This window comes from Pinus tabuliformis, chromosome 2_2 (genome assembly GCF_031772625.1).
Source record: "Pinus tabuliformis cultivar Carrire ecotype Pingquan chromosome 2_2, CPIR1, whole genome shotgun sequence".
NCBI classification, from domain to species: Eukaryota; Viridiplantae; Streptophyta; class Pinopsida; order Pinales; family Pinaceae; genus Pinus; species Pinus tabuliformis.
The window spans coordinates 159745823-160034180 of NC_142300.1; the positions used below are offsets into that span (position 1 = coordinate 159745823).

A 288358-nucleotide genomic window follows, 5' to 3' on the forward strand; every position below is an offset into this window, starting at 1 on the left:
AACAAATAATCGATGCATTGATGAAGTTCGTTTTCATGGAAAAGGATGAGTATTTTTTAGACAAGCTTAGGCTTGTGGATATCTCCTCCCTGGTTGAGAGGGAGTGAGGGTTGACATTGTGTTCTCCATGTGGCATGTACTATGACGAGTACTAACCGTTGAAATTCTAGTGCATGAACATGGGTAGGGAGAATAATGGATTCGATAAGCATCAAGGACATACATTCTTGATTCGTGTATTGTGGTTGACTAGGATTAACATCCTAAGCTGAATACAAGGACTTGGGAAAGAATAGTCTAGAGAGCATTTTTTTCCTTGGGATTAGGAAATGGTCCTATGAGGTCATACCTTCGAAACACCTAGGTGGGGTATGTGCCTTGAGAGGCAATGGTGTCCAAATTAATGCCTCCCAACATTGTGCTTTGATCTGGTGGAGAGATAGAGCATACTAGTTAAGGCCTTCGCAATTTGACAATGTTGGTTATGATGATGCTCTCATCATTGATGCTTATCAATTTGGATCATTTCTTATATGATTGTTTCAACTTGAGATTATCATGTTGAGTCATTATGAATACCTCCCTATTTAATAGGGAGTGTTGAAAATGTCACTAGAGTCGATCTTCATAATGTAATATAAATTTATCATGATGTATTTATTCTATTCATTATTATTATATTTCATTTTTTGTCAAAACATGTTCTTCATGCTTAGAGTCAAAATATTCAAAGAAAAATATATTTGAGTCATGTCCCATTTGGACATTTGTAAGAAAAAAGAAAAATTGTTTTTATGTTGAGTCATAAGACCACAAAATGTCAAGTTGGCCCTCCTTGGAACAAGTCGGTCTGGCCCTCGAAAGAGAAACTTGTTTGACCTACTAGACAGTTATATATAAGAAGCTAGTATGACCCTCTTGGAGCTCATTCATTTGGCAAACGAGTATCTGAAGCAAGTGAAGAAGAGGAAAAAATCGAGTCAAAGGAGAGAGAAAGACAAAATCAAAAATACAAGACAAATATTTCAAGTTGACCAAATTTTGACCTTGAAGAAGCTCGCACGTGTGACTATAATTTTTGTTACAAAGGCTAAATTTTTGAGGTTGCCATAGGCCAAATTTCGGCCCCCTAATTGCAGTTATGAAATTTCAAAGAATTGACCATATTTGGGACAATTTGACCATCATTGACTTGAACTAGAGTTGACCAGATTTGGAGGTGACTTGAAGGAGGGTTGAACTTTGCATTTTGGTGGCAGTTTTGGGTCTTGCTCTTGCTCTTGGAAATCTCATTTTGGTCAGATTCAATATGAGAAGGATTGTTGGGTTTCCCCCTTGTGGGGTTTTACCTTGTCTTGGAGCCTAAATTTGGTGTCTCTTATTTTTTTGTGATCTTTATGTTTTTTATAATTGCTTCATGAAGAAGACATAATAAATAATAAGAAGGAAGCTAACATTCACAAGTAATTATAAAGAAGGGGAATCAAGCTTTAATCTATACTCACTTGGTTTCTCAACACAAACCGTCATTGTGGGGTCGACTTGCCAAAGTCAGCATAATTAGTAAACTTCAAAAATTCATATCTCCTCAACCATGAGGAGTTAGAGGGAGTGTCATATATCGTTGGAGAGGTCTTTGGATAAGCTTTACAACCATCTATGTTATCTTTCCATTTGAGCTAGGTAAATGGCGAAAAAATTCATTCAAAAAAAGGATATCAAATTCTCTTTTTCTTGGACAACATTCGACATCAATGACAACATCTATCAACAATCTCCCACTTTGTCATTGATGGCAACCAATATACTCCCCTTGTGATCATGCTTCTTAGTCTTTCTCTCCCCCTTTGACATCAATTGAAATGGATGATTCTTCTCTTTAGGGTTGCTCCTTCTAATCTTATGGTACTCAATAGCACTTCGCCTTTCTTTTTTGTCTTCTTATCCTTTCCTTCCTTGTTATATTTGGAGCTCTTTTGTGTGGCTTCAATCCTCTCTCTCTTTTTTGTCTAGGATGTATATGTTATTTGATCATCTTGTTTTTGTTACAACCAATCTTCTTGAGTCTTCTTCTTTGACTTGACATCTTCGAGAATCAAACACGCGATTGTATTCTTGATAACATATTTTGCTAACACTAAGGAGATTATACTTCAAATCTTCAACGAGTAAGACATTTGTTGCTTTTACATTTTCACTTCCAAGAGTTACTACACCATTTCCAAGTATCTTGACAAAGGAATCATTTCCAAATGAAACACTACTACTTTTTATTTTATCCAAACTGACGAATTTTTTTGGTCCTCAGTCCTGCTTGTCAAGTACCCATTGTCTATGTACCATTCATCTTCTTTATTTTCAGCAAGCAACGCAGGTCTGCAATCTTCCTTCTTTTTCTTTTCCTATAATACAACTAGTTTTGCTTTCTTTATGATAGGAGCATCTTCTTTTATATTTATGCAATCTTGTGCCTTGTGACCAAGATTATTAGATATGTAGAATACAATGTTCTGATCCATCAGTGGATCAAATGGATTGTAATTTATGTTAAGAAATCCATGAGCATTTCCAAGTATATGGTTGTCCTTTGTATATCCATAATCATTTATTTTTCTTGTATAGTTGTTTCTTTCATTTATTTGACAGTGAATCCTTTATGTCCAAAGTTTATATATATGTGCAAAAATAATAGTGACCAAGAAAAATATACCTATTAGGAATTGACCTTCTTGGTGGCTCAATTTTCTTGAATTATGATCTTTTGTTCCAGCTAGTGGTGACATGTTCTTGTTGTTCTTCAACTCCTTTTTTTTTGTTGTTTTCACCTTTCAAAGCATTGGCATAGCTTCTAGACTTTTCTTCATTTTCCCTTATTGGTGATTTTGTGTTTGTTTTATCTATGATTATGGTTTATAAATTGTTGTCATAACCAAATCCCATCTTATTAGTAGGCGGTCTTTGTTTTTTTATCATTTCATCTAATCTTTCAGTACTTCTTTCAAATTTCAAGTAACCATTTAACTTTGTTGTTGTCAACATCAACTCCATTCAAATACAAGAAAATAGAAATCATAGTGCACAAGAGACAAGAGACACTAGAAATTAAGCCAAAGGCCAAGGAAAAACCACAAGGGGGAAACCCATCAATCCTTTCATTATAGTTTCTTCATCAACAAGAGAAATCCAAATCACATCAAACCTGACTAGAAGATCCAATTTCCAAGTCATCCCTCCACAAAATCTCAACATGAAGTCTACCACAACATACTCCATAAGCCACAAAAGATTGGTGCCATAAATAACTTGTATATCATAGAAGTTTGGTTCCTTAATTTGCTTGCATCTTACAAAAAAGGTGCCATATGAAGTTCGAAATGTCACAAAGATGGTGCAAAGGAAACTTGAACTGTCACATAGATATAACCACAAAAAGCATGAATTGTCATAGAGGTGTAGACACAATAAGCTCGAATTGTCACAAAGATGTAGCTACAAGAGGCTCAAACTGCCACAGAGATGTAGCCACAAGAGTCCCGAACTATACACAAAGAAGCTTGCATCATTTTAGAGGAAGGTACCTTAGATAGTGTCTTGAATACTTCTTCACAAACCCGAATCGTCTTTTATACATGAAATCCGAACTTTTTGGCCAAAAGTTGGATGATAGGTGTTATTAACTTATTATATACTCAATTCCTCATGTAAAAACACAAAACTCTTAGGTAGGCCATCTTGTCATCCTGGAGTGTTGACTTGGCAACTTCAAGGAACAAATGACACTTACAAAATTCAAATTTTCTTCTTTTCACAGGGTCACAAAGAACATGCCCTTTGACTTTTTCTTTTGACCAAAAATAAAGCATGAAGAACATGCTACAAAATATAATAATAATAATTTATTTTTCTTCTTTTGTTTTTACATGAAATACATATTGATACAAGTACAATGACAGTTATGAAGACTGAACCTAGTTACAACTTCAACACTCCCTCTTAACCAGGGAGGTATTCATTATGACTTATCAGGATATACAAGTACAATGACGGTTATGAAGACTGAACCTAGTTACAACTTCAACACTCCCTCTTAACTAGGGAGGTATTCATTATGACTCATCAGGATATTCTCAAGTTGAGAACTTCTATAAGAAAGGATCTGGATTGATAAGCATCAACAATGATTGCATCATCATAATCAACATTGTCAAACTACCAAGGCCTTGACAAGTATGCTCTATCTCTCCACTAGATTAGAGCACAATGTCGAGGCATAAATTTGGACACCACCGCCTCTCAAGGCACATACCCCACCCGGGTGTTCCCAAGGTATGACCTCACATGACCATTTCCTAATCCAAGGAAAAGTACGTCCTCCAGACCATACTTTATCAAGTCCATTTATCCAACTTAGAATGTCAATCCTAGTCAACCACAATATATGACTCAGGAATGTACATCCCTTATGCCTATCCAATCCACCATTCTCCCTACCAGTGTTCATGCACTAGGCTTACAAATGTTAGTCCTGGCCATATTACGTGACACATGTATAACACGATGCCCATCCTTACTCCCTCTCAACTAGGGAAGACATTTGCACTCCCCCTCAACTTGGGAAGAGATAACTACAAGCCCAAGCTTGTGTCAGAAATACTTATACTTCCCTTACATCAGCTACTTGTTTATCCGTGGAGATCTTGTTTGTAGCCTCTTGGCTCATAACCGCACCATACTTTCGAATCATATAGCGCTTCGACCTTCCGTGAAAAACCAGGTTCTCTGACAATCTTTATATATCATCGCGATCGAATCCAGCATGTCATCAAATAATCCAATAGACATTTTACAAATCCATACTACTTCAAAGCTAATTGTACCAACTACCACATCTTTTGCCTCTACAGTGCAACAAAATTATGCTTCATACTCTTCCAAGAAACCATACCAGATCCCAACCATCAGGAGTAGCTCTACTCATTATTAGCACTACCATCCCAACCTATGTACCCTCAATTCCAAGTTGTAGTGTAATACCTTTCATGCCAACTTCTGCTTCCAGATCCTCTAAAGTCAATATTACTTACTTTGGTTGAAGAATCCTTCTTTCCCAAAGTACGAGGTTTTCTTTAATCAATAGGCTCCTTCAAAAATTATAAATTTTCCAACTCCTTGGTTCTTCTTCTAGACTGCACTTGGAAAGCCTTCTTGGTTATGCTTCATTCTTTCTTCTACTACCAAAGCCTAGATTATCTTAGTTATTTTCCTACAATCCTTACTAGGAGGATATGAGAGAACAATCATAACCAAGAAGGGAATACATAGCGAAGAGACTAACCAAAACTTAAAGACAATAACAACACTCTTAATCGAAAAGAAAAGGTTTAAAATACTTATCCTTTTTAGAGCAATCAGTGCCCTCTTGAACTTGGACTTCTTACATTCATCATCATCCTTGTCTTCTCATCATCATGGTGTCCTGCTTGTCATTCCCAAGAGTTGGAGTTTCTTCTTTCACTTAGGAATGATTGCTCCACGAGCTTTGTCTTTAGGGTTTTTCTTGACCACACCTTTGATAGGGTTTACAAACCCTACATGCATCAATAACCAAAAATCTATACAACCTCCCATCTATCCATCCTTACAGTGTTTCTATCACAGGGACCCGATCCTTTTGCAACAAGGATTATTTTTACTTTTCTTCAGTTGATATATATCATATTTCTTAAACATAGGTGCCTCAAACCTTCGGTCATCGAATTCAGATACAAGCTGCATATATTTCTTTGGGCTTCTACAGACTCCGTCTTCTCATCATGGTAGCTTAAGTCAACTTTCCTATTTTGTTCAATTATGTTCATAAGTTGTCACATTTATGTCTTTCATACTACATAAGAACTTTCCTATGAAACTATTTTAGTAAACAAGCTATCTCTCTGCCACAGGAATGTTATTTGAGTTGTTCAGAGGTGTCTTCTTTAATCATAGTAGAAGGTATCATAGACCTCCGTATTATCTATATAATTTTCACAGTCCCAAGGGTATTGTCTTCCATATAAACAAGTGATATTTGCTTCAGAGCTACAAACTTCAGACTTCAAATCTGGTGCTTTCATTTTGTGAGAAGAAAAACTATGTCATAACCCAAATAGTGTTTAGAAAGCTCAAACCTATTGAGTAAGGAGAATTGTACAATATCAACAATGCCATTGTAATTATACACCTTTTGATCTTACATAGGGATTTGGCTTTACATAGAGGGATCATATTCATGTAGACTTGTTTTTTACTCAAGGGGTGACACAATCGTGTCATTGTTCAAAGAAGTTTGGATCACTAATGTTAATTAGAAAGCTCTGTCTTTTGTTCATAATGAAGACTTGGACCATCCACAGGGCTCAGATCACTTCTTCCTTAGTTTGGATTTAGATGCACTTATAAAGAGGTAACAAACACAGATGCCTTTAAACCAACATGAGTGTAGCTCGAATCTCCTTTTCCTTTGTTGAATGCTTCTTGGATTGGGCATTATTTCATAATTAATAGGCTCAAAGAAAATTGATTTCTTTGAGAACAAATTCGGATTATAGACTTCAATTATGCTTGATTTATATAATGTCTTCTTTTGAAATTAAACTCGGGGCTGTCTTCGTATTTCAGATTGGAATTTGCACTGGTGATAACATGATTTTTGTATTTGAGATTTGGCTTTATCATGTCACCTCAGACTTAGGATATCAGGAGGATAGCCTTATCAGAGTTCCATTACAGAGATTTGTCACAAAAACAAGAATAACATTTAAGCTTTTCAAAGGAACTCAGGCCAGTGCTCACACTTTAAAATTATACTTCGGATCTCCTTTCATAATTCGCATTAGTACATTAGTGTACAATATTAAAAGCTCAGATTTCTTGCATTTGGGCCAGACATATTCAACAACATTGGAGATAGCGTGAATCATTTGTAGAGATGAGGCTCAAATGGATATAAATGGATTACTTCATAAAATATATATATATATATAACATTACTCAGATACCATAAAGACTTGGACTATCCTTTGTTCTTCCTTTCTTGCTTGAGTGAGGGTGCACATATATTTTTCTTATCTCTTTACTTCAGCCTTTTATTTTCCTTTAGTACTTCATAGATTGCAAAAATGATGACTTTTATGTTGTGCGTTATGTTCTATTCTATTTCTACTCGTCAATAGGAACTTTGCTATCAACCACAAACTTGAATTCAGACCTTGTTCCTAGCTCTGATACCATGTTGAAATTCTAATGCAAGGGAGAATTTCCTAACATAATGATTACTTTTGAAGTTGTTTAGTGTTTTTCTTTAGTTTTTCCTTTATTATTTATCAAGCAATTACAATTCAAATACAAGAAAAAAGAAATCATAGTGCACAATAGACAAGAGACACTAGAATTTATCCAAAGGCCAGGGGAAACCCATCAATGCTTTCCTTGTAGTTTCTTTGTCAACAACAGAAATCCAATTCACATCAAACCTCAATAGAAGATCCAATTGCTAAGTCAGCGCTCCACCAAATCTCAACATGAAGTTTGCCACAAAATAGTCCATATGCCACAAAGATTGCTGCCATAAATAGCTTGTATACCATAGAAGTATGGTTCCTTAATTTGCTTGCATCTTACAAAAAAGGTGACATATGAAGTTGGAAATGTCATAGAGATGGTGCCATCGGAAACCCGAACTGTCACAAAGATATAACCATAGAAAACTTGAATTGTCACAGAGATGTAGTCACAGGAGGCCTGAACTGTCACAGAGACGTGGCCACAAGAGGCCTGAACTATTCACAACGAATCTCACATCATTTCATAGGAAGGTACATTAGAATGTGTCTTAGATTCTTCTTCACAGACCCAAATTGTCTTTTATACATGAGATCATAACTTTTTTTTCCAAAAGGTGGATGATAGGTGCTAATATATAATTTTCTCCTCATGCGAAAAGACAACTCTTGGGTAGGCCAAATTGTCATCCTGGAGGGTTCACTTGGAAACTTGGGGGAACAAATGATACTTACAAAATTCAAATTTTCTTCTTTTTACAGGGTCATGAAGAACATGCCCTTTGGCTTTTTCTTTTGACCAAAAATAAAGCATGAAGAACATACTACAAAATAATAATAATAATTTCTTTTTATTCTTTTGTTTTTACATGCAATACACGTTGATACAAGTATAATGACAATTATGAAGATTGAACCTAGTTACAATTTCAACATGGTTTCCTTTTTTAGCTTCCTTACAAAATCTTATTCTTCTTCATCAGATTCATTGCCTGATCTTCCTTCTACCATGTGTTCTTTGTTCCTTGTCTTCTTTGAGGCCTTAAAGGTTGCTTCTCTATTTGATTGTCCATCTTATATATCTATTTTCATTTCATATATTATGAGGGTGCCATGTAGTTCATCCATTGTCATTTTGGTCAACTCCCTGGTTTCTTCTATGGCAGATACCTTAGCATCATAACTCAAAGGAAGCAATCTCAATACTTTTAGTATGATCAAGGATTCTTAGACTTTTTCTCATAATCCTCTGATAGCATTGACAACTTCAACTACTCTAAGTAAATAGGTTGTAATATCTTCTAACTTGTTATCCCCTACAATTTCCTAGGCTGAGGAGGAAATCGAAAAAGGCAACCTCAAACCACTTTCAGCTCAGTAGCTAGCCCTACTGAGCTAGAGAGGGATCTCTCAAAAGGATTTGTCAATGAAAAGTTGTAAAGAACAAGGTTTTAGGCTAGATATGCAAGTTTGTTTTGAGTATTTGTGAATTAAGTTTGTTGGACTAGGGTTTAGAACAAGTAATTAGGTCTAGGCTTCAAGTATGCAGAAACAAGTATAATAGGAGCTAGATATCAGTGTGTTATGGTGCAATTGGAGTGTTTGTCAATGTAGCATAGATTTTTGAGTTTAAAAGAGACTAATGAGCATGTGAAGGCATGAATTCATTAGCTTTAGAAGAAGGGAAACACAACTATGAATTCCACATAAACAGAGCTTAATTTCAAGATTCATGTTTATATAACTGCAAAGAAACTCATAGGAAGAACATAAAGCATGTAAAGAGAGATTATTTATCCATTAAAATTGATAGAAAGAAGAAACAAACACCATAGACTCATTGAACTAGAGTTCCTAAAATATAGCTGCAACTGCTCCTGTATTAGCTAAAGAAAACATAAGTATACAAGCCTGCTCCACAAAAGTCCAACCTTCTCTCTGAAATAGAAATGATACATATAGACTCAATTAGACCACTTCCCCACCTTCAGGAGTCGAATTCCTAGGTGGTGGAACTGATTCCAAGATTCTCTCAACCAACAGGTGAGAGTGAGAAGGTCAAACACAAACACTTCTTGTAGACTTTGTTTTGGATTTTACTTCCTTAATGAGGCCTATTAAACAACAAAAACAACCTATCATGTCCATTTATTCATGCTTACATCATCTAACCTCGAACTAACTTCAATTACATCAAGAGTTTTGACTTTGACCAAGTCAAACCGAAAACTAGGAAATTTACATAGTGAAAAACACAGAAATTTGTATAAGTATAGCACCGAATTTGAGCCCACTTTAAGGTGCCTTCCTGAGGTCCAAATGAAGATCTAAAAGAACGGTCAACTAGCTTTTCAAGTCTAGTTTCCAGAACACCTTGAATTTTTGAAAATGACCCATGGGAAGGCCTTCAAAAATCCATTCTCCCAAGGTCATTCCAGAAGCACAGCCTCTGTGAAAAAGAGGGCCAGAATGATGATTTTTTACCACTTTTTCCTCATTTTCTCAAAATTTAGTCTCTCTCTGGAAAATCTGAAGAAATGGGTTTTTAGAAGATGCCATGGGATTTCCAAAACTGAAAACAATTTGTGATTTGAGTGCCTGAGGAAAAAGCGCATCGCCTGTGACTAGCCAAATTTTTGAACTAGGCACCAAAATAGCCAAAAAACCAAAAATGTTCAGAATTCCTCCAAAATTGATCATGAGCTGTAAAATGAGGTATGTTAAGCCCTCATGGATGCTTCAGCAGACATCTCTAAGTTACCCTTCTCATTTTAGTCCTTTAGGGTTTCTTTGAGCTTGCTTTCCAACTGTTTGACCTTGACATTACAAATCATATTCTTGGCCTGGTAGTGATGTGTCATGTGCCTTAGTAGCTGGTTATCTCTATTGGCCTTGTCCAGAAGCTTCTCCAAGTGGTCATTGACCTTGTCTAACCAATACTCCCTGTCCTCATTAACCTCTAAGGCAATTTTGTCCTCCAACTCTAGCTCTTCATCCAGCAAAATGTGTTTTTTCTCCTCTTTCAATGCCTTCTTGAGCCCTTTGGTTCTTGGCCTCTTTTTCTTGCCTTGTCTTTTAGTTTCTTCAGGTTCATTAATCTCTAAGATTGCTTTGCCCTTGCCTACTTGTTGAAACAGTTTAGCTTGCTCTTTTTCCATGATAAATTGTTTGGCCTTTAGCTAACTCTTTTCTTGTTCTATGAATGAGATGACAAACCTTGCCCTTGCCATGTTATCCATGAGTTCTCTAATCTGAGAGTCTTTTTCTTTGATATTCTGCTACATGCTTGAGGGCTCATTTCTGTTTCCAAGTCTACCAACTCAAACTCATGCTCAATCAAATCTTTATCATGTACTGGTGACCCCTGTTTTGTTGATGTAGAAGGCTTGGCCCCTTTCTCGCCATGAGAAGCAAACATAAGCCTTTTTCCTCTTTGGTACATCCTAGTCACCTCAGGTCTATGTACTTTAGGAACCTCCATTGACTTGCTTGAGGAACCAATTTCCATCTGCTATGTTGGCATTTTTAGATGCTGAACTGAAACATTAGCCTCATGCCATTTCAAAGGTGTCTCCAAGAAAAAATCCCATGTCATGTTTTTCTCTGCAAGTTAATGGAGAACTACCGTTTTGATCAAACTATGATGGAAGAGACTAGGATAGTGTTCTTTGTTTTTCACCTGTACCTTCTCGGACATCTTAACAAGGCTTCTACACAGATAGTTGCACATGTTGAGAGGTTTATGAGATGTAAAGTGCATTAGAAGTCGGATGTGATAGACATACAATCTAGAAAACCTTCCCTCACATGTGAAAAATTTCATGACAACTTTCATCAATGGAGCATACTTCTCCAATAGGTACCTAAAAGGTATGATATGTGTATGGATTTCCATGTATGGTGTTTTCAAGGACCTGTAATGCACAAGATCTAAGTTCATGCCCTTAAACCAGTATTCTCCATGATCTGGTATCCTTGTAGCAAGTGAAATAGCAGCCACTGAAAATGTGAACTCAACTCCAGCAATGATAGCACTTTCCCCTTTCAAATGAGTGGTGATCCAATCTGTCAATTGTTCATGAAAACCAACTTCACACACTCTTGCAAAACTCTAGACAACTCACATCTTCAAAACACTGCTTGAGGAAGGGTGAGGTATTGATTTCATTGCAGTTGGTAGGTTCATATCTGAGAATTTTGTCTCCTTTATGGTGTTTTTTCCTCTCTGGTGCAGAATCTCCTTCCATGATGACAGAAACCCTAGCAGCGGGAAAATGAGAAAAAAAACAGTGAGGGATGAGTGAAAAATGAAATGATAGATAGGTGGAGTGGACATAATGGTAAGGGAAATTCTAGGAGGTGGATAGGGACTGTGAGCAACTCATGAAACTCAAATGAGGTAAAATGAAGGAAAGGAGTGCTTGTGAGAAATGGAAAACATAGTTTCTAGGAAAATTGTCCAAATTGCTTAAGAATGAGCTATGGTTTAGTTTTTGGTGAAGTTATTTGATGATTTGTAGTTGGTTCAGTGGATCAAAATGTAATTTAAACATGTGTAGAGGTGTAGAATGAAAGATTTACATGTTTAGCATATGAAAACTAGACTAACCATCATCAACCCTAGCTCATTTCATGATAATTTCACTAAAAACCCTAGATGAAGAAATCTTAAACTTGAATCCACCTTGCTAAAGAAAAAGGTAAGTGAAGTGATGTACTTACTTGTAGAGAAGTCTAGATTAGCAAAAAAACAAATTGCAAGCTTCAATTTTCAATTTCGGTGATTTCTAGACGGTTTTGGGCTGCTCTAGCACAAACGCAGTGCAGTGTCCAGAAGTGCAACGCCAGCCTCAGAAACACAACACAATCTCTGGGGGCGCAACTCCTTCAATTTTTTTGCTAAATTTGCCTAAAAACCCGAGTTTTTCTTGCCAATGGAGGAGAGAGCTCAATGCACAAAGGGGAATAAAAGGCAAATGAAGTGAGTTTGGGGCTTTTTGGGTTTATATAGGCAAGTTAGTTTCCCTTTTGAAAAGAAATGGGCCCCACAAACCTTTTAAAAAACAAATTTTTCACCTTTAAGACTGAGTCACCTTGGAGAGTTGAAACCTGAGCTACATTTTTACTTTTTGAACACTGAAACTTCTTCTCCTAGAACCTTTGAAACTAAAATCATGAAGAACTTGTGAAAATTCATCAAGTTAATGTCAAAGAGCTGCTTGTCATGATTTATTTAATGTTGGATTTACACATGATGATGATGGACCTTGAAACCCTAATGACTTAATGAAGACCTGAAACTGAATGGAATGATGATGATAACTGATATAATGAAAACCTTCTTTTTATTATGACACCTTCATCTGAATGAGGTAGGTGACCAGCATGTGTGACTTTCCCAAAAGAATAAAACCATTCCTAGACCAACTACCCAGTGACCAAATTTTACTCTATAAACCTAGTGACATGGTAAAATTTGACCTTGAGACTCCTGACAGACTTGGTAAAAGTATATTTGATCACTAGTGACAAGCAAACAAGACTGACACTAACATAACTCCTTCATTTGCATATTTTCAAATTGTGTTATGTGTCGTTGAAGCTTGCCTGTTTGACCTTTTGATCTCCTTCATAAACACTGGAGTTCATCCCAAACCTCTTTAGCTATGTTGCACCCTATCACCTTGGTCTTAACAATTGTTGACAATCCACATGTGATAGCATGATAAGCCCTTGAATAAAAACTAAATAATCAGTAGGAGGATTTTTTGGAACTTTGTAGCCATTAACAATAGAGACCCAGACACCCACTTCTAAAGCCTTCAAGTAAATTTCCAAGTTATTGCTCCATATTGCATAAGCATTTCCATCAAACAATTGAATTGTGTTTGGAGAGAGGCCTTTCATTTCATCCATATTTGTTCACAATCTTCGTTCTAGTGGTTAGACTATTTTGAAGGTAACCTGCTATGATACCAATTGTTGGAAATATTATCAATACTGAGAAGGGGGGGTGAATCAGTGTTGGAAAGTTTTAACAATTGTTTAAAACATCAAAGACAACATGCAAGCAATACTTATCAATAACATAGTAATTTATGCATGAAACTTATCTTAAATAGTTTCAATGTTACAAGTACCAACTTGAAGGAGGCAACAACCCCCTAGTTTACCAACACCTATTGGAAGGAGCCACCAACCCACTAATTTACAAGCTTCAACCTCAAGGAAACTACAACTCCCTTGCCTTGCTCCACCCTGACACCCTTGCTTTAATAAATAGAAATAAGGACTCTCGTGTCAAAGATATTGGTCCTCTCACATACACTGCACAAGAGAAAAAGGTACAGTAGTACCTGTTATCCAAGGTGCATGCTTGTAATAGCCTTAAAGCCATAACTATAAACCTTCAAAAAGTGTGCCAAAACCCTTTTTAAAAAAGTATCACAAGAGGAAATTTAGAAATGTGCCAAAACCTTTTAAAATGTGCCGAAAGTCATTCCATAGATAGCCTCTCCAATCCGGCCTCTCCTCACTTCTAGTTCATGAGATATGAACCCTAGAAACCCTTCATTTCTTCGCTTGTTTAAACAGATCCAAATTTTCCTCGAGTGAATTACTAAAATGCTTCCTCTTCACCCCTATATATAGTGCTCTCCGAGGTCCAAACTGACATTGTGGGGCCAACTTGTCACTTGTCACTGGTTGGGGCTGACTTGTCAAAGGCAACATAATTAATAAACTTTAAAAATTCATATCTCCTCAACTGTGAGGAGTTAGAGGGAGTGCCATATACCGTTGAAAAGGCGTTGGAATAAGCTTTCCAACCATTTATGTTATGCTTCCATTTGAGCTAGGTAAATAAACTAAAAATGCATACAAATAAAGGGTATCAAAATCTCTTTTTCTTGGACAGCATTTTACGTCAATGACAACTTTTTTCAACATATTCTTCATATGATCACACTTGATTTCATTAATAATTTATTGATGTGTATTAAGTAACCACAAATATGCATTGTATGGTGGCAGCTTTGAGGCAATTTGACATTCAACCCATGTATTTTATTACTCTACTTTTTTATTGAACTCAATGATTATATTGATGCACTGCTAGCATTTATTTAATGATATGTTTAGAGCAAAAATGTGGCCACAATCCAACAATAATAAGCGAAATGAAATGGTCAATGGTCACATTTCCATTTAGTGTTGGAAAATATGTGGCCAAAGGTCGAGATCAGGCATTCCTTGATACCATTGTTACAAAAAAAACGTTTGATAACTATAAAATATCCAACTCGAATAGGAGAGGAGAAGGAATTCCATAAAGGATAAACAAAATTGATTCATTGAAGAAAAACCATGCAAGACTTAATAGCATATCCCTCATTGTGACATAAATCGTACATACTATTAGAAAATTAGAAAGGCAGAAAGATTTTCATTATATTGAGAATTACTTGTGATATTCTTATGTTTTCTTATGTTCTTCTTTTATCTTAGTTCATCAAGAAATTACCAAAACAATAGCACAGATCACAGACACCAGATGTAGGCAAACAGCCAGGGAAAAGCCCCTATCTAGGTGAAAACCCAGTCAACAATTCTTCCTTAATAGTTTCATGAGATAATCCAAGACTCTTGACCTAGACACTGACTTTTCTCCACACCAAGTCAACCTTGTCTTCCTTCTATAGATGATAACCCTTTCAGTAATAACTTTGACCTAGCAGCAACAACAAAACTTCGATCTAGCTGAACTTCGACCCAACAGTAACCCAACAAAATCTTCGACCCAACAATTGGCCTAGAAAAATCTTCGACCCAACAGTTAGCCAAGCAAAACTTCGACCCAGCAGAAAGACTTCGGTCCAACAACAGCGCTTCGACCCTCTAGTAGTAGACCAGAAAATCCACACATGTGAGAGAGAGATGACCCAAAACTTCGATCTTGTCCTTTCCAACAATTATCCTTATTCTCTTGGAATTTCGCACTTTTTTTTGTTTCCTCTTGGATATCGAACTTGTGTAAGATATGTCTCCAAATGAATTCGAGTTGCTTGTATATATACCCTTTTGGTGAGGTCGAATTACACTATTTGATGCCGACTTGATCTCCTTGAGGCCGACTTGGTGTGGAGGTGACAAATACCTTATTTGACTCAAAAATAAATCTTTTTACATGATTCAAAAGCCCAAGAAGGGTCTCTTTGAATTGAATGGACAATGACTCTAATGAATCAGTATAACTCCTAGAAGTCCTCAACGGGGACTTTGACCTAAAACATGATGACCCAAGCATGAAACTCATGCTTTAATAAGTCATATTAATAATAGTAATAAAGTATTTTTCTCTCCTTTGATAAATACATTTCAGTATGACTTAAATATAATTTATGAAGACCGAACCTAGTTACATTCTTCAACACATACAAGGTTTCTTCGTTCTCTAATCAGCCCAAAAATAGGTAGCCAAATATATGAGGGAAAACATCAACTTTATGAGTCCATTCTAGTCAAAGATGAATCCATTCTATTCAAAGATGACACAAATAGGTATGCATAAAATCACCTTGATTAGACCCAAGAAGGAAAAATATTACCAACTTCTTTAAAAAGATCTGTAGTGTATGAAATCCCCACTAAGATGGCACAAGCTTTAGCCAAAGAGCATAGCCAAAAGAGAAAAATTCTACTGCAAAAAGAACAGTAAGGTGCTGGGTTTGAAAGAGAACTTTTAGACCTGAAAGAAGAGATGAATCTAAAAACCCTAGTTTAGGGCAATGCCACTAGCCAAAAATATTTACATCAATTGTTAAAACAATCAAATCTGGAAAAACTAGTTCTCCAAAACCTTTGGGCAGTGCCACTAGCCAAAATCTCTGGATCAAGGGTTAAGCCCCAGTTACACAACCCTTAAGACAACATCATTAGCCAAAATCCTCCACATTCACTGTGAAGTTAGATCTAAAAAGCTCAGTTCTGCAGCCCTTACAGCAATTCTACTAGCCAAAAATCTGCAATTCGGCCACTGAAAAAATCAGATCTGAAACCCTAGTTCCATGGACCGCAGCCCATAGGGCAATGCCAATAGCTAAATATATCCAGATTTGCTGCAAAAAGGAAAAACAGATCTAAAACCCAAGTTCCAAAGCCCTAAAAATGGTGATGCCACCAACCAAGTGCTTTCAAATTGTTGCTGAAAATAAAATTATAAATAAAAGAGATGGTTTGAAGCCCTAGTTCAGCAACCACAAAAAATAGTGATGCCACTAGCCTAAATCCATGGATTAGCTCTAGAAAAGATAGCTGAAATAAATCAACAGGCAAGCCCTAATTTTGGGCATTCAAATCAGGTACCAAAAATCTCAAAATAGCACAGAAAATTGGATTTAAACAGCCCTAAAGTAGGTGCTCAACTACAGCCAACACAATCACCATAAAATAGCCCCAGTACTCTGCAAATTAGGGGCAATCTTCCAAAGAAAAATTTGATCACTATAACAAACCACCAAAAAAAAACCATATGTTAGAAAACAATCAAAAATTAACCTACGGTTCAGAAATTTCCTGTAGGAATTTCGTCAAACACTTTGTTTACACACAACTGTTCTAATAAAATTACTCAGAAATTTTGCATACTATTCAACAAAACAGAGGTCTGATTTTTATGAACAGCAACATAGAAAACAAATCTGAACTTGAAATCAGCAAATTTTAACCAGTAAGTGTTGGAATTTCTAAGTCTGACACGTTAGAAACCCTTCATGCACTTTACTGATTTATTCCTACCTACTTGTTCTATTAATTAACAAGTTATTTACCATATAAATACTGGAAAGAAATACAAGTACATGCTCAACACATTACGGATCATCAACTGAAGGAAATAGAAACAAGCACACAAGTGACACCGTTGTTTTTGGACTAATGTCCCCGCAAAACCCAATGCGGGAAAACCAATGCAGCTATCTGAGGGTTTGATTTATTAAGCAGTTTCAGAATACAATCTGGGTGCCAAATCCGGCATACCCAACAGAGAAAACTCTCGGCAGTAGTACCTCTCCTTCGGACACAAATGCTCCGGCTGAAACCCCGGATAAACACTCCAGCAACTAGGGACTACGTCAGCCTCTTCTGCCCTCTGCATCAGCTTTCCCAGCAGTTCCGGTTATTCCCGGCAATTCCGACTTCTTCCCTCTACATCAGCTTTCCCAGTTGTTTTGATAGTTCTCGGCAGTTCCAACTATTCCCGGCAGTTTTGCTTCTGCCCTCTGCGTCAGCTTTCCCGACTTTTCCAGTAGTTCTGGCTTCTGCCCTCTACATCAGCTTTCCCAGCTGTTTTGTTGATCCTCCCGACACTATCTCTGCCTCTCTGCTTCTGTATTCACTTCCCCTTAGCTGCAATTCCGATCACTCTCTTAACTTTCTCAGCAAACCAGCCCCAGAAAGTCGAAATCTTGATCTCTTGGTATGTTCTCCAAGTGACCCTCAAGCCTCCTCTTATACTTTTCTCATTGACAAATCAACGGCCGAGATTAAGCCCCTAATCAACGGGTAAGATTAGATCTGGCTTGATCCATGACTTTTGGAACATTCTAAAATAGTTTTATATTAATTCACATTAATATTTTAATTTTCCCTAAGTTTAGACTTAGGGACTCCATTAAAAAATATTAATTATTTTAATATTTCCCAAACTGTTTAGAATCTACCCAAACCCTTTCTGGGTATTGGAGATCTCATGTGCCTTAGCCCCTCCACCAATTTTCGTGGCTAGATCACATCTGATGGTACCCCAAATCAACACTCCCTCTTAGCGAGGATTGTGCTCTAGTAATACTCCTCACTGAGCATCACTCTCATTATCAGGCATCGGTCCTTGTGTTGATGCTAGGCTTGCTGCCCAACATCCTCTGCACTGCTGCAACCTGTACTGCTACCCATGGCCCTGCCACTGCCACTGTTGCATCCATACTGCAACTCTCTCTGCATCCGTGTTATTGCCCATGGCCCTGCCACTGCCACTGTTGCATCTGCAATGAAACCCCTCTCATCATGCTGCATCGTGTTGCCCATAACACCGCCACTGCTAACTGTTGCACTGCAACTCATGTACTGAGAAGTAAGTAACTGATCTCCCAACTCTAACATCTTTGTCATGCTAAAGACACTCCTGATGTGGAAGCTCCCTCTGTTGCTGACAAGTGCTCCCTCTCTGACCTCTTCGTTGCTACAACAACTCCTTGCATCTATCATCATTGCACGCCTCTATGTGCCATCCTGCACTGGTGCAACACTCCCGTGCCTCTTGAACTGTTGCAGCCTGCTAGCCTCGCGTTGTCCTGGGAATCCTGCACTGTAGCTCTCTCTGCCGCTCCATCCTCCTCCGTCATCTTCCAGTCATGCTACTCCTCTTCGGGGTCCCACAGTAAGGTATAATCCAAGAGGTTGGGTACCTCGAGGATCCTGCCCCTCATCTTTTGTAGTCCTCTTGACTACAGCTCAATGTCTCCCCACTTTCGCTCAAGTGGCATGTGAGCACTCATGGCACAATCGCCATCCCTCAAGGCGAAGGCCTTGATACGATGTTTATCTAGAATGGACAAGATCTTGGCCTTCCAGACCACAAAGTTGGGCGCTCCGTCCAGCCTATCCTGATCCCTCATCCCATTCACGGCCATCTCTCTACTCTTCTCTGTCGACTCCTCTGAGTCTCTCTACTTCCCGCCTGGAAGTTCTCGGTTCGACTCCTGCTGAGTCTCTCTACTTCCCATCTGGAAGTTCTCGGTTCAACTCCTCCGAGTCTCTCTACTTCCCGTCTGGAAGTTCTCTTCTGGACTCCCTCTGAGTCTCGATTTCCCTCCTGGAAATCCTTCTCCCAACCGTCAAGTTGCCCCTCTCCGATCGTCTATGCAACTGCACCACTGATCTGGATTCCTTGGCTAGAAATTCGCCTCGGTAGCAACTCCCTCCCCTTGGTCTTGCCCTATTAGGTATTGTTCTGACTACAGTACCCCATCAGATTACCCACAGCCTCCTAACCCCTAGCAAACTGAAGGTTAGAGCTTCTAGGCTCTACGCAATCTTGGCACCAGCAAAATTCGCACCTCCTGGCCACGGGCATCAATCCTTCCTAACTGAGAAAGATGACCGGGCACTGCGTAGGTCGAGTCTGCTCCCCTCTGCCACTGCGTTGATCCTCTTCCCGGCTCAAACTTGATGACACAGGCACTGCGTCACCCCTTCCTTGCTGCTTCTCTGCTAAGAACAGCTTCTGTCACTCAGGACAACTGTTTTCTGTTGCTGCTGCTCTGCTCGGCTGATGTCCTCAGTTCTCCTGCGATCTGCAACCACGCTCTGATACCATGTTGGTATTTCTAAGTCTAACCCATTAGAGACCCTTCATGTACTTTCTGATTTATTCCTACCTACTTGCTCTGTTAATTAACAAGTTATTCACCATGTAAATACTAGAAATAAATACAATTTTATGCCCAACACATTACAGATCATCAACTGAAAGAAACAAAACAAGCACACAAGTGACGCCGTTGTTTTTGGACCAATGTCCCCGGAAAAACCCAATGCGGGAAAACCAGTGCAGCTATCTAAGGGTTTGATTTTTTAAGCAGTTTCATAATACAATCTGGGTGCCAAATCCGGCATACCCAACAGAGAAAACTCTCAGTAGTAGTACCTCTCCTTCGGAGACAGATGCTTCCGCTGAAACCCCGGATAAACACTCTGGCAACTCCTCAGCTCCAATCTACCCCACGAAAAACCCCAGTGTCAGCGTCTAGGGACTGCGTGCCCTCTGCGTCAGCTTTCCCGACAGTTTCAGCAGTTCCCGCTGTTCCCGGAAATTCCGGATTCTGCCCTCTACGTCAACTTTCCCGACAGTTCTGGCAGTTCCCAGTTGTCTCGGCAGTTCCGGCTTCTGCCCTCTACGTCAACTTTCCCGACAGTTCTGGCAGTTCCCAGTTGTCTCGGCAGTTCCGGCTTCTGCCCTCTGCATCAGCTTTCCCGGCTGTTCCAGCAGTTCCGGCTTCTACCCTCTGCGTCAGCTTTCCCAGTTGTTCCGTTGATCCTCCCAGCACTATCTCTGCCTCTCTGCTTCTGTATTCACTGCCCCTCAACTGCAATTCCGAAATCTTGATCTCTTGGTATGTTCTCCAAGTGACCCTCAAACCTCCTCTTATACTTTTCTCGTTGACAAATCAACAGCCGAGATCAAGTCCCTAATCACAGCTAAGATTAGATCTGGCTTGATCCATGACTTTTGGAACATTCCAACATATTTTTATATTAATGCACATTAATATTTTAATTTTCCCTAAGTTTAGACTTAGGGACTCCATTTAAAAATATTAATTATTTTAATATTTCCCAAACTGTTTAAAATCTGCCCAAACCCTCTTTGGGTATTGGAGATTTCATGTGCCTTAGCCTCTCCACCAATTTTCGTGGCTAGAGCACATCCAATGCTACCCCAAATCAACAGTAAGCTCATCAACAAAACTCGGAATTTTGGACAAACTGTCCCTGGAAAAAAAACAGAACAGAACACCAGTGCAAGAGGGAGATTTTATTACTCTTAGAGCTCTCAAAAAATTCTTTACAATAGAGAAATTCAACAGAAATAACAGGAACTTATCTCAACCAATTTGCAGCCCCTTTTTCTCGAAATTCGTGCCACAATCTCCTTGAATTCCATGCCAAACTTTACATAAAATTCTGTACAGCAGTACGGTCTGCTATAGCAAAATTTGCAGCAGATCCTCAAAATTTGTGCCCAGAAAGCAGCTCAAAACTACCTCCAAAAAGCATGCCAAGCCCACTCAGAAATCTACCTCGATTATTGTGCATAAACAGCAGACTAAATTGACACTATGGCCTGCAATAAAAGCATTGTACAGTGCTGCTATACTTTTCACTCAGGATGGTACCTCTTCCTAAATTTGAATGCCAATTTTCTTGCTTGGAAAATAATGCTCAGCTGCCTTGGAAAGCATTTCTCTTGCTATCTTCACCTTCTCCTCAACTCAACCTCTCCTCTTTGCCTCTTGTGCCTCTCACACCAAATGATGAATGAGCTCTCCTTAGGATTCATGCCACTTAAAAATCCAAATGGGTGTGCCTCCTGACCTTCTAGCTAGCCTCCAAGATCAATGGCTGAGATGTGATCTTGGCCCCTCATGATCCAACGGGTGTGCTTTAATATCTCATAAAGTTAATTTATTTCCCAACTCACTTTCGGATATTGTCCCACATGCTAGCCCCAAGCCAATGTGGAAGACAATTATCCTAGCTGACTTTGACATGCTAACCAATAGCGAAAATGGTAAGGGATGTTAACACCCTCTCTGCAAACATGTTGAGAAACATCTAAAAGAGAAGGATTGAATTGAAATGCCAGCAAACCCTAAAACCTGCAACAAATGTAGAAAATAACACCGCCGCCCTAAAGAAACCTGCAAATAACAGCCAAGATAACACCAAACAATAACGTTGACGCTAAGTAATATGAAATGGCCCCCAGCGATGTCATTTTTTTATTGTGTCGGACACTAACATGCTAGGACATGTGCCAGACATGTGTTTGGCACATGTCCTAAAACAGGACACATGCCAAACACAAGTCGAACACATGCCCTAGACGTGTCCTACCTATTCAACTCTAAAAAAACATTCTTCATTTCTATTTTCTCACTTTTAGTTGTACAGAAAAAAAAGTTATAACTCTTTTGGACTCTCGTTGTGCAAGTCAAGAGTAAAATCAAGATTCAAAGGGATTCCAAGTATTTTGTAAACGTTTTGTTTTCTAAAAAAAATGGACTGTTATGTCTATACTTCATTTTTGTATTAGTAATTTGTAATATATATATATATATAGGAGGGAGAGAGAAAGCATGGCCCTAAAAATAACTTCCAGTAATGGCCAAGATAAAACCAAAAAATAACACTAGCACTAAGTAATATGAAATGACCCCTAGGGGTGTTGCTTCTGTATTTTGTGTGTCAGACACTAACACGCTAGGACATGTGCCAGACATGTGTTTGGCAAATGTCCTAAAACAGAACACATGACAAACACAAGTTGAACACATGCCCTAGACATGTCCTACTCCTACCTACTCAACTCTAAAAACATTCTTCATTGCTATTTTCTCACTTTTAGTTATACAGAAAGAACTCTTATGGTCTCTCGTTGTGCAGGTCAAGAGTAAAATCAAGATTCAAAGGGATTCCAAGTATTTTGTAAATACTATATTTTCTTAAAAAAATGGACTGTTATGTCTATACTTCATTTTTGTATTAGTACTTTGTAATATATATATATATATATATATCCTGTTTCCGGAGTCAATGTATCATGTGTTGAACACTTGTATGTGTCCTCTAGGAGCACTAGATTAAAGCAACACATGCACAAGAGAGATCAAAATGTCCAAGCACAAGTGAACACCAAAGATATAGATGTCCTTAGACATAAAACACTTTATAAAAGAATGATCAATAAGATCACAAGATGATGAATTACAAAAGACTCCTGAATGTGTATTTATATATTGCAAAAGGTTGGGCCCCCTCTCTAACAGGGGTTATAGACCAACATATAAATTGAGATAGGTCAGCTTGAACCATAACCTAGTATTATAATTTAGTATTACATCAATGCCTCAACAAATGCATTAGTGACACTGTGACACAAAATGAGTTGACTATAGCAAACTGTGTGGATTCTCAATGCTTCTTGAGAATAGGTTTATGGATACTCAACTTGACAATGGGTCAGTGGTAGCCAAAAATAAAAGGGTTCATGTGCATACCTAACTCAAAAAAGGTCAAACGGAGATGGAATACCAATGAGTGGGTTTATGAATACCCACCTTGATACAAGTCAGAGTGGGCATATGAGTACCCAACTCAATACAAAAAAGACTGAGTTGATGAATATTCAACTCGATACAAAGTCGACCATGGCCAAAAATGAAGATTCCACTCCTGCAATCAACTCCTACATAGTACAAACCCCAATGGATCATGTTTGCCTTATGGATGCCACTTGATAAGTAAAAATTGAAACTTGAGCATACAAAAAACAATATACTATATTACTAGCCTAGAAAATAATATTTAGACACCTTGGAGACTAATTTTATATAGAGAATTTTGCAACAGACATTTTGTTGACTATCATATTATACCAATATAGAGAGAAATTATTGTAAGGCTTTAACACTTGAGTTACAGACAAATTATCACAGGCATTCCAAAATTGGTCAAAAGTCGACATGCTGGAGAACCATCACTTCGTTGATAGGGCAGCTTTTTAGTTATAAACACAAATTTGATGTTTTCATATTTTACTATTGAAAATTTATTTCAATAAATACACATTTCTACTCATTTTACATAAATAGACAGATCTACAAACATTCATCTGAAAACCGTAAATTAAATGACAGCATAACCGGTAACTACTTTTCCTGAGTCACCTAATTGACAGAGGAGGATCATTTCCTGTAGCCAACTTGCATTTTTCACACGGAAATTCTTGTGTAAACTAAATCCCGACAGTATTTTATCTAGTGACGTGAATGCTAGTGTGTGATGACCAATCTGCACAGATGTACTCAGAAAACTTGTAATTGGGTCACAAATCTGAAAATAATAACTCACTTGAAATTATCAACACTATGCAAATTACATGGTCTGCAAGGTTAGGTCGTACACGTAATAATAACTACTAACTAGAAAAATAGAGATGTAAATGATATGGACAGTGTCAAGCTCTTGCCTTAACTCTAAAATTCTGAGCACTCATTACTACTAAGTTCTAACCATAATAGGATCATCTCTTCAGTGCATGCTCTAAAATAACCATTTACAATTGCTTCTTCAGGTTATTGGCTTGGAACTTCGATTATTTGTGTTGTTACAATCCATTCAAAAATAAAGTAATCAGTGGCATGACAATTGTGCCATTGCTCAATTATTATGTGATTCCTGTTTGCATGCAGATTATTCACTCGGTAGCTGCAAATCCCAGCTACAGAGTAATCACTGTTACTTCAATTACCAATTGAATAATGTGCAACCAGCAGCTACTGTTCCTTTTTGGCCCTTGGTTTGGATGGTTTCGGTGGCTTTAAAACAGAACCTAAAAGAATCAGTGCAATTGGTACTAGTGTCCCTACATAGAAGACACTACCATATGCAGCAAGAGTCTCATGCAGGCTCAGCACCTTGCATCATTGAACAGAAGAATTAGAGATCAGTTTAAGTCTGACGAGAATATAAGGTAGAAAAAGTATAGAGATGACTTCATGTACAAACTAGCACCTAGCTAATCTCAGTAGCATTTAACCTCAAAAACAGCAGAACATTCAGTTAAATATGGCTTTGAGCATAAAAACTGCATGTTATTTTCAGAAGTTTTCAACTTTCAAACATGGACTGATTTACTGCAACTCATGAAAATGTATTAAAATGAGAGGCATAAGAAAATTCACAACAAAATCATTTTTCCCTGCAAACAAAGAGGATAGAAAAGGTAATTTTAACAAGCAACTTTCACTTGCAACCTATTTTATTTGTGTTAGGATAAGTAACACTAGAAAATATGTTAGAAGTCCTAGTAAAGTAATATTTGACGAAACATTGTGAAAAGGATCATTAAACCTAATGTCAGTTATAAGTTGGTTATAGGACTGGCGGTTTAAAAAACATTTTACATGCCATATTAAAGAAAGCAATGATTTGTTAATAAAATACGTTCTTCTTATGTTCCCTTATATCTCTCAAGGTTATGCAAGTTCAATTTTAACACTTTGAAGGTTGAGGACCACATTACTATGGGCTGCTTGGACACATATAGCTACCATAAGAAACTCCCAAGGACCTAGATCTTGATAATCATTTCATTGACTAATGACAGTCAGTAGAAGGTGAAAGATAGAAAAGGAGTCAGCAAAAGGAATATCACCACCAGTAAACGAAGACTTGGAAAATGCTACAACATAATCCTTAAACATGAAGAAAAAACAAGAGAATATCTTGGGTTATCTCTCTCCTACTCAGTGCAAACGAGTAAAGGAGGGGAGGGCAGTTCCTATTCAAAGTTACAACATGTGTTGCCACTAAAATTGGAAACAATTGAAAATATATACTAATGGAAACTGTTCAGTGCAAAAAACATGAGCCCTGGTCTAATATGGGTCAAAACAAGCAAGGAAAGGAAAATGGGACTTTAGGTGCAGTTTTCCATGCAATATGTAAAGCTTCAGTAGTCCCATAGTAACTGCCTCAGGTTTCAAGAGGAGCTAAAAAGAGTGCAACAAAACTCCCATAAATGCGGCAAATCGGGATGAGACAGCTAAATCATAGACTGACCTGCAAAGAGCGATGTTGATGCCTAAGACATATAAATAGGGGCCAAGGTACCTCATTCGAATCATCCATCATCATTTACATAAATCATTTTATCAAACTTTTGTCACATCTACTAATTTTTCTTTACTCCATACACAGGAATCTTTTCTCCTTTTGGCCCACGTGATAAGGACTTAATGTTAAATTATGGTATGTTCTATGCTTAGAGCAATTTACTTCTTTTCTTCTTATTAGCCACAGATTAGCAATCATATATACATTAAGTAAAGTGCAGATAGAACATTAAACAATCGACAGAAAACAAGCCAAGACAAGAGACACAAGATGTGGTGGCTAGCCAGGGACAAACCCCAATGCGGGGAAACCCTTTGATCAAATCTTCTTTTATCTTCAACAGTTCAGCAGAGAGAAATAGTACAAAATCAAAATTCTATAATTTTATATCAGCAGCAGCAAACCCTAGATCAGCAAAGTCAAACTTGGTCAAACAACCCCGGATTGACTTCTAGTCAAATTGAAGAACTCGGTCTTCAACAACAATAAGTAGCAGCCCAAAACAGTCCTCAAAACATGGTCAAAACAGCAGTCAATATATCAGCTCCTGCAGTCAGCCCTAACCAGTCAACGCTGCCCCAAAACAGTGGTCAAACAGAGGTCAACAAGGCTGACCTGAATTGCGGCTAGCAAGAGAGAGACTCCCCACACAAATCCGCAGTCAAGGGAGCCTGTACGCTGGTCAACACAGTCCTCTAGCACCCAAAATCTGTTGTTGTACCTTCCTACATCCTCCTTCCATGTCACAGCTTGCTGCCCTAACTGTGTCCTCTTTCTTCTTCCCACGTGAGAGAGTCTTCTTCCTCCCATGCATACCCAAGAGACTAGGAGAGAGAAGAGATGTGGAGACGATATGATGAGAAAATGAATCAACCTCTCTTGTATTTATATGATTCACTCAGCATGTGTGCCACACATTTAACTATTGGCCAACCTTGACAAATTGTCAAGTAAATACAAATAAATTCATATATCCATAAATACTTGTCGGAATCGGATGATGTTTAGATCAATCCTACACCTCTCGACAAGAGGAATCTAGGAAAAATGTCAGCTGCCATAAATGAGGAACCCACATGGAGTTTGGCCCTAGCTGCCAATTTTAACACTCCCTCTCAACTAGGGAGAACTCCATTTGTTGATCCATATGTCCGACTGTACTATCTCTGCCATCAGTGCCCTGCACTGCTCTGCTCGAACTATGAAGAAGAAGAAATGGTCAAGGATGTTTCATACCATCCTCCACTAACCTAAAGTCAGTCTCAGAGTGTGTCATACCACTCTCACTGATCTCAGATCAATGGAGGTCATCCTAGCATAGGGAGTACGGTAGATACAATGATGCGTTCATCAATAGTACTACTAATTGTCCCTAACCCCATTTCCCTACTCATTGATCAGATGAGAGGTACTTCCCATGAGTCCCAGACTGCATGGGTAGGATGCCTCGACAGGAGAACTAATCATCTTGTCCTACAGTCGCCATGGGGTGTCACAGGGGAAGGTTGAACCTTTCACCCTGTACGTAGTGCACCACCAGGGGATGGTGAGTCGCCTTGTGGTCGCATGTCGCTCCAAGAAGTACCCCGCGCCCCCCTGGAGCTCCCAGAGCTCAATACATCATACTCGACCCTCATAAGAGGGTCTCTGAATGACACCAAGTCATTCTCGGAAAGTCAAGAATTTGACCTTTCCCAGGGGCTTCGTCAAAATGTTGGCGACCTGTTCGTCTATACCAATATGTTGTAGCCTTATTGCTCCCCGCTGCACCATATCTCAAATATAGTGATACCTGATATCAATATGCTTGGAGCGATCATGAAATACGGGATTCTCTGATAAACGAATCTTGCTCTGGTTGTCACACAAGATCACGGTGGTATCCAATGTAAATCCAAATAGCTCACTGAAGAGCTTTTGCAACCAAACCACCTCACAAGAGGCCATACTAGCAGCAATGTACTCTGCCTCAGCGGTGCTCAAAGCCAGCAACTTCCGCTTCCTGCTCATCCAGGATATTGAGGCAGATACCAAAGAGAAACAACACCCGAAAGTGCTCTTTCGTTCCACCACACTGCCTACCCAATCAGCATCGGTATATCCAAGTAGTCTCACATCTCTAGCAGTGTATCTCAACCCATGAGTGATTGTGCCACGAAGGTATCTCAAGAGATTTTTGGCACCAATCCAATGTGTGTGGTGAAGCTCAACCATATGTTGACTCAACGTGTTGACTGCAAAGCATATATCCGGACGGGAGTTCACCAAGAACATCAATGCTCCGACGAGTTGACGATACTCGGTAGCATTTTGTAAAACAGGTCTGGCAGCACTACCGCTTAACTTCTTGAAGTCAAGCTCCATCGAGGTAGTTACGGGCTTGCAGTCCACCATACCAAATCTCTCCAATATCTTCACCATATATTTTCCTTGAGATAGGAAAATCTCCCCTAGCTTCTGCCAGACTTCTAGTCCTAGGAAATAGTGCATCAGTCCTAGGTCCATCTCAAACTCAAAAGCCAACTCCCTCTTACATTTTTGAATGAGAGGGTCTGCCCCTGTTAAAAAGAGGTCATCAACGTACAACACCAGTATGATAGGATTGTCATCTTCAACCTTAAAGTAAAGGTTAGGGTCGGCTTCACTCCTAGTGAATCCCAGCTTCACCAAGTAGCTATCAATCCTCTCATACCACACTTGGGGTGCTTGCTTCAGCCCATAGAGGGCCTTCTTCAACCTGCACACATGAGATCCTCGATCATGAATCTCAAATCCTTCGGGTTGCTCCACATAGACCTCCTCTTTGATCGAACCATGCAAGAACGCAGTCTTGACATCCATCTGATGTAGGTTCCATCCTTGCGAAGCAGCAAGGGCTATGATTGAGTGGATGGTGGTATATCGGGCAACGGGTACAAATATCTCATCATAGTCTATAACTTCCTTCTGAGAGAAGCCACGAGTGACAAACGAGCCTTATACTTTTCCGCACTTCCATCAACTGCATGCTTTATCTTGTAAAGCCATTTCGAAGCGACAACTACTTTGTCCTGGGGTCTGGGGACCACATCCCAGACATCTTTTTTCATGATGGACTCATATTCCTCAGTCAAAGCATCCTTCCATACTTGATGCTTGACAGCTTCTGCGAATGACGAAGGCTCATTTTGGATGATCGTGCTCATGATGGTCAAGTATCCCTGATACCTGGCCAACTTCTTCCCCTAGGTGCAACGTGCCCTTCAGCAACATCAAGTGTCCCCCCTAAGCCATGAAGGCCTCTTCCTAGAAGAGGAGGGCTCTTGCGCAGGAGGATCAATAGGATCCATAGGTTCTTCCACATCGGGCATCATCTCATCTTCCTTTTCCTTCGATTCCCCAGTGTCAGCTTCTTTAGATCCCTTTAGAGTAGGAAGATTGTCAACTTTACTAAGAACCATATCTTCGTCAAAGGTGACATCATCGCTAATCTCGACTTCCCTTTGACCAGCCACATAGATTCTATAACCCTTAGTATTTTCGCCATAGCCCACAAAGATTCCTTTCTTTGCAGATGCACCCAATTTATTCCTTTTCTCCTTCGGCACATGAAAATATACAGGACTTCCAAAAATTCTAAAATGAGATACGTCAGGTTTCTTACCAGTGATCATCTCTTCGAGAGTCTTGGAACCCAATGCTTGATGAGGGCATCGGTTTTGTACATATACAGCGGTATTTGCAGCTTCGACCCATAAAAACTTCGGAAGTCTTTGATCATGGAGCATAGCACGGACAGCTTCCAAAATCGTACGATTCTTCCTTTCCGCCACACCATTCTACTCAGGAGTATATGGTGTAGTAGTCTCCCTCTTAATGCCAGCCTCTTTGCAAAAGTCATGAAACTCATTGGATTCATACTCAGTGCCATTATCAGTCCTTGAGATCTTGATCTTCTTTTCGGCTTGATTCTCGATCAAGGCTTTTAAGTGACAAAACCAAGAGAACACTTCATCCTTCTTTTTCAAGAAGTATATCCAAGTCTTGCGAAAATAATCATCTGTAAAAGTGAAGTAATATAAATATCCTCCCAAGGAGTTCACAGGCATCATACTGGATATGTCTGAGTGAACCAACTACAATATATCGGAGGTCTTGCTTTCGCTTGAGGGGAACGGTCCCCTTTTGAACTTTCCTCCAGCACAACCCGGACATACACCTTCTTGCTCTAATCTGAACTCGGGCATCCTGGTCACCATTTTTCTCACATCGAGTAGAGCTTTATAATGAAGGTGAGCAAACCTCTGATGCCATAGTTCGGACTGAAGAGATGTGTCACAAGACATAGCACCTAGCAAACTTCCTCCGCCCTGATATAATGAATCAACTCGAAACCCAAGAGTGAAAGCATCTTTAAAGTTCTTTTTCCATACACATACCTTGCCATCGATGAAGGCCACCTTGTAGCCTTTGTCTTCCATTGCCGAAATGGACACTAGGTTCTTTTTGAGATCAGGTACATATAATACTTCTTGTAAATGAATTGTATTTCCCTTATTCAATTGAAGAGTGACATTCCCTATGCCTTTCACGGGATATTTTGAGTCGTCCCCAAGAACAATTTCCAGGTTGGTCTCCTTCTCTATCAGATAAGAGAGCTTCTTTGTAACCAGTGAAGTGCCTTGAGGCACCACTATCAATAAGCCAATTTCCTAGCGAGTCCGGGGGAGCAGTAGTAGAGAGGGCCGCTGGTAGATAATATTCATCTTTCTTATTGTTAACAACGTTAGATTCATACCTGGAGTTTCTTGCCTTCATGAAGGGTTGTCCTCTTCCTTGATTTCTGGCATTTCTTTTACCTCTGCCATTGGACCTGCCATTCCTATGATTGCCTTTAGAGTGATTTTGATCATTGTCATGGTGTGAGTCCCTTTTATCAGGGCACTCCCTCGCATAGTGGCCCATTTTGTTGCAATTGTAACATCGACCTTTTCTTCCACCTTTTGGTCCAGCCTTTCCTTTGGATTTAGCCCTAGAATTGTTTCTTCTTTTAGCATGAGAAGAGAAGGCAGAGGGATGGCCTTTAAGTGCAAGCATTTCTTGCTCTTCCATCCTTGTTTCTTCTTGAATGCATCTTGCCATCAATTCCTCAAATCCAGGGATTACATTATTGTTGAGAAGAGTAGTCCTGAATATATACCATTCAGGTGGCAGTCCTCCAAGTGTCATTTCCCTATCAGGAACTACTTCCCCAATAGATAGGAGATCATTCTTGATCTCAGTGATCCTTAAGAAATATGCTTGCATACTCTCATCTTTGCCCTTCTTAATTTCCTTTAGCTTATTTCTAGGGAACAAAACTTGATTTTCATCATTAACTTTAAATAAACTCACCAGTCTATTGTAGATTTCCTTGGAGGTGGTCAGCGCGAAAACATAGGCCATCAAGCGCTTGTCAATAGAGTCCCGGATGATCTTCCTTGCTTTGACTTCTCCCTTGGTCCACTTGCTTCTACAGCAGCGGATGCATTTGATGGAGACACAACAATATTGCCTCTCACATGGTCCAACAGTTCATGCTCTTCCAATTTTAGATCGAGAAACATCTTCCATCCGTGATAGTCAAACTTCTCACGAAGTTTGTCTTCAGCAGGGAAGTGTGCTGAGGACCCTATGGCTTCTTTAAGATTGCTTCAACAGTGTTCGGTGATTGCTCTTGCTCTTGCTCTTGCTTGGGCTTTGTCTTCACCTCAGCTTCGATACCATGTTATATTATGGTATGTTCTATGCTTAGAGCAATTTACTTCTTTTCTTCTTATTAGCCACAGATTAGCAATCATATATACATTAAGTAAAGTGCAGATAGAACATTAAACAATCGATAGAAAACAAGCCAAGACAAGAGACACAAGATGTGGTGGCCAACCAGGGATAAACCCCAATGCGAGGAAACCCTTTGATCAAATCTTCTTTTATCTTCAATAGTTCAGCAAAGAGAAATAGTACAAAATCAGAATTCTGTAATTATATATCAGCAGCAACAAACCCTAAATCAGCAAAGTCAAACTTGGTCAAACAACCCCGGATTGACTTCTAGTCAAATTGAAGAACTCAGTCTTTAACAAAAAGTAGCAGCCCAAAACAGTCCTCAAAACATGGTCAAAACAGCAGTCAATATATCAGCTCTTGCAATCAGCCCTAACCAGTCAATGCTGCCCCAAAACAGTGATCAAACAGAGGTCAACAAGGCTGATCTGAATAGTGGCTAGCAAGAGAGAGACTCCCCACACAAATCCGCAGTCAAGGGAGCCTATATGCTGGTCAACATAGTCCTCTAGCACCCAAAACGTGTTGCTGTACCTTCCTGCATCCTCCTTCCACGTCACAGCTTGTTGCCCTAACTGCGTCCTCTTTCTTCTTCCCACGTGAGAGAGTCTTCTTCCTCCTATGCATACCCAAGAGACTAGGAGAGAGAAGAGATGTGGAGATGATATGATGAGAAAATGAATCAACCTCTCTTGTATTTATATGATTCACTGGGCATGTGTGCCACACATTTAACTATTGGCCGCCCTTGACAATTTGTCAAGTAAATACAAATAAATTCATATCTCCATAAATACTTGTCAGAATCGGATGATGTTTAGATCAATCCTACACCTCTTGACAAGAGGAATCTAGGAAAAATATCAGCTGCCATAAATGAGGTGACCCACATGGAGTTTGGCCCTAGTCGCCAATTTTAACACTTAAAAAAGGCAAGGAGTCTAGAACTTGTTTTGGATTAAGGGAGAGGAAAGAGTAAAAGCAAATCATTGTCTAGTTCACATGATAGGGACTTAAGATGGCAAGGAGTCTAGAACTGTTCTGGAGCCAGGGAGAGAAAAGAACATGAATAAATCATTTCCATGACAGTATGTCAAGTCTTCAGAGTACATGGAAGCCATCTTATTATTTTGCTATCTTTGATTGCTTTTTGTCAATTCTATGTTCTAACTTCTACATTGCTGCAATGAAGATCTTATGTCCATTCACCTAGTACAGTCTAGAGTTATTTCTACAATCATATATTCAGGATACTGTGGAATAAAATACTATTGTGCATAAATTTCGTGAGAGTAATTGCAAACAATTCTATTCCTCTTTCATTGGAATATTCAATATCTAACTCACTAAAACATATCAACTGCCAAAGAGCCATGTTTGTTTAGACAAATTGACTATGGGGTTTTAAAAAATCCAAAGAAAAGAAACACATTTTCATGAAGTGACACTTTGATTCTGTGATAGATATTAGACTAATAATTGTCATGAATTATGCCCTCTACTCGAAAAACCTGGTGGGATTTTATCGACACAGTAATAAACAAAAATAATTGGAGAAAATAAAAAAAGTCACATATAGTAAGGATGATGCTGTGAGTACATCTATGAACTTTGAAGCCCATGATAAGCTACCCAACATTCCATATACCTCTCTCAAGTTAAGCATCCCTCATTACATTGTTATTATATATACAAAGTTGTGCTGCAGCACCACTCTCTTCACTCCCCGCAGCTCTTGAAGTGTGCTTCAGGCAGGAGCATCTCCGAATCACCTTCAGGAACACACTCTCAGATCAAAACCACAGGGGAACACTCCAAGGCTAAAAATGGCATTACATACCTCTATGGAGAGCATTCCCAACAGCTTGCTTCCTGAGCACTACCAAAAAGCTCCATACAAAAACTCAGAGCATTCCCACCAGTTAAAAAAAGCACTGCTCTGCCCAACAAAACACTCTCAGATTTCAAATTTTTGGGATTTTTTTTGTTTTTTCACATGCAAAGCCCAAGGAAGGCACCAACAGACCCCACAAATCACAGCTAGGGTTCATGGATGGATAAAAGCCCCATTTCACTCCATTTTTTTCTCACCCTATCACTTCTTTCACTCATATTTGCCAGGGTTTTAAGTGGGCTTCTCACTATTTGTTGAGAAGCAGAATTGTGAGAGCTTGGAGGACAGATTGAAGGCTTTCATAGTTTCATTCAACCATTATTGAAGATCTGAAGAGATAAGCTCTAAGCCCAGTCTTATTTGGTTTTTTTCCCTATTGTGTTGTATGTTTTCAATGTTGAATGTCTCTTCTCCTACTCTCTCATTCCTTCTTCTCCCTCATTCTATTGTAGGTTTTTCTCAATAAGCATGATGGATATGTGGTAACAAAACATAAATGAAAACAAGCACAATGCAGTGCAATAATCCAAAACATTAACAGAGTGACAAGGAGAGACAAGATCAAGAGCCCCAATGGTACAAGGCCTATGCATTTTAATACTGGTGATCTTAAAAGCAAACATATCCCAACTAAATAATTAAACTGGTTTAGTAAACAAACCATGAATCCGACGCACGCATAGTTTAGTGCCAAGGCTGTGTAGACCATGTTCACAATGATTAGTGCCTCTCTACCCAAGAGAACCTTCTCAGGAATGGCTTGTTGCCATCTGTAAATAACTGTGAGAGATTAACAAAGAACCAATCTAATTAGAAAATATAAAATCATATATTAATTTCCAACAAAGACCAAGCAAAACACAATAGCAGATATGACCTACAGAGCTACCAAGTACATTGGAAAGTATGTGATGCAAACATTTATTCCATTGAATTACCCTTTGAACCAGCAATAAATAGAGCTGAATGAATGAAAAATATAATATACCCAGCATATAGACCCTGCAAATACCACAGTAAAAGAACATCAGAATACAAAGAGGCTGACTTGCTAAAAAAATATCGATGAGGATCCAAATACAGTAACATGGTTGCTAGCTAAGGAAGCACTACCTCTTCAGACTGCAGAGTCATCTAATTAGAAGGGCATAAAACGAGCAGTCATTTCCAGGGTATTGTGAGAGTTTTTTTCAGAAAAACTGTGTAAGATATATCTATTCACAATGTTTTGAGTGAACACTTCACCCATCATCTTCCATATATAGAGTGCTCTATTCCCATTCGCAACACCGTTCTTCATTTTTCACTTGTTTTCCCTGGTGATGGTTGAAGTGCTCACCCAAAACATTGAGAAAAAATAAAAAATAAAAAATAAAAATAAAATAAAAAAATTACATAGTTTTTCCATAGAAAAGTCTCACAATATCTCAAGCTGCAAAGGCTTTCATTCTGATATTTCAAGGTAGTTGAATGAATCAAAATTAAATTTACAGAGAAACTAAGAGTAGAAACATCTCTATTGGTCAAGTAAACAAACTTAAAGATGGAAACCTGTATAAGATGAGATCTGATTTAACTCAAAATTCACTTGGTAAAATCACAGTGATACTCACGTGCCAAACTGCACTGACAGTCTGGGTTGCAAGCAACTGAGCAAATCCTGGCTTCTTTCCTTTCTGTATTAGCCTCTCATAAACATCTGGAAACAAGTAAAAGGACATTTCAAAGGCATGTAAATGACAGTCAGTAATGTCCCCTAGATAACGTAGCCAAAGTTGAAAGAGCAAAAAGCATCAAGAGGAAACCAAATGGTGAAAAAATAGGATGAAGACTCAAGAGTATGCTTTGGAGAAAGATTTGAAATATACAGTATCGCAACCAAGTGCTGACTTGTATATTCCACACAAGTGGTAGTTCTGCAGCACTTTTTGCAAATTCTACACCAAGAATATCAACATTCTTTGCTCGGTCCCACTTAGGTTTGGGAGGCTTGGAATCTGACCATCCACTAAATCCAAGCCCTGAAACAATAAGGGAAGCTTCTGAGATCGACCAAATGAAGTAATATTTCCAACGAGCTGTAAATCCACTCATATACTGGTAGCCCAACCGCGCCCAAAATCCCCATTCCTGATATATTGGTTCAGAAAAACGAGACAGAGGAAATCGTGAAGTCAGATACAAGTACATCCCCAAGCACAATGCTGCTTGAGCTAATGCTCGAAGCATGCCACCATAAGGAGAAGGAGGAGATCTCTCACTCGATGGACTCCAAAACTGCAAAGCATGGCAAGATTGCTGAATAAGTTTAAGAGCCTTTATCAGTAACGAAGTGCCACCGTGTTTGAAAAAAATTACAACTTCAAATATCTACCAATGCAAATGATTGATTCTACATAGCCATAGGTCATGAAAACCGAAACAAGATTCAGCATTCACAACTCAGAGAAGAAGCCCACATTCTTCAGTGATATACATCAATAATAATTACAAGCATTTTTTTCCTCCAAAGCAGACAGAAAACTTTAATATCTCACTAAAATTCACAGCATATATTCAATGAAATTCATCTGATGAAATTGTAGAAAAAATGTAAATAAGGTTTATCAGAAATTCACACTATGACCAGATAAAACAAAGAAAAAATTCACACATTCAAAAAAGGGAACAGACCTATGTTCCATATTCCCGAGCCAGAACATACTCTAGCTATTGTTTTGTATAAAACCCAATATCATAAAGCATGCTGAATGATACAAGCTCAAAAACCATCAGGACATGTTAAACACTTACTCCTTTGTTTTCCGTCCAGTCAAGGTAGTCTTTTATCTCATAAACAGGTCCAGCAAAGTGACTCCCACAGCAAAGACAATAGCCCAAATACTCAACAAATGAAGGGCAATTAAGCAGCCTGTTTTTCTTTTGAGCTTCACGTAAGCCATCTTCTTTTAGTAAGCCATCTTGGTAGTTAACTGCACTAGAAATGACCTTCAGAGTCAAGACCATCAGAGCACCTGCACAACACAGGCACAAAAAAAGTATCATAATCATGGAAAATAGTTAAAATGGCATTTGTGGATCAACAATTAGTATGGACCAGATTCACATATATGTTTAAATACCAGTGTTCCTCAGGGCTGTATCCCCCATACTTGGGGACTTCAGTGGGGAAATACCCTGCAAAAATTAGAACTTCCTGGTATTTGGGGATACTATAGGATGCCCCCTGCAGGGGTCCATCCTCAAAATTAAATGAATTGGTAGATGATGTGAGGCTGAGGAGGATATCATTGGGGGGGGAAGGGGGGGGTGGGGGCGGAGACTTGAAAGGACACTTTTTGATGATGAGACATGACCTTTCATGCGGAGACATGCCCCTTGGACTACTCATTGCACCTCTTGATGGACATATCTTTTGAGGATGATGTCACCCTTTTGAGGCCTCTATACTCACATGTGTGGCCTTTTGGAGCCTTTTTCAAGTTTCAGCATTGTATTTTTATCTTTGAGGTTATTTTGGGGGTTGGCTTGATGACCTATCCACCTTGTATCATGGATTTGTATGTTTTAGGGGCTTTTAGCTAGTTTGAACTAAATTGTTTGGTTTCCTTGTATATAAATGGAATTGCTTGGTTCATATGGATCATTGCACAACTTGACAGACACATATCTCATGGATTATTCTCTTTTCCCTAGTTCGTGATGGAGCACTAGTTGAGCGACTCTCTTGGGGACTTTGTTGATGTGGATTTGATCTCTTTCACAGGTGATTATGGTGAAGCTTGGATGAATACATGATAAATCTAGTAATTTAACTTCTTTTATCTTGGTTAGTGTTTTATTGGATGAGTGTAATCAAGTATTACGCATGTTAGCATTATATTTGTTTCATTATTCTTCTAAAACGAACCCTCCTTCCAAGACTTCGAGGAAGTAGCATGTTAGCTCCTTCCTTTAATTCATCTTTGGAAATTGAGAGACTTGATTCAAAGCCTAGGATAAGTAGGTTAACTTACCCTAGTCTTTTTGAGTCTTGCATTCACTCCAAAATCCTTAATTGTGTTTGTTCCTAGAGTCCATTAGCCCTACATTAAGAAAGTCACTAGTCCTCTCTCTATTGTGACAATCAATTATACTCTTATAAAGTTACAATCATTTTTTTTGTTCTAGGGTAAATTAGGCCTTTATTACAGAAAAATCATATATTTTTAGCATTTATTGACCTGAATGTTATTGTCCTAGCGTTAGACATCATTTGAAATGCATTGGATAAGTAAAAGTTACATTTTATGTACATATTCCATTCATTAATTATGGCTGATGCCAAGGCTTTATTGTTGTTATAGACCTTTCTAACCACTAAAATTTGTTGTAATTTAATCTCATATTTACTCTTTGTCTTAGCCCTTAGTCTCCGACTCTCCACTTTATTATCATAGTTTCTGAGGCTAAATCTATTGCTGTAATAATCTGGTATATTGCTGCAACTTCTGTCTTTTACATGCTAGTTTATTTCATCAAGGTGTAATTGCATGATTGTGTATATTTGTAGAAGCTTTTGAGCCTATATTGATTGGCCTAAGCCTTTAGATGAGCCATAAGACCATTTGAACTCAAATCTGGAAATTACATATAAACCACCTTAAATCATAATTGCTTAACCTTGTTTGTTGGTGGTAAATCATTGTAGAACTCTTCGGTAGCATTTAGGTTATATTGATTGAATTATTTGATCGCTAAGATCTACTAGGGAAGCCTCCTTTGTGTTGGATATTTATCTTTCACTAAAACATGAGCAGTTGCGAAGGTGACATTAGTTACACTCCTATTGTTGTGCATCTGTCACCTAGTAAGGCTTTGCACTAAGGTGCTAGATTTTGTTGTGATAGTACGCAAGGGAGGTAATTAATATAATGTGGTGATAATCGTGAAATATGCCCACTTAGTTGTTGGAGAGTAATAACTAATAAATAGGCACATTAGAGAGAATAATATAATAATAAGGAGCAATTGGAATCAACCTTATTACCTATCCATATGCATGAGTAACCCTAGGAGAAATTTTTTCTCCTATGATGTAATTTGCTAGCCGGAAACCCCTACAATGATCCACAGATAGCCAGCCTCAAATGCCTCTCACCCATTCTTTGGTCAGTACATTCATTTTGTATGAGATCTCTAGCTACCCAAAAGGTGCTATTAACCTAGATAATTATTTCCTATTACTTGTTCACGGCAAATTAATTCTTTTGTTGGAAGTAATGAATAACGACAAGAACAACACCATTCACAAAATAAAATTGCAATAGAAAATACGAGATACCAATCACACAATGAACACCCTTCACTACCCTTCCTGCCAATCCGCACTACCATTGGAAGCTTGATCTGACCTTTTCAGCAACTCGCACTGCCTCTAGAAATTTGATTTGGAAATTCACACTAGTAAACTGGATAATTTGGTCCGCTTTTGTCACTTAGAAACTAGAAACCTCTGTGAAGAATAAACTCCAGCAAATTTCTTCCCAATCACTTCTGCTGAAACCCTCTTTGTGTCTCTGAAAAATCACCCACTCAATGTGTGTCCAATTCTTCCCATCAATCTCCTTTTATAATCTCTCATTCACAAATGAATGGCCATGATTAGAAGTTCACTTGATCCAATTGATGGCTAAGATCAACTTAGAAACTTTCTACAAGCTTCAAGATGAAAATCGATCTTATCCCTGTTGAATTTGTGTAGCTATGATCGGTCTTCATAATTGTTATTTCAGCCCTCCAAATAAATGTAATAATATATTCAAGACATGTTCTTCATGTCGGCTTCAAAAGGAGAGAAATTTGAATTTCCAAATTGTGTATTTTTGCTTCCAAAGGTAATGTCAGCTTCAAGTCAACCCAATCCTAGAGTCGTGTCTATTCGAGCTCATTTAACTTCTATATAAATACTATTTGGCCTCCTTCAAAGAACAATTCGGATCATCTCCTGTTAAAGGAAAATCGCATTACTTTTGATCAAGCGAAGGAAGGAAGGCAGGGGCAGATTGAAGTAAGGAAGCAAGTTGAGTTTCCGGACAGAACTAATCTCTACAAGAAGACCAAATTTCTGAACAAAATAGAAGGTCGAATTCTTATCAAAGATATTTCTTGGGTAGAAGACCTAATCGTTGAGGCACAGCAAACCATGTTTATGAGGCTACTTATTTTGCATGACCAGGTTTGACCTAGGTCTGTTTATGGTCAGTTTGACCTCTGTTTTTATTGGAAAGATAAGTCTGTATCTCTTGTTGAACTGACTAATTTCTCTAAGGAAAAGGTTTTTGGGTTTTTCCCCCATGTGGGTTTTCCCAGGATAAAATCTTTGAGTTTCTTGTTTAGTTGTATCTTTATGATCCTGCTGGCATTTTGTTTCTATTGTTGATGTATTTTGTGTAATTACTTTATGATGAATGTGAATGAAAGAAAGATTAAATTAAGAAATCATAAGTAATGATCAGTTTAAAAGAGTTATGAAAAAACAACATGGTAGCAAAGCATGGGTGAAAGAGCAGCCTTGACAAGTCAGCCTGAAAGAAGAAGAATACTCAGTTATCTAATCTCTATGTTTAAGGAATATGCCCTAAAAGTAATCCAAGTTACCTATCTCAGTCCTGGTCACAAGATGCCCTAGTCCAAAATCCTGTAAGAAGGCCAAGGTTATTTGAGGAGGTCCTAAAGGGCCTTCGGTTTGTCCCTATAAAGTCGAAAACCTTAGATAAAAGATACAAAAGGTTGACAGACCTCAGGGTTGGCCTCAGACTACCTTTTGTAGTGTAATATTCCTAGTTAGCCATGGCTAATTAGAATATTCGATTTTGCTCAATTTTGCCTTCTATAGTTATTTGTAAATAAAAAGGTGAGGAAAAGGGGACATAACTCACTTTTAGAATAAAAGTCACTTCCTAGTAGCACAACTTTGTGACTTAAAGGGGAGCCAAGAGGGCCAAAGGACCACGCAGAGATGGGGCCCACGCAAACACTTGGAGGGACTGCGCAGATGGAAAGGGAACACGTGGCAAGAGGGGATTACGCTGGAGGAGGTGAGCCTTGGGATTGGGAGAGGCCAATGCTATAAAGGAGAGAGGAGCCCCCTCATTTTGTCATTCGATTATGAGCATTTGAGCTAGTCACTTCGACTTGGAGCACGCTGGCTGTTTAGCCTGTCTCAGCATTTTTAGTGCACTGAGTGTCTCCGTTCGGAGATCTCACCCTTAGCACCGAGGGACTTCGAGTGCCTACTCAAGCAAGGTATTTTCAGCAGTCTTTTTGCAGTAGTTTTGATCTTTGGCATTGAGGTGGAGCTGAGCATTGGAAGACTGCACAGTCTTGAGAGAGAGGGACGCAGTTCTTCTGGGAGCAGTTCCGGATTGAGAATTTGTGGAGGAGTTGAGCCGAGATATTGAGCAAGGGATCAGCTCTTGCATATTGGAGTGGTTTGGTAGAGTTTTAGGCAGTATTTTGGAGGATTCTACTCAGTGGCAGCGCATGGCCTTGAGGGATTGTGTGATTACCCAAGGGGGCGATTTTCGGGGATCATTTCAGAAAAGCTTTCTAGGTTTTTCTGGGTTTTCTGAGTAGGGGCGGATTCCAGAGTTTCAGCGTTTTCTGAGGAGGGGAACAACCCCAAATCCTCATTTGACTTCTAGCAGTAGCAGCAGCACGACAGTTTTCCAGCAGCATCCACGCAGAGGCCATTCCTTTGTTATTCTGAGTGTATTTCTTCACTTGCCTGGTGCAAGTCGAGGTGCCATACTTCTGATCACCTCCTGTACTCATTCCATTACTCAGTATAATAAAATGGCTTAGCATTTCTCTTTGCTTTCTCGAGTATCTGCCTATATTTCTTGCTTATATGTTACACCACTGTTATTTTTATCATTTTGAGTTTCCTGGTTATTATATTATTTGTGCGTATTTGGTTGGAGTTTATTGGGGTTTTGAGGAAAATCTCTAAACCAGGATATTACAGTGGTATTAGAGCATAGATCTGGCTCAGCCTGTGGAGCTAGCAATCTATGACACCAGGGGAAAACCCCTACATCTGTTGCAGAGGTAGGAGATACAGAGACGCTGGGCGTAGGTTAGAGAACACCTACGGAGAGGGACACTGTGTTCCAGTGGTGGACGCAGAACAGGAGGAGCCTGTCGTGTACGCAGGACAGGAGAAGCTTATGGTGGACGCAGAGCAGGAGAATCCGATGGCAGATGATGACGGGAAGAAATTTGCGGACATGCTCATCAAATCAGTGCAGGATTTGTCGAGGCAGATCGAGGTGATGGGGCAGAGATTCACGACAATGGAGGCTAGACAGCGTGAGAGCCCATGAGTTTTCCAGGTTGGAGAGGGATCGGGTGCATCTCACCATTTGCCAAAGCAGGGTGCCACTTAGCGTGATACTACTCAGCAAGTGGCCTCACATGCCCCTATACGCTCTACCATGCCCACTTTCCTAGGAGCAGATACGGGGGCCGAAGCACAGCAGAAGGCAGAGCCCGGTCATATGGGCTATTATTTTGCAGAGTACCAGGCCTATGGGCAGGAGTTCAGGGATGCTCTCTCATTCAGAGACTTTGCTCAGCTCCAGCGGGATAATAGACCCCACGACCATCACAAAGGATACCGGCATTATCATGATGGAGACACCCAACGCACTACTAGTAGATTTCACTTGCCTACGTTTGATGGCTCATCAAATAGTTCGGCAAGGTCTTGGGTGGAGAAGTTGGACATCTATTTCCAGCTTAACCAAATGTCGGAGACAGAGGCCATCAAGGTGGCAACATTACATTTGGATGGTGAGGCCCAGGATTGGTGGTTCCATGGGATGGTTACACTCGGGCATTCCACAGTGACGACGTATGCCGAGTTCACCAAGGGATTGATGGAGAGGTTTGACCAGAGGGATCCAGAACAGGGAGCCCAGAGACCTACACTGCGGACTTTTTGAGGGTTTCAGTGATGGTGCCAGATCTATCCACGGCACGGAGGATCTACATGTATGTTGAGGGGTTAGCAGAGCCACTTCGGGGTCTAGTCAGATCTGCTAGACCAACCACCCTTCAGGATGCTGTTAGCAGGACCCGGGACTTACAAGATGTCTTACCCAGGACCCAGACACCTTACCCCCAGTGATAGGCTTTTCAACTTAGGGGGAGGGATGTGAGGATTCTGCCTCCGAAGGGAAATCCAGGACAAGTACAGTGTGATGATGATGCCAGGAGGGAGTTGAAGAAGAATCAGTTGTGCTTTACCTGTCAGGAGTCGTGGGCACCAAGACATAGATGTGTTGTTGGCAAAGCACATTTTATTGAGGTCTTCTCCGAGAGCAGCGGGGAAGAGGATGAGGAGGATGATGTGGACATAAGCGATAGTCATGCCATGCAGGGTCCCTTGCCGCCTCCACCACCAGCAGCAGGTGGTGCAGCTTTTGCACCTACCGGAGGAGCCCTTGCAGCATTGCGAGGAGTTCCCAAGTATTTGACGCTGCGCGTACGAGGGACAGTACGTGGCCAGAGAGTATCAGTTTTCGTTGACAGGGGGGCCACCCACAACTTCATCAATGCACAGATGGTTGAGGGGAGAGGTATACCGATAGAGAGCTTCGATGGATTTTCAGTTTTGGTCCCAGGATATCAGACCATGGTGTGTGCTCATTATGTTCTAGAGTTATCAGTGACGATGGGCACCTACACACTGACTGACCACTTCTTCGTGGTCAATATTCTGGACACCAACATAGTATTGGGTGTTCAGTGGCTCATCACTCTGGGGAAGGTCACTACAGATTGGAAGGCCCTAGAGATGGAGTGGATGATGAGAAGAAAGGGAGGCATGAGAAGATACAGAGACAGCACACATACCCACCTCAGACTGTTTCAGCTCATCGGATGGTGGCAGTCTTCTGGAAGGGAGACATAGAGTGGGCAGTGGAGCTGCGTGCATTAGAGGGCAGACGGTGCACCCAGAGATACAGGCCATCCTTGACCAGTATGCCACAGTGTTTGGGGAGATTCCATCGGGACAGCCACCGGAACGGGGGTTTGAGCACACCATTGAGCTTGAGCAGGGCATACAGGCAGTGATTACTACCCCCTATAGGCATCCCAAGGCCTATCGGGATGAGATTGAGCGAGCCATTCACGAGTTGCTGGCTCTTGGGCACATTCAGCCGAGCACGAGTGCTTTTGCTTCTTCCGTGGTGTTGGTGAAGAAGAAGGACAGCACATTGAGGATGTACATTGACTACAAGGCCCTGAACAAGAAGACCATGAAGAACAGATACCCCATACCCAGGATCGATGAGTTGATGGATGAGTTGAGAGGAGCACGGTTCTTCTCAAAGATTGATTTGAGATCTGGATACCATCAGATTCACGTGAGGGAGCAGGACATTCCCAAGACCGCCTTCAGGTGTCACTATGGGCACTTTGAGTTTCTGGTGATGCCCTTCGGGCTAACCAACGCCCCAGCTACATTTCAGTCTTGCATGAATCACATCTTCCACAGTCACTTAAGGAAGTTTGTGTTGGTGTTCATTGATGATATCCTCATTTACAGCAGGACTTGGGAGGAGCATCTCCAGCACATTGACACAGTATTGCGCATCTTGGAGGAGCAGCGGTTCTATGCCAAGCTCTCCAAATGTGAGTTCGGGTTGACGAAGATGTTATACTTGGGACACATCATAGGAGTGGACGGAGTGAGGGTCCACGAGGAAAAGATCAGGACCATCAGAGATTGGCCGAAGCCGAGAAATGTGATGGAACTTCGAGGATTCATTGGCATTTGTACTTACTATCAGAAGTTCGTCAAGGGTTTCTCACAGCTTGTTGCACCCCTGACGGATTTGACGAGGAAGGGGGCATTCAGTTGGTCGGATACAGTGCAGCGAGCCTTTGACAGGCTCAAGGAGGTTATGAGCAGCTCTACCCAGTGCTTGCGTTGCCAGATTTTACGCAGCCATTTGTTTTGGAGTGTGATGCGTCGGGAGAGGGGATCAGCGCAGTGTTGATGTAGGGAGGTCACCCTATAGCGTTTGAGAGCCGGAAGCTCCTTCCGCACGAGAGGTTGTATTCTCTATACGACAAGGAGATGCTAGCCATCATGCATGCATTGGCTAAGTACCAGCAGTATTTGGTGGGTAACAGGTTCAGGGTGAGGGTTGATCACAACAGCCTCAAGTTCTTTTTGGAGCAAAAGCAGCTGCAGGAGAGGCAGCAGAAGTGGATCAGCGAGATCCAAGCATATGACTTTGACATCGAGTATGTCAAGGGTAAGAACAACGTGGTAGCAAATGCCCTTTCACGTAGGCCAGCCACGTTGTCTCTTATGAGCTTGGACGCAGACCGGAGGGCTCGACTCTTAGTAGAGTACTCCAAGGATAGATTTGCATGTGAGGTTCTGGATGGGCAGGTGGCAGATGACAGGTACAAGGTGGTCGATGAGATCATCTACTATAGGGACTGGATCTTCTTAACTGGGGGGTCTCAGATCAAGAAGAAGATACTTCAAGCGTCACATGATTCACCATTGGCGGGTCATTAGGCGTTTACCAAAACCTACAGGGCCATTAGAGAGAGGTTCCCATGGAAGGGCCTCAAGGAGGACGTACTCCAGCATGTCCGGGAGTGCGATGTTTGCCAGAGGAACAAGGGGGAGATGAACCATCTAGCAGGACTATTGCAGCCTCTTCCCATTTCGGAGGGGAAATGGGAGTGTATTTCGATGGACTTCATCACAGAGTTGCCCATGGTACAGGGCAAGGATTACATCTTTGTCATCGTTGATAAGCTGACATACTCACACTTTTTCGCCATATCTGCACACTACACAGCAGTGCAGGTGGCCGAGCTGTTCTTCAGAGAGATTTTCAAGTTACATATTCTTCCCAAGACCATCACCAATGACAGGGACAGCAGTTTCATGGGCGGATTTTGGCAGGAGCTTTTCCGGTTGGTGAGGACGAAGTTGACATCGAGTACCAGTTATCACCCACAGACGAACGAGCAGACAGAGATAGTTAACAAGTGGCTGGAGGGCTACTTGCGTAACTATGTCAGTGGACAGCAGCAAGCATGGCTGAAGTGGCTACATCTAGGGGAGTACTGCTAAAACACTACACATCACATGTCCATCGGTATGTCACCATTCTATGCTTTGTATGGATATCATCCTTTGTCTTTTGCTGACGTGATGTTTGGTGCTAGCAAGGCTCCGAGAGCCAAGATTTGGATCCAAGAGAGTCAGGATATTCTCCGAGCTCTCAAGGATAACATGGCTACAGCGCAGAACCAGTAGAAGTTGTATGCTGACAAGGGTCGAGTGGAGAGACAGTTTGAGGTAGGAGACTTGGTCTACCTACGATTACAGCCATATCGGCAGTCGTCACTGAAGCATAAGGGGGCTAAAAAGCTCAAGCCCCGCTTTTATGGGCCATACAGGGTGATACGCAGCATTGGACAGGTAGCATACAAGTTCGAGCTGCCCCAAGGCAGCAAGATTCATAACGTTTTTCACGTATCATGCCTGAAGAAGACGTTGGGACAGCATGTGATAGTGACAGATGAGCTACCACCCACTGATGATGAGGGGCATTTGGTGTTGCAGCCAAAGGTTATTATTGATACCAGGGAGAGGCAGCTACGGAGCAGGACGGTCCCAGAATTCTTGGTGAGGTGAAAGAATTTATCAGATGAGAATGCCACTTGGGAGAGTGAGAAAATTTTGCAGCATCCATCACTTCAGTTGCTTGAGGACAAGCAACATTTTGTCGGGGGGAGACTGTAATATTCCTAATTAGCCATGGCTAATTAGAATATTAGATTTTGCTCAATTTTGCCTTCTATAGTTATCTGTAAATAAAAAGGTGAGGAAAAAGGGACATAACTCACTTTTAGAAAAAATTCACTTCCTAGTAGCACAACGCTGTGACTTAAAGGGGAGCCAAGGGGGCCAAAGGTCCATGCAGAGATGGGGCCCACATAGACACTTGGAGGGACTGTGCAGATGGAAAGGGAACACGTGGCAAGAGGGGATTACGCTGGAGGAGGTGAGCCTTGGGATTGGGAGAGGCCAATGCTATAAAGGAGAAAGGAGCCCCCTCATTTTGTCATTTGATTATGAGCATTTGAGCTAGTCACTTCGACTTGGAGCACGCTGGCTGTTTAGCCTATCTGTAGCACTATTTAGTGCACTAAGTGTCTCCGTTCGGAGATCTCACCCTTAGCCCTGGGGGACTTCGAGTGCCTACTCGGGCAAGGTATTTTCAGCAGTCATTTTGCAGTAGTTTTGATCTTTGGCATTGAGGTGGAGCTGAGCATTGGAAGACTGCGCAGTCTTGAGAGAGAGGGACGCAGTTCTTCTAGGAGCAGTTCCGGATTGAGGATTTGTGGAGGAGTTGAGCTGGGATATTGAGCAAGGGATCAGCTCTTGCATATTGGAGTGGTTTGGTAGAGTTTCAGGCAGTATTTTGGAGGATTCTACTCAGTGGCAGCGCGGGGCCTTGAGGGATTGCGTGATTCCCCAAGGGGGCAATTTTCGGGGGTCGGCCATTTCAGAAAAGCTTTCTGGGTTTTTTTGGGTTTTCTGAGTAGGGGCGGATTCCAGAGTTTCGGCGTTTTCTGAGGAGGCGAACAGCCCCAAATCCTCATTTTATTTCTAGCAGTAGCAGCAGCACAGCGGTTTTCCAGCAGCATCCACGCAGAGGCCATTCCTTTGTTATTCTGAGTGTATTTCTTCACTTTCTTGGTGCAAGTCGAGGTGCCATCCTTCTAATCACCTCCTGTACTCATTCCATTACTCAGTATAATAAAATGGCTTAGCATTTCTCTCTGCATTTCTCGAGTATCTACCTATATTTCTTGCTTATATAATTATATGTTACACCATTGTTATTTTTATCATTTTGAGTTTCCCGGTTATTATATTATTTGTGCGTATTTGGTTGGAGTTTACTAGGGTTTTGGGGAAAATCTCTGAAACGGGATATTACATGTAAGCCAAAAAGCCTCAGATCAAGGTTGTAAACACCAGGAGGCCAAGAGACCTCGGGAGTGGTGATCAAGAGAAGCCCAGAGGCATGAAATACCTCAATCAATAGAAACTCCAACATAAAGTTGTTGCTTATAATCCTTAGACTATGGAGCGCACTGTACATCCAAAAGGGACTTGATTGATGTTGATTGGTTGAATTTAAATACAAATGGATTATTGCAATGGACAGTGATTTTATTATGGATCACTGAATAAGTTGTTTCATCAGATCAAGTTCAAAAAGGACTAGGTCAAAGCTAAGATATACATTATATGAGTAAAGGAGCCGATCCGTGTAAGATAGGAACCATCATGAGCAAGAAAGTCAAGAGTTATTATATATGATGCAGCCATAAGAGATTGTATATGTTACTGGAATCAAAAATATAAGCATGCATGAACACCTTTTAGGGTCATCATGATGGATGTAGTAAGTAAGTTGTCTATCTCAAGAAGAATGCTTCCTTTGATATAAATTCAAAAGCTAACATATTATTGCAGAGATCTAAGCCTCTATGACTAGGTCGAGGAGTCTCAAGAAGAAGCCAAAAGAAGTTTGAAAATATCTCTATTATCTTTTGTGCATGAAGTCTACTTTTAATCCTTAAATTGTGGAAGGTATTGAACTAATGTTTAATGGAAATTTTTGAAGTGTTCTCCTTGAAGATTTGTTCTGACTACCATACCTATAAAGAGAACAATGAAGCTATAAATATGTGGTTTGATGCTTGGAATGAAAGGTATGTATCATCGCTCAAGTTACCTATGGTGATTTAGATCAAGATCAAAAGTTTTACTTTGGCAACATTCTTGTAAACTTCAACTAGAAGAAATGATCACCAAATAGGTTTGTCAATGAATATGTTTGGGCTTGTATCAAAGTTGTTTTCGTGAGAAATAAGATAGGACTATGATCTGCTACTTAGTCAGATCATAGGACTAGGTCTGATATGTTGCCTTACAACAAGGGATCCTTGAAGAATATATTATGTTGAGAAATATAGGGCAGCTAGATTGCGGTGATTTCTCTTTACTTTGATAATTGATTGTGATGTTCTTTACTTCAAATTGTAGTATTTATAATTAGCTTCTTCTTCTCTTGATTATTATAGTGTTCTTATCATCAAACAGCTATCAAAAACATGAAGATCAATAGAACAAATGGACACAAGATGTAGGCTGCTAGCCAGGGCCAAAACCTCTCCTAGAGAGGAAAACCCACAAGAAATTATTCTCTTCTTATAGAAACTTCAAATGACGAATTCCAAGACCCTTTAGACCCAAGACTGAGACCCCTCCAAGACCAAGTCAACCTCCTTTAGAAGTTTTTCTTCCACAAAGTCAACACTAGTCAAACAACTCCAAATTTCAGATTTCAGCCTCTATTTCATAATTTCGGCTTCTACTTCAGGGCAGCAACTTTTTGGCTCTCCTGCAAACGCTACAACTTCACATGTGTGGGAGAAAGAGGCTAATTTAGGCCTCCTCTCTTCTTCGCTTGGCTTGATCTTCTTTCCTTAGATACTCGGCCTTAGAACTTGATCTTTCAGCAACACTATTTCGACTTCTAGAAGGAGAACTTCAATATGATCTTGTGACTGCAGAAACCCTAGCTGCAATTTGCACATGTGAGAGAATAGAGATAGAAATAGGCTTCTAAACTTCGATTTTTCTTCCTTAGATCCTTCCTCTTCTTCGCTTGTCTTCTTGTCTTTCTTTTGTGCTTCAATGAGATTGATTCATAATCTTCTTCAAATGAGGTTGAATGCTCTTTATATATACACTTTCTTGGAGCTCAAATAGCCCTAAACAAGGTCGACTTCTTCTTTGCAGACTGTCTTGGTCTTGGAGGGAGATTTTTGACACATTTTGACTCAAAATAAATTCTTTTGACTTGTTACAAAATGCCCAATAGGGTCTAATACATGTGACAATGACTCTTTTGACTTCTTTGACTCTTATGACAAAACCTAGAAGCACACAATGGGTGCTTTGACCTAGAACAATTTAACCTTGAGCATGAAACCCCATGCTTTATAAAATGACAATAATAATTTTCTTTTTCTTTTACATTAAATATATAAAATCAAGAGTACATAAAATATTATGAAGACCGAACCTAGTTACACATTTCAACACATTAAGGATAGTTATGATGACTACTGAAGGAGTCCCTTCACCCTACAAGTTCGTTGATGAGTCTCACAAACAATCTTCGATCATGCTTGTGCAATGATAAGAAAATATTGTTAGATACACTACTAATCTGTAGCATGAAAGCCATCTTGATATTTTAAGAAGCAATGACATTAGCACAATGCGAATTGTTGCCCAAAGCAGGACAAAGCCACATAAGGGAAATATGTGATCCATACACATGTGTTGAACAACAAACCTGTGTTTTTCTTTAAAGATTTTGTATTTGATGCTAAAAGCTCTTAAAAGTATTGATTACATTTGTTGTCATAGACCTTGCATTGTTAAGTAAAGGCCCTAAAAGATGCATTGCATTTGCTGCTAATATTGATTCTTGATACTAAGAGTATTTTGGTACTGAAGGATGGAACCTATTTTGAAAAAGGATGATTGTCATGATGAAGCAAGTCCACTTTTGACATGACAAGCTTACAATGAAGTAGAGGTCGAGTTCCCTTTCAAACTTGGAGACCAAAGTTCTCTCAAAAAGGACGAGTCATTTGCAAAGCTTGATGTTTTCTTATTATGACTATTGCTTGTTTTCTAATGGAATATCCTTTATTGTTTTCTGAGGCATGGGGATTCTACATATTCTTAGACATTTGGATATGGAAAGGAGAATTTGCACTATACAAAGTCTGTCAAACTTGCAAAAGGTGTAAAATGAGTTTTAAAAAAACTAGGGTTTGTAAATAGTAGAAGACAAGAAGTCTTGGATGTGAAAATATTAGGGTTTTCAGATAAAACCCTAAATCTGGAACTAGATTAATGTTTCTACTGAAAGAAGAAACCCTAGCTCGTGCAAGGAAGAAATGGCATCATGTTGATGAGAAGGACGATGTTAATAAACTTGATGCAATAAGGCTAAGATCAAGAGGGAGCTAACATCTCCCTATAATCCTCAAAAGATAAGTAACCTATATCCCTCTTCCTTAATTATTGTTGTTATTGTTTTATTATTAGCCTCTTGTCTTTATATCTTTGCTTGGTTATAATTGTTCTTCCATGGCCTCCTAGTCAGGATTGCAGGTACATAGCGAAGCCTACCAAGGCTCTACAGCCGATGGAAGTAGTGGAAGAACGAAGCAAAGCTTGTGACAAGAGGACTCCCTCAGAATCGATGATTTGTGTTGAGATATATTGTAGTAGATGAGATTCAAGCTCAGAGGGAGTGGGCAAATTAGCAAATTTGAAGTATACCTTGATGTGCCGAAGGGAAGTCAGTGGTGACTTCTCTTTGGATCTACAAGATCTAGTGTGCAACAGATGGCAACATGGACAAGTACAAAGCGAGACTGAAAAATAGAAGGTTCTCTCACAAAGAGGGAGAGGATCAATTTTCAGGTACACTTCTATTAGAAATATTGTCGCTTTTGTTATGGAATTACATCAGATGGATGTATAGGTCATTTTTCTCCATAAATAATTTGAGGAAGAAGTGTACATGGAACCACCTCAAGACTTTGAGGGTCATCAAGAAGTCTCCTGCTTGCAAATAGAATATTGCACCTAAGGTTTAGATTGATGGATCAAGGGTGATCTTATATGATTTACTTCTGACGAAAGCAGAAGGACTCATGTGGCAGAGGGAGCAACCAAGATCACCACAGCAGAAGTTGTTTCAAAAAGAGCACCCAGTTAGGGTAACCAAAAAGTATTCGATCGGCATATGGTTGAGCCAAGACATGTGGCTCAACAAGTGTTGAAGTACGAGCATGGTACAATTGGTTATGGCATAGTCAGTTATGGTTTGAGATATGTCTCAAACAGTGAACTACAGCTACAAGAATACATAGATTCAGATTGGGCATACTGCAGAAGAAAGAAAGAGTTCATTAGGATAATGCTTCTGTTTGGGCTCCGTGATGATTTCTTGGATGAGCAAGAAGCAAACATCTATTGCACTCAATACCGCAAAAGTCGAGTATATTACAACTTGGTTGGCGAGTTGTGTAGTAGTATGACTTCGAAAGCTACTTGTAAGATTGCCTTGATCAAGTGCAAGTGACAACCATGATGACAAGTCGAAGCACAGTGAGATCTAGTTCCGAGACATGGTACAGAAGGAAGCAGTATGGCTTCAGTACTATTCTTCAATCAAGCAGATTGTTGACAAAGCCTTTATTCCACGATGAAGTATGAATACTTCAAGGACAAGCTTGGAGTGATTGAGCATGTCTTTCTTAGCAAGATGGAGTGGTGAAATTACAACATCCAAGACAGTCATTCTCCCTAGGTTAGGTTCACCAAGATTAGGGAAAATGGTCTAGAGTATTGATATGATAGCATCAGGGACAAACATTCTCTCTGTGTCATGTATGACCAGAACTAGGGAGTGTTGTCGTACAGATTGTCACGGCAACGCTCAGACCCGGGGCTATCACCCTGATCCCCGATCTCTCCATTTAAGTCGTATCCCAAGGCTAAGGGGGATAGACCCTATGGGATGAAGAAAGACCAACTATGGACCAGCTGGGTTGGGAGACACAGCAAGGCGATACCAGTACTTGATTGATTTTAGGAATTAACGTACCAGTGCCTTATGGAGTCAATGATTAAATGATTATTATTAAATGTTGCAGAAATATAAACCATGTAAAACAATCACTTATCATCAAATAACCCAAGCGATGCAAGATGTTCCAAAAAAAAAAAAACTCAACGCTTTAATAATGATCCAGCAAATAAACTTCAAGAAAAATCAAATGCTTTAAATGATCATAAAATTTAAATGCTACCCAGTTACCACTTTCACATAGCTAACTTCAAATAAACATTAAGTGCATTTAACTATAGAGAATGGAACATAGATACCACTAAAGACGCCAAAAAAATGAATTTTTTATTTTTTGTTAAGCTTTTTCAAAATATTTTTTTAAATATTTTTTTTATTATTTTTTCTTATATCAAAAGAGACCAAAACATCTAAATTTTAAACTAGATGAAATAATACAAATGAAATGGAATTTAAAACTAAATATTATAAAATAAAGTCTAAAACTAAGATCTAAATTCTAATTTATATACACAATATAAAATCTAAATTCTAAATAAAACTCAGCCCTGAACAAAAACAAAACAAAAAAAACCTTTTTTATGGTTTTATTATTATTATTATTATTATTATTTTATGATTTTTTATTTATAAAAAAAAAAAAAAAACTAAACTTCAAACCAACAGCTATTCTAAAAAAAAAAATGAAAATCAAATTTTTTATTTTCAAACTTTTTATGATTTTTAATTTTTAATTTTAAACTATAGAAAAATAAAATAAAATAAAATCTAAATCTAATTAAAATTTAAATTTAAATGAAACAGAACTTTACAAAAATTTTGAAATACAAAATGACGCTATACATCCTAAATGGAAATATGGAAAAAAAAATCAAAACATAACCCTAGTTCTAACATATACCCACAAACATACGTAAATAGAAGAAGAAAAAGAACACGCCTTTTTTATTTTTCTTTGTAGGTTGAAGGCGATGAGGAAGGGAAAGAAAACACGCAGGTAAGGTTTGCGGACAAGGAGCTCGATGGCCAGGAATCTGCGAGAGAAGGTAGAAGCTGGTTGAAGAACAACGATGGAGAAGCAGTTGAAATGGACAGCTTTTTTTTATTGTGTTTGCAGACCTGCAATGAAGATATGGAACAACGAGCAAAGGAAAGGAGAGGAATGGGCTACCGATAGGCAGTATGTCATTTTTTTTTTTTAAATTTGCAGGTTTAGCTGCAACAACAGCAGGTTAGCGACGGCAAGGAGAGAGTCGATGAGCTCAAGGGAGAAGAGACCCACGCAGGTGTGAACTAACAGGGAGGGAGAACAAATCAATTGCGGGCACAGACATGGAATACACAGTTGGAGAAGGGATGGCAGTGTGACGAATGGATTTGGAGCAGCCGAAGAGCAACGCAAAGAGTGAAGCTTGATGGATGCGGGAGGGATGAGGGTTTGAAGGAGGAGCTGTGGGTTAGATTTGTAGTTATATGGCTGCGTGGGAGTGGCAACAGTGAAGGATTTAGGTGGATAAAAGGGTGAGGTGGCCGAGGGATTTCGATGGCAGATAGCTGCGAGGGTGCTGGATGAGAGCAAGGATGAGGGGACGCAGGATAGGTGATGGATATTTTTGCCAGCGTAGGTAGAAATGATGGCCAGCGTAGAGCTGTGTAGGAATATTTGTGGGCAGCATTTGGAGAAGGTTGGAATAGTGGAAAATAGCCCATAAATTTTCCAAATCTTGTAAAAAATTTAAAATCCACACCCAGACCTTAAAAATTCCGAAAGCTTTTGAGAAAAACAACAATTAACACAAAATCAAAATTTTCCTGCAACGAAAATGAAATCCCAGCCAGCCGCTAACAACAACAACAACAAAAAAATAATAATAATAATAATAATTCGAAATTTTCTGTCAAAAAAAGTCAACCTTAAACAGCGGAGAAACTGAAAACGCAAACAGCAGACCAATGGCCCAGAAACTTAATTAAAATTTTAAATCTTTCTTGCTTGAGATTGCCTGATGAAACCCCACAAAATTTTTAAAATCTGTACCTGCAACCTGCAATGGCAAAAACAAAACACCGAGAAGTAAAATGTGAAAGAAACAAAACTGAAAACCCTAAAACCAGCTAAAAATTTGCAATATTTACAAATTTTCGACTCTTAAGCAGCCATATTTGTCAATAATCCACAGTGATATTTTCAGAATTTTAAACTTAATGTGAGATACTTCAGAAAACCCTTTTTGCATTCAAAAGATAAATTTAAATAATAGACCCAGAATCGAAACTAGCTGGGCTCTTCAAGAAAATGCTTTGCGGGAGTTGGCTGGTTCAGCCGAGAACTTCCCCAAACGCCCGCTGATCTTCACAATCTAAATTTCCTGCACAACTCACTTCAACTGTCAATAAAGAGGGAAAAAACAGTAGTAAAACCCAAATCTAATGGAGATACTTGCCATTATTTCTAGAAATTTTATTACCATTTAAACCCTAGTGAGTGAACAAGATACCTGTGTTCAACATCACTCTTCAACAAGCTATTACCAATGGCTGAAATTAAATTTATGTAGAAAAATGAAACAGCGTACAACATTTCAGGAGAGTAACACCAGCAAGATTTCAACCCCAACGTCTTTCTTTATTGCACAAGAAAAAGATTACAAGAAAGCTTTCTTCAGCACAAGACTCACAAATCTAATCTCATCTCAAATGAACCCTGACACCTTATTTAAGGGAAAAATTCCCAACGGCTAGTTCGAGTGATCCATGTCAAACTAATATCGACCGTCGATGAGGATCAAAATCCTTTTCAATCTCATCCGTCGAAATTTTAAATGCATTTTAATATATTAAGAAATTAAAACCCTGCATTTATTTCCTCAAAACTTTGACTTATTATTATTTTATTATTTTATTTTATTTTTCAATTTTTATTTATTTTTTTAATTTATTTTTTTATTTTTATTTTATTTTTTTATTTTTTAGTTATTTTTTAATTTTTTATTTTTGGATCCTCGAACTTAGCCCTATGGAAAAATCACCTAAGACCTAGGACTTGGGACTTATGAGGGGATTAAAACATTTTCTAACCCTCAAGACACTTTACATCATGACTTTTACAATTTTACATCTCAAGGGGGAAAGCCCATTTGACATAGACCCTCATAGACCACCCAGTTCTGCGACACAACTATAATCTAGCAGATCATTTACATAGACTCAACCAAGTACACTAGGATTCCCCTAAGATTCTAATGACAAAATCCATTCCGGCTTTGGGGTTAGACTAAAGGAAAACTCTGCCGATCATGGATCGGTGAGACAAAAAACCTTCCGAAACGTAGATTATCACTAGAAAATTAGGTTTGCCTAGGCAATTTACGTACATTACTCAGATCTGCTAAGATTATTTACAATTTACACATGCAGACTGGGTTTACAATATAACATAATCGGGCAGATGATGACAATCGAATGGCACGAACATGACGATCAAGCGTTATCCCTTTTTGCGAAAAAAGGGGGTGTACTGCTATGGGTAGTTGACACGTAGCGGTCAACAGGGAGAATAGTCCAATAGAGGACAATCAATCTTCCTATGTCAAGTATGTTGACCGAAATTAGGAAGAATGGTCCTAGAGCCCCGAGATCACTCAGTTGAGTGGGTGCCTTTAAGCATCAAGCTCAAACTCTCCAAATAGGTTGAGTGAGCACATTTATCATCAAGCCCAGAATTACTCGTGAAGAGTGAGGCCTTTGGAGTTCCACCATGAGTTAAAGATATTGACTGGAATGATGGTGAACAAAGATTAGTCTATATACCATGGTGTCAAAGGGACCAAAATTGTGGTGACTAGTTGATGCTAATTTTGTACCATGTGTTAGGAGTATCAACCAGGATTATGGTGATGATGCACCATAGGTCAAAGGTACCGACAAGAATTATGTAACCTAGTTGATGTTGTAGATTTTTACCACACGTCAAAGGTGTTGACTAGAATTATGTTAATCAGATGATGTTGATGTTGATAATAAATGATGAACATTTTCCTATAGAAATTTTTCAACAAGGGAACATCTGACAATCATTATGAATACCTCCCTAGCTAAGAGGGAGTGTTAAATTTTTGTAGCTATGGTTGGTCTTCATAATTTTTATTTTAGCCCTCCAAATAAATGTAATAATATATTCAAGACATGTCCTTCATGTCGGCTTCAAAAAGAGGGAAATTTGAATTTTCAAATTATGTATTTTTGCCTCCAAAAGTAAGGTCGGCTTCAAGTCAACCCAGCCCTAGAGTCATGTCTATTCGGCCTCATTTAACTTCTATGTAAAGACCATTTGGCCTCCTTCAAAGAAAAATTCAGATCATCTCCTATTAAAGGCAATTTGCATTACTTTTGATCAAGCAAAGGAAGAAAGGCGAGGGCAGATTCAAGTGAGGAAGCAAGTCGAGTTTCTGGAAAGAACTAATCTCTGCAAGAAGACCGAATTTCTAAACCAGGCAGAAGGTCGAATTTTGATCAGAGATATTTCTTGGGCAGAAGGCCTAATCGTTGACGCACAACAGACCAAGTTTGAGGCTATTTATTTTGCTTGACTACATTTGACCTAGGTCTGTTTATGGTCTATTTGACCTCCGTTTTTATTGGAAATATAATATTGTATCTCTTGTTAAATTGACTAATTTCTCTAAGGAAAAGGTTGTTGGGTTTTTCTCCCATGTGGGTTTTCCCAAGGTAAAATTCTTGTGTTTCTTGTTTGGTTGTCTCTTTATGATCCTACTAGCATTCTGTTTCTACTGTTAATGTCTTTTGTATAATTACTTTATGATGAATGTGAATGAAAGAAAGATTAAATTAAGAAATCATCAGAAGTAATTACCAGTTTAGAAGACTTATGAAAAATCAGCAATCCCAACTAATGCTAATTAATTATCCACTTTTCCTGCGTCTAGACTTATCTTTAAAAAATGAATAATTGACATAATTAAGATATTTTCCCTAGGTGAAACTTAGGAAATATTACATGGGCTTGGAGATCATTAAATCCTCTGGGTTCCTGGCCTCAATAACACACCTCTCAAGACTAGAACACCTATCTAAGCTAAAATAATTAACACTCCCTCTTAGCGAGGAAGGTATTCTCCACAACACCCAAATTATCCCTGAAGAAAACAAACTTTGCTTTACCCAATTCCCTGGTCAAAATGTCTACAACCTGTTGATCTATAGGAACATACAATAGTCGAACTGATCCACATTGTACAAAATCCCTGATGAAATGATATCTAACGTTAATATGCTTTGACCTATCATGAAATACTGGATTCTTAGATAGCTTGACACAACTTTGAATTTTCACAGTGAATAATGGTTGACTCCATCTTCTCACCAAACAGTGCCACTAGTAGCTTTTGAAGCAATATGTGCTCACATGTAGCCATGCTTGTTGCCACGTGCTTTGCTTCTGCAGAGCTTGATGAAACCAACTTTTGCTTCTTCTTGTACCAAGAGACAACCATTGATCCAATGCTGAAGCAACGCCCTAAAGTGTTTCATGTCTACCGCATTACTTACCCAATCTGCATTGGTATATTCTATCAACCTAACACCATCATCCCGAGTCTATCTCAACCCATACTCAATTGTACCGCGTAGACACTGCAACACATGCTTCATTGATGTCCAATGCACCCTCTTTGGTTCCAACAATGAACTGACTGAGAGTATCGACCACAAAGCAAATGTCCAGCCTTGTGTTGATTAGATACATGAGAGAGCCAATAAGTTGTCTATATAAAATGGGGTCCATTGCCTCCTGCTTTGATGCATCAATTTTCTTCCAATTGGTTATAATAGGTGTAGACATGGGTCTACAGTCCAACATCCTGAATTTCTTCAAGATCTCCATAGTACATCTTCCTTGGCCAACGAAGATCTCCCCATTTATCTACCACACCTCGAGTCCTAGAAAATAATGCATCAGCCCCAAGTCCTTCATCTCAAACTCTACTACTAAGTTCCTCTTACATTCCTCCATGAGCCCTGGTAACCCAGTCAAAAACAGATCACCCATATATAACATGAGAATGAGTGGCTCACCTCCAACCATAGGTTCAAATCTACCTCACTTTTCACAAAGCTCATTTGTTACAAGTAACAATCAATGCAACCATACCATGTCCGGGGAGCTTGCTCGAGTTCGTATAACGTTCTCTTCAGCCTGCATACATGGTTTTCCCTCCCATGCGTCTCAAAACGCTCTAGTTGTTCAATGCACACCTCCTCTTCTATAAGTTTGTTTAAGAATGTCATCTTGACATCCCTCTGATGGATCTTCCATCCCATTTGTGTTGCAACTGAGATAACGGCCCTAATGGAAGTATCCCTGGCCACGGAAGCAAATGTCTCCTCATAATCTATTCCCTCCTTCTGAGAGAAACCCTTGGCCACGAACCTTTCCTTGAACTTTTCTATGCTGCCATTTGCAGCATGCTTGATCTTATAGATCCAATGGGAACCAACTACTTCCCTATTCAATGGTCTAGGCACCACCTCCCAAACATCGTTCAGGATGATGGAGTTGTACTCCACCATAGCATCCTGCGGCCTGCCACACCTAATGTTGTGCAACATCCTGATAACTGGAAGGCTCACTGTCAATGAGCTCACTCACTAATGTCTTATAACCTGAATATCTCTCTGGTAGTCTCTTGTCCTGAGTGCTCGATCTAGGAGCTCCCACAAACTCCTGCGCATCTCTTAACATCTGAAGCACCTCACAATTCCTTCTCCCACTTATAGTGGATGGAGCTTCAAGCTCCTTATCTTTGCTACTGCTCCACATGTTGCAAACTCTCCTCAACACCTATACCTGTGACCGTACTAGTCACTGTACTAGTACTTGCGCCCTGAGCCTGAGATTGTTGTTCAACCCTCATAGCTTCCTCTTGCTGACTCTAATCAACTATTGGCAACTTGTGATATCTCCTAAAAGCTTTCTCCCCCTAGAACTTTATGTCTCGTCTCACGATGATCGTATTACTCCCTAGAATATGGATCCTATATGCCTTGGACATTTTACTATACCCAACAAAATATCCCTTCTCTGTAGTTGCATCTAGCTTGGTGCGCTTTTCATCTAGAATGTGACAATATGCGATACTGCCAAAAATCCTAAAATGTCCGACTTTTGGCTTCTTTCCTGTAAATGCCTCCTCAGGTGTCATCTTTCCCAACACCTTGTCGGAGACACTAATCTGAATGTAAATTGTTTTGCTACATGCCTCTGCCCAAAGATACTTAGGCATATCGTGATCATATAGCATGACCCTCACTGCTCCAACTATTGTTCTGTTCTTTCTTTTTGCAACCCCATTCTGCTGTGGGTTCTATGGAATTATCCATTCCCTCTTGATTCCCTCCTTCACACAGAAACCCTTGAAGGATTTCTCGATGTAATCACCCCCATTATCTGTCTGAATAACCTTAATCTTCTTGACTGTCGAATTCTCCACCAAAGCCTTAAAATTTTGGAAGCGACTAAAGACTTCGTCCTTTGTCTTAAAGTAGTAAATCTAAATCTCCCTGGAGAAGTCATCAATAAAAGTCACAAAATACTCATAACCCCTGAGAGACTTTGTCGATATTGGACCACAAATATCATAATGTATCAAGTCTAGAACACCCTTGGTTCTATTGTTACTCCTTGAAAATGTTGCCTTCGCGAACTTCCCAAGTACGCACCCTCTGCCCACATCATCATGCTTTGTACTCACTTCTCGAATACCTATCACAGTCTCTCTGAGCAACTTAAGTGCTCCATGATGGACATGACCCACCCTCCTATGCCATAGCTCTCCCATATCTCTACTAATGTTGTTGCTAACTAGTGCCTTCGGAGCATTTAACTGCAGCTTGTACAACTTGTTGCTTCTCACCCCAATCTCCTTCACTAACTTCAAATCCTAGTGCTTCAGATACAACTTTTGTCCTCGAAAGTATATGTCATAACCCTTATCCTGAAGAACAAAAATTGGCTTGTAAAATGTTGGAAAATTGATCAGGGCAACATTTTTATTTAACTTTTCCTTACATAACAGTTACTTGTGATATTATGTTCTTCTTCTTTGTCATGTCCCTTCCTAAATTAATTTGGAACAAGATAAGTTACTATATTATGGGGCCAATTTTGGAGATAGTGTGTCCCATTCGATTTTATTTAGAGAATAGACTTAGGAAAAGTTATTTTTGTTGTGGTTAAGTTACACATGGGGGCCACCCACACTAGGGAAATACGCACTCCCTAGTTCGATTCGCATGGAGGTGTTTATGTTTTGCATGGAGATGGTTACGTGAGGGCCTGCGATAGAGGTAGAATTAGAGGGAAAAGTGCTCCACGAAATCTATATAAGGGAGGCAGCTCTCCTCATTTCGATCATCTTTTGGCATATCGATTTCTCTTTGGTTGCTCAACTTTCTTAGCCAAGTCACTTGTTGTTCAGCAAGAGTTCTTCAAGCGAAGAACTCACCCTTTCTTCGAGGCACTTCGAGTGCCACCTTAGGAAGGTTTTTCTTCATTCTTCAAGAGGAGGATCTCATTGTGATTTCCAGCGGTTGCATTCATCTCCAAGTGGTGTGTATTACGGGAGGACGCAATGAATAGGAGACCGAGTTTGCTTGTGGTGTCTTGCAGTGGAGTTTGGTTGGGAGATTTTCCGAAGAGGAGGCATAGGAAGTTTGTTGTCATTTTGGAGAGTTTGGGAACTGGAGGAGTGTGCTTCTTTGCAGGTCACTTTTGCACTTCCTGGGCCAGCGTAGAGGCAACACTTGGTACTCACGTGGAGTGTAGAGTATTAGTATTTGAGGCTGAACTTTACCAAGGAGGTTACGGGAAACATTTTGAGAGGAGATTGCTTCATTTTCGGAGCTTGTAGGAGGTTTTCGTTGGAATTGCTTGCAAGTCGTATTATTGAGCAGTTTGGAGGTTGGATTCAGGCCAAACCTTTCTACTTTTTTGTGGGTTTTGGCCAAGGAGCTTGGGTCTAAAGTTTCAACATTTTCTGAGCACCAGAGATGGGGTTTCTTGCCGTTCCTTTCCAGCCAACAATGAAGTTTCTAGGGGCAACGCAGAGCGTTAGAGGAGCAGTCATTTTCTAGCTTTGAGATTATTGTTTATCACCTAGGTTTTGTCAAGCTTGCCCTTGAGGCAAGCCCAAGTGCATTTCTCCATACTATTGTACTTGCTCCATTTCATTAATAAAATGGCTCAGTTGGTTCTCACTTCTGGAGTTTATTGAGCATTTGTTGATTGTTTTAATTTTTTGAGTTATAAATCGATTTTGTTTTGCATATCACTGTTTATTTAAGTTTGGAACATTACATTGGTATTAGAGCTTAGATTTTGGCTCAGTCATGGGAAAACGTTTCTATGAGTAAGGAGGACCGATAGAATATTACTTACAGGAGACAGAGGTACCAGAGCAGGGAAAGGGAGTTGGAGATTACTCCAGACACAGAGGATAGTGGGAAGATTATGGTGGAAGAAGATATGGGTGAGCCCAAGAGTAGTGAAGAGATGGCTTTCGACAGTCTCTTGAAGGCTTTGAGTGATTTGGCAAAGGGCAGAAGGAGATGCTGGACGCGATCAAGATGCAGAACCGGGAGCAGAGCACTCATCAGGAGTTTATCATTGGAGAGACTTCAGGGGTCTCTCAACAATTTGATCACCTTTCACCAACTGTGCAGCGACCATCCTCGAGTGAGCAAACTCGAGCCATTTTACTCTCTTTTATACCTTTTGTGCAAGGTGAAATTGGTGGAGGAGAGGATCCATCGTTGATGGGGGAGCATTTCCGGGAGTGGCAGTCCATGGGGGCAGACTTCAGAGAAGCTCTAACTTTCAAAGACTTTTGCAAGCTCAAACAAAATGAAAAGGGGAAGGGCTATGGCATGCAAAACTATGAGCTACATCATTCTATTGGGAAAAACTATTTTCCTACCTATGATGGCACTACGCAGCACGTGCTTGGGTAGAGAAGTTGGGCACATACTTCCAGCTCAACCGGATGACAGAGGTAGAAGGCCATCAAGATGGCCACATTGCACTGGGAGGGGGAGGCACTCTAGGGCATGCCAGTGTGACCTCCTATGAGGACTTCACATGGAGAGTAGTAGAGCGCTTTGATCGGAGGGATCCAGAGGCTCACTTCAAGGAGTTGATGCAGCTCAGACCAACAGGCCATCCAGAGCATTATATCTCGGAGTTTTTGAGGGTCTCAGTCATGGTACCTGATTTGTCAGATGTGAGGAGAGTATACACATTTGTGGAGGGGTTGACAGAGCCATGGGGGTACTGGTGAAGTCACGCAAACCATATACTCTTATGGAGGCAGTATCTTGCACTCGAGATTTGCAGGGGGCTATCCCTAAAGACCCAAGCTCCATTCCCTTCACACACTCTCTACCCTCAGAAGGGAAGTGACACTAGAGCGCTCGCAGCGCATAGAGCAGCCCAAGGGCGGGGTCAATTGGATGATGAGACCAGGAGAGACCACAGGAGGAGGAAGTTGTGTTTTACATGCTGAGAACCTTGGGCACCAGGCCATCGGTGCACAACGGGCAAGGCCCATTAAACCGAGGTCTTCTCAAATAGTGATCAGGAGGATGATGTGGAGTTGGAGTTTGGTGGAGGAGACAACGAGAATCCAGGAAGGAGGGGACCACCACAGGGAGAAGCATCTTTCGCACCAGCTGAGGGAGTCCTAGCTTCTTTGTGCGGATTCCCAAATTTTTGACCATGAGGATCAGAGGTACGGTGCAGGGGCAGCGTGTCTCAGTTTTAGTAGACAGTGGGGCCACCCACAATTTTATTGATGCTCAGATGGTCTAGAGGAGGGGCATCACCACTGCAGAGTTTGAGGGGTTTTCAGTCCTAATACCAGGAGACAGGACTATGCAATGCACCTGATATGTTCCCGCTCTGACAGTGACTATGGGGAACTATTCGATGACAGACCACTTTTTTGTGGTGGATGTACCAGACACCAATGTGGTGTTGGGTGTCCAATGGTTGTATTCCCTTGGCCAGGTTACCATCGATTGGAAGCAGCTTGTGATGGAGTTTACTAGACCAGATGGCAAGCCGGTGGTTCTTCGGGGCATGCATTCGTACCCCCCTCAAACAGTTTCGACCCACAGGATGGAGGTCGATTGAGGCATGGAGACATAGCATGATCAATAGAGCTGAGGGTTTCAGAGGTTGGGGAGAAGACTGTGCCACCACATCCAAACATACAGGCAGTACTGGATAGATATCTGGTAGTCTTTGGAGATATACCGTCAGGACAACCACCTGACAGGGGGTTCGACCACACTATAGAGCTGGAGCCTGGTGTGCAGACAATCATTACTACACTCTATAGGAATCCCAATGCCTATAAGGATGAGATCGAGAGGGCCATCAAGGAGTTATTGGCGTTGGGTCACATCATATCGAGTTCTAGTCTGTTTGCTTCTTCAGTTGTGTTGGTGAAGAAGAAGGATGGGACTTTCCGCATGTGTATTGACTACAAGGCCCTCAACAAGAAGACGTTGAAGAACAAGTATCCCATTCCACGCATTGATGAGTTGATGGACGAGCTTAGAGAAGCCAAGTACTTCTTTAAGATAGATTTACGGTCGGGGTATCATCAGATTCGGGTGAGGGAGCAAGACATCCCGAAGATAGCTTTCAGATGTCATTATGGGCATTTCAAGTTCTTGGTCATGCCTTTTGGGTTGACCAATGCACCGGCTACTTTTCAGTCGTGCATGAACCATGTGTTTAGAGGCCAATTGAGGAGGTTTGTACTAGTATTCTTTGATGACATCTTGATCTACAGCAGGACATGGGAGGAGCACTTGCAAGACTTAGATACAGTCTTTCATATATTGTAGGAGCAGCATTTCTACACCAAGATGTCCAAGTGCGAGTTTGGGGTAACAGAGATGCTTTAATTGGGACACATAATAGGTGCAGATGGGGTCAAGGTGCACGAGGAGAATATTCGAGCCATTCGGGATTGGCCAAAGCCCTGAGATGTGACAATGTTGAGAGAATTTTTGGGCATCTGTACTTATTATCAGAAGTTCGTGAAGGGCTTCTCATAGTTGGCAGCACCCCTTACTAATATGACTAAGAAGGGGGCTTTTTCGTGGATACAGAGAGCACAAGCAGCGTTTGATTGCCTCAAGGAGGTGATGAGTTGTTACCCAATATTGGCATTTCCAAATTTTACTCAGCCTTTCACATTGGAGTGCGATGCATCAGGTGTGGGGATCGGGGCAGTCTTGTCCCAAGGAGGGAACCCCATTGCTTTCAAGAGTCAGAAGCTCCTACCACATGAGATGTTGTATTCCATTTACGACAAGGAGATGTTGGCCATAATGCATGCATTGGCCAAGTTTAGATAGTACTTGATGGGGAACCAATTTCAGGTGAAGACAGATCACAACAGTCTTCGCCATTTCATGGGGCAACGGGGCCTCAATGACAGACAGCAGAGGTGGGTCAGCAAGGTGCAGGCCTACGATTTTGATATTGAGTATGTGCAGGGGAAGCATAACGTGGTGGTGGATGCACTATCCAGGAGACCAGCAGGGCTTTCACTCATGAGCATTTGTCATGATTGGAAGGCTCAGTTATTGCTAGAGTACTCCAAGGATCATCAGGCATGCGAGATCTTGGAGGGCAACTATGCAGATGAGCGCTACAAGGTGATGGATGAGGTTATTTATTATAAAGGGTGCATATTTTTGGTTTTGGGATCCCAATTGAGGGAGCGTGTCCTTCAAGCAGCTCATGATTCTCCTTTGTCTGGGCACTAGGGGTTTAGGAAGACTTATATGGCAGTGAGAGAGCGCTTCACTTGGAAGGGCCTCAAAGGAGACGTGTTGAGGCATGTGTAGGAGTGCGAAGCTTGCCAGAGGAACAAAGGAGAGTTGACCCATCCAGCAGGATTGTTGCAGCCTCTTCCCATCCCTGAGGGGAAATGGGAGAGTATCTCTATGGATTTCATCACTGGACTTCCCTTGGTGCAAGGGAAGGATTGTATTTTTGTGGTGGTCGACCGACTAACCAAGTTTGCACACTTCTTTGCCATACCGACACGATATTCAGCCTCACAGGTGGCAGAGTTGTTCTTCAGGGAGGTCTTTCGTCTGCACAAACTCCCTAAGACTATAGTCAGTGACCGAGATAGCCGATTCATCGGAGGATTTTGGGAAGAACTTTTCAGGATAGTCGGCACAAAGCTCACCCCGAGCACCAGCTATCATCCACAAACCGATGGCCAGACAGAGAGGGTGAATCAGTGGTTAGAGGGATATCTCAGGAACTATGTGACAAGGAAGCAGAGGGCTTGGATTCGATGGTTGCATCTGGGAGAGTATTGTTACAACACCACCCATCACATGTCCATTGGTATGAATCATTTTTCGTGCTTTATATGGTTATTATGCTTTGTCTTTCGTTGACATTTTTTTTGGAGACAGCAGTGCCCCAAAGGCCAAGGATTGGATCCTAGAGAGCCAAGATATCCTCAAGGCTCTTAAGGATAACTTATAGACAGCCCAGAATGTTAAAATTGGCAACTAGGGCCAAACTCCATGTGGGTCATCTTATTAATGGATGCTGATATTTTTCTTGGATCCCTCTCATCGAGAGGTGTAGGATTGATCTAAAGATCATCTTATTCCGATAAGTATTCATGGAGATATGAATTTATTTGTGTTATGGGACAATTCGTCAAGGTCAACAACCAAATAAACCCCACTTATGCTCAACATTTTAGTATAAATAGAGGTGGCCTTCAAATCATTTTCAACACACTTGGGATCTCTTCCTCTCTACTTTTCTTTGGGTTTTAGTAGGAGAGATCTTAAGGGATAACGCAGCCCGAATCTTGAGGGCAGAAGCCGGAATTATCGGGAACTGCCAGGAACTGTCGAAACAGCCGGAACAGCCGGGGATTGCCGGGAACTGCCAGGAACTGTCGAAACTGTTGGAACTGTTGGAACAGCCAGAACTGTCGGGAACTGCCAGGACTGCCAGGAAATGCTGGAAATGTCGGGAACAACGGGAACTACCAGGAACAATCGGAACAACCAGAACTGCCGGAACTGCCGGAACTGCAAGAACTGTCGAGAACTGTCGTGACTGCCGGGAACAGCCGAAACTATCGGGAACTGCTAGAACTGTCGAGAACAGTCAGAACAGCCGGGAACAACCGGAATTGTCGGAACTACCGGAATAGCCAGAGCATCTGTCTCCGAAGGAGAGTAACATGCAAGGGACAACTAACTAACATTGGGACAGTTGTATGGTACTTAGCAGCAAATACACCAAGCATGCAATGTTACAGCTAGCATGCAAGGGATAGCTAGCATGCAACAGCAAGCATGCTAAGGATAACAAGCATGCTAGGGACAACAAGCAAGCAAGGTGCAACCAACACATAGGTCAGTATGGCAATATGGTGCAACAATGGCACATAATGCAGTACAGTGATGGGTACAATCATGATTGATGAAGCATGATGAGATACAGCATAGTGATGATGGGTGCAGCATGGTGCAACACGGTGAGATGCAGCATGATGACGAAATGCACCACAAAGATAGGTAAAGGAGTCACCTTGGAGAATCAGTTGAAGCAGCATGTCTTCAACTGATCTCATGTATCATCTTCTTAGCAATGATCTATGCTCTTATCTAGATAATTCAAAGTGTTGACTTTTGTTGTAAACGTACTATCTCTCTCTCTCTGCTGCACTATTGAAGAACATATAAGAAGAATTGATCAAGGGTTTCCCCACATTAGGGTTTGTCCCTGTCTAGCGCCACATCTTGTGTCCTCTTGTCTTGGCTTGTCTTCTACGATTTATGTTTATGTTCTATTTGCAGTTTACTTTAATGCTGATGTGATTGCTAATCTAGAAAAGATATTGAGTTATCTGTGAAAATTGAAATAAATTGCTCTAAGCATATAACATACCTAAAATTAACACAGAACAAGCAGAAGATGTATGTTGATCGGCTTAGAGTAGAGAGGCATTTCGAGGAGGGGGACTTGGTCTACCTTCAATTGCAGCCTTACCGTCAGTCTACGCTGAAGCAAAAGGGGGCCGAGAAGCTGCTGTCAAGATTCTTTGGATCTTACACGGTGATCAGGAGGGTTGGAGAGGTGGCTTACAAGTTAGAGCTACCACCAAGGAGCAGGATCCATAACATTTTTCATGTGTCATGCCTCAGGAGGGTGTTAGGGCAACAGGTTACAGCAGTTGTAGAGTTGCCTCCACTTGATGATGAGGGGCATCTAATTTTAGAGCCAGAGGCCATCTTGGAGACCAGGGAGAGGAAGCTCAGAAGCAGGTTCATCAGAGAGTATTTGGTGTGTTGGAAGAGTTTACTAGATGAGGATGCCACTTGGGAAGGGGAGCACATACTTGAGCATCCAACATTGAAGTTTCTTGGGGACAAGCAACATTTGGGAGGGGAGGATTGTCATGTCCCTTCCTAAATTAATTTGGAACAAGATTAATTATTATATTATGGGGCCAATTTTGGAGATAGTGGGTCCCATTCGATTTTATTAGGAGATTAGACTTAGGAAAAGTTATTTTTGTTGTGGTTAAGTTACACATGGGGGCCACCCACACTAGGGAAATACGCACTCCCTAGTTCGATTTGCATGGAGATGGTTAAGTGAGGGCCCACGATGGAGGTAGAATTGGAGGGAAAAGTGTTCCACAAAATCTATATAAGGGAGGCAGCTCTCCTCATTTCGATCATCTTTTGGCATATCGATTTCTCTTTGGTTGCTCGAGCTACTTAGATGAGTCACTTGCTATTCAGCACGAGTTCTTCAAGCGAAGAACTCACCCTTTCTTCGGGGGACTTCGAGTGCCACCCTAGGAAGGTTTTTCTTCATTCTTCAGGAGGAGGACCTCATTGTGATTTCCAGCAATTGCCTTCATCTCCAGGTGGTGCGTATTATGGGAGGACGCAGTGAAGAGGAGGTCGAGTTTGCTTGCGGTGTCTTGCAGTGGAGTTTGGTTGGGAGATTTTCTGGAGAGGAGGCATAGGAGGTTCCCTGTCATTTTGGAGAGTTTGGGAGCTAGAGGAGTGTGCTTCTTTGCAGGGTGACTTTCACACTTCCTAGGCCAGCGCAGAGGCATCAATTAGTGCTCACATAGAGGGTAGAGTATCAGTATTTGAGGCTGAACTTTACCGGGGAGGTTAAGGGAAACATCTGGAGAGGAGATTGCTTCATTTTCGGAGCTTGGAAGAGGTTTTCACTGGAGTTCCTTGCAGGCCGTATTCTTGAGCAGTTTGGAGGGCATAGGGCATATTGGAAAGCGAATTTTGGAGGTTGGATTCAGGCCAAACCCTTTCTAGGTTTTTGTGGGTTTTGGCCAAGGAGCTTGGGGTTAAAGTTTCAACGTTTTCTGAGCACCAGAGACGGGGTTTCTTGCAGTTCCTTTCCATCCAGCAGTGTAGTTTCTGGGGGTAGCGCAAAGCATTAGAGGAGCAGTCATTTTCCAACTTTGAGATTATTGTTTATCACCTGGGTTTTGTCAAGCTTTCCCTTGAGGCAATCCCAAGTGCATTTCTCCATACTATTGTACTTTCTCAATTTCATTAATAAAATGGCTCAGTTGGTTCTCACTTCTGGAGTTTATTGAGCATTTGTTGATTGTTTTAATTTTCTGAGTTAAAAATTAACTTTGCTTTGCATATCATTGTTTATTTAAGTTTGGAACATTACATTCTTGATTACAATAAATAAATGGCAAAAACAATGAAGATCACAACCATAGAAAATGAACACCATATATAGGCTCCAAGCCAGAGCAAAACCCCTCCAAGGGGAAAACCCAAAAAGAACTTCTCTTCTTATAGAATCAATTCAAAGGAGACTTTCAAGACCAAAACCTAGAGTCCTAGACCAGGCCTACCACCAAGAACCAAGTCAACCAGCCAATCTTTCTTCTTCAAAGAAAGACAAAGTTTCCAAGGGTAGAGAGGCAAAAAAACTCCTAAAAAAGCTCTCCTAGCCATTAGATCTTACACACCAAGTTTGCAATACCTTCCAGCAATTTAGGACCTGTTGCATGCCCAAAAACCCTAGGCCACTCGCATGTGAGAGCTATCCAAGCAGAATTTCAAACCTCCGAATTATTTAAGGATATTTCTCCTCCTTTACTAGGGTCTTCTACCCTCTTGAGACCTTCACATTCCTTCTTCTAGTCGCAAATTGAATCCCAGAGATGTATGCTTGATGTGTAACAAATGAGGTCAAAGTCTTGCCTTTTCATATCCTTCTAAGAGGCTCCATAAGCCCTCTCTAGGCCAACTTGGTCTTAGGAGCCTACTAGACATTTTCAAAACATAAAATATTTTTTCTTTCTTTCATACAAGAGCCCGAATGGAACTTTTCCAATTTGACAAGAATACTTGACTCGTGACAAACCCTAGGAGCATTCGATGTATGCTTGACCTAATGACAAAATGACTTGAGCATGAAAATCATGCTTTACAAAAATAAATTTCTTTTGTTCTTTACATCATTTTCTTTCTTCTTTTGATAGATAAAAATTACATCATGACATGAGTCAAATAACAAATATGAAGACCGAAACTAGTTACATTCTTCAACACTCCCTCTTAACTAGGGAGGTATTCAGAATTGTCCAACCGATACAAGGACAGTGATCACTTTGAAAAGTTCTTATATGAAGAGTCACAGCCAAGGTGCCAATTCAATAGAAATTATTTTACAAGATTCTAGGTGATAAGACACCAATCCAAAAGACATGTTGATCTAGGTCATCTAGGCTATTGTCAACATATACTATTCCAGGGATCTAGATACTGTCTAGGTTATTGTTAAGTTAGTAACCCATCAAGGGATCTAGGTACCATCTAAGCTATTGCCAAGGTACCAACTCATCAAACATCTAGGTATCATCTAGGCTACCTGCCAAGATACCAACAGGGATCTAGGTCCCATCTAGGTTATTGTCCACATATACTATTCCAAGAATCTAGATACCATCTAGGTTACTGTCAAGGTAACACCATCAAGGGATCTAGGTACCATCTAGGCTACTACCAAGGTACCAACTCATCAGACATCTAGGTATCATCTAGCCTACCTGCCAAGAAACCAACAGGGATCTAGGTACCATCTAGGCTACATGCCAAGGTACCAATCCAACAAACATCTAGGTATCCTCTAGGCTACCTGCGAAAATACCAACAAGGATCCAAGTGTCATCTAGGCTACCTACCAAGACACCAACTCAACAGGGATCCAGGTGTCATCTAGGCTACCTTCCAAGACACCAATTCAACAGGGATCCAAGTGTCATCTAGGCGACCTACCAAGACCCAACCCTAACAAGGATCCAAGTATCGTCTAGGTTACCTGCCAAGATACCAACCCTAAGTACCATCATACAGGCTACTTAGCCTAAGGTACAACAATTCATCATCATCATCTGGTCGGCGCCTCAACCTTATGGTATACAAATTAGTATAGATTTGTCATCACCAAGGTCAAACTTCTAGGAACATCTATCCTCAAGGAGTACCAGTCTCAGATGCTTTCCCAATCCGTCGGTCCCCATTCTCTCCTCATGGCCTAGACGTACGGTTGTTAGTCCTAGCCTAGTGCATGACACATGAAGTAGAGAATCATGGCCATCATCACTCCCTCTCAACCAGGGAGGATATACACATTCCTCCACACACAAAGGGAATATATCCAAGCTCCCTCTTATCTAGGGAGATGTGTCCAACATCAACTACTTTGTTCTTGCAGTGGATATCACAATAGTAGTAGCTACACAAGCTCTTCCTTTTGCATCATCATATCATCAAAGAACTTCGACCTTCTTGAACATCATGGAGCCATCATCTAACACTTCGGACCTTAAAAACTTAAAGACATACCTTAAAACTTGAGAGTTAAACAGTGGTCTCAAAATCCACAACCCTTTTAAGATTCAAGGTTCCCTCTAAAGTAATCATTTCTTTGACTTCAATTTTCAATCATCAATTTTGCTCATTAGACATAAACTTCAATATTATCAGGTTTTTTGTAATTCCCTCTTTTCATCCTGCTCACCATTACCACGTAGTCATCATCATTCTTCCATCTTTCTTGTCTTGCTTTCACAATTTTAAAGTCTTCATTATATACCTACAATCCTTTTATGGGAGATCATAAAAGAAAAGGTTATTATCAAGTGATAATAAAGCTAGATTTACAAAGGAAGTCAACAACAATGCAATAAAAGAAAAGAAATATAGTACTTACCTTTTTGTGAATAGCAATGGCTCCCTCTAGAGCTTGTATTTATCTAGACATCATTGAAGTATTTATTTATTCATTCATCTTAATCAAAGTGCCCATTCATGTTAACTTCCTTTCTTTCTTCCAAAGAATATACTTGATGTTGAGCAATAATGTCATATTTATACCATATAATGTTGTGAGATAGACTTGATCTCTTTGTATACCGAAGTATGTCATATTTCTTCTTTCAAACATCATGCATTTGTTAAAATTTGGCAGCTCAAGGATGAATTTCTCCTCGAAGAAATCATATCTTTCAGTTATGTTTGAACCACCTAAAATAAAATAAAATTTCTGGCAATTCTAGTATGACTTTCCAAAAATAGTAAGTCACATCTCAATTTGGAAGTGACTTTCCAAATATAGAAAATCATGTTTAAATGATCAAGGATGATCTCGACATATGGAATCCACATTAAAATCAAATTAATCATGATTATACCATTCAATAATTAATATTTTTATTCTTACTAGTATTATTATTATTATGATACTATTATTTATAAAATAGTCTAAAGTCATTCACCTTTAATGGATTAATAAAAATGAATTCTCTCATAGAATAAGTAAATTAAATTGAGAATCTCTTGGCAAATCAAACCTCTCTCTTGGAATAAAATATTAACTTCACACTTAAGAGAATGTAGCTCTCCCTCACTAATTCAATGTATGGCAAAAGTGCAACTCCTCCTCATTAAATGCACTTGTAACTCCCTCATTCAATTTGATTTATAACTCTCACCAAATATTTTCTCATGTCTAAGTATAACTCTCTCTCTCCCTAATTTGAATTGTAACTCCTCAAGACAAGTGTACCTCTCTCTCTATTCTTGGGATGAGTTACACTTCTCCTCAAGTAACTCCTCCCTCATGGAATTCAATTCTCCTATTATTGGCTCAAGGCATAAATTCATTTTGTAACTCTTCTCCTTTCTCATCTATTTAAGCAAGAGCAAGTGAGAGTTGAGAGTAGCATGTTCATTGTGAAGGAGAGCAATTGTTGAGTGCGTGCAAGAGAAATGCGAGAAATAGTGAAGAGCAAGAGCAAGGGAAGAGTTGCAACAAGTATGAAGGACATGATCTGGCCAAGAGGAGAAGGAGATCTTCAAGCAAAGAGAAAGTGCACTTCAACTGCAAGTTGATCGGACATTGGTGACTTTATTCATTCTCTCTCTCTCTCTCATGAACAATTGAAGAAATCTAATAGAATAAGAATCATTTGGGTTTTCCCCCTTGAGGGGTTTTGCCCTGGTCATTGGACCAAAATCTCAGTGTCTCATATTTGTGCTTAGTTGTGTTCAAATGATCCTTAAGTTTATGTACTATCTACAATTGTTGATCTGAAAATTTTTGAAGAAGAAATTTGCATTCTAAGTAATTGTAATAGCATAGAACATTTAGTTTTCTACAAAGTACAATCAGTTTTCTGCGAAGTACATTCATTTCCATTTATTTTTCTGCACAGTACATTCAGTTTTCTGCATAAAACTTTCAAGTTTCTGCAAAGAGTTTCTAAATTTCTGCATAGAACTTTCAAATTTCAACATGGTATCAAAGCCTTGGTGAAGACAAGTTCAAGGAAACCAGAGATCACTTGAAGAGACCCCCTCTTGCTGCCAAAGTTTTTTGATCGAGATGACTTCGTCCTACTTCAAGGTAGAGGAAAAACTGAATGATGCTTCAAACTTTGGTCCATGGAAAACAAGGCTAAATATCAGTCTTGAAGAACACCAAGTTCTAGAGTATGTTGAAGGCACAATAGCTGTTCCACCAGAGAATTCAAGTGTTGTCAAATCCAGACATAAAAAGGGTGAAATAAAAGCTAGAAAAATTATCCTTGATTCTCTTAGTGATCATCTCATTACTTATGTTTATGGTTTGAATAAAGCTAAAAAAATGTATGACAAACTAATTGGCATGTTTGCAATTAGTAACTTGAACCAGATTATTTCCTTGAAGAATTAGCTGAAGGACATCAAGATGAACAGAGGAGAGACGGTTCAAGCATACTTTCTGAAAATGACCAAAATCAAGAATCAACTATCAACAGTTGGTGAAGTTGTACCTAACAAAGAAATGGTGTTGATTGCACTTGGAGGACTTTCTCATATTAGTGAAACTTTTATCACCACCATCAGCGATATCAACATTATTCCCACATTTGATGAGCTCCTGGGAAAATGTATCCAAAAGGAGGCCATAATGATCTCCAAAAAGAGAATTTCATATCATGAAGAAGGAGAACCTATTGCATTTTCAGCCTATGACAAGAGAAATAAAGGTAATAAAAAAATTGCTTTCAAATCAAATAAAAGGAATCTAAACATGTCAAAAGTTAGATGCATTAACTGTCAAAAGCATGGTCACTTTGCCCGTGACTATAAAGAAAGAAGAGCACCTAGATTCAAAAACAAATCTGATTATAGAAAAGACGTTTCTGAAAATAAAATAAAAGGTCATCCTAAGAAAACAAAAAATCCATCGTATAGTAATAATGCAACGGAAACTCAATCAAAATATTTTCTTGTTTTTGCTCTTTCTAGTTCTTCTTCTGCAGATTCATTTGATGGTTAGTTGATAGTGGTGCTTCCAAACATTTTACTAATTACAAAGAAGCGCTCTCTAATCTAGTTGAGAAGAAGACTTAGAAATACTTCTACTCACCAAGTTAAAGGTTATGGTTCAATTTCATTTCAATTAGATGATGGCAAATCTATTTTTCTGCAAGAAGTTTTGTATGTATCTGGTATGAGAAAAGTCTTCACTCTTGGATAAAAATGTGAAGGGATTTACAAAGTCAATAGTAAACCCATTTATGCACTGGTCCATGATACCGATCTTCAGTGTAAGTTATGGCACAAAAAATTCACTCACCTACACACTACAAAGCCTTACCTCATGTAAGGAAGATGGTTTCTGGAATGCCTAAGATTAGATGGATCATGAAAGAGTTTGCCCAAGATGTGCAAGTGGAAAGCATATAAAGGGAGCATTCTCTTCAAGCAAAACAAAAACTAGTCAGGTACTTTAGCGCATACACTCTGATTTATGTGGACCTATGCCTGTTACATCTCTTGGTGACTATTTGTAGTTCATGATTTTTGTTAATTATTTTTTTCACAAGACATGGATATTATTTTTAAAAAAGAAAAGGAAAGCATTTGACATGTTCAGAGATTTCAAGGCTCTAATTGAAAATCAAACTGGAAATTTGATCAAAGCTTTCAAATCTGATTATGGGGGAGAGTTCACCTCCAATGATTTTAATGATCTTTGCAAAGACGTCAGAACAAAGAAAGAAAACATTGTGGTGTACAATCCACAACAAAATCGTGTGGCTAAGAGGAAGAATAGAACCATTATGGAAGAAGTCAAAGTCATGTTGCATGATCAAAAGCTACCAAAGTTTTTGTGGGGAGAAGCTACAAATATTGTTGTTTATGTGCAAAACATAACTCCTCATCAAGCCTTAGACAATAAGAATCCTGAAGAAGTCTTCACTGGTAAAAGCCCTGAAGTGAGTCATTTGAGAATCTTTGGTTGTCATGTGTACTTCCATGTGCCAAAAGAGAAAAGGAACAAACTACAAGCTTCAGGTAAGAATGGTACATTTGCTAGTTATAATGATAATTCAAAAGCTTATAGAATTTATATACCTGGTCAAAGAACTATAGAGTTTAGTAGAGGTGTAACATTTGATGAAGATGCAGCTCTTAGAAAAGCAAGAGACTCTCCTCCTCCTACTATTGATGGAAGACAAGTTGTTAATGAAAAAGAACTTGCATCTGAGTCTGAACTGAAACCTAAGAATGAACTTGTTGATAATCCAATGGGTTCCATGGATCCTCTAGATCCTGCACCTCATGATCCTCCTACCAAAAAAAGACTATTATGGTTGCGAGATACCTTGCAAGATGTTGAACAACATGCTACCCCAAGAGGAACATTCGAAGAAAGTAAGAAGCCAAGTCGGTTTCAAGAGTATGTTGCTACCATGAGCAACATCATTCAAGCGTAACCATGCACCTTTGAAGAAGATGCAAAAGAACAAGTCTAGAAAGATGCCATGACTAAATAATACGAGTCCATCATCCAGAATGATGTCTAGGAAGTGGTTCCTAAACCTCAAGGTAAATCTGTTGTCACTTCCAAATGCTTTTTTAAGATTAAACATGGTGCATATGGTAGTATTGAAAAATATAAGGCTAGATTCGCAGCTAGAGGTTTCTCTCAGAAAGATGGAATAGATTGCGATGAGGTTTTTGCACTTGTAGCTAAATATACTATTATTCGATGTGTTGTTGCCTTAGCTACTAGCCAGGGATGGACTCTTCACCAAATGGACATGAAAATTGCTTTCTTGCATGGCTTCATTAAGGAAGAGGTATTTGTAGAACAATCACAAGGCTTTGAAGAGCATGATAGGGAAACTCAGGTATGCAAATTGAAGAAACCCTTATATGGGCTGAAGCAAGCTCCAAGAGCTTGGTATGTTCGCATTGATAGCTACTTGATAAAGCTTGGTTTCACAAGAAGCAGTGCAAACCCAAACCTCTACTTCAAGACAGTCCAAGGTATACCTTTGATTTTGGTATTGTATGTTGATGATTTATTTTTGGCAAGAGGAGAACCACTTATCCTCCAATGTAAGAGGGAGTTAACTTCTGAATTTGAAATGAAAGACCTTGGTTTGATGCATTACTTTCTAGGTCTAGAGGTCTGGCAAAGACTTGGTGAACTTTATCTTTCTCAAGGAAAATATGTTCTTAAGCTTCTTGAAAGATTTGTTATGGTAGAATGTAAGTCCATGCATATTCCTATGGAAATGAACTTTAAGAAATTATGTGGCAAAGCTACAGGACCTAGTCTGGCAAATCCCACAGAGTATAGACAGCTCATTGGTGCTTTGATGTTTTCGGTAAACACTAGGCCTGACATATGCTTTGTTGTAAACAATTGTCAACATATGATTGATATCTTTCATGCCCACTGGATTGTTGCAAAACATTTACTCAGATATTTGCATGGAACTATCAATCTAGGATTGAAATACACTGCTAAAAATGTAAGACTTTATGGATATACTGATGTTCATTGGGTTGGTAACTCTGCTAATAGAAAGAGCACTTATGGGTGATGCCTTAGCTTGGGATCCACCATGATCCCTTGGATGAGCAGAAAGCAGAATTTTGTTGCATTGAGTATAGTTGAAGTTGAGTACATTGCTGCTAACATGGCTAGCAGTGAGGCAGTTTGGCTGAGGATGCATTTTGGCTAGCTATTTGAGCAAGTTCTAGACACAACAATTATATATTGTGACAATAAGAGTGGGATTCGTCTTGCAAAAAATCATGTGTTTCGTGATAAGCCCAAGCATATTGAGATCAAGTATCACTATATCCAGGATATGGTGCAGAGAGGAGCAGTGAGGCTCCATCACATCTCATCGATGATAAGATAGTTGACATTCTTACCAAGCCATTATTGAAAGAAAAGTTCTTGGTTTTTAGAGAGTAGTTTGGACTTATGGACGTGACACTTCCGGGAAGCGGTCACAGCTGATCGAAAAAACTGAGTTGCCTTTCCCACTTGTCAGAGCTCACAGGATTAGGGAATGATGTCGAAAAGCTCTTGAGGATGAGGGACCTCTTGTGTAGTGTGTGCCACAAGAGTAGGCCTCAGTATGCATCTGACCCACAGTGTGGGACATGAGAATAGCCACCTATCTGGTCAATAAGTGTAGTGAGACTTGTCTGTGTGACTTGTCTAGGATGCAGGTGTTCCACCACTTGACGTTTAATGAAACTTGGTTGTGTTTGATTCTTCTCTGTGTGACTTTAGTCATGTCCATGTCATGATCTTTATCTTTCCAAATTTGTGTCAAGTGGATGATTCTTCTTTAGATTGCAACTTCATTGTTACAAATGTTACAGAGCATAGCTGAACTGAGATGAATGAAAGAGATCAGAGGAAGCAGAGATCTTTGATGCAGGAAAAAAAAAATCTCTTGGCAACTCAGGGATGAATTTCTCCTAGAAGAAATCATATCTTTCAGTTATGTTTGAACCACCTATAATAAAATTTCATTTCTGACAATTCTAATATGACTTCCCAAAAATAGTAAGTCACATCCCAATTTGGAAGTGACTTTCCGAAAATAGAAATTTGTGTCTAAATGATCAAGAATGATCTCGACATATGAAATCCACTTTAAAATCAAATCAATCATGATTATACAAGTCAAGAATTAATATTTGTATCCTTACTAGTATTACTATTATTATGATACTATTATTTATAAAATAGTCTAAAGTCATTCACCTTTAATGGATTAATAAAAATGAAATCTCTCATGGAATAAGTAAATTAAATTGAGAATCTCTTACTTGGCAAATCAAACCTCTCCCTTGGAATAAAATAGTAACTCCACACTCTAAAAAATGTAACTCTCCCTCACTAATATAATATATGGCAAAAGTGTAACTCCTCATTAAATGCACTTGTAACTCCCTCATTCAATTCGATTTGTAACTCTCACCAAATATTCTTTCATGTCTAAGTGTAACTCTTTCTCTCCCTAATTTGTATTGTAATTCCTCAAGACAAGTGTACCTCTCTCTCTATTCTTGGGATGAGTTACACTTCTCAAATAACTCCTCAATCATGGAATTCGATTCTCCTATTACTAGCTCAAGGCATGAATTCATTTTGTAACTCCTCCCTTTTCTCATCTATTTAAGCAAGAGCAAGTGAAACAAGTCCAAAGTGTAATCCAGTTGGGAGAGGGAGAGAACTGTTGCCCCTCCAAGATCTTGAGAACCTCCTCCAGATGTTGCAAGTGCTACTCCCATGCGTTGTTATAGATCAATATGTGATCAAAGAAAACAAGGACATAGCGCCTCATCTGCCCACGAAATACATGGTTCATGCAGGACTGGAATGTGGCTAGTGCGTTAATAAGCCCGAAGGGCATCACCAAAAACTCAAAATGTCCATAGTGGCAGCGGAAAGTTGTCTTGGGAATGTCCTGCTCACGCACCCTGATCTGGTTGTACCCCAAACGCAAGTCTATCTTTAAGAAGTACTTGGCGCCTCTAAGCTCATCCATCAACCCACCAATCCAAGGAATGGGATATCGATTCTTCAAATTCTTCTTATTGAGGGCACAGTAATCAATGCACATCATCAGCGTGCCATCCTTATTCTTCACCAAGACAACTGATGAAGTGAGGGGACTAGAACTGGGCCTAATATGCCCCAAGGCCAACAACTCCTGAATTGCTCGTTCAATATCATCCCAGTAGACCTTGGGATGTCTGAAAGGGGTTTTGATGATTGTTTGTACCCCTGGCTCTAGCTCAATGGTGTGCTCAAATTCTCTGTCAGACGGCCTCCTTGGTGGGATGTCCCCAAACACTGTTGGGTCCCTGTCCAAGATAGCCTGAATATCTGGATGGGGTGGCTTGGGCTGACCTCTAGCCTCTGAAATCCTCAACTCCACTGCCCACTCGATGTCCCCATGTCTCAAATCGGCCTCCATCTGGTGTGTCGAGACTATCTGCGGTGGGTATGAGTGCATGCCCCTCAAAACAACCAACTTCCCATCTGGCCCCACGAACTCCATCTCCAGCTTTCGTCAATCAGTAGTCACTCGCCCAAGAGAGTAGAGCCACTGGACACCCATCACCACATTGGTGTCTAGTACATCCACCACAAAGAAATGGTCAGTCACTGAGTAGTTCCCCATGGTCACTGTCAAAGCGGGGATATATTGGGTACACTGCATGGTCCTATCCCTGGGCACATGAACTGAAAACCCCTCAAACTCCTCTGTAGTAATGCCCCACCTTTGCACCATATGTGCATCAATGAAGTTGTGGATGGTCCCACTGCCTACCAAAATTGAGACACGCAGCCCCAGCATTGTGCCTCGAATCCTCAAGGACAAAAATTTGGGAACCCCACGCAATGAAGCAAGCACTCCCCCAGTTGGTGCAAAAGGTGCTCCCCCAGGTGGTGTTGGTGGAGGTGGTCCCCTCGTTGCATGTGTCTCGCTGCCACCCCCATCTAGCTCCAGCTCCACATCATCCTCTTGGTCACTATCAGAGAAGACGTCAATGTAATGGGCCTTGCCCGTAGTGCATCTATGCCCAGGAGTCCAAGGTTGCTGACAGGTGAAGCATAGCTTCCTCCTTCAGAGGTCTCTCCTAGTCTCATCCAACTATCCATGCCCCTGGTTAGCTCTTGGTGGTGGGGCCTTGGTGTCACGACCTCTAGGAGGGAAAGGAGCTTGTGGTGGAATTGGTGCCCTGGTCTTGGGAATTGCATCCTGCAAATACCGGGTAGAAGTCAAGGCCTCCTATGGTGTGAGTGGTCTGCGAGATCACACCAATCCACGTAAGGGCTTAAGCAACCCCTCGAGAAAAGCATAAACTCTCCTAGCCTCTGACAGATTTGGCACCATCATGGATACCCTCAAAAACTCAGATATAAATTGCTCAAGGTTGCAGGTTTGTTTGAGTTGCGTAAGCTCTCTAAAGTAGGCCTTTGGGTCCTTCCGGTCAAAACGCTCTATTACCCTTTATGTGAAATCTTCATAAGAAGTTACGCTTGCATGCCCAAGCGTAGTCAGCCCATGAAACCACCAGTCATGGGCTTCACCCTCCAAGTGTAAAGTAGCCATCTTGATGGCCTCTACCTCTGTCATCCAGCTAAGCTGGAAATATGTGTCCAGCTTCTCCACCCAAGCCCAGGTCGTGCACTTGGAATACCCATCGAATGTGGGAAGGAACATCCTCCCTACGGTGTGTTGTAGCTTTGTGCTCTGCCTGCTAGAACAAACGTTGCATGAAACAAGGACATTTTTTGGAAGCGGGGACGCAAAAGCGTCATTTTCCAAAAATCTAGGAAGCGAAGAGTCTTGGAAGCGTTTACTATATATATATATTGCATTTATATTAAAAAAACATCCAAAATACCAAATTAGTTGTAGAAGATATGGAAGCATGCATATTTGTACATAAATCAAGATAGATATGGCATCCATTGTACATTAATGATTAATTATTCAAGCATAGACCATTTAGATGCATAAACCATCTAGAATCTAGATTCGTCTCCTCTTGTCTAGCCTTTGCCTCTACATCGATTGTCTACGGATATTAGTCAACATTGCCCAATTTTGATCAAACTACCTAATCCAAGCCTTAAAATATGGTAGAAAAATCTTAACATGCTTGATCGATGATTTTAACTTGATTGAAAGGTAATTTTTTGCTAAGGGCATGACAAAGGAGTTAAACAATTAACACCACCAACACTAGGGTACATATAGGGCTTGGTACTCTTCATTAAATGCTAATCACATACCCTCATACATTATATAATCTAATGAAATGCCACAATCCCATTGATCCTGAATTCCTAAAAGTTGTTAAGTCTGTTGAATTTTTTATAGGATATAAAATTCTATTTTCTCCATATGAAGTCCGATGAGGTTGGAACCACTCTCAAACATCCTAAGTCATTTCATGGTAATGTTAAAAATTTAAGTAAAAAGATGAAAATGAAAAATAAAGGAGAATTACCATGAGGAAGCATCTAAGGAGCATCAAGGAAGCACCTTGGGAGTGTCCGAGAAAGCCCCAACCCAACTTAAGTCAAAGAAAAAATAAAATATAAAATATTTGGAACCCTATGAAACCCTGTGGAACAGCCTGTCTCCCTTCAGATCTGCTTGGGATCTGTACGAATCCATGCCTGATCCGCCGCGGATCCGGGGAGTATCCATCGTCGGATCCATGGTTCGAAAATCCGGAATTGTGGAACGAGCTAGCACAGTTCCAAACTTCCAGGTACCGTTTTCATCGACACGATCTGAGGTTCCGAAAGTCTAAACTGCGGATCCCCCACGGATCCGTATGGGGCACAATTCTTGATTTGGATCCTTGGGGGGGGAGGGTTCGTGCAACACTGGCTGGAATCCCCTGTGCCCCTACCCTTCTCATTCTATTTGAGCTGGCATAAATATTTGAAGGAAAGTGCAGCTCGAAAATCATCCCCCATCGATTGCGACCCCCGAAAATAATTCCCCATGGGCATCTCGTCCTGCTTGCCCTCCTAACCTGATCCTGAGGGCAAAAACATGGGCAAGGTAGTTCTGGTCAGTCCACTGAAAGCCTGCGGGTGAGTCGTTGGTGAATGGTGGTCATACTGGTGGGATGCTCCTGAAGTCTCCCCAAATAGAAATTCTCGATGCAAGCTCTTGTCCCAATTTTGCTGCATGATTTCATCTATCATCTTCTTTTGCCCTTTGGTCAAGTCATTTAGAGCCCTCAAGAGGTTCTCAAATCCTACCTCCTCTTTTCGCTTTGGCTCCCCCATATTTACCTCCACCAAGACCTGCCTTGGAGTCTCAATATCTAGTGTGATTTCCAACTCTCTTTCCCTGCTTCGGTACCTTTGTCTCTTGTAGGTAACGTTCTACCTATCCTCCAAGGACATAGGAAAATCCCACGGTTGAGCCAAGATTTGAGCTTTGATGCCACAGTAATATTCCTACTTGGGAAACACAGTGATAAACAAAGCAAATAAGATCATGCACACGCAGAAATTCAAACATATAAGTGAACACCCAAAATTCCACCAAAACTAACACCCAACGATCCATTTTATTAAATAGAAAAGTAGTACAATGGGGTATGGTGTGAGTGCACCTGGGCTTGCCAAAAAGGCAAGCTAGACAAGCCCCAGGTGGAAAAGTGCAATGCCCAGATGTTGGAATGTGTCGCTTCAGTTATGCCCTACATTGCCCTGGAGAAACTGCATTGTCCACTACAAAGGATTTGTCGTATGACCCACTTCCGGTGCTCAAAAAATTCCGAGAAATTAACCTCCGGCTCCACTCAAATAACCCACCAAAACCTAGAAATGGTTTGGCCTAGTTTTGACCCCCAAAATTGACCCCAATTACCACATGCCCATCAACTGGTTGGGAATTATAGCCTCCTGGAAAATCACTACTCCAAATCTCAAAACATTATGCAAAATGTTGATGCTTCTCTCCTCCAGATATCTCCCTAAATCCGCTCAAATCAACTCCAAAAGGCCACCTCCCTTGTTAGTTTTTGGTGGCATCGAAAGTGCTCTAGCCTTGAAAATTGGTGGAGAGGCTAAGGCACATGAGTTCTAAAGAACCAGAAACCGTTTGCTGAAATTCCACCTGGATTGTATTTTATTAAAATAATTAATACTTTTAATGGAGTTCCCAAGTCTAAACTTAGGGAAATTAAAATATTAATGGGTATTAATCAAAATATGGGTGAGAACGATCTAGAAGGTGGATCAAGTCATGTTTTAATCTTAGCCGTTGATTAGAGACTTAATCTCAGTCGTTGAAGACTCAATAGGAAAAGTATAAAATGGAAAACTTGGGGTTCATTTGGAAACACACACAGAGAGATTGAGGAAATCGAGATTTTCTGAAGTGAGGAATTCTCAGGAGGAAAATCGATTGGGGAGATCTTGCAGCTGAGGGGCAGTGAGAATCCGGAAGGACTTTCCGGAGAATACAGACAGAGAAGCAGAGAGAGCTTGCAGAGAGGAACCGCAGTAGCCGGGAGAGCTGACGCTGAAAAGTTTCCTGTCACGCAAAATCCAAAACTGTCGGAACATCCGAAACTGCTGAGAACTGCCAGAACAGCCAGGAAAGCTGACGCAGAGGAAGCACAGTAGCTGGGAGAGCAGACACAGAAAAGTTGTCTGTAACGCAGAATCCAGAACTGTTGAAACTGTCGTGAACTGCCGGAACTACCAGGAACAGCCGAGAGAGCTGACGCAGAGGGAAAAGACGGGTGACGCGGAGCTGACACAGAGCCAACACAGAAATAGTCAGAGTTAGCCAGTCTTGTACCAGATCAGTCAAAATTCTGCCAAGTGAAGTGAGGTATAACTCACTAAGGTTTTCCGCCAGTATTTTTCTCTATAAAGGATTGCTAGATGAGCATCCTAGATTTGTATTCAGATATTTCTCCTGCATAATAACAAACCCTAGGAGCTGCTACACCAGTTTTCCTGCATTGGGTTTTTCCGGGGACTATTGTGTCCAAAAATAAGTGTGTCCTTCATCCGAACGGAAAATGACATCAACCCATGGCATTCACCCATCCATGGAATTTACCCATGGTATTGTAAGTGGCATCCACCCATGGTATTGTAAGTGACATCTACCCATGGTATTCATTCACCCATGGTTTTTGTCCATGGTATTGTGACATCCACCCATGGTATTCATTCACCCATGGAATTGACCCATGATATTGTAACTGAAAAATACTATAAGTAACAAGTCGCATTTTGTAAAAGGACAGATTGTCCACCACAATGTAGCTTTTACAGTTGTTCTATGTTTTAATAAACAGTTTCTGTGGTTTTGTTTATTGGGCATTCTCCTCTTTTTCTTCTGCATTTCAGTTTTTCAGATCTTGGGGGCCTCTCCCCCCAAGAACCATTTCAATTTTTAAGATCTTGGGGGCCTCCCCCGAGATCCGGATCAATGGTATCAGAGCAAGTTACGATTCCATGGGAATAAGGGTTTCATGCATATTTTAGTTTCAAATTTTTGCAGCAATATTCAACAAACTTCAGGCACGTGCTGCAACCTCCACAGAGCACTTTCGTGGGCCAAGCAGGAAGCATTTTTCTTTTTTCATTTTTTTGTAGGAACCTTTTTGGGCGGCAAGTTCGCAGATCAGATCTAAAACATTTGGTGAAACATTTACAAAAACAAATAATAGATCTGGATTCCTTGCGAAAAATACCAAAATTCAAAAAAGAAAAATCGGCTGAATCGAAGTATGGACGAGGGAGATATCGCTGATTTAAAATCAACTATGTTATAGAATTTTTTTCTGACGACAATTGGTGGACAACAACTCTCCTATCGTTTTTTGAAGTTTTTGTGCATGATTTCAAAAAAAGGATTGCAGATCTGAGCTCCTCTTGAAAAATCACCCAATTTCAAAAAAAAATGGGTCGAATCGGAGTTCAAATATGGGAGATATCACTGATTTAAAATCAAATATTTTTTAAGAACTTTTGTGACTGCAGAAAAATTGCAGCGCGAATCTGGGATTCGCGTGTCCAGATAAGGAATTCCAACACATGGGAAGATGCAAAATGGTCCTTCTAAATTGACCGAGTTATGTCCATTTTAATTCTGGAGCAGCATTCGGAGCAAGTTCCCGTTGGAGACGTTCCGTCCCACCCCGCTTTAGTAGGCACATGCTTCACATTCATCAATTTCAGCATAGCATCATTCGGCTTGAGTTATTTCGAGACGTGCCCTCCCACCCCATGCTATGTAGGCAGCTGCTACTTCATCAACAACCAACATCACGATTATGGGTCAACCACACAAAATCCTTGTCATCGAAGTCCATTTGCTAGGTCGCACACTGTTAGTATCACAGTTGGTCACAAGCATTACAGGGTATCTCTATCCTCGGATCTTCGTTTGTCATGGTTATGGGTCATCCACAAACCCACACTTCATCGAAGTCCATTTGCTAGGCTGCACACTGTCAGTATCACAGTTGGTCACAAGCATTACAGGGTATCTCTATTCTCGAATCTTCGTTCATCATGGTTATAGGTCATCCAAAAACCCACACTTCATCGAAATCCATTTGCTAGGCCGCACACTGTCAATATCACAGTTGGTCACAAGCATTACAGGGTATCTCTATCCTCGGATCTTCGTTCATCATGGTTATGGGTTAACCACATAAAACCCTTCTCTTCAAGTGGCTCTTCATATTCAACAAAGGCTGCGCAGAAGGGAACTTCACGCAATGGGGACCATTGCTTCTTAAGGAGGGAGGAATGATCCGAATGGAAAATGGCATCAACCCATGGTATTCATCAACCCATGGTATTCATCCACCCATGGAATTTACCCATGGTATTGTAAGTGGCATCCACCCATGGTATTCTAAGTGACATCCACCCATGGTATTCACTCACCCATGGTTTTTGCCCATGGAATTGTGACATCCACCCATGGTATTCATTCACCCATGGAATTGACCCGTGGTATTGTAATTGAAAAATACTATAAGTAACAAGTCGCATTTTGTAAAAGGACAGATTGTCCACCACAATGTAGCTTCTACAGTTATTCTCCGTTTTAATAAAAAGTTTTTGTGGTTTTGTTTATTGGGCATTCTCCTCTTTTTCTTCTGGCATTTCAGTTTTTCAAATCTTGAGGGCCTCTCCCCCCAAGATTCATTTCAATTTTTTAGATCTTGAGGCCCTCCCCTCGAGATCCGGATCAATCCTATATATCTTGTTCTTTGCTCTATTTTTTGTTTCATGAGATCAAATATTTAATTAGTGTAGGCTGCAGAAGTAATTTGCTTCAGTGTTCAGAAGAATAGCTTGATGAATGTAATTTAAAAATCAAGTAGGTGAAGTAGATTCAGATTTGTTGCAGTAGGGGTTCCTTCGAGTCTAGGAATTTTCACATGGTATCAGAGGGTTAATTATGAAACAGGAAGAGCATATCAAGTCCTGAGCAGTGAGGTCGAAATCTGCACTTGGCAGCAATTTAGATCCCCTTGAAGGATTGTGCAGTCCTTGCCGAGAAGCAGATCCGAGGAAATCTCTCAGAGTGGGACGACAGAGAGGTACGATTTCCAATTCGTGTGTTTGGAGAGGCAGAGGGAGTGACGCAGAGACTCAGCGCAATGCTTGAAGGGCGCAGTTTCTGCTGAAGCAGAAATCCGCTGGAAAAGAAAGAAGACAAGGAGAAGGGGAATTTTCTCCTTAGAGAATTTTCCACCAGAAAGTTTGAATTCCTCACTTGTTGACCAGCTAAGCAGTGACTGGAGGAGTCAATTCGACAGTTGGGTGAGATGGCATTGCATGGGCTCAGAGATCAGGACAGGTTGGACAGAGCCTCCAACTATGTCATATGGAAGACCATAATCTTAGTTGTTCTGGAGAAATATGATCTCGAGGCCTACTTCAAAAGTGTTGTAGTTGTTTTCTGCTGACAACGATCAAAAGAAGAAGCACAAGGCCGAGTAGGGGAAGGCAAAGAGGCTCATTCTCAATGGAGTTCGAGATCATGTGGTCTCTCATTTGCAGGGCAAGGATACAGCCCGAGAGATGTGGGAAGCCTTGTCTTCTCTGTATGAAGGCTCTTCCAAATAGTGGAAGATGTATTTGGAGCAGAAGTTTTAGCGGACCTTGATGCAGAAAGGAGAAGGGATGAACCTCTATCTTCAGCGTCTTTAGGACACTAGAGACCAGTTTGCTGCAGTGGGGTCCACTCAACCAACCACGATGGTGAGGAATCGAGGATAGCCCTGAATGGAGTCTTGGATGAATGGCAAGTTTTCGTCCAAAGCATATTGGGCAGAGAAAAACTACCTTCATGGGAGGAGATGTGGGCGGCTCTTCAACAGGAGTTAAGGAGGGACCTAGTGAAGGTCAACCTCAGTGGCAGCAGTGGGAGTGGCACAAAGACAAAAGAGGAGGAGGAGGACGCAGCTCTAGCATCGAAGGGACAACAGAAGCCGAAGCGAAAGGACATTTCGAAGGTGAAATGTTTCAATTGTGGCGCGTTGGGCCACTATGCATCCCAGTGTCCTTTAAAGAAAAAGGAAAAGGATGAGAAACATGATCCTAATGTTGCTTCAGCAAAGATTGACGAGGAAGAGTTTGCCATGAGTGCCCACGCATCTCCAAGGGGGAGATGGGGCAATATTGAGTTGTAGTCGAGAGGACTACATGTGGGCAGGATCCTTGAGGAGTCCACCTCTTAGATCAATTCCTTGCTACGGGAGCCCAAGATTCAGTAGTAGCGAGATGGACTTAGTGTCAGATGATTTAGTGGATTGTTTGGAGGACAGATGCAGTAGTTGGGGACCAGAGACTGATCAGCGCAGAGCAAGGTTGCCAGTAGTGCAGTTGGCACAGTGCAGAAGTCAGCAGCAGCACAGAAGATTCAGAGGGTCAAAATCATCAGCAGTCAGATTCCAACATTAATTATATTATGCTTAACACAGTTAAGTTCAGATAATTTTGGATGTTTTTCAGTTGCTTCTCTCAGCAACTAAGTTGCAGTACAGATGCAGTGTTAACAATGGCAGTGCTAGCAGCATAGTAGATGCGGCGTTTGAGAGGGAGTTGTAGTACAGATGCAACGGGGGCAGTGGCAGTGTCATGGGCAGCAATACAATAGCAGCAATAGCATAGTGTTGGTGGCAGTAACAGTGCAGAAAGGAGGTGTTTCAGAAACAGAGCAACATTCAGGTGGACATTGTTGCTAAATCACCTTCCTCGCAAAGAGGGAGTGTTAGTTTTTTGTAGCATCAGAAGTGCTCTAGCCTTGAAAATTGGTGGAGAGGCTAAGGCACATGAGTTCTAAAGAACCCCGAAACCATTTGGTGAAATTCCACCCGGATTGTATTTTATTAAAATAATTAATACTTTTAATGGAGTTCCTAAGTCTAAACTTAGGGAAATTAAAATATTAATGGGTATTAATCAAAATATGGGTGAGAATGATCTAGAAGGCGGATCAAGTCATGTTTTAATCTTAACCGTTGATTAGAGACTTAATCTCGGCCGTTGAAGACTCGACAGGAAAAGTATAAAATGGAGGCTTGGGGTTCATTTGGAAACACACACAAAGAGATTGAGGAAATCGATTTCTGAGGTGAGAAGTTCTCAGGAGGAAAATCGATTGGAGAGATCTTGCAGCTGAGGAGCAATGAGAATCCAGGACTTTCCGGAGAATACAGACAGAGAAGCAGAGAGAGCTTGCAGAGAGGAAGCGCAGTAGCCTAGAGAGTTGACACAAAAAAGTTGTTTGTCACGCATAATCCAAAACTGTCAGAACAGCGGAAACAGTCGGGAACTACCGAAACAGCCGGGAAGGTTGACGCAGAGGCAGCGCAGTAGCGGGGAGAGCTGACATAGAAAAGTTGCCTGTCATGCAGAATCCAGAACTGTCGGCGCTGTCGTGAAATGTCGGAACTGTCGGGAACAACCGAGAGAGCTGACGCAGAGGGCAAAGACGGGTGACGTAGGGTTGACACAAAGCCAGCGCAGAAATAGCCGAGGTTAGCCAGTCTTGTGTTGGATCAGCTGGAACTCTACCAGGTGAAGTAACGTATAACTCACTCAGATTTTCCACCAGTATTTTTCTCTGTAAAGGATTGCTAGATGAGCATCCTAGATTTGTATTCAGATCTTTCTCCTACATTGGGTTTTTCCGGGGACTATTGTGTCCTATATATCTTGTTCTTTGCTCTGTTTTATGTTTCATGAGATCAAATATTTAATTAGTGTAGGCTGCAGAAGTAATTTTCTTCAGTATTCAGAAGAATAACTTGATGAATGTAATTTAAAAATCAAGTAGGTGAAGTAGATTCAGATTTGTTGTAGTAGGGGTTCCTTTAAGTCTAGAAATTTTCACATCCCTAACTCCCACATGCACCCAGAAATTCCTTCACTAGCCCACGCAGTCACAAAAAAGGGTCACGCTGTTACAACAAGGGCTCTCCCAAAATATGGCTGATCTTTCCCCAAAATCTCCAACAATGTATGATGCAATGCTCCCCCGGAATCCTCCACAAGTTTGTTGCTCTTTGTTGGCCCCTCCAAGGTAGTTCGTACTCTCTCCTATGCCCAGGAAGCAATAGAAAGCCCCATGAAATGCTTGTGAAAATGTTGAATTGGCTCACAATGGAAATTGTCTTCCCTCCTTGGGCTAGCACTCGAAGTCCACCAAAGAAAAGGGTGAGAAACTCGCTTGAGAATCTCGGTGCAGACTTGGCTCAACAGCTCAAGCGTGCTAGTTGAGAGTAACTGCCAAAGTGTCAAAAGGTGCAAACTAATGTGAGCCTCCTCTATTTAACTTTGGTTCCCTCCTCCTCATGTGGGACCCATCATTGAATGCCTTTCTTCCCAAAGAAGCTCGAATTGCTTAGTGGAGTGTATTTTCCTCTTGGGTGGCCCACATTCCACTAGGGGCTTGATTTGCCTTTCTTTCCCTTGTGCATGTGCCTTCCTTAATCAAAATTGGGAAGTGGGGCCCTCCTACACACTTCTCCTAAGTTGGGAACCAAAAATGTCAAAATTGGGCAAAAATTATATTCTCACTTAGCAATAGTTGCTAAGTGGGAATATCACACAGTCTAATGGAGCCTCTCGCTCTGGAGAATTCGCTCTCGCCTTTAGAAAATTGTTTTCCCAAAAATGTTGTAGTTGTCTCTCTTCTTTGTCTGTCTTCACCTCTCCCTTAGGCTTTCATTTATAATCTTCATTAAGCCTAAACCGCTAACCCTAATCTCCCTTCTAGAGGATCTAAGAGATCAAATGGTTGAGGTTATTTCCAAGTCACCTAAATCATTTTATTATTTATCGTTAGAAAATGGCTTAATAGTCTACAATAATTAGTTGATTTTAATTATGATGTTTTTTCCTAAGTTAGACTTGGGAAAGAAGACATAAATACCTAAAGATGTAATAAATCATCTCTTACATGCCAAGACACCAAGCCTATGCAGAAGACCTTTTGAAGCTACCACTAGCTTCAAGACAACTTGGCCTTAAGATAGGCCTCAAACTCAACCTCTCCAAGCACATAATTCGGCCCTCAAGATAGGCCTGAATCTCGGCCTTCTCCTCACCAGAACTCGGCCTCCAAAGAAACATGTACTTGACCCCCAAAAACAGACCTCAGACAAACCAGAAAACCTTCCCAAGAACAATGCCAAAAACCCTTCAAAAAATGTGCCAAAACCCTTCCACAGAAAGTTGTTTCAACTCACTTCACTTCACTTCTTCTTGGTCCATGAGATATGAACTTCGGACCTACTCCTTTGCTCTCCTAAACACAGAACTAAATGCTTGATTCGAGTTGTTAGAAATGCTCCTTCACATGCCTATTTATAGTACGTTTAGACATTGGGTTAGGGCCAACTTGTCTATTGCCTAGGCCAGCTAGTGCAACTAGTAGAATATATAGTAAATATTCAAAAAATCATTTCTCCTCAACCATGAGGAGTTTGAAGGTGTGCCATATATCGTTGGAAAGGTCTCAAAATAAGTTTTCCAACCATATATTCTATGCTCTCATTTGAGCTAGGTAATTAAGGTAAAAATTCCTGCAAAGATAGGTTATCCAAATGGAGTGTGTTTGTACTTTGGTTGGGTCATCTTGAAAAAATATTTCATATCTCCTCATTCCTATGGAATTACAGGGAGTGCCATTCACCATTGGAAAGGTCTCAGAATATGCTATTTGACTATATAATTTCCTCTTTTATTTAGATAGCCTTTGACATCAATAACAACCATTTTCAACAGTTCATGTATATTATTTAGGTTGAGGTCAACATTATAGAGTTAATAATTAAACATCAGAAGTTCATGGACATTATAGAAGATGCACTCAACATCAAAAAGTCCATCATTTGTAATCAACTATTAGTGAGTACCTTCACCATATGGATACCTTGTTATTGAGTTGTGTTCCAACAATACGTTGTTCCAAAGTTGTAATATCTCATAATTTGTGAGTATTCAAAGATCAAGGTTTAGAGAGATAGCACACCTTGTGCTCTAATTAGTAGATTTTTAGTTCAAGCTCTCAACACTCTATTTTTAGCAGACTTCCCCGTGCATTGGATTTAAATGCATATTTTGGAGAATGGAGGGCAGTCAAATGGGTACTTTCAAGTTCTTGATTCAACCATTTTTAGAAGCTTCTATTTTTAGAAACGTGAGCTTTTTCAGCAACGGATCACAATTTTGTGAACCAATATTGAGTTCTCAAATGGATAATTCAATTTTCAAGATTCACTCTTGGAAACTTTCTATTTTTAAAAACTTCATTATTCTTGAAATCTCTAAGTGGATTTGGACATCCATTGGAGAGTTGAGCATGGAGTTCCTTTTTGGTGAAGTTTTGACATGTTTTAGGCCTTCGTCAAATTTGGTAAAACCCAAGGCTAAGAATAGAAAGTTTCAGCTTTAAAAGAAAATCACATTTTAGGAAACCCAATAATAGTACAGTATAGGAGTGAAATTTAGTGGCAATCGAACACTGCTAATTTTTGAGCTATTTTTTGGAAAGTGTTTTTTCAAGATTTGGTGTTATTTATAGAGACCCAATGTGGCATACAACAAGTGGGTCAAATTTCACCCCATTCTAAGAAGTTTGATATCTGGCCAAATTTGCACGATTGGAAGCATCCTAGGAGGTCCTGGATTGTTCTTACTTATTGATGAGTTGGCATCTACTTTTTATTTTGGTCTTTCATCCTTAGCTAATTCATGTGACACAATGGAAAAAGTTGTGAGGACCATATACACATGCTTTTCATGGTCGAGGAGTGGTGCACATGGCTTGAGAAGGCTTGTGTGAAGAAAGACAATGCATGACAAGCTTTTGCGGACTCTCCCGTTTGCACTTGCTAGTTTCGTCCAAGGAAGAAAGTGTATGGATTGAGAACCCCTTTTGTGGAAAACTTAGAGTGCTTTATCGCCTGGGTAAAGTGCATTCTTTGAGCAAACTTTTGTGCTTTCAAAGATGGTTAGTTTTGTGGACTTGATTATTATTGCATGGGCCATCCTTCTCAAGAAAGAATGTGCATGGAAGATAAAATAAGATAAGACGAATTTATGAATGTCAAACAAATGACTACAAAAGTAGGTCAATGGGACTAGAAGATACATCGAATGTGAATACAATGTGTGAGTGCAAAAGAAATTTCTAGGTAATGTTGAAATCAAGATAAATAAGTAAAAAAAAGGTTACAGAATAGATAATTGTCTAGCTAAGCTATAACTAGGTCTAACCAAAATAAATATATATGTGTATGTATGTATGTAGACACACACACACATATATATATAGAGAGAGAGAGGTGTATAATGTGAGAATTAGACACTAAAATATAGAGACCTCAATGCTGATCAAGCGAGAGAGAGAATGAGAGATGAGAAAGATATCAAAGTTTCCTAGCCCTAACAATTGATGACAAGAGGGTCGACTAGAGTGTTAGCTTGATGTTGGAGTCATTGAACACCATATGTCGGTCCAGTGAAAAAAACTTGGACAAGAATAATAAGAGTAAGGATTGACAGATTGAGAGGTCTTTCTTGATTCTATTGGTGGCGGTGCATGGCTGTTCTTAGTTAGTGGAGTACTTTCCACTTCGCAAGCCCATATGCACTCTTTGGAGTTTTTTTTGGCATGTGGTAGTTTTCATCTTTATGGAAAGCTATGATATTTTTGTAAACCTTTATACCTATTCTATAAGGGCAAAAGGGGTGACAAGAAGCAGGATGGGATACTATTGTTCATTATTGTTTTCTCTTGAGTTCTCTTGTCTTCACACACTCTTTCCAATTGGAATGTGTGAGAGTTCATAGTTTTTAGTGAAAGGAAAGAGGTTGCTCCCACTTTGTTTATGTGAATTCATCTTTGAACAAAGTGTGAGAAGATGGTTTAAAAGTGACTGAAGCTAATACTTCCCAAACTTTATACTTCAACTTCAGAAATAAAGGTAACATCTTTTTGCCTGCTATATATAACTTCTTCATTATGTCTCTTGCTTTGCTTCAATCTGTGAATTGATAAACATCAGGAATCACTTCTTAACTAAGTTGCAGGAAACGTGGCCCTAGGGGGCGTTTCGCCAGGGGAAACGAAACGAAACAGTTTTCCCCGTACCGTACGGCCTGGAAACGCGTTTCCGGCCGTACGGCCACGTTTCCCCCAAAAAAACATTTGTTTTTTAATTTTTTTTTTCTAATGTAGATCTCTTACATTTGTTTGCCCTAGTGTTGATATGCAGTTCATGGTAATGTTAAATTCTTAAAGTAAAAGTGATATTCTCCTTTATTTTTCATTTTCATCGTTTTACTTAAATTTTTAACATTACCATGAAATGACTCAGGATGTTTGAGAGTGGTTTCGCCGTCATTGGATTTCATATGGAGAAAGTAGAATTTTAGATCTTACTCAAAATCCAGCAGACTTATCTGTTTTTCAGGATTTCAGGATTGGGGGGATTTCAATGTTTCCATTGGATTTTATCATGTACTAGGGTATGGAACTTGTATTTAATCGAGAGAACAAAGCCCTCTATGCAGGGGAGACTCCCAATAATCAAGAGAATGTAGGGTACTAGGGTATGAAACTTGTATTTAATCAAGAGCACTAAGGTCATTCGACTATGTAGGAGGAGACTCCCAATCAACCACGAGACAAAAAATTAGAAATTTCTCGTGGCTGATTTTGGATATTTCTATTTTCATTATGTGATTATTCATGAGTAAATGTGATGTAAATTTAGATACTTATTCTATGCATTGACAATTGACAATTTTATCATAATGTAATAAATTAGAATGTATCATATATGCTTTATGATTGCACATATTTCTTAAATTCCTAATATATATATATATATATATATATATATATATATATATATTCGCGTTTCCCTGTTTCCAAAATTTGGGGAGGTCGCGTTTCGTATCGCTTCCCGTTTCGGAAACTCGTACCCGTTTCCCCGTTTCGTGCAACCTTGCTTCTTAATTTTCTAACTCCATAACCCATAGGATTCAAGGCACTGCAATTATCATTCATAATTTCCATTTTTAGACTTGCTGTTTTTCGCATTTCCATATGCAGATATTCACTTTTTACGGCAACCTTTTCATGTCCTAGCAGCACATTTACATGTTCTCAAGGATGAATTCATCCTTAGGTGTAAATCTGCATTCCTGCTTGCTGTTTTGTGTATTTTAATGTAGATTACAGGTTGGATATTTTATATTACAGCAAATTTTTAAAGCAGATAAGCAGTGTCCCTTGGTCTTTAAGGCTCATATTTCACCTCTAGATTGCATAATGATTCCCCATTCTGGTTTGCAAGCGCTAACTTGTAAGCATAGTTTTAAAAACCAGCCAGTCTGAACCAGAAACTGGGCAAACCGGCCGGTCAGATAGGCCCAGGTAACAAAGCAGTAGAAAAACCCGGTTGGAGTGTTGGTTTGGTACCTAATCAGCCTGATTAGATCTCGCACGTGTTCAGGAGACTGGGACCCCCAGTGGGGTTTTTTCAGGTGATTTTGGAGGAAAATTGAAACCAGGGGTTGTTTTCCTCTCATAATAGCCCCCCTTAACCATAAAACCAACCCTCTCCATCCAAAACCCTAAACCTAAACAAAAGACCTAACTCAACACTAGCAACGTTGGCAATCAATGGTAATGTTATATTCTTAAAGTAAAAGTAACATTTCCTTTGTCTTCCATTTTCATTACCAACAATTGTTTCAAGATGTTTGAGAGTGGTTCCAACCTCATTGAACTTCACATGTAGAAACTGGAATTTTAGATTTCACTAAAAATCCAGCAGACTTACAGTTTTCAGGATTCCACGATTTGGGGATTGCAATGTTTCCATATGTTTCTATCATGTGTAAGGGTATGGGATTGGCATTTGATCAAAAGCATGAAGCCCTTTATGTAACTTGATGTTGGTGGTATTGATTGTTGAACTTGTTGACGTTAGTGGTATTAATTGTTGAACTCCTCTACCATGGTCTTAACAAAAATGTACCCTTCACTCGAACCAAAATCGATGGTTAGGTATATTAAGTTTTTTCAATCTCTACCATATTATAAGGTTGAGGAATCCAATTTTGAAGACTTTGAGCTAGATGATGTTTATGCAACTCTTGTTGATTATACCATTTCTAGTAGCGTTGAATCAGTGATGAGTTTGATGACTGATCATGTTGATCAGTGATTTGTAGTAGGCCAATGGCCCAATAACTTGTAACACTTGTTTTTTACTCTAGAGGCCACTTAGAGCCACATTGATTATGTATTTTGTTGTTGATATGTATTGCGAAAATCGCGATTTTTTGACTCATATTATCGCCCGATTTTTACAAAGTTTTTTTTCGAAAAAATCGCTAAAAAAATCACGATTTTGTCCAATAAATCGCGATTCGAACGGAAAAAATCGCAACCCTCCAGGACAGCACGTTTTATAAGCAAATTGATGAGTTTTATTTCTCATTTTTAGCAGACAACGAACTTGTTTGAGAGCTGAGGAGGAGAGGAAGGCGTCTACTAGGGCGGAGGAGGAAAAAAATGGGAAATTTTAGCATCCCAAGCAAAAGAACTTCATGTTTGGACCAAATTTCTTCGACAAACCGTGGTTTCTAGGTATGGGCACCAAATTTGGCCATTTTGCTTTGGTTTTTTTTCTTGTTTTTGCTTGGGTTTCTATAACCCATTGATTATCAATGATTTTTGAGTGGATTTGAAGGTGTTTTTTTTCATTTTTGTTGCATAGAATGGAGAGGGTTCATTTTGGTCAAAAATGCAAAAACTTGACCGTTAGATTTATTAGTTTAATTTTTTCTTGTGCTCTATTTTCTTGCATCATTTTTTATTGGGTTTGAATGTGCATTTTTTCTATTGTTGGATTGAATTGAGGTTTTTTTTTGTTTGTCAAAAATTCAATGTGTTGTGTCATGTATGTAATTTTTTTTTTTTTTTTTAACTTGCAATTCTTATTGTGCCATAGGTTCAACTTCAAACTTCATCTTACATTAAAACTCAAGAGGTCAACCAAGTTACAAACATGCCAAGGAAATTGGACCCTCTGTTGGAATTTTGTGAAGCTAATGGAGGGTTTGATAGAATAAACTTGTCTTGCAAGTTATGTGGGCAACATATGTCAGGGGGGATTTATAGATTGATGTATCACCTTGCACAAATCCCTAGACGTGATGTAGGGTCTTGCACCAATAAAAATGCGAAAATCATCCGAAGAGCCATGAGATCATTGGAAGAATTGAAGCAAGACAAAGTGACCAAAGCAGATATGAAGAAGCAACTAGCAAGGAGTGTGTTAGGATGTGAATATGGAAATGGCATCGGTTCTACTTCAGCATCAATGTCTACAACCAACCCTATAGCTACCTCATCATTTTTTGTTCCTAGAAACACAGTTGGTTCACAACCATCTATCACTTCAATGCTTAAAAAAAAAGTAGAAAGAACATGCTGACAAGTTGTTGGACAAGTTTCTCCTTTGTAGTGATATTCCTTTCAACGTTGCAAGGAATAATCCATTTTTCCAGCCTACTGTTGATGCTATTGCAATTGTTGGCCCAGGGTACAAAATCCCTTCTTATGAAGACTTTAGAGGCCGAATTCTTCAAGATGAAAAGGTTGACTGCACCAAAAGATTGGAGGAGTTTAGGGCATCATGGGCACAAACAGGATGCACTATGATGTCAAATGGTTGGACCGACCAAAAGGGGAGAACCCTTGTAAACTTCTTGGTTAATTGTCCCCTTATGAAATCCGTTGATGCATCTTCACATATCAAAGATGCAAAATTATTATGTGATTTGCTGGATGTGTTTATTTTGGAGGTGGGTGCAGAACATGTTGTCCAAGTCATAACGGACAATGCTGCAAATTATGTTGTTGTTGGTAAGATACTTATGGAAAGGCATCCTACTTTATTTTGGACACCTTGTGCTGCACATTGTATTGATTTGATGTTCGAGGGAATAGGAAAAATTTGTTTTGTCAAAGATATTGTTGACTCATCAAAAAGCATTACAAAATTTATATATAATCATGCATTTGTGCTTAGCTTGATGAGAAAATTCACCAACAATAAGGAGTTGGTGTGCCCCGCCATTACACGGTTTGCCACCAGTTTCATATCTCTTCAATCCCTCTTGAATTCTATGTGGGATGTGAAGAGAATGTTTCTTTCATATGAGTGGCGTGCTTTGACATTTAGCCGCAAACCAGAGGGAGAGGCCATATGCAGATTAGTTTCATACCAGGAAAACTTCTGGTCAGGAGTGCAGGAGGTGTGCAGTGTTACTGAACCTTTGGTAAGGTTCTTCGATTAGTTGATGGTGAGAAACCCGCAAGGGCTATTTGTATGAGGCCATGGACAGGGCCAAAAAATCCATTCGAGCCTACTATGATGATAAGGGAGATGAGGGGTTTCAGAAACAACTCCTCCTATGGGAAGTGATTGATGAACGATAGAACAACACACTCCATCGTCCCATTCATGCTGCAGGGATCTACCTGAACCCCACATTTTCTTACCCATGTGGGTTCTTATTTGATGCTGAGATCATGGATGGATTCTTAACCTGTGTTCAGAGGATGGTGTGATCTCCAGCAGAACGTGCAGAAATCTCCAAAGAAATGGAGATATACAGGATGGCAGGTGGCACATTTAGCTTTGAGATGGCTATGGTTGATAGGAAGACTAAAATGCCAGGTATTTTTTAGTTTGTTTCAAATTTCATTGTCTCTTCAAGTTCATAACTTCATACTTTGCTTCAACTTTCAAATTTCATTTTTTTCTTATGTTTATCTTATTTGTAATTTTGTTGTAGATGCATGGTGGACTCGCTATGGTGCCAAAGTACCCCATCTGCGAAAGTTTGCCATTCGAATCCTCAGCCAAACATGTAGCTCCTCAGAATGTGAGTGCAATTGGAGTGTATTTGAAAAAATACACGACAAGTAGCGCAACGGGGTAAACTTAAAACTTAAAATATTCCAAATTTCCAATTAATTTTTTGTATTCATTAAATAATATTTTTTTTATAATTATTATTTTATGATCTTTGTACAGGTTGGAGTCCCAGCGACTTAATGACAAGGTCTACGTCTACTACAATCTTCGATTGTGGGTGAGGCAACTTGAGAGGATACCTGATATGGAAACCATCTCATTGGATGGGATTGACACCATTGCTGCATGAAGGGTTGAGGCCAAGAGGCCTCTCATGGAGTCTATCGATGATTGGTTAGAGCAGGAGGTAGTGGAAGGCGTAGAGGGGGAGGAGTAGGAGGAGGAAGTGACACCACCTACCCAGGCTACCCTTGCCACCAGAAGAGAACGTGGTCTACCTCCTGTAGCTCCTAATTCTTCAGCTTCTAGAGCACAGCAGAGTCCACTGCCAACTCCACCGGCATCTACATCTAGAGGGAAAGCAAAAGCTATTGCATTTTCTCGCAAGAGGGGTAGAGGAAATCAGTAGTATTAGTTATTTGGTTCATTTCATTGTATATGACATTATGACTCATGATATGAGATACATTATTATATTTTTTGTTGATATTCTGAAGCTGAGTTGGGACTCAGGAGTCTGGACTTACTATTCGGGACATGATCATTGTTATGCGTGATGTAGCACTAAAAATGATATTACACATTTTATATATTAGTTATTTTATCATATTTATGTGTCAATGTATTTATTTTATGTTGTAGACGCTTTAGATATTAAAAAAATTGAAAAAAATGAATATTTTTGTATTTTACGATTTTTTCCCGATTTTTACCGGTTTTTTCTCAATTTTTATGATTTTTTCCGATTTTTTCCCCTCGCCGATTTAATCCCAATCGCAATTTTCGCAACATTGGTATTGTGCTCTATGCCATTTTAACATATTGACCCTTACATCGTATACAAATGAGCAAACTTTGCATATTTTGTCTCTAATGGTTTAGAATCATGGTTTAAAATCTGACAAATAAATTCTTCCATTAAAAATTTGATTATTTTGTGTATTTTTTTCAAATCCAGTTCATTGAATCTGGTTCAATCCAGTTTGATCCAGTTCCAGTTTGAATCCCAGTTAGATAGGTGGCTGGTTCAAAACCTGGTTTTGGTTTTTAAAACTATGCTTGTAACTTGTATGTGGAGAAAGACTGTATGGGTGACAATATACAACTTGGAACCCTTAACAAGCCCCAATCTTTAATGATAGATGGACTTCTTGAATCTTCATATGCAAAGACCAAGTGGATACCAGTTACAACGATTGCATAAGGTGTGGTCGTTTTGCCTACTCTACAAATTATGAGCTTTTTCTTTGCTGGTCACAAGGGTCTGCAAACAAAATCATGTCCAGAAAAAAGTGTTTTCACAAATGCGCAAAGCCAGATTTGCAGTAAAACAAAAATTTTGAAGCACATTTTGTGGGAATGTCAGAGTCGCATGCAATATTTGAAGGATGTTCGGATGCAGGTTTATTTTCTTCTTCAGGGTGTTATCCATTGGAGGGTAGCACTACAGGGTGACTCCAAACATTTAGTTCTTTCAACCATTATGGAATTGTGGAACCGCCTCAGAATTGTTTCTGTTCTCAATCTGGAAATGGCATAATTTTATTTTTGCCAATGGGAATAGTTGTTAGTTTGTAGGCATTGGCAGGAAGAGGTATGTAACCACTACCAGCTCCATGCTAGGGGCTATCTCCTAATCAGGGATGCCTAGAGTTGTGATGCTTTAGCCTATGCTAATTTGATTTCTAGTAGCTTTGAAAAATATCTGTTTTTCTCCTCTACCCATTGTATATACTCTTCCATGTTTCTTCCCTTTGTACTATTAGTTTAATATAAGTATTTAAAAAAAAACATCATCTTTAAATAAAATTTTAGTGTCCATTCACTGTCTCACAACTCTCTTGTTGACGCCATTAGTATTATTTGCATTTTAAAATTTACACATAGTGGGTGGCTAGAAATTCAATCTTTTAAAAGGAATCCCTCATCTTACAAAGCATATTATTACTGATATAAGGACTGGTCCAAAACAATGTTGTCATACTCAGATTCCAGAAGGACTTTACTGAGCTGAGACTCGGTATGATTCAGTGACTTGGCAAAGACTCGGGATATAGTAATATATATATATAGATAGCAAGTTTGCAGTGAGTTTTGATGAGTGTGGTGAGTTTCCCACGAGTCTGGCAGGCAGCGAGTTTCAATAATGAGTCAGGCAAGTATTCACCCAAGCCAAGACTTGGCAAAACTAATAGGTAGCCAAGTCAAACTACACTGGTCCAAAAATTAGCAGTTCTCTTCTCAAATCGTTAGCCTTATTTTTGAGGAAGAAATATGTAAATATTAAATTACATATAAGAATATAAGAGTATTATATTTAAAAACACACACATTAACACACCCATGAACCCTAGTAGCTTACATGCAAAATTTTTCTTCCTAAAACATACAAGGAAAGAAAGGATATCACCTAAATATTAAATTCACTAGACCCTATCAAGTCAATGGCAAGGAGAGCAACTAGAATATGTTCTTCTACTACACAAGGATGATGATATGATGTCTATGTCTCGTGTCAAAAGCAATACTGTCACAAATTCAAATATAGTTATATCCTTTGGGAGGGGGTTATTCTTATATTACAATTACACTTTTAAAGTCACCAAGTTTACATCAAGTAATACATCAAAGCACCAAGGATTGACTACTACAACCCTCCAACCCAACAGAAGCAAGGAGAACTAACAAATCAATACTAGATCCAATCTTCAAAAATACCACATCTTGCCTAGAAACATCAATTCTAGCCGTAATCTGCAATGCCAGATCAGCCTTCAAATCTAGAAGTCCTCCAAATGTGGTCGCTTGAGACGGATGATCTAGCTCTTTCACTACTGAAGATCCCCCGACCGTTTGATTTCAGCTTGAAGGCAAGGTAACCTGTTGCACGTATCTGTGAAGAGGTAGCTTAGCGGCCATTCTACTGGGTATCTTTACCCAGGTTCCTGGAAGTAAGAATTTATACTTGATAAGGGTGGACAAATATTATAAGAATCCAATCAACAATAAAATATTTCCAACTGGAGGTACTTAGCAAAGAAAGCTTCATATTGGCATACGAGAGAAAAAAAGCTTGATATAAATATATCCTAGGATTGCTGGAATGAGGATAGAGTAAGGGTCAATGAACAATTATGTGGTTTGCAGTAGCACATATGGTAATCACATAGAACATTAAGTAGATATGAGATTTAATCAATTCCTATATTTTAGGTTGTTTTCCAAAATAGTGAGGGTTAAGTTGCAATGTTGGGTTAACTATAAAGTCAAATCATAGCTTCTGTGTATTGCACAATATCCTAATGTACGTACACTAAGATCAAATACATTTTCCGATTATTGCAAGATTTCTCAGTGGGACCTTTAATCTTCTTTGGAAAAAGCGTTCTAAATTAATGAAAAATTTCTCCAGTCATTTTTGTTCATATGCTTCTATTAGTGAATATGTGTATATTCCAATGAGCTCCTTCTAACAACAAAAAGATGTACATCACATTCAATTAAAACAAGCGTTTACATTTTACTCTTACCAGTTGCATCTATGCCTCCTTCTTTCCAAGCATCACCACTCATATAATAAACATGGCTACACCCACCAACAACAAAAGTGCAATTCAGAAATCAAAATCAATTACTACCATAATTAGTCATTACAAATCGCTGAAATCAAGAAAATAATTCAGCTGATTTCATCACCAAGAATTTTTAAGAGAAAAACTCTAGGAAAAGAGAAAAACATAGAAATTGATTGGAGATAAGATAAGATAATTGTATTAAATCCGAACAAGTGAAAAAAGTAGGTCATTTGGAGAAAGTCCATGAAAAAGATACATCAGATGAAATGATCCACGCGATCTCTATAATAGCTAAAATTCTCAGAAATATTGGATGCATTATAAGGGACCTTTAAATTCCAAGAAAAGGGAACATGCTACTTGTGAAAAATAAACGTTATTCATTCCTCGTAAAGGCATTCGATTTTGATTCAATCATGCCAGAAAATGATGTTGACCAATACACAGAAGTGAAAATCCCTCCAAATGTTTCAAAGCTAGCACGGTCTTAAAAAAACATCATATGATGTAAGACTAATTGCTTGGGAAAATAGTAATAACTTGTTTGTTTAACAAAATTCTAAAATTCAACTCTGAATTGCAAACCCCTTTTTGAGTGTAAAATTTGAGGGAAGGGTTTGCACCTTGAGAAATTTGATCCCTCCCAATGTTTGATAGATCTGGAGTTAAGATGGATCTAGGCTAGTTTCAATCATGCGGAGCCACACAAAATTTGCCTAACATATGGTTAATCTAATCATTTTAAATATGTTAATATGTCTAAGATTGATCTGACGATCTCCTTCTCTTCTTCATCTCATGCAACTGAGGCCTGTATTTAAATTAAACACCTGAATTCCAGCATATGACTCCTCGCACAAATGACATATTTGAACTTGATATAATCGATAAATCCTGTCACAAAATTTTTGATGTACAATATTCATGTCAGTGAGAGTTACAGCTTGAGCTTGGTCATAAATATCTTTTAAACATTTTTTTACAGGATTTTCTTTTTCATTTTGTACTATGTTTGATTTAGTTGAATATTGTTTTCTTTGTCGATATGTTCTTTGTTATTCATCTTTTTGTTTTCCATATTTTTCATGTTCTTCAATTATCATATACTCGGCCCTTTTTTGTCAATTCCCCTTTGTTGTGAATTTTCTTGTATTCTTTACTCTTGACACTATCCAACTGTGATTTGTTGTGCCCTTCTTTGTTGATATGCTCTTTGATATGCTTTTTATCATTCAATTTTTTCCTTCATCTGTTCTTGTTATTGTTCAGTTGTCATTTGTTGTGACTTTCTTTGTTGATCTACATTTTGCTTCTCACTTTGTTGTTGACACTCCTCAGTAACTTCCATTTCTTATGCTTTTCTCTATTGACTTGCTCTCTCTTGTTCATTTCTATTTAAGATGGATCTAGGCTCTTCATTGTTCATTTCTATGGTTAATAACGTTTAATATTATATAATATCGCATAATATTATATAGTATTATGTTAAATACTGTATAATATTTTAGTTTTAGACATTATATTATTATGTTTAACATTATAATTTTATAACACTATGTCTAATATAATATTATTTTTTCTGAATGAGAATATTTGTATTAATTGCAAAATTTGTGCCTAGATCACAACTGTACATAAGGAGTTATATTATAATTTTCTTCCATCTTCAGTATCATCTAAAGCCGCCTCAACCAAAATTACCCTCTGAAGAGGAATACCACTGATACTAAGCATATACAGGTCTTTGGAGGTGAATACCTTCCAACAGAGCCCCAAAATTAAACAAAACTTGCAGTACATATAGCCTACTTCAAATCATAATCCTTGATTACAACATATTTTCCCAGTTCCACTAGATCTTTCAGGTCTAAACACTTGACGCTAGAGTTGTTGGAATTGGCTGAAGCTTTCATATTTAAGACCAAACTATTGACCAGAGATCTCAATTCTTCAACCTATTGATGGAGGAGTTTGATTTATTCCTCATGTTTATTCAATTTGCCACTAGCTTCTAGCCAAAGCTCAATAGCTATGGAGGAAGAGGCAGTTTGTTCATTATGTTGTATCATGAACATAGGATTCATGCCTAATCCACTAAGGGATGGAGGATGGTCTTGATTAACCATTAACCATCAACTCTCCAAACTTCAAATTGCAACTTTGGTTAGAACATCAATCTGCTTCCTACTTAGTATCCCTTACAATGTGCTTGAAACTCATCGTTGGGATACTTTTGATACCTTCTTAATCTGATTCAGGAAATTATTTGGAACTTTGTCTCTAGGGGAAGCTCCTTTGACCAAATAGTGCATTATTAAAAGGGAGTCACCCACCACAATGAGAGAAGAGACCTGAAATTCTTTAGTGAGAAGAATGCCTTGGAGTAAACCATAGGCTTATGCCTGCTTATTTTTCATCTTTCGCAAGCCCCATGAATACTCTAAAACTTTGATTTCTCTGAGGCCATAAAGAACCCCTCCCTGCCACCCCTACTATAATATAATATTATAATATTAATATTTTGTATTGTAGTATTATATTATGTTCTATTAAAGCTCTCTAGCCTAATGCATCAAAATATATTATTATATATTAAATTCAATATTATATTAAAACTCTTTATATTATTCATATACGTAAGCTTACACCCATCTCTCAAGTTACAGTGAGGGCAAATTGAATAAAAATGTCTAAATGGGTCCTCAACGGCAACTTTCACCTCTTTTTCTACCACTTTGAAGTTTATTGCTGACAAACTCTTCATAAATTCCATGACAGAAGCATCACCTTCATCTCCAAAACATACAACAATCTTATCTCACTTAAATAACTTAATAGGATATAAGATATCTAACTTAATATCATGTAAGATATCTAGCTTATATTAAATAATTATAGCATGATAATAGTTATAAAATAATCATTATGTAATGTAATCATTCATATATATATTCATAAATGTGAATCATCATTTCTTTGTACTTTAATTATATAAATTAATAAATAATCAATAATTATTATTTTATCTTATATGTATTTTATATATAAAATTTTTATTGTTAAAATAAATGTTAAGTGAAGCAACCATCAAATTTTTACTTCTATCTATTTTTGTGCTAAGAAATGCATAAATAATGGTGGGTAGTAACTCCTAGTAAGTATGTGGCGTAGATAGTTATTTACATGACTATATATTTATTTGTTTATATTAATCCATGTGATATAAAGAATTTGTCACATGGAATTCTAAACCTAATATGGGCGGAAGAAATCTTTTGAAAGAAATTTTTATTGAATCCACATTTAAATGTTTACACTCATTTACAAACACTACAACATCTCCTCTATCCTAAATTTGTATTGAACAACATTAAAATGTTTACACCCATTTACAAACACTACAACATCTCCCCTATCCTAATTTTTTATTGAATAAACATTAAAATGTTTACACTCATTTACGGACACTACAACATATAATAAACATATCATGGACTATTTTACATACAAACATATTATTATAAAAATAATTTAATTTCAATCTTTTAATTGTCAAAATGTTTATTATTATATTTTTTAATTTATAAATTATTTATAATTATTAATTTTATTTTATTAATTAATTTTTTTGTGAAATTATTTTGAAAATTTTAAATATACCTTATTTAACATATAAAATTCTTGCACAAATCGTAAACTTTTATGTAAAAAGTTTACGATTTGTGCAAGAATTTTATATATTAAATCAGGTGGACGAGCGCGTCTTAGCACAATGAGACAAAATAAAAAGGCATGCTTATATGCAACAAAATAATCATCAAAATGCAAAGGATATAAATAGTAAATACCACACCTATAAAGATTACAATATGATACATAACTCAATTGAACAATAGATTGCAAGATAATACAAAAATCAATCTATATCGCAAAGTCTCAACTTCTTCTATAGTTCCTTGTGAAAAGCTTTATCAATATTCATCTTCTATGACTCTTCTCTTGATCACCTCTCTCCAAACATTCAGCTAACAATCTTTTTACTTAAATATTGTCATATGGTGTAATATTCCTTTTCTGGTGTTCCTTATGACATGGTTAGGATGGACTTTCAGAGTCAGGGGCAGGCAGGTCACGGGTGCAGGTTGGTGTCATCAGTTGGCCCAGGGGCCTTTGGAAGGGTTTCGAGGAGTTTTTATGAGGTCTGATGGCATTTGCTTAGTATATTCCATCATTTGCATAGTTTGTCTTTCATTCTGTGGCATTCCGACAACTTTCAAAAAACAGAGTTATTAATGGTCTTGACTCAAATATTTACACTTAAGGTGGCATTTCGAGAGGAACACTTGGCAAAACACCTTAGAGTAATAGCTCGTTGGAATCAAAACGAGAAGATCTACAAAACAAGATGGTTAGAAGTGATTTCCAGTGACCTGAGGAGGCATGGTGGCCAATTTACCATTTTCCCACATTAAAAAAGAATATTTTAATTGAAATAAAAGAGGGAAAAGTGCTCCATGATTTAAAATAGCAATAAAATTGGAGGTTCTAGAGGGGTCCATAAAATTATAAAAGAGGAGGAGGTGGCCATTGGGGGACATCTTGGATTTGATATTTCTTGTTGTATGAGGTTGAGAACTCGGTTCTCTACTTCATTGGTAGCCCTAGGGCAGAAACCCTCAGGTGTGCTAGTGGATGTTGGATGAAAACCCAACTCTCTTAAGGAGATTTCACTCAGAAATCTCACAGTGCTTCATTGGAGTTTGGAGAGAGTGATTTTGCAGTAGCGGTTTGTAGCAGTGTTCTCACCGAGCCATCAACATCATTGCCAAAGACATTCATCAGTTGAGTCAGAGATCTATTTCTAGGTTTTCCTTTGCTTGCTTGGCAAGCTCGAGTTCCACTATTCCTTCATGTTGATGTACTCTTTTCATTGGATTAATAAAATGGCTCAGTGATTTTATGGGTATCTATATGTGTATCAATTGCCTGGTTGTGTGTCTATTTATGATTATTCTGTTGTTCAAGTTCATTTCTAGTATATACTGTTAAAATTCCCATTAGGGACATTATAGTGGTATCAGAGCTTTAGTCTTGGCTCAGCCTGTGGTTTTCAGTTGTAGCATATTATCGTTAGAGGGTTTGTCGGAGAAGCCAAAAATCCATTGCCCGAAGCAAAATAAGAATTCTCTAAAGAAGCTTGACAAATTTTCCTCAGTAAATGTCCTACAAAATTTTGACAAATTGTTGAATGCACAATAAAAAGTTCAACAAATTAACATCTGGGTCACCCAAAATAGTGTGTGAGTTCTAATAAAAAGATCGTGGCACATCACTTTAAAGTGGGGGCTGCAAAAACTATTCCAAGTCCTACAGAGTTAGGCAAATTATCTGGGGGGGGGCGAATATATTTTTATCAGAGTCTGAATTTATGAAGTCGTTGTGATTGCCATCAAATTTGAAAGAGTCGTCTGGGTTTTTTTTATGGAGGGATGCCAAGGCCCAAATTATTTTGCATGATCGAATGAATGTGTTCGAAGTGGGCCCTAGATTCTCGCTTGTGCAATGAAAATTTTATTAAGTGAGGCCAAGTTATACGCAGTGTCGTAGACAATTCTGACACGGTTGTTGTAGGTGGGGAAAGAACGGCCGTAGTTCCAAGACAGCCAAGGTGGAGGACATTTTGTTGACCAAGTTCAGCACGATTGAAGCATTGGAGCAAGATTGATTGGTGGGATGAATTAAGTTTGAGCTTACAAGTGCGTTGACATTGTCATGTGCATGAAATTGGTCCGCTCGTCGTGACTAATTAGCACGTGGAACACAGTGCAACAACAACGCACATAAGGAGACATTGGAGTATGTCGAACAATCTGTTGCAACTGGAAAGGGCCCAATACAGTCACTGGTAGACAAATATCATCATGAAAGAGGATCAGAGGCGCTGAGATTATATTATGTGATTAGATTTGCGGCGAGTTTTCCACCAAAATTCTCGGTCCGAATTCCTCAAATTCAATTGTTGCCAGGAGACCGAGTTCTGGTTGATTCCTTATAGCCGCTGGGAAGCCGAAATTCCTTAGGACCGTGAATGAGTTTATTTTAGAGACCAAGAACATCACGTCTTGAGAAGACGACTTATATTCCCTGGAACCATGATATTGGGTGTGGCATTTATCACATTGAAGTCGGTCTCAACGTTTGTCGGAGTGCGATCATCTTGAAAGGCCAAGTTTGTTGATCCATCACACTGCTGAAAACTTCGAGTTGTTGAACGTAAAGCAGTCATGTCACCAAATCAAGTCTAAGTTAGTATTAGGCCAAGTGATCGTAGCTACCAAAAAATATGGCAGTGATCGAATTGTTACTAATCCAGAAAGTCGATCATCAGTTAAACGGGATACTCGACTTGATCATGGTTAAGGAGGTTATAGCAACTCTTCATAACAATTAAGGAATTGAGCCGCCATTTCAAGGAGCCAAATCTGTCAGTCAGAGGCCAAGTCGTTGGTGGACGAAATCGCAGCGGAGTACGTGCATAGATAAATCATGTTTGACTGATGAGACGTAACAAGGGTGATCGCTGTGAAATGCAGAGAATTGTGGTTGGTGGCTATGTTGCCCGAATTACCATGCGTTGACCAGATCGCTAATCAAGGCATTCAATCCCTAAGAATGAAGTATGGTAAATACATTGGAATGATGGACCATGAGATAGTGCGCAGTCGTTCACCTGTGGCATGTAATTTCGGTATGGTTGGATACATATGCTAATACTGTGCGCAGATCATTGGGTAAATCTGGTGCTAAAACTAGTGTGCACTCCTTGGTTCTTATGCTCAGGACAGAACTTTTTGGTCATTTCTTTTTCTGATCAGAGTTGTTGGTGTCCTAATGTACAGAGTTTCTAATGTTGTTTGATTGAAACTAAGTCTAGTTTGGGTAGGGAGTCAATGTATGTGTCTCGAGAGTGTATGTGTTTTGAGGAAATAATTGAGTACGTAAATTGTTGTTGGATAGAGATTGATTGTATGCTACAGTGAGCTCATATTGATATCATGTACAGTGGCTTAAGCCATGTGATGTTTGAGAGAGTGTGGGGTTGTTAATTTGTTGGCTTAGCTGCTAGCATGACAGGGCCTATGTAGTGATGTCTGCAAATGTTGTCATTAGAATTTCATGTCTAATGATGAGTTTGAGTCTTGATTATGTTGTTGCTATTGTTGTTGTAAGAACATAGAGGGAGGGCTATGTACAACTGAGTGCTTTAGATGACATGAATTTGCTAAGTAGAGTGTTATATGGCTGAGTATTATATTGCAAAGATCTGTATTGATGCCTGAATATGTCTTGATCTATAAGTTAGTTGGGTTGATGCTTGAAAAGACAGAGATGTATTATCATTGTTGTGTGAGTTTGAGTTTATAGTTGTTGTAACACTGTATATAGGGTGTTAGTAGAGTTGCTATCTAATGGAGTTTTTAAAACACCTCACAAACCAGCAAAGCAATACTTGGGCTGCAATATAGATAAGAACAAAATAAAATAAAAATTGGCCAACATACCTTTCTCAAAAGAGATCCATGCCATTCTTAACCATGAGCAACCAAGAGATTTGCAGAAGGAGCCAAAGATTGGACCCACAATCCTTGCACTTGGAACAGATTTGAAACACATGAAGACCACATGGAAAGTCCTTTTCAAACTGGATGAATTGGATGCACTCCTTTCCAAAGTGAACCAGTTATAAGGGAAAAAACTAATTTGGGCGCTAAAACCATCTATGCTTGCTCTCATACAACCCCAAGTTCTTGGAGGAACCTTGTGAAGGGGTTAGACTTCCAGTTGCATCTTGTCTTAGTAACATCATGGGACTAACCGCACCTATAGCTCCTTACAATGATGATGTTATGAGAAGAGTTTTCAAGCTATTGGTAGAAACCTTGTGAGATTTGGATAACTCCATGGGTCCTACATTTGAGAAGAAGCTTCAGGTTTTGAAAATCATGTCCATTACTAAGACTTATGAAGTCATGTTTGATCTTGAGTGTTATGATCTTATCCTATAGATGTTTTGATGCTTCTTCAGAATTAGGAAACTTCATCCTAACACAGTCATAACACATATGCGTCCATCTTGTCATCATGTATGACAGGTCGTGATGCCATTTGTTGGGAGTTGCAATCTCAATTGTTGTCCGTTTGGAGAAGAGAACAGTTTGTCTCACCTGTTGCTTATGAACTAGCCAAGAAGTTGGTTGAGCAGAACATTGGGTTGTTCCGAGGACAATTGACTAGGGAGGAGTTGCGCAGGTTTGGGGGATCATGCAGTAAGAATGAGATGAGGAGGAAGGGACTTTGCTTTGTCTGAAAGGGACCTTCGGGACCTGACCACTCATGCTTGAGTGACACTGAGGAGATGACAAAGGTAGAGCAGGAAGAGATTCCTTCTCATTTTCAGGGTGAGGACTCTTCTTTGGACGAGTCCATGGGTTCATACGATGATGCCTCTGAGGAGCTTGAGTCATGTAAGGTTGTTGACAGCAGGCCAGATCTATATTCAGATGCGTATGGTGAGCAGTCAATGGACCCTATGGGAGACATTCAGGATGATGAGTCACCAGTGATAATTCAGCATGAGCAGCATATGGCGGAGCATGAGACAGTTGAGGAGGAGGATGTGCATACTATGCATAATGAGCCTCTTGGGGAGAGCTTGTTGGAGGATCATATTGAGCCCATAATGGAGGAGGATAAGCAGCCACCCTTGGGGTCAACCATTGATGAGGAGCAAACAGATGTGCAGACAGTAGCAGGACGACAATATTTGCAGACACTTTTCCTCGAGGAGTGTTAGAGGTTGACAGGGTAGTTTTGCAGGAGGCTAGTAGACGGCAGGGGCTAAGGATCCATTGGAGATGGTGGTGCATCCATCTTTGGGCCGACCCACTGATGAAGTGCAGGTAGATGCACAGGGAGTTGGCTAAGTTGCAGTACTTTCAGGGAGCAGCCCTCTCCAAGTGTGCATAGATAAGGCTTGCAGCACAGTTTGGCCATTTGTACCCATTACAAGGGGAGAGGAAGGGTTTTCTCGACAGATATTGTTGACTGACCAGGGGGAGTTGCGTGAGTTGGACACAGTGCATCATAGTTGACTTATCACATATACAGGTATCCTTGCATTTGATCCTTCCCACGGGATGGATTGGCTAGAGATCATGAGTTGGTATCCTATTGATGGTGTGATATTCTTATTCAAAGGCATAGTAGAGCGGGGACCCCTGGACATGTCAGATGCTACATGCCCCAGTTGGCAGTGGGATATAGGCCGACGGCCCTTCAACATTCCATCTCAGCAGCAGGAGAATGGGATTAGCATTGGATTGAGTCAGGTGTTGGACTGGAGAGAGGTAATGAATTGGTATGCAGTCGATAAGGCAGCATTCACAGTCGGAGCTACAACACAATAGGAGCCAAGGAGCATTGATGCTTGTTCTTGGTGCCATTGGGATCCAGGAGGATTTGTTGATGACAGGTTCAGCCAGAGATTGGTATGGGATCCGAGCATTGAGGGGTTCGTTCATGGTGGGTTGACACAGAGGCATAAAATCACCCAGTGGTTTGTATGGGATCCAGGCATTGGATCTCAGTTGCATTGGGCCACCAGATTGGTCCACAGGTTTGGATTGCTTGAGGGAAAGCAATCTTGGGGCGGGAGGATTTGTAATGTTCCTTTTTCTAGTGTTCCTTATGACATGGTTAGGATGGACTTTCAAAGTCGGGGGCAGACAGGTCACAGGTGCAAGTTGGTGTCGTCGGCGAACCCAGGGGCCTTTGGAGGGGTTTTGAGAAGCTTTTATGAGGTATGATGGCATTCGCTTAGTATATTCCATTATCCGCACAGTTTGTCTTTCGTTCCATGGCATTCCGACAACTTTCAAAAAACAGAGTTATTAATGGTCTTGACTCAATTAATTACGCTTAAGGTGGCATTTTGGGAGAAATACTTGGCAAAACACCTTAGTGTAATAGCTCGTTGGAACCAAAACAAGAAGATATACATGACGAGATGGTTAGAAGTGATTTCTAGTAACCTGAGGAGGCATGGTGGACAATTAACCCTTTTCCCACATTAAAAAGAATATTTTAATTGAAATAAAAGACGGAAAAGTGCTCCATGATTAAAATAATAATAAAATTGGAGGTTCTAGAGGGGTCCACCAAATTTATAAAAAAGGAGGAGGAGGCCATTGGGCGACATCTTGGATTTGATATTTCTTGTTGTATGAGACGTCGAGAACTCGGTTCTCTACTTCATTGGTAGCCCCAACTTCCAAGATGGAAACCATCGGGTGTGCTAGTGGGTGTTAGACGAAAACCCAGCACTCTTGAGGAGATTTCACTCGAAAATATCATAGTGCTTCATTGGATTTTGGAGAGAGCAGTTTTGCAGTAGAAGCTTGCAGCAGTCTTCTCACTGGGTCATCGACATCATTGCTAGAGCCATTCATCAGTTGGGTCAGAGATCTTTTTCTGGGTTTTCCTCCACTTGCTTGACAAGCTCAGGGTCCACTATTCCTTCATGTTGATGTACTCTTTTCAGTGGATTAATAAAATGGCTCAGTGATTTTATGGGTATCCATCTATGTATCCATTGCCTGTTTGTGTGTTTGGTTATGATTATTCTGCTGTTCAAGTTCATTTCTGGTATATATTGTTAAAATTCCCATTAGGGACATTACATATGGCTAGGAAATAAGAATTGACCAGTAGTCAAAACATCATCACTTGATATCATTTCACCCTACATATGATCATATGGTAGTGGCATACAACAATATATGCTATACAATTCCTTATCATTACTTGATTCATAACACCCTTCACATAGTCATATGGTAGTGGCATAAAACAATATATACTCTACAATTCCTTTTATACTGTACAATACCGCATATGCTTCAAGGAGTATAATTCCCTTATTGTTAGCTTAAGAAACAAAAAATTGTGAAATTTGAAGTTTAAAATCTGTGAAACTGAAACTTTCAACTCGGAATTTTGAGATTGTTTCGATACTTACAAGATGAGAACTTTAAGGAAAATGCTTCAAATCTTACGGAAAATGTTCACAAACTTTCCTGTAAGAAATTGTATTCCATTTAAGTACAAAAAGAAAGTGTCTTTTCGTTATGTAAATACAATTTTTAATTAATATTCAATTTCAATGTGAATCACCCCACAACTTAGAAGCTAAATAGATTTTGGAAAACAGATAAATAATTAACAAAACAATATAGAGGAGCAGTTAAAAATCACAATTTTAAAAGTTCTTGCGCATACGCTGATATGTAGATAATCCAGCACGATAGCATTCCAAGAGTGCGAGTACATAGAGAAAATAGCCTTCATCTCGTACAACTTCGTATTTGTTCATCGCTGATTCACATGAGCTGTTTTCTAAATTTCTTAAGCCTAATAAACCTCTGAGCTTTCCAATACAGGTATGACACTAGAAGCAAGTCTTTCAAAATTTTAATAAACACATATGCATAGGTGTTTAAATATCAGACATCTTAGACCATCAATACAGCACAACAAATTATGGCATATTGCTTCTCTATGTGGTGGAAAATCAACCTTTATTTTTTACTGCATGTTGGTCCTTGATCGAACTTTTGCTCTCCCCTTCTATATCTATATCGAGCATCAAATATATCAAACATCTTAGAGAACAAACACAACACAATAAATTATGGCATATTGCTTCTCCATATGGTGGAGAGTCAACCTTTTGTTTTTACTGCACGTTGGTCCTTGATCTAATTTTTGCTCTTCCCTTCTATATCTATATTTTTCCTTTTTAACACTTATAGTATCTATTCGCATTGAAGATTCATTAGGCATTCCCTTTGCTTATATTTTACTTGCAACGTTCTACAGCTCCATTGATATATTTTGGCGGTTGTTGGACATCAATATTAATGCAGCTTAATTTAAATAGGCATTGCATTCAAAGATAACTTACATTCAAGTGAGTATGGACTCAAACAGGCATTCAGAAATCCACCTTGCTGCTTTCTCAAAATCCAATGTTAAGACTAGATGGACCTCTCTTGTCATCATTCCTTTTTTGGAAACGGGAGAAAAAAGGATTCAAACATTAAATTTATTTATCTAATATCCTAATTACCACATTAAACATTAATCATATGCATCTACAATCTTATAGAGAAAAGATGAAGTAAGCAACTGTTGCATGTGGATGAATAGTTGGACAAGGATGTGTCTGTGTGTTTAGTAAACATGTTGCGTGGGACTGGGAACACAACCCATGCCCTAGAGGACTTGATCTCAACTGGGGACATGTTTATTATCCCTAAAAGAGCAACATAAACATGAATACACACACATGCGCTGCCAAAAACACAAGCCCCCCCTCTCCCAGCCCCACATACACACACTAGTACATGTCCATGGAAAATATATGCCAAGATATAGTTCTTTATTTATTATCTTAATGACCACATTAAACATTAATGATTAATATATGCATCTACAATCTTATATATAGAAAAGATGCAAATAAGCGTTGCACATGGATGAATGGTTGAACGAGGGCTACATACATACATACATATATATATATATATAGTAAACATGTGTTGCACCAAGACTCGACTAATGCCCTAAAGGATGTGTCCTGCATTGAGGACATGTTTACTATCCCTAAAACAGGGACACACTCTAATACATGCCCATGGAAAATATATGCCAATGTATAATTATGTAATATTATCCTAATTACCACATTAAACATTAATTATATGCCTCTACAATCTTATAGTGAAATGGATGAATGGCTGGACAAGGGATATATATATATAGTAAACATGTATTGCATGGGGAAACAACCTATGCCCTGGAGAACATGCCCTGGGTCAGGGAAATGTTTACTGTCCCTGAAATAGGGGCATAAAAATCCTTAGCACATTTTCCTAAAATACAAGCATGTCCACAACAAAAAGCTTTAAAATAACATGTGCCCAACAAGAAACCCTAAGCCATCACTATTGGGCCTGTTAAGTCCACAGAATTGATGATAGATTGGTTTAACTAGGAGGTTGACCATTGTCACCTCACCAACTCTCCTCTGTTCTTTATGGTAGCTCCTTTGGCTCAAGGGAAGCTTTCATAATTAAGATCATTGGAATTCTAAGGAAATGAAGTACAAAGGTGGTTCAGAAGTCAATTCCAGCAAAACATATTGTAAAGGTTGCAGAAAATAAAGTGGATAGTAGGACCAGAGTGTGATATCCCCTGATTAACACTATTTTGCCCTCTTGTAAATAATTGTAATTATTTGAAATAGCTGAGAAAGGGACACAGATTCCATTCCTTGAGGAAGGGGGTTGCTTGAGTAAATGGTTGTTCTCTAATAACAAACCTGGTTGGTGGAAAACAACATTATGTGCTGATTGTGCATTGAATCCAACTGAAATGGAAGGACTGGCCCAAGTGTCCTTTAGCCCAACCACAAGCAAAGAAAAGGAAAGAAAAAATAAGAGCAGCATGGGCTGCGCTGTCAAGTGATGGGTTGTTGCACAAGTTGTGAATGGAACAAGGCAGTTAATCGGTTTTGGGGATAAACGAGGGATATTCATTCAGGTCTCGACTGAGATATGCGAATAGAGTGAAGCGAACACCAAAAAAAGAACAAAACACAGGCCTCACTGGGTGGAAAACAAAGAGAGAGCCAAAAAGGAAGAGTGATCTTGATGTTGGATTGAGCCCTGAAAAATGGGGCACCAGCTGTGGAAACCTCAGAGGAGGCTTATTGGTGATTGGCTTTAGAGAGCAAGGCTTGCCTGTAAGGTAGAAGGATCCAATGGAAGCTTGTGGTTTATGAACCTGTCGAACTGGGGAGAATCATATAGGTGCTTGTGATAGTTGTTGAACCACCAAGAGTGCCTTGGGGCTGAAACTCTGCTACTTAACTCACTATGGAACCACCTAAAAGAGTGATTTCTCACCCATATACAGCTTGACCACTGTTGAACCTTCCTGATAGTGGGCTCTCTTCTCCTAAAAGTGAGTTGGAGTTCTCTGCATAGTGAAATGTTGGCATGACTATGTTTCTGCCTGAACTGTATGAGTAATGAAGAGCTTAGCTCGTGGTTGAAGGCTGTGAGGGCCTTGTGACATCCTGTTTCCGCTTTGTTGGCTGACTGAAAATACTTAGAATCACCCCACCTCAGGATTTGGAATTCAGCTCAGGAGTGACAGCTGCAAGTAAGGCTTGGTTGAAACTGTCTACGGTTAGGTGGAGAGTCATAGACCCGATCTCAGTTTCCCAACTTCAGGGTTAAATTAAGATAAGTGTTTATATGCTTTCCTTGCTACTGAGTTCTCGTTGAACTGTTGAAATGAATGTGGCATTGGTGGCATGACTAAGTATGGCTTCCTGTAATGAAAAGGAAATGGTGTTTGATACATGTCATTATGTGTTGTGATTTTGCACTAATAATTCCAGCCAGGGAATCTCAACATGAATGCTCAATCTAGCACTATTTATAATAAGATTGGTTGATCCTCTTGTGTTTGTAAGTTTTAAATTCTGAAGCGTGTTCTCTGGGTACTGTGACCTTACAGCAATGCCTTCATACATGAGTTTATATAAATGCCTAACTTAATGTTGATTTCACGAGGGATGAATGGTTCCCTGAGTTTTAAGACTTCAAAATTCTGGTGAATAGCTCTGCAGATATGCATTTGCACCTGTGCTTTTATGCAGGGATTTTCAGATGCTAATATACCATTGTGAGTGTAGGATGCTCTTGTTAAGAAGATAATGCCCTGTTAAATGCTTAGTTCCTCATATGCTTGTCATAGGAATGGTTAAATTCCATGTGTGTTGCAAGTATATGGGATTTAATGATCCCTGAACAAAAGGGCTAAATTAAACCTCTGTGTATGGTCGTGAAAATGGCGATTGACATGCCCTATTGTCGTCCCTATGGGTGAGCTGTAAGTATGGCTATCAGTAGCATGGCGGCGCACTTGACTCGTTGCTAAGGCAGTGGACAAAGTCCCCTGAGCCAGGTAAGGCTACTGAGGCACTTTCTTCCATCTATGGTGATGATAATTCCCACAGTGGATCTACTATAAAACCACCAGATTCAAGTTTGAGTATACCTCTCATGGCCCAAGTTTTGGGAGTTTGGCTCCTTTCCAATGACTCGGTGCAGCTTGAACGGCATACACCCTCCTTGTCTTGCTTAGAACCATCGTGATCGAACCAGGGTCGAATCCCTTCCACAAATGGCATAGGACGGAGCCTCATCTCATTTTCCCTAGCCTTAAAACCAAACGCAAGGTCGCGACAGGGGTTATCGAGATGAGTAAGGGTTGGTTGCAAGGCCATATCACTAGCCATAAGACCGCAAGGCATAATCCATTTCAAGGCTTGTGTAACGAGCAGCCAAGATTGAGCAAGGCAATCGACGGCTAGACAAGGACCTGAGATGATGTTAGCCTGGAAGGGATGCAACCCAAAAGCCCGCAAAAGATTGCGCGAGAGGAATGCTCGAGATGACGTGGGGTCAAGCTAGCGTGGCAAGAGTGGGACCAATCACAAGCAAATTACGCGCTGGTTGAAGTGGCCCATGTTACACCTTAGCCCGAAGGCTATTTCCCTAAAGCATGAAGAGGGGCACGTAATAGAGTGAGCGGAATGATGTAAGCATGTGTCGTCGTGGCAGACACACGAGCCCGACAGCCTAATCATTGGTGCATGTGCGGGCCCGCAAACGAGTCAACCCAAAGTTTCAACCCCAAAGCAAAAGTTAAACGCACATTTGCAATGGTCGGGGAACGGAGCGCAAGAAACAGGAAAATCGCTGACAGTTGCTTCCCATCAATTGGCGCATATATATGTGTGTGTGTGTGTGTGTGTGCGCGAGTGACTTTGCATAGTAATGCATTGCATGGGTGTGGAACCCAAACCGTCAACAGCCAATAAATAAATGCCAAGTGGCGTTGGGAGATCAGCCACGTGGCTGCCATGTGGCCAGATGGATGAGGTGGCACTTTCTAATTCGCCTAAAATTCAAATGGCCACATCTTTTGATCCGGAGGTCAGATTGAAGCAAAATTTTATATCACGAGACTTGTCTTGACGAGACGAATGCAACGGTGATGCAAGATTACAATAAACATCATAGACTGGAATGTTATCCTTACATTTAGGAGGAAGCTCATTAAGATACCGTGCAATACCCTTCACATCAAAAAGCGAATATAGAAAATGGAAGGACCACGGTGTCATTTTACAAATAAAAATTTAGGGTGAAATCTGAAAATTATACTATTATACCTCATAAAAAAATCAGTGGAGTCACCCAAGGTGCGATTTTCAAATCTCTACTTCTTGTCCTCAGCTCCAAAATAAGCAAGCCTTAATAAGTGGAGTTGCCAAGACAATAAGAAAGTCTTCAAAATAACATCCTCATCAAAATGTTATGTAGGAAAGTCTTCAAGATTTCCAGGAAATGCACTTTATACCTAGCACCGACGCCAAAATGTTACCACTAAACCTATCATCTAAAGAATTTAAAAGTCCAAAGCACCCAAATAATATATTGGTGCCAATAAAAGGTTGGCCATTGTCACCTCACCAACTTTCCTCTGGTTTTTAGGCCAGCTCTCCTCCAATTCAAGGGAGGCCTCCCTAATTAGGATCGTTGGAATTCTAGTGAAATGAAGTGAAAAGGTAGTTTAGAAAGTAAACAAGTTGTAAAGGCTGCAAAAAATAAAGTGGATAGTAGGACTAAAGATTAGTACCTAGTCCATTGCGTGAATGGGGTCAAAACAGGCTCAAATGGGAGGTTGTCCTGAAGGTGGAGAGAGTACAATATGGCTGAAAAATACAAATTAATTGCACTCCTCGTGGTTGTCCTATATTACAGAAATAAACCTGGGTTTATTACATATTTAGACAACATCCCACAGTCAAGGAGATTATAGCTATCAAGAGTTACGTTAATGTGCATTCATCCATAAATTAAAAATTAAGTATAATCATGAACAAAATTCCATTGATAACATGAAATGAAGATGAAAAGAGTATACCAAGTTCTTACTCTTTGAGCATATGTCAAAAGCCACTCCAGCAAAATGGAAGCAACAATAGAAATGCTAAAGACAACCTCACCCACAAGAGAGTTGCAAAGCCTCCAAGCACATTCAAGGTATATTGCATTAAGGTCCAAGGTAGAGAGTTCTGCCAAATCCAACCATGCCAAAGAAGTGAGGGAGCTTCTCTTTAAATAGAGTCTCTAACTCAACCTCTTACAATTAAAAAATAATATCTCTTTGATTCTAGAAGATGCTGGAGATATACAACTCTTCAATGTAGTCCATTGGCTTTTATAGGTGAACCTTCATGATACTCCGTAGCATGAATAAATAAATTGTGTGAACATGAGGTTGGGCAACTAATGGGTATATCATATGTATGGCATAGAGAAATTCATTACCAAGTACCAACACGATTATGCTTAAACGCATGTTATCACTTGTGTGAAGATGGCCTCCATCCCATGCACAACACAAGCAATCCATTTAGGTTTAAAAGGCCACTCATGAATATGCTCAAATGGTTGTGAGAACCTGTGGATGTATGCCCATGGCTATGCATCAGTTCTGTGATATAAGAATGAGGGCACATGATTGTATGTCCAGGTCTCCATAAGGCGACAATTGGTAAGAAGCTTAGTGAATAAGATAGTTGCCCAATTTTCATTTGCACGCTAGTGTGGTTTTGATAGTTAACTCAAAAAAGTGTAAAAGCAAGCCTGAAGAAGGATATGCAATTGGTCCAATAATCATCTATATCCATTCGCATGGCTCAATATATGATTCCATTAAATTGCATCAAATTGATAATTCTTGAGCCAATCATGCCATCATATCGGTTTTATGAGAACCCACGACCATTTTTGCCATTGCATCAACCCATCACATAAAAGGCCTTAAAAAAATATTGCATTCATACATGAACCAAGGTTTATCTCTATCATGAGGTACAAGTGACGTATTGAAATGAATTAGGAAGGTTGTGGCCCATCATTAATATATATCCATGTGTCGGTCCGTCACAAGTTTGTGGAATCTTACCATTGCCCCTTTCAAAATTATAATATATTATTTCTCAACATATGTACCCCTTTTATGCACATGGAGAAAATAGTATAGAGAAACATTCTTATTATAAAGAAAAGGGAGATGAGTGTACTTCTTTTAACATATGAACCCTTACTATGGGACAAATGAAGTATGAAGTGAAAGGGTTAATAAAAGAAGTGGCTCATAAATTGTAATCATTGCCTCCATAAAGGTTTTTTTTACAATAGAAGTAGCATTTCCTCTCAACCAAGGTATCATATGAAACCACCAACTCTTAACCCCAAAGCTCCATCATCCAAGATATGCTACTATGAAGAATTGAGACTCTCCCAATCAAAGATCTCCATGATGCACAATGGAAGAAGCCTTCTACAACATCCCAACCTTTGAAAGGCTAGGATCCCATAACCACCTGCAAAAAGATATGTCACCATGCTAAAAACGTGGTAATAGGGCCCATTATATCTCATTTTCTCAATCCCTCTCATTTTCTCACTCTACCTTAAATTCCTCTCATTTTCTCATTTTATAATATGCCTCTTGTGAGCAATAGAGAAAAAACACAGATTTACTTTGTTAATGGTCTCGCAATGATTTCTTAGTTCTGTTAAGCAATGGCTATATTAGAGCACAACTCCTTAGTGTACAACTTTAGTCTTCATACTTTCATCTTTCTCAACGTCAGCTTTCAATTTCAGAATTTCACTTTTAGCATTCTTCATTCCAATTTCCACTTTCAAGGAATGCTCTTACTCCCTTGAGACGATAAAGGAGCCCAAGAGTGCAGGGGAAGCAACATGTTTTAAGTTGGAGACAAAAAATTTTAGAAAAACTGTGTGGGGAGAAACTGCAATGTCTAACGTTTCGGGACCATAAGCTTGAAGCTAAAGGAGCTTTGCAAAGAGAGATGTGCAGCAATGGAACCAAGAGAGGAGAATGAGATATATGTTGCTAGGGTTTCCTAACTAAGCACGGATAGAACACAGGAGGAGAGGAAGCATTTTCACTAGCAGGAGAGTATCTAGCACAAGAGGAGGGTTGTTTCTATCTGACAAGCAAAGCTAATAGGCTATGAATGGTTGCAAACCTGAGCGATGGAAGGACAGCAAACAAGGAAAGAATTAAGAACGCAATTGGCTCAAATAACACTCTCGAGTGAAGATGTGTAACTTCTGAATTTAATTATTTTGCAGAACCTTGATCGAGAACTAGAGTGGGAGAGTGAACTCAGAGCAGAAGAAGATTTTGAATATGATAAGAAACCAGACATCAACCTTGTTGGGTTTGCTTACAACAAGGAATTTCAACTCAACGAACAGGGTTGTAGGGCATATCTACTGCAAGTAAAGGACGAGTCGTTTCAACGTGTCAATGATTTAAACGAATGGCAATAAGTAAAAGGAGAAGTTAGATGCTCCAAAATTAAAAGGAGCTAAAACTTGTAAACTTATTTAGGGACCAAGAACGAGATCTCATCAGATACAAGTGAGAAGCCAAAGGAGTTTTGTAAAGAGAGATGTGCAGCAATGGATCCAAGAGAGGAGAATGAAATAGATGTTGCTATGGTTTCCTAAGCAAGCGTGGATAAAACGCAAGAGAGGAAACATTTTCATTGACAGGAGAGTATCTAACACAAGAGGAGCGGGTCTTTTTTATCTAACAGGCAAAGCTAACAAGCCAGGAATGGTCGCAAACCTGAGAGATGGAAGGATAGAAGACAAGCAAAGAATTAAGAATGTAATTGGCTCAAATACCACTCTCAAGCTAGGATGTGTAACTCCTAAATTCGATAATTTTGCATTAATGTAGATTAGTATATAACATCGAAAACAACCTTTGGTTTCATCTTGTAAGGTCAAGCGTGACTCTTCCTATCCACCTATGAGGAGTGACTCTTCATATTTCAGTTATTTACAAACACACAAACCTAAAGTATATGTGTCCAATGTCCATCTCCAAAGTGTTGCTTTATTTGGCACTCAATTCATTTTCTCTCCGCAATTGTGGCTCTCTACGTTGGGTAATTCAATTTGGAGGAAGTTAGAACCAAGTCAATAGAAATATTATATATGGAATAAACGATTCCTTTTTATTATTGATTTGACAAAGTATTTTTGCAAATATACAATAAAATATTGAGTGATGGACGATTGATAGTTACAAGGAACCACATGACAATGTACAAATAGACATTGATTGGTCACAAGGTGAAGGGGTATGTGGCCCTTGATGTTTTATTAAACTATTATTATTATTAATATTGTGTTTGTTACATTTCCACCCCGTAAAGAGTGATTTGTCCTCAAAGCATGGTAAATAGCATTCTCTATAGCTAAGCATGTTTTCTTTGTGGCATCATCCTTATCTAGTTGTCGAGGTTTGGCATGGTTCTTGATTTGAGTGTTAGCAAGGTTCCTTTGTAGTGTGTTTAACATGAAATGTCGATGCTCCTTTATGACATTTTTTCCATGCTTTTGTTGTTGTATATTCACTTATGTTTCTTGCCATTTATCATTAGTTGTAAGTCACTTTTCTTGAGAGAAACTTTAAATACCATTTAATTTATCATTATATATTGGACAATGAAGTTCCATTAATTTCCATTTGAGGTTGGCGTATAAGTGCCCAGTTGAATCATCATTCAGTACTTAGTACAATATCCATCTCAATGAGTGGTAAAGAATGGAAACTTGTTTGTAGTTCAAATTCTTGTATGTGAACATAAATTTCATGACATATTTCTACTCATTTGACCTTTTGTCCATTAGTGATCATCATTGTGAGGTCTTTGATGGGGTAAACAAAAAGGATTCCGAGACATGGGGACAGGGGAGTGGGGAAACGCAGGAGCGGCCTCAAAAGCTCCCCACCATTTTTTAGGAAATGTCGGGGGACGTCGGGGTCTTTAACACAAGGGACCCTAACAAAAATAGTAAAATACTAAAAAATTATAAATATATCATTGAAATTTTATAGTTTAATTGTCTTTATCATTGTATAACACTTACATCATGAAGGATAAATCGATGAATCATATAACTGAAACAAATTAAAAAAAAAAAAAAAAAAAAAAAAAAAATTAAAAAAAACATGATATAATCATACGTGTAACTATAACATTGTACAATGAAAATAAAATTTTAAACCATATTTAAGTTCCAACTGTGAATATTGAAATAAAAGTCAAATCTGACACATCAAGATTCAAATTTTTAAATAGTCAAGTCTAATATATCATATATCAAGATTCAAACAAACTGAAGTCTAAAATAGAAAAGAAGATAACATAAGAACATATTAAATGACAAATGAGCATAATTGCTCAAGGTAAGGCCCCGCTAGTCTCTGCATCCAATTGTTGCATGAATAAATCAAGATCAACCATGTCACCATCTAAATCAGAATCACTTGCATTCTCAAACACGCTAAGTGGTACACCAACCAACCCCATCTGTGTCTCATCAAGTCCCTCCTCCATATATGCCTGTGCATCATCCTCTGGATCAACATCCCATCATGTTGTTGGTCCCTTCAAATACTCAAGTGTCTTCCTATGGTCAAGATGTTAGGGCATTATGCACAGCAACTAACTTCTCTGCTCTTCTAGAGGTAAGCTTGTTCCTCTTGATAGAGTGGATGAAGCTATATGTAGACCAATTCCTCTCTACTGCAGAGACAACAAACGCATAGCTAGATGTTTGAGCTTTGGAGCACCATCCCCATGCATCCTCCACTAACCAATTGGGTCATCTTGGCCTAGATCGGATCTACCCGAGCAGCACGTGTGTTAAGGACACTAATAGATGCAAACTGAACAAATTGTCTTCAAAGTTTTGCCCCCTCCTCCTCATTGTACATCTTTGTAATTGCATCTAGGAATTCATTCTTTACCTCAAGATCATCAATAGCAGGCACTCTCCCAAGCCTTTCAACATACCATTTTGGGTTTAATGCATATGCTTCCATGTGCAAAGGTGTGCTCGTGCAATCCCACCTACGTTGAATGATGGGTCGAATCTGGGATGTATAGAACTCTAATGAGGGCTACCTCTACTAAATGGTTGCCTTCACACAGCACAACATGCTATCAAAAGTCTCATATATTTCCAAGCTGTGAGGAGTCCCAAATATGAAATAATCAAAAAAACCCTCCCCACCCCCCTCAATTCATAGTATATTTATAATATTTTATAAAAAAAAAATTGGGATTTGACTTTTTTTAACGATTTGACCTCTATTTTTTTTGGAAATGTTGGAAATATTTCCTTTTTCGGGAGGAAAATTTTCCTTTTTCGGGAAGAAACATTTCCTTTTTTGGAAGGAAATGCTTCCCCTTTGAGTTTCCTCGTGTTTCATTTTTTTGGGGATGTGGGGAAACATCCCCACATCTCCAGAGCGCAAGGAAGCGCGGGAACGTGTTTCCCAGGTGGGGGCACGCGTCCCCGTGGAACACTAAATTGATGTCTATATAGTTATGAGTAATGTTGAAATCTACAAATATCATTGCATTCCTATTTTGTATGATTCTTTTGAACTTCGAAGTCTTAGGCTATAATTTCCTCGTCATGGTTACATGTGGAATTGTAGGTTTTCTTTTCCCTTTTCTTGGTTCTCGAGTATTATTAACCTTCCTTAGACGAGGCAGAATATATTTTGTAGTTGTTTCTAGTATTTATTCTTTTCAAGAAAAAAATGGGAGGGACACCCTATCTTCATTCTTATTTTGTTGGGTACATGATATTCAAGCTAATAATATTTTTGGCATTGCTTTGTTATCAATCTTAGGTATTTTGATTTTGAATTTTATTGGGTTCACTTGTTCTATCTTGATTTCTTTCATGACTTATGGACAATGAATTTGGATTTATTGGCAGATTTTTGTAAGTTAGGGGTTCTACCATTAACTCATCTACTCTTTCAATTATTCAATCAATCCTTTCTCTATGTTCATTAGTCATCCTTGATCTTTTATCCTTGTTTTCATTACCTCATATTTAATTCTAGCCATCTTTTTTGGGAATCTTTTATCAATTTGTCAATTTTGTCCATTAATTCTTTTTTTGACTTTCCAATATGATCCTTGACACTCTATGTTGGACCCTTACAATGATAATCTTGTAATTGGAGATCTTTATTGCTAGTAATTTTTTGTGGTAGCTTTCTTCTTTACAAGGCCCAATTGTTAATCTTAATTTTATATACAAAGTATATAAATGTTGATTTATATTAATGAAATTAATTTTATAATGTAAGCTAACTTGGATATATGAAATTCCAAGGTAAAAGATATTTAGGGATGATTTGAGAGGGTGCTATTTAGTGTATGAAAGGCTCGTGTGAATTAGAAAATTGATATACAAAAATATCAAAGAAACTAAAATGGCTACGAAACATACAAAATGTAGTACCGTAGACATACAGCGAAAAGGCCATAGCAATTGGTATAGCAGCTAACAATAGTTGGTATGAAAACAAATGTGGTAATGGATTAATAGATGAATGTACACATTCCAATACAGCATATGAATTTTGTAAATGGCCACTCAATGTATAGAATCATGGCATGCAACTTGGTGGCAAAAGAGTCGAGTTTCTACTTTGTACAGAGTGTATGGCTGCATGAAATGTTCTGGCTTTTGTACACACTTTTATACAACTGCAGGTTGTGGATGTAACCCACAAAATTGGCTAAGAATTTGCCTTTGATACTAAATGGAATAAATAGTTTCATATCAGTTAATTAACCGAGTATTTATTCAAGTATATAATAAGGTATTTAGTAATAATTCATTAATGGTTACAATGAGAATCGTGACAATGCATGAATATACACTGACTGGTCACGAGGTCGACGGGTGTGTGACCCTCAATGTTTCATTAAGCTATTAATATTATTATTATTATTATTAGTAGTAGTAGTAGTAGCAGTAGTATGTTTGTTATAGTATGGCTCAAAAGGGAGTGAGTTATTTGGGTTCCTCGAAAACATCAACATATGAGTCTATGGGTGCCTAAATGTCTAAAGGAGGAACTTCCTCTTTGTTGTCTTCCTTCAATTGGAAGACTACACAATGTGTCATATATTTGTTCAGGTAAACTTGTGTAGCTGCAGGCCTACCTAAAAGAAAAGGATTAACATAGGAAGGTGTGAACTTGTAGACCTTATTGGCTTTTATGAAGCATGTAGTTTTAGTGGTACCCATATAAATTATTCTTTTGTCAAATTGGTGGGGGCTAAAGATCATGTCACAATTGTCCAAACATGTAACATCGCAATCCATTATGTCCTTGAAAGGTCCTGTTGTCGCTCGGATTGTACAGGCACGGTGCGACAACGACTCAGGTCGAGGGCTATCACCCTAATCCCCAATCTCTATGTTCTAGTTGTCTCCCAACAACAGGCTATGGGGGGTAGAAACTATGAAAGATAGAAATGCAAGACTTGTTGGTAACCAACAACTCTAGGAGACACAATTGAATGGCCTAGCCACTTGGTTGATTTAGCAAGATTTCTAGATTAGATTATATTTAAATGTGAGACCAATGCCTTATGGAGTCCATTTCTTGCTTTATATCAATTAAAGGCCAAGTAACCGGATGAACAATCATTGTTTGAATGCTTAACTCTCCTATACGCTATGCAAATCCTAAGACATAGATGTGATGCAAGAATCTTGATTACTTTTAATTAGATGCCTATTCTAGGTGTGTCCTTCCTCTTAACTATTTTGAAGCTAGTCCCTTGAGTAGGTTGTGAGAAAGAGGACAAGGGGAAGCAAGCAGAGGCTTGATTAACGATACCTCCCCTTAGGTACTAACCACTTGGTGCCTCTGGCGCTATAGAGATTGTGGTTTTGACGACTACAAAGTCACCGTGTTAACCACAAAAGTGGTGCTATGCTCCTCAAGCTAGATGACAAAGGTGTTCCTATCTTTCTATCAACCAAGCTTATGCTCGGAGGTAAGTTATTATATGCAAGACTAGTCTTAGGATGAGATGCAAGGTGAACGAGTGAGTCTTGAATTAAGATTGATCTTCAATTATGAAAATAAGTACTTGTTAATGGAAAATAAGAGACAACCTTAATCACAAAAGTATGTGCCAAATTAACAAGTGCTAACAAGATACAATGAATACCCTCAAGATGCAATTGCTCAAGAATAAGAAAGATGCTCTTCACAATGATTCACCAATATAGAGAGTTCACAATAGATATCCACTTACAACATGAACTATAAACCCAATGACAATTAGAGCACTTATCCACTTAGAACAATTATTATCAATATAGTGTAAAACAATGAAAGCACTTAAGTAACTTTTATTCCAATGTTTCCCAAGCAAGAGAAATCTATGGCAGCAGTGAGTTACTCATGCTAAAATGATATTCAGTGAGCATCAAACAAACTTATGATAGCAGCAAGTTAGATTGCTTTAGGGCACTTTAGATGTTAAGTGTGAAAGGCCTATGCATGCCAAATATAAGCAATAGAAACCCAAATACCAAATCAACTTTGCCATAAAAGATTTTAAGACGAATTTAGCCTTCCTATGATACAATTACCACAGTTATATCAGACCTTAGTATGCAGAGATAACAGTCACCAAAACTATTATATCTATGCCAAAAGATGAATGCCCAATTCGTGCAATGATCAATTAATGAATTTCGGAAATTTGTTAGTGATTTTAGGGCATCCAATTTAGATTTTTATCACTGTTATGAGTTAATTATCTTGTTGAAGAAAACAGTGAGAAAAGAAGGGTTTACAGATCAAACCCTTAGGCCTTGGGGTTTTGAAAGAACTTGCCCAAATTTTTCTGAATTTTCCTCAATGGTTGGCCACCTATAAACACAAAAATAACCCCAATACTTCTGCAAAACACACCAAGAATCAGTCCAGAAATCAAGACTAAACAGAGATGAAATAAGGGCAAATGAGGGAAGGAGAAAGGCTAAGGGAAGGGCTAGCCTATTAGGCCTGCGGCTCAAGGAAGAGAGCCAAAGAGGCTCACAGCAAGCCCTGAAAGGGCTACTGTTTGGCTAAGGGAGGGACCGAGAGGCCCTAGAAGGCTGTCGTAGGCCCCACAAGGGCTGCAGCCTCGGGAGAAGGCCTCACAAGAGGCTGCCGCAAGCCAAAGATGGTTGCGGCTTAGGGACAAAGGGTTGAGGAGGGGATAGAAGCCCACGACAGAGGAGGAAAAGGGAGAAAAGAGGACAGCGAAGGGGAGAAAGAGGGGGACAGAGGAAGATAAGGCTGAGCGGAGGGATAAAGAGGGATTCCGAGGGGATAGGGAGGCCCAAAGGGCCTACGGCCAAGCCTTAGAGGCCAAGGAAGGATTGTTGCAAGGCTTAGAGGGCTTGCGGCCAAGAGAGAAAGAGCCTAGGGCTAGACGGCTAGGCTAGGAAAGGCTAGACGGCTAGGGTTAGAGGAGGACGTTGGGCCTAGAGGCCCCAAAAAAACTTGGAACTCTCGCCAAAATTTCAATTCGCTTCAAATCTACAATTTTGCTCAAAATTTCTTAATGTTGGCCCTGCAAAAAAATTGGAGACTAGATCTTACCCTCAAGGGCCTAGATCTAGCTCAAACCCCAGCAAATCTTCTTCGATCTCACCTGCACAAATAAAAAAGCAAGTACACAAAACCCTAATATGTATAAAATTTCAAAATAAACCTCAAACCCCAAGTGCAAAACAAGGAGTAGAAAAAACATTATTCTACAAAAAATTATTTTACAAAATATACAAATATACAATGCTTGAAAAGATTTTTTGAAGAATATTATTTTTATGATAATGAAAATAGCTTGATGTATTTCGAAAGATAGATGTTAACCATAGCCTTAGCGAAGTAAAAAAACCACATAAATTTCTTGAAGCCCAAACAAGGTCGGCCTATGCCCACAATCTGTGAACTTGGAGCCCAAGGGTCGAGGAACCTGCAAACTCTATATATTTCTTAAGAGAAGATTGTTAGATCATACAATGAATTGGATCACCTAAGATAAGCCCAAAACTTACCAATAGAATATTCCTATCATCTACAAATAATAATAATTCATATAATATTGAAGCACAATATAGGAAAGCACGTACCATAGATCAATGAGACAAAGACACCATGAACTGAACTCCAAAGTCTTTTATTATGAATTTCAAATATTCCCAGCAGAACAGTGGCTTCACACCAACGTTACACCAACGTTACAAAATTACATTTAGACCAGAGTCACTATCCTTGTTCTAATAGAAGCTCGATAACCTTCTATTTATAGAGAAATTCCTCCAAGTGGAAAATAACAGCTAATTGGCTTAATCCCCGTCAAAGTAATCTCAATCATCAATAAAAACTTGATCAACTTTTAATCTTTGTCGTCAAAAATACTTATTTTTGAGGGATTTTCGAATCTCATTAAAACCATTTTTATTAATCCAAAAATAATTATTTTGAATTAATTTCCTCAAAAAATTTGACTTTAGCATAACCACCAAGGTCCAAAGGCTTAATTTTTCTTAAAAAATCCATTTTTGCCTTGGTGGGGGACCTCCAAAAATTGACTTCTTCATGACCCACGAATCTTTTTGGTCATTTTCAACTTGGAGAAATTAATTTTTCTAATTTTAATTTTTTGACAATAAATTAATTAAATTTCTGGGTTAGGATTTAATTTTATTTTTGCTAGAAAAATTAATTGACACTAGTGGGGATCAATAATTTTTCCACCCTCAAGTACTTCAGCGATGGTCTCTGATTGCGAGGGACCATGCACTAAAATATTTTTACATTAGATAATTACATTTCAACCCTCAAAGGGGGAATACCCGTTCGTTATAGACCCTCATAATATTTACCCAATTATGCAACTCAATATGATCTAGTAGACCAAGTGATTTGTAATAAAATAATTTAGTCAATTAGCTTAAATTATTCCCAAATCACTTTTACAATAAACTCAATTAAAACACTAGGACTCACCTAAGACCTTGTCGACAAATTCCACCCTAACTTTGGGGTTGAGGCTAGAGGGAAAAACTTTGTCGATCATCCATGTTTAGAAACAGATATTTAGTGAGATGAAAAACCTCCTAAAATGAAATTCGTCACCAAAATCATAGGCTTACCTAGGTTGTTACATAATTAAATGGTCGTACTAGCATCATTTACATTCCAAATTGCAAAAACTGGGTTTACAGTAACATGAGAACTATTGGCTAATGATTCTGAACTTTGAAAAAAATGGCACAACTGCTTCCTTGGAACTGTGAAAAATGTGTGCAACATTTGGCTCCATATGGAAACATGTTGCTTCAACGAAGTGACGTGAGAATCCAGAATCTTGTATCCAAGAAAACAGAAGTCCATCAAATAGATATTTGTTCAAAATTGAAATCATCATGCATATATAGAATATCTGTTGGAATGGAAAAAATCTAATCTAACAAACTGAAAAGTAAAGATACATATAACATAAGTGCATAAAAAAAACTAACTAATGACATAAATGAAAAGGAGTCGGGTTAAAGATACTATACAAAGGAGGCCCCATGGCATCAGATGTCATCTCTGTGTATAGAGCATTTGCTGACTTATAGGAAGATCTACAGACTTCTTTTCAGATGTGCCATGTTGAATTCTAGAGAGACTAGGATTCTGAGTTATCTGACTAGCATGTTGCCCCTGGCCACCAGATACATCGGACTTCTTCCTTCTTCTCTTCTTCTTTTTACCTTTCTTATCAATATGTTGTGATGATAATAATGTGACCAATGTAGACCCTTTGTCCTAATGCTCAATCTTATTTTGAATATACTCTGTCAAAGGTGACACATAAGTACCACAAGCATTGTAATTAACCTGTTAGTTCTCAATTTCTTTCCCAACCACAGTGCTTTCCGTTAAACTGCTTTTAACGGGACAAGTGATCCCTTTGCAACACGACAGGACTTGTCCCTGTGAACTAGGAAGTTTGTTATCCATTGCAAGTTCTTTGTTTCTTTCATTATCTAACTTGTGTTGAAACGCCTTTACTATGTTCAGTTGATCATGAATGGCAATCATCTAGTTAGAATGCTCAACTTTCATAGCAGTGATTTCTTTGGCATGATTTTCTTCCATGGTTTTTTGATGATCCATCCTCAATCTTTCTTGCTTAAATTCCATGATTCTTATCCTTTCCTCTATGGCCCTCATTTCCCTCTCATGACTTATTTGCATGTCTCAAATTATCTCAGTCAGCTTACTAATAATTTCATCTTCTATTTTGACCTTTACATATTTATCTTTTAAAGGCACTAATGAGATCTTGTAAAGAATTGAAAGAATTATTGGGCTCGTCGTGAAACCATTCCAATGCATCATCTTCTAATGAAAGGAAAAATAGTTTCATTCTAACATCTTCATAATTGTATGCAGCAACATAAGTATAAATTTGCAGAAAAGTTTTGAACTTTTTTATGTGAGCATCAGCATTGGCCATATTGTTCCCCTGGAAGGTCAGAAGCTTGTTCATAGCAAAGTCATCTGAGAGATCACGAGGATTCCCTTGAATGTTGGCAAAGTTGCAACCTATAATAATCCATGAATTCTTGATTGGGATTAATGAGGGGCAAATGGATATCAGGGAGAGCTTCATGTCTAAGAAAAATAAATGCTTACTAAAATGTAATTTGTTTAACAAATCTCTTAGGGTCTTTTTAGGATCGGGAGTGGGGTTAACCAAGCTACCAAGATTTCTTCTAGAGTAATCTCTTGTGAATGGTTGAATAAGTGGAGTCGCCACCCAAATAGGAAACCAATCGAAATGTCTAGGTGCTAAAGGTAAGGATAGAAAAGATGAACAGATTAGTGAGAGGACAAAGGATAAGGTAATGAAAAGATGAAGAGATAAGGAAAAAATGGCGCCAGAAAATGTGGCGTTGATGGAAAAAGAATGATGAAATAATGAGAAGATTAAGACGATGTCATTGAAGCGCCAAGAATAAGATATCCACGGCAATGGCACCAAAAAATGTTGTGGCGTTGGCAAGACAAAGAGGATGAAACTCATTAGAGGATTAAGAAGAGTGAAGATGAATGTCGCAATGCCAAGGACCAAAAAATGGATCCCTGAGTCCCCAACAATGGCCCCAAAAAAATGTTGTGGTGTTGGCGGGACAAGCAGGATGAAACTAATTAGAGGATTAAGAAGAGTGATGACGAGTGTCGCAACACAAATGACCCAAAAATTGATCCCCGACAACGGCACCAAAAAATGTTGTGGCGTTGGCGGGACAAGGATAAAACTGATTAGAGGATTAACAAGAGGAATGATGAATGTTGCAACACCAAGGGCCAAAAAATGGATCCCCGGCAAGGGCGCCCAAAAATGTTGTTGCTCAGATTATACAAGCACATTGCAACGACGACTCGGGTCGGAGGTTGTCACCCTGATCCCCGACCTCTCTGTTCTAGTTGTCTCCCAACAGCAGGCTATGGGGGGTAGTCCCTATGAAAGATAGAAATGCAAGGCTTGTTGGTAACCAACAAGTCTGAGAGACACAGTTCAATGGCTTAGCCATTTGGTTGATTTAGCAAGATTTATAGATTAGATTTAGATGTAAGACCTGTTGAAGAAAGTGTAACTAGGTTCGGTCTTCATAATGACATGATCTTTGTAAATGATGTAATAAAAGAGAATAAATTATTTTTTGTATGCCTTTCTACATGGGTTTCATGAGCAAGAAGTGTCATGGTCAAAGACATCTTCTTGATGTCTTTAGGATATATTAATATGTCAAAGAGTCGTGTCATGTATAAAAAAGCTCTTCATGAGCCTGTGTAAATGTATACAAGTCTACAAAAGTGTTTAGCAACCCTCCAAAGACTAAGATCAATCCTCCATTAGCAAGCAGAAGAAATCTGCAAGCAAATCGACAAAGAGATCATCATGTTGGCCTCAAAATTGAATTAAATATATATATAAATGTCATGTCGGCTCAATTAATAGACATGTCAGTTCATGTGTTCAAGTTGGCTTATTTTGGGAGGACAAACCATTATAAATAGGTGGCTAGGATATAAGCAATACAAGACAGAACTCGCATTTTTCCTCTAAAATTTCGGATGGGTATATGGACAAAGATCTACATCAAAGGAGGACAGAACTCTGGTTTGACTGTAACCTCGGATGGGCATAAGGTGCAGATAGAAACTCGGGCTAGTCTAACTCTATCACATGGCAATACGCATGATCACAGGGATCTAAAGTACGCATGACAAGAGGACGCAATGAGTTCTCTGTTAGTTACATTCTTGGCATACCTGTGAATCGAAGATTGCAGTCTCGGCACAAATAGAATGATAAGGATCTCGGTATAGAGAATACTCTGTCCCAGCATACTCGAAGGCATCATGAAGACCTCAATGCAAGAAGAAAATCACAGCCTTGGTATAATGAGAAGGAGCAGTAACCATCACAGTCTTAGCATAATAAGAGGCAGTGACTATTACAATCTCGGCATAATAAGAAGGAAGGATCGTCACAATGATAATGAAAGAATCTCATCGTGACACTATTACATCCTAGATACAGTCATGATCTCAACACAGATGCAATCATGGTTTCAATGGTGTTCCAATAAAGATATCAGTGATATAACAGTGACCGTAGTACAGCTCTTATTCATGTCTAAGAAGAGCTCGTTGCTATGTTGAAGACCTAGGTGAATGTGCAACAATAGTGTTGCAACAATAATGAAATTATTGGTGGTGCAATAGTGATGATCTTAGAGGTGCAGCGAAGATGATGATCTCAGCAGTAACGATGAAGAGGATTGGTATCTTGCTCTTGGAGTGGCGTAGCAGGTCAAGGGTCATGGTCTTGGTATTCTTCAATTGGAATCTCTATAAAAAGAATTTTGTGTGGGTTTTCCTCTCCAAGAGGGAGAGGTTGTAGCCCTGGCAGAAAGCCAAATATCTTGTGTTCTTGTCTCTTTGTTTTTTATAGCAGTTTGATGAAGTAAACACACACACTAATAATGAAAAGAAGATCAAGCTAAGATAAATTGTAAAAACACTTCTCATATTGTTATCATGTTAAGAAGAATCTCTTTAATTATGTTTGCCCTAGATTCTTCAACATGGTATCAGAGGGAAGAAGTCAGAGGAAGGGCAGAAAAGAGACATTCAAGGATCAAGTTTCAAGCAAAACATGAAGGCAAGTTGTGGGAATCAATATCTACATTCAAAAATCAAGACCTAGATCAAAGAAGCAGCCTACAACAACAGTCTACAACAGCAAGGGTTTTGAAAGAACAGTCGTCAAAATATGAAGCGTTCAGATCTCAGGATACATTGCAATAGCTCTGGTGACTCCCACAGTTTCGATCTACAACATACTAGTGATAGTCACTATCTCGGATTGAATCCTTTCTATAAAAGGAACAGCCTTAAAATATCGAACTCTCAGAACATGATGATACATATTTAAGGGCATATATAGAAGTTTATATGAAAAGCACTCAATATAAAATGAAGAAGTCTTATGATACAACAATACGAACTGATGGGTCTCTACACATCATGGCAAGCATTACTCTATACGATGTTACATACTACAAGGATCCACAAGTCCACTTATGTAGCTGAATTAGATCAACAATTCGGTGGATATATAAATCAAGAGAGCTCATAGGCAAAGAAGGCAATCTTCCTATCAAGGATCTCAGACGGAGGAAGCATCAATACATTTGCTCCAACTACTACCAACATGATCAAGGTGAATATTTCATCTTCACATCTCAAGTAAGTATTTTCATTAATAATTTTTGGTGAAATGACTTCATGATTGCAAGAAGATCTATAGGTTAGATGGGTCATCAAAGATTCTTGCATGGAATAAGAAGGATTGTCATAATCCTTATGGAGAAGAGAAGTCAATAAACATATCAAGGTCTCCTTTGAATTCATAAGAACTCTTAAGGTTCTCTCTTTCATATGTAGCAAGAAAGGAGACATAAAAGGGATACATGAAATGCTAGAAGATATGCTCTCTAAAGTGCAGTAAAGAAGGTATCAAAGAATGAAGAAATATCTCCATGAGATCTCAATTGGGAAATCTGAAGAAAGATGATAAGAAGATAATCATCTACGTTCTTAATAAGCAAGATAGCAAGTGTCCTTGGGACATGGAAGTTTCCTCATACAACAACCTGTGGTATCTATGCAAGATGGAAAAAGGACAAGTTGAGGACAAAAGTGTTAAAGGTTAAGAAGACTTAAACATGTGCAAAAAAGCAATGGAAGTTTTCAAGACAGAGTAGTATAGCTAAGATTCAATGTTATGAAAATAAGCTCATATCGTCGAAAGGATGAGGAATTTGAAAAAAAGGGCCAAGGAAAGAGGGAGTAACAAACCTCTACTATGAGTGAGATGGTGTCCCTCTCAAAAGGGTCCTATCAGAAGTCCTTGCAGATATGACCATGGTAATAAGATGCATCGTGGCATCATGGAAGCATTAAAAACAAGAGTTCATGATATCACCATGGGAATGATAAGGACAAAATCCATGGCAGTCGAACATGGAGGACATAGCTCTTGGGAATCTCATTGGACATTAAAGGAAAGGGAGAAGTCATCCAGGACAAAGGAAACATTTGCCAGATAGGGATATGCAAGATCCTGAAGATTCTCTGATAGAAACCTCAGCGAAGGATCCACTAATCTGGGAAGGTAGCAAGTGTTTCATTAGAAAATCCAATTTATGAGATGATGGTATGATGACATGAGAAATGAAGCAGATCAAGGGATTGAAGATATTTTCAATCTAAGAAGCTGCTGGAAGAAACCTAAAGGCAAAATGAGGTATGTATGCTTGTATTTGTATTTAATATTATAATGTCATGTCATATGGTTGCAGGTAACATGGATCAAGCATGATCAAGAGGAAAAAGATCTCCTCCTCGGAAAGGATGCAGAAAGACATAAGTCACACTAGATGAAATCAACATAATATGTCCTCATATGAAGTATGAGGTGGTTGACTACAATTGAAGAACTCTGATAGAAAGCTCCTGGGAATGGAAGGTGTGAGGATGGAAGAGATCATATGCAACCATGATAAAGACAATCAACATCCAAAGGATCAGGAAGATTTGACTAGGAAATCTCTCGGAAAGATGTGAAGACTTTGATGGAAGTCTGAAAACGTGAAGACCCTTGACAACAGATATCTTTGGGAGATGTGTCAACATGTATGCAGGGTGTTGATACCTACAAGAAGATGTCACTAGAAAGGGCCATCACCAAAAAGGTAATATGTGGTTTGTTTTTGGTTTCTGACCTCTTGGAGAAAGTTTGGGTATGTGCGCAGGGCCAAGGTAAGGAGAGTTGTGAAGGATGTCACAACTATGTAACTTGTGATCTAGAGCAATCACCGTTAAAGGAAAAGTGAAGATAGATGGCCCTATGAAGGAAGCCCTAAATGTAAAGCCAAGGAGGATACTTTCCAGGAAAAAAGGAATGACATGATGGAGGAAAGTGATAGATGGTTGAATCCTACATATGAAGAAATTGATGACATCGAGGTCTTGGATCATCAGTCAACTAGAAGACCCTATAAAGTACTGATGATAGAGTCCCTGTTTAAGAGGGAGCTCTGGGAGGTTTCTATGAATAAAGGAACTCGAGTAAGTTTCTAAGTGAAGAGAAACTTGGAACTCATCCCTAGTTAAGATGGAGAGTTAGACACGACATTCTTGTCTTCAGTTTGGAAGAAAGAATGGAGGATTGTGTAATCATCTGGCATCTGACACTCTTTGAGGATGTGGTAGGGCATCCAAGACAAGAGTGGGCAAGAGGACCGATATTCTTGAGGGTTGGGAACCCAAGATGAGAATAGTCCTAGTAGGGCATACTCGGAGAACACCAGGGTGGGTATGACCCTAAGAGAGACAATGATGATGCGTGTCTATCAGTCATTGGTCTCGCCAACATTGTGTGCTCTGATCTAAGTGATTGATAGCGTTGTTAGTCAAGGCCTTGCTATATGAAAAACAATGTTGGTTGAAATGATGCTATAATAGATGGATTGCAAATCCGATTCTTCTTATGAGAAAATCTTCAAAATTGAGAATGAGAAAGTACCATTATGAATGCCTCCCTAGTTAAGAGGGAGTGTTGAAGAAAGTGTAACTAGGTTCGGTCTTCATAATGACATCATCTTTGTAAATGATGTAATAAAAGAAATAAATTATTTTTTGTATGCCTTGCTACATGGGTTTCATGAGCAAAGTGTCATAGATCAAAAGGCTTCTTCTTGATGTCTTTAAGATTTATGAATATGTCAAAGAGTCATGTCATGTATAAAGAAGCTCTGCGTGAGCCTATGTAAATTATACAAGTCTACAAAAGTGTGTAGCAACCCTCCAAAGACCAAGATCAATCCTCCATTAGCAAGCACAAGAAGTCTGCAAGCAAATCGACAAAGAGATCATCATGTCAGCCTGAAAATTGAATTAAATATATATTTAAATGTCATGTCAGCTCAATTAATAGACATGTCGGTTCATGTGTTCAAGTCGGCTTATTTTGGGAGGACAAACCACTATAAATAGGTGGCTAGGATATCCGCAATACAAGACAGAACTCGCATTTTTCCTCTAAAATTTCGTATGGGTATATGGGCAGAGATCCGCATCAAAGGAGGACAGAACTCGGGTTTGACTGCAACCTCGGATGGGTATAAGGTGCAGATAGAAACTCGGGCTAGTCTAACTCTATCACATGGTAATACGCATGATCACAGAGATTTAAAGTACGCATGACAGGAGGACGCAATGAGTTCTGTGTTAGTTACATTCTCGGAATACCTCTGAATCAAAGATTGCAATCTCAGCACAAATAGAATGATAAGGATCTCGGAATAGAAAATACTTTGTCCCAGCATACTCGAAGACATCATGAAGACATCGATGCAAGAAGAAAATCACAGTCTTGGTATGATGAGAAGGGGCAGTAACCATCACAGTCTCGGCATAATAAGAAGCAGTGACTATTACAGTCTCAGCATAATAAGAAGGAAGGATCATCACAATGATAATGAAAGAATCTCATAGTGACACTCTTACATTCTAGATACAATCATGATCTCAACACAGATGCAATCATGGTTTCAATGGTGTTCCAATAAAGATATCAGTGATATAACAGTGATGTAATAGTGACCTCAATACAGCTCTTATTCATGCCTAAGAAGAGCTCGTTGCTATGTTGAAGACCTAGGTGAAGGTGCAGCAATAGTGTTGCAGCAGTAATGAAAGTCTTGGTGGTGCAATAGTGATGATCTCAGAGGTGCAGTGAAGATGATGATCTCAGCAGTGACGAAGAAGAGGATTGGTGTCTTGGTCTTGGAGTGGCGTAGCAGGTCAAGGGTCATGGTCTTGGTATTCGTCAATTGGAATCTCTATAAGAAGAATTTTGTGCGGGTTTTCCTCTCCAAGAGGGAGAGGTTTTGGCCCTGGCAGAAAGCCAAATATCTTGTGTTCTTGTCTCTTTGTTTTTTATAGCAGTTTGATGAAGTAAACACACACACTAATAATGAAAAGAAGATCAAGCTAAGATAAATTGTAAAAACACTTCTCAAATTGTTATCATGTTAAGAAGAATCTCTTTAATTATGTTTGCCCTAGATTTTTCAACAAGACCAGTGCCTTATGGAGTCAATTTCTTGCTTTATATCACTTAAAGACAAGGTAATCGAATGAACAACGGCTACTTAAATGCTTAACTATCCTATACGCTATGCAAATCCTAAGACTTAGGTGTGATGCAAGAATCTTGATTGCTTTTAATTAGATGCATAATCTAGGTGTGTCCTTCCTCTTAACTGTTTTGAAGCTAGTCTCTTGAGTAGGTTGTGAGAAAGAGACCAAGGGGATGCAAGCAAAGGCTTGATTAACAATACCTCCCCTTAGGTACTAACCACCTAGTGCCTCCGACACTGCAGAGACTGTGGCTCTAACAACTGCAAGGTCACCGTGTTAACCACTAAAGAGGTACTATGCTCCTCAAGCTAAGTGACAAAGGTGTTCCTATCTTTCTATCAACCAAGCTTATGCTTGGAGGTAGGTTATTAAATGCAAGACTAGTCTTAGGATGAGATGCGAGGTGAATGAGAGAGTCTTGAGTTAAGATAGATCTTCAATTATGACAATAAGTACTTGTTAATGGAAAATAAGAGACAACCTTAATCACAAGAGTATGTGCCAAATTAACAAGTGCCAACAAGATACAATAGATACCCACAAGATGCAATTGCTCAAGAATAAGAAAAATGCTCTTCACAATGATTCAACAATATAGAGAGTTCACAGTAGATATCCACTTACAACATGAACTATAAATTCAATGACAATTAAAGCACTTATCCACTTAGAACAATTATTATCAATAGAGTGTAAAACAATGAAAGCACTTATGTAACTTGTATTCCATTGTTTCCCAAGTAAGAGAAATATATGAGAGTAGCGAGTTACTCATGCTAAAATGATATTCAAGGAGCATCAAACAAACATATGATAGCAGCAAGTTAGGTTGCTTTAGGGCACTTTACATGTTAAGTGTGAAATGCCTATGCATGCCAAATATAAGCAATAAAAACTCAAATACCAAATCAACTTTGCCACACAAGATCCTAAGATGAATTTAGCCTTCCTATGGTGCAATTAACACAGTTATATCAGACCTTACTATTCAGAGATAGCAGTCACCAAAACTATTAGATCTATGCCAAAATATGAATGCCCAATTCGTGCAATGATCAATTAATGAACTTAGGAAACCTGTTAGTGATTTCAAGGCATCCAATTTAGATTTTTATAACTTTTATGAGTTAATTATCTTGTTGAAGCAAACAATGAGATAAGGAGGGTTTACAAAGCAAACCCTTAGGCCTTGACGCCTTGAAAGAACTCACCCAAATTTTTTTTGAATTTTCCTCAAATGGTTGGGCCACCTATAAACACAAAAAATAGCCCCAATACTTCAACAAAAACACACCAAGAATCAATCCAGAAATCAAGACTAAATAGAGATGAAATAAGGGCAAATGACGGAAGGAGAAAGGCTAAGGGAAGGGCTACTAGGCCTATTATCCCTGCGTCTCAAGGAAGAGATCCAAAGCGGCTCACGGCAAGCCCTGATAGGGTTGTCGTTTGGCTAAGGGAGGGGTCGAGAGGCCCTAGAAGGCTATCGTAGGCCCCACAAGGGCTGCGGCCTAGGGAGAAGGGCTCACAAGAGGTTGCTGCAAGCCAAAGAAGGTTGTGGCTTAGGGATAGAGGGTCAAGGAGGGGTTGGAAGCCCACGGCAGAGGAGGAAAAGGGAGAAAAGAGGACATCGAAGGGGAGAAAGAGGGGGTTGAAGGAAGAGAAGGTTGAGCGGAGGGATAAGGAGGGATGTCGAGGGGATAGGGAGGCCCAAATATCTTGCGGCCAGGGCTTAGAGGCCAATGAAGGGTTGTCGCAAGGGTTAGAGGGCCTGCGGCCAAGAGAGAAATAGCCTAGGGCTAGAGGGATAGGGTTAGAGGAGGACGTTGGGTCTGCAGGCCCTTAAAAAATATGGAACCCTCACCAAAATTTCAATTCGCTTCACATCTGCAATTTTGCTCAAAATTTCTTGATGTTGGCCCTACAAAAAAATTGGAGACTAGATCTTACCCTCAAGGGCCTAGATCTAGATCAAACCCTAGCAAATCTTCTTTGATCTCACCTGCACAAATAAAAATACAAGTGCCCAAAACCTCAATATGTACAAAATTTCAATATACACCCCAAACCCCATCTGTAAAACAAGGGTTAGAAAAAAAAAATTCTACAAAAAATTATTTTACAAAATATACAAATATACAATGCTTGAAAAGATTTTTTGGAGAATAATTTTTTATGAAAATGACAATATCTTGATGTATTTCGAAAGATAGATGTTAACCACAGCCTTAGTGAAGTAAGAAAACCACATAAATTTCCTGAAGCCCAAACAAAGTCGACCTGTGCCCACAGTTTGTGAACTTGGAGCCCAAGGGTCGGGGAACCTACAAACTCTATATATTTCTTAAGAGAAGATTGTTAGATCATACAGTGAAATGGATCACCTAAGACAAGCCCAAAACTTACCAATAGGATGTTCCTATCATTTACAAATGAAATAACAATCCATCTAATATTGAAGCACATACCCAGCACATACCATAGATCAATGAGACAAAGACACCATGAACTGAACCCCAAAGTCTTTTATTATGAATTTCAAACGTTCCCAGCAAAACAGTGGCTTCACATCTGCGTTACAAAATTACATTTAGACCAGAGTCAATATCCTTGTTCTAATAGAAGCTCAATAGCCTTCTATTTATAGAGGAATTCCTCCAAGTGGAAAATAACAGCTAGTTGGGTTGATCCCTGTCAAAATAATCTCGACCATCGATAAATACTTGATCAACTTTTAATCGATATCATCAAAAATAGTTATTTTTTAGGAGTTTTTGAATTTCTCATTAAAACCATTTTTTATTAATCCAAAAATATTTATTTTGGATTAATTTCCTCAAAATTTTGACTTTGACTTGACCACCAAGGTCCAAGTGCTAAAATTTTCTTAAAAAATCCATTTTTGCCTTGGTGTGGGACCTCCAACAATTGACTTCTTCATGACCCACGAATTTTTTGGTCATTTTCCACTTGGAAAAGTTAATTTCTCTAATTTTAATTTTTTGACTCTAAATTAATTAATTTTCTGGCTTAGGATTTAATTTTATTTTTGCCACAAAATTAATTAATTGACACTAGAGGGAACTAATTATTTTTCCACCCTCAAATACTTCAGCCATGGTGTCTAATTGCAAGGGACCATGCACTAAAATAGTTTTACTTCAGATAATTGCATTTCAAGCATCAAAGGGGGATACCTGTTCGTTATAGACCCTCATAATATTTACCCAATTCTCTGACTCAATATGATCTATTAGACCACATGATTTGTAATAAAATAGTTTAGCCAATTAGCTTAAATTATTTCCAAATCACTTTTACAATAGACTCGATTAATGTTAGGATATTCCGACACATAGGAAATAGTTAAGTATAACTTGGTCTAGTATAGAGTTAGGTATAGAGTTAGGTAAAGTGTGTTTCTTTACTATGTACATTTTGTAACTTACAATCCGACGGTCACGATATGTAGTGATCCGACGGTTCATTCTCTCCTCGGTATTACCGACACTTGATCCGTGGCTTAACACCCAATTGGTCCATGATTTCTATTTAAAGCGCATGGAGGGTCATTTGTAGGGTAATCCGTCTATGAGAGAAGCATATGTAAATTTTCATTCTTTTATTAATAAATTGCCTGAAGTGGCCGCGTTGGCTCAGGCCGTGGACTGTTTCCCTCTTTGAGGGTTTTAACCATGTCAAAATACTGGTGTATTGATCTGTGATCTATTTGTGAGCAGTGTCCTTTGGTGTTCTGTCTGAGGAACTTACCCTGTAAATTCATACATGGTATCAGAGCTATTTGAGGGCCGCGTCCGTTGGTGATCCAAATCTGAAGTCGGTAGAACTGCATCCGACTACTGTTTCCTAGATCTACTGTTTCTGACTGCTTTCGGGCCGAGAGGACTTTTGTTGTGTTGGGAGCATCTGTTCCAGTGAGGAACCCCTTTCGTTTCACGCGAAAAGGTTTCCGGTAGCCCTAGCTGCGTCATTTTTAAGATCTGGAGGTATACAGTGTTCATTTGCAATTTACAGTTATTTTCTCTCTGTTTATTTCGGTTTTCTGTTTATTTAGCCTTTTTTATTACCGGATCTATACATTTCATTTCTGCGTATGCTCTTTGCCCTGCGACTCTGTGCGATCTGGGCAAATCAGAAACAGAAGGAAGGATTTTTCTCATGCGTATGCTCTTTTCCGCTACGCCTTAGTGTGATCTCGGAAAATTAGAAACATTGAGGAAAATATTTAGTTTCCGGCTAAAGCTAACTTTGAGCCGCAAGGTTCATTTTTGAAAATATCTAGTTTCCGGCTAAAGCTAACTTCGAGCCGCAAGGTTCGTTTTTTATGTATGTCCGTGTTGGGTTTTGTGTTTTTTGTTTTGTAGAGAAAAAGAGCTTTCTCAAAGCAAGCACGCAACCCAAAGCATCAACCCCCCCCTCTCTCTCTCTCTCTCTCAAACTTTTTGTATAGCTCACTTGGTGCAAAGCTAATTTATGAGAGTAGAGGCCTTGGGTTCAAATCTCCATTTGTGAGGGCGGATTTTTTATTTCCGCACATTCCTGCACTTCGTCGACGACTTCATCAAAAAAAAATTTTCAAAAAGCCATAACTTCTTCATCCGGAAGCCGTTTTCAGAACCGTTTTTTTTTTAAACAGCCTAATTTTTCGAGATCTTTCCATTGGTTCACTTAGTTTCAACATCTATAGCTTCAGTTTTTTTAAAATGGAAAGCCCATGCCAAGTTATTCTTGACAGCACCAACTACTTCCAATGGTGGTCCTACATTGTGGATTTACTTAGAAGTAAAGATCTTTACAGAATAGCCACAGGCCAAGAGACCAAACCGAAAGATGAAGACAAGGCAGCTAAATGGGAAAATAGGCAAGACCAAGCACGTGGGTTGATAGGGATGTCTATTTCTCCAGATCTTAGATTCCATATTGCAGAACTTGATACTCCTGATGAAGCACTGCAACAGATTACTAAAGTCTTTGGAATTAAAAATGAACTTAAAGCCCATCAACTTGAAAATGAATTGCTTACATTGGACCCCAATAATTTTTCTTGCATTGAAGATTTTTTGTCCAAGTTCAAGACCCTTAGACTTCTCTTGGAAGGTGTTAAGGTTAAGAAAGAAGATAGTAGCCTTATCTACTCCATTCTTACTAAGTTGGGACCAGCCTATTCTGTGTTTGTTTCCACCTTCCATTCTACAAGAGAAGCCTTCATTTCTCAAGGACAAACCTACAAGTCCCCTTCCTTTGATTCCTTTTGTGATTCTTTAATAAGAGAACAAGAAAAACTCTTACACCTTGGTCTTCTTCATCTTGGAAACTCTTCTAAGAAAGCATTAGCCGCCCAGCAGCAACCAAATCCAAAGAATCCTAAAAAGTTGTATCCTAAAAAAGAATGGTCCTAAACCAAACAAGGGTCCTAAGCAATTTCAGCCTCAAAATGAAAAATCATTTCAACAAAATGATAAGACAAATAAAAACAAAGGGAAGAAGACTGATAGACATTGCAACTTTTGTAATCGAGATGGCCACTTAGAATCCAAATGCTTTAAGAAGATGGAAGCCTTGGAAGCAGCAATGAAGAAGCATAACATCCATTTGGAGCAATCTTCAACTTCAACTTCATCTTCAGGAATGGCACTTACTGCATGTGGTTGTCAAGCATCTCAGTCTGGCTATGCACTAAATGTATCTTCTTCTTCTCATTCTCATGAGTGGCTCATTGATTCTGGAGCTTCTTATCACATGGCCAAAAACAAAGCCATGTTTTCTTCTTTAAATGATTGTAACACCAAAAATATATATGTTGGTGATGATAGATCTCTTAGTGTTGTAGGGACTGGAACTGTTCATCTAGACAATGGTCAGTTTAATGATGTATTATGTGTTCCAACCTTATCCTGCAACCTTCTATCTGTATATCAGATAACTCATTCAGGTGAAGGTAAAATCGTTGAATTTTCACCTCACGATGTTGTAATTAAGGACCTAAGAGATCCTAGACAGATTTTAGCTACTAGCATTGCTGATGATTCTACAAGGTTGTATAAGTTTCACAACTTTGGGTCATCAAATCTTCCCTCAGTATTTGTTGCTCATAATGATGAAGTGAGCAAACTTTGGCATGAGCGATTTGGTCACTTAAACTATCGCTCTCTTCAGAATTTATGTAAAGAAAATATGGTGACAGATCTTCCAATGGTATCTTGCAGAGATGGTGTTTGTTCCGGATGTGTACTCGAAAAACATCATCGGGACAGTTTTGAAAAACGTGCCTCTTGGCACGCCTCAGCCCCTTTACAGCTCGTGCATAGTGATTTATGTGGTCCACTTCCAGTTGCTTCATTCTCTGGCTACAAGTATTTCTTAACTTTCATTGATGATTTCTCCAGAGGCACTTGGGTATACTTCTTAAAACTTAAGAGTGAAGTATTTAACATGTTCTTGGCCTTTAAGGCCTTTGTTGAAAAACAATCTGGACATCAAATTCTTAAGCTAAGATCTGATAATGGTGGAGAATATGTTAAAAACACATTCATCAACTTTTGCACTGAGAATGGAATTCAAATGCAACATGATGTTCCATATACTCCACAACAAAATGGTGTAGCTGAAAGGAAGAATCGCACCTTAAAGGAAATGGCTAATTGTATGCTTCAATCTAAAGGACTTAGTCTTAATTATTGGGCAGAAGCAATTAACTGTGCAAATTACATAATAAATCGCACTCCTACTAAGGTTTTAAAGAATATCACCCCAGAAGAAGCATGGAGCTCAATCAAACCAAATGTAAGTCACTTTCGTGTTTTTGGAAGTGAAGCATGGGCCCATATTCCAGATGAGAAACATAAAGCTTTAGAACCTAAGAGTGAAAAATGTATTTTTGTTGGATATTCTGAAGATGTCAAAGGATATAGACTTATTCCACTTAAGTCCAAAAATGTTATCATTAGAAAAGATGTAAAGTTTGCTGAAAATATATCGGCCTGCGAGCCTAGTTCGGCGGATGTGCCACCTCTCCCTATCTCTTCTACTTTTGAAAATATTTCTTCTTCAGATGATGAAAGTGAGGATGAAAATCCTCCCCCACCTTCTCAGGATCCTCCTTCAGCTCCTCAGCTTCCAAAATGGGTCCGTGCTACTCGAGATGCAGCAGGTGATCTTGCCGGTGATCCTACAGATCAGCGACGTACACGTTCTCAGTTCGAGAGAGCCTCTTCTTTACTGGCTCAAGCTTCAGTGAATTATGATCCTGACACCTTTGCAGAAGCTTCAGGCCATCCAGATTGGGAAGCAGCTATGAATGAAGAATATCATTCATTATTGGCAAATGATACATGGGATCTTGTTCCTCTACCAAAGGGACGAAAACTTGTTAGATGCAAATGGGTTTACAAAACGAAGTATGGACGAGATGGGAAAGTTGATAAACATAAAGCTCGTCTTGTTGCTAAGGGTTTTTCACAAGTTGAAGGCATTGACTATACTGAAACCTTCTCCCCTGTTGCCAAAATGAACTCTATCCGCCTTGTTCTTTCCCTTGCTGCCTCTTTCAAATGGGAAGTCCATCAGATGGATGTTAAATCCGCCTTCTTGCATGGGGACTTGCATGAAGAAATCTATATGGAACAACCTATTGGCTTTATACAAACAGACTCCAGCCTTGTATGTCGGCTTAAGAAATCCCTTTATGGTCTCAAGCAAGCTCCTCGAGCTTGGTATGCCAAAATGGATAACTTCTTTTAGAATCTGGCTTCTCTAGGTGTCATTCTGACAATACTGTCTACACCAAGAAAGTGGGCAAGTCTCTTATCATTCTTGTTCTTTATGTTGATGATCTTATCCTGACTGGTAGTGATCCCAACCTTATAAACCATGTGAAGTCTAGCCTTAAAAGGAAGTTTGAAATGACAGACTTAGGACACTTACATTATTTTCTCGGTCTTCAAGTCTTGCAATCCAAGGAAGGTATTTCCCTTTCTCAGTCCAAGTATGCCTATGATATTCTACGCCATTTTCACATGGAAGACTGTAAGCCAGCCCCTTCTCCATTTCAATATGGAGTCAAACTTTCTGTCACTTGTACTTCTCCTGAAGTTGATGCTACCTTATACCGTCAACTTGTAGGAAAACTTTTGTATCTAACCCATACTCGTCATGACCTTTCCTTTGTTGTTGGCCTTGTTGCTCGGTTTATGCAAAACCCACGTGAAAGTCATTGGAAAGCAGCTAAAAGAATACTTCGCTATGTTCGAGGTACAGTTCGGTTTGGGATTCATTACAGTGCCGAAGCATCTCCTCTATTGGTTGGTTTCACTGATTCCGATTGGGCTGGTGACCCTGATGATCGGAAGTCTACTGCAGGTTATGTGTTCACTCTTGGTTCAGGACCTATTACATGGGCTTGCAAGAAACAAGGTGCCATTTCTCTTTCTTCAGCAGAAGCAGAGTATCGTGGTGCCGTAGAAGCTAGTAAGGAAGCCTTGTGGCTTCGTCAGATCCTGTCAGAGTTTGGCTTTCAGCAGCAGCATCCGACTACACTTTGGTGTGATAATCAAAGTGCCATTCAACTATGCAAAGATCCAGTCCAACATCAGCGCAACAAACACATTGAACTGCACATGCACTTCATCAGAAAGCTCATTCATGACCATGTTCTTGAAGTGCGATATTGTTCAACAGATGATCAAGTTGCAGACATCTTTACAAAGGCTCTCACAGAGGCGAAGTTCACTAAACTTCGATTTATGGTTGGAGTTCAGGAAGTTGTCACTAAGGGGGGATAGGCTCTAGTGCCTCCTTCCTTCTCCTATTGTGTCATATTTGTAAATCCTTCAATCCTATCCCAAGTTGTTCTTAAGGGGGGATGTTAGGATATTCCGACACATAGGAAATAGTTAAGTACAACTTGGTCTAGTATAGAGTTAGGTATAGAGTTAGGTAAAGTGTGTTTCTTTACTATGTACATTTTGTAACTTACAATCCGACGGTCACGATATGTAGTGATCCGACGGTTCATTCTCTCCTCGGTATTACCGACACTTGATCTGTGGCTTAACACCCGATTGGTCCATGATTTCTATTTAAAGCGCATGGAGGGTCATTTGTAAGGTAATCCGTCTATGAGAGAAGCATATGTAAATTTTCATTCTTTTTTTAATAAATTGCCTGAAGTGGCCGCGTTGGCTCAGGCCGTGGACTGTTTCCCTCTTTGAGGGTTTTAACCACGTCAAAATACTGGTGTATTGATCTGTGATCTGTTTGTGAGCGGTGTCCTTTGGTGTTCTGTCTGAGGAACTTACCCTGTAAATTCCTACAATTAAAACACTAGGACTCACCTAAGATCTTGTCAACAAATTCCACCCTAGCATTGGGGTTGAGGCTGGAGGGGAAAACTCTGTCGATCATCCGTGTTTAGAAACACAGATAATCAGTGAGACGAAAAACCTCCTAGGATGAAATTCGTCGCCAAAATCATAGGCTTACCTAGGTAGTTACATAATTAAACGGTCGTACTGGCATCATTTACATTACAAATTGCAGAAATTGGGTTTACAATAACATGAGAATTGTTGGTTGATGATTCTGAACTTTGAAAAAATTGGCATAACTGCTTCCTTGGAACTGTGACAAAATGTGTGCAACAGGTCTAATAGCAAAATAACTAAACACCTATCTACGATCAAGCAGTTTCTCCAACCTCCATGACTTATCCAAGCTAGTAACAATTTGGAGTGATTGGAGGTTGGTAGCTTGATCTCTTCATCAAATAGTAGGGGGTGCAACTTCTACATGACATCCTCCATTTCCTAGGGTACCTCATTTTGTTCATAATGCCTCAATTGGTCCTTTATTTGGGCGATAGCTCATTTCCTTAACATTCTCCTTCCTTTCGAGAATGCACATAGGTTGTTTGGAACTCAAGCATCTAGAAGAAGTACTTTCCGTATTGCAAAAGAATCAATTTTATGCAAAATTATCAAAAATGTACCTTTGGACATAAGGAAAAAGAATATTTGGGACACATCATATCCAAAGGAGGAGTCAAATTAGATCCTAGCAAGATTAAAACAATCAAAGAGTGGCCCAAGCCAAAGAATGTATCAAAACTTAAGAGGATTCCTTGGATTAACCAGATACTACAGAAGGTTCATAAACAGTTACTCACATGTGACTGCTCCTCTAACAAATTTAATAAAGAAAAAATCCTTTCAACGGGACAGTAAGGCAGACAAATGCTTTGAATCCTTAAAAGTTAAAAGAGATAATGTCATCTTTCGAAATTCTGGCAACCCCAGATTTCTCCAAACCTTTTGTGGTAGAATGTGATGCCTCGGGATTTGGGATTGGAGCAGTATTGATGCAAGATAATTGCCCCATAGCTTACGAAAGTCGAAAGCTTAATAAAAGGGAAAGCTTGAAGTCTACCTACCACAAAGAGATGTTGGCCATTATTCATGCATTAAGCAAGTGGTGTCAATACTTATTAGGAAGCAAATTTTCAATCCACACAAATCATAACAATCTTCAGTTCCTGTTACAACAAAAAACCTTATCAACAGAACAACAAAAGTGGATAGAGAAACTGGCTGCATTTGACATGGAAATTTTGCACAAAAAGGGAAAGGATAATGTGGTTGTCGACGCTCTCTCACGTAAAGATGAAGACACTACAACATGCTTGCATTGGTAGTAGTCCCTGATTGGTTGGACAAGATTCAAACTGAATATGCCAAGGATCCAGACTCTTGTTCAATAATCGAAAACATCAATCAACATCATAATTTTAAATGGAAAAATGACATACTATGGTATAAGGGTGCGCAGCGAATCGAAGGGTGGACAGGGACGATGATGAGGTATAGAACACGTTAATGATGTAGCGGAGGGTGAACAAGTGACTCGATGATGTACAGGCAAGAACTTAGAAGAAAGCTTGCTCTAATACCACTGCAAGAGAGAGCCAAGTTGAATGCTGAAATCACTTACACATTTACACACTGTAATGTAATATTTTTATTAATAATTGAATACTTGAATGATGATTTACAAACCCTCGGACAGTATGCCTAAATGGGCAGTGACTGGTCATGAGGTTGATTGGTCACAACTTTTGACCATAACCCTTCATAACTTAATAATAATTAAAATACTTAATTATTTATTTAATTATTTAATTATTATTCATTATTTATTATTTATTTATGAATTAATTATTCATAACAATTGTAAACAATAATAATCAAAATGACAACACTATGCACATAAATAACCATCAAAACATGAGACAATATATATGAGGATGTTTGAACTAAAGATACCTTCATCAGGTGGAAAAACCCCATAATTGCATTGAGCAGTCAAGTAAATGATTTCACATGGCATATGGATTTTGTTGACTCCATTTATTTTAGCTTAAGCCTGGATTTACTTAATCGGTTGTGAACATGATCTCCTTGCAATACAAATTGTGTAAGATGTTTATAGCAACAAGATATGAGGAGAAAGTTCTATTGTCACCAATCCGAAAAATCTCATAATCAAGAGACCAAAGTTGTGAGACCTATCTTCCTCAAAATTGTAAAAGTCCTTCCTTCTTGTAAAGGGTGAGGACCTTGCACAGCTCACACTAAACTTAGGGAGATTAGATCCAACAAACCAAACGTACTCAAAGAGAACCAGCATGAGGAGGAGACCCCGCCACAAAATTATAGTCCAAAAGCACGAAGAGTTAAATAGCCCCTTGAATGCCAAAAGAAGATCCCCATTTGTATATTGCCCAAACAATTAAAAACTCTATTTCATTAGCTTCCCTGAACATCCCACCTATCTATCATTTCCTCTCCCTACATATCAAAAACCAAACCAATGCCTAATAGTCGAGTATTTTGTTACAGAGCTCCCCATGTGTTGCTAAGAACAGTTAAAAAGAATTTGTCTTCTTGCATGTTGGTTTGTCAAAATCATACTACAATGGACATTGGTGCCAATGTGGCTAATATAGATACTGAGTTGAAAAGAAGGCAATCCCTTTAGTCCATTTTTATGTTCTCTTTAACCTCTCCAATACACTTAGTTAAATGGATCATCCTAAAATTTAGGAGGCTAACTCCACTTGAACATTCAATTACCAACTTAACTCACACTAGAGGACAGATAACTCGGTCCTCCACAAACTCGCACTAGTCAAATTGCTTCTTGAACTCGTCCTCAGCACTGGAACTCATGCATGATTAAGAAGATCACTAAATTAATTCCTTGAATTAAGGCACAAATCAAGGAATCCATTCCTTCGCTAGGAAGGGATTTTGTACAACTCCCAACTTATCTTTGTGATGAAAAAAACTGCTTCTTTCCAATGCCTTGGTCAAGATATTGTTGTCTGCTCCTCTATTGGAATGTACAGTAGACTGACTATCTCCTTCTGCACGCAATCTCTAAGATGGTGATATTGGATCTCGATATGCTTTGAGCGATCATGAAACACTGGATTCGAGGAGAGTGTAATGAAACTTTGATTATCACAATGTACCGTTTTAGGCTCCATCCTCTGTATAAAAAGTCCCACAAGTAACTTCCTCATCCAAATAGCCTCACAAGTTGCCTGACATGTACTTGCCTTGTCCCGTGAAGATCTCACCATCACCCTGCCAAACCTCTAAGCCAAGGAAATAGTGCATAAGCCGCATATCCTTCATCTCAAACTCCCTTGAAAGGTTCTTCTTGCAATCCTGAATCAAGCTCTCATTATAAGGTCATTGACGTAGAGAAGTAGAATGAGCAAAAGCCCTCCAACCATGATGTAGTACAAGTTGGCATCCACCTCACTCTTAGTAAAGCCCAATCCCCGAAGGTAGTTGTCATCCAAGTGTACCATGCTCTTGGAGCCTGCTTGAGCCCATAAAGAGCTCTTTGCAACGTACACACATGTGTGTCTCTGTTGAACTGCTCGAACCCCTTTGGCGACTCTATATAGATCTCCTCCTCAACCACTCCATTGAGGAATGTTGTCTTCACGCCCATCTGGTGGATCTTCCGCCCCATCTATGTTGCAAGTGCTAGAATAGTCCTGATGGATGAATATCGTGCTACTGGGGCAAAAGTATCCTCATAGTCTACGCCCTCAATCTGTGAAAAGCCCTTGGCCACAAACTTGGCCTTGAACTTCTCCATGCTTCCATCTGCTCCATGCTTCAGCTTGTACACCCATCTAGATCCAACTATTGATTTCCCCTCAGGTTGTGGAACAACATCCCAGACATCATTCTTCATGATAGAGGAATACTCCTCCACCATGGCATCCTGCCAAACCTGTTGAGAAGCTACCTCCTTATAAGAAGAAGGCTCAGTGTCCACCAACTTTGTCATCAATGCCATATAACCTGTGTACCACTATGGTTGTTTACTTTGCCTAAACATGGTGCTAAGAGCCTCAACTTGCTCCTGAGCTTCCTGGATCAACCTCTCGCCCCACTTGCCCTTCTTCCTCCCTGTGGTGGGTGGATCTGGCTGATTTGTCTGCTCTTGGCATGGTTTCTCCTCCTCATCCTGCTACAAATCATGTTGCACTATCCTCTTGCCACTAGATTATGGTTGTGGCTGACTCTAAGGTGTTGGCTATAACTCATGTTTGGGAGCAAGTAGCTCCTCTTCAAGTACTGCAATTTGCTCATGCTCTAAGGAAACTCTCAGAGCCTGATCCTCCTAGAATCTCACATCTCTCCTGAGAATTGTCTTCGTAAGTCTTCGACGATACACCCTGTATGCATGAGATGTCTCACTATACCCCACAAAGATACCCTTCTCTATTGTGGCATCCAACTTCTTCATGTTATCTTTGGACACATGACAATATACCTTTGTGCCAAAGATCCAAAAGTGTGAAACATCAGGCTTCTTGCCTGTGAAAGCCTCCTCTGGTGTGACTCGTCCAAGCACCCTGTGTGGACTCCTGTTCTACAGAAATACTGCAGTGTTGCATGCTTCTGCCCACAAGAACCTAGGCAGATCTTGATCATGCAACATAGCTCTAGCTGCTCCAACAATACTCCTATTCTTCCTCTCCACCACCCCATTCTGCTGAGGGTTATGAGGTGTTATCAACTCTCTCCTAATACCTTCCTTTGCACAAAACCCCTTGAAGGCATTGGAGATATATTTTCCACCATTGTCACTTCCCACTGCCTTGATTTTCTTCCCAGGCTGCTTCTCTACCAAGGCCTTAAACTCCATGAACCTGTCTAAGACCTCATCTTTCTTTTTCATGAAATAAATCTACGTTTTTCAACAAAAATCATCAACGAAAGTAACATAATACATGTGTCTCATCAATGATGGAGAAGAAAAGGGCCTGCACACATCTGAATGCACCAACTCCAAAATCCCTTTGGTTCTGTTGTCTTGACCATGGAAGGACAACTTGGCATACTTTCCAAGCATGCACCCCTTGCACACTTCACTCTTGTCAAAGCCGCCTGCTAGTAACCCTGTGGCAATATGCTAAAGAATCTTTAGCGCCCCATGATGCAAGTTTCCCATGCGCCTGTGCCAAAGTTCACCAACATTTGCACCACCTACCTTGCTACTCAAGGTTGCATCTATCTCTACCTGCAACCTGTAGAGATTCTTCACCCTCACACCTATCTGCTTCACTGCTCCTGAAGCTAGATGCTTGAGGTAAGCCTTGCCTCTGCTAAAGATGACAGTTACTGAAACTAGGTTCTTCTTTAGCCTTAGAACATGGAGAACATCCTCGAGATGAAGAGGATTACACGACTCCCTCTCTAAGATGACAATACCAACTCCCTTGGTAGCATACTTGCCATTATCTCCAAGCTCGATATTCACCTGCATATCCTTCTCATCCAGCTGGCTGAAATACTCCCTGTTCCCAGTCATAGGCAACGATTGCCAAAAAAAATGTGGGGGTTATTGATGTTTCATCTTAACCTTTTCACATTAAAAACATATGACACATACTATACTGCATTTTTCTTCATGTTTGGTCATACGAATTGTCTTATTAAGGTTGTTATGGTCTCTTGATACCAAAGGTTCCCTACATAAGGTCCATCATGGACTTCCTTCAAAACAAGTCACCTTATCTTCACATTTTTAGGCACATTAGTTATGCCCTTGAACATTAGGAAGCCCTCTTTTGAAATTTGGAAGTCTTCATACTTTCATTGCATGTTATTTTCAACCCTTCAAATCTCTTCCTTAACCTTAAGGAAGCACTCATCATGTGTGAGCTCTCTAAGTATTTGTTGCTTCAAATCAGCGTTACATTAGCTTCTGGAAATTAATTTGTTCTTCTACTAAGAGCATAAACTACTTTGCCAATTGGGGTAAAATAAGGGTGTCCTTTGTCCCACACATTATTTGGGATCTACATCAATGAAATACAGAACTTCTTGCAATGAAAACATCTCAGACAAATATGGGTGCCTTCTCCACCAAGTCCTAATATCTACCCTACATTTCCCTGACAATGTGATACTTTTAACCTCATCTCCCAAGGGGTTGCAGTGGAGGGTTTTTATTATTAAGCAGCAGTGAAATTCTGAGTACAATCTATGGATGCCCAACTGGCACTCCAATCAGCAAAATAAACTGGCTAAAATATTTGAGAGGCAAATACCTCAACACCACTCCAAATCTTGCTCCGTCAACTGACAAATTTGGCCAGTCATACAGCCTATGCATGAGCCTCTGCGCAGTGCTTGTGCAAACCCCAACTCGCTAAGCCTAGAACTGCAAGAAAAATGACATCCTCACTGACTCTACCTCTGGGTGAAATTCGCTTGGCCTCATGGAGAATTTTCGGACCAACAGCAACTGAATTTCTCTCTCCTTCAGCAAAATCGATCTCCCTCTGAAACCTTTTGCGCTGCCTCTGCGCAACTCCACTAGGAAATACGACCCTTTTGTTGCTGACTCTCCGGATCTGGAAAAACTTTCCTCCAGACTCGCTGTCCCTGCCCCTCTCTGCCTTTGCTTCCCTTCTGAAGCTCGAACTCTTCCACAACTGCTGCTCTCTGGAAAATCAAACTCTCCATCTACCCATCGACTTCTTCTTATAATCTTTTGTTGGGATTCCAACGGCCAAGATTAAATCTTAGTCGATGGCTAAGATTATTTCCTAGTCGATCCGTTTGAGTTTCTAGATGATTCGCACCTTATCTCAATTAATTCTGATTAATTAACCACTTTTCCTAAGTTTAGAATTAGGAAATATTTAAAAATAAGCTAATAATCTAATTGAGACACTTCTAGGTGGAATTTCCATAAACGATTTTCGGGTTATGGATAACTCATGTGTTTTAGCCTCTCCGCACACCTCTGATGCTACAAAAACTAACATCCCCCCGCCCTCTGCTCGACCAATTCAGAGTGGGCTCTCCTAATATGCAAATCAAGACGCACCACTAGATTGGCTAATATAATAGGATTTCGCAGTTGTGCCATCTTCAAGAGGTTGAGACTAAGCAGCACTTGATCTTCTACTACCCAGTTCACTACAAGATCTAAGGACTATTCCATTATCATTTCAAACAGATCCAATTCCTTTAGGTACCCTGACCAAAGATACTTGGCCATATACATGCAAGAGGGCCTTTGTCTCTACTCGCTCATCCTCGAGCCACACCCATATCCTAGACTAGTTTCCACCCAGCGAGTCACTTCCTTTTTTAGGGTGTTCTCATCTACTACATGCACCAAGAGATATATGGATAGCGATCATGTCCCTAACCCCAAATCAATGCAGCCTTGAAGCATTATTTCTACTTCCATGGCACACCAACAACATTGCCAATTCAAACCTCATATTAGCAAAAGAGACCAGCTACTAGATGATATTTTCCAAACACAATAACAAGCTCTTCCTTCCTAGAAACAATACAGGATAGACATTTCTTCCTTCCAACTCCTCCTCTAATTCTTCTTCAAGATAGACATCTCTTTTGAGTTTACTCCATTTGGCCTTGGATGTTAAGAGAGATGGTTCCAATGGACCAAGATAGGCTTGTACCATTGGCATTAAAGATTCTAGAACCACTCACATTGTACATCTCTCCCTCAATTCAACTCTCCATCTTCGGAGTTAGCACTCCAAGATCTAGATTAGACTCATATTTTACTTCCTGCACCTTGCTTTTATATATGTAGTGCTTCAGTGTTCCCACTTTGTATGGACATCATGGTACTTAATAGCCCCATTGACCTACTTTAGTGGTCATTTGTTAAACATTAATACAATTATCTTATCTTGTTTTGTCTTATCTCCTTACATTTGATGCATTAGATTTCAAAGTGTAATCACTATGAAATCCAAGCCACCTTTGCCTTACATTTAGGTGTGGTTAGGTGAATAAGTGATTGAAGTTGTAATGATCAATCCTCAATTCAAATATCTACAAAAAAGATAGTGCCTCAAAATATCCAAGGCATGAACAACAACTACAAGCTCTAGGTAAGATAGTTAAGCCCACAATCCTTGTTATTTCTTGAATGGTAACAGTTTGCATGGTTCCCTTGAATCGGAGCCCCTCTAATCGCTTCAATGCATGCATATATGCATACAATAAAGTCTTCATCAATATTTGTAATCTCATTGCAATAAGACTGATAAACATCTTCTTTAAAAGTTGAAACCTCTCCTCATAGTTATGTATCTAGTGAAATCAATGTTATCAAAACCTTTGGATAGAACAAAAACTATTTAGTCAAGATTGGTTCAAATTATGAACACCATGAACCGGAATCTAGACTAGACCAATAAGCCGATTCGGATTATGTATCAGAATATGTGTAAATGTTTGGATAATAAATAAATAAATTTATTAATGTCCAATGAATCACCACAAAGTAGGTCAATGGGACTAAAGGATACATCTCATACGAGTACAATATGGGAGTGCAAATGCAACTCCTAAAAAAGGCCAAAGCTAAAGCTAGAATAAATGAAGTAAAGAAGGATACAACAATAACACAACCTCATAAACATGTATATAACCCGATCAAAGGCCCTAATAATGTAGAAGATGAAGTGAATAAGTCCAAGGCATGGAGGTCGATGACGTTAAGAATGTTCAACTTTGATAATCAATGGCAAAGGGGGCGATCGTGGTGTTGGCTTGTTGTCGAAGTCCTTTGGATCCAACGAGGTGCCAGTTGTACAATTATGGGGGGGTTGTAGGAGCGAGGGATACTCCTAGCATCTTAGGCCAAAGGAAAGAAGTTTTGGATAAGTCTTTGGTTGCTCCTCAGGAACTAAGGAGGAGTCTGTTAAGGGGAGAACCATGCTTGGGAACCATCTGGAACTAACCCCTCTAACTCTCAGGGTGTGAGTGAATTGATGTGTTGTTCGGCACCTCCGCAATAGTCTTCAGTATATCGGTTGGCCTCTTAACCGGGGGGGCTGAGGGGAGACCTGAGGTCTCATTGTTCTACTATCTAAAATACTCTGGAACTCAACTCGTCACTTGTTGCTTTGATTAGCTAGATCAACCTAGAAGATGTGATCACCTAAACCATCCTCAAGTGAGGCGAAGTATGTAGGACCCGAAATCTATGTCTGAATATCTCCCTGATGAAGAGGGCTAGGCATCTCTAGTCAAGATAGGAAGAAGGTAGAGAGGGATCCTCCTGAATCTCTAAGGTAATGTAGCACCCTCTGATCTTGTAGTACATAGGGCACCTAAAAATGAGGTGTTGCTCTGTCTTTGGCTCTTGAAGGTGACACACCTGGCAAATCCTATCATATCTTGGCATATGGTGGTCAATGTCTGCTCATAGTCAATGAGAACCAACCCGAAGTTGGCCTAAAGGGATCCTCGGTGAGTGCATCCAATGTTTGCGTGTGTATGGGCACAAACGATGATGCCATCCTATAACTCCAAGAAATGCTCAAGGTAGAAGGATGTCTTTGAGCCTAAGCCCATCCAGGGGGAAGTCCAAGTGATCTGAATGTGGCCTTTCATAAGTGGTCAAGAAAAGCTTTAGGGATTGAGATTGTCCGAGGAAAAACTAAGGAGGCAATCATGGAGGGAACCATGGCAAGGATCCTAAGGATTACAGAGATCATTATGATAGGAAAGACTATGGTAGCGACAACCAACAATAGTGAAGGCAATTCAAGGAGAAGAGTACAATTGTGGCAAACCAACTCACATTGAGAAAATTTGTTGTTAGAAGATATGATATTTTGAGAATAAGGTTCAAGATAAGGTAATCAACAACAACATCATCAAGACGGTAGTGGCAATGGTGCTCGTGCCTTTTTTGTTAGCACCTTACAAGCATCACATGCCCATACTTCTAAAAAGGAATGGATCATGCATTCTAGTTGTTCACACCACATGGCTAAAAATGCTTCTCTATGTCCTTCAATGAACTAGGCCGAGGAAGAATATTTATTGTAAATGATTATGCACTTATTGTTGATCGCATTGGTACTGTTGATTGTGACAATGGCATCTGATTAATAATATCTATCATGTACAACAACTTAGTAGTAACTTGCTATCTATACCTCAAGTCACACAAACTAGAAAGAAAGTAGTGTTTTGGCCTAACAAGTTTGTAATTAATGATATTAACAATTTTTCTACTATTGCCAAGGGCATTCTTGACCCAAAGAAGAGATAATACAGGTTTTGTGGTTTCCAGGATCAAGAAAGGCGAAGAAATCCATTTTCTCTTGTAGTCAAAGTAAATGACGAGAGTAAGCTTTGGCGTGAGAGATAGTTGATGATTCAGTTGAACATTGTCCATGGCCTACATGGAGTGACTCCTCATGATGATGTGTGTGTGAGGAGTGTGATCTTGGAAAGCATCATCGGGAAAAGTTTGAGAAAGAAAATGCATGGAGGGAAAAGTCACAACTCAATATTGTGCATAGTGACCTTTGCACATTGAATCGTCCTTCAAGTGCAAAGTATATTCTAACTTTCATTGACAATTTCACTAGACATACATGTCTTTATTTCTTAAAGAATAAGAATACAATGCTTAAAAGATGTAAGATACTCCCCCAGGAATACCTTAGAATCTCACCAAAAGTTCTCAATTTTGTTTGGGTTTGTCACTGTATCATTTTGTCAAACAGTTTGTGTGTTATGTAATCTATTCCAAATAAATGTAAGCGGTGCCAAGTGCCAAGTAAATGCTCCAAGAAAACACCTCCAACAGCAGTATAATATTTATTTATAAACTTGAATGAGATACATACCACTGATAAAATGTACACCAGCAATATTAAAGAAATAGAATGATAAATACAAGCAAAGTGTATATGGTTGTTGATGACTGTCAAAAATCCCAGAAAGGTACCAGCAAAACAATATTATCTTCAGCACAAGCAATAGCACATATTCAGCATCAGATCTTGTACATATAACACATGAGTTTTCCCCTCGCACAGCAATATATATATCAGCTCTTCCACCACCACTTCAGCAAGTAAACACATGTTTGTTAGGCAGTTTGAATAGGTACCACGAAGAGGAACTCAACCTCCTCAAAACAGTAGCTCGACCCCATTAACTAACTCAGCCACTTTTATCAGATCTCTGCCCCCATTACAAGCTCTGTACTCAGCCACGCAAGAGGAAATGTCTCAGCCTGCTAACCTGAGAGAATGCACGCTCTTGAAGTTGGACAAACTCGGCCAGCAAGGAATATAACTTGGCCCTCAGCAACGAAGTTAAACTCAGTTGTCCACCAGAGAATAAACTCAGCCCACTACAGCTCAAACTCAGCCTCAAGAGATGACGGTTCACAACCTCAAAGGGACAGCCACAAGGGAAGGTAAACTCAGCCCTTTAACCAAGGTAGTGTAACAACCCATCTAATTGACCCATTAATTAAAATGTTAAACTTTATAATATATGAATATATCTATATATATATATACATTAAATTTATGGTATATATAGTTAGACTTTACAAATAGCATTTAATAAAAATATATATATCATTAAAAGATTATAACATATTTTGAAATGTTATAAGTATATATATACATCATTAAATATTTATAGCAGATACTTGATAAAATGTTATAAGTGAAAACATTAATGTTTGCAAATTATATTAAATAAAGGTTATGAGAAATATCATTTAACTTTTTAAGATATACCATGTATTAAAGGAATGTTATGTATATATATAAATTTAAAAGTTATGAACTATGGAAACAACGTGCCAACATTGATATCACGTATGTTCAATCGTATAAAAATATCTGAACTCATAAAGACCCTACCTACTGAAATTTATCACGGGAAATATCGCAGAGAAAACTTCAATGCTGAGAGGCGGTGGCTGCAAGTGGGAGGGCGGCCACCGCCAGGCAAGGGGGATTTATATAGCAGGAGCCTGACCCAGTGGAGGGGGGGAGAAAACAGAGAAGGAAGGACTCATTAGCAGGAAACCCTGAGAAGAGATTTTACAGTAGAGGAGCTTGACTGATCTGAGATCTGGGCACGGAGGGACAGAGAGCCTCTGTGGAGAGCTTCTCTGGATTGAGCAACCAGGTTGCTCTGTCAGGTTGGGTGGAATTGGTCGTCTCAGAATTGAATCAAATCAGCAGAATCGGAAGTCGGCAAGCAGCTCAGGTAGGTGCAGATTTCAATTTTATGTATCACTGTTTTCCAGTGTTGCACACATCGCGATTTAATCGCGATAAAATCGGAAAATCGCGATTTTTTCAAAATGCCGATTCAAATCGCGATTTTTATCCAAAAAATCGGCGGAAATTTTTTTTAACGATTTTTATCGAAAAAATCGCGATTTTTTAAAAAATCGCGATTTTTTCCTTAAAAAATCGCGGGAGGCGCGGGCAGCGGGGGTTTTATATGTAAAATCGATTTTTTGTTTATTCATTCAGCAGTCCGCCGCGGAGGAGAAGGAGGAGAAGGAGAAGAAGGGAGGGAGAGGGTTGCCGTCGCTTGTGGGAGCCGATTTTAGGAGGAATCCAAGCCAAGATCGCGAATTTGTCCATAAACCAGGTATGTAGATTAATTTTTTTTTGTTTTGGTTCTCTAAAAACTTTGTTTTTCATTGTTTTTAAAGAATTTTTAGAAATTTTTCATTGATTTGGGATGGGTTATTTGTTATGACTATGAGAACCAATTTTTGATTTTTATTTTCTCATTTTCTTTAAACATTGTTTATTTTTTTTTATTTTTCATTGTTTTTTGGGTTTAGAAATTCAAATTGGGATTTTGGAAATAATTAGCTTGTAATTTTGCAAATGCTAAATTGTAATTTGTATTTACTATTTACTATTATCATTTATGTAATCCTAAATTCCTATTTCCTAATCCTTATTTTTCCATAGGTTTGCAAATTCAAAATTCAAAAACAAACATGCCAAGGAAATTGGATCCTTTCTGGGAATATGGTGACCCTAAAACTCCGAATGATAGACAAAACTTGATTTGCAAGTTGTGTGGAAAGGAAATATTCGGGGGGGTGTACAGGTTGAAGTTCCACCTTGCACAAATCCCTGGACGTGATGTGGGGCCCTGTCTAAAGACAAATGCTGAAATTATCCAAAAAGCCATGAGAGCATTGGGAGAATTAGAGCACACTAGAGACGCCAAAGAAGAACTCAAAAGGCAACTAAGAAGGTCAGTTGAAGGAAGTGGGCCAAGTGGCACAGGTTCTACTGCAGCGTCAGTCAATCCGTTTGCTGCATCATCATATTTTGTTCTCGAACCACACCTGGTTCACAACCAACTATCGGTTCAATGATGAAAAGAACTGAAAAAGAAAAAGCTGACAAGTTGATGACAAAATTTCTCCTCTGGAGTGATATTCCTTTCAGCATTATAAGGAATAATCCATTTTTCCAACCTACTCTTGATGATGTTGCCAGTGTTGGCCCGGGGTACAAACTCCCTTCTCTTCATGATTTCAGAGGCCGGCTTCTTCAAGATGAAAAGCGTGACTGCACCCAAAGATTGGAGGATTTTAGGGCATCATGGGCACAAACAGGATGCACTGTTATGTCAGATGGTTGGACTGACCAAAAGGGGAGAACCCTTATAAACTTCTTGGTTAGTTGTCCCTTGGGGACTATGTTTATCAAATCTGTTGATGCAACTCATCAAATCAAAGATGCAAAAAATTTATGTGATTTGCTGGATGTGTTTATTTTGGAGGTGGGTGCAGAAAATGTTGTCCAAGTCATAACGGACAACGCTGCAAATTATGTTGCTGCTGGTAGATTGCTTATGGACAGGCATCCTACTTTATTTTGGACACCTTGTGCTGCCCATTGTATTGATTTGATGTTAGAGGACATAGGGAAAATTCCCTTTGTCAAAGAGGCTGTTGACTCATCAAAAACCATCACAAAATTTATTTACAATCACACATCTGTGCTTAGCTTGATGAGAAAATGCACCAACAACAAAGAGTTGGTGCGCCCCGCCATTACACGGTTTGCGACGAGTTTCATATCTCTTCAATCCCTCTTGAATTCTATGTGGGATTTGAAGAGAATGTTTGTTTCAGAGGAGTGGCGTTCTTCGCCAATGAGCCGCAAACCAGAAGGAGAGGCCGTCTGCAGACTTGTTTCATACCAAGAAGACTTCTGGGCGGGAGTGCAGGAGGTGTGCGCTGTCACAGAACCTTTGGTAAAGGTTCTTCGGTTGGTAGATGGTGAGAAGCCCGCAATGGGCTATTTGTATGAAGCCATGGATAGGGCCAAAGAAGCCATTCGGTCCTACTATGATGACAAGGGAGATGATGGGTTCCAGAGACAACTCCTTCTATGGAAGGTCATTGATGAGCGATGGAACAACACACTCCATCGTCCCATTCATGCTGCTGGCCTTTTCCTGAACCCTGCATTTTCTTATGCATGTGGGTTTAATTTTGATGTTGAGGTCGTGGAAGGATTATTAACCTGTGTCCAGAAGATGGTGAAAACTCCAGAAGAACGTATGGAGGTCTCTAGACAAATTGAGCAATATAAGTTGTCAGGTGGCACATTTGGCTTTGAGATGGCTATCAATGATAGGACGGTTAAAATCCCAGGTATTTTTTAGTTTGTAGTATGTACTTTGTAACTTTGTTTCAAATTTCATTGTTTCTTCAAATTCCATTTTTTTCTTATGTTTATTTAAAATTTTCTTTGTAATTTTGTTGTAGACGCATGGTGGAAGATGTATGGTGGCAGAGTACCCCTTTTGCAAAATCTTGCCGTGCGCATCCTCAGCCAAACATGCAGCTCCTCGGGATGTGAGCGCAATTGGAGTGTATTTGAAAAAATACACAACAAGAAGCGCAATAGGTTAACACTTAAACATTTAAAATATTGCAAATTTCCAAATAAATTTTTGAATTCATTAAAGTTTTAAACAATATTTTTTTTATAATATTAATTATTAATTTATTATTTCATGAACTTTGTACAGGTTGGAGTCCCATAGACTTAATGACATGGTCTATGTCTACTACAATCTTCGATTGTGGGTGAAACAACTAGAGAAGACACCTGATACGGAAGCCATCTCATTGGATGGGATTGACACCACTGCTGAATGGAGGGTTGAGACCGAGAGGCCTCTCATGGATCCCACTGAGGATTGGTTAGTGCAGGATGAGGGGGAGGAGGAGGGGGAGGAGGAGGAGGAGGAGGAGGAGCAGGAGCAGGAGCAGGAGCAGGAGGAGGAGGAGTTGGAGGAGCAGGAGGAGGAGGTGACACCGCCTACCCGGGCTACCCGGGCTACCACTACCACCAGTAGAGGACGTGGTCTCCGTCCACCTCAGCCTCTTGTAGCTGCTACTACTAGTTCTTCAGCTTCTAGAGCACGTCAGACTCCACTGCCATTTCCACCACCACAGGCACCAGCTTCTACATCTAGAGGGAAAGAGAAAGCTGTGCCATATTCTCGCAAGAGGGGCAGAGGAAATCAATAGGATTAGACTTTCATTTTATTGTATATGACATTATGACATGATGAGATACATTATCATATTTTTTGTTGATATTTTGAGGCTGAGTTGGACTTGGGACTCAGGACTTACTATTCAGGACATGATTCAATGTTATGTGTGATTTTAGCGCTAGAAATGATATTGAACATCTTATATATTAGTTTTTTTATCATATTTATGTGTCAATGTATTTATTTTATGTTGTAGATGGTTTAGATATTAAAAAAATTGAAAAAAAATGAAAAAAAATGAATATTTTTGTGCCAAACGATTTTTTCCGATTTTTTCCCGATTTTTTCCCGATTTTAACGATTTTTCCGATTTTTTCCCGGCGCCGATTAAATCCCGATCGCGATGTGTGCAACATTGCTGTTTTCAAATTTATATGCGTGTCTATCTGGTTACTGCAAATTCATAAACAGGGCACTACAGGTAGAACTTGGCCCCTCCATGGATGAAGTCTCTTTCTATAAAATGAAGATAGAATACCAATAGTCAGTGTATAAAATCAACTGATAACACCACTGACTTACTCCTGCTAATATCTTCTTCTCCGTTGAAGCACAATGGCAAAATCTGAGTGATTCCGCTCCCCAAACTAGAGAGGGTGTATAGTTTCAACATAAAAATTAGCAACCATAATGATTTCCAAAAACCCTAGACTCTTTCTCAAGGGCTCTCCAAAATTATTTTTCTCAAGTGAGCAAATGCAAGAATAAGGAGAGACCCCTCATTTCCCTTTTTAGAACTCATTTGACTCTTTTGCCACCGTTTTTACTTTATCCCTCTGATTAAATATTAAAAGCATTTTTCATTTCTTTATTTAATAAAGTGACTTTTATTAACTAATTAAAGCCACTTTTAACCACGAAAAATGCTTAATTCACCCGCTTGATCACACTGGCCACCTAAAGCCCCTTTTCAGCATCATGTCCCATAGATCTTTTTGCCCCAATTCTAATGAGCTATTCCACTAAGTTGTTCATCCAAATAATCAGCCCCAAATAGCACCTTAAGTGTGAATAATTAAAATATGCCTATTAATAGCCCCAATTTATGGGAATCGCCGAAAAACAATGGAACCAAAAGCAAACTATGTGGAATTGATCCTGATGATGAAATATGGTAGGTGATCCCATTCAGGCCCCATAAAATCCTCCAAACCTGTCGTTCTTGCCAATGGTGTAATCCTGCTCCTATGATCTAGCTGACACAGGCTTTGGAGATCTCCCTTAACCATATCACATGGAGATCCAAAAATTGGAGACATTACAATCCTCCCTCCATAAAATTGTTTGTCTTCAAGGAACGTCATCACTGACTAACCCAAACTAAAGCTAAGACAACGGTCCCAAATATGCCACTAAGCCACACTAAACCATTGTACTGTCCCAAAATGAATGGATATCATGATACCGGTGTCCCAAACCATCTTGATCATTGTGAAGCATTCCTTGCTCCACTCGCTCCCCAACAAGGCATAGACACCAGAGGGCCTCTACATACTATCAACAAGTAGAGTATCTCGATAATACAAAATTCAGACCAACTCCTCAAGAAGTTGCTCTATTGGAAAACCAATCCCATGTAACTCAAGAGTGAACTCCTGAAAATACAATACAAATTCTGCTGAAAAGGATCCTTGTCCACATGAACTAACCACGACCTCCTCCTCTAATACCATCAACAAATCATTGAGAGGTGAAATGATCTCCGCTAAACTGAAGTCCAATGGAAGATCTGAGTGATCTTCCCTGTAAAACTAGCTTATCCCTAAGCGTAGTTGAACTTCCAAGTCCTCTAATGCCAAGGCCCCATGCCAATTTCAGGAAGAAATTGCCATGTTGACGTTGCACCACTCTGTTCATAATTGACTACCCATTGTGCTTACAGTGAGTCCTCCTTGTCGGTCTATAACTGGACTCGACCCTAACCAACAACAGGGAAAATTTGCATTTGCCACATGGTGAGGACCTCAGCGATCCTCCACATGTCAAACCCAAAATCAACTAGATCACTGATGGCATATCCCTACTCACCGAAAGTGGAGTGATTTATCAACCAACCGGATTCCAAGATCCCACGACCAAATTAGGAGTTCATAGTTCCCAATCTATATCGACTACTACATAGTACTGATAGTTGTTGGAACCCATTTGTGCCTCCCCTCTAATCCCTATATGCAATCAATAGATGGACACCATGTATCGATAATCAACCTGGTGCATGTTAAACCGCCCTGTTCCTACCAGAACACATGGATAAATATGTTGTCTCATCTCCTGATGATGTGCCCCAATATGGTCTGGAGCCCCATCCGTTGTACCTTATGCTCATATAATGCCCCGGAACATCCTGCCAAAAGCATATCATGTAGACCCCTCAAGGTATTCTCTCTAAGTGTGAACTCAGGGGTGGAACATATGCTAACTTTGAAGTAGATCACGCCATCCCTAAGCCTATATCCATCATCTCACATATTGACCATACGCCTCGACTGGAAAGTCTCTCTCCTTTCCATGAGTGTCTCATCCAACTATCTCAGGAGAGCGTCCTCTCGTTCATGATGAGAGCTTCAAGGGACAACAACCAAATCTTTTGTGACTGTAAGCAATAAGGAAGAGAGGTAGGAGTGTGAGTCCCTAAGGGTATATGATCAAGACATGCTCATTCGTCCCCTCATCGATCCTGAGTAAGCTAAACCCAATGGTATGCCTAACATCCTTGTCAGTAAATCTTCTTGGAGACAGTATGCCAAGACCTTGTTGTGCAACACCATACATCACTGCATGCAACCATGTATCTCTGCACTCCTCTGCATAACATGGTACACAATGGCATATCCTTGTACACCACTGGGTATCGTTGCCTGTTGTTGTGCCACCCTATACTGACTAGCATCGTATATGTGCCAATGGACTCATCACTCCACTAGTGAATCCACTATGTTGTGGATCACCCCTCCTAATCCACCCTGGTAAATCTGAGTGGCAAATCTCCTCACATGCCAATGGGGGTGTCACTTCTGTGTTAATCCTCAGTGGCCTCTGCATTCTATACATCAAGAGAAGAACATCGTCTCCATACAAGGCAATGCCTAGTGGTATACTAATGCCATTCCATCTTAATAACTCCTACTAGGGCATGCAAACCAAATTGCAACCCCATACATGGACGATGTGCTAGGACATCTCCCGAAATCTGCATATCTCCCTGTCAAACCAACTCACTACTAGCGCCAACCAAAATTTTGATGGAAATGTGAAGGGATGTGTGCACTCAGTCATTAGATCAATCACCCCGTCCATGCCATGGCCATCCTATATCTCTGGTATATGATGGGAAACCCCACCTAGATCCCAATGCCAACCTAGGTCTCTAGTATCCACTCCACTCATGTCAACTGAACCTGAATCCTAGATGGATGTATCCTTGTCTGAAATATATCTATCTCCACAACCCATGGACACATGGTCAGAAACCATTGGGACATACCTCTCCACTCGCTCCTGTTCATCTAGGTGCTCCTCGTGTTCAAATATCATAGGAGGCTCCTCTATCAAATCATAAGTGCCCTTAACATCCTCTTGTGTGATGATTGCCATAGAAGAATGTACACAACTCAACTCCATACAAAGTTGCTCAACCTGCAATTTTGATTCTTGAAGGGCCATCTGGTTGCTCTTCAAGGACTCCTAGGTAGCCTCAAGCTCATGTGTAATCCTGTCAACTTCCTCCTCTCTCCCTACCAATGCATCATGATATATCTCAACAAGCATGAGCAGGTGATCATTGTGTGAAAGGAAGTGTAGTTAGGTTTCATCTCTAACAATGCCTTTCTGAGAGTCTAAAAATCTGGAAGTGAAGGCTCTCCTCCCAAATTGTCATATGCCACCGTACTTCTCCAACAATAATCTGCCACCAATGCTTGTGTATCATCATAATGCCTCATTGCTGCCATAATCTTGTTTGCGCTCATCTTCAATTGATTTTCCAAGTTATGGGCACAAGTAGGCTTATGAGCAAACGTCTACTTCATAAAAAATCAATTGATGGGTCTAGGTTCGCACCACTGACTACCTGTATGTGATCATCTTTGCACACCCCCAGATTGGGAACTAGGTCAGCATGATCCCAAACAAAGGATCATCACCAACTGTTGTCAAAACAAAAGTGGCCTCATGAATTTCCTTGTACTCACCATCTAACTCAACAATCTCACTAAGTGAAGACAGGCATTATGTAGCAATTTCTGACCCTCTTTCATTCCAAACCCTTTTACGAACTTGCTAGAGTGAATTTGGGCTAGCTTCACCTTCAACAGGTATGACTTCTCCCAAGTCATCTCGGGAGGTTTGAGCATAGTTATCACATTTAATCATTGTTTCTCTTGCACTCGCAACATTCACACTAAGATTTTGTTCAGCAATTGTGCTCTTTTTATCTTCATAATCTACACATCTGCAACTTCCTTTTTTCTTTGTTGTCCATGCTCCAATTTGCCCGATCATCTTTGTGAAATGTCTGTTATATTGTTCAAATTTTTGAAGGACTTCTGCGAATTCTTCTTGCAGCAACAAATTCTAAGGTATTTTTTTAATTAAACCCCTCAACTTTCCTCTTTGACTCTAGTCCTGGAATTTTCTTCTTGGTATCAACCTTGATTTAGACCCACAACTGGCCAAAATCATGCTCTGACTTGGTAGCTTCTCTTGTAGATGATGTAATTATGGTCTTCATGATTCATCAAAATGATGATATATATTGTGCTTTAAGCCACACAGCTGTCCAAGACCATGCTCTAATACCACTGTAAGATACCCCCCTAGGAATACCTTAGAATCTCATCAAAAGTTCTGAATTTTGTTTGGGTTCGTCACTGTATTATTTCGTCAAACAGTTTGTGTGCTATTGGTTGTAGGTGCATATTTATGTAATTATTCCAAACAAATATATACAATTCCAAGTAAATGCTACAAAAAAAACACTTCCAACAGCAGTATAATATTTATTTATAAACTTGAATGAGATACATACCACTGATAAAATGTACACCAGCAATATTAAAGGAAATAGAATGATAAATACCAATAGACCCTTGGACTCTATATGGTTATGGATGACTGTCAAAAAGCCCAGAAAGGTACCAGCAAAACAATATTATCTTCAGCAGAAGCAATAGCACATATTCAGCGCCAGATCTGGTACATATAACTCATGAGAGTGCTCCCCTCACACAGCAATATATATATCTGCTCTTCCACCAGCACTTCAGCAAGTAAACACAGGTCTGTTAGACAGTTCGAATAGGTACCACAGAGAGTAACTCGTCGTCCTCAAAATAGTAGCTCAGCCCCATTAACTAACTCAAGTTATTCCCAACTTGTATGATCATCCCTACAAATACGTGTGTGCACGGTGGGATAAACTTAATGTTCCACTACATGCCTTGGCATATATCCTTATGTCAAAATACTACTTTCCATCTTGGTTGGGCAAAACTGCACCTGTGGGTGGGGTTAGGACCAAACCCCATACAAATCCAAAGGTAAGTTGGGTATATAGCAGCATTAGACAAGTTGGTCCCTGACAGGGAGGAGTGTGCTTGATTGCATGGAGAACTAGGCAAATACTTCAGTCAAACTGGAGTGTTTGGTTCTTTGCATGCAATGGAAGATAGGGACAGAATGGATGTTGTCAAATGGTGAAACAAGTATGGCTGTGGGGGACCTTTGGCAAAATTGGCAATAAAAGTGATTTCATAGGTTGTTAAAACTTCTTTTGCAGACAAGTGTTGGAGCACGTATAGCTTCATCCATAATGTGAGAAGAAACTACTTCAATGAAAACCAGGCAAAAAGCTTGGTTTTTGTGCACTACAACTTGAGGTTGTTAACACATTATTGTGAGTGGGATCATGCTGATACATCATATATGACTTGAGACGACAATCCAGAGGAAGATAATTTGGAGGATGGATATATACATTTAGAAAAATTGGAAGTAGAACTTCTGAAAGATGATGATGAAGCAGCAGTAGCAACAACAACAGCCATACCACCCCCATCATCCAGTAGAAGTGCTCAAGTTCCACAAGCTTTGTTGCCACCTCCATATGCAGCCTCACGTGGAGTTCATGTGCCTTCTAGTTTTGGACATGGTTGTCCAACTATGTGGGAGAAGATGCCCAATAGACCATGAGAAAAGAAATTAGAAATTTCTCATGGCAAGAGGAAGCAGTAGATAATAGATTTACTTGTATTTTCTAGTTTCTAGTAGTTTTTATAATTGTTGATTGTTTCATATTTATTATGATATTTTTTGTAAACAATATATGACAATTTAATTTTGAAGTTTAAGGATGGCAATTATAACTCATTGTTAATGAATTATGAATATGATGCTATGCTTCGTGAAAGTTGAAACATTTCATTTCATGTTTGATAATCTTTGTTATAGTTTGTAATGGTAATGGTTACGAATACAACTTTAAGGATGACAAATGTTATATATTGAATTTTGAAAGCTTGAAACTTTAAGATTGATGAAACATGAGACTCGATATGTTGTAACATGTACTTGTTGACATGGGTTGATGAAGATTAATGTTATATGGTTTAATCCATGTTTTTATGTTTTTTATATCTAATTCATCATTCTACATGCTTTTGTTGATATATATGCATCAAAATATATAAAAATATATATTACATCAAAATTTGCTCCCGATTCGCTCCCGATCCGAGAGCTTTTGAAAACGTTGCTCCCGATTCGCTCCCGATCCAAGAGCTTTTGAAAACATTGCTCCCCGCTCCCACTCCCAAGCAGCCCTGCCTTAGTAGTTGCTCCGCTATTGTTCTATCATCTATGGATGGATGTTATCCCCACAAGGGAGGTTCTCCGATAGATCTCATAGATTAAATAAACCAAGTATTCTTAGGCTAAATAGCTTTCAAGGATTCCGCTAAATAAATAACCAAAGATAATATCTGGTCAAGTAGGGTTCTGGGTGAAATGAGATAACGAGTTTTAAGGACTTATGGCTAACACTAGAGGGTTAAGATAGTTCTGGAGATGCTCACATAGATACCAAACACCAACTACCTCTAATCGAACGATTGTTGTTATAAATTAGGTTTTATAATAAGCAGAATTTTAAACATGCAAAATTTATGGCAACAATAGCAAAACAACCTATAATTAATGAAAAATAATAAATAAACAAGGCTACTTAATGAGTAAACAAAGGAAAAGGTTGCAACAATTTTTCAAAAGCTAAAAATGCATAAAACAACTACTAAACACTAAATATTAGCCCTAAAAATATGGCTAAAAATGCATAAACATGATATTTTTCCTTTTTCAACTTAGAAGATGCAAAGCCTAATCCTAGGACAATGAGGTCCAAGGTATTTCATGTTATTTAATGCAAATTTTGTCATAACCTAACCCTTAATTACCCTAATAAGCGTTATAAAAAATATATATATATATATTAAAGATTGAAACACAAAATACTAGTGCCTTTATCAACCTTGGGTGCATGGAATCAAATGTGCAAGGTCAATGGTAGAAGACCTTCATTGGAGCAAGTTAAGAGAGAGAAGAACCTTTCAATCTAACCCTAGCGGCTTTCAATCAATTGGAGATTTAAGGTCAAGGAACGTTATATTAAGTTTCCTTGATAGATATTTGGTGAAAAAATGTACAAAGAGGATTTTAGAGCCATAAAATGTTCAATATATCAAGAAAACTTCATAAAAACCCCAATTCTACAACATTTGCAAAATGAAGAAGGTATTCGCAATAAAATAGCATGATTCACCATAGAATCACTTCATCAATCCAAGAGAAAATCCCTCCAAGCACTAATATCCTCCCCAAGACAATTCTCTACCTTAGTGCTCCATTGCATCCAAGAGAAAATCCCTCCAAGCACTAATATCCTCCCCAAGACAATTCGCTACCTTAGTGCTCCATTGCATCCAAGAGAAAAGAAGACTAGTGCGCACTCTCTCTAGATGAGTAAAATGAGTATGTGACAATGAGCCTCTCCAAATCAACTTCCCTTTATTTATATGAGGGCAACCAAGTTGATTTTGGAGTAATATTGACTAAAAGGCCTAACAATTATAGATTATGTGATTAGAAATCAAGTACGTCAAAATTCGACCTACAAGATAGCTATATTAATGATCAATTATAACAAAAAGTCTCCCTTTAGCCCACATGTGTGAGCAAAAGGTCCTCCAAAGGTGGCATCATCCTCCAAAGGTGAATATATCCATCAGAATGTGCTAAGGATAGGTCCAAAGAGTGCTCTTCACTCAAAATCCATCTCCCCACCAACATGTCATCATCAACCAAGTCCATGTCATCACTCCAAACCTCATGAGAGTGATGTCACTAGTCTAGGGCATGAAATCATCATCCAAAAAGCTATGCCATCCCTTCTAGAGGGATCTCAAGTCATCATCATCATTAAACTAATCCAGGAACGGGTCAACATCTATCAATAAGGTACAATGTTAGCCTGGGGACGTCCTATGGTCTCTGGGGTACATCTTCCTTCTTAAGAATGCCTTGGCTCTAATGTGTAGTATTTCGAGCTCTATAAGGAGAGGAGAAGGTCATCATCACTGTTGGATACATCCAAAGGTCAACACTCCTCATAAAGTGGTCAACATCCTACCTATGGTGTCTTGAAGGGTCATCAAGTGGGATTGGACATCCTCTTTAAAGTGCTAGAGAAGTCTCACTCAGTCCCTCAAGGGATGGCGACTATACTTGGGAGCAAGCATCTAAAACATACCCTTAAAATCACATGAGGTCATCATCATAGGTAAAATAACCATAAGAATATGGGGCATATTTAATGTAAAAGGCATAAATTACTTCATACAAGCATCATATTCAAATGTCTTCCTAGCTTAGGGTTTGTAAAAAAATTTGCCACGCTTAGATATGGGAGGTTTATCCAAAGTCCCTATTAGGTGCTTCCAACCCTAAGGGGAGGAACAGTTCCTTGGCCAACCTAACAACTAACAAGTGCAACTAGATAGTGGTATTGTGGGAGTTTATTTATGTGTCTTTTTCTTTATTGATTTGGTGGTATGGTGGGTGTTTATTTGTGTGCCTTTTTCTTTATTGATTTTCTTTTCTTGCATAGCTTGGGCTACTAGTTTTTATTTATGCATAAATTATCCCTTAAAGATGAAGCAATTTATTTTGTTCATTGAGGTTCGAATATTCAAAGTTCCTTTCATTTTGATTGCTCATGCATGCTAAGAGTCGGGTGAGGTCTAGTGAAGGGAGTAGAGTGCGGGCTAGGCTTTTTTCAACCTATTTTATTATATCCAACTAAATTGTTGCATTTTTTTCTTCATGGCTAATGCTCTTCCTTTTCTTTTCACTGCTTCCAGGGCCCTGTTCAAGAATGAGGAAAACAAGAAGAAAATATTGGTGACAGATAGCAATACCCAAATATGGGATATGGATATGTTAAGTATGGATTACAATGGAAACACAACATCAATTAGTGCCTCCTATTTGTACCCCTCCTGGACAATGGAAAGAAAGGCCTCAAGAAAAGTCATGCTAGACTAAGGGCAAAGGATAACCACCAAGGTGAAGCATGGGATCAATAATACAACCAAAAGTGATCTATCATCCAATAAAACATGTGATCCATATTAGAATGCCCTTAAACATTAAATGAAAGCACTTGATTACAAAAATGGTTAATGTACCTTACAATGGACGACCCACCTTTATTTTATAAGTAGGATGGAGGGCCTTTGAGGCTAACTATTTATAGATCATCATAGGGTTGCTAGTTGGTGTTGAGAAATCCATTAAGGTAGCATTAAGATGAATTCTTGATTTCTCTTACTTGACATTTACCTGTGATATTATATTATTTCTTCTGTTGATTATGTTAGTGTTCTTATCATCAAATAAATGCCAAAAACATGAAGATCGTACAAAATGAACACTAAGTGTAGGCACTCAGCCAGGGCAAAACCCCTCTCTAGGGGAAAACTCAAAGAAAATTTTCTTTTCTTTAGAATCAAATCAAATGAGACAACCAAGACCCTTTTGATCAAGACCACGACCTCAAGATCTCCTTCTATCCACCAAGTTAGCCTTCCATGAACAAGTCAAACCTTAATATCATCTCAATTAGGGTTTCAACCCTTCTCTTCTTTCTTCTGCAATTTTTGGTCTCCTTGACACAGCCTTGCACCTTGCGGCCCTGCAACACCTTAGCAAACTGGCATGTGTGGCAAATGATAGCAAACTTTGGACCTTCTATTCTCCTTCGTTTGGCTTCCTTTTCTTCTTATCATAGAATAGTCTCTTCTTTATGTAACTCACGCTTCTTTCTCACTTCAAGTTGCAAATCGAATGAGTTGTGTGTATCTCTCCTTCAATAGGTCGAATGCATAGGTATAAATAGTAGTTTGAAGTTATTCTTTGAAGCCGACTTGAAGGAATTGAGGCCAACTTGGTGGAGGAGGATTATATGACTTATTTTCATTAAAATTAATTTTCTTTCTTGACATGCAAAGCCCAAGAAGGGTCTATTACAGGATGACAAAGACTAGGGTTCATGACATAAACCTAGAAGCCTTCAATGGAGGCTTGACCTAGAAACAAAAATAAAATGAGCATGAAACCCATGCTCATAAATAATATTTTTTTACAATAAATTTCCTTTTTCTTTCTTTTGACAAGCACAATTATGAAGTTTGACACTAGTTACATTTCTCAACACTCCCTCTTAACTAGGGAGGTATTCATAATTGTTCAACCAATACAAGGTTGACCTCAATGTGAAATATTCTTAAGAAGAGTAGAACAACATATCCCTCACTGCTAAGGTATCCTCCCAACTGGGACTAAGGTGTCATCTAGGCATTTGCCACTATAGGTACCATTAGGCTACAACCCCGGTATCCATACAACACGATACCATCTAGGCCTCCATGTCCTCACACCAACCCATACAGGGATCTAAGTATCAACACTAAACCGAAGCTCCAACCGATACCCTCCCTCCCAAGTACCATCATACAGGCAGTTTTATGGTACTTTTGACTTCATCTCTTCCTTTCGGCCAAATCAGAGACATTTATCAATACGCCTACTTTTCAGGAATAGATCAACACATCCACCAATCCGAGCATGCTCCTAAAACTAACTTCTTATGGGAAGAGATTTCGTCAACACATCAGCTACTTGTTCATCTGTTGGCACGTATTGTAGATTCATGACCCCAATCAATATCCAAACTTCCAATGTACATGTTCTTGTATGCTAGAATAATCTTCGAGGTCTTTCAACTATTCTGATGTTGTTTAGGTCACCACAATATCCAAACACATTTCGACGGAAGCTTCCTTCTTCAATTACTCCAACAACACCAAACTCAACCTTAGCACTTTCCAAAACATCCAATTCTTGTTCACAACTTCATCAACCACAAATAACCATTTATAGTGCTTTAGCGTTTCTCCGATTTCTCTTTCTTCAAGGTCTTTACTATAGCTGTCATAATATGCCCTCCCTCTTAACTAGGGAGATATATACTTATCCAAGCTTCTTCTTTATTAGGAGATGAATTCATCAACAACTTAACCACACATGCTCCATCATCATATCATCGAAGAACTTCAACTTTTTGGGACATCATTCCTTCTATCCTCACACTTGGCAACAAGGTCATCAACAATGTATACTTCAATGTTACCAAGATTCTTACAACTCCCTCTTTCCATCATGGTCAACATCATCATCGAGTCATCATCAAGTATAATGTGGGTAAGCATCTTCAACATTTTGAAGACTATGTACCTGCAAATCTTCAACAACAAGTTCAACCAAGCACAAATATAGAGCATGAAGTCAACTTTATCAATATTGGGTTAGCATGTCGACACAATGAGATCATAATAAATCAAACTTTAGATATCAAAACCTAAACCTAGTTAGGTTTACAATCAATAAGGATTACACTTTTCATGCCCTAGATTTTCACCACAATCTATGCTAGGGTTTTGTCACAAACCGTAGATTCGTTTACCAAAATGAGCAACTAAATTTAATCATAGCAAAAACATTTTACATCTAAGAATTCATTATTATGTTCTAGAATCTCATATCAATCTTTACTAGGGTTTTTGTTGTAAACCCTAAATCAAACATTAAAATGTCAATGTTAGATATTCAATAATTTTGACCAAGCTAGGGTTTCAATCATACGAAAGCGCATATACCTAGGGATTCATTCCTAGGCTTTTACATTAACTACAAGGGTTTTGTCATAAACCCTAAAAATCTATGGTTTCATCATATAACCTAGACATCAACAACAAACCCTAAAAGGCTAGGGTTTCATACATCAAGAGATTAGGATTTCATTATATGTTCTAGACTTTATCAACAAACCCTAAGTAGACTAGGGTTTCATCATTAACGTCAACATAACCTAAGCATCAAAAGGCTAGGGTTTCACAGTGAACCCTAAAGGTTAGGGTTTTTTACCAAAGTAAACAAAAGATAGAATGTGAGACAAGGGTTGATTTAATTTAGAGATTAATCACCTTAAATAAGAATCTTTATGATTCAAAACCCTAGACATGAGAGAGTTAGTAATATAAAGCAAATTTCAAAATGATCGTACCTTTCAATATGAAGAGGACTAGTTATAACTCATGTGGTCTTAAACATACCTGGAGTTGCTCCTTTTTACAAACCTTGTAGGGTTTCCTTATTGAAGGGCTCCCTCTTATCATGACAACATTTTCATGGCCAATTCCATATGAGTCAATTTTAGAGTGTCCGAGGATCCAACTCAATTTACCAAGTCACCATTCCTAAGATCAACATGTCTGCTTTATTTTGCTGACTTTAATATATACCTGCAATATTCATTGACAAGCACAACCAAAATATACAAGTATAGTAGCGTGATGATTACCTTTTACAAAATCATCAAATTCCATTCTTGCAAAGGTTTTCCATGTATCTTACAAACCCTAGACATTATGAGATAGGGGTTCTAAGAGGGAGCAAGTAAATGAAGTTATATATACTGTCTAGGGTATATAATCCCTAGATATTAACAATCTTTATCATAATGAAAACTTCTCAACCCTACAAGTAACTAAACCCTAAAACATTTCATGATAGACTCCTAACAAATGAAAATGCTATATGTACCTCAAGATTACATACCTTTTGTCTTTCATGATTGAAAGATTGATGTTCCATAGAGCTTGTTGCTTCTTTTTGTGAACTGGAGTCATATAGTTAGATGACTTAAAATACAAAGAGTAATATCAATACTTACTTGAGTTTGATAAGATTTCCAAGCCTTCTTTCACAAGTTGGTGCAAAATGCCTTCTTAAGTTCTTTAGTATAGCCTTTGAGATACACTTGTTTCATTGTTGCTTCAATGTGTTATACTTCAATTTTCTTTTTCTAGGAATAAGCACTTGATCTTCTTCAAGGTGACATTATTTGAATACTTGAGAAGTTGCTACAGGCCCATTGATATGACTCTTTTCTCAAGGTATGCTCACAACAGAAATACTCATTGTAATTTTAGGTCACTTTATGAATCTCAGTTTCTATACCACTGTAAGGACCCAGGTTTGTGCGCAGATCTTCTTTCACTTTCTTCAATAGGGCTAGACACTTTATATATATATGCACAGATTTTCGTCCATTTTCCACAGGGGTCTCAGTTCCTTTCTTACTGCAGGCTTCAATCCTCTTTGGCACAGAACTATTAGGTTACTTTTCTATCACAGGACTTCAACCTAGCTTCATTTTTAGTCTTATCAAGATACTTATGAAATTTATGCCCAGAACTTTTGAAAATCTGAGGACCATACTTTTTTTCAAGGTCTTCGCTCTACCACAGAGATGAGTTTCCCTCTTATTCGCACTTTCAAAATACCTTCTTGAAACCTTGTTGCATAGGTTCGGATCTGAGGCTTTACCTCAAAGATTTCGGTCCTCAATTGTTCTTAAAAACTTCAGATCCAAAGCCTCAGGTCTGCGGCCTGTGTTAGGCTTTTTCTAGAGCTTCCTGAGGAGGGTTTCCAAGCCTTTTTCAAAACCTTTGGTCTGCTGAACTTCAGGCCTTGGTCTATACAAAAAGGAGGCTCAGAAATCAATCTTTGCTAATTCTTTCCTTCTCTAAACTTCTGTGATCTTCAAAATAGTCATGCATTGATCTTTCTAGCTGCCAAGAACATTGACCAAGCTTTGAAACCAAGTTGAGAAATCCATTAGGGCAGCATTAGGATGACTTATTCTTGATTTCTCTTACTTGACATTTACTTGTGATATTATATTTTTTCTTCTTTTGATTATGTTTGTGTTCTTATCATCAAATAAATGCCAAAAACATGAAGATCATACAAAATGAACACCATATGTAGGCACTCAGCCAGGAAAAAACCACTCTCTAGGGGAAAACCCAAAGAAATTCTTCTCTTCTTTAGAATCAGATCAAATGAGACAACCAAGACCTCAAGACCTCCTTCTATCCACCAAGTCATCCTCTCATGAACAAGTCAAACCTTAATATCATGTCAATTAGGGTTTTGGTACCAAGCTTTGAAACCAAGTTGAGAAATCCATTAGGGCAGCATTAGGATGACTTATTCTTGATTTCTCGTACTTGACATTTACCTGTGATATTATATTTTTTCTTCTATTGATTATGTTTGTGTTCTTATCATCAAATAAATGCCAAAAACATGAAGATCATACAAAATGAACACCAGATGTAGGCACTCAGCCAGGAAAAAACCACTCTCTAGGGGAAAACCCAAAGAAATTCTTCTCTTCTTTAGAATCAGATCAAATGAGACAACCAAGACCTCAAGACCTCCTTCTATCCACCAAGTCATCCTCTCATGAACAAGTCAAACCTTAATATCACGTCAATTAGGGTTTTGGTCCTTCTCTTCTTTCTTCTGCAATTTTCGGTCTCCTTAACACAGTCTTACACCTTTTGGCCCTGTAACACTTTAAGAAACTGGCATGTGTGGCAGATGATAGCAAACTTCGGACCTTCTATTCTCCTCCGTTTGGCTTCCTTTTCTTCTTATCATAGAATATTATCTTCTTTATGTAACTAGCACTTCTTTCTCCCTTCAAGTTGCAGATCGAATGAGTTGTGTGTCTCTCTCCTTCAATAGGTCAAATGCATGGGTATAAATAGTAGTTTGAAGTTGTTCTTTGAAGCCAACTTGAAGGAATTGAGGCTAACTTGGTGGAGGAGGATTATATGACTTTTTTTCATTAAAATTAATTTTCTTTCATAACATGCAAAACCGAAGAAGGGTCTATTACAGGATGATAAAGACTAGGACTCATGACATAAACCTAGAAGCCTTCAATGGAGGCTTGCCCTAAAAACAATACTCATAAATAATTTTTCTTTTCCAATAAATTTCCTTTTTCTTTCTTTTGTCAAGTACAATTATGAAGACCGAGACTAACATTTCTCAACAGCTAGCAAGCTGATCAAAGTTGGAGAAATTTTTCTCCTAAAAGCTACCCACTTGGTTGGGTAACAAGCACAATTCGAGGGATAGGTTGAGAAAAAACTCTCAACTATGCCCATGAAAATCTCAACTTGCCCTTAGAGTAAAAAACTACATTGCTATGTACCTCTCACACTTTTACTAGTTTCCTATTACAATAAAAATGAAAAATATAAGAGCATATGCACTAATCATTTTATTTTTTACTACACCTTTTTGTCCAAAAATTCAACAAGTTGTATCCTTCACATATGAAGTTCAATTGACCACATTCAAATTGCATCGAATAGCACTCGCGAGCTCTTCGTTGTACGAAAGGTTTTCAACAAAAATTGGGACTTCCTAAATTTGTCAAATGTGGATCCTCCTATATCATTTTCTCTATTTATTTTCTTTCCAATTTGCTTTGTGTGGAGACACCTTTCTCAATGTTACGAGTATCTTTTTCTTTATTTTGATTATCCAATGGAATTTCCCCTTCCTCTCTTGATGAGTGTCCAAATCCTAATAATAATCTTTGGAAGAGATGGCTCATAACAAACCAGATCTATTTGAATTGGGGTTAACATATGTAACTTGGAGTTTCTTGGCTTGGACATTGGCTCGGGCCTATATTTTCCTTCTACTAGACACCAAGTTTCAATAATTTTCATTTTTCTCCTATTCCAAGAAGAGTTTCCAACATCTCGTTGCACAGGACTTCACAAAGTGACCATATTTGTGACAAAGGTTACACTTAAATAGGATCAGCTCATACCTTCAATTCTTTAAAGCAACCAATCATCTAACTTCAACTCTCGGGCCTTCCTTTTCAAAATCAAGCTTAAAGCATAGCCTAGCACATGCATAAATGCCAAATTTCAACTCTATCCAAATCCATGTTAAGCTTGTTCCAAATAGTTGCAAGTAAGTCATCAACCTAGAGTTTCAAAGCAAGGAAGAAAGGTACACCCAAAGTGGCACTATTGAGAGAAGTCCTCTACTTCAAATCCAAGGATCACTTGTTTAGGTATAGACTACAAGGACCAATAAACCAAGGACTATTCCTAAAAAACATATAGTCAAATCCTGCCTCTAGTTCGAAGTGGAGAGCAAAAATACATCTCTAGCAAAAATATCATTGGATCTATCCTTTCATATGGGAAGGGCATTGATTCTAGATCCAATCACCTACGACACAAGGGTTTGGCCAAGCCTTGATAACCTTGTCACCACAAGTGAGTCAACATCTCAGAGATTCAAAGGAGGGGGAAACACACCCAAAGCAGCATCATTGAGGAAATTGAAGTCTAGAGACAACATATTTAGGCACATGCCATAGGAACTCGTAAACCATGAACCATTCCTAAAAAGCATAGTTGCAGCCTTCCACCTTCCTCTATTTCAAAGGTGGAAAGCAAAAAAACTAAAAAACTAAAAAAAGAAACCTTTCCTGCACAAATAATGTTGGATCAGCCCCTCCACATGGAAAGCCCGTTGCTTACAGATTCAATAACCTACCACAAAAGGGTTTAGCCATGCCCTAATAAAATCTTTGATCAAAGCATAATTCGTGTAGCGAAGGGGTTTCTTTTCTTTTGGTAAGGTCTTAAATCAAGAGAGGGCCGTCATTTTGACAAACTTGCTTTGTGAGTTTGAACCATTCAGATTTGATTTCTTCTTAGAAACTGCAACCACTTTCAAAAGTAGCCGAGAATAACTAGGGGCTACCTCAAAGGAGATGGTCAAGCCTTGAACTACATGGCATGGAAAGGGGGAAGAGTCACTCCCTTCCCTGAGGGAGTGGACACAATGCTGTGGTCTGAATCAGATCCAATCGACGCTCTTGCAAAAACCCTAGCAGCCAGCTTGTTGTAAACTTGTATCATCTAGAGTATTCCACTATAGACATGTTTATAAATTTTGAACAATAAATGATGTTTGGACATTTTTTTCAATCTTGACATTTAATTTGACATAATATTGGAACAAACTTGATATAATTGTAAATATTATTAATGTTCTTATTTAAAAATATGGGGTTATAAGAAAATCAGCTATATTATTCTCATCACCCAAGTGTATTATTCTCATGTTTTTTTCTCTTTTGCACAGATGTTCTTTTTCTGAAATTCACTGTTTCCAAATTCAAACACAAATAAGACCAGGTGAGTCAGTTGCTAGCCTATAGGTAGGACGACCTGGTGCTTGAAAGATTCTACACTAAGAATTCTATACTGCTTAATTTGGGGACCCAATTCAAAAGAAATGAAGCATTTCCTTTCTATGGACTCACTAGATTCCCTTTCTCTGACCTCTCTCATTCACTCCTCTCCTCTCTTCCTTTCCTCTTTGGTCACCAATTAATGGTTATGTCCTTTGAAAGTAAATAAACTATTTAGATAAAATGTAGTCCGAGTAAAATAAAGTGTGCAAACATACCATTCTTGGACATACAGATCTATAGTTAAAAAGACTATTGCAGAAACAATTACTTTGATTCTTGCATAAACAACTCATCTGAGCTTGATTTTCCAATCTATATGGTCAGCTTAATCTGTGTCTTTAGATTAAATGGCAAAGGGATGAATCACACACATAACTTACCCATTAACGACTAATTTCCTCATGAGATTTAGCTAACGGCATTATCCCAGGGTAGGAGAATACATCTTGCAACAACACATTTCAAAGTAGAACATCAACTGATAACTAGACAGGGCATAGTTTTAAAAACTGGAACCAAGTTTCGAACCGGCTGCCTATCCAACCATGATTCAAACCAGAACCAGATCAAACAGGATTGAACCGGATTCAATAAACTGGAATTGAAAAAAATATATAAAATAATTAATTTTTAATGAAACAAATATTTTTAAGATTACAAACCATGATTCCAAACCATTAGAGACAAAATATGCAAAGTCTGCTCATCTATATACCATGTAAGGGTGCATATATCAAAATGGCACCAAGTGCACTACATATCATCAACAAAATACATAAGCAATGAGGCTCTAAATGGCCTCTAGAGTCCAAAAACAATGCTACAACTCAAGCTACTAGGCCACTAGCCTACTACAAATCATTGATCAACATGATCACTCATCAAACTCAGGCTTCCACATTAACTTGATTGCTTGATAATAACTCATTGAGTTTCCATATAATAACATTTTTGCTAAGGCCATAACAAAGGAGTTCAACAATCAACACCACCAACATTGGGGTACATATAGGGCTTGGTGCTCCTGATCAAATGCCAATCACATACCCTCATACATGATATAATCTAATGAAAACAATCCCATTGATCCTGAAATCTTGAAAACTGTTAAGTCTGCTACATTTTAAATGGGATAATGAAAGTCTATTTTCTCCATATGAAGTCCGATGAGGTTGGAACCACTCTCAAACATCCCGAGTCATTTCTTGGTAATGTTAAAAATTTAAGAGAATTTAACATTACTAGTATAAAGCATCTAGAGAGTGTTAGGGAGCATCAAGGGAGCACCCTGGGAGTGGACAATTTAGACTTGCTATCTCTCTCACCAATAGTAAGTATTTTGCTTTAGAATTACAAAACTAGTGCATGCTTATTCCAAGGTGGCCGGTTTTTTACAAACCTGGCCAGTTTGGTACCTACCGGTCCTAACCGCCCATGAATCGGGTTTATTGCTCCAGTTAGCAAGCTCAGGCATCTAACTCGCTGGTTTGGCCGATTTCCAGTTCAACTTGAAACAAGCTTATTGTGGATTTTAGAAGCTTCCATTAATCAAGCCGAAGCTCTAGCGCTTTGTCAAAGGTTAAAGATTCTAAATTCAAGAGGGAACAAGAGCCTTATAGTAATAGGGGACTCAATAATTATAATCAGGCACATGAGTAACCAGTCAAACCCCAAGAAATCAATCTAGCAAGGATCATTTATACAACAAGATGGTGTCGAGCAGCTTTGAATCTATAGAATTTTTCCAAGTGTTGAGGGCCTTCACCAAACATGCTAACCATTTGGCAAACAAAACAATTTTGCTAGATGCTGGATCAATAAAGAAAAGTGGGGGATTACTTCATTATCCCAAATCCCGTAGAACATAGTTCATTCAAAGTGAAGATATAGGCATTTAAAGTTTAAACCCTCGCCGACCTCCAGTACCTTCAACCTTTTCGCACACAATCCAAATGAAGAATCACAAATTGGTTAGTATATTTGGGAGCGAGGCAGATAGGACATTCGAACTTTATGTCGGGTTCAATTCTTCCTCAAATGCTCCATGAGTAGTTGTGAATGTGTTTCCAAGGGACTTTGTCTCTATCCTTTGGCATTCTGTTGTTGGGTTGAGGTGGGTTCCCGTGCACCAATGCTTCAGGTTTTATTTTGCTTTCAGTCCTTTGGTCTGGCTTCTAGGCTTCGTGGCATGCTCTAGTGCTTGCTTAAAGCTTAGAGGGGTTGGCATCAGGAAAGGATGGCTAGCCGTACTAAGAGAGGAACTGAACGTCTTCTCGCAGATATCCAAGCACTCCTTTCCCATCTCAATAACAGAATGGTCAACCAAATTGAGGTTTAGAATTCCAAGTATGCAGAAATATGAGGCATGTCGGAGTAGGCAAATTGAGAAGCTCGAAGTGATGTGCAGCATTTTATATGAGCTGGTTCTAGGTCTCTCTAGGAGCTCTCAATCACTAGTCTCCCATCCAAAGGTATCAATTGGCTATCAACTGGCTCCGTCCCTGCTGCTGTAAAGGATGAGGAGACTGTCCAGCAAACACATGGAGATTGGGAGATGGAAAATTTCGAATTTGTGTTCCAGCTGTAGGCAGACATCAAGCGGGAAGTTCTTGGAGAACACTTCTTTTATTAATCTCAGGTTTTTGAATGTTATATAAGGTAGTTTTGCTCTTATATCAGAATGTGAGGATCCAAACTAGTTTACTTCATAGTTATATTTTCAAAACAGTAATATCAGATCAGCTTTATTGGCACCATCTTTGAAATATTGGGACTTCTTGGGAGACTGACTTCTGAAAGTCTCATTTTGTATGCATTATCATACTATACGGTGCAGCCGCAGCAACTTTTTAATGCAAATTTTAACCATTTCAGTCAAATTAATTTGAAAAAATAAAAAAATAAAAAACAAAAACTAAACAGAGCCAGATCCTGTAGCCTCTGATTGATGATGCTTCTGGAGCATACGACTAATCACCGCCTACCTTGAACCAGATAAGCTAAATTTCATCTCATTCGTGTGGAGAAAAGTGATCAATTAAAAAGAGGAATAAATAAAGCGGAAGCCAATATGAATAGAACATCAACTGATAACTAGACAGACTCATTCTGCTCTTTAGAAGGAGTTCAAAATTCCTTCTTTTCCGTATTAATGAGGCTGCGATCTCGACTCTCGATCTAGGGAAGTGTTGTTCCTTCTCCCTTAAAATAGTTATGCCATTCCTCGTTTTCTAGGTGCGTTGAATTATTTCATATGTGTATAGCCTGTGATTAATTTTCTGGAGCCTGCGACTAATGTCCACCTACCTTGTATCATAAGCTCAATTTCATCTCATTCATGTGTGGAAAAGGAAATGAATAAAGCTGAAGCCATTGTGAAAAAACGATCAGGCATGGGAATGGGGATAGGGGTATTTGAGTTACTTACCAGCCGATGAGGTAGCCGAAGGCAAGAAAGTAGGTGATTCTTCCACAATGGCGCCTGCAGAAGAGCATAGATCCATAGCCTATAGAGATGGGCACGAGAAAGTGTAGATTTGAAGAAAATCCAAAAGATAGGTAGGACAACAACGCCCCCGTTAAAGCGGAATAGAGGTGTCGCCCACTCCCCATGAATCGACATGCCCAACTCACTGGAATGGTCGCGACAAAACACATCAGAAAGCGGAGAACAGGCATGGACACCCCCAAAATTGCCGCCACGTTCTCCATGTCCACACCAGCGCCCATGCCCACCGATCTGTTCTTTCACCACGGAACTGAGAGACAGAACACAGACACACAAGACTATTGCGGTCGTCTTTGAATAAGAACCTGAAAATTATTGCAATTCCGATAAAAATTAGTTGGTCTTCCCAATGGGGGCAGTTGGTCTTCCGTATTGGTGAAGTTGGTCGAAGCATGGTGGTTTTTCCGCTGAGATATATATTTCAAAAATCAGACGTTGTTATAATGAAATGATATGATATTTTAAGTTTAAGTTTAAGAGATTAAAAATAGTTTGTGAGATTAATTGTTTTTTGTTTTTTTGTAATTTAAATTTTTTTTAATTCAAATTGATGATGAGTTTACTCAATCTTTTAATAATCCCTTTGCTGAAAAGACATTGCCAAGAAATTGATGATAACATGTTCTCATAACTTTTTATGATGTCTCTGAATGCATCACATTCTAAAATGAAATGTTTTTCCAATTCCACAGCCCCAGACGTGCAAAATGTACACACCCGTTCTTCCCAAGCTTCTTTAGGCCTTTTCCACCGTCATTTTTCACACCAAAGATGATGTGAGTTGGTCCTTAATTGAGCAATAAGAACCTTTGCCCTCCACAAAATGCTAGCTCCAATGAACTCTTTTTGTTGTAGATCACACGTAGGGTTGAATTCCTCAATGTAATATTTCTTCTTTCTACCCAACTTTTTTCCCCATACCTTTTTACAAAACTTCTCCATAACAAAATCCTTTAGCTTCTTGCTATTTGTGGGACAGGCATTGAGGTAGATATTTCATTTTTACATCATTGAAGATAACATTAGGCCATCTGCCTACTCTCATTTGCTCAATTATTTTTACATATCTTATGAGCCGCATCATAGCAATTGCTTCAATGGGAGTTGCTCCGATTTCACTCAACATTATCTCATAAGGCACTGAACTTTTTATTTTGAACTTTCTCATGATCAAGCATTTTTGGATTTCCTTAATTTGTTTCCATTTTGAGACGAGAGTGCTGCTAGCCCACAATTCACACCCATATAGCATCATTGGACAAACTAGGAGTCCAAAAAACACTTTAATCTTTTTCCAATCCCATAACTCTGTCTCTCTACATTTGTTTTGAAGAGCATATAATGTTTTCCACCCTCCTAAAATTCTCTTCTTTTTGCAGTCCTCCCAATTGAGTTTGTTGTTGAAATCAATCCCAAGGTACTTATATTCATTTACTTCTTCAAGAATGTTGTCTTCAAAGAAGAAAGTATGTTGGTTGTGCTTCCTTTTACTAGAAAAAAAATCATTATTTTGGTTTTGCTAATATTGACTTGCATCCCCACTGCACTACAAAAATGATCAAGGGCATATAAGTGCATTTGCAATCCATGGACCGACTTACAAATCAATACAATATCATCAACATATAAAAAAAGCTTTATCACAAATTCCTCGAACCGAACACCATCTCCACCTTGTAGATTTAGCCACTCTTCTAATTTATCAATATATAGACCAAAAGGAGTAGGGGATAGAGGGCAACCTTGCTTGACTCCAATGTCACTTCTGAAGCTTTCTGAAATACCTGCTGAGGTTCTAATTTTGACTTTCACTTCTTCATAAAGTTTGTGGACAATGGCTCTATAATGCACAGGAATTTCAAGTTCTTCCATTCTACGCCACAACATATCCCTAAGCACTGTGTCAAATGCTTTTTTAAAGTCAACAAAGCAGCAAAATACTTCTTCTTTGTCCTCCCAAACCTTTTCAACAATGTGTCTCAACGTGATGCCATGATCCATTGTAGAATGTTTCAGCCTAAAACCTGCTTATCCTCTTGCCCTCTTTTTTGTCTTCTACCATGTTGCCAAAAAGTTTTGCAAACAGAGAACTGATCATAATTGTTTTATAGTTGGATGGACTATTAATGTCTCCACTTTTAAAAATGGGTATTGCTAGGCTAGTTGTCGAGTCTCTTGGGAATCCTTGTTGAATGATGTTGTTGAATATTTCCATGATGTGTAGTGCAAGAGCGTTCATTCCCCATTTTAGATACTATGCTTGAAGTTCAACCAAGTCCTTTGTCTTTCATGTTTTCAGCTTCTTAATTCCATTCTCCACCTCTTGTAATGTGAAGAGCTTTGAATTTGTGTTGATCCTAGGGGGGACTCCGCCTCAAATTCTTTCTCATAGAGTTGCCTTGCATATTCAAACCATTGATTGACTATAATATTATTTTCAATTTGCTTCTTCCTTGGTTGCAGTTCCTGCCATAAAAGCTTTGGATTATTCTTACTTAAATATATTAACTATTGTCTCCTTGTTTGCATAAACTTATCTCTTTTCCTTTTTAGTATCTGCTTATATAACTTTACATTGATCTTTTCCTTTCCTGCCTTTTTCAAGGTTCTCCTTGCCATTTTGCATTCCTCATCAAACCAAGCATTTACAGGAAAACAATTTGATTCTTTTCCTATTTTTTGCTATTTTGCACTTCTCAAGTGCATTTTGAATTATATTTGTTAACTCATGATTGTTGAAGCTTTTAAACTAGTTTTGTCCTTCTGAATTAATCTCTCTAACATTGTCTTGAAGATAGTACAATTTTCTTGTGTTAGAAGAATTTTTGCCCTTGATAGTGATTTTCAAGAGCATTGGATTTTCCTCCTATGCTGCATTTCTTCTAACCATGATAACCTTATATAAATTGGGTTATGGTATGATTTTAAATCCTAAATATGCTCTCTAATACTAACTTCATCTATCTTTTCTATTAAGCCTTGTGAACACATCACATAGTCAACGACACTTGCTCCATTGTATGTGTTGCAAGTGAAGTTCCCAGACCTTTTCCATCTATCTAGACCATTGCAAATAATTAAATTGAAAGCTCCACACAGTGTAAGCAACTCCTCTACAAAATGATTGCTAACTTTGTCATATTCTGAACACCTCACCCATTGGGGATTCTCCTCTTTAGTGAGCCAAATAGGATTGTTATCCTCTTTGCAACAAAGAATGCTAGCTTGATCATTTTTTGTTCTAGCATTGAAATCTCCCACTAAAAGAACTTCTCCTTGCTGAGAGTACACGACAATATCTTGTTTTAAAGATGCATATGGATCCTTGCTATCAAGCCCCTTATTTTTGTAAGTTTTTGAGACTCGAGGGGCAAAATAGCATGTTGTAATTCTTATGTGATTTTCATTCTATGATATTTTCAACCATAAATATTGCTTATTTGCATCTTCTTTAATTAACCGAATGTGACAGCCTTCTTTTTCTTTCACTAAAACCAGTATTCCCCCATACCCTTTGCCATTTTTTGTTACCTTGTTCCAAACTGCCAACTTCAAATAACCGTCAAACACGGGAGTTTTGCAACCATCATTCTCATGAGTTTCCGTGAGACAAATTATGTCTCTACCTTCTGCAATAAGCCCTAACCCAGGTCTCCTCCTCCAAGGGTAACCTCTACAATTCCAACAAACTAAACTTAGGTAGACCTGGGTAGGATTTGACCGCTACGCAGTTTGGCACATAAGGCTCAAATTTGAGTCTTCACCCATTTTCGTCCATGCTGCTCTTGTTGTTTTCATCTCTATTATTGAATTCTCTGTTTTTTCTTTACTGCCAGCTTGCTGCCCTAATTTGCCTGGAGGCCCAAACACTGAAATAACGACTTTCTCATTGTACAACCATGCCCTTTTCCCTTCATTTCTTGTTGCTCTAATTTTCTCCACTTCATCCCTTCCCCCCCTTGTTGTTTTTTGGTTAAATCTTCATCGAGGAAGAAGTGAGAGCCTTTCAAGAGTTTCATTTTGCTCAAAAGTTGTCCTTTGTCTTGTACGCTTGCCATGGTGACTTTTGTGGGTCGAGGTCTCTCTTCACATATCCTCCCAACCCTTCTTGCTTGGCAAATTTGCCCTTTTCAATGTAGTTTATCTTTCATAAAGTCTCTTGTCAAATTGAGAGTATTTTCATTCTTCCCATAATCTCTTATTCCCCTAATAATAAAGTTTGTTTTCCTATCATGTCTTTCTTTGTGTTCTATTTCCTGTGCTCTACGAGTACTTGCATCTTCTTCTTCCTCTGTCCTTATGTAACCATTAGCGTCTTCAGCTCTAGCTTTGATTTCTTTTGAACTATCTTTCCCACTGTTCATTTTTGCCTTTTCTCTAGAAATGTATGTTTGCTAAGATACATGTGTATCTACCTGAGTTTGTTTAGAAATTATCATATCCATATTTGTTGTTATTAATCCTTTCATGTTTTGTCATACTATCTTCGTGCTTTGCTATTCTTGTTTTCGTATCTCTAGTACTTCTTGTAAAATTGTTACTTGCTAAGTTATTGTTTTCGTATCTCTAGTGCTTCTTGTAAAATTGTTACTTGCTCAAAATTCTCCAAACTTAAACCAGTAAGTAGTGTTTCCTTGAAATACATTATTACATGTTTCCCATTCAGAAAATAACAAAAATTCCGATGCTGTGCCCCGCTCTTCATGAAATGGCACAAATTATGATGACATTGACCGTATTATTATTCAATAGTCATATGATAAGATTGGCTATAAACAAATTAGAGGTGTACTTGTAATTGCGGAAATGTATACCTCTCTCTCCCAATATTCTTATTTTTTGATGTCTCCCAATTGCCCACGTTCAAAGCCGTGTACCGCTACGCAATACCCAAGTAGATTTATAGTTATACTTGCATGAAATAGCTTAGCTCAATACAAGTGGGTTACGTTTCTTCCCACCACTCTCTTGAAATAATCAGATGCTTTTCGGCTCAAATATTTTTAGGTTGACATGTGCCAAACTCTCTTCAAATATCTAGGTTGTTTGTCCTCCCAACGCTCGACTCAAATATTTTTAGGCTGACATGTACCAAACTCTCTTAAAATATCGTTTGTCCTCCCAACGCTCGGCTCAAATAAATATTTTTAGATTGATATGGGATAAGTGTTTTAGAGTTAGATTTATAAAAAAAATTATTGATTTGGGGTTTATTAAAGGTTGAGTGATCAAATTTTTTAAGGTCTAAACTTTTTATGTGGAAAAAAATGTTAATTTTGAGTTTATTAAGAAGTGAGTGGATCAAATTTTTTAAAGTTTATATACTTTACTCGTAACACAAGATAGTATAATATATGTTTATCTATATATGCAAATGGTAAATTTGATTAAATTGACACTTTTAATAATTAAATAAATATTGATGTAAAATTATTAATATATAATATACATGTTTAATAATAAATACTTATTCTTTAACTATAGTAAAAATTTCTGTCTGGTAAAATAACTATGAAAATAAAAAAATCAATGAATTTAAAAAGCCAATAAATAAAGTCAAAAGCAGTGGTAGCCACAATCTGTTTAACTATGGCAAGACAAAAAGCAATCCAAATTCCCATTTGCCTTCTTCTTGGGATGGATTTCAATGGTTAAAATTTATGTTGTTGATCATCAAAAATTTAAATTTAAGCAAAAATAAATAAATTTGAAATTTCAAAGATTGAGTGAACGTGGTTAAGGTTCTCACGAGTAAATGGAAACTTGATCTTCCATTTAAAAACTAAATCATTACTAATAAAACCCCAATCATTAAAATGCATTTTTTTAAATATTTATTTTGAGAGAAAAAAAATTATGCAAAAAACTAACAAATTAATTGTAAATTAAAAATAAATATTATATCAATTTTTTAATTCAAAATCTTCATTACCAAAAAAACTCCAAACCCCTTAGCATGGTTATTTAATTTCTTCCATAATTAAATTCAAATTTCAACGCATATTCTGCCATATCCCTTCCCCACAATTTTCTGTAGAGTTTGAAAATGGAAACTTCATTTTACTTTCCACCCGCTCTTCTTTATCTTTATGAAGTTATGCAAAGAGTCAATTTGTATCTCAATATTTATACGGCATCAATTATAGTAACTGAGTGAAGTCACATGTGTTACAAATGGCAAGGCACGCATAAATCTGGAAATTGAACATGGATTAAGGTTAGATTATTCATCATTTCATATGATAATATCAATGTAAATGATCTTTTTCTTCCTTCTTTAATGTATTAAGTATTTTTTTAATTAAAAAAGCAATAATTCAAATAATTTTTGTTAATTATAAAAAAAAAAAAAAAAAAAAAAAAATTATAAAGAGTGGCAAGAGCACGAGGGGTTATTTTTCTTTTTGATGAATAAATAGAGACACAATATGTTTGGGGGTCTCGGTATAGCACCCAACAATCAAGTTGAATATTTAGCACTTTGGCATGGATTGGCATTAGCAATAGCAAGGAAAATCTTCAAGGTCTTAGTGTTTGGAGATTCAATGATTGTAATTCTACAAGTGTGCAAAGGAAGGGGATCTCAAAATTTTGTTCTTCTCCTATATTGCAAATGGTTGCTTTACGAGCACTACAATTTGAACAAATTGAATTTTTCCATGTGTATAGACAACTGAATGCAATAACTTATTCATTGGCAAATAAAGGAACTATATTGGAACAAAGGTCCTTAGAATTGGATCAGAGGTTGATAAAAAAATCACCTTTACCGTGATTCTTATGAACAACCTCTATGATCAAAATAATACACATAAGGCTTCTAAAGCCAAATAAATTTTCAAGCATATGAAGAGGAAGGCATTTAATTAGTTAAAACTTCAAGCAAGCGGATTCTAGCCCACAAAATGGCACTTGTAAGAAAGGAACAACGGCTCTCATTAACTCGTCAGCCACGAAGATTAATGAAGGTGTGCCCCTTTCCATATCACCATAACATCTGGGGAAGGGATGAAGCCCCATACACGCATAGGTGGCCATAGGTTTTAATATTTAAAGGTGGGATTTGTCATACACAAGTGAGGGCTACATTGGCCCTATTAATGCATTCAATTCACTTCATAATGGAGTTAATACTATTCTCCCTTTGTATCATTCAACAACCATTTCAAAGAATTAGCCAGGATTCAGGCATGAACTCAATAGCCTTGCAAATTAATACACTAGGATGGCACAACAGAGGAAGAGAAGGATATATATGGCTCAGCATTTTCCACTACCGAACTCACTATGTATTATTGTTGTGTGTTTACAACCATGAGCACTAGTGGTTGTCAACTCTTGGAAATTGAAGTGTGGTGCAGCAAAGACCTCTCATGGTGAATTCAGGGACATCATTCAATGGGGACGAGCAAGCCAAAATGAATCAACTCTTGGAAAGATTGTTGGAGTCAGTGGAAGGGTTGTTGAACGCCCTGAAGCAAAGGAGTATCGCAAAGGAAAAGGAGAGGAAGACATATTAACTATTAATGGACAACGAAATATGAATTGATGTATAACAAGATGGAAAAATTCCAATTCGAGGTTTGAACAAAATTGCCAACCATGGACATTAGATTGGCAGAGGTTGAGGAAAACTCTAGCAACTGAGAAAAGTTTACTTCGGAAGAGGTTGAGAACAACGAGGGACCAATGAAGAAAAAGACCAAAAAAGTTTGAGGGGCAGGGACATCAGGACAAGGATGATGAAACTAAGCTAACAAAGTAGGACCACCATCTACTAGATAAATTATCATGCTTTGACGTCTTTCGATGTTATGTAGGTATATGTTGTTATTGGGAGATTTTTGTAAAGAGTATAGCAAGAATCTGCTTGGAATAGTCGATAAAAACTATCATAAGAATATACCATCAATATATTGGACTACTAAATGCAGAGTAATTGTGGAACATGAAGAATTATGTAGGGGTTTTGGCCTAGAAACCATATTTCCATTTTAATACAAAATTCCTACCCATTCCTTTGAAAATAAAAGAAGTAAATTGCTAACAAAATGATGATGTACAATACAAAAACCAAAAGTCATTGATGCTTTAAATCCAATTTCTCCTTTTGAAAATAAATTTACTTTGAACATAAAAGTTTTGAGAGATTTAACAGTGTTTTGTTAGTCATTCATAAGTTTTGTAAATAATATAAATAGTGGTAGGAAATTATCGTTATCTATCATAGTAACACAGTTAAGGTTATGGTCGATAAATGGAAGCTTGATCTTCATGGGCTTTTGAAGTATAAAACCAATGTGTATAATGAGGACAGTGGAAGAAATGGAAAAGGCTCTATTTGGATTTGTAGGTTATCTTGGTGTTGGAGGGGAATCTGTAATATTCCCCGAAGTGGATGTCCTCTCCCACGATCTTGATGCTCTCCAACTCTCCTATGATCGTGTAGTCATGCAGTACCTATAGGGGATCCATCTCTCAGGTTCAGTAATTAACGATTTGACTTCCAATCCCATAGATTTAAGAGTTCTTCCCTAATGATGTTATTTCTTAATACAATGTGAGTGTTAATAATTTTAGACAGTGAAAATACAACATGAATGAAGAAGTCAAGAATGTTTTGATAGTTTTAAGAGAAATCATTTCAATGTAGACAAGTTTACACTCTTATTCTTTAGTTTTGGACCACTTAGTGGGGTTGGGTTATTTGTTTTGAAGCAAAATCAGTTGTGGATAAGCAGGATTTTGTGCTTTTTTAACTTCTAATTTGGTTGGACTTTTTTATTATAATTTCCACTATGAGTTTTCCCAAATTCACCCATGGGAAATTTGCACTAACACTAAAATTCGGCTTGTATCATATTTTTCTTATCAATTTTAATAGATAAAAATACAATTTTATCATGACTCAATAATATAAAGAGTGTTTTCTATAAATACTTTTCTTGTCATGCGCCTTTTTTTTTACGTTGGATAAGTAGTCGAAGGAGTTGCAATTGTTGGACTCAAGAAGAGGACGTTAGACAGGGAGCCAGAGGAGATGCAGTTTTGGGTGTGTTGGGGACTTTATCATAGGCCTTCAAGATCCTTTGCTCGTACTTGAAATTGCTTGAGGCCATCACGTAACCCTAATTCTCAAGATCAAATATATAAGAGGATTAAAATTGTTGGGATCACATTAGTGTTAATGGACAAATTGTAACAACCTCGGGTTGAAGTTCCATGTAATAAAGGATAATAAAGGCAAAATAAGACCAAGGTCACGAGACATGTATTCCAAGTTGAATGTTGAGAAAGCACTATAGTGGGCACCACTTTTGGTTTAATTATGACTATGGAAATTGACAAATGCATTGGAAAAGGCAAAGAGGCATTAATTGGCATTTAATTATGAGAAATAAAGGAAAATAAGAGAAAAGGAAGGTGAAGAGACACATATTTGCATGCTAAGGAAATTAGACCAAAAATGAAGGAAAATGAAAAAAAAAAATGAGACATCAATAATAAAAATGCATCAGAGAATTAGTTGACAACTTTTTGTCAGTTTTAGTTTGGATCAATTGAGAAAGAGAGAGAGAGAGCTCCAAGGGGAGAAAGCAAGCGAGCAAGAAAAGGAAGGAAAAGGAAGGCAAAGTACAAGTAAAGGAAAGCGAAGGAAAAGCAAGGAGAAGGTTGGATCAACAACTTCAACAGGAGGATTTTGTAGGTAACATGTTACATGTGTGATTTCCTAGTTGAGGTGTGAATGCATGGTAAATGCATTTGTTTATTTGGTTTATTTGTTGTCATTGACATGGGTTTTTCCTGGTTTGATAGTGGTTTCAGCCTTGTCTTTTCATTTCCTGGATAGCCATGTTGTGATGGGATTCATTCTTTGTTGAGCTTTGGATAACCAAAAGGTTTTGGAACCGAGTGAGGTGGTATCAGAAAAATTCCCCAAGGGTTCGAGGTGGAGATGGTCTTCTCCGGGAAGCCCTCGACAGGTGGGTGGAGAAAGGAAAATTTCTCAAGGTATGGTGAAGAAATTATGTGGAATCCAAGCTCGGTTTGGTTTTGTGATCTTAGGACCGATTTAGGTGAGACCACAATAGCTTTTAGGGTGGAGGTGGTTTAACCTTTGGAGTCCCTGGTTGATTATGTGTTGGTTTATCCCATTAGATCTGACATTCATGCTTGGAATATGGCACAGGGGTGATTGGCTAAAAGAAATATTGGTTCAACCCAATTTATGGTCGGGTGGTACGTGGAAGTCCCTAACTTGGTTGGCTTTTACATATGTTAATAAGAGTTATTATCCTATTGTTATCTATGAGCACTTATGCTTGTTATTATGTTGATTTGATGGTTGAGTTGTCATGGTTAATATTATGGTTTTATGTTGGTTATAAGCATGGTTTTATGATGTGCTCTAGTTATGTCTCTTTTTCGTGATTTGATAAGTACTTGAATGGTTGATGAGTGCATGGGTTAGCAAGTGTTATTGCAACTATTTGAGAGGACATTAGACCTTGTTGGTTATTTCAGATGAAGTTCAGATTTAAGATCAAATATGCATTCATGACATGTAACTCACATGTTTACCATGTGTTTGACAGAATGTATAATGTGTACTATGAAATCTAGGTCAAGTTCTGGCATCAAGTTTGAATGCTTGGCATTGTCGTCATGTTTATTATGATTCTGTAAATTTACAAGAAGATATGGGCAGTTGTCTAGAGGCTAGCCTGGAAAAGTGGCTTATATCTCAGGAATGATGGCACAAAACTGAAGGATTTAGGTCATAATCGCATGGAAGCAAGCTTGTGCATGCGATTTGGGCCTCATAACGACACTCTTTCTTTGGTGTGCATGCACTTAGGGTGTTAGGTCAGTGAAAAGAGGGTCCAACGCAAGGATATCACCTGGGGTGGTTGTCCAACTCCTGAGTGATATGTAGTATTTATGGGATGTCAGAAGGTGTTAAGTTTATAAGCTCCACTTCCTTAATTGGAACTTAGAGGTTGAGTCATGTCATAGTAGCACCCATCTCATGTTTACGCTAGGGAGCTTGTAAAAGTGGGTAAATGTTCGGAGGACGTGTTACAGATTGATATCAAAGCTTCCAGGTTCAAACACTTGGACTGGATGGGCTAAATGTTATTGTTATGCATGCAAGTCAATCATATGCAGGCATTATAGTGGTTATGGTTGTCATGTATATAGTCGGTGTTACAGTTTGAGTTATCATGCATGATGTTAATAAGTTGATATGTTGGTGCCATTATATCTCTCTCTCTCTCTCTCTCTCTCTCTCTCTCTCTCTCTCTCTCTCTCTCTCTCTATATATATATATATATATATATATATATATATATATATATATATATATATATATATTTCTAATTTGGACTGAATTATGCAGACGCGATAGCCTCCCCTGAACTTCATTAAGGTATGGTTGATCATGTTTTTATTTGGTTTATCTGACATATATTTGCAGGAAGAAGGAGATCATAGATGACAAGCAGAATGGTGGATTACAATTCACGTGACTCTTTTTATAGATAAGTTGCGCAACAAGGAGATGAGTATTCTCTTGATATAGTTGATGCATTGAGAAGTCTGAAGGCAAAAATCAAAAGTTGCAAGGCAGATAATTACAAGATAATTGAGTCATAGGAAAGACTTGGTAAGGCTCAGGAAAAGCAAGCATAGGTCAATGTAGTGATTGTTCAAAGCTTATTAGATTTTCATAGACAGAGACCACCATAGATTAGTTATGGACTAGAGGAGTGGGAATATGGTAGCAGGGCTTGATCAAGATACAGTTTGGATAGGGAAGACACAGTCAGAGGTGGCATATGGTTGGATACCCCTAATAGGAGAGGTAGTGCTTATGGGTTGTATTCTAGTTTTGGATTAGAGAGACATCATTGTCATCACCACTATCATCCTTATAGGAGGAGTGAGAAGTAGTACTTTCCATATGAGTTCAAGAAATCCAAGCCTCCTGTTGACAGTGTTGGACCCGCCAACATGTTAGGGATCTCCCCGGTAAGAAGTCCCAATTAGACCTCAGACCGTTTGGTGTAGGAGTCCCAGTAGTGGGTCGTATGGTAATGCCTTGATTTCGATTTCACACAGAAGCACGTAAGATAACTCTGTTGGTAGAAAGGGTGTGACAACTGTAGTGAGTCAAGGAAGGCGCATGAGACGAGGGTTGATATGAGTGCACCCCTTGGCAACCTATAATAGTACTCAGCTTGGAAGGGAACACACAAGCAAAGATACATCACAACATGGAAGGAAAGTTAGCGAGAATCCAAAGTGATGGTTAAACGAACAACACATTTCATAAAGATTCATACATACTTATACAGAATAATCCATGCATGCATAAGCAAACCAATACATATATCATTTAGACTAAACCATATAACATAAAATACAATACAACATATGCATGAAACGTGTTGGCTCTTATTATATAAATAAGTGTAAGTTCCAGTCATACAATACATCCATGTCCAACCACTAGTTCCAATAGTGGAACGTTACAGTCACATCTGTCTGCTCCTCTAAACAGATGTAGTAGCTATGCACAGTGGAGAAGCCAAGGCTCGCTACAATATTGTCCAAGATCTCCCCAATATAGTCTTATCGGAAGCTTGGATGACCAAAAGCTTTTACAATGAGTTATGAGGGACTATTTATGGCAAAGGGTGGGGTGACCTTTGACATTCCCCTCTGTGACAGTTCAACTACCCTCATGACTCTTCACCTACTTTATGATTGTTACATCCAACTATCACAACTTAACTTACACTTGACATGAATTTACATTACATTGCATATGTACCCATGTGAAACAAAATGGCTTTAGCAAGCCAAGCTAGAAATCACTTTGACTTAGACGACCATGGAAGTCGAATTCCTCAACATCCTCATGTTGATCGATAGTAACATAATGATGCCAAATCGGTAGTCCTTGATGGTGTCCGTGGTGACATTTGTTTGAAACCTGACTCTTGCCTCCATAGCGTCTCGGTACATAGCTCGGGCTCGTCTATCCAACTCGTCTGAATCATGCCCATCATTGTATTCAATGCAGCCAGACCAACAACATACTTGTGCATGATGTTTGCACTAATGGGCAAGTTTGGGATGGTGGCAACGCGCATCAACTCGTTGAAGTACGAGTCAATCTCTAGTCGGACCTGTTTCTTTGTCTTCTTCTGGGTCAGAGTCCCAATAGATGGGATCGCATGTGTGCACACCACAACATCCATGCTCTTGAATACCCGTGCATGGGAAGTCTAGATCTGACTCCGAATACGTGCTTTCAGCTTGACCACATTGGCCCTCATCATCTTAGGCAAGTGAAGCGAGGCTCCCTTATATTTCATCGTCCATGTTTCCATGTCATCAACAACAACATGCAAGTTCATTAAGATACGTGCCCTTCTAACACATCGTTGCTACGATCCGTTGAGATGGACGACTACCTGCTGTTACTGTTGCTGTTGGTGCTCTCCGAGATGCTAATTCATGTTGCTCCACTAACCACTCCACAACGAAGCTGACCTGTTGATTAGGCCTAGATAAAATGTAGAAATATCTCCATGGGTCCACCTCGACCCAATGAAATGTCCCGTGGATCCAGTTGAATTGAACTCTCGTGCAGTGATCCTTCACAATACAATGCGGGTCATACAGATTGTAACTTCGGAGGTCGAATGGATACTTCTTCATCTGTTCTGCTTCGACATCCACTTTCTTGATACTTTGGATCTCATATAACCCAATCCGCAACGGAAGAGCGGGCCAAGGTGCCTTCTTCTTCCGGTGCAATCTAGTTGTCAATCCTGCCGAGATGTGATAAGCTACTTCCTACATGACAAGTATGTCCAAGGCAAACTTCGGTAGAACATGCGAAGGATTCTTCGCGCTAAACATTCAGATGAAGGTGTTGAACGGTGAGGCATACCAATCAACAACGTCTAACAATGCCTCCATGGCTTCCTTTGACATGCAGGGTGGATCCTATTCGAATATCATCTTGTAAACTCGAATGACAAAATGATCAAACAACCGTGTGATTACTCCTCTGAAACTACATTCAGACAACATCTTGAAATATGTGTTCACAACAGTCTTCACTGGTGACCATGCCCACTCCAAGCTCGGAAACCCCTGTCGGGCATAGATTGCATCTAATATGTAGGCAGACATGTAAATCTCTACATGCATACCTCCGGGTGACTGTCGAGCCTTCATTACTTGTTCCTTCAGTTGATGAGACAACATGTTGGACGAGTTACATGGTTTTCCCGCTCTAGCTAGTTGGTCCAGCGTGATCACCCAACTCTATAAGAAGGTTTCCATGCTTTCTTGGCCATACAGTTGACATGCAAATATGACCAAGTATTGATACGCCTTCCGCAGTATCTCCGTCTCGTAGATATGGTTGGGTGTAAACCTGAATCGAGCCAGCTCCTTTACCTAGTTCCTCAGAATGTCTCTGGAGTTAGCACTGTTGTTGGGTAAGCTGAAGGGAGTCTTCATGATAGTCACGGGCTCTGACATCTAATACATATCGTCATAGTCTCGTGCCTAGAAGGTTGCAAGCTTCGTCCCACTAACATTGCTCAAGGTCATCATCTCAGGATCAGTGTGAGAGACAATCCAGTGTATCATGTCCACGCATGGGAACGCGGGGTATCTGCATGTAATCCAGTACAAGCCAGACTTGTGAATGTTCACATACACCTGACGATCTTCGAGGTCTTCCTCAAAAGTGCCTGCAAATGCTTCATTGACCTCTTGCCACTTGAGTTTGATGTCCCTGTCTAGAAACAACTTTGTATCTTCATAGATCGGTAGACTAGAGGACACTCGCTCAACTGCTCCAGCTGCCTTTCCGTCAGTGTCCTATGATCCCACTCTCTTGGAAGCCATTGATCCTGTACTGCTAAGAGGCAGATGAACACCTGAAATATCTGGAGACAAGCAACATGCATGGCAAGACATCTGTTAGCGAAAACTAAAGCAAATTCGGGGAATGACATAGCACATACCTGGGGAACTGATAGGCAAGATTGCGCAATTTCTTCTGGGAGGCTGGGTGACTGGCTGCTAGAACTGCGCAAAAGGTAGTCTGGGCTGTCTGGGAGGCAAGACTGGATGCTAGATTTGCACAATGCGCAATTTAGACTCGCTGTTGGCTGTTGGGATTGTGCAATGCGCAATTCCAGCTGGGAGTGACTGCAGGGTCACGGACTGCATTGTGCAATCTTCTAGGCCAGTAGTCATTGTCCCTAAGAAATGCACAAAACAATATTGGAGGACAATGCTTGGGAAGAAATGCGCATTTCTGGAGAGGAAGATAGAGCCTTCCTTCCCCAGATTGCGCAATGTTGTCTCGGTGAAGGCAGAGTCTGGGCCAAGGTTGGCTAGACTCACTGACGGGCAACTGAAAGCAAATATGAAAGTGAATGCATGGTGAAACTAAGTGAAAGCAAAAGTGATTGACAGTGCATGCAAACATGAATGAAAGATTTAGTAAACAAATCAACATGCATGTGGGTGAAGTGAGTCGCTGAATTGACGACTGTTCGTGCAAAATAGTTTCATGCATGCGACAACAGTGAGATAGCAATGAAAACTTAAACAGTGCTAGGACAAGCTATTATACATGTAAATGACAACAAGTGTTCAAATAAATCAAGCAAACAACACCCACCCAAGCAAAAACATAAAAATCGATAGAAATGTTGAAAGAGACAAGTTGAGGCCACTTACCCGTGAATAGCTGAGATGGATGTGTCGAAGAGTCCTGGATGTGCTATGGGATGTTAGAGCTCCAAGATTGATGTGAAAGAATGAGCTTTGATGCGTCAAATAAAAAAGTTTTGAGCTCATGACGCGCATGCCACAAATCTAGGAAAAAGCGACACTTTGAGGAAAGTTCCTAAAACAACTTTTCATGTAACCTCTAGCTGCTAAAAATAGCTCCCTAAATCATGGGATGCCTTTTGCATGTTGCCTTTTTCTATTCCGTGAAAAATAAAGCCATGCATGCAAGGCAAGTTTCCTTGGTCCCGAGTGGAACTAGTCAACCCAACTGCTCATGCATGAAACTGCTCAACTGCTTGAAGGAAATGAACATTTCTAGTTGGGAGCTAGGCTGGCTGCCCAGGAGATTTGCACAATTTTTGGGCAGAGTAGCTGACAGCTGCCCAAATTTGCGCAAATTTTGTGTTGAGCAGCCCTGCTGAGGAAAATTACGCAATTTTCACTGTGAGGGTTGATTGGCATAATTGCGCAATTCTGGAGCCCAATAGGCTGCCAGACAGGATTGCGCAATTTCTGGAGGGAAGGTCGGTTGCCCTCCAAAATTGCGCAATTTCTTGGGGACGTTGCTAAGCCTGCAGCTGGACCAAGTCCGGATGAACAACCTATGAGGGGAATGCATCAAGCTATGATCGACAGACTGCCTTTATGCAAGAAAAACATTGAAGCTTGTATACTTGATGAAGCAAACCAAGGTGCTATGAAAGATTGGTAGGGAGGCTCCAAAATGAAGCTAAGGAAAAATCTTGGATTGTGGTTGTAGCGCTACAACACTTGGCGACACATTGGTAGAACTCCATCTCTCTGAATGGAACTTGTTCGTGAAAAGCAAGTCTAACACCTCTAGAAGTATTGTTCAGTTCTCAGCTCATCTTGGTTTCACATTAGCTTGATTGTAAGATGTAGCATCTGCCAAGGTCTTGGTTGACTGACACACATTCCAAGCTAAGGAAACACAATTGTTTCGATTGGGGTTGAGGGGTATGTTGGTTCACAAGTAGTATAGTCGTCAGAGTCTTAGTTTCATCTTTGGTGTTGCTCCACTACCAACAAGCCTGGATAGTACCCTGATGGAGTCACATAAGAACACAAGCATGGCTCCGTTGCCAACGAGCCTGGTCAGTACCCTGGTGGAGTTACTTGCATCACCTCTCTGTGCAGGAAGCCTTTCTCTTCTTTTGCCTTATTCATTTTCATTTTGATTTTTTCTTACTTTTCATTTTTTCATTTTTTTTCCAATTGTGAATAACACTTATTCATTTCATAGGTAGAAGAGGGATCTCAACTTATTGAGAGCAGAAGAGGTTGTTCCAGCAAATAAGTAGTTTATTTTATCTCTGATGTGCTTGTTAAGTTTTTCCCCCTCACCTTACTCTACTTGACTGAGTTGACAAGGATTAACCCAAAAACAATCGAATAAAGTAGGTGACACTAGTTAGCACGCAAGCGTTGTGTTTTCACCAAGGTTCACTTTGAACAGTAAGTATTTTCATTCAGCATATCATCGACTAAAAGTAACAAATTGTTCGTACAAAGGCAAGATGACAGATAACCAAGTCGTGATAATTGTACAAGCCCTCTTGTACTTTACCCAGCTCGTTTCAAGAGTCACACATGGTTTCATGCGAAACTAACCTACGAACAAAACAAGCGAACTAACAAACAACAAAACAAAGCAAGAGCAGAAGCGAAAGCAAAAGAAAAGCTAGTAAGCAAACAAGCCAACAAACAAACAAACAAACAAAGTAAGTAAGTAAGCAAACAAGCATGCAAGTAAACTGACTGAAAGAAAACATTACTCCTACTCCTAAGCTAACGATGCATGGGCTTGATCACGTGAAGTGATATTTCCAATGCAGCCATCGGCGCATTGGTTGACCCATGTTGGTGAAGGCTTGGTCTGCGAACAACCTAGTTGTGTTAACCAGCCAGCAAGAAAGATATAACAATGAAGACAACCACACTTCATGTTTGAAAGTGCCCACAGAACATAAGTGAGTACAAGTGCATGACGAGCAGTCTGTGGACTTATCATGAAGTTTGTGCGACACTACGTGCAACTTTGAAGCATAAGCACACTCTTGACTGGGACATGCAATCAAACGAAAGAAACAAAGATAACTTGCGTCGTGCACGCGTGCTTGAAATGTAAGACTCCTCCAATGCATGAGTGATAGGATCGTGAAGTTCGAGTGGAGGAAGTATGATCTATGTGTGAGATTGATCTTCAATGCATACAGATGAGAGATGAGGAGCCTTGGGTGATTGAACAATTTCCTTATCGGAAGTGAGACTAACCCCAAGAGAGCGAGGACTTCACATAACCATTAGCTCGGGCTGAAGTGCCTCGACAGTCTTGGGTGTTTCAACTTCATCATCAGGTAGATCATCATAAACCGGTGGCTTCGAGTCGAGCCCCTGTTGGTCCTCACTTTGGGAGTGATCTTTGAGGGGACAATAGGGTCTTGATAGCGATCAAATATGGTAGTAAATGGATCACGACCCCCACGATCAGAAAAAAATCAATGATTTCATCAGCATCCTCATGATCAGATGAATCAAACAGAGGGGTAGATAAAAAGTGAACAAACTCATGCTCTGTGTTTCCGTAAGAGATAGATGAAAGATCAAGTAGATTTTCAATGAATAACTTATCCTCTCCGTTGTCGAATGATGGACCAACATTCGGTGAGTCGTGTAAGTAATCAATATACACATGCAAAATCATGGATGGCAGGTTCACCAAAGATGTCAAGAAAGAACGGAGGAGGCTCAAACGGAAGGGAGTCATCCTTCACCGAGTGTTGATGCTCAAGCTCCCACTCATACTCTTCATGAATGACAACGCATGTTGGTTTTGAAACACCAACTCCGTCAATGGCTTGTTTCTCATTCACAACAAGTGAAGAGTCCGGAATGGAAAAACACAAGATAGTATCATCCAGAGGAACAACCGAGTGCGGAGACGGAGGTTGTGGAACATAATGCATATGACAACTCAAAGGACTCACAACCAAATCTATGCGAAATTTAAGTGAAGTGATGTTGGGAGGATGTGAAATTTGAACAGGTGTGTGAGGATGATCCTCAACATCACTCGACAGTGGTAGAGTTATTTGATGAGGGGATGGCGGACATTCAGTCGTGACAATGACCACATCCACATGAGATTGCGCAGCTCCATCAGTGAAGAATGTTGAGCGAGGCTTGATTTCAAACTTCTTCTTGGGATGAGCAGATTTCTTAATGCAATACTCGAATTAGTCCCAAAGACAAAGAAATTTCATTTGGCTCCTCGGAGCTTGAAACTACAAGTCATGGAAGCGTTGCCAAAAATCCATAATCAATTCATGCGAAGCCTTTTGTTGTTGTAGCATTTTTTGGTCAAGATGGTCAAGATCAAAATGATAGAAAGTGTCTTCAATGAGATCACATAAGTGCTCAAGTGAGTGCATGCTATCAGTCGGTAGGCTGAACAACCATCGAAGTGGAGATTCGCGAAGTGTGTATGCAAGTAGCAAGCTGGCTTGTTCGTCAAAACACCCATCTTCCTCATGAAGCATGGAAAGAAATTCATGTAAGTACTCAGGCCAGGCCACTTCGCCTTCACCATCATACGTGTAAGTGGACAAGTGATCGAAAAACTCCCTCGTGATGGTGACATCTTCATGATTTGAAAAACATCACGGAGGGAGAAGAGTGCAAGAATCCATGAAAGATATGCAAAGGTTCAAAACCAGACGAGAGGACACAGCTTGCCATTTGTCCCTCCTTCTAGTGCCATAAATGTTGACAGTGTTGGACCCGCCAACATGTCAGAGGATCTCCCCAGCAAGAAGTCCCAATTAGACCTCAGACCGTTTGGTGTAGGAGTCCCAATAGTGGGTCGTATGGTAATGCCTTGACCGCGATTTCGCATAGAGGCAAGTAAGATAACTCTATTGGTAGCAAGGGTGTGATAGCTGCAGGGAGTCAAGGAAGGTGCATGAAAGGATCTAACACATGGGGGTTGAGATGAGTGCACCCCTTGGCAACATATAATAGTACTCGGCTTAGAAGGGAACACACGAGCAAAGATACATCACAACATGGAAGGCAAGTTAGCGAGCAATCCAAAGTGATGGTTAAACCAACAACACATTTTAGAAAGATTCATACATACTTATACAGAATAGTCCATACATGCATGCATAAGCAAACCAATACATATATCATTTAGAGAAAAACAGATAACATAAAATACAATACAACATATGCATGAAACGTGTTGGCTCTTATTATATAAAGAAGTGTTAGTACTAGTCATGCAATACATCCATGTCCAACCACTAGTTCCAATAGTGGAACGTTATAGCCACATCCACCTGCTCCTCCAAGCTGTCCCCAAGATAGTCTTATTTGAATCTTGGCTGACCAAAATCCTTTACAATGAGTTATGAGGGACTATTTATAGCAAAGGGTGGGGTGACCCTTGACATTCCACTTTGTGACAGTTCAACTACCCTCGTGACTTTTCACCTACTCTATGATTGTTACATCCAACTATCACAACTTGACTAACACTTGACATGACGCTACATTACAATGCACGTGTACCCATGTGAAACAAAATGGCTTGAGCAAGACAAGCTAGACATCACTTTGACTTAAACAACCATGGAAGTCCAACTCCTCAACATCTTCATGATGATCGACAGTAACATATTGATGCCAAGATCGGTAGTCCTTAATGGTGAATGTGTTCTCCGCGGTGACATCTGTCTGAAACTTGACTCTTGCCTCCATAGAGTCCGGGGACACTGCTCGGGATCCTCTATCCATCTCGTCTGAAAGCATGCGCATCATTGTCTTCAATGTAGCCGGACCAGCAACATACTTGTGCATGATGTCTGCACATATGGGCAGGTCTGGGCTGGTGGAAATGTGCATCAACTCATTGAAGTATGAGTCAAGCTCTAGTCAAACCTATTTCTTTGTCTTCACCTCGGTGAGAGTCCCAATAGATGGGATCTCATGTGTGCGCACCACAACATCCATACTCTTGAATACTCATGCATGGGAAGCTTGTATGCTAGTGATGAGCTGCAGGAGCTCTTCGTAGTTTCGGATCTAACTCCAGATACATGCTTTCAGCTTGACCGCGTTGGCCCTCATCATCTTAGGCAAGTGAAGTGGGGCTCCCTTATATTTCATTGTCCATGTTTTCATGCCATCAATAGCAGCATGCAATTTCATTAAGATACGTGCTCTTCTAACACATCACTGTTGCCATCCATTGAGATGGACGACTACCTTATGTACGGTACCAAACTTGGAGTACAACACTCACATCATTGTGTCAAGGGACAATACTTCATCTAGTATTGCCTTCTTCAGTTCAGCTCGAGCGACTAATGTCACCAAGTCTCCTCCTTGCTTGGCCATCTGTAGTTCCTTCGCTATTCGCTCATTCTCAGCTATCAGAAAGCAAACACTTGATCTAGTGGCTTCAGCATACACTCTGGTTGCATCGGCCAAGTCTGTTGGATGTTTGCGCACATTAGTCATGATCACTCATTCCTCAACTTGCGCAAGAGATGTATGATCCTCCAGAGTTGACACTCTGCGAGACTGCACAACTCTATGTTGAGATTCGTTGAATGAGATGTTGTGCATCTCTCCTTCTGGATGATAACCAAGGATCTCAGTGCCCCCTTGGTCACTCGAGACTTGCTCATCATCTAGATGCGGTGAAACGGGTAAGTCGACCTCTTGGTGATGAAGCATGAGGTCAGTGTCTTGTTCCAACTCCTGCTGCTCCATGCCTGCATCCAACTGTTGAAGTGCTTGTTCTATCTCATGAGAAAAATCTTTCTCCTACGATGGTTCACCCCATTGGCCTAATGCCAGCTATTCTAATAAGTCCACTACCTGTACGGGTGATGTTTCATCTGTTTGCACATGTTGCGTCCCCTGCTATATATGTTGTTGTTGTGCTTTCCTCTCTAGTTTGCGTAGCTCTTGTTCTTTTCAGAGTTGCTCCCTCAGCTCATGCAACTCCTCCTTTGTTTCTTCCATTCTTATCTTATCCCTTTGCCTCTGCGTGATTCGCATGTCACGCTGGTGCCTCTTTGCCTCTATAGCCATAACTACTTTCTCTGCTAATGGATCTGCTCGGAACTTGCAACTTTTCTCCCCCTCCATGCGATTGACAATCTTTCTCTTACCCTTGTCGCACACTAGTATGCTTGCCTCTGCTGTTACTGTTGTTGGTGCTCTTCGAGATGTTGCTTCATGTTGCTTCACTAACCACTCCACAGTGAAGCTGACCTATTCATTGGGTCTGGAGAAACTGTATCAATATCTCCATGGGTCCTTCTCGACCAAATGAAATGCCTCGTGGATCCAGTTGAACTGAACTCTCATGTAGTGATCCTTCACAATACAATGTGGGTCATACAGATTATAACTTCGGAGGTCAAATGGATACTTCTTCGTATATTTTGCTTCGACATCTACTTGCTTGATACTCTGGATCTCATATAACCCAATCCACAACGGAAGTGCAGGCCAAGGTGCCTTCTTCTTCCGGTGCAATCTAGTTGTCAATCTTGCCGAGATGTGATAAGCTACTTCCTGCATGACAAGTATGTCCAAGGCAAACTTCGGTAGAACATGTGGAGGCTTCTCCACGCTGAACATTTAGATGAAGGTGCCGGACGGTGAGGCATACCAATCAATAATGTCTAACAGTTCCTCCATGGCTTCCTTTGACATGCAGGGTGGATCATGTTCGAATATAATCTTGTAAACTGGGGTGACAAAATGATTGGACAACCGTGTCATTACTCCTCTGAAGCTGCATTTGGAAAACATCTTGAAATATGTGTTCAGAGTTGTCTCCATCGGTGACCATGCCCACTCGAAGCCCGGGAACTCTTGTTAAGCACAGATTGCATCTAAGATGTAGGTGGACATGTAAATATCTGCATGCATGCCTCCTGGTGACTGTCGAGCCTTCGTTACTTGTTCCTTCAGTTGATGAGCCAACATGCTGGACCAGTTACATGGTTTTCCCTCTCTAGCCAGTTGGTCGAGCGCGATCACCTAACTCTTTGGGAAGGTTTCCATGCTTTCTTGGCCATACAGTTGCCATGCAAATATCACCAAGTATTGATAAACCTTCCGCAATATCTTCGTCTTGTAGATCTGGTTGGGTGTCAACCTGAATAAAGTCGGCTCCTTTACCGAGTTCTTCATAATGTCTCTGGAGTTAGCACTGTTGTTGGGTAAACTGAAGGGAGTCTTCATCATAGTCACGGGCTCTAACATTTGATACATCTCGTCATAGTCTCGTGCCAAGAAGTTTGTAAGCTTCGTCCCACTGACACTGCTCAAGGTCATCATCTCGGGATCAGTGTAAGAGATGATCCAGTGTATCATGTCCGCGCATGGGAACACAGGATATCTGCACGCAATCCGGTACAATCCGGACTTGTGAATGTTCTCATACACCTTATGGTCTTCGAGGTCTTCCTCAAAATTGTCTGCAAATGCTTTATTGACCTCTTGCCAATTGAGTTTGATGTCCCTGTCTAGAAACAAGTTTGTATCTTCATAGATTGGTAGACTAGAGGACGCTTGCTCAAGTGTTGCTCCAACTACCTTTTTGTCAGTGTCCTGTGATCCCGCTCTCTTGGAAGCCATTGATATTGTACTGCTAAGAGTCGGATGAACACCTGAAAGATCTGGAGACAAGAAACATGCATGGCAAGACATCTATCAGTGAAAACTAAAGCAAGTCGGGGAATGACATATCACATACCTGGGGAATTGATAGGCAAGATTGCACAATTTCTTCTAGGAGGGTGGGTGATTGGCTTCTGGAACTGTGCAAAAGGCAGTCTAGGTTGTTTGGGAGGCAAGATTGGCTACTAGATTTGCACAATGCGTAATCCAGACTGGCTGTTGGCTATTGGGATTGAGCAATGCGCAATTCCAGCTGGGAGTTACTGTAGGCTCAAGGACTGCATTGCTCAATTTTCTAGGTCAGCAGTCACTGTCCCTTAGAAATGTGCAAAATACTCCTGTAGGATAGTGCCTAGGTAGAAATGCGTATTTCTAGAGAGGAAGATAGAGCCTTCCTTCCCTAGATTATGCAATGCTGTCTCGATGAAGGCTGTGTTCGTGCCAAGGTTGGCTAGACTCGCTGACAAGCAACTGAAAGAATATATGAAAGTGAATGCATGGCGACACTAAGTGAAAGCAGAAGTGATTGACAGTGCATGCAAACATGAATGAAAGATTCAATAAATAGATCAACATGCATGTGGGTGAAGCGAGTCGCAGAATCAGCGACCGTTCATGCAAAATAGTTTCATGCATGCGATAGCAGTGAGATAACAATGAAAACTGAAACAATGTGAGGACAACTAGTATACATGTAAACGACAACAAACGTTCAAATAAATCAAACAAACAACACTCACACAAGCAAAAACATAAAAAGCGATAGAAATGCTGAAAGAGACAAGTTGAGGCCACTTACCCGTGAATAGCTAAGCTGGATGTGTCGAAGAGTCCTAGATGTGCTGTGGGATGTCAGATCTCCAAGATTGATACGAAAGAATGAGCTCTGATGCATTGAATAAATAAGTTTTTAGTTCATGACGCACATGCCACAAATCTAGGAAAAAGCGACACTTGGAGGAAAGTTCCTAAAACAACTTTTCATGTAACGTCTAATTGCTAAAAATAACACCCTGAATCATGGGATGCCTTTTGCATGTTGCATTTTGCTATTTCGGGAAAAAAATAAGCCATGCATGCAAGTCAAGTTTCCTTGGTCGCGGGTGGAACTGGTCAGCCCAACTACTCATGCATGAAGCTGCTCAATTGTTTGAAGGAAATGCGCATTTCTAGTTGGCAGCCCAGAAGATTTGCGCAATTTCTAGGCAGAGTAGCTGATTGCTAGCCAGCTTTGCACAAATTCTGGGTTGAGTAGCCCTACTTGGGAAAATTGCGCAATTTTCACTGTGAGGGTTGATTGGCAGAATTACGCAATTCTGGAGCCCAGCAGGCTACCAGACAGGATTGCGCAATTTCTTGGGGAATTTGCTCAGCCTGCAACTTGACCAAGTCTGGATGAACATCTTGTGAGTGGAATGGATCAAGCTGTGATTGACAGGCTGCCTTTATGCAAGAAAAACACTAAATCTCGTATACTTGACGAATCAAGACAAGGTGCTACGAAAAGTTGGTAGGGAGGCTCCAAAACAAAGCTAAGGAAAAATTTTGGAGGGTGGTTATAGCTGCTACAACACCTACATTTCATGGAGAGATGAAGAAACCAAAATATGCATAATCATGACTACTTAGGATGAATAAGTTCCTTGGATTGGATGACTATACAGAGAATAGGAAAGCCAGGATAAATATTTTCAGTCTCAAAGGGAAAACAAATATCTGGTGGGAAGACGTGAAACGTGTAAGAGGCATCAAGGTAGAAGCATTGAGTTGGCATGAGTTTAAAAAACTCTTCAAAAAGAAGTACTTTTCTGAAAGATACTATGATGGAAAGGCTAAGGAGTTCTACGAGATGAAGATGGGATCTATGACAGATGAAGAGTATATGACTAAGATTTTGGAGTTTTTGAGGTATGTGGCTTACCTCAAGGATGAGAAGACGATGGTTCAGAGATTCATCAGTGGACTGTCATTAGCATTCAAGGACTAGATTAGCTATGATGGGTCTCAGTCATTGGAGGAAGTCGTCGGGAAATTGAAGCATTGTTATGAAAGCAAGCTTGTGCATGTGATTTGGGCCTCATAACCGCACTCTTACTTTATTGTGCATGCAGTTAGTGTGTTACGTCAATGAAAAAGGGGTCCAACTCAAGGATTTATCACCTGGGGTGGTTGTCTAGCTCCTGAGTGATATGTAGTCTTTGTGGGATGTCAGAAGGTGTTCATTTTATAGGCTCCACTTCCTTAACTGGAACTTGGAGGTCGGGTCATTTCATTGCAGCACTCATCCCATGTTTACCCTAGGGATGTTGTAAAAGCGGGTAAATGTTGGGAGGAGGTGTTACAGATTGATATCAGAGCTTCCAGGTTCAAACACTTGGATTGGATGGGCTAAATGTTATTGTTATTCATGCACAGGGATGACACAGTCAGAGGTGGCAGATGGTTGGATACCCCTAACAGGAGAGGTAGTGCTTATGGGTTCTATTATAGTTTTGGATTAGAGAGACATCATTTTCATCACCACTATCATCCTTATTGGAGGAGTGAGAAGTAGTACTTTCCATATGAGTTCAAGAAATCCAAACTTCTTACATTTGGTAGAGAGATGAATAAACCAAAATATGCATAAGCATGACTACTTAGGATGAAGAAGTTCTTTGGATTGGATGACTATACAGAGAATAGGAAAGCGAGGATAAATATTTTCAGTCTCAAAGGGAAAGAAGATATCTTGTGGGAAGACGTGAAACATGTCAGAGGCATCAAGATAGAAGTGTTTAGTTGGCATGAGTTTAGAAAACTCTTCAAAAATAAGTACTTGTCTGAAAGATACTATGATGGAATGGCTAAGGAGTTCTATGAGATGAAGATGGGATCTATGAAAGATGAAGAGTATACGACTAAGTTTTTTGAGTTGTTGAGGTATGTGCCTTACCTCAAGGATGAGAAGACAAAGGTTCAAAGATTCATCAGTGGACTGTCATTAGCATTCAAGGATCAGATTGACTATGATGAGTCTCGGTCATTGGAGGAAGTCGTCGGGAAATTGAAGCATTGTTATGAGCAGTTAAAGCATAAATTTGAGCCTAAACGTAACTAGAAAGGGAATGAGAAGGATAAGAGAAAATGGCCTCAGAAGTGAGTAAGACCTTAAGATGCAGGTGAGAAAGAAAATGTGGCCCCTTATAAGAAGTTCGATGCAGCTAAGAAGGGACAAGGACCTCAGCCTAGAGAGTAGCAGAATAAAGGTAGTGGCAGAGAACCGTTGCGGTATTGGATTTGTGGTAAGGATCATCATAAGAAGGATTATCCATTATGCTAGGGTGGCAGACCTTAAATCTATAGTGCTTAGGAGGCATAGATAGTTGGGGATGTTGGTTAGAGCATTCCTCATATATATGTGTCACTTGATAACAGGGAGGCGGCTCATCAGGGATTCACTATTGAGGTGGAAGGTAAGTTTTGTGATCAAGTTGTTTCCATTTTGATTGATATTGGATATAATTATAGTTATGTTAGTCTTGACCTGGTGGATAAGTGTGGCTTGAGTAAAGAAGTGCATGCAAATTCTTGGTTGGTGCAATTGGCTACAAGGACCAAGAAAAGAGTTCATCATTAGGCGATGATCTGTAAATCACCCTATGAGTGATCTCAGTTAAAGATTTATTAGATGAAGGTATTACATACTCATGTGCTGGTGTGTGTCTATGTTATTTAAGCAACGGATCGATCAGATTGCAAATACACAGACACTTGAAATGGGAAAACAACAGAGAAATATAGTAAGAAAATACAAGAACATAAGAAATTAATAAGGAGTTCACCCTAACCTCCAGGGCTACATCTCCGGTCCAGCTCTCAGTGGTGTCCTTCTTTTATTGTGTCTTAAAGCAGAGAATTACAATGAAGGAGCTCAATGTGAGTCTCCTGAAACAGAATTTGCTTGGCAGGGTGGGTCTTGGATTCCCCAAGCCACTAGAGTGCACAGGCTCTTTTCCTCACTAGCTCTTCAACCTCTCTGGTCTTTAATGGAAGGAGCCCAATGTGGTGCTCAGTCCTGACAGATCCTCTCAGGGATGGCTTGAATCTCTCAAGCTCTTTGGCACTCGACGCTGCCTTTGGTCAGCTCAGCCCTCTGTCTTCTTTTTGCTTTTTTTGCTTCATTGTCTTTTCTTCGTTTTCTTTGTCTTCTTTCCTTTCTTCTCTTTCTCTGTCTTCTGTCTTCCGGTGTCTTCTTCTTTGTCTGTTCATGGCTTTAAAGCCATTTGAGCTCATGGCTGTTCGATTCCCCTTCCACCTCTGTTAGATCTCCTGCTACAGCTTCGCTTGGAGTTCCATGTCTTGGCGTCATCATCAGGCTCACAAGGAGTGGCCACTTGTCCTCCTGCAACTGCGCCAGCTTGCTTCGTCGGTTCGGTTTTTCAGTTACGTTGTGGAATGAGTCATCTGCCACCTTGGCGGTCAAATCGGACGTCGAATTCTTATGGATGGCGGCTTAATCCCCTGTCGATTCCGACTTTCCCATCGGGCACGATCTCAGTCGTTAGATCTGGAGCCCCTAGATCCGACGCCATTCGCTCATTTCATGCGGTTGACTTGTTTGACCATTAGCGTGTGATGAGCAATGGTTTTCTTTCTCCTCCACTTGCCACGTGTTGGGCGCTAAGTGGAATTGATCCTTTTTCACCAAAATTGCTTACTACCCAAGGTTGCCCCCAATAAATACCACCGGTTTTTGGAGCGCGGGTCCCGCCTTTGCCTTTAGCCTTTTTCCCCACGGTTTTCTCGGCTCTCATGTGACCGAGCGTTCAGGGCCTCTCCTTCTCGAGGGGTTTTGCTCAACGATGCGTGATTAGCGCTAATTGCGCATCAAAAACTGCCTCCTTTTCCCGATCTGGGCTTCCCAGGGGCTAGTTTCCCCTCCTGCACAGTCTCCATGGACCTCGGTCAGCACGCTTTGACCGAGGTCCTCATCGTTCCACGCTGGCTGCCAACTGCCACTGTTTAGAGGTGTTTCTGATCGCTGCTCTTAATTAGTTGAAGTCCTGTCCCGACCTGATACAATCATGGTTCTCTGATAACTCTTCTTGGATCCAATTCAGATCACGACCTTCCCACATAAAAAGCTTTTGGACCACCAAAAGTTGGTTTTCAAGCATCGACTAAGTGAGGGTATTGTTTTCTCACTTGTCCAATCTCAATCCACATTGCACTGCTCGACTTTGAACCTTTGAGTCCTGCTATGAGGTACTCAACATCTCCTCTGCACGTCGTCCTCACCTTCCTGTCTAGCACTATGTCTTCCTGTAATTCATTAAGATATTCAGGTAGCATGTCATCAATAGAAGGCACTTGACTCTGCTCTTCAGGATCCTCAATCAGTGAGGGTTCAAACAATCTCAAGAAATCTGCATTTACGACTGAGTAGATGTGCATGTAAGCTCGTAGATCAAGGCGAAAGGCATTCTCACCAATCTTCTCAAGTATCTTGAAGGGTCCATACCTGATAGGATTTAGCTTTTTACCTTCACCTTGCATCTTGTCCTTGCTAATATATAGCCAGGCCTGGTCACCAACTTGGAAAATATGCTCCATCCGATGCTTGTCATGCCTTGCCTTGTATTTGGCTTGGCTCTTTTCTAGCTGTTCCTGTACTGCCTGGTGGATCTCCTGGATTTGTTCAATGAACCTAGTTGCCTTGTCCACATCACTATGTCCACCAACTGTGGTAGCTTTACCAAAGACAAAATCCAAAGGAGACCTTGGTGTGAAACCAAAACAGGTCTCAAAAGGAGATCTTTGTGTGGAAGAATGTTTTGCTATGTTGTAAGCATGTTGCACATAACACAAGTGTTCATCCCACAGCTTATGATGTTTGCTGCAATATCCTCTGAGTAACTGGATCACTGTTCTATTAACTACTTCTGTCTGGCCATCAGTTTGTGGATGAAAAGTTGTGTTTTTATTTAGTTTGGTGTCCATCAGTTCCCACAGACTTGACCAAAATTTCCCCACAAATCGGGTGTCTCTATCAAATACAATAGAAGTGGGTAATCCAAGATGAACCCATACATGTTCAAAGAATAGTTTTGCACTTTGTTCAACTATAATCTGTTTATTACAAGGCATCAACATACACATTTTGTTGAACCTATCCACAACAGCATACAGATAATCATGACCTTTCCTAGATTTAGGCAGTTCTCCAACAAAATCCATGGAAACACTTTCCCAAGGGTGAGAAGGAACTGGTAGTGGAGTGTACAAGCCTAGTTTTATGTTGTTGGGCTTGCTTTTAGCACAAATAGTACACCCTCTTACATATCTAGAAACTGTCTCATTCATTTTTGGCCAATAACAAAATCTTTGCAGCTGTGAAACTGTTTTACTTACCCTAAAGTGACCTGATATCAGAGAAATGCATGCTTCTCTAATTATCTTTACTCAGTTTGTGGAATGCAGAGTTTCCCACAATGATATAAGAGTCGGTTCTTTACATGATAATCCAATGCTTCTACTATATTGCCTTGACACAAAGTTGCATATACATCTTTAAAGTCTATATCTTGAGCATATTGTTCAATGTAGCTTTCATGTAGCATAGAATTATGCTTAAGTATAGTGGATGCATTTATAATGGGTCTAGATAACATTTCTGCAACTTTATTATGTATGCCCTTTTTATATCTGATGACTAAATGAAATTGTTGTAGAAAACCCATCCATCTGTAATGTCTTGATTGCTGAAACTTAGTTTGGGAGTGTAGATATTGAAGTGGTTGATGATCAATATGTTTTACTGTCTCTTTGCCCATTAAGTAATGCTTCCACTTTTTCACAGTCTGAACTAATGCATACAATTCTTTATCATATATAGGATAGTTAACTACTGCAGGATTAAAAGTCTCAAAATGATAACATATGGTTTACTGTGATGTGTCAACACTGCTCCCATGGCATAGTCACTGGCATCTGTTTGGATCTCAAAAGGTCTTTGCAGATCAGGCAGTGCTCGTACAGATGCTGTACTAATCTTTTCTTTCAAGATGTCAAAGGATTTCTGATGTTTACCTCCCCACTGAAGCACCTTGTTCAATCCTGTTAAAGCATGTAAGGGAGCTGCAATTGAGGAAAAGTTAGAAATGAACTTCCTCCAATATTGTGCTGCTCCTAATAAGCTTCTCACTTCTGTAGCAGACTTGGGTTTAGGCCAGTTTACAATGACTACCACTTTAGAGGGATCTATCTTCAATTCACCACCCCCTACTATATGACCCAAATAATTTAGAGATGTTTTGCCAAATTCACACTTTGAGAGTTTAACATGAAGTTTTCTCTTTTCAAAACATCTAGAGTTTGCTTAACATGCTTTAAGTGTTCTTCCAATGTTTTACTAAAAATCACAATGTCATCCAGATACACAATAACAAAATCATCAAGAAAAGGTCTGAGTACATTATTCATTAATCTCATGAAAGTAGCAAGAGCATTAGTTAAGCCAAAAGGCATAACCAGCCACTCATACAATCCCTGCTTTGTTTTGAAAGCAGTCTTCCATGCATCTTGTTCTGCAACTCTGACCTGATGGTATCCACTGTGCAAGTCTAGCTTGGTGAAATAAACAACTTCCTTCAATTGATCTAAAAGATCATCTATGCAAGGAAGGGGATAACGATTTTTTATTGTTATCTTATTCGGTGCTCGGTAGTCAATGCACATTCTCCACGAGCCATCTTTCTTTATCACCAAAACGATTGGTGACCCACATGGTGATGTGCTAGGCCTAATGAACCCCTTCTCGAGCAACTCCTGCACCTGTTTCTTGATTTCAACATTCTCTAAAGCAGACAACCTGTACATTCCAATGTTAGGCAATGGAGCATCTTGCTGCAAAATAATATCATGTACTATTTCCTTTTTGGGTGGCAGACCTTTAGGTTCTTGAAATAGGATATCATACTCTGAAACAACCTTTTCTATATCAGTTTGTTGTTTAGTATTACAACCCTCAAATACATTGTTTTTATCAGGTTTTTTTTCCTTTACAACCATTAGTAAGAATTGTTTGAATGAATTTATCATTCCTTTCATCTACCCTGAGTTTATGAGAGTATAATTATTCTTGAGCTTATGAGCTCTTACAAAGTATTCGATTCCATCTTTAACAAGTAGATACTTGTTCTTAGCTCTATAGAAAATAGCCTTCCTCTCATACAAGTAAGGAATTCCTAAAATAATTCCACATATATCCAAAGGAATTATGTCTAACTCAACCTCATCTACAAATGCTGACCCAAAAGAAAACTTGAGTTTGCACTGTCTAGTCACTTGTAGTTGTGCTTTATCATTCAACCATCCTAATGGGTATGGTTTCTTGTGAGGTGTAGTTTCTAATCCCAATTTCTTTACAATTGCTTCAGAAATTAAATTTACTTGTGAGCCACTATCAAACAAAGTATCAATCTTTTGATATTTGGAAACAACTTGAATATGGAAAAGCTCATGTCTTTTTCTCTCATTTTCTTCATCAATAACAGATTGAGCAGAATTACTAGTAGATGCCTCAGAATTCTTACCTTTTATACCTGTGGCTGCAATGGTTGTTTCATCTCCCGAGTATGACCCCAAACTTTCTGAATAGCTGTAGCAGTCTTCTTCTTCTTGCCCTCGAACTTCTTAGGTCTCAGCTCTGGATGCAGAATCCAATATTGCTCATCATCATGCCCATCCTTTTTACAGTGAGTGCATGAAGCTTTGCTCTTCTGTGCAGTGCTAGCCTTCCTTGCTTTCCACTTCTGCTTTCTTTCCTCCTTGCTCTTGCTTGCAGTGGGTTGGGATGGTCCCCCAACTTTTGGATTTCCATTCTTTCCTCTAGCTTCTAGATGAGTAACTTGTACATATACCTCATTTATACTAGTGGGATTAAACATGAGGATGGTATGCCTCATGTAGCTGTGTGGACCACCAATGTACTTCAACAGAGTCTCTGGTGAGTCTAATGAGATTCATAGAATCAATGCTCTCTTTCTAAATTCTTGAGTGTACCCTTGCACACTTTTCCCTTTCAACTGCCGAAGAGTTTGCCAACTCATCATGGCTTGTTGCATGTAGGCCAATGGATAGAATTGCTTTTTGATTACAGAAACAAATTCACTCCAAACAGAGATGGTCTTACCATGTCTTTTCATGTCAGCTTGTGCTTTACCTTCCCACCTGTTGTGCCCTACAACAACCCCCCATTTCATATCATTTATATTTACAAAATTATCATATGAAATGGGTCCCTTTAGAAGTTAATTGGTATCAATATTGCATTATTTGAAAAAGGTCCGCAAACCAAATGAAGACATTATATCAAACCTTTTGAAAACCCCATTTTTGATCAAATAAAACAATCTTTTATCATTGCGATAAAGCGATCGCAAGATCGCATATCGCAATGACATAGAAAACACAAATAAGTGACATATGGGTTCTCGCCGATGCGATATCGCTATCGGCGATACTCTATACGCAGTCTTAAAGCACCCCAAGCCTTTCACCCCGATGCGATGGGATATCGCAATCGGCAATCGGCAATATCCTATGCACAATAATAAGGCGCCCAGGTCATACCCCCGATGCGATGCGATATCGCAATCGGCAATCGGCGATACACTATCTATGCACATTGTTATGCCCATTCACCCTGATGCGATGCGATTTCGCTATCAGCGATCGGTGGTATGCTATCCATATGTTTATATAATACCAATTCTCCCGATGCGATGCGATATCGCTATCGGCGATCGGGGTTTCAAAATTGTCAACATAAGGATTTAAGTGTTCTCGACGCCCGATTATGATATAGCGCGGATTTCAAAAAAGCCGTTAAATGGAGGGATATTATGATCAAATCATATTTAAAGCTTAATCTGCTAAGCAATGATGCACCTGCGCCCAACCGCCAAAACATCCATAGCACGCTTAAACGGGTCATTCGGCCGAATAATGGTATAATGGCATTTAAGGGGTGGCAGGTTTTAAACGGCCATTTAATGTAATTGTAAGATCTTCCCATGGATTGTATCCGCAGCCATTTTTAAGAGTTAACTCTCAGCACGCTTTGATCAATATATCTTTCCCATATTGGATTTTCATTGGCATATCTCTGTGTTACGTTTATTTTCGCCTCTGTGCAGAATTCATCCAAAGGAGAAAGCTCAAGCAAAATGGGGAAGAAATCCAAGAAGACCACAGGTGCTTCCGCTGCGCCAATTGCAGGACAAGCCGTCGCTGACAAAAAGAAGGGATTGATATCTGATACTACATGTTCGGGTCTCATCAGAGTTACTTGGCAAGGTACCTACAACCTGATTGAAGCCGAAGAACCAACAATGACAACAGTAGAAGCTACTGTGGATTTAACTCAGAAATCTGAGGGTACTCTCAAGGACTTAGCCGACTCTTTCCTTCACAGGATAGCAGCCAGGGAACAAATTCTCCCATACACAGATGTAGTGCGGTGGGCAATTGAAGAAATCCCAATCCTGGATAGAACCTTCAGCACTAGAGACGGGAGAATTTTCGGGTCGTTCAAAGCTGATGATTTGAGGCAAATGTATCATTTGCCTGAGCCAGAGAAGATATACAATAAGGCATTCCTGGAAAAATTCTCAAAAGAGAACGAAGTTGAATCCGTACCCATCCGGGATTGGAGACAAAATCCGGCCAAGCACAAACATGAACCTTCCGGTAAGTACTCGGTTGATTCTCTGGCTTCTCCTTATTGCTATGCTGGAATAATGATGTGTAGATTATGGGGATTGCATGACTCTGCTAATTTTACCATAGAAATGGTTCCCCTAATGGAAGAAACATGCAACAATGTAATTATGGATTGGGCCACTATCCTCTCAGACAAATTAGCAACAACTGTGCTTGTGTTTAGAAGCAAGACCCGTATTTCTGAAAGGGTAATTCCCCCATTCTACTATAGTGCCTATATTCTAGATACCCTGTGTTTTAACTCTGAATTCCCCATACTCAGCTGGAGGTGGACTGCACAAGACCCCACGCCTATTCATATATATCATCAGAAACTGTGGAAATCTTCTTATAAACATCATCTATACCAAGTCTGTAATGGCTTTATGTTGCCTGTTTATTATTCCATTTTCGATAAACCTGCTCCCAAGATTTCTTATCAAGCCGGAATTGATTTAACCGCAATAGGTAGATGGTTCGGAGAGGAGAGATTTACCTACATAAGGGTTTTCGGTAGCCAAGCCAGACCTCATGTCCTCCCTTTATACATACCGGATAAACTACTGGCGATGGAAATTTCTTACCAAATCATTGCTGAGAGTGTTACACAAACGCTCAAGAAAAATAAGAAGCAAGGCTGGCCCTCTTTTCCTTTGAGATGCGATGTATATACCTTGCATGATCTCAAACATGCAGAAAAGGAAGCTACAAAGATTCAATCCTTAACTCTGGCGACTCTCCCAAATATGATGTTTGATCCAAACAAAGTTGCCTATACTGCACTAGAACAGGCCAAATTGACAAAATTTGACCATAAAGAAGATATGTTTGACGACCTGTTCTCTTCAGCTGAGACAATAAATCAGGTTAAAGCATTCGCTAAAGTGAAATATAATGATGAAGGGTTGACTGAATTTAATAAACTTAGAGAACAGAGGTTGCAAACTCTGCCTCTAGATTTACTAGCGACAACCCCAGCGACATCATCAAGCGAGCCTGATCGACAACAGTCAAAGGAACCTCCGTTTATAACAAAGGATCATAAGAAGGAACAGGAGGAAAAGTAGATGAGAGAACATGAGGAAAGGCAAAAGAAAGAACAAGAGGAACAACAAAAGAGAGAACAGGAAAAAGTGCAGAAGGAGTCCCAAGCCGAAAAGCAAAAACAAACCACCATTGATGTCAATATAGATACTCGTATTGACCCTGAATTGCTCCAGGAATGGAAGCAATTTGATTCCATCATCAGTGGGTTGGAATGTTCAAAAGATACAGACACTTCCAAGACAACGGACACACCGGAAATCACTTCATCACAGGTTCTGAGTGGAACCAGCAGCCCACCCATTTCTAAAGACGTTGAGATAATACCAAAGGACCCCTCCGACCAAATCATTCTCCAGGTAGAAGATATTCCTCCCCTGGATGTTTTCTACAGCCCAAGGCATAAAGCAGTGGTGAAACGACAAAGAAAAAGAAGAAGGACTGATCAACCTTCCCTTTTCCCAGAGCAAACTGTTACGGGCAATGTGGTTTGGAAGGAGGAATTTGACCCCTCCGACGACCTGACAAAATTGTCGCAGTATGCGGGAGCCTATTCGGCAGCGACAATTGATAAGGCATCGGAGGTAAGTCTTCTACTGAAAACCAAGGATCAAGAGATTTTCTCATTACAAGTAGAGTTAGCTGAGACAAAGCAGAAGGCAGAGCAGTAATTGTTGACACAACAGCAAGTGAACAATCAACTAACTCAACAATTGCAGGTAGAAAAGCAAAGGATCGACCAAAGCGCGATCCAGAAACAGAAAGAATTATCAGAGGCATTGGCACAATTAAAGGCAGCGAATGAGCAAATGATGAAAACAAAAGATGAGCAAATTGCTCAACTGTCATCACAGCTCGAAAAAATAAAGGGCGTTCCACAAGTGGCTGAATTTAGAGCAGAAGCATTACAAATAAACACTGCATTAATATCCCAAATTAAGCTTCTGTGTCAACAAATCGCCCAGGCAGAGCCACTGTGTGAATTAACGGCATCCATAAATAAGCAGGTAGAGAAGGCCAGAATTGAATTGGATCAAGCCGAAGAAACCATAGCTGCATTTCTTAACTGGCAAGATTCTGATCAAGGACAAGCGGCGAATTTGCCCAGGATCCTAGAAACACATAAAGATATACTCTTTACGGAATGGCAGTCCCAGTTAATGAGAGCAGAGAGGGCAGCTTCAAGATGTAAATCAACTTCCAGCAATCTAGTTGAACTGGTTAATAACACTCTCTATTTATCAAACATGATCTCCCAATGCACACCAGGAAAGTTGACAACAACGAACACATTGGAGCAATCATGTTATCCTGATTTAGAGGAAAAAGGGAGATTAATCGCTGGGATTAACAGTTTAACCTGGGACACATATTGGTTCTTCCTGGTAAAGCCGCATACACAGAGAGTCGCCCTTAAGTGCCTAACAGATGCGATCGGGTATATGATTCCCGATATTCAGGATGCCACCTATGCCGCCCAGCTCAGCTCGCGCCTCAACAAACCTCCTGAAGTAGAGCCAATGCTTGCGATAAGTCAGCTCAGATATAAAGGCAAGCAACCTACCTGATGAATCATGCCGCCGACTGCCAGATCGCTCAAGAAAATCATATCAAGATTGATTGATACCGATTTAGTAGGATTTCAGTTTATTAGATATTTAGATTAATTTAGTATTTATAGACCCTTTCATTGTTTTGGAAAGGGTCGTAAATTTTTGTACCAGACTTAAAGACTGAAGTTTGCACTATTGTGCTTCAGTCAATATTCTTTTATGAAACTGGACCAGTTGTTCTTAATTCAACAAGGAAGTTTTTTATGCAATTGTGCACTATTGTCTTTGTTGAGAATGTTTCTGCGTTGAAGGAAGAATTACAAGTAGCGATTGATATTGGGAGCGTCAAGCAGCTCATATGGTATTTCTATCTACGTCTGAATTCATTCCTTTCATATGAATTGTTATGTGATTATTCTTGCTATTATTGATTATATGCATGCGCTGTAACATCAGATCTATATTCATTCCACTATTGGATGTTTTATGATGTGCCTTTCTTTTTAATCATGTATATGTCAATGATATAAATGATAAGTGTGGTAATATCGCTTCAATCGCTTTGCTTAACTATTTAAGAATAGTAATCATGAATGAAATAATGTCCATGTCTGTTAAATGGAGTCATCTATATGCCTGTTTATAGACACGGATCATCAAGCGCTGCACTTTAAAGCTCAATAAGTTCCCGGGATAGATCATAGTTTATGTATTCTTTTTAATAGTTTTAGTTATTCGCTCACCGCTAATTTAGTTTATAAATCATCCATTCATCCTGTTTATCCACTTTTGGGAAACTGGTCCCATTATCCCCAGTCGGAGCCACTATTCCAAAAGGAAAAGGAGCTGTACTAAGGTCCAGACTGGGTGGTTATCCCCAATGTTGTTGCAGCAATTTTCGAGGCATCAACACCACCAAACCAAGGTAGTGCCTCCTAGGCGTAGGCTTGCCAGCTAAATCTTGCTCTTGTCTGAGTCGATGTTCTATACTCAGCAATAAACATCAATTTGTCTAATCCAATTTTCCAACTTTTCAGCATTTAGCTCTCCATCATATACAGGCAAATCAAATTTAACATCTAGCTTGATTAAAGATGCCTTCTTGTTATGCATAAGGCTATTAGGAGGGGTGAGGAAGCTTTCCTCTTTCTCCTTTCCTTTGGAGTGGTCATGGAAGTAGACTCATCTTCTTCTTTGTCTTGTTTAGAGCCTGACGAGTCTTCATCCTTATGTTTTCTAAAGTCCCTATACATTTCTTCTACCATGGACTTTATAGCTAGGAAAATTTCTATGAATTTAGGGTTTGGCCCCACAAAACCTTCCTCTGACATTGTCTTTCGAGGATAGACTCTCCCAATTTCAGGATTAGCTTCAACCAACTCTCCTTCTCCTAATTTGAGCTTTAATCTAGTTAGCATTCAAAAGCTAAACCAACACAAGCTTGTCTAACCTTACAACCTAAAGCTCTAATACCACTTGACCTGTAAATCACCCTATGAGTGATCTCAGTTAAATATTTATTAGATGAAGCTATTACAAACTCATGTGCTGGTGTGTGTCTATGTTATTTAGGCAACAGATTGATCGGATTGCAAATACACAGACACTTGAAATGGGAAAACAACAGAGAAATACAGTAAGAAAATACAAGAACACAAGAAATTAATAAGGAGTTCACCCTATCCTCCAGGGCTACATCTCCGGTCCAACTCTCAGTGGTGGGATTCTTTTATTGTATCTTAAAGCAGAGAATTACAATGAAGGAGCTCAATGTGAGTCTCCTGAAACAGAATTTGCTTGGCAGGGTGGGTCTTGGATTCCCCAAGCCACTAGAGTGCACATACTCTTTTCCTCACTAGCTCTTCAACCTCTCTGGTTTTTAATGGAAGGAGCCCAATGTGGTGATCAGTCCCGATAGATCCTCTCAGGGATGGCTTGAATCTCTCAAGCTCTCTGGCGCTCGACACTGCCTTTGGTCAGCTCGGCCCTTTGTCTTCTTTCTGCTTTTTTTGCTTCATTGTCTTTTCTTCGTTTTCTTTGTCTTCTTTCCTTTCTTCCCTTTCTCCGTCTTCTATCTTCTAGTGTCTTCTGCTTTGTCTGTTCATGGATTTAAAGCCATTTGAGCTCACGGCTGTTCGATTCCCCTTCCATCTTTTTCGGATCGCCTGCTACAGCTTCGCTTGGAGTTCCTTGTCTTAGCGTCATCATCAAGGTCACAGGGAGTGGCCACTTGTCCTCCTGCAACTGTGCCAGCTTGCTTCATCGGTTCAGTTTTTTCAGTTACATCGTGGAATGAGTCATATGCCACCTTGGCGGTCAAATCGGATGTCAAGTTCTTATGGATGGCATCTTAATCCCCTATCGATTTCGGCTTTCCCATCATGCGTGATCTCAGTCGTTAGATCTGGAGCCCCCAGATCCGACGCCATTCGCTCATTTCGCGCAGTTGACTTGCTCGACCATTAGCGCGCGATGAGCGGTGGTTTTCTCTCTCCTCCGCTTGCCATGTGTCGGGCGTTGAGTGGAATCGCTCCTTTTTTGCCAAAACTGGTTACCGCCCAAGGGTACCCCCGATAAATACCACCGGTTTTTGGAGCGCGGGTCCCGCTTTTGCCTTTAGCCTTCTTCCCCATGGTTTTCCTAGCTCTCATGCAACCGAGCGCTCGGGGCCTATCCTTCTCGAGGGGTTTTGCCCAACGATGCGTGATTAGCACAAATCGCGCATAAAAAATCACCTGGTTTTCCCGATCCGGGCTTCCCAGGGGCTAGTACGCCTCCTATGCAGTCTCCATGGGCCTCGGTCAGCGCGCTTTAACTGAGGTCCTCGTCGTTCCACGCTGGCTGCTAACTACCACTGTTTAGAGGTGTTTTTGATCGCTGCTCTTAATTCTTTAAAGTCTTGTCCCGACCTGATACAGTCATGGTTCTCTGATAACTCTTCTTGGATCCAATTCGGATCAGGTGAGAGCTTGTGCATTTGAGATGAATGGTATGCTTACATCAACACATCTAAATGTGCTTCATTTGGGTTCATATAGTATGATTTTGGGCATGGATTGGTTGTTTACTCACAAGACCAAGGTAGATTGTTATGAGAAGGTTATTGAGTGTCTGGATGATGATGGAGAAAAGAGAAGCTTACAGGGAAAGAATAAGCCTATATCAGTGAAAATGTAACAACCCTGGTGAAAATTCCATGTAATAAATGTTAAAAACAATAAACACGGATGACTGGGACATTTATTCCAAGCTGAATGTTGGGCAAGACATCCTAGGGGGTGTTCATTTGGTTATTTATGGCTAAGGAAATTAGCAACAACATTAAAAGGCATTTTTGGCACATTTATTTATGAAAATAATGGAAATTAGGAGAGAAAGGAGGTGAAAGGTCACAGATTGTGTGTGAGGAGGAAAATGAAGGAAAATAATCGAAAATGAAGAAAATAGAGGCCCCATTCATAAAAAGGCTTATGAGGATTAGTTGGTAACTTTTTGTCAGTTTAGTGTTGGAGCTCTCTCTCATTATTCTCTCAATTGTAATCTTGGATACTTAGAGTTTTCTTGGAGCACTCTTCGAGGGTGTGATATACTTGGATTTTTGGAGCAAGAAGGTAAAGGAAGAGTAGGGAAGCGCAAGAAGGCATCGACATCAACAAATACATCAAATTTTCTTGCAGGTACTGAGTTGCATGTATGATTTCTTCACTAGTTTTAAAGTGGGTAGCTCCAAAGAATGCGGATGAGGTAAGATCTTTCATGGGCCTCATAGGCTATTATAGAAGGTTATCAGGAACTTCTCACAGAGTGCTTATCCCATTGCATCATTGCAAAGGAAAGATAAGAAGTTCGAATGGACTGAGGAGTGTGAGGCTAGCTATGAGCAGCTTAAGTAGTCGCTGACACATGCACCAATGGTATAGTTTGCAGATCCAGACAAAGAGTTTGTGGTATTCGCAAATGCTAGCAAGAGAGGGCTTGGTGGAGTCCTTATGCAGGATGGATAGGTGGTATGTTAAGAGTCCCTAGAAACAAAACGAGCACAAGCAGAACTACCCAACACATGATCTTGAGTTAGCAGTGATTATACATGCATTGAAGATGTGGAAACATTATCTTCTTGGAAGGAAGTTTGTGCTTATGAGTGATCACATTGGGTTGAGGCATTTGTTTGACCAGCTGAATTTGAACGCCAGGTCGGGTAGATGGTTGGCCACAATCAACGAGTTTGATTTTGAGATCAAGTACATCAATGGTAAAGAGAAAAGGGTGGCAGATGCTCTTAGTAGATGGATACAGGTACATCACTTGGCAGCTCCTATGGGACATATTCACATCATAGGATCTTACAAGCAGGACAACAGGATGTCAGGTATATGGATATTGTGCACAGGTTGCATCAGGGTGATGGTACATGTACAGGTACAGGTGTAGGTACAGGTAGATGTAGTGGTACATGTACAGGTGCAAGTGCACAGGGCATGCACTATCGTCTTACCGCATGTAACACCCCCTCCCAGGTCTACCCAAAGTAACCATGCCAATCGGGGTAAATAGGATAAGAGAGGCTACTATGATCCAATTCGACCTCCTATCTCACCTTAAGGAAGTGGAATCGACGGAACATCACATACAATCATCCAACATCAACAACAGACCCCTTAGGAGACAATTCAACCACTGAGACAGCTTGTCCCTGGGTCCCACTGCTATTCTACAGCTCTTAGGCCTTAGTCGCTCTCATGTTATGGGCAAGGGAGCCACCAACAACCTAAAATCGCTCTCACAGGCTTGCCTGCTAGCAACTGTGGTCCATAATTGCCCTTTATGTGCCAGTGACTCCGAGATTTGAGCCACTTTTCTAGCCCATAACCACGGCCTCTGCCTAGAACTTGTTATAACTTTCATAAATCATTAAAAACATGAAAACCATGCTCATAAATCAAAATTCACCTTCGGGACTAGTCCTGAGCATCCCTAACCCGGACTAAAATTCTGTCAAACACTTGACATCAATGCAACCTATAGGTCTAGGATACAATATAGAGCATAAATGACTGAAACAACTTACGAAAAATCATCGGAAGGATCACCTGCTTCTCGATTGAACTACTAGATCATAAATTAGGTCTTGCATCCATCCATTTAACAGTTACAAGTAAATACATGAAATAACCATGACATGAACCAGTCAATCAACCATGCCTATAACCAACATAAAACCATATAAATATTAGAGATATGACAACCATTAAATCCACATATAAATCAGTACAAAAGTAAGATAACTTAGCTTTTATTAATCATAGGAAAATTCGACCAGGTTCGGGACTTCCACGTACCACTCGACCATAGACATGGTTGAACCAAATATCTCTTTCATCCAGTCACCCTTGTGCCATATTCTAAGAATGAATGTGGGATCTCATAGAAAAAAAATCCAAGAACAATCAAGGGAATCCATAGGTTAAACCACCTCCACCCTCATCCAACCGTGATCACACCAAAACCGGTGCTTTGATCACAACTGAATAGAACTTGGAATGTTATCCGTAATCCATCACTATCCTTGAGGAATTTTCCATCTCTTTGTCTCTCAGTCTTTACTGCAATCGAAACCCAGATCACTAGGCCCTAAACAGAGACTTCTCCCTCAGCCTTTACGTGTATCCCGCAAAAAATGGGTCAAGGATTCCTAGGCCTATGGGAATGAACCTTGAGACCACCTCCGCCCCGAATTCCGAAATCCATCCAATAATTCAAAAGTTCCAAAACTAAAATAAACATCCCAACATACCATGGCATCCGAAAATGCTAGGCTAGGCTAAAAACCACTGTCATAACCCAGCAAGACCATGCCACCGACAACAAGAGAACCATACACCAACATGCAAAGTCATGCATGTCCAAACCAGCTAGGAAATCACACATGCAAAATGTTACCTGCAAGTATTCTTGTTGAAGCTGCTTGATCCTGCTTTCCTTTCCTTGTTCCTTGCTTGCTTTTCCTTTCCTTTCCTTGCCTTCCCTTTCCTTTGCTCCAAACTAGAGTGCTCCAAGAAAACTCTAAGTGACCAAGAGTGAGAGAGAGAGAGAATAATGAGAGAGATCCAAACTTGAACTTGAAAAAAGGCATGAACTAATTCTCAAAATCCTTTTTATGCATGAGGCCTCTAATTTCTTCATTTTTCCATTAATTTCCTTCAATTTCCTCCTCACATGCAACCTGTGACCTTTTACATTCCTTTTCTCCTAATTTCCTTTATTTTCATAAATAAATGTGCCAAAAAGGCCTTTTCCTTAGCCTTTGCCAATTTTCCTTAGCCAGAGCATAGATCCAATGATGCCCACTAGGATATCTTTGCCCACAATTCAGCTTGGAATACATGTCCCTTATCTATGGTCTTATTTTTTCCTTTACGTACTTTATTACATGAAAAATTTCACCAAGGATGTTACAGAACCCTCCCCCTTGGGGAACACCATCCTCGGTGTTAAACCACACCATGACCTCAACAAAACCACCGAAAAACAAACATACTGCCCATGGAGATTTATAACTTAGCTTGTTGTAGTATTTAAAATGAAGAACTTGCTCAAAAGAAAAACACCATGAAAGCATGACAAGATAATAACTATAATAACATGACACCCATACCGCTTATTGGAACTTTATAACTTAGCTCATGGTAGTATTTACATCCATATACATATACATATACAAATATAAAAACATGAGTAAAATATATGCCAACATAAACCCCATCAAACCAAAAGTACTTTTCCTCGATCGGCAAACAATGAAGGATATAGGGCTCGCATCTAATCTACCATCTCCCATGTAGCTTCTTTAGGCCCAAAGTGCTTCCACTGCACTTCAACTTTCTCTATGGCTCTATTCCTGAGCATGAGATGTTTCCGCTACAATATGAACTAAGGCTCCAAGTGGAACTCTCCTTCTTGCTCCTCCTGCAGTACAGACCAATGAATAACATGATCAACATCCTTTATATGCTTCTTACGCAATGAAATATGGAAAACATCATGGGATTTTACTGTTGGAGGTAGTGCAAGTCGATATGCCACTGGTCCAATCCTCTCAAGGATCTTGAAAGGCCCACAATACCGTGGTTCCAGCTTGGCACATACACATGCTCCCTAACCTGAAACTCTTTGAACACCCTTTGTTGATCTGCATAACTCTTTTGTCTATAATGTGCTGCCTTGAGATTCTTCTTTATAACCTACATTTCCTGCTCCATGTCTTCCAACATGCCCAGTTTAATAAGTACCCTATTCACTGGATCACTCCAGGTGAAGGGAGTGTTACAACTCTGCCCATACAATGCCTCGAAAGGACTCATCTCAATGAATCCTGATAACCATTATTTTATGTGAAATCAACCAATGGTGGATACTCTTCCCATTTCCTCTGCTGGTGCATCACATACATCCTCAACATATCTTCCAAGATCCTATTGACCCTCTCTATCTGACCATTTGTATGTGGATGATACGTTGTGTTGAAGGCCAACTCTATACCCAAGCCTACAAATAACTCCTTCCAAAACTTGGATGTGAACTTTGCATTCTTGTCTGACACAATCTTCTTTGGAGCACCATGTAGTCTCACTATCTCTCTGATGAACACATGTGCTACCTCACTAGTTGAATATGTAGTCTTTACTGGAATGAAGTGAGCTACCTTGCTTAACCTGTCGACCACGACCATAATAGAATCATGTTGCTTCATTGTCCTTGGAATACATGTGATGAAATTCATGGAAATGACCTCCCGTTTCCATTTCGGAATTGCTATAGGTTGTAGTAAATTGACCGGACACTTGCACTCCGCCTTTACCTGCTGATAATCTAAGCATCTAGCCACTAATTCAACCACTTCTTTCTTTAGATTCGGCCAATAATAGAACTTCTTTACTGCTGTCAATGTCTTTTGATATCCTAGATGACCCGAATAAGGTTTCACATGAAACTCTCTCAAGATAAGCTTCTTGAGCTCACTGCAATTCAGCACATATATCCTGTCTCGAAACCTCACCAAGCCATCTGCTATGAGACAATAGTATGCATCCTTATTACCTGTACCTGTACTTTGTTGTAGCCTGTGCATGATCTCCATGTATTTGTCATCCCGCTGACCTGCCTGAAAAATCCTATCTTGTAACTATATCCCATAAGAGCTTATAGTTGCTATATGATTTACCTGTACCTTCCTGCTATGTGCATCACCAACCTGGTTCTCCTTCCATTTGATGTATCTGATATCAAAGTCAAACTCACTAAGGGTGGCCAACCATCTAGCTTGCCTGGCATCTAATTTTGGCTGGTCAAACAAATACCTCAGCGCACTATGATCGTTCATCAATGTGAACCTCTTGCCTAGAAGATAATGTCTCCACATCTTCAATGCATGTATAATCGATGCTAGCTCAAGATCATGCGTCAAATATTTCTTCTCATGCTCATTCAATTTTCATGACTCATAGCACACTACATGTCCTTCTTGCATGAGAACTCCACCAAGTCCCCTTTTCCAGGCATTTGTACACACAACAAACACCTGGTGCGGATCCACAATCTTTAGCACTGGTGCATGTGCCAACAACTGCTTAAGCTCCTCAAAACTATCTTCACATTCTGCCGTCCATTCAAACTTCTTACCTTTCCGCTGCAATGATGTGATAAGATATGCAATGCGTGAGAAGTTCCTGATGAACCTCCTGTAGTAACTTGCCAATCCCATAAATGATCTCACCTCATCTACGTTCTTAGTAGCTTCCCATTCCATGATGGCCCTTATCTTTTCCGGATCTACTGTTGTGCCTTCCTTGGAGACATCATGTCCCAAGTAATGTACCTCAATCTGAAAGAAGATGCACTTTCTCATCTTAGCATACAACTGATGCTCTCTTAACAATCTTAACACTGCTGCTAAATGTTCGACATGTTCTTCCTCATTCTTAGAATATACTAGTATGTCATCAATGAATATAATAACAAAATTGTCCAAATAAGGACGCAATACGCTATTCATCAAACACATGAATGTAGCTAGAGCACTAGTCAAACCGAATGGAACAACAACAAACTCATAATGCCCATACCTGGTCCTGAACGCAGCCTTGAAGATATCCTCTTCCTTGATGTGTACCTGATGGTATCCCGATCTCAAGTCGATCTTAGAGAACATTGATTCTCCCTTTAGCTAATCAATCCTCAACAAAGGGTACCTGTTCTTGATCGTTACATTATTCAACTGCTTGTAATCAATGCACAATCTAAGAGTACCATCTTTCTTCTTTACAAACAACACTGGTGCACCCCAAGGTGATACACTGGGTTTGATGTATCCTTTGTCCAACATTTCCTTTAGCTGCAACTTCAATTCTACCAACTCAGGTGTGCTCATCCTATAAGGTGCTTTCGGTGTTGGAGCTGCGCTTGGCACTAATTCAATATAAAATTCTACCTCCTTGTGAGGTGGAAACTCCGAAATGTCCTCAGGAAATACATCCAAAAACTGTTGCAATACCGGGTACCTTCTTAACAAATCAACATCCTCAACCTCCTTACCCTTGTCACTAGAAAAGTGTACTGCAAACATAACACAAACTTTTCTGCAACTATACTAAGCCTGCATAGAAGTAACCATCCTTACTGATGTAGGCTTCTTCTTTCCCTGCAAGGTCCTCTTTTCCCCACTATCATCCACACACTCAATGGCCTTGTCGAAGTAATCCACTTTGGTTCTGTGAAGGTATATCTAATCCATACCCAAAAGCATACTATATGATCCCAATATCAATACATTCAAATGCATTGTTGTAGGCATGCCATTTAACTCAAATGCACAAGCTCTTACCCAATGTTGGACTTGCTTCTTAGTACGAGTATCCAACTGTACCAACCAAGATTCTGCATGCATTTCTTTTCTCAAAACACACTTATCCACCATGTCAGGATTAATATAACTATAGTTAGATCCAAGATCAATCAAAATATAAACAATTTGATCACAAAGCTTACCGTCCCTCTCAATGATCGATGCCTAATGATCTGCCTTCTTGTTGTCCACAGCGGCATAAATCCGAGGAATACTATGACCAACATCACCAATTGTATGCGTCTCCTGAGCACTGTAGATATGGGTTCTACCACCACTTTGATATTGCGGACAATCCCTCTTACGATGATCCTTACCACATATCCAACACTACAATGGTTCCCTACCACCGCCTCTAGGATGTTGTTCTATGTGTCCCTTCTTAACTGCATTGAAGCTCTTGTAAGGAACCACACTATCTTTCTCACTTGCATCTTGAGGTCTTCCTCTCTTTGGTGGCCATTTTCCTTTGGCTTTGTCATTTATTTTCAATTCATGTTTAGGCTCAACTTTTCGCTTCAATTGCTCATAAAAAAACTTCAACTTTCGAATGGCCTCCTCCAACGATCTAGGCTCATCGAACTCAATCCAATCTTTGTATGCAACTGGAAATCCACCGATGAATCTCTGAACCTTGGCCTTCTCCTCTTGAGGTAAGGCATGTATCTCAAAAACTCCAAAAATATTCCTGTATACTCCTCATCCGTCATAGAACCCATCCACAACTCATAAAACTCCTTAGTTCTTTCATCATAATACCTCTCAGACAATTACTTCTTCTTGAAGAGCCTTTCAAATGTCTGCCAAGCCAACTCATCCTCATGTATGTCCTTGACGTTCTTCACATCTTCCCACCAAATATCTACTTTACCTTTGAGACGAAAAAGGGATATCCTTGCTTTCATGTTTTCTAAGTAATCGTGTAATCTAAAGAATGTCTGCATGCCAAGCAACCAAGCCTCCGCATCCTGCAATTTCTTCATCTCTCCATCAAAGGTACGTGGCTTTTCCTTCTTGAAATCATCCAGAAAATATCCCCTATCATTCCTCCTCTATGGATGATAATGATGGCGATCATGATGTCTATTAGAACCAGAACTAGATTAATATCTCTGTCCAATACCTCTCCTATCCAGAGTGTCCAACAACCTTCCATCTCTGATAGTGTCAGATTTATCTAATCTGTCTACTATGAGACCTTCTGCCATATGCTCCATTAGTTCTATCCTCATGTCCATGGTTGATCCGAAGAGGTCCATGTCACTGCAAATCTAACAAACTCTGAAGTAATATCGCATTCACCTCTGCTTATTTCTCTTGTGCTTGCATGATTTTGTCATTGTCTGCTTTGCAACTCCTTATTTCTTCCTTCAGGTTTCTCAAGGTGTCTGTTAAGTCAGAAGAGTTCCCCACCACGTTGCCTATCTGATTCATAGGGATATTCTATGTAGTCTACCGCCTTACTATCCATGTTCTCTCTTTCCTGCAAGGTATACTATGTTAGCTAAATCAAAACACCATAAATCAAAGTACCTTAGCATACTCGGGGAGGATACCTTGTCTGCAAGATCATCAAATCAGTGTGGTGCATGTACAAAAATAACTATAATAACATATAGACATCTGTCAACAAGTACATTAACACATAACAATCATACTAACTAGGGTACAATTGCCATTGCAAGGCCATATCAACAATGCATGATATGACCTCATGCATGACAACAACCAATACTCCAATAGACACATTTCCTCATGCAACTATCCACCTGCATAAGCAATGCCTAATCAACTACACATACACATAACTACATGTAGTCGAGCATATGCAATCAATTATTGTAATCAACCTACAAGACTGATGCATGTAATCAAATAAGCAATGATGCAACCCAATGTACAAGGATGTAATCAAGCTGCATATAATTGTATAATCATTCATATACTCATGATGATTCATTCGATAAAATCGACATCAAGTTCCTCGTGATAACCTTACTACTATCATGATCAATATGATGCAGTGCAACAAGTACATGGAACGTAAGTGTAAGAGCCACACACGCAACTGACATGCATGCATGACCAACACATTCACCCATATCTGTAGCACTAGATATGACCCAAAGGCAGTCTAAGATGGCTCTAATACCAATTTGTAACACCCCCTCCCAGGTATACCCAATGTAACCATGCCAACCAGGGTAAACACGAGAAGAGAGGCTAATATGATCCAATTCGACCTCTTATGTCACCTTAAGGAAGTGGAATGGAATGAACATCACATGAAATCATCCAACATCATCAACAAATCCCTCATAAGACAATTTAGCCACTCAAACAACCTATCCCTGGGTCCCACTGCTATTCTGCATCTCTTAGGCCTCAGTCGCTCTCATGCTATGCGAAAGGGAGCCACCAACAACCTAAAGTCTCTCTCACAGGCTTGCCTGCCAACGACTGTGTTCTAGAATTACCAGTTTTGTGTCAGCGACCCTAGGGTTTGAGCCATTTTTCTAGCCCATAATCCCGGCCTCTGCCTAGAACTTGTTGTAACTTTCATAAATCGTTAAAAACATAATAACCATGCTAATCAATCAAAATTCACCCTCAGGACTAGGTTGAACATCCCCAATCGGGACTGACATTATGTCAAACACTTGGCATCAATGCAACCTACATGTCTAGGATATAATACATAGCATAAATGACTAAAACAACTTATGAAAAATCATTAGAAGGATCACCTCCTTCTCCATTGAACTACTAGAACATCAATTATGTCTTGCATCCATCCATTTAATAGTTACAAGTAAATACATGAAATAACCATGACATGAACCAGTCATTCATCCATGCTTATAACCAACATAAAACCATATAAATATAAGAGATATGACAACCATTAAATCCACATATAAATCAATGCAAAAGTAAGAGAACTTAGCTTTTAATAATCATAGGCAAATCTGACCAAGTTCAGGACTTCCACGTACCACCCGTCCATAGACATGGCTGAACCAAATCTCTCTTTCAGCCAATCACCCCCATGGCATATTCCAAGCATGAATGTGGGATATCATAGAACAACCAATCCAAGAACATTCAAGGAAATTCAGAGGTTAAACCACCTCCACCCTCATCCAACCATGATCACACCAAAACTAGTGCTCTGATCACAACCGAACAGAACTTGGAATGCCATCCGGAATCCATCACTATCCTTGAGAAATTTTCCATCTCCTTGTCTCTCAAGCTTTATCGCAATCCAAACCTGGATCACTAGGCCCTAAACTGAGACTGCTCCCTCAGGCTTTACCGTGTATCCTGCCAAAACTGGTCAAGGGATTCTTAGGCCTTTGGGAATGAACCTTGAGACCACCTCCACCCAGATTCTGAAATCCATCTGGCAATTCCAAAGTTCCAAAACTGAAATAAACGTCCCTACATACCATGACATCTAGAAAAAGGATAGGCTAGGCTCAAAACCATTGTCATAACCCAACAAGACTATGCCACCAACCACACGAGAACCATACACCAACATGTAAAGTCATGCATGTCCAAACCAGCTAGGATATCACACACACAAAAGGTTACCTGCAAGTATTCTTGCTGAAACTTCTTGATCTGGCTTTCCTTTCCTTGTTCCTTGCTTGCTTTTCCTTTCCTTTCCTTTCCTTCCCTTTCCTTTGCTCCAAACTAGAGTGCTCCAAGAAAAATATAAGTGACCAAGAGTGAGAGAGAGAGAGAGAGAATAATGAGAGATCTCCAAACTTGAACTTGACAAAAGCCATGAACTGATCCTCAAAAGCCTTTTTATGCATGAGGACTCTAATTTCTTCATTTTCCATTATTTTCCTTCAATTTCCTCCTCACATGAAACCTTAATTTCCTTTATTTTCATAAATAAATGTGCCAAAAATGTATTTTTGCCTTTTAATGCCCTTGCCTTAGCCTTTTCCATTTTTCCTTAGCCAGAACACACATCCAGTGATGTCCACTATGATGTATTTTCCCAACAATTAACTTGGAATACGTGTCCCCTACTCGTGGTCTTATTTTTTTTCTTTATTACATTAAAATTTTCACTAGGGTTGTTACACGACAGATGGATTATCAGGTTCAAAGACAAGATATATGTACCAGATAGCAGTGAGCTCAAGAAGGTGATATTGAGGGAGCTTCATGCGAAACCATATTCAAGTCACTCGGGTTATCAAAAGACACTTACAACGGTGAAGATAATGCTATTAGCCAAATTTGAAGAGGGATGGAGCAGAGTTTGTGGCTAGATGCTTTGATTGTCATTGAGTGAAGGGAAAGTGTAAACATCCAGGTGTACTGCTACAACCGATCGTGATTCCAGAGTGGAAATGGGAGATCATTTCCATGGACCTCATCACAGGGTTGTCGAAGATAGTGAAGCAACATGATTCAATCATGGTCATTGTGGACATGTTAACAAAGGTTGCACACTTCATTCCTGTGAAGTCTACATTCCCAACTACTGATGTGGCACGAGTATTCATCAGAGATGTGGTTAGACTACATGTTGTCTTGAGGAAGATTGTGTTAGATAGGGTTGCGAAGTTCACTTCCAAGTTTTGGAAGGAGTTATTTGCAGGTTTAGGCACAGAGTTAGCCTTCAACACAACTTATCACCCACAGACAGATGGACAGACGAAGAGGGTCAATAAGATATTAGAGGACATGTTGAGGATGTATGTGATGCATCAACAACACAAATGGGAAGAGTATCTCCCTTTGGTTGAGTTTGCATACAACAACGGTTATCAGGAGTCACTGAGGATGATTCATTTTGAGGCATTATATGGGTGGAGTTGTAACACTCCCATTAGTTGGAGTGATCCGGTTATCAAGGTATTGATTAGATCAGATATGCTGGCAGACATGGAACAGGAGATGCAGGTGATCAAGAAGAATCTCAAGGCAACACAAGATAGTCTGAAGAGTTATGCAGACATGAATAAGTTGTTCAAGGAGTTCCAGGTTGGGGAATAGATGTACTTGCACATCAAACCGAAGAAGAAGTCCTTATGGATTGGATCATGTGCCATGTTTGCACCACAGTTTTGTGGACCCTTTAGAATCATTGAGAGGATTGGGCCAGTAGTCTATCGACTTGCACTTCCTCCGATAGTGAAAGTTCATGATGTTTTCCATGTATCATTGCTTAAGAAGTATGTTAAGGATGTTGATCATGTGATTGACTGGTCTATATTGCAGGTGGAACTAGATGGAGAATTCCATCCGGATCCTTAGTGTATATTGCAGAAAAATGTGCTCATGCTATGGAACTGAGCAATCGAGCAAGTTAAAGTGCAATGGTAGCAATTTGGGCCCGATGAAGCTACATGAGAGATGGTCGAACAGATGCAGGCCATGTATCCTTCCTTGTTTGCTAGTTGAGGCAACGCAGGTTGACATGGTGGTTTGGTGTTTTCTTGTGGTGGTTTGTTATTTTGTTATGGTGGTTTGGTATTTTTCTTATAGTGGTTTGGCATTTTCTTATGGTGGTTTGGTATTTACTTATGGTGGTTTAGTATATGCTTTATGTTGGTTCGATATATGCCTGATGATGGTTTGATATATGCTATATGATGTTTTGATATGTGCTTAGACATTATATTTAGTATATATTTTGATATATGTTTTGTTATATGATTCAACATATGTTTTGGTATATATATTTTGATGATGTTGTTATATGTACACCTGTGTATGGATGTAAATACCGTAACGAGTTGTGTTAAGCTCCACTATGCGATATGGGTGATATTTTATTATGCTATCAAATGGTTATGTTATCATGATGTTTATGATGTCATCTGAATTGGCACTCAACATGATGATCATTGTAAATACCGTAATGAGTTGTGTTATAAAGCTCCACTATGCGGTATGTTGTCATGTTGTCATGATGTTTTGTCTTGAGCATATCTTTCATTGTAAATGTTGCATCGATCTGTGTTATAAAGCTCCATAAGCAGTATATCTTCTTTCCGCAGGTTGCTGAGGTATACATGTGATTGAACACCAAGGACGATGTCCCCTAAGGAGGAGGGTTCTGTAACAGCCCTGGTCAAAATTCCATGTAATAAATGTTAAAAACAATAACCACCGATGACTAGGACACTTATTCCAAGCTGAATGTTGGGCAAGACATCCTAGGGGCTGTTCATTTGGTTATTTATGGCTAAGAAAATTGGCAAAGGCATTAAAAGGCATTTTTGGCACATTTATTTATGAAAATAATGGAAATTAGGAGAGAGAGGAGGTGAAAGGTCACAGGTTGCATGTGAGGAGGAAAATGAAGGAAAATAATGGAAAATGAAGAAAATAAAGGCCTCATTCAAAAAAATGCTTCTGAAGATTAGTTGGTAACCTTTTGTCAGTTCAATGTTGAAGATCTCTCTCATTATTCTCTCTCAATCGTAATATTGGATACTTAGAGTTTTCTTGGAGCACTCTTGGAGGGTGTGGCATACTTGGATTTTTGGAGCAAGAAGGCAAAGGAAGAGTAGAGAAGCATAAGAAGGCATCGACATCAACAACTGCATCAATTTTTCTTGCAGGTACCAAGTTGCATGTATGATTTATTCACTAGTTTTGGCATGCATGGCATATGCATCTAGTTTCTTGGTTGTGATCTGTCATTGGCACGAAGGATTGCCTAGATTGATAGTGGATTGCCTAGCCTTTCCGTTTCCTACATAGCCATGGTGATTGTGGGTTTACTTTCATTGATTGTTTATGGTTGGTTCTCATGTTTCCTTAGCTTTGGTTGAGTTATTAGTCCTGGAACCCCTGGTTGAGCAAACGCTCTGGAAGCCCTATAACAACTTGGGTTGAGTTACTAGTCCTATAAGACTTGGTTGGAAAAATGATCTGGAAGCCCTTGGTGGGCTGAGTTACTAGTCCTAGAAGCCTTGGTTGGAAAAACACTCTAGAAGCCCTGTATAAGCTGTGGGTTGAGTTACTAGTTCTTGAAGCCTCGATTGGACAAACGCTCTGGAAGCCCTAGAAGGCTTGGATGGAGACCAATTTGATGATGGTTTTTGTGATGTCTGATCGTGAGGTGGAATCACTGTTTGATCGGTTGAGGTGGATGGCCTCTGGGGGCCATGGATGAGTTTTGATTGATGTGTTCTATGATATCTCACTTTCATGATTGGAATATGGCACAAGGGTGAATGGATGAAGAGAGATTTGGCTTAGCCATATTGCGGTCGAGTGGAACATGGTAGTCCCATCTCTGGTTGGTTCATTGCATTCATTAATGAGAAATCCATTCCCTTGATTTTCATGTGTAAAGGTACTGATGTATTTATGGATTTGATGGCTGATAGGTTTACTGTATTTCTGTTCCTATTATTCTAGTGATATGCACATTTTATGACAACAACTATGTATGGCTCTCAACATGTTTTACTTGTATGTGAATGGATAATGTATCTATGAACTAATAGATGATAATGCAACAAATGGCACGAGGAAACAATGGTTCATATCGATTCTAAGATAAGTATGAGATCCCTACACTTAATTCTATTGTTTACACCTATAGGTTACATGTTGATGATCTATTTGACGAAATGCCTGTTATGGATAGTAGGGATCTAGTCAAGGTCTTGAACAAGTATTTGCTTTACTACTTTCATTTCCATGTCACTTTACTGATTTTAAGAGATGGATCAGTTATGGGTAGTGTCCTAGGCTCTGAACCTAGAAAGTGGCTTAAATCTCGAGGTCGCTGGCACAACACTGACAATTTTGGTCCATAGTCACTGGCAGGCAGGCCTGTGAGAGCGAATTTAGGTTGCTGGTCACTCCATTGCCCATGGCATGAGAGTGACTATGGCCTATGAGACCTAAAACAATAATGCGACCTAGGTACAGACCGTTTAAGTGGTTGACTTGTCCTCTGAGGGTTTCGTTGATGATGTTGGACGTCTATATGGTGTGTTTCCATCGGTTCCACTTCCTTAATGTGACTTAGGAGGTCGAGTCATATCATAGTGGCCTCTCATCGCATATTTACACTGACTGGCCGGTTGCTTGGTTAGATGTGGGAGGAGGGTGTTACAGAGAATGGTTACATCTATCCAGGTAAAGTGCAGTTACAGGAAAGGGTGTGTATTATTTGCAGTGCATGTTTCCAGTGATAAGGGGAAGGGTGTTGAGGATGAGGAAGTCTTGAAGAGGTATCATGTATTGCAGCAGTTTAATGATGTGTTTCCTGTAGAGATATAAAATTTACCTCCTCATGGGGAAGTGGATTTCTCTATTGACTTGGTACCAGGAGTGACACGAGCATTAAAGGTAGCTTATAGGATGAGCACCCCAAATTTGGTTGAATTGAAGTTGCAGTTAAAGTAAATGATTGATGAGGGACACATAAGGCCAAGTGTGTCACCTTGGGGTGCACCAATATTGTTTTTAAAGAAGAAGGATGATACTCTCAGGTTGTGCATTGATTATAGGCATTTGAAGAAGGTGATCATCAAGAGCAGGTATCCTTTGCCATAGATTGATGACTTGTTTGATTAGCTAAAGGGAGCAACAATGTTCTCAAAGATTGACATGAGATCAGGATATCATCAGGTGCACATCAAAGAAGAATATATCTGCAAGAATTCAATCCATACCAGGCATGTTCATTATGAGTTTGTGGTGATTCTGTTTGGTCTTACTAATGCTCCAACTACTTTTATGTGTTTGATGAATAATGTGTTGCGTCTTTATCTAGACAATTTTGTGATAGTGTTCATTGATGATATATTGATATATTCTAATAATGAGGAAGAGCATGCAAAGCACTTGGCAACAATGTGAGAGAGCATCAATTTTATGCCAAGCTTAGTTAATGCAGTTTCTTTCAGACTAAAGTTCATTATTTAGGACATGTTGTTTCCAAGGAAGTATGGCAATGGATCTTGAAAAGATTAGAGTTATCATGGAGTGGCCAACTCCTAGGATTGTGGATGAGGTCAGATCATTCATGGGACTAGTAGGTTATTTTAGGAGGTTTATCAAGAAATTCTCACAAATTGTGTATCCTATTACATCTTTGCAGTGAAAAGGAGAGAAGTTTGAATGGACTAAGGAGTGTGCAACTAGTTTTGAGCAGTTGAAGCATTTGCTTACAAAAGCTCCAATTTTGATGCAGATGCTGATAAAGAGTTCTTGGTATGTACAAATGCTTGCAAGAGAGGACTTGGTGGAGTCTCAATGCAGGATGGACAAGTGGTATGCTATGAGTCAAGGAAGTTGAATGAGCATGAGCAGAACTATGTGATTCATGATCTTGAGTTGGCAACTATCATTCATGCCTTGAAGATGTGGAGACATTATCTTCTTGGCAGGAGGTGTTAGCACTCTGTAATTCCTCTAGGCCGAGGAGAGGAACCTAGAGGTAACCACATACCTCTTTGGGTTGATAGACTTGTCTTCTTCAACTTGAGGGGGCGCCCTCACTGAGAAAAATCAGAGATAAAACTTTGGAATATAATCTTTAACAGAGACTAGTTCTGAGAATGTTTAATTTTTGGTATGGGGGTGATAGAGAATTCTAGGAAAACTAGTATAGGTGATCATGACCTCCTTGGTCCATCATGGTGCAATTTCCAACCAATTTCATGTACAGAGTTTCGACTATTACAACTTCAAAATGAAAAAACAATTGTTAATATAGTGGAAATATGGGGTATCAATAGATTTATCTAAAATAACAGAATAACTGGCATTTCATTACTGCAAATTTGGATAAATGAGTATCAATAAGAACAAGACAAATCATTCAAAGGTATAAAATATTCCATTTGCAACTGAAAAGTCTTGGTACAGCTAGACAAGAGCACGTGGAATGAATTATACTATAACTGTTCCATACACTTTCAAATCAATTTAAGAAGATAACACAAATAGGATAACATATGAACTAAAGAAGAAACATTTTTTGAAACATTCATACCACAAATATCTCTGTAATTCGACTGGAATCTCTTCAACATCCAAGTAAATTCATTAACATAGATCACAACAATAAACTGCAATAGTTTCCCAGCAATAATGAAACCAATAACAACTATTTCATATTGTATTCACTAGTTTAAATAGGCATATACATAATATGGATAAATTATAGATTCACTGCATGGCTGATCTAACAGTGGATCGAAACAAACTTTGAAAAGACGAAAGATTTTTTCTGTTCCAATTCCTTTTCCTCATTGGATGAAAAACAAAAAACATAAAGCATGACAACATCAACTAAATAAAAAATGAATGTTTAATAAAACAAGTTTATCCTCTGAAGATCATATATTCATGAAACAAATGAAAATAGCAAAATCTCAAAAGCAATGCTCACAATGCAAAGGCTATGTAGCAGTTGCGCAGCGATCGATACTTTTTTCTTTGAAAACTCGTACGTGGCTGATAGCTGAAGGCTTGAGATGGCTACGACATTTGCTTCATGTTGACCCATTTAAACCCTGACAAGTGGCTTCCTTCCACTACGCATGTAAGAGTGTGGCCATGGTTTGCGCAATAGTTGCGTAATGACTGCATAGTGAATTTTCAAAACTGCTTGTTGAATGCCCACCCGCCTTAACAATATGCCACTGTGCTACTAAATGTCGCTTAAAAATACCAAATTAATACTACTATTCTGAATAAAACAACATCAACAAAAATTAAAACAAAATTTGAATTTGAAGTGAGGCCTGATTACCTCCTCTTCCTCTTGCTTGCAGTTTTGCTGTTGGAGGCATGTGCCTTTGAGGCTTAAGGAGTGGGGTCATTCTATTCAATGGGTGATGATAGAGTAGGTTTAGCTTCAGTCATAATCTTAGACCTCAGTTTAGGCACCCTTTCAGGAGAATATGCTCTAGCTGCTTCTTTATACTTATTTACTAATCCCCATGCCTTATGTAAACTCTGTTTCATGCTCCTTAACTTTGTATCCAACACCAAATTCCTGACATAAAGATTTTTACATTGCCTCCTCACTAGAATGGACCATTTTACAAAATGCTTACCCCTGTCAAGGGCCTTGGATGCCTCACAAACTTCATTGTCACAATTCTCAAGGATATGAGGCACATACCTCTTGTAACTCTGATTTTCTTGTCTAAACATCTTCACCTGTTCTTGACTCTCCTCCATCTCTTCCAGGCATCTCTGATACTCTTTCCACTGATCGAAAGGTGGCTTTCCAGGTGCTTGAGCCACCTTCTTCAACTGTTATATATAATTGAATTTTGATTTGGATGCTCTTATTGAGGGTCCACTAGATTCCATTTCAATCTCCTTGGCATGTTCAACAAATGAGACATGTTTCCCTTTGTCTTTAGCAAAGGATTTAGGAGGTCTTTCAATCTTTCCAACTGTTGGTTGACCTGTTTCCTTCAATCTATATTTTTCTTTTCAAGAAATGCTATCTTCATTTGGTATTTTCAAAGGGCTTATTTCATTCTGACCATCTTGGGGTCCTCTTCTTCATATTGTATAACACCTTGTTCAGATTGTGCTATATATTCCTTCTGCTCTGGCTACATTATTTTAGATCCTTTCACTTCTTCCTTTCTGCTATCTTCTTGCTTGTCTCCCTGTCTATATTCAAAAATTCTACCACTACTTGAGGGACTACCTCTTCCTCCCTCTTTTTCACCCTTGACCTTGTCCTAGATCTCATTACAAACTCCTCTTGGATTGTATCTTCAACCTTTACCTTAACCTTGGTAGATTGTGCTGATGCCACCTGCACTTCTGCTTCTTTGGTTGTCTTCTTACCCTTTATGCCTTGTTTCTTAGCCTTCTTAGCAGGCTTTCTTATGAGTTCCTTGCTTGGCTTATCATCCTCCCTTTTCACTGATTTTGTCTCCTTGACTAGGTGGATGACTTCCTTCTTAGGTGTTCGCTTCACTTTGTGTTCTTCCTCATCCATTATCATTGATGAGGACCCAACTTGAGGCAACAAATCAATACTAGAAAGGAAATCTGACCAATGCATTTTCTTCTTTTCGACTGCAAATTTGACTAAAATTTTGATAAGAGAAAATTTAAATAAACTAGAAGCATGATTTTCCTTCTGAATCTGAACTTTGGCTGCCATTCTCTCTAAGCTTTTGAGTAAGAAATAGGGTAAATTCATGGGATTTATCTCTGTAAAATTCCACAACAACCTCAAATGATACTGATACACCCTATAAATCTTCCTTCACGGGTGAAGTACCTTTAGATGACTTTCAAAAGTTCAATATATTGCTCCCGAAGTTATATAGTGGGAAAATTTGTAGAAAACTGATCCAAGAATTATGGCTTAACAAATTGTTTGAAAGCTAGGATGTCCAATTCGTCCCCTTTAAACCATTTTTCCCCTGTTGTAGGGAGATTAGTGGCATCAAGAATGAATTTTTTAGTCACTAAAATCTCTAGGTTTCCTAGCTTAACTTTGCCATCATGAAAATTCAGAGCAACCATAATGGTGAGCCTTGTATTGTGACCTATCTTTTGGACCTTATGGAAAAAAGGGATACAACCTGCGTTTTCAAAAGCTACCCTAATAGCAGGTGAGGAATTTATTAAATTCATGGTGCTGGGCTCAATGTGCACTAGATCCCCACCTTTCTTGTTGGCAACAGGGGCCATTTGATCCTGAAACCTCGTAGGTCAAACTCAATTCTTGAAAGAGGCTATGTGTACAGGTTGGAGGGTACAAGACTGGGGCAACAATGACAATGCAATTTCACTTAAACAAATGTATCAGGAAATGGTGACAGAGCACGTTTCTAATGTTGAAGGTGAGCGGGAAAAATTCAAAAGCACTTTAAAGTTTACTTTGACCTTTCAACATTATAACATGACTACATTTCCCATTTATGAAACACGATTGAAAAATTGGAAATGTAGGTTTTAACACCATACAGAAATTACCTCCATATGAATTCTAAAAACAGAAAATAAACAATGGCGAGAGAATAAAACATAAAACAAATACATAGAGATTTTCCCCTACATCCCAAAACCGAGAGTACCAAATTGATTGTTCATTATGTTCCTTTCAATGTTACATATATATATATATATATATATATATATATATATATATATATATATATATATATATATATGTTGAAGCATCCATAAACCCCAATCCATTAACCCTGGATCAAAACATAACCATAGTTCCCTTGACTGCATCTAAAAAATACCATTGACAGAAAACCATCATGCCCAAAACCATGTGCGAAATCCATGCACAAAACCATAGGTAGGTCCACCCATCTAATATAGGGTCCAAAAAAATTTCCTGGGGCGCTGCCCAGACACTATGCAAGGGGGTTTCCGCCCCCTTGTGACCCCCCATCAGTGCCCAATGCAACGTACAAGCATGCCTACCGCCCCCGCTGTGACCCCCCATGCGTGAGGTAGTCGTGGAAAGAATATAGCACAACCTAACAGGGAATGTGACTATAGGCTTGATGGAAAAACAGAGTGTGCGTAGTGATTTTTTCTCTAACAAAGAACGTGACAAAAGCTTGATATCATTCAATCGGAATACAAGACATTGAATACATTGGCAAGGGAACTGACTCCTACCTCTGATAACTCTGAGAATGAATTGCACATTGCTGAGAACTCTGCGCAACACAATATCTGTATTTGTCTGCAACCCGCCTTCAATACATGACCAATTCACAAATTTCCTGCATGAAGAACCAATTTATTCGCCTATGATCAGTGGTAATGAAAATGGCGACATTTTGAAAATGATTCAAAATTTTGTTGACGCAATTGAACTTGATGTTTAAACAATGCTCCATATGAAAAACACCTAAAAACAAATCATTATGGAATTTGGGAGCATAACAAAATCTAGGGAAATGATGTGGGTATGATGAATGACTTGTATATAATGGATATGGACAGGGATTAATCATCACACGGAACGATGTTTAGGTAAGGGAGTTTTAGGCCTAGGAACTTATACTTGGGATAAAATGGGGGCTAGGCCTAAAATAGAAAATATGGATAAAATGAATGTTTAGGAATAGTGGAATTTTAAGATAACAAGGGAATAAGGGGATAGGAAGGAGGGAAGAATATGATGTTTAAAGATGGAAAAGGTTGGGATATGAATGATTATACAACTTTGACATCATCCCTTTGACTGTGGACACATGATCAAGTAGACATCCTAACAAACTCTCAATACCCTGACTCAAAAATCGTCATAACATCTCTCAATGCTTAGACACCCCTTCCCATGATTGAACTTTAATGATAAAGGTGCTGACCAGACTCATAATGACTTTCTAGGTAGTAAAAGGTCAAACTTATGACAGTGAAAATATTTATTAGTTTGATCCTTTGTATGACAACAAAAATTCATGAATTTTCAAAGACCTTTGATTAATAAAATAACCTACTCTAACATTGGCTCCATTGGGGATGACAGCCTCCCTGTGAGGTGCCAAGAATGACACCACAGACTAGAAGCCTATTCATTGGGAAACAAAAACAATGTGCAAAACTCATAAAAAGACTGACAATTATGGAAAAATTTAATGACCAAAATTACTGAAAAGGTCTACATAACTGACAGACTCATATATGGCAAACTGACTTATTTACGGCAGCAGAAATCCAGGACCTCATGGCCTTCATTTCAGGCTTCAAATCCTAACTCCTACTATCCAAACTTGCATTATTCAAAAGTAAAATGTTATAGACAATGACATGATATTACAACTGTGAAATTATGTGAGAAAATGCTTTAGCATCCTGCCATTTAGAGGCCTTGCCCCGACTGGTTGATTAGATAAATCCTCAAGAAGATAAGCATTTTTCCCTTGAATGCAACAATCTTAAAAGGTCCTTTCCACAGATTTTCTAACTTTCCATGTTTGCCCTTATCTTCATTTTGGGCATCCCATTTTAATACCAAATCTCTAATTTCAAAATCAATTGCCTTCGTTCTTCTATTGTAAATTCTTTTTATTTTGTCTTGTATCAACTGTGTATTTTTAAACACCTCTTCTTTGGATTGCTGAAGTTGAATCATTTGGCCATTCCTTCGCTACATGTCATTTGACTCTACCTAAGCCTCCTGCAATAGCTTCATAACGGGGACTCCCAACGATGAAGGGAAGAGCGTATCTATTCCATAGACTAGTTGAAACAGAGACATGCCTATCGACTTCTTAGTACTCACACAATCTTCCCACAAGGCATGTACCAACTTTTTGTGCCATCTCTTCTTATTTTCATGCAGCATTTTCTTGATAGTATTTACCAAAATTTTGTTTGAGGATTCTGCCAAGCCATTACTCTGAGGGTAATAGGCTGTAGAATGTCCTAAAACAATGTTATATTTGTGATGAAAATCTATCATCTTTTTAGACCTGAAAGCAACAACATTATCTATAATAATATTTTGTGGACAACCAAAACGAGACAAAATGTTACCTTCCAAAAACTGGATGATTATTATGTTCGTAGCTTGTCTAGTCGGGGCTACCTCAATCCACTTGGTAAAATAGTCGGTTGCCGCCAATATGCACTTGTGCTGTTGAGAAGAAATGGGATGAATTTCACCAATAAAATCGAGTCCCCATTGCTGAAATGGTGACTCAACTGCAATAGGATTCAAGGGCAACGGGAGCAACTTCTTTCTTCCTTCTAACTCTTGGCATTCTCGACGGATGGCCACCTTCTTATAAACATCAACAAACAACCTGGGCCAATAAAATCGAGCTCTTAAGATCTTGTTCGCTGTGGTTTTCAAATACAAGTTCCCTCCACAATCCCCTTTGTGAAACTGCTCCATTGTTGTTTGAGCCTCATCTTCTAATAAACAATTGAGCAACATACCACTAGGGTCCTTCCAGTAGAAGAACTGATCAATAATACATAATTTTACTGCCTTTAACTTTAAAAAGTGAGCTTTAGTTTTAGGCCAACCCAGAGGTGCTTGTAAATGCTGTAACACATATAAAATATCAGCATAACAAGGCGAGGCAACAAACCTTTCGTGAACTTGTTGGACATTGCTTGAGAGATCCTCTTTTGCTAGGACAACTAAGAAATTGATTTGGAGAGACTACAAATTGGATTCTGCCATCATTCAAGCCAAGCCCTGACCTTTAATCAATTTTGTTGGTTTGATCTCTATGTCATATTGAAGTATTGCATCGATCCACTTACCCCTCCTTCCATTTGGGTCACTTTGAGTCAAGATGTTTTTTTACTGAAACACTAGCCACATAAACCACAACACGAGAATGCAGAATGTATAATCGAAAATATTTCAAGGCCTTAACAAGAGAAAATGATTGTTTTTCCATTATGTCATATTTGAGTGCAACATCTTTGAGCACCCTGCTGAAAAATGCAATAGGTTGTTTGAATCCCTGTTGATTTTTCTGCAATAGGAAAGTAACGATACTGTGCTCAGAGGCAAAAGAAAATACTATGAACTCATGTGTATAATCCATATTGGCCAATGTGGGGGCATGGGACAATGCTACTTTGACTTCATTGAAATATTTCCTACTGTGTTCACCCCATTTAACCTCATTGTCTCGCTTCAACATGTCTATGGTTTTTCTGGAAATTTCAGCCAAATTTAGAATGAACCTTCTCAAAAAATCAATTCTTCCCATAAAGGATTGAATCTCTTTATTACTCCTAGGAATGTCCATCTTCTGAATCATTGAAACTCCATTAAGGTCTATTTTGATGCCATCTTTCGAAATAATATTACCCAACGACTTGCCTTCCTCCAATCCAAACAATGATTTCTTGGGGTTTAATGAAATGCCATGTTTCCTACACTTCTCAAAGACTGCTCTTAAGTGTTGCAAATTCTCATCATCAGACTGTGAGTAAATAATAATGTCATCAAGGTTTATGACAAGAAACTTATCCTTTTCTTTTGCAAAAGTTATGTCCATAGCTTGCTAGAATATCGCCCATGGATTCATTAGAATGAACAACATCTTGGCATATTCGAAAGTCCCCCAAGGTGTAGTAAAAGCAATCTTATCTCGGTCTTCCAGGTGAACTAGAATTTGGTTATACCCAGAAAACCATCCAACAATGACATTCTTCTCACGCTAACAACCTTCTGAAGTATATGGTCCATTTTCGGCAACGGATAATTGTCTTTGAGTGACACCTTGTTCAAATGTCTAAAATCTACACATAATTTAATCTCACTGTTCTTCTTTATAACTAGTACCAAGTTAGACAACCAATGAGAAAATCTAAGAGGTAATATTATGACAACATCAAACAACTTCCTTACCTCTTTTTCAATCAAGGGCAACAACATTGGATTTTTTCTTCGCAGCTTCTGCTTAAATGGTTTCTAATATGTTTTAACTAGTATTGTATGTTGAATAATGTCTTTGTTATACACCTTTAAGTCTTCATACCCCCATACAAACACATCAGAAAATTCAGTCAATAACTGCAAATATTTTCTCTTCACATTTGGATTCAAAGTTTTTGACAACTTTATCATTTTGGGTGTTCTATTGTACCTATATTACATTCTTCAACTCCTTCCCTTATAGGTACTAGTTTTGGCCTCTTAGCCACATCGTTTTGGTTAAACAATTTGTCCAAAGGTACAAGCCCTCTTGGAAGGACATTGTCTTTGAGCTGCAATATTTTTAACTCAGTACCTTGCTTACTAATTATAGGAGGCTCCTTCATTTTCATAATTGTACGAGGGACATCCTTCTTTACAGTACTAGCTGCCATTTCTTTCTTTGATGTACTACTGATTGGTATTTCTTTCTTTGTTGTATTGTTGCCCACAGTTCTGTTCCTCAAATTATATTGTTGTTGCACTTGCATGATGGAATTTTGATATCCCTTCCTATATTACTCATATTTAGTCATTAGCACATCATTTTGAGACTGAGCAAATAACAATTCTCCGTCCTCTACCTCAAAATTTTCAAGCAGCTTCTGCTCTTCATCTGCTTTAGTCAGATACACATCTTGTTGCCCATCACCAAAAAACAGAATTTAATCCTTTATCAACTACAAGTCTTCCTCTTCTTGATCTTGAGTGTAATTCTGCTGAAAAGGTGGTCTTACTTGCTGTTGTGACCGCTTGAGACCCTTTTGCTCCCTTGGTTTTTTTGGCAACTATGGCTACCTTTGAAATTTGGATTTTTGATTTGTGGACCAATCTGAGGTTCTCTAGCTGTCGTTCAGTCAGTCAGAGAGATTTTCTCTATAATATTTCCCATATTTTTGACCAATGTATCAAATTTAGCATCAACATAAGTAGCAGGATCCTCTTTTATAGTAACTCTTTTCTCTGACTTCATGTTGGATTTCTTTGCTAATAAATTAGCCTCCACACTAACTGCATTGTTTTGCATGTCCTCCAACGTTTCTAGATTTATTTCCCTAAGATGGTGGGCCATTTCAGGGTAAAAACCATCAGGATAATGAAGAAAGGCCAACCTAGGAGGAGGCTTGATCTCTGTAGGAATTGAATTAGACAATTTATTGAACCTTACAGAAAAATCATGGATAGTTTCTCTGGGCTATCTTTTTAGATTAATATACTTAGCCAAAATTTGCAAGCGATTCTTCTTCTCACCGCACCTTGTAAGAAATGCATCTTCCAACTCTTGATAATTGGCAAAAGCTCCTGGGCGAGAACTCCTGAACCATTTCTTGACATCACTGGAAAAGATCCGAGAAAAAAATCTGATTTTAACATCATTGTGTTCCACTTCCTCCAAATCTTCAAAATCATTGACGTTATCAACATGATGCTTGGCAGTAATTTCTCCTACGCCATCATATTATGGAATCCTCTTACTGTAATTAAGAGGCAAATCATGAAGCTGAGCAGGCAAATAAAGAGGGGCATATCTCGTTGCCATAACTACTACCTGAGTAGTTGGGTGACTAACATGTGGTGTGACAGAAATAATAGATGATGGAAAGGATGGATTGATAGATGTTGAAACGGATGATGAAGGACCTAGTAAATATGTAAAGACAGAACCAAAACTTGAACTAACTTGAAAAGGGACTATTTTTTGGGATGAAAATGTCTTTTTAGCAGTTTTCTAGATTTTATTAACCAGACTTTTCAATTTACTAAATTACGAATATTTCGAGTGAAATCCTTTTCTGGAAGTGGGGTATAAGGGATAATAACAGATGAATCCACTAGGATCTCAGGAATACAGGAGCATGGTCTGATTTTAGACAGAGGAACTTGAGAAACAATTTCTGGTAAAGAGACAAATCTCCTAAGAGGAATATTATCTGCTTGATTTTCCACCACAATCCTATCCTTCCTAAGTAATTTTTCAGGATCACAGACAATTACTGGGGTATTTCCGATCAAGATTATTCCTGGTATACCTCCTAGAAGCCAAATCTTCTCATATAAATTTACAAGCAACTAATTCTCACTAACAATCCAAACAATTATGAAAATTTTAGCCTATGGTGTAACTCTAAAAATGAAACAACTACTGGGATAATTCGACTTTCGAATCCCCAAAAACGACGCCAATATGTTAGCACTTTGTAATTCCTCTAGGTTAAGGAGAGGAACCTTGAGTAAACACATACCTCTTTTGGTTGATAGACTGGTCTTCTTCAACCTGAGGGGGTTCCCTCACTGAGTAAACTCAAAGATAAAACTTTGGAATATAATCTTTAACAGAGGCTAGTTCTGAGAATGTTTAATTTTTGGTATGGGGTTGATAGAGAATCTTAGGAAAACTAGTATAGGTGATCATGACCTCCATGGTCCATCATGGTGCAATTTCCAACCAGTTTCATGTACAAAGATTAGATTAGTACAACTTCAGAATGAAAAAGCAATTGGTAATATAGTGGAAATATGGGGTATCAAGACATTAATCTAAAATAACAAAATAAATGACATTTCATTACTGCAAATTTGGATAAACGAGTATCAGGAAGAACAAGACAAACCATTCAAAGGTATAAATATTGCATTTGAAACTGAAATATCTTGGTACAGCTAGACAAGAGCATGTGGAATGAATTCTAGTATAACTCTTCCATACACCTTCAAATCAATTTAAGAATATAACACAAAGAAGATAACATATGAACTAAAGAAGAAACATTTTTATGAAACATTCATACCACAAATATCTCTGCAATTCGATAGGAATCTCTTCAACATCCAAGTAACTTCATTAGCATAGTTCACAATAATAAACTACAATAATGAAACCAACAACAACCATTTCATATTTTATTCACTGGTTTAAATAGGCATATACATAATATGAATAAAGTCTAGATTTGCTACATGGCTGATTCAACGGTGGATCGAAACAAAACTTGAAAAGAGGAAATATTTTTGTTCTTCCAAGTCTTTTTCCTCCTTGGATGAAAAACAAAAAACATAAATCATGATGAGTTCAACTAAATAAAAAACTGAATGTTTACATAAAATAAGTTTATTCTTCGAAGGTCATAACTTCCTGAAACAAATGAAAATAGAAAAAGCTCAAAAGCAATGTTGATTGTGCAAAGGATGTGTAGCAGCTGCGCAACGACTGATGCTTTTTTCTTTGAAAACTGGTATGTGGCTGATAGCTGAAGGCTTGAGCTGTCTACCACATCTGCTTCATGTTGACCCCTTTAGACGTTGACAAGTGGCTTCCTTCCACGACGCGTTCAAGAATGTGGGCATGGTCTGCGCAACGACTACGTAGCGAATTTTCAAAACTGCTTGTTGAATGCCCACCTACCTTAACAAAATACCACTGTGCTACTAAATTCCGCACCACAACACCAAATTCATACTACTGTTTTGAATAAAACAACATCAACAACCTTTGAAATTAAAATAAAATTTGAATTTGAAGTGAGGCCTGATTACCTCCTCTTCCTCTTGCTTGAAGTCTTGTTGATGGAGGCCTGTGCCTTTGAGGCTTAAGGAGTGGGATCATTATGTTCAATGGGTGATGACAGAGTAAGTTTAGCTTCAGCCATAAGCTTAGACCTCAGTTTAGGCACCTTTTTAGGAGAAGATGATCTAGCTACTTCTTTATACTTATTCACTAATCCCCATGCCTTATGTAGACTCTGCTTCATGCTACTTAACTTTACATCCAACACCAAATTCTTGACATACAAATTTTTACACTTCCTCCTCATTGGAATGGACCATTTTACAAAATGCTTATCCTTGTCAAGGGCCTTGGATGCCTCACGAACTTCATTGTCACAATTCTCAAGGATATGCTGCACAAACCTCTTGTAACTATGATTTGCTTGTCTGAACCTCTTCACTTGTTCTTGACTCTCCTCTAGATCTTCTAGGCATCTCTGGTACTCTTTCCACTAATGGAAAGGTGGGTATCTAGGTGCTTGAGCTACCTTCTTCAACTATTGTACATAGCTGAATTTTTATTTGGATGCTCTTATTAAGGGTCCACTGGATTCCATTTCAATCTCCCTTGTCCTGTTCAATAGATGAGACATGTTTCCCTTTGTCTTCAGCAAGAGATTTAGGAGGTGTTTCAATGTTTCCAATTGTTGGTTTACCTGTTTGCTTTATATATCTATTTTTCTTTTCAAGAAATTTTATCTTCATTTGGCATTTTGAAAGGGCTTCTTTCATTCTGACCATCTTGGGGTCCTCTTCTTCATATTGTATAACACCTTTTTCAGATTATGATATATCTTCCTTGGGCTGCTTTTTTTCAACTCCAGCTGCATTATTTCAACTCCTTTCACTTCTTCCTCTATCTTATCTTCTTTATTGTCTCCCTGTCTATATTCGTAAATTCTACCACTACTTGAGGGGCTACCTCTTCCTCACTCTTTTTTACCCTTGAACTTGTCCTGGGTCTCATTAAAAACTCCTCTTGGATTTTATCTTCAACTTTTACCTTAATCTTGGTAGACTATGTTGATGCCACCTGCACTTTTGCTTCTTCAGTTGTCTTCTTACCCTTTATGCCTTGTTTTTTATCCTTCTTACTAGGCTTGCTTATGAGTTCCTTGCTTGGCTTATCATCCTCCCTTTTCACTGATTTTGTCTCCTTGACAGGGTGGATGACTTCCTTCTTAGGTGTTTGCTTCACTTTGTGTTCTTTCTCATCCATTTTAACTGATGAGGAACCAACTTGAGGCAACAAATCAATATTGGAAAGGAAATATGACCAATGCATTTTCTTCTTTTCGGCTGCAAATTTGACTAAAATTTGATAAGAGAAAAATGAAATAAACTAGAAGCATGATTGTCCTTCTGAATCTGAACTTTGGATGCCATTATATCTACGCTTTTGAGTAATATATAGGGTAAATTCATGGGTTTTCTCTCTGTAAAATGACACAACAACCTCAAATGATACTGATACACCCTACTAAATCTGCCTTCACAGGTGAAGTACCTCTATATGACTTTCAAAAGTTCAATATACTACTCCTAAAGGTATATAATGGGAAAAGTTGTAGACAACTGATCCAAGAATTCTGGCTTAACAAATTGTTTGAAAGCTAGGATTTCTAGTTCGTCCCCTTTAAACAATTTTTCCCCTGCTGTAGGGAGATTAGTGGCATCAACAATGAATTTTTCAGTCACTAAAATCTCCAGGTTTCCTAGCTTAACTTTTCTATCATCAAAATTCAGAGCAAACATACTGGCGAGCCTCGTATTGTGACCTATCTTTTGGACCTTCTAGCAAAAAGGGATACAACCCGCGTTTTCAAAAGCTACCCTACTAGCAGGTGAGGAATTTATTGAATTCAGGGTGTTGGGCCAGTGCACACTAGATACCCACCTTCCTTGCTGACAACAGGGGCCATTTGATCTTGATACATCGTAGGTCAAACTCAATTCTTGAAAGAGGCTATGTGTATAGGTCGGAGGGTACAAGACTGGGCAACGATGATAACACAATTTCACTTAAACAGCTGTATCAGGAAATGGTGGCAGAGTAGGTTTCTGATGTTGAAGGTGAGCGAGAAAAATTCAAACGCACTTTACAATTTACTTAGACCTTTGAGCATTATAGCATGACTACATTTCCCATTTATGAAACACGATTAAAAACTTGGAAATGTGACTATAGGCTTGATGGACAAACAGAGTGTGCGTAGCGATTTTTTATTTAACAGAGACTGTGACAAAGCTTGGCAACATTCGATCAAAATATAAGGTAGGGAATACACAGGCAAGGGCACTAACTACTACCTCTGACAACTTTGAGAATGCACTGCATGCTGCTGAGAACTCTGCTTAACACTGCACGACCTTAGCAGCCTCTACGTAGCAAGTGCGCAACACAATGTCTGTATTTCTTTGTAACTCACCTTCAATACATGACATATTCACAAACTCCTTGCATGAAGAACCAATTTGTTCACCTATGATCAATGGTAATGAAAATGGCAGCCTTTTGTAATGATTTTGAAAATGATTCAAAATTCTGCCGACGCAATTGAACTTCATGTTTAAACAATGCTCTATATGAAAAACACCTAAAAAGCAATCATTTTGGAATTTGGGGGCATAACAAAATCTAGGGAAATGATATGGGTATGATGAATGACTTGTATATAATGGGTATGGATAGGGATTAATCATCATGTGAAATGATGTTTAGGCAAGGGAGTTTTAGGCCTAGAAACTTATACTTGGGATAAAATGGGGGCTAGGCCTAAAATAGGAAATAGGGATAAAATGAATGTTTAGGAATGGGGAATTTTAAGAAAACAAGGGAATAAGGGAATAGGGAGGAGGGAATAATATGACGTTTAAAGAGGGAAAATATTGGGATATTAATGACTATACAACTTTGACATCATCCCTTTGGCTGCAGACACATGATCAAGTAGACATCCTAACAAACTCTCAATACCCTGACTTAACAGTTGTCAGAATATCTCCTAATTCTTAAACACTCCTTCCCATGGTTGAAATTTAATGATCAAGGTGATGACTAGACTCATAATGACTTTCAAGTAGTAAAAGGTCAAACTTATGACATTGAAAATGTTTATGAGTTTGATCCTTTGTATGATAGCAAAAACTCATGAATTTTCAAAGACCTTTGACTAATAAAATAACCTACTCTAACAGGAGGTTCGTATTGATGAGTGATCATAGTGGACTTAGGTATTTGTTTGACCAACCTTGAATGCTAGGGAAGCTAGATGGTTGGCTAGTCTTAATGAGTTTGACTTTGATATCATATACATTAAGAGAAAGGAGAATAGGGTTGCAAATGCTCTCAGTAGGACAATGCAGGTAAATCATATTGCAACAGTGAGTTCTCATGAGACAGATTTGTAGGAGTAGATCTTATAGGTAGCACAACATGATGACAGGTACCAAATGTTGAGGCACAAGTTACAATGACAGGGTGAAGGTGATAGAAATGAGGAATATCATCTCACAGCTTATGTCTTAGTCAGATTCAAGAACAAGATTTATGAGCAATATGACAATGAGCTTAAGATGCTTATCTTAAGAGAGTTTCATGTCAAGTCATATTCAAATCACTCCAGATATCAGAAGACTCTAATAACAATTGAGAATTTCTCTCATTGGCCGAACTTGAAGAAAGAGGTGGCTGAGTTTGTTGTTAGATGTTTATACTATCAGCAGGTAAAAGTAGAGTGTAAGCATCTATTTAGTTTATTACAGTCGATTTCAATTCCATAATGGAAATGGGAGGTCATTTCCATGTACTTCATTACAAGTTTGTCGAGGATATCCAGAAAGCATGATTCCATCATGGTAGTGGTTGATAAGTCAAGTAAGGTAGCTCACTTCATTCCAATTAAGTTCATTAATTCAGCTAGTGAGGTAGCTCAGATATTCATCAGGGTGATTGTGAGATTGCATGGTGTTCCCAAGAAGATTATATCAAATAAAGAGTTCAGTTCCATATTTTGGTAGGAGTTGTTTCTAGGTTTGGCGACATAGTTAGCCTTCAATACAACTTATCATCTACAAATATATGAACATATAGAAAGGTTTAACAATATTCTTGGGGACATGTTGAGGATGTATGTCATGCATAAACAGAGGAAGTGGGAGGATTATCTACCACTAGTGTAGTTTTCATATAACAATGGGTATCAAGAGTCCTTGAGGATGAGTCCATTTGAGGCTCTTTAAGGGCGGAGTTATAATACTCCTATCAACTGGAGTGATTAAGTGAACAAGGTGTTGATTGGAACAAATATGTTGGAGTGGATGGAACAAGAAATGTAGGTTATTAAAAGGAATTTGAAGGAAACATAGGACAAACAGAACAATTACGCAGATCAACATAGAGCATTCAAGGAGTTTCAGGTTGGTGAGCATGTTTACTTATGCATCAAGATCAAGAGGAGCTCCTTGAGGATTGGGTTATGTTCCAAGTTGACACCTTGGTATTACGGGCATTTTGAAATCCTTGAGAGGATTGGACCAGTGGCCTAGTGACTTACACTACCACTGACATTGAAATTCCATGATGTTTTCCATGTTTCATTGCTCAAGAGATATGTGTAGGATGTTGATCATGTGATCGATTGGTCTATATTGCAAGTGGAACTAGAGGGAGAATTCCATCTAGAATCTCAGTGCATATTACAGTGGAAACAACTCATGTTACATAACCAATCAATAGGCAAGTTAAAGTGCAGTGGAAGAACTTTGGGCCTGATGAAGGTACATGGGATATGGCTGATCAGATGCGGGCTATGTATCCTTCATTATTTGTTCGTTCAAGAAAATAAGTTTTTGGTATATGTCTGTATATATATTGTTGCAAATACTCTAATGAGTTGTGTTATAAAGCTCCAATAAGCGGTATGTTTGTTTTATTTTTCAATAGGATGTCTTTGTAAAAACTGGATCGAGCTATGTTATAAAGCTGCATAGGTAGTATGTTTTTGGTTTTCAACAGTTTTCAACGATTTTCTAGTCATAGGTGTCATAGAACACCGAGGATAGTGCTCCCCCTAAGGGGAAGGGTTTTGTAATATCCTTGATATAAAGTTTCATGTAATAAAGGATAATAAAGGCAAAATAAGACCAAGGTCATGGGACATGTATTCCAATTTGAATGTTGGGAAAGCACTATAGTGGACATCAATTTTGGTTTAATTATGGATATGGAAATTGGCAAAGGAAAAGAGGCATTAATTGGCTTTTAATTATGAGAAATAAAGGGAAATCGGAGAAAAGGAAGGTGAAGAAACACAAATTTGCATGTTAAGGAAATTAGAGGGAAAATGAAAAAAAGAGAGGCATCAATATTAAAAAGGCATCAAAGAATCAATTGACAATTTTTTTCCAGTTTTAGCTTGGATCAATTGAGAAAGAGGGAGAGAGAGCTCCAAGAGGAGAAATCATGCAATCAAGTAAAGGAAGGAAAAGGAAGGCAAAGGACAAGTAAAGGAAAGCGAAGGAAAAGCAAAGGAAAAGCAAATGAAAAACAAGGAAAAGTTTGGATCAACAACTTCAACAAGATGATTTTGCAGGTAATAGGTTGCATGTGTGATTTCCTAGTTGAGGTGTGAATACATGGTTCATGCATTTGTTTATTTGGTTCATTTGTTGTGATTGGCATGGGTTTTCCCTGGTTTGATAGCCGTTTCAGCCTTACCTTGTCATTTCCTAGATATTCATGGTGTGATGGGATTCATTCTCAGTTGATATTTAGATGGGAGGAAGGTTTTAGAACCGGCTGAGGTGGTCTTACGAAAATTCGCAAGGGTTGGGGGTGGGGATGGTCTTCTTCGGGAAGCCCTCGACAGGTTGGTGGAGACAGGAAAATTCCTTAAGGTATGGTGAAGAAAATCTAAGGCATCCAAGCTCAGTTTGGTTTTGTGATATCGGGACGGGTTTAGGTGAGATCACGATAGCTTGAGGGCGGAGGTGATTTAACCTATGGAGTACTTGGTTGATTATGTCTTGGTTTATCCCATTAGATCCCACATTCAAGCTTGGAATATGGCATGAGGGTGATTGGCTTAAGGAAATATTTGGTTCAACCCAATCTATGGTCGGGTGGTACGTGGTGTTGGCTTTAGGGGCTTAGACCCAGGTTCAGAGTTAGCTGCGCTAACCAACAAAAGCTTATACCATCGGGCCTTTCAGCAACGATCTGCTCGCGTAGACCGCAGTCTCACCCAAGGAAATATTGGGGGATGGTAGAACCAAGTTTCTGCATCTAGAGGGACTATGCAATGTGGTTGTAAGGTTTTTAACAGATTAGGGGTTAGCCCGACCTTCGCGAACCCTTAACCTTATTGGTACGATTGTAAAGCGTTTTCCTACTTAACAGAGTTGCGAACTATGTGAAACTATTCTAACATGTATTATTCAACATATAAAACAATATCTGAACCTTCGTGATGCAATTGCAGAAGAAATATATATAATGAACCATAAGCAGGCTAAAACACATAAACTATGAGAACATACAATAATACACAAATTTATTCTCAAAATTGTTCTTTATTAGTCAAGTCTTCCTAGATACAATCTTGCTGACCCTGCGCACTCACCTGTAGACTTACCAAGGTCTCGGCGCACACAGCTGCTGGAGCCTTCCCCTTTGCCTGACTACAGAAAGATCTTACAAAACTAGACTCAAAGATATTTAATCAATTCAATGTACTTAGAATTGCTAAAACATCCCTTTATATATTGTTTACCCTTACAATACCATGGTCTGCAAACCATGGGTGAAGCTCAAAATCCTCTAGATAATCCCATCCCTTTACAAAAGAAGGGGCTTTGACCCACCCTAAACCCGTTTGACTCTTGTAACCCTGCGCTAATCACACTCTCCTCCTCAAAATGCGGAGTCTTTACATGAGTCAGACAAAACTTAGACCTAGGGTACCCCTATCCAACAAACCCCCAACACAAAGATGTGACTTGTCCTCGAGTCACTCAGTTGGTACATCCTTGATCTTTGCTTTCAGGCCTCTGTATGTAGTCTGTAATGGATGGAGCGTTGTTGTGCATTTCTTTGTGTCCTCTCAAACTTCGTCGACGAGCTTCTTTTTGGTCGACCCCTTTGCTGTAAGGCCAATTGTTCTCTGGGTTTGCTACATGCTCTTCAATTTTCCCTCTACGTCTGGTGAGAGTTGGCAGACCTCATATTCCCAAGGCTATATTTGCATGGAGATGATCTGTGCCTTTCTCCACAACTCATTGATCTTTCCCTACAGAAGTGTTCCTTCTTGGAGACTGGCAAACCGTTGCACATGTGCTAAGGTTTGCGCCGTGGCTTTAAGCTCATCGAACTGTAGTTGCTTGCCTTTGATATCTACTTTGATCTTTTTCACATGTGGGCCCTCTTTTAGCGAGGCCCACACTTCCATGGTATCTTCAAAAAGTTGACTATAGTCCTTGACTACAGTCTTTATCTGAACCTTAGCATTTTGATGGCAACTTCATGTTGCTCGCGAACTTCTGGTGGCGTTGTAGTCTGCAACTTCATCTGAAGTTTTGTAATCTGTATTTGTAGCTCAAATCGAACCTTTCCCACCTCTTCCTTCGATTCTTTAACTGTGGCTGCGAGTTTCTGAATCTTTTCTGCTGAAGCTGCCTTTGCTGGGATCTGGAGCTTTGGAAGCTCACTGCATGCTTTGTTTATGGCATCTTCTAGCTGCTAGTTGCACGCGACTACCTCCTCGTGATCCTGCATCACTTTATTCTTTTCCTTGAACATCTATTTGTTGTTTAATTTGACTTCATTGATGAACAACAGAGCTCGTTGCTCCCGTATCTTGAGCTCATCTATGACGCCCTGATGTAGCTCGTGCAACATCTAAAGGGGGAGCGCTGCAAGATTTAGGCTCATATTCTTTAATTTTTGGGCACTCTCCCTTTCCTCTGCAGCCTCGACGTGTAGTGATCCTTCTGGTAAATGAAATGCTGAGAGGTCTGTGGTAAGCTCAGTTGTCGACGGTACCACGCTTGCTTGATGCATTCTCACCTGAACCGCGCTCATCTGAACTTGTAATTCTTTAAGGCCTTGCTGCACCTTTGTCAATACTATCCTGTATTGATCCTCAATTTTCCAGCCCATCTCCTTCGTCGCAGCGCTAACGGTGTCACCAATTTCGTCAAATTCCCCCTCAGTGAGGACCAAAGGGTCTGCGCTGGTGGATTTATCTGACCTATGCTTCTTCCGTGCACCACCAACACTCTACTTCTTCCGCTTCTTTATTATGAATGGGGAATTGATGTCCTTTGTGTCCTCAACAGGGTCTCCACCACCTTGTTCCCCTTCATCAGTCTCTTGCTTGACTGCGGGCTTGGTAGTCTTTCCCTCAAGGTCAATGGTGACCATTAGATGCACCTTCGCGATATCCTTCTTAGCCGCTGATTTTTTGGCTTGCGCACCTGAAGTGGTCTTACTTGTGCCGACCTTCTCTGTCACCTTTACAATGGTTAGTGTAAGCCAATTACTCAACCACCTACTGATGACCATCAATATGTCGACTTTAGACACTAAGTATGGTAGCTCATGCCATAACTTCTCCAACTATTTCTTGGCACGGATAGAGACACTGTGAAAGTCCGCTTTAAAATTACTATTGAAATAATGCGGGTGATAGCAATGGCCTTTGGTTGGTGACAGTGTGTAGATCCATCTCAAAGAGAACCCATAATATTTTGTTCTCCATAACTTGGATTGGTTCCTTAGATGCCCACAACGAGGCAAAGTTCGTAGCCTCACACACATCATGTTTTACATTATGGAACTGCGAATCCTGCGGTATTCTCCATGCTACCAACGCGATTAAGAGTAGCAACCATGCATAGTTGAATGGCTTCCCTTCTTCCCGTGTTTCATGACAGTCATCCAAAAACTCCTTACAGAGATACCTGACCCAATTAAACTGGACCCCTTGCTGCACTGCGCAACCAAGGATACAACTGGGGCCGACAATTCGTCTGCCTGACACTTCCTCATGATTTTACTGGCAAAAATGGATGTGGAAAAATTCACAACCTCATCATTAATAGAACTAATAACATAGCCCTGGGACTTCTTGATGATGCCATAATCATTCTTCATCTGATCAACCAACTTTTTCTCTTGAGATTTCCCAAAAAATGCGTCATTAGGGTTTTCTCCTTGATGAGGCAGCGGATAATCCTTCGGATGAACATATCGTCAATCGAGATTGGATCTCTGAGCCACAGATGCACATCATGCACCAATTCTAGTAATTGGCGCACACAAATTGTATTTATGTTGCTGCGCCCAAAATGTGGAACATAAATAATATTTAGCAACCCAGCGTGCTGAATCCTAGTTACCCACTTCATTAGTTCAACCCTTGTCACTCCAGCTTATTCGTAATAAATAGATTGGAAATACTTGCTGGGCTCTAATTGGGGATACTTACTGCGATCATTCAAATCCCAATCCTCCATGTGCAGGTGTGGCACCCTGGCCAACAAATCTCCCTCAATTGACACTTCCTCTAGTAACAAGGGTGTAAATACCTTAATTTGGGTCCTTCATCACCTTCGCAAGTTGGTTTCCTTGGCGGAAGATAGGGTGGTAACCTGGAGATTGGTTCCGCCTCGTTTGCACTGATATCCTCAAATCCACCGGCTAATTATTTGTCATCTAGATCTTGGGGCTCCATATGTTGTTTCTGTGGATCTATTTTCTCCTTACTTCGTAGTTATGCAAGGATTTTCCTCGATGATTGTCTAACCGGGGTCCTTTGAGGCTTTTTCTACTTCTTGGCCACTGATGTTGCGATAGTAGGTTTAGTTCTTGGTGATCTAGGTGCAATAGTATCTGCTGGCTATGAGGCGGTCATAATGGATTCTAGCCCTCGACTCAAAAAATCCTGCTCAAGCTCCTTCCAACTCCAACCAGACATGTAGTAGAATGCTCGGCTCACACTCACACTCAGGCGCAAAATCTCACAACGAATTCCCAACAAACAAAGTGTACGAATATGGAGCGAGGTTCCATATTTATATCCTTTTTCAAATTCAAACCACTCAATTCCCTCTAGATCCTATTCATAAATGTGGATTTAGCGAAAGGTTTGCCTATATATGCGCCTTAAATGTGTTTCCCCCGCTCCTTTTAACAACATTTTCCTTATCAAATCAGCTGTAGCAACCCCAATGGTCATATTCTGGACGAACTACATCAAAGCCCCCCTGCAACACAGTTACCCCTTCTCTGTCGCAACTTTCTCCACCTGCACCACCCTCCTGAATGTCGTGCAACCCTCCTTCTTTCACAAGGTCCTTCAGTGATAGAGTACTTTGTAGTCTCATGGTTCCTTCCAGCTGCCAGTAGCACTAAGGATGTCCTCCATTCATATAGTCATCGCGTAGTCCCAAAGACAGAGTCATCCCTATAGAGTTTCAACTTACTCCCATTTACTCTCCTAACAGATAATTTTCCATTCAGCTTTGCGAGCTGAACTACACCACCATCCGAGATATCCTCGATAACGTACGGGCCTAGCTAATGCATATTGAACTTACCAGGGAACTGTGCAAACTTACTATCGTACAAAAAAACCAAGTCTCCACTCTTAAAAGTTCATTGCTTAATATGTCGATTGTGTCATGCCTTTTCCCGATCTTTCTGTACTTGTTGGTGAAATCCTACAACAAAGCGATCTTCTTCTAGTGCGAGAAGTTGTTCAAATATTTCTTCCATAATATCGTTGTCTACCACATTCATGACTCCTATGATTCTAAGATTTGGTACTATATATTCCATTAGCATTACAACTTCTTGTCTACTAGCCTGAACGAAGTCTGCCTTGTCAGATTTTTGTAAGTAGTCCTGTATGCCCATAACATTGCAGGTATGCGCACATCCCAATCATTCTGGTTGATGTTTCACACCTTCATCAGAGTGTTCTCCAAAATTTTATTAAAAGCCTCAACTGTGCCATTCGCCTAAGGATGATAATGCGTGCTCTTCTGTTAATGCTTCAATTGTGTAGTCGAGGAAGCATGTTCCTCTATCACTCATCAGGATCTTCAGGCACCCAAACGTCGACAATATATACTAAAAGATGAAATTCACTGCAGTATTTTACCGATTGTGCCTTAGCCCACCTGGTCAGATAATCTATCACGGTAATAATATAGCACGCACCAGTCTTCTTGTCTGGCGGATTGATCAGCCCCACAAAATCAATCGCCCACTTATCAAAATCCTACAAAGTAACTTGTGGATTCAGTGGAAATTCATCTCTCCACAATGGTCTTACATACCTACGTAATATTTCATCAGGGCCCATTTTATACCGATGCCCAACAATCATAGAAAAATCCACCACTCGGACTACTAGTTATTTCTTTTGTTGCATTGTATACTATGTAGGAGCTAGTATGGTAGTAAAAAAGTCGATAATATCTGCAAAATGTTCATCAACAACCCTTACTACGAAGATTTGTGCATCAAGCAATCCTTCTTCAATGTTGGTTGGTTCTTCACCATTCTCAATTCGAGATAGATGATCCGGCCCAACGTTCAGTCGTCCTAGCTTGACGATTACTTCAAAATCATATTCTTGAAACAAAAATAACCATCTGCAAATCTTCCCCCCCAACACAGGCTTGTTCACCAAGTATTTCAGTGTGGAATGGTCTGTGAACATTTTGAAGTGCACACCCAACAAGTAGTGCCTGAACTTCTGCAACACGTACACCATAACCAAACCTTCTCATTCTGTCGTGGAATAATTCCTCTCTGCCTTAGACAGTTTGCGACTCGCAAATGAAATGGGGTGATCAATATCCCCCTCCCTTGGCTGTGCTAATACAACTCCCAAAGATATACATGATGCATCCACATGAACGTGGAACTCCTTCTTCCAATTCGGAAACACCAGGATCGGCACAGTGACCATTTTCTCTTTTAAGACGTCAAGACTCTTCTGACACTCATCATCCCAACAGAAGGTGGCATCTTTCTTTAGTAATTTCTCCATCGACGCAGTGATCTGCGTGTACGCCTTAATGAATTTTTGATAATATCCAGTGTGTCCAAGAGTTGCGTGTAGCTACTTCACATTCTTTGGTAGATCCAAATTAATAATAACAACGATTTTTGCAGGATCTACCATCAACCCTTGCTTAAAGACAACATGCCCCAGTAAAATTCCATAAGGTACGCAAACAATACATTTCTTCAAGGGCTTAGACCTAGGTTCAGAGTTACCTGCGCTAACCAACAAAACCCTATACCACCAGCCCTTTCGGCAATGATATGCTCCCACAGACCATAGTCTTACTCAAGGCGATATTGGGGGATGCTAGAACCAAGTTTCTGCATCCAGAGGGACTATGCAATGTGGCTGTAAGGTTTTTAAAATATTAGGGATTAATCCGACCTTCGCGAACCCTTAACCTTATTGGTGCTATCGTAAAGCGTTTTCCTACTTAAGCAGACTAAAACACAAAAATTATGCGAACATAAAAAAATACACAGATTTATTCTCAAAATTCTTCTTTATTAGTCAAGTCTTCCTAGATACAATCTTGCTGACCTTGCGCACACAACTGCAGGGGCCTGCGCACTCAGCTATAGACTTACCAATATCTCCACACACAGAGCTGCAGGAGCCTTCCCCTTCGCCTGAATACAGAAAGATCTTACAAAAACAGACTCAAATATATTTCATCAATTGAATGTGTCTTATCCCCTTATACATGATTTTACCCTTGCAATACCATGGTCCACAAACCATGGGCGGAGCTCAAAATCCTCTAGATAATCCCACCCTTTACAAAAGAAGGGGCTTTGACCTGCCCTAAAGGCCCTTTGACTCTTATAACCTTGCACTAATCGTGCTCTGCTCCTCAAAATGCGGAGTATTTACATGAATCAAACAAAACTTAGACTTAGGGGACCCTTACCCAACACGAGGAAATACCTGACTTGGTTGGATTTTGCATATGTTAATAAGAGCTATTTTCCATTTTTATATGTGAGCACTTGTACTTGTTATTATGTTGATTTGATGGTTGAGTTGTATTGGTTAATACTATGGTTATATGTTGGTTATAAGCATGGTTTTATGATGTGCTCTAATTATGGCTCTTGTTCATGATTTGATAAGTATTTGAATGGTTGATGAATGCATGGGCTAATAAGAGTTGTTGCAACTACTTGAGAGGGAATTAGACCTTGTTAGTGATTTTCAGATGAAGTTCAAAGATTTAAGATCAAATATGCGTTTATGACCTATAACTCATATGTTTATCATATGTTTGACGAAATGTCTAATGTGTATTACGCATTCAAGTTTGAATGTTTGGCATTGTCATCATTTTTATTATGATTCTGGAAATTTATAGGCAATTTTGGGCAATTGTCTGGAGGTTATCTTGGAAAAGTGGCTTAGATTTCGAGACCGTTGGCACTGAGCTAAAGGATTTAGGTCATAACTGCATGGAAGCAGTTTTGTGTATGCAGTTGGGGCCTCATAACCACATTTTTTCCTTGTTGTGCATGTGGTTGTGGTGTTAGGTCAGTGAAAAAGGGGGTCCAACTTAGGGATTGATCACCTGGGGTGGTTGTCCAACTACTGAGTGATTTGTAGTCCTTGTGGGATGTCATAAGGGGTTTAGTTTATAAGCCCCACTTCCTTAACTAGAACTTGGAGGTCGGGTCATGTCATAGTAGCACTCATCTCATGTTTACCATGGGGAGCTTGTAAAAGTGTGTAAATGTCGGGAGGAAGCGTTACACAAATTTACTTAGAGTCTTTTCCACTTTAAATAGCCTATATTTCACATGAATACCATGGTTTGTCAAAACCTTAAATGAAAAAACAACTAGTAATTTGACCAATTCGAAATGTTTACATAACAAGGCAAGCAAGACAAGACATTACAACATATCTTCCATATTGGGCTAAAGAACACCTCTCAACGTAAATATTGTATTAAGAAATATATTATCTGGGCTTTAAACCTAATTTATGGTGCTTTAACCCTAACCAATAAATATAAATCATATAAAAAATTGTTATGTATGTTAAATTATTTTAAATGTAGGGATAAATTATAAAATAATGTATTTAGAAATATATTTTTATTCTCACTTAAGTGCTTTAAGCCAAACTTCTAGTTCTTTAACCCTAACCTTGGTTATAAATTATAAATTATAATAAATGTTATGTTAAATTAGATCAAGGATATTATAGCCAACCTAGATCCATCTTAACTCGGGATCTATCAAGCACTGAGAGGGATCAAATCTCTCGAGGTGTGGACCTTTTTTTTGAGTGCAAAACTTGAGGAAAGGTTTGCACCTTAAGAGATTTGATCTCTCTCAACAATTGATAGATTTAGGATTAAGATGGATCTAGGAAGGATTTAGTTGTGTGTGACCATGGAAAATTTATGTAACATATGATCATTTTAAATATGTTAAATATGTCTAAGATTAGTCTCGCCATTTTAATTTTAAATTTTTTCAGTGACCCCAGTTTGTTGAGATGATAGAGAATGTTGATAACTTGAACGATGAAATAAAATTTTTGAATGCAAAGTGACAATGTAATAGTGTTGAATGATAGAAAATTGAATAATAAGAATGTAGTCAATTACAAGTAGTCTTCATTGTGATCAATCTTCAACTATTTTCTTCTACTGTTCTTATTGCCACACATGTTAGTTTTGTCATGTTTTCATATGGATCATATGAAAAGGACAACTGAAATCATGGACCATTCAAAAATTTAACTTGAGCTATTGTAGTAAACATTATACCTTGCCTCTCTTGCTCTCCAATATTAATAGTAGTTTTCTCCAAAGTCAATCACTGTGACTTATGGAGTGTTAAACCCCAAGTAAGTTTCAATATTAATTGTTTTCTATTACATATTTTGAATGCAAAGCGACTAACAATGTTGAATGATAGAAAATGAAAATAATAAGAATGTAACCAATTACAAATAGTTTACAATTTGAAGAAGCAAACATTTCAGGTAACTGAACATTTTATTTAAGATGAAAAATCAAGTTTTATTTATGGTTGAATTATTGTAATACAAAAATCAATGCACATTGTCAATAGTTTCTTTTGCTTATACTAAAATCAATGCACACTATTAATCTAGTTACTTTGAAATTAATTATCACACATCTAGTTACATTAAATCAGAAATCAATATCTACATCGAAATCAATGCATCTAGTGCAAACATTTGAATATAATTAGAAATCAAAATCTACACTGAAATCAATGCAACTAGTGCAAGTAATCAAATATGATTAGAAATCAACATCTACATCGAAATTAATGCATCTAGTGTAAGCAATCAAATAGGATTCAAAATCAATGCCTACACTGAAATCAATGTATCTAGTGCAAGCAATCAAATAATATTAGAAATCAACAATTACAATGAAATCTGTACATCCAGTGCAATCAATCAAATAAGATTAGGAATCAACACCTACATTGAAAATCAATGCATCTATTTCATTGAATAACATTGTATCTCTCGCTCCCTCTCCCCCCCATCTCTCTCCCTCTCTCTCTCCCCCCCTGCCATCTACATCTATATCTCCCTCCATTTTTTTTTTTTTGTTTCTCTATCTCAACCCCCCGAACACACAAGATCTCTCTCTCCATGTCTATCTATCTCTCCCTCCCTCCCTTCCCTTGTCTCTCTCTTTCACTCTTATTGCCTCTCTCCCCCCTCCATCTATATTTATATCTCTTGTTGTCTCTCCTTTTTTGTCTATCTATCTCACCCCCCAAACATAGAATCTCTCTCTCTCGCACCTCCCTCTGTCTTATAAGATGGATATAATATAATATTAATATCCATAATTTCGAAACTTAATATTCATGCATTATATAAGATTATATGTAATGCTATATTAAACCTCTTTATCCTAATATATTAATATATATGGATATTGATTTTATAATACTAATATTATTATAAAATATCAAATTTAATATTATATTAAAATTAAAATTATTAAAATTTGAAGTTATTAAATTTAATATAATAATAATAATATTATAATATATTAGGATTAAATGTTTAATATTAATATTAGATTTAATAATAATATTAAATCTCATATTATACTGAAGCGTTTTCACTCAAATATCTATATATATATATATATATATATATATATATATATATATATATAAAACTTAATATTATGTTAAAATTTCACCCTAAATTATTAACATATATTAGATTTAATGTATTATAACCTCACTTAACACTGGCTTATATGAATTAGTTACCCAACATGATCAAGAGTAATTAGGCTTAGTGCTAATAGATATGTATATCTTTATTAAGCAAACCTCTTTACCAGGTTTCATAGTGATAACATAAATAACGATAAGTTAAAATATATATCCTTAAAAGAGAGTATAAGAATGAATAAAAAAAATAAAAAAATGTATATACATGATATAGGTTTAGAAATCTTACATTGTTTTGCAAACTTCCTAGGAATTTCACTTGCTTCATTTTCATTAGAAGCTACCTTGCTTATCCATCCTCATGTACTTCACGATTACAAATAAAATCCAACCAAACCTTTGTACTAAGTTGGTCTCAGTAATATAAAGCTTGTGTGAGATATATCCTTGAAGCTCACTCCTTTTATTTAATATCAAGACATAAAATTTACAAATGCTTTCAAATGTTGTAGCTGGTTTACAACGCATTAGGTTTTTATCCTCTGAAGATACAATCAATGCCATTTAACTATGTTTGAAACTTGTATATAGTTGGTTACAACATTCTTAACACATTAAAATGGACACCAACATTGTTTATGTAGTGCTGAAAAATTGGCAATATGACTGTTTTAAGTTTTGGAGTTTAATTGGTATTTCTTTTTTGGGATCAAATATGCATAAAATTAGCCTGTTCACATTTTTACAAACTGCATTGAATCTGGATGCAAGGATGGATCAGATAGATGTGTATTTTGTAATAAAGGAGGTTAATTAAATGCAGTGCTACTCTTGGGAGAAGAGCCTTGGATTATATGAATTGGGTAATTTTTCGTTTATACGAAAGATTGTGAATAAATTTTATATTGCTTGGAATATAAGTAATGTGTGAGTGTTGTTGACCACTGGAGTGGCACTTGATGATGATCTGAATACTCCATGCCCAAAGATGTACCAAAGGATGCTTGTATCATCAATGATAATCATATTAGCAGAGTTATTAAACTCTAATTCTTCTTGTTATCATTTTCTTCTTCTGTCCTCAGATTTTGCAGCCCTATGGGGATATTGTATAAATGTTACTAGTATGATGAATAAAGCCATGTAACAGGCCTATGGTGTTGGGGCTCGATCAACAAGCGAATACACCTTGGAGTGTTTTTTTTTACTTGGTTAATTATCTTGTTTTTTAGTGGAGAATATGTTTCTAAGTTTTTCACTCATTGCATTACCCCAAAGGCGAGGTGATGACTTGAAGGTTGATCTCCTAATGCATATTAGTGTTCAGAGTCAATCTGTATTATCATGTTAGGTCATCTATGAAATTTCGCGGAATTTGACTAGGTCTAAGTAGGATTTTTTAATAATTAAAAATTTTCCCCAAAACAAGATTTTATTTATTTATTTTCTATGTAATGATGTAAACCAATGGTCTTAGGAAGTGTCTTGGGAGCATGACTACTCTAAATTCATCATTAGAGGCCCAAGATTATTCTAGAACCCACTTTGAGGGTCAAAAAATGACTTATAGTCTCTCAAAATTCAATTTTCCTAATGTTAGTGGCAAAAATGAGGAAAAAATTCAAAATATTGAATAATTGGAAAAATTTAGAAATTTTTCCAAAATTCAAAATACGTCAAACTTTGACATGGAAATATAAGGGTATATCAAAGGTGATGTGGCAACTATGTGGGGCCCACTACATGGATGGAATCCCAAGTCAAAGTTCCAAATCAAAGTCAAATTGTAGTCAAAGGTAGCCAACAAAGTTCCACATTGAAGTTCATGAGACAAATTGAATTGTTAAAGTTCACTTTTGATTTAATTTAAATCAAGTTTGGAATTAAAGTGAAAAGGCAAACTAAATGGGTGGGAAGTAACCTCACCTCACTATTTATGATCTACGTATAACTCAAAGAGACAAAAGGCACATGCTAAATTCAAAGGTCCACTCTGGCCCACTTAAAGTTCAATGCACATGTCACGGGGAGTTATGCTGCCAGCATAAAATGAGCACGAGTTTGCTGAGGCTTAAAAGCTTTGTTTGTTGGAGATTTGGTTGGCCACTTGGATACACATGACTCCATTCAAACAATTCATACGCTGCCAACCAATACCAAAGATATATGCACAACAACAAATAAGACTCCATGCAGGCAACACTCAATGGTCAAAGTTGTTATCACATGTACACTGCCAACATAAGAATTGGTGTGTGCAAGCTATCTTGCACACTCATTGATTTAGAGTAATATTCTAGGAATAGGCTTTCCAAGTCATTTTTAGAGGAATGTTTGGTTATCCTAATGTTTCTCTAATCCATGTATGAACTAATATATCTTTCAAGTGTGCAGGAAAAAAATTCGTTTTGTGTGCAGGAATCCATCTGGAAGTGGGGGAAATCTTCATGTGATCAACCAACTTCTAGAGCCATAATGATCCAAGACTTAGCCATATTCCACTCCAAATTATTCCATCCAACAAAGCAAGAGGGATTTTCTTCACTCTATAGTTACTTGATAATAATTTAAATACTTATTTTATTCTAGCTTTTCAAACTCATATTTTCTTTTCAGGAGTTATCATCAAAACTAGGCAAGTATGGGGGTTTACTCCCAATACTTGAGCTAGTATTTTTGTACATTAAATTTTTATTCTAATTTGTTTTGATTAACTCTTGGTTTTCATTTTGCAGCCCATGAGCTTGAAGCATTGGACAACAAAGAGCTTTGAGGAGAGATATTGAGAAACTACTTACTTGTGTGCATGTAGGACCCCCTCACCCATTTCAAGGATCGATTTTTCAATGGAAACCATGAGCACTCAAGGGAGGCCGTAAGCATTTCATGGGAGGGAGCAAGTTCACTTAGGCCGTGGGCCTTTTTGAGCCTTGCAACGATCTTTTGAATGACATTTTGAGCCTTGTAGCTTGTTGTTGTATATTTTGGAGAGAGAGTCTAGCCTTGTTAAATTTTTGCACTTTGTAAAGATCTATCTCATATTGTGGGCAACCCTTTGGAGGCATTTCAACCCATCTCAAGCGCTAATAAAATAAAAATTTTGCTTTGAGGGAGCTTGATATTTTTCCCATGGCATCCCCTTTCCTCATTTGAGGAGGGAATTATTATGGTTTGACTGATTTTTTTGCATCTAGTTTTCTTAACTTCTAAACACTTAATTTCATGCTTAAGAATTAACTCATTCCAATCCACATGCAATTTTTCCTAATTTTAAATCTCTCACATGCATAAGTTTCAACTCATAAATTTTGAGCAATTTTTATCTTATGTGCAAACATTCAACATTGTGACAAGTTTTGATTATTCCTTCAAGTACATGCTTCATTTTTTTTTATTATATGCATTGATAACTTTTGAAGAAATTTTATTGGAACAAGCGCGGCTTTAAAACAATCTACTTCATTTGCTTATTTTCCATGCAAGCACATATGAGTTCATTTACATGCTAAACCCTCAAAATTTTACAATTTATCTCGTTTTCCATTTATGAATCATTTGCATGTAAGTATATTTTAATTGGGGAATTAACACAATCTGCACTCTCATCTAGGCATTTTAGTATAGGAAGGCTCCCAATCCAAGCTTCCAAATCCTCACTAAAATTTTATCTTCAACATAAGTTGGTTGAAGTATACATCTTAGGGACCCTCTACTCTTCTATTGATTCCTCACTGTAAAATCCATATCTTTGGGCGAGAGTGAGGTCTGAGGATTGAAGAGTTCAATTGCAAATATTGTTGTAGAGATAAACTAATAAAATTAACCAAAAAAACATTCATTCACATTTACTTTACTTGTCTCTTGATGTTTTGAGTTGTTATATTACAAAATTTATTTTCAAAAAACATTTCGAAGCAAGTATTGAGATAATTCAAATTGATAATAAGTGATTTCATTTAATGCTCAAATCTAATTCCATATTGACATATTGATTTAACATTTAATATCTCCTATTTTCAAGTTGTTGAGTTTTGGAAAGACATGTTTTGATTCATGAAGTGATTTTATATATTACAAATATCTAGTGCTAACATCTTTTGTTTTCATTTCAGGTTTACTTTGTTTTCATTATTGAAACATTCTATCTTTACCTGGAGCAAATGTATCTTTTATTTTGTTGAGAAAAATCTTTATAAGGCATTGGTTTTATCATGTTAAATGAGTTTTATTGCTCATATCATATTTTGCTCGTAAATTCTTAAAAGTAACCCACTTACACTTTAACATCTCTCCTAAAACCTCACATTTCTTTTAACTTAACTTTTCCTTTAGGGACCACCCCCCTTAGGTAACCTAGGAGATAACTTAGACGGAGAGAGTCAGGATTAGTGTGACAACCCCTTCTCTGAGTTCCCTGCCACCAACCACACCTTGTGGGGTTGAAGGATTTTCTTACTAACCTATAGGTAGGTGTAGGTGGTAGGAGTAAAATTTTTGGTGCCATTGCCGATGACAAGCCTTGTTGTACCTAGAAAGTCGACTAACTTTTGGTTTTTGCATATTGGATTTCAAAGTTAGATTCTTGTTCAAGTGGCAACTCCACTTATTTCATTTTTTGAAATGATTTATCCTTGAAGCCTTCTTCTTGCAGACTTCTTGCTAATCTTGGGCAATAGCCTCTCTTTAGTATCCATTTTCTCTTTCAGGGTCAAGTGAGTGTGACACCATGAATGATTTATTCACCTCTTGTGATTTTACTAACATTCAGGGCTATTGAAGAGTTGCCTAGTTTTCTAGGTAACAATGGCATCAATACTGAAACTCACCTTAGGACTTTCCACCTTTGTGAGAAAATGGTGCCATGATATTAACCATGAGGACGTTAAAATGATACTTTTCATCTTTTCATTAGATAGTGATGCTATGGATTGGTTCATAGATTTACCTGCTAATAATTTCGATTCTCTAGAATCAATCATTGACGCATTTGAAGAAAAATATGGAGATGAAAGAAATATCAAAGGGAAAACTCAAGCAAATGAGAATGATAAGGATCTCATCAAGGGGTTGACTCAAATGATTAAGGATATGCAATGCAACCAAGCTCAACGCATTAAGACCATGGAGGTAAATCACACACAAGTAATTAAGAACATGGATCTCAATCAAACAAGATAAAGGAAATGAATACCATGGAGGTCAATCATTCTAGTCAAATGGTCGCTCTTCAAAATAGATTGCTTTCCATGGAAGAAAAACAAGTACAATTAATCAACACCATGGAAACGAATCATGCCAAGGAGATAAGTGCTATGAAGGCTAATCATTCTAGACTTTAGGCATCTGTGGTTTATTTCTTTTGAGCTTAGTTTTGGCGTATCCACAGTAGGAACCATATTTGCCAACATTTGAAATCTCAACAGTGATCGATCATCAAGACCAAATTGAGTGATGATAGAAGAAGAGCTTTATGGTAGGATAAATAGTTAAAGAAATGTTTTGAATGAAGGTCGGCTAATAATTTTATTTAATTTATATTTTTATTAACGGTGATAAAAGTTTTATCATAATTCTTGTTTAGATTGTTTATTATTATTATTTAAAATAAAAATTCATATATTGAAATTAATATTTTATTTAAATTTTTATAATGGATTTATATAATAGATTTTATGTTAGGTGATTAGATTAGTAGATTAATTCTACTCAAAAAACTAATTTATATTCTAAATAATAACTAATAACAGTGATAACTAATAACAATGGATATTATTATTATTATTATCATAAATAAATTATTATTATTAATAATTTTAATTATTTAATAATTGATAATAATAGTTAATTTATATAGTTTAAATTTTTAATTATGTTTTCATAATTCTTATTATAATTAATTAATAATTAATATTATTATAAAATTCCTTATCAATAATTCTTTATTTTTGTGATTATAAGAAATCAATAATAATAATAATTTATTAAGAATAATAATTATATTATAATTATTTATATAAGATTAGATAGTTTTGTTAAACTATATTAGATTAGATAGTTTTTATTATATTATTAATACATAATAATATAATAATATAAATAGATTTTATTTATAGTTGAAAACCGATTACTATTATAATTAATTTGTTATTATTATTATTATTATAAATAAAATAATCTTTATATTTAAATGATAATAATTATTATAAAACCTAATCATAATATCTATTTTAATTTTATTTTTATGAATTAATATTATCCTTATATAGTTATAGGATAGTTATAAGGACATGAGAGAAAAACAACTACCTGATTACCTGGGAAGTTTTTGGTGGTTCTAACCTTCTAATTAAGGGAAGCCAACTCCCACTGATCTCAATACCATTGTCCCGATTGAGATTCTGTGGGTGTTTTATAATCTCAAGAGCCTCCCTGATCTTCCTTCTTTGATGTTGCTCTTCCCTTGCGATAATTGAGGAACTTTCCAAACAAACTTGATGTTTTTTTTTTGAGGAATGCTCCGCAAGGGCTGAAGTATGAGATCTTCCGTTCTTGATATTAGCTCCATGTTATTTCAGTCTTTTTTGCAAAGAAAGACATGTTTCGCCAATGTAACTTTTACCACAAGAACAATCAATTTTATAAACCCATTTGAGTTGCTATCTATCAATATCATCATTGATAGACCACATACCATGCTTAATTGTTCCAGGTGCTGAGAACTGAGTGACTATGTATTTCTTTCTTAGGATTTTGGCAATCTTATCTGTCACCCCTTGAATATATGGTAGGAAAACTCTACCACATTGGGTTAGGTCTTGGGCCTTAGGTATCTGAGATAACACCCTCCTTTCTGCTCTATGATTCAAGGGCCTTATTTTCAAAGTATTCTAACTTAGCCACAATTGGCGAGAGGGGTGATCCCATTGCCACCCCAGATGTCTGCTCATAATATCCTTATTGGAATGTCAAAACGGTCAATTTTGACCGTAAGCAGTCAACAAGTTTTGCAGTTTCTGGGTCAATGACCTCCTTTATAACATAAATAGCTTCATCCAAAGGAATTTTGGTGAATAACGGCACTACGTCAAAACTTACCAATATGTCATCATGGTTTACCCTCTCATTTTTTATAAGATTCACAAAATCATGGGAGTCCTTAATAAAAGAATTAGTATTCCCAACTAGTGGTCTAAGGATTTTGGCAGCATACTTTGTGAGTTCATAGGTTGGGGAGCCAATAGTATTAACTATTGGTCTAAGAGGAACCCTTTCCTTATGGATCTTAGGCAACCCATAAATTCTTGGGATGGTTTCACGGGAAGGAGTTAATTTCTTCTTTAATTTTTCTTCAAGGTTGGAGTCTGAAATTGCCTTCTTGACCTCCCTCATAATCTTAGGAATTGGATTAGTGCTAAGCCTCTTATAACTACCACAATTAAGGTGTTCATTCATTTTACAAATATAGTATTCTTTATCCAGGATCACTGCTGCCGCCACCTTGTCTGCCTTAAGAACCACAATTTTGTCATTATTTTGTAGGGACCTAAAGGCAGTTTTCTCTTCCTTACTTAAATTACTCTTGGGAATTCTAGCCTTCCTCATTATGAGAGAAAATTCTTGTCTCAATGCCTCCTTATCTTCCATAGAGAGGTTATTTATTCCATCCTCTATGCTACAAATGATCTTCTCAATCGGAATGCTCTTCGGAGCAACTACAAACCCTAAACCTTTGTTGAGAACACTAATAACTTCTGGGCTTAATTCCTGGGAGGACAAATTAACCACCTTTCTTTTGGGAAGAATTCCCAAGGATAAGCTGGAGCCTAAGATATCGTTTCCAATGGCTTGTCCTACGCCTGGGTTTTTATCACTTAGTTTATCAACGCCACCCTCAGTAGTTGTGAACTCCAGGGACTTAGCGCTTGATACGTTGCTGGTTGATGTTAAATTAATACCTACGGTTCTTAATTCCTATGAGGTGTTGGGGATAGCTTCCCTAGTTCGTTCTTGCTCAGAATCAAAACATTTCTTTAACTATTTATAATACCACAAATTTCTTCTTCTATCATCACTCAGATTGGTCCTGATGATGGATCCCTGTTGGGATTTGAAACGTTGACAAATATGGTTTCTATTGTGGATACTTCGAGACTAAGCTCAAAAGGCTAATCATGTCACTTTTAAGAATAGGTTGGAGGAAATGGAAAGATCACAGGTACACAAATTTCAGCTTAGGTCAGATGACGAATGGGAAAAGAACAAAGAAACAAATCATAAGCCTCCTAATCCACCAAATCACTCTTCATCTCATTATGAGGAGGTCATTTACTCCATTGAAAAATGGCTAATTGATGGAGACCTGGATAGTAAGGAAGATGAGGGGAATCAGGTTTATACTTATGAGATTGATCCATCACCCATGTCAGAGAAGATGCATAATGGAGAAAGGTAGGTCAAAGAAGTCTTGGATACTTCGAATTTTTCATCTCAGCACTTCCAAGATCGAGAAAAAAGATATACTTTAATCGCATCAACATCAACATCAACATCACAATCTATTAAGAAGAAAAGAAAAAAACGAAAAGGATTTGGTAAATATGATGACCATGTACAACACAACGTTGGGATGGATCAAAGTCCTAAGATATTCAGAATTGGAAAGGCACATCAGAAAAGAAGCCCATGGATCTGCCTGAAAGTAGGCAGGTTCTCAGCGTGAACTTCATTGAGCATATTTGATTCCTTGGGGCATCTTTTTGTATCATATTTCTACCCTTATGCCTTGTCATTTTTGTTTAAGTAGTGTTATTTCATGAATAAATTTTCATTTATGCTCTTAGAATAAATTTCCATTTCTGATTTTTTGTACTCGATTTCATTTGATGATATTTTGAATGGATACTGCTGATATATGTCTTTTATCGGTGGATGCATATTTTAGGTTCTTGCACACTATCACTTCATATCTAGCATGCATCCCCATATGGAGCCAAATGTTGACCATCAGAGTAGTACCTGATGATTATCTAAAGACACCATGCCCAAGGATGTACCAAAGGATGCTTGTACCATCAGTCATCATCATATTACCAGAGTTTTTAAACTCTACTTCTTCTTCTTATCATTTTCTTCTTCAATCCTCAAATTCTGTAGCCCTATGGGGATATTGTATAAATGTCACTAGCATGATGAATAAATCCATGTAACAGGCCTAAGGTGTTGGGACTCGATCAATAAGTGAGTACACCTTGGAGTGTTTTTTTTACTTGGTTAATTATTCCCGCTTTTTAGCAACGGATAATTTTCTAATTTTTTCACTCATTGCATTACCCCAAAGTCGGGGTGACAACTCGAAGGTTGAGCCCCTAATTCATCTTAGTGTCTATATTTAGTGTATATTACCATGTTAGATCATCTCTGAAATTTCACAGAATTTGACTAGGTCTAAGTAGGATTTTTTAATAATTAAAAATTTCCCGCAAAACGAGATTTTTTTTATTATTTTCTATGTAATGATGTAAATAAGTGGTCTTAGGAAATGTATAGGGCACATGACTACTCGAAATTCATCCTCAGAGGCCCAACATTATCCTAGGATCAACTTTGAGAGTCAAAAAATGACTTATAGTGTCTCAAAAACCAATTTTCCTAATGTTAGTGGTAAAAATGAAGAAAAAATTAAAAAAAATGAATAATTGGAAAAATTTAGAATTTTTTCCCAAAAGGAAAAATAAGTCAAATTTTGACATGGAAATATAAGGGAATATCAGAGGTGACGACACATCGATGTGGGGCTCACCACATCGAGGAAATCCCTAGTCAAAGTTCCAAATCAAAGTCAAAGGGTAGTCAAAGGCAGTCAACAAGGTTCCACGTTGAAGTTCATGAGGCACATCGAATTGTTAAAGTTCACTTTTGATTTAATTTAAGTTTGGAATTAGAGTGCAAAGGTAAACTAAGTGAGTGGGAAGGGACCCCACCTCACTATTTATGATCTATGTATAACTCAAAGAGATAAAAGGCACATGCTAAATTCAAAGGTCCACGCTGGCCCACTTAAAGTTCAACGCACATGTCATAGGGAGTTATTCTGCTAGTAGAAAATGAGCACAAGTTTACTGAGGGTTAACTGATTTGTTTGTTGAAGATTTGGTTGTCTACTTGGATACACGTGACTCCATGCAAACAATCCATACGTTGCCAGCCAATCCCAAAGATATACGCACAACAACAAATAAGACTCCACCCAGGCAACAATCAATGGTCAACATTGTGATCACATGTACGTTGCCAACATAAGGATCTCAGTGCATATTGGATGGTTTAATTAACACATAAAATTATGGAGATATGTATCCACTTTATTCCACTTACCTTCCACTTGTATGCAGAGTTCTACAACAGTTAACGCATGGATAAATTTACACAAGTTTGGAGGACTGTGGGTACATGGGACAACATTGATCTAATGGTAGTTCGCAACAATTATATAATTGTTCATGTGGCATTATTCAACATAAAATTTTTGGATATGTTTCCCTTGTTTCCCACATAGCTTCACACTTGTGCCACTTAAACACATACGCTGCCATCCAAGGAATACTCGTCGCCACTTCGCAACATGCTACATAAGTTCCTTTGCCACTTGGAGAACTCAACTTTGCTTTGGGATTGTCAATCTCAACCATATTTCATTGCATTGGTTATTGGTATTTTCTCCCATGGTTATATTTAAATGAGCCATTGGCTTTGATTTGTAATCATGTTATGAGCTATTGGGCTTGAGGAGACTCTGCTTGTTTGTACTTGCATATTTTTAATATAATCAAGACTTTGGGGATACATGGCTTATGTTCTATTGGTGATATGAGGTGACTTATTTTCATGCTATTGCTATTATGTTCATTTCCTTTTGCATATTGAATGAGTATTAGATTGTATTTGTCATCTTATTTGGATTGGTGTGTGCAAGCTATCTTGCACACCCATTGATTTAGAGTAATATTCTAGGAATAGGATTTCCAAGTCATTTTCGAAGGTATATTTGGTTATCCTATTTATTATATTGCTCTAATCCATGTATGAACTAATATTTCTTTCAAGTGTGTAAGAAATATTTTCATTTTGTGTGCAGGAATCCATCTGGAAGTGGAGGAAATCTTCATGAGATCAACTAACTCCTGGAGCCATAGTAATCTAAGACTTAGCCATATTCTACTCCAAAGTCTTCCATCCAACGAAGTAAGAGGGAGTTTGTTCAGTCTATAGTTACTTGATCATCATTTAAATACATATTTTATTCTAACTTTTCAAAGTCATATTTGTTTTTCAAGAGCCATCATCAAAACTAGACAAGTATGGGGGTTTACTCCCCATACTTGAGCTAGTATTTTTGCACATTAAATTTGTTTCTAGTTTGTTTGTTTTGATTAACTCTTGGTTTTAATTTTGCAGCCCATGAGCTTGAAGCATTTGACAGCAAAGAGCTTTGAGGAGAGACATAGAGAAACTACCTACTTGTGTGTATGCAAGACCCCCTCACCCATTTCAAGGATCGATTTTTCAAGGGAAACCGTGAACACTCAAGGGAGGACGTAAGCATTTCAGGGGAAGAAGCATGTTCACTTAGGCCGTGGGCCTTATTGAGCCTTGCAACTACCTTTTGAAGGGAATTTTGAGCCTTGTAGCTTGTTGTTGTATATTTTTGAGAGAGAGTCTAGCCTTGTTAAATTCTTGCACTTTGTAAATATCTCTCGCATATTGTGGGCAGCTTTTTGGAGACATTTTTACCCATCTCAAGCATTAATAAAATAAAATTTATGTTTTGAGGGAGCTTGTGATTTTTCCCATGGTATCCCCCTTTTTAATTTGAGGAGGGAATTCTTATGGTTTAACTAATTTTTTTACTTCTGGTTTTCTGAACTTTTAAACACTTAAATTCATGCTTAAGAATTAACTCATTTCAATCCACATGCATTTTTTCCTAATTTTAAATCTCTCACATGCATAAGCTTCAACTTGTAAATTTTGAGTAAATTTTATCTTATGTGCAAACATTCAACATTGTGGCAAGTTTTGATTATTCCTTCAAGTACATGCTTCACTTTTTTGATTATACACATTGATAACTTTTGAAGCAATTCTATTGGAACAATCGTAGCTTTAAAACAATCTACTTCATTTGCTTATTTTCCATGCAAGCACATATGAGTTCATTTACATGCTAAATTCTCAAAGTTTTACAAGCTATCTCATTTTCTATTTATGAAACATTTGCATGTAAGTGTATTTTAATTGGGGAATTAACACAATCTGCACTCTCATCTAGGCATTTTAGTATAGGAAGGCTCCCAGCAAGGCTTTCAAAACCTCACTAAAATTTTACCTCCAACATAAATTGGTTGAAGTAGACATCGTAGGGATCCTCTACTCCTCTATTGACCCCTCACTATGAGATCCATATCTTGGGGCGAGGGTGAGACCTGAGGATTGAAGAGTTAATTGCAAATATTATTATAGAGGCAAACTAATAAAATTAACCAAGAGCGCCTTCCATCACATTTACTTTACTTCTCTTGATGTTTTGAGTGGTTATATTGGAAAGTTTATTTTCAAGAAACATTTTGAAGCAAGTATTGGGATTCTTCAAATTGGTAATAAGTGCTTTCATTTCATGCTCAAATCTAATTCCATATTGACATCTTGATTTATCATTTATCATCTCTTATTTCAAAGTTGTTGAGTTTTGGCAAGATATGTTTTGATTCATGAATTGATTTTATACCTTACAAATATCTTGTGTTAACATTTTTTGTTTGCATTTCATGGTTACTTTTCTTTCATTATTAGAAGCATTCTATCTTTACTTGGAACCAATGTATCTTTTATTTTGTTAACCGAACTCTTTATAAGGCACTGATTTTATGGTTTTATCATGTTAAATTATTTGTATTGCTCGTACCATATTTTGCTCATAAATTCTTAAAATTAATCCACTTACACTTTAACATCTCTCCTTGAAACTCACATTTATTTTAACTTAACTTTTTTTTAGGGACCACCCTCCTTAGCTAACCTAGGATATAGCTTAGACATAGAGAATCAGGATTAGTTTGACAACTCCTCCTCTGAGTTCCCTGCCACCAACCGCACCTTGTGGGGTTGAAGTATTTTCTCACTAACCTGTAGGTAGGTGTAGGCGGAAGGAGTAACAAGTGTAAAGCCTTATGCCTTCTCTTGGAGCCAACATTTAAAAATGTTGATATACTTTTTTACATTATGCCCACACATCTCCCCAATACTAGGTTGTAGAGTGTCTCTCGACGCAACTAATATATAAAATTAAAATTAAAATCTTGTTTAGTTATGCTTTTTCTCTATGTATATATATTTTTATGTGTATTTCCACTTAATGTAATGTGTAGTAGAGTCAACATTTAAAAAATGTTGACATATTTATATTACATCTAACGTCTAACGTCTAATGCCTACACATATCCCCTATACTAGGTCGTAGATTGCCTCTTGATGCAACCATTTTATGCGTGGAAGTTTTGGAGAAGGTGATGGGTATGTGTTTTACTCACTTATTACACTTATTCTATATAATTTACAAACTAGCAAAATCAAATTTTTACTATATTAGTAAATATGGTTGATATATATTGATTGGTATTTTTTTCTTTTCAAAATTAATATTTTAATGTAACTATATATTTTATAAATAGTTATATTCACATGATTTATTTGGTAATTTGCATAATAATTTCATAATTCTATTAGGTGAATGTGAAAAAGTAAAATGTCTTCACATAATGTTATTTGATAATTTGCATGATAATTTCATTAATTGTATTAAATTTAAAACGGTAAACATTAGAGATATAAGATACTTAATATTTGAATTTCTATTCATTGATGTAGAGTAGAGACTAGAGTGTGCTCGAATCTTTCATTTATGACCATAGGATAAAGATTTGGATTAAAACAGATTAACATGTTAGTGTTCAATTTGAGGGACACTTATGAGTGTAATTATTGTACATATAAAGTAGTTTATTTATTTTATTGATATAGAAAGGATGATTTTTATAATTTGTTATTTACTTTTATATAATGGAGGAATTGAAGTTATTGGTTTGTAGAATTCAGTTTAAAAGTAGCTTCTGTTTTGGTGACTGTTATCGCCCCAAGAAACTCTCCTAGGTTGTAACTCGGAGATGCCTGGTAACATATAATCTTCAATATTGTTCTAGGAACTATTGGAATGGATGATTGTTTGGTTCAAGCCAGATAACCACTTCAACTCTGTTTTCACTCCAGACATGCATGAACACCCTCAGCCTACAAGGCTCTAGACTACTAATGCTCAATAGTTTGCAGATTAAGTGAATGAATGGAGAATACTAACCACACCAGCAGATGCATACATGACATATGATGGCCAGCTGCAGCCAGTAAATGAAGCTTGCAAATCTAATCTATCAACGCAGAGATAAGATGACAGTTATCTAGCGTTAGATACAGAAGAAACATGGATGACCTATTCAATAGCAAATCCAATTTACCAATGCAGAGATAAGATGACAGTTATCTAACATTAGATATAGGAGAAAACATGAATAAACTTATCCAGGTGCAAGTTTAAAATAGGAGGGAAATGGACATTGAACATGTAACAGCAAAAGAAGCTTGTATTACTGAGAATGAAGATGAGATGCTGCAAGGAACAGAATATCTACAGTCTCCAGAAGTTGAACCCTGATTACATCTTGCTTTTAGCTATTTATAGCTCTTTACAATGCTCTCCAGCTTTTTAGGGCTGGAGGTGTCTTAATCTATCCCCTACTGTCATTAACTGCCTGGTTGCGTTCAAGGACACAATTTCCCTTCCATCACGAAAGCGGTAATTAATCCTGGTACAACACTGCCTTGTTAGGTGGTTGGCTTGATTGTGCCGGTGAGGCTCCATGACTGTTTAATTCTGTTTGCAGAGATCGTGTTGTGTCCTTCTTCCTTCAGCCATGCTTTTTATTAATTCAGTTCAACGATCCGACTATCACAATACTGATAGAGTCAACCACCTTCTTCCCCAGGTAACTGATAGGAAGTGGAGTACGAGGTGCATGGGTGGGAGGACGTGTCAAATCGGACGGATGGAGAAATGACAGAGTGGAGGAGGACAAGCATGAGCGATCATGAACGAGGGTCGTTGGATTGAGGGGAATGCACGATGGAGATCGGGCGTAGGAGGCCTGAGGTCGTGGTGAGAGAGGAACATGTCCAGGCCGTTAGATCTCGGGTGAGTAGATCGGACGACTATCGGGCAGAGGAGGTGTGCAACAGGGGTGGTTTTGTTTGGGAGATTACGGTTTCTATCGGAAGGGCATCGGGCGATAAGTGGTAAATAGCGAAGTCTGCCCAATTCCATTTAGTGGATGACACGTAGCAGCGGAGGAGAGAGAAAAACAACCTTTATCGGGAGGGTATTCCTCTCGCTTGTTGCTCGCGTGATATGGGTGACAGCCGTTAGATCTGGCAGGGGTGATCTAATGGCGGGAATGATCGAGCATGTTTTGTTGATCGTGAAACATGGGCCGTTAGATCGGTAGGGGAAAGATCAACGACAGAGGGACACAGAAATACGGGACATCCTCGAGAAATGCATAGAGGGCGCGTATAACGGAAAGGTAAGGTTTTGCGGGGGGTTTTGGGTTAATTTGCTTAAGACTAAAGCAAAAGAGGGTTTTGTCGGGATGTGAGGGTCGGGTTAGGAAACAAATGAAATGAAATGTAAGTGGAAGAGTGAGGAAAGTGGGGTAATGGCCTGTGTGGGGTACTCTTTAGGACAACGAAGCAAACCATGTCCTTCCTTTAGCCTTCAAAATGTCAGCGCTGCACCTCAGGGCTAACACTGGCTCCTTCTGGGGATGAAATCCTCCCTGTGAGGTTTCAAGAACTCTAGACCACTGCCTTTCCAGTAAGACCAAAAATCAAAACTTCCTCTTAGTTTTCCATTGGGCGTGGAGTCTATTCTGCATAAATAAAACTGGCATAAATAAAACTGAAAAACATTATTTACACTACCAAGGCTTTAAAGCCATAAATGAAACAAGTTTCAAAAACCGCCCTTTGACTAGGCCATCAAAAACATCTTCCCCCTCTAAAATTTGCAGAGTGAAAGTGTTGTTCCCTTGAACTCGATCAATGACCAACGGTCTTGCCCATAAGGCATCAAATTTACCATGGTTGCCCTTCTTTTCCTTCAAGGCATCCCATTTGAGAACCCAGTCACCAACTTGAAAACTGTCTATCTTCGCCTTTTTATCAAAGGCCTCCTTGATCTTCTTTTGATGCGCTACTAACTTCTCAATTAGTTGATATCTGATTTGGTGAACTTCAACCAAGTCACTCATCCTTCTTGCCATGTCATTTTCCTCATCCTGCTCCTCTTGCAAGAATTTGGCCACAGGGAGAGTCAATTGGATTGGAAAACAGCCTCAGTACCATACACCAGCTTGAATGGAGAGTGCCCTATGGATTCTTGGTGGTAACTCTGTCAGCCCACAATGCAAACTTCAACTTGGAATCCCAGTTCCATTTGTTGTCTTCCAGTAGTTTTTTGATTATCCTTACCAGGATTTTATTGGATGATTCTGCCAAGCTATTGCCTTGAGGATAATATGAGGTAGAATGCACTAATTTAATGCCCATTGATTCACACATGTCCACCAATTCCCTCGCTTTGAAAGCTACTGCATTATCAGTAACTATCTTGGTCGGGCAACCAAATCTGGTAAAAATATTCTCAGTTAAGAACTTCATGACAACCTGGTGATCAACCTTCTTAGTGGGTATGGCTTCAATCCATTTGGTAAAAGAGTTAGTGGCTACTAATATCCACCGATGTTGACCACTGGAATGTGGATTAATCTCCCCTATGAAATCTAAACCCCACTGCTGGAAGGGACCATTGGTGTGTATTGGCTTCAGGGGCAAAGATTTCAGCTGTTGTCTTCTTGTAAACCTCTGGCATCTGTCACAAGACTTCACAAATGAAAATACATCAGAGAATAGAGTAGGCCAATAATACCCAGCCCTTAGGATCTTGTGGGCTGTGGTTTTCCAATAATGATGCCCTCCACAGATGCTGGAATGAAACTGGTGCATGACTTCGACAGATTGTTCTTTGTCTAGACACCTCAAGAGGATTCCAGATGGGTCCCTCCAATAAAGCAGGTTCTCATTAATACAGAACTTGGCTGATCTGAGCTTAATGGTCTTGGCCTGACTTGAGATAAGCCCTGGAGGGACTTCTATCTTCAACAAGAAATGAGCTATACTGGAATACCATTCACAAGTAGCCAAATTCTCAGCCAATGACTGATTCTGCCCTTGTTCTTCTGTTGCCTCCTCTGCCTTTTCAACTCCTGATTCTACACCTATGCAATTTATGTCCAGCAAACTACAATTTTCCTCAGCCATAAGCTGAGCCAGGCCCTAGATTTTGACAAGCTCGGTGGGCTTTACCTCTATGCTAAACTCTTTCATCAACATCTGGCTGCGTTAGGATATCCTTTACTGAAGCCGAAGGTACATAGGCAACCACTTTGGAGTGCAAGATGTAAATTCAGAATGCCTTTAAAGACTTTATAAGAGCATATGCCTGTTTTTCAATAAGGCCATACCTTAATTCAGCATCCCTCAAAGTTTTTCTAAAGAAGGCCACTGGGTGCTCTACACCTTCACCATTTTTCTACAACAAGACTGCTGCAAGTGTACCATAAGAAGTGAAAGAGAAAATATAAAACTCCTTGGTGTATTATGGGCTAACTAAGGTGGGAGCCTCCATGATAGCTCTTTTAATGGCTTCCAAAGATCTTCTTGCAGCCTCTATCCATTTTATCTCTGACCCCTTCTTTAGCATGGAGGTGATGTGCTTCACTAGTTCTACAAAATTTGGAATAAACCTCCTCACAAAGTTAATTTTAACCAGAAAAGATTGAATTCCCTTTTTTGACCTTGGGATGGACAATGTCTGTATTGCTTGAAACCTTTTTGGATCAATCTTGACACTTGCAACAAAAACAATATGTCTTAAAAGTTTGCCTTCTTCTAGAGCAAATTGCGACTTCTTGGGATTTACTGAGATTCCAAACCTTCTGCACTTCAGAAACATCTCCTTCAAATGCTGCAAATGCTCCTTGTGACTGCTGGAAAAAACTGTTATGGCTGCTATGTCCATGGCCCTCTAAAAAGTAACCCCAACATTCATCAGTCCAAAAGGCATCTTGGAGTACATGAAGGTGATCCAAGGAGTAGTGAAGGCAGTCTTCTCTTGAACCTCTGGGTGTATAGCAACCTAGTTGTAACCTGAGAAACCGTCTAAGAAAGACATGACTCTAGCCCCTGAAAATTTTTGCAGCAAATGTTCCATCTTGGGCAGGGGGTAGCTGTCTTTCTTAGAGCACTTGTTCAAATTTCTGAAGTCAAAACAAAGCCTAGTTTCTCCATTTTTCTTCCTTACTACCACCAAGTTAGCTATCCATTTTGAATACCTTATGGGAACTATGATTTTGGCAGCCAACAGTTTCTTAATTTCTTTTTCGATCAAAGGTAGTAATAGAGGGTTGATAGGTCTCAGCTTCTGCTTAAAAGGGATGGTGTCTTTCTCCAGTGGAATCTTATGCTGGATGATGTTTTTGTCATAATTCTTAAGGTCACTGTACTCCTAGGCAAAGACATCAACAAATTGCTTCATCAGGGTGCAATATTCAGAGCTTTGGGCAGCAGACAAGTGGGCGGACAGATTTATGTACTTTGGGTGATTTGGGCTCCCTATATTGTGTCTATGGACTACAGACTCATTCTCTTTCTGGGCAGGCTTATGGGGTACATCATTATGATCAAATAGCTTCTCTAGAGGCACCAACCCTTTGGGTATATGATTACTAGGCAGTTGGACAATGCTATCTTGACCAATTTTGTTTCTCAATTGGGACGGATGGCATTCCTCCATGGCTTCATTCTCTTGATCAATTTGCATTTCAAAGAATTAATCAATGACTTGTAGAAACTTATTGACTTCATTATCATCTTCAAATACTTTCCAATACTTGACATTATCAGGCAATGACGGTATGTATTTTACTTGGACTTCATATGTCAATCTAGGGGGTAAAGGAGGAACAAACATACTAGCAGACACAACAAGGGAATCAACGAGTTGGT

General features: G+C 39.0%; 2 protein-coding genes across 2 annotated transcripts; one reads left to right on the plus strand and one right to left on the minus strand.

Moving 5' to 3' along the window:
• Positions 1-23991: 23991 nt before the first annotated feature.
• LOC149191913 (lysophospholipid acyltransferase 1-like) lies at positions 23992-185509 on the minus strand. The gene is made up of 8 exons (XM_089404410.1): positions 185037-185509; positions 101900-101955; positions 36268-36488; positions 35343-35751; positions 35088-35173; positions 34413-34476; positions 34136-34254; positions 23992-24574 (listed from the first exon to the last, which is right to left on the minus strand). The coding sequence occupies exons 1-8, from the start codon at positions 185336-185338 to the stop codon at positions 24434-24436; spliced, it is 1398 nt and encodes a 465-aa protein (XP_089260536.1). The 5' UTR covers positions 185339-185509; the 3' UTR covers positions 23992-24433.
• Positions 160070-164009, plus strand: LOC149191914 (uncharacterized). Its single transcript, XM_089406163.1, has 5 exons — positions 160070-160238; positions 160436-160503; positions 162055-162934; positions 163049-163190; positions 163315-164009. Exons 1-5 carry the CDS (start codon positions 160070-160072, stop codon positions 163817-163819), a joined length of 1764 nt encoding a protein of 587 aa, XP_089262289.1. The 3' UTR covers positions 163820-164009.
• Positions 185510-288358: the final 102849 nt, after the last annotated feature.

Coding starts and splice junctions, on each gene's coding strand:
- LOC149191913 (XM_089404410.1), bottom strand. CDS start 185,338: ATGGGCGCTGGTGTGGACATGGAGAACGTGGCGGCAATTTTGGGGGTG. Junction 101,956..185,036: donor TTCGGCTACCTCATCGGCTG/GTAAGTAACTCA, acceptor TGGTGGGTGTAG/CCATGTTTATTATATGAGTG. Junction 24,575..34,135: donor ATGCGTGCGTCGGATTCATG/GTTTGTTTACTA, acceptor CAATGATGCAAG/GTGCTGAGCCTGCATGAGAC.
- LOC149191914 (XM_089406163.1), top strand. CDS start 160,070: ATGAACTATGGAAACAACGTGCCAACATTGATATCACGTATGTTCAAT. Junction 160,504..162,054: donor GAAGTCGGCAAGCAGCTCAG/GTAGGTGCAGAT, acceptor TTTATTTTGGAG/GTGGGTGCAGAAAATGTTGT. Junction 162,935..163,048: donor TAGGACGGTTAAAATCCCAG/GTATTTTTTAGT, acceptor ATTTTGTTGTAG/ACGCATGGTGGAAGATGTAT.